This window comes from Gopherus flavomarginatus, chromosome 18 (genome assembly GCF_025201925.1).
Source record: "Gopherus flavomarginatus isolate rGopFla2 chromosome 18, rGopFla2.mat.asm, whole genome shotgun sequence".
Classification (NCBI taxonomy): Eukaryota; Metazoa; Chordata; order Testudines; family Testudinidae; genus Gopherus; species Gopherus flavomarginatus.
Window position 1 is genome coordinate 5945763 of NC_066634.1, and position 272038 is coordinate 6217800.

The 272038-nt window shown below is 61.2% G+C and overlaps 12 protein-coding genes and 1 long non-coding RNA gene across 30 annotated transcripts; 8 read left to right on the forward strand and 5 right to left on the reverse strand.

Annotated features, from left to right (window-relative positions):
- The first annotated feature begins 217 nt into the window (after positions 1-217).
- Positions 218-3487, forward strand: LOC127036568 (uncharacterized). Its single transcript, XR_007770178.1, has 3 exons — positions 218-583; positions 1100-1256; positions 3384-3487. It is a non-coding gene; the product is annotated as an uncharacterized LOC127036568 (long non-coding RNA).
- Positions 3488-19471: 15984 nt separating this feature from the next.
- Positions 19472-28805, forward strand: CCDC106 (coiled-coil domain containing 106). 4 transcript variants are annotated; one of them, XM_050927566.1, is made up of 7 exons: positions 19472-19519; positions 23059-23123; positions 24982-25079; positions 25466-25573; positions 25889-26065; positions 26544-26747; positions 27223-28805. In XM_050927566.1, the coding sequence occupies exons 3-7, from the start codon at positions 25049-25051 to the stop codon at positions 27537-27539; spliced, it is 837 nt and encodes a 278-aa protein (XP_050783523.1). In that variant the 5' UTR covers positions 19472-19519; positions 23059-23123; positions 24982-25048; the 3' UTR covers positions 27540-28805. The 4 variants fall into 4 exon arrangements, with proteins under 4 accessions (XP_050783523.1, XP_050783520.1, XP_050783522.1 ...); XM_050927563.1 differs by having other exon boundaries at positions 19476-19519; positions 26541-26747; XM_050927565.1 differs by lacking the exon at positions 23059-23123 and having other exon boundaries at positions 19490-19519; positions 26541-26747.
- Positions 28806-51969: 23164 nt separating this feature from the next.
- On the forward strand, positions 51970-74240 carry U2AF2 (U2 small nuclear RNA auxiliary factor 2). Of its 2 annotated transcripts, XM_050927516.1 has the most exons (13): positions 51971-52287; positions 60346-60481; positions 61052-61102; positions 62626-62655; positions 62984-63087; positions 63252-63403; positions 64296-64412; positions 68230-68368; positions 69069-69148; positions 69658-69780; positions 71800-71886; positions 72862-73110; positions 73774-74240. In XM_050927516.1, the coding sequence occupies exons 1-13, from the start codon at positions 52239-52241 to the stop codon at positions 73906-73908; spliced, it is 1452 nt and encodes a 483-aa protein (XP_050783473.1). In that variant the 5' UTR covers positions 51971-52238; the 3' UTR covers positions 73909-74240. The 2 variants fall into 2 exon arrangements, with proteins under 2 accessions (XP_050783474.1, XP_050783473.1); XM_050927517.1 differs by lacking the exon at positions 61052-61102 and having other exon boundaries at positions 51970-52287.
- A 6730-nt stretch (positions 74241-80970) lies between these two features.
- Positions 80971-100998, forward strand: LOC127036500 (sacsin-like). The gene is made up of 8 exons (XM_050927431.1): positions 80971-81055; positions 81339-81369; positions 84148-84235; positions 84440-84551; positions 85831-85977; positions 86235-87609; positions 89022-89110; positions 89659-100998. The coding sequence occupies exons 2-8, from the start codon at positions 81347-81349 to the stop codon at positions 100461-100463; spliced, it is 12639 nt and encodes a 4212-aa protein (XP_050783388.1). The 5' UTR covers positions 80971-81055; positions 81339-81346; the 3' UTR covers positions 100464-100998.
- Positions 100999-109429: 8431 nt separating this feature from the next.
- Positions 109430-112204, reverse strand: LOC127036926 (uncharacterized). The gene is made up of 3 exons (XM_050928210.1): positions 112113-112204; positions 109594-111547; positions 109430-109514 (listed from the first exon to the last, which is right to left on the reverse strand). The coding sequence occupies exons 1-2, from the start codon at positions 112202-112204 to the stop codon at positions 110338-110340; spliced, it is 1302 nt and encodes a 433-aa protein (XP_050784167.1). The 3' UTR covers positions 109430-109514; positions 109594-110337.
- Positions 112205-113441: 1237 nt separating this feature from the next.
- EPN1 (epsin 1) lies at positions 113442-133130 on the forward strand. Of its 4 annotated transcripts, none has more exons than XM_050927483.1 (10): positions 113442-113753; positions 114338-114587; positions 122548-122681; positions 123985-124059; positions 127369-127458; positions 128696-128987; positions 129802-129969; positions 130403-130483; positions 131038-131274; positions 131473-133130. In XM_050927483.1, exons 1-10 carry the CDS (start codon positions 113526-113528, stop codon positions 131787-131789), a joined length of 1872 nt encoding a protein of 623 aa, XP_050783440.1. In that variant the 5' UTR covers positions 113442-113525; the 3' UTR covers positions 131790-133130. The 4 variants fall into 4 exon arrangements, with proteins under 4 accessions (XP_050783440.1, XP_050783441.1, XP_050783442.1 ...); XM_050927484.1 differs by having other exon boundaries at positions 122548-122669; XM_050927485.1 differs by lacking the exon at positions 123985-124059.
- Positions 133131-133748: 618 nt separating this feature from the next.
- On the reverse strand, positions 133749-140048 carry CCDC8 (coiled-coil domain containing 8). The gene is made up of 7 exons (XM_050928211.1): positions 139930-140048; positions 138024-138098; positions 136938-137027; positions 135456-135473; positions 135199-135282; positions 134469-134532; positions 133749-134181 (listed from the first exon to the last, which is right to left on the reverse strand). The coding sequence occupies exons 3-7, from the start codon at positions 137011-137013 to the stop codon at positions 133749-133751; spliced, it is 675 nt and encodes a 224-aa protein (XP_050784168.1). The 5' UTR covers positions 137014-137027; positions 138024-138098; positions 139930-140048.
- Positions 140049-140983: 935 nt separating this feature from the next.
- IZUMO3 (IZUMO family member 3) lies at positions 140984-145782 on the forward strand. The gene is given in 8 exon segments (XM_050928213.1): positions 140984-141027; positions 141749-142092; positions 142474-142548; positions 142811-142900; positions 143156-143173; positions 143727-143807; positions 145135-145225; positions 145704-145782. Coding segments are annotated over 8 exon segments (822 nt in total).
- A 682-nt stretch (positions 145783-146464) lies between these two features.
- On the reverse strand, positions 146465-150156 carry IZUMO2 (IZUMO family member 2). The gene is made up of 7 exons (XM_050927585.1): positions 149928-150156; positions 149570-149644; positions 149025-149111; positions 148869-148889; positions 148387-148467; positions 147958-148081; positions 146465-146504 (listed from the first exon to the last, which is right to left on the reverse strand). The coding sequence occupies exons 1-7, from the start codon at positions 150154-150156 to the stop codon at positions 146465-146467; spliced, it is 657 nt and encodes a 218-aa protein (XP_050783542.1).
- Positions 150157-151741: 1585 nt separating this feature from the next.
- On the forward strand, positions 151742-208665 carry LOC127036501 (myosin-10-like). 9 transcript variants are annotated; one of them, XM_050927432.1, is made up of 44 exons: positions 151742-152009; positions 158636-159001; positions 163120-163276; positions 164695-164722; positions 166479-166581; positions 167621-167641; positions 167990-168082; positions 168394-168457; positions 168927-169025; positions 170034-170177; positions 170732-170827; positions 171527-171645; positions 173337-173489; positions 173572-173745; positions 174778-174951; positions 176080-176194; positions 179632-179700; positions 180534-180727; positions 182511-182632; positions 183700-183769; positions 185833-185993; positions 186277-186385; positions 187618-187749; positions 188435-188641; positions 189286-189423; positions 190802-190925; positions 191120-191291; positions 191684-191896; positions 193595-193739; positions 194698-194904; positions 195231-195335; positions 196690-196842; positions 197567-197815; positions 198574-198786; positions 199242-199454; positions 199581-199742; positions 201013-201141; positions 201497-201585; positions 202037-202160; positions 203000-203208; positions 203551-203659; positions 204858-205030; positions 206329-206352; positions 208240-208665. In XM_050927432.1, the coding sequence occupies exons 2-44, from the start codon at positions 158654-158656 to the stop codon at positions 208388-208390; spliced, it is 6054 nt and encodes a 2017-aa protein (XP_050783389.1). In that variant the 5' UTR covers positions 151742-152009; positions 158636-158653; the 3' UTR covers positions 208391-208665. The 9 variants fall into 9 exon arrangements, with proteins under 9 accessions (XP_050783389.1, XP_050783392.1, XP_050783394.1 ...); XM_050927433.1 differs by lacking the exon at positions 151742-152009 and adding an exon at positions 156561-156659; XM_050927435.1 differs by lacking the exon at positions 206329-206352 and having other exon boundaries at positions 208240-208664.
- Positions 208666-211078: 2413 nt separating this feature from the next.
- LOC127036532 (urotensin-2 receptor-like) lies at positions 211079-213693 on the reverse strand. 3 transcript variants are annotated; one of them, XM_050927559.1, is made up of 3 exons: positions 212607-213693; positions 211820-212011; positions 211079-211552 (listed from the first exon to the last, which is right to left on the reverse strand). In XM_050927559.1, the coding sequence occupies exon 1, from the start codon at positions 213585-213587 to the stop codon at positions 212628-212630; it is 960 nt and encodes a 319-aa protein (XP_050783516.1). In that variant the 5' UTR covers positions 213588-213693; the 3' UTR covers positions 211079-211552; positions 211820-212011; positions 212607-212627. The 3 variants fall into 3 exon arrangements, with proteins under 3 accessions (XP_050783516.1, XP_050783515.1, XP_050783514.1); XM_050927558.1 differs by having other exon boundaries at positions 211769-212011; XM_050927557.1 differs by having other exon boundaries at positions 211718-212011.
- A 1854-nt stretch (positions 213694-215547) lies between these two features.
- LOC127036929 (basic proline-rich protein-like) lies at positions 215548-219097 on the reverse strand. Its single transcript, XM_050928214.1, has 5 exons — positions 218998-219097; positions 217924-218382; positions 217792-217832; positions 217325-217658; positions 215548-215609 (listed from the first exon to the last, which is right to left on the reverse strand). The coding sequence occupies exons 1-5, from the start codon at positions 219095-219097 to the stop codon at positions 215548-215550; spliced, it is 996 nt and encodes a 331-aa protein (XP_050784171.1).
- A 1339-nt stretch (positions 219098-220436) lies between these two features.
- C18H19orf85 (chromosome 18 C19orf85 homolog) lies at positions 220437-221784 on the forward strand. The gene has a single exon (XM_050928314.1). It carries the CDS (start codon positions 220777-220779, stop codon positions 221782-221784), a length of 1008 nt encoding a protein of 335 aa, XP_050784271.1. The 5' UTR covers positions 220437-220776.
- Positions 221785-272038: the final 50254 nt, after the last annotated feature.

Genomic DNA, 272038 nt, shown 5'->3' on the forward strand with positions numbered 1-272038 from the left:
GACCAAATACAGTCTAGACCAGCCCTGATAGACATTTATCTACCCTACTCTTAAATATCTCCAGAGATGGAGATTCCACAACCTGCCTAGGTAATTTATTCCAGGGTTTAACTACTCTGACAGTTAGGAACTTTTTCCTAATGTCCAACCTAAATCTCCCTTGCTGGAACCACTCCAACCCCCTTCCACCATCAACCCACCCCCAGCCTGCCCCCCAACACCCCCCTTTGCTGGATAACATGATAACAAAGAGTTTAACTCTCATTGTTTTTTAACTTTACACTTTTGGTCTCCTGACATCTGAGAGACTTTGTGGAGGACTAGAGAGTAGGTGGGGTGAGACACAAAGTAATTGAGGTCAGGGCCCCGTCATGCTGGGTACTGCTCAGATACAAAATCACTGAGATCGGGGCCTCGACAGGCCAGGCGCTGCCCAGACACAGAGTCGCTGAGATTGGGGCCCCATCGCACCGGGCGCTGCCCAGACACAGAGTGAGAGACATTCCTTGCCCCATAGATCTCACAATCCACAAAACAGACAAAGGAAAGATCATTTCCCTGTTTTAGAGATGGAGAAACTGAGGTAAGGAGCTGTAGCAACTCACCCAGGGTCACACACAGAAGCACAAAGACAAGGTGTTTTAACTGTTGTGAAAGTAGAATAAATTATATTGTAAAAATAAGAATGGATTAAAGAAATGTTGTATGTACCTTTAAGCAGAAATAAGTAATGTTGAAATACAGGTGCCAGGAAAAGAAACATTAAGCATAAAGAAGGGTGCTAATGGTGAAACATTAACAGAAGATAGGTAATAGTTAGTAAGGAAATGAGATATGCATGCCTAGCCCAGGTAAACATATCAGATTCTGCTTCCTTTGTTATCTTGCTAAGTGCTCACCCTTTTATCTGTATAAATAAGATAGTTTGTGTCTTGCATGGTGCTCACATTATCTGCGTGTTATTAGCAGAGCGCTGTGCTAATAAAACAGAGTGGTCTGACCAACTGTGAGTCCTGAGTCTAACTCTGACAATTTGGAGGTTCCACCGAGATGGCAACCGTCTTCACTGGGGCTGTGTGATTCCTGACCGTTTTTGTAGGACGACCGTGGCAGCCGGCACCTGGGCATTTGGCCCGAGCGGTCCTCAACCAGAACGGAAAGGTGCATGACCACAGTGAAGTCTACGCCATTGAACCTGTTGGTTCCCACTCTGTTCTGGTAGGGATCCCGGGATCTGACATCAGGAATCTGGTCAGGTAATTATTTCTGTGTTTTGTCCGGACTGAGGACTGTCCTATCTCTGTGTCTATCCGTCCTCCTGTGGAGTGTTTGAGTCTGGTTGCCAACTCTGTCCGGGGATCGGCCAACCAAGGGGTTCCTGTCCCCGCGGTCTGAGTGAGTGGAATCTGCACAATCGCAGCTGCATCGCACTTTGGGTAAAACCCCTGGTGTGAAAGCAAGGGCGATTGAGGCAGCAGCCTGTGGGCTCCTTTTGTGTGTTGCACTGGGCATCCCTCTGATGAACCCGAATTTCCTTCTTGTGCGATTGGTGTGTGAAGTCCTCCTGTATGGGTAACCAGACGTCTACGTCAGGACAGTTCCCTAAACGAACGCCGGCTCATTTTATGTAGTTAGGATGGGTCCAGACTCCTGTAAAAAGGGTTCGGACCCCTGTAAATTTCTGGAAAAATGGTCTAGGCTAACTCAGGGGGATCCCAAAACTCAGTGGCCACTGTTAAAATCTTGGAACAAAGACCGAGCAGATGTCTTAAAGGACAAACTTGGCCAACCTAAAACTAAATTGGCTAAAGGAGAGGTTAATTGTTTCATGCAGTGGTGGGAAAAGGCAAATCATTGGTGGACAAAATCAAAACTCTCCTCTCTCGAATATTCAAATAATAAGTAAAAAGCTTTATTAAAAGCCTCCTCTCCCACCACCAGACCGAGCGCTCCCCTTTACCCCGTTCTCCAGACCCCGGATCGATCCAACCCCCTTCATACTCCCATCTCATTGTAAAAAGGACAAAAAGCTCCTTGTTCTGCTCCCCTTTGTTGTCTGCCTCAGAAACTGATTCGTTAGTGTTCCACTACCAATTCAGCAAGGGGGATGGGGGGGGGGTGTTCCTCAACTAGCCCCCACCTTTCCTGGTCCCTTTCCTTAAACATTTCTTTCAATATTATGAAATGACCACAATAGCACTCACAAACGGTTCATTGGAAAAAAAGCAGGATCAGGCCCAGACAAGCAGGCAAGCAACAGATAAAGAAACTGAAAAACAGGTTAAAAGCCCTAAGGGAATAGTGTCAGGAGTAAGAAAAGCAGTAAGTGCAGCATGAACCCCTGGAACAATACTTAAAATGGTGAAATCTGAGGTGATAAAGGTGTCATTTTGGGAGATAAATAAGTGATTTAAGGAAAGAGAGTGAAAAGTTAACTCTAGAGAGGCCGGAGAGAATTACACTTTGTGAAAATGTTAAAAAGGAGCATGTTAAAGAGAGAATTCTTGGTTTCTTTGCAGCCATTCTGAAGGGAAAATAGGCCCTTTTCCAAAAGAGTGTCTGTAAATAATCCAAATATATATACAGCTATGTAAAAACAAAGCGGTGTAGAGGAATGTTAAGGAAAAGAAAATGTGTATGAATCTGTTCGTCTGTGAAAATATGTAAAGTTCTAAGAATCTAAACCAGCACATCTGGTTGGTAAAACTCCTGTTTTCTAGGTGTGAGACAAATTGGTTTTGTTTTTGTTTTTAATGCCACTAAAAATTCATTTGACTCTTTAATTCAAAGTTGCAAAACTAGCAGACCTTTTTGCAAGACCCAGGTAATTAGTGGTGTTTGACTTTGGGATTTAGCATTTAACCGTTAAGAGGTAACTTGATTCTTTACAAAATTTGAAATGTTTTTAAATAAAGACCAAGTCATGGCTGCAATAGGGCAGTCAAAATCAGGAGAATAGGGAAAGATTCTGGAGTCTTTTTGTTTGGTTGTTTTTTTTGTAACAATAGCAGATAAGAGCTGTAGTGAAAGAATAAAAAATTAACAGTGACCCTCTGAAGCAACAGCAGAGGTGAGGTGCACAAAACAAAAAGAAGCAATGTTAAAAACACGGAGCCTTAAAATGGCTCGGTGTAATCAGACTGTCACTTTGATAAGGGTACATGAAAACTCAGTAAGAACAAAAAGTTACACCTTATGTAAAAATTAATATGACTAATGTTTAAAAAAAAGTTGTCGTATAGAAGGAATGTGCATTTTCCCTAGGACATGTGCAGTGTATATTGTAGAAAGGGGTAAAAGAAATGCAAACGAAACGTGCTACTGAATTAAAATCCTATTAGGGCTCCAAAAAGAGCCGCAATAGACTGTGTTTTCTTCTTCAGATCTCTGTGTGTTTTGTAAGCTGGAGTTGAAAGTGGAAAGAAATCAAAACTCTGGTGGAAGTTGATTATGTCCCTTTTAAGACGGAGTCTCTGAGCTCTGCTGATGGCTTTGGCCTGGTCCACACTACAGCGTTAAATTGATTTAAACAGCATTAAATCGATTTAACGCTGTACCCATCCACACTACAAGGCACTTTAAATCGATTTTAAGGGCTCTTAAAATCGATTTCTGTACTCCTCCCCAACAAGAGGAGTAACCCTAAAATCGATATTACTATATCGATTTAGGGTTAGTGTGGAAGGAAATCGAAGTTATTGGTCTCATTCTTTTACTGAGCTACCCAGAGTGCACCGCTCCGGAAATCGATGGTAGCCTAGGACCATGGACGCACATCACTGAATTAATATGCCCTAGGGTGGACGCGTAAAATCGATTTTATAAAACCAGTTTTATAAAACCCGTTTTAATAATTTCGATTTTATGCTGTAGTGTAGACGTGGCCTTTGAATCCAAAAGCCAAGTCTGTGTTGATGCAAATTACCTACCTGATAAAGGAAGGTGAGAACTGCCAGCACAAAAGAAATTGCCTAAATAAAAGATATGGTATAACAAGATCCCTTCAAGAGATTTGATGCTAAATGTTATTGTTAATATTAAACTTTGAAATAAATGTAATGTTAGTAAGTACCCCTGTAACAACGTATAGTGTGTATGATTTCTGGAAAAATCCTTGAAGGCAATATGGCAATGATGCTTCTCAGCTATTACCTGTGAATAAACTTAAAGCTTAACACAGCAGGAAAAACATTACAAACTTGGTCTGCTGTATGAGAAGAAAAACTTGAGGTACACCACGTCATGAATTTAATAGCTAAACAGTGGAATAATTTCCCCATAACCCTTAAAAAGTAGAACCCATTAAAACCTGGCCTGCCTATGGAACAAAAAACACAGGAAAATATGGGGGTAATTCCTCTGTTTTGCCTGCAATCAGCAAGGGTATTTGTAAAAGAAAGGAATCTTTTAAGCAATGCCACCCCGAAAGGGATAGAAAAATGTTATTTTTGTCTTTCCAAAACTCAGAAAAAGCTAATACCAGCTACAGAGCAACCTATTACAAAAACAAATGAAAGTAAAATAACATCCTGCGATAGCTATGCAATGTACTGAAATGCAGATAATTAAAACATAAGATGTTTTGGGTAATATCAGAAAATATGAAGGTTTTGATGCATCTGTTAAAGCAAAGAAAAAATCATTGTTTGATACCTATCAATATAAATACATGCAGTATGACTCCAGTACGGTGAGACAAAATTTGTTAAGTGAAGACGTTGTTGAAAATTGCCACCAACAGGCTCTGGAAGCAAAGACATGGAAGGTTAGCTCACTCCCCAGATTGCACCTGGGATCTTTCTGGCTGTCCTGGACCTCAAGCCAGTGGGCTGGGGAGAAAGGGAAACTATTGGACACCAGAGGTTGTACCAAGTGAACTCCTCAAAAGTGGGTATGCTTATCCATGCCTGTTGCTCCAAAGCCCTGTAGTGAAGACATCTCACTAGAATCCTGTATGTGAAGACCAAAGTACTGTATAAAGGGCTATGTGTATGTGTTCATTCTCGGGAAGCAGTGTTTTAAAAAGTGTTAGCAACCCACCAGAAGACAAATGTAAATGTAATGTAAGTACTGTGTTTACCAATAATCACATTTACTATTTGCCACAACAACAACAACAAAAAAGTCTCAGCTTACTGTAAGCACGGATTTAGCTGAGTTCTCTATCAGTCTTGGTATTAAATGGCAAACGGTTACCAATCATCTGTTAAAAGGTTAAAAGGTAACATAGTTCCTAAAAAAAGAAAAAAAAAGGCAATGTGGGAAACGGGACCATTCATATTATACACACAAATGGGGACATGTTAAGAATTGCCACTACAGAAAGACATAACAGCTTACCACTGGTATAACATTTTCTGGATGATCTCCCACAACTACTAGCATACTAATGTTACTACCCCTAATTGGTTTTGGTTTTAAATTGCATGTGTTTAATTAAAATGTTTAAAATGTGCTGTTGGATAAAACAAATGTGTGCAAAGCTAAAGCCACAGGCCCAAATCACCTCCCAGGATTTTCTATTAGTTGGACTAAATAAGAAGTGACACTGGCGATTAATAATCTTAGTGTCAAAAGGGGGATATGTAGGAGCAGGATTTTATAATGTCTCATAAGAATTAATGTATGATTTGATTTCATCCTGCTAGCCACCCTTTTTGAATAGCAGAAAGAAATGACCCTCTGGGACTATAAGATTTTGTTTTCCCATATGCATTACAAATTGGGCCCTCTCTTAACTCTGTGTTTTAAGATTTAGTTAGTAAAAGACAGGATTCTTTATTGTGTCTATGTTAAGTAAACTAGAGAAACATTGAAGGCCTGGGTCTCAATGTAAATTGTCTTGGTTATTGATTGCAAAACTTGGCAAGGTTTAATTTGCAATGCCATTTTGCTCGATATAAAATACTGCTGTTTGTATTCTCAATCTGTTTGTGTGAATGAGGAATGTATGCATCAGGAAAAAATAAGGTGTAAAGGTCGTTGTTATAGTCAGACTCAAGGAAGAAGTAGTAAAGAGACTTAAAGGACATCAAAGAATCAACAGGCACTGCTTACAAGTCAAACGGCTGTTAAACTGTCTAGTATCGCAGAGTGGATTCATGCTTTGCAGTGTAAGAATGCACCACCCCCAGTGAACCAATCACCACCTCAGGACCACGCAGAGTCAATTTTGACTCCAGAAGAAGACGTAGAGGAACAGCCTGCAATACCTTACAATCTACGCTCTCGTAAGGGTTGCCAGAAGCAGACGATAACCTAAAGCAAGGCCCAAGAAGAAGCAGTAGTGAGCCTAGCGCCTGCTGTCTAGTGGACATAAAACTGTGACTGTGGTTCCCTCAGTTGAGGTTGTCAGAACCAGAAGGGCCCTGTCTCCAACATGCACCTCTGGTGGTGCCTGTTCCTCGACTGCTGGTGTCTTAAGGTCTGGGGAGTCCACAATGACAATTCTTTTATCCAGTAGCAAGTGTGGATAGCTCAGACCCTTATTATTTCTAAATGCTAGGTCTGCAGCCACATCTCAGCCCACTCTCAAACTGGTGTTCCTGTCCTGGCTACCCATTCAATTCCTCAGACCTCACTGGAGGACCTTGTCCGTTTAACACAATATGGAACAGTTATGACACCTGAGAAGAGGCTATTGGCAGTTCCTTTATCCCACTTGGGGGAGTAATACACCAGGCAAAAAGCTCCTGAGGTTACAAGCAATAGTTAAAATAATGGCAAATAAAACTGGAGAAAGTTTAAGAGCCCTGGCCAAAGAAACAGGGGCGATCCGACAGGTGGCCCTCCAAAACCGTCAGGCATTGCACATAGTGCTGGCGGCCAAAGGAGGGTACTGTGCTCTCATTGAAAAACAACACCAATGAGGTAAAAGATCGCGCTAGCCGCTTAGAACAAATCACATATCTTCCCCATGAAGAGCCGAGTTCTTTATGGAAGTGGCTAAGTAACCTGTTCAATTTCTCTGGCATAGGAAACTGCTTGTTTCAGGGAGCCCTGACTATCCTGTTTGGAATCCTAATAATTTTTGTATGTCTTCAGTTAGTCTCCTGTTGTATCCAAAATTGTGTAAGGCATGCCACCCAGGTGACTGCCCCAGAACAGAGTGCTAATATGATGATTTTGAATATTGCTGATGAACAAAGAAATAAAGAACAATATGTGGAACCCAGTAAAATGTTGGTCATGACGTGAGCTTGACCAAAAGGAGAGATTGTGAAAGTAGAATAAATTATATTGCAAAAATAAGAATGGATTAAAGAAATGTTGTATGTATCTTTAAGCAGAAATAAGAAATGCTGAAATACAGAGGCCAGGAAAAGAAACATTAGGCATAAACAAGGGTGCTAATGGTGAAACATTAACAGAAGATAGGTAATAGTTAGTAAGGAAAAAAGCTATGCATGCCTAGCCCAGGTAAATTTACCAGATTCTGCTTCCTTTGTTATCTTACTAAGTGTTCGACCTTTTATCTGTATAAATAAGATAGTTGTGTCTTGCATGGTGCTCACATTATCTGGGTGTTATTAGCAGAGCGCTGTGCTAATAAAACAGAGTGGTCTGACCAACTGTGAGTCCTGAGTCTAACTTTTTGACACTGTTTTAACTTGGGGAGTCAAACCATAGCTGGTGTTAACTGTCAGACCTCTATGGACTCAGTCTTAGTTGCTCTCATTTATGTAACTCAAATGCCCAAGAAACACTATGGAAAATAAAGTTGGTGTTGAAATCTAGCGCATCCTTTGAGCAGAGCTGTCCAGCCATTTCCCTCGGGCTGGCTGACGAATGTGCATAAATTTCCAGGTTTAAAAATGTTTCTGCAAATCTTTGACCTTGAATCCAATTGTTTATATTTACTTTTTGGGGAAAATTCTCCCCCGAAAATGGAAGAATTGTGTTTGTGGGGAATGTTGATTTAAAAAAAAAAAATACCGACCATGTCACTGATCCGGCCAATCAGAATGAGCAACGGAGGTGGAGGGAGGCAAATTTAAATGGAAACCAAAGGAGAATAAGAAAAAAATGGACACTGAAAAATTACAGGGTGTGGGGGGGAGTGTTTTGCAAAGAAAAAAATCAATATTTTTCACAAACCGTTTTTGAAAGAATTGAAACGGTTTTATGTGGAAAGGTCTCAGGGTCTCCATGATAGGTGATGAGGAAATATCCCAGAGAGAGGGGTGGGGTGGGGTGGATGGGGATAGATAGATAGATAGATAGAGAGGGTGGATGGGATAGATAGATAGATAGATAGATGGGGTGGATGAGGATGGATGGATAGATAGATGGGGTGGATGGGGATAGATAGAGGGGGTGGATGGGGATAGATAGATAGATAGAGAGGGTGGATGGGGATAGATAGATAGATAGATAGAGGGGGTGGATGGGGATAGATAGATAGATAGAGGGGGTGGATGAGGATAGATAGAGGGGGTGGATGGGGATAGATATATAGATAGAGAGGGTGGATGGGGATAGATAGATAGATAGATAGATAGAGGGGGTGGATGGGGATAGATAGATAGATAGATAGATAGAGGGGGTGGATGGGGATAGATAGATAGATAGAGAGGGTGGATGGGGATAGATAGATAGATAGATAGAGGGGGTGGATGGGGATAGATAGATAGATAGAGGGGGTGGATGAGGATAGATAGAGGGGGTGGATGGGGATAGATAGATAGATAGAGAGGGTGGATGGGCATAGATAGATAGATAGATGGGGTGGATGAGGATGGATGGATAGATAGATGGGGTGGATGGGGATAGATAGATAAATAGATAGATAGATAGAGAGGGTGGATGGGCATAGATAGATAGATAGATGGGGTGGATGAGGATGGATGGATAGATAGAGGGGGTGGATGAGGATAGATAGAGGGGGTGGATGGGGATAGATATATAGATAGAGAGGGTGGATGGGGATAGATAGATAGATAGATAGAGGGGGTGGATGGGGATAGATAGATAGATAGAGGGGGTGGATGAGGATAGATAGAGGGGGTGGATGGGGATAGATATATAGATAGAGAGGGTGGATGGGGATAGATAGATAGATAGATAGATAGAGGGGGTGGATGGGGATAGATAGATAGAGGGGGTGGATGAGGATAGATAGAGGGGGTGGATGGGGATAGATAGATAGATAGAGAGGGTGGATGGGGATAGATAGATAGATAGAGGGGGTGGATGGGGATAGATAGATAGATAGATAGAGGGGGTGGATGGGGATAGATAGATAGATAGATAGATAGAGAGGGTGGATGGGCATAGATAGATAGATAGATGGGGTGGATGAGGATGGATGGATAGATAGAGGGGGTGGATGGGGATAGATAGATAGATAGATAAGAAGGGGTGGATGAGGATGGATGGATAGATAGAGGGGGTGGATGGGGATAGATAGATAGATAGATGGGGTGGATGAGGATGGATGGATAGATAGAGGGGGTGGATGGGGATAGATAGACAGATGGGGTGGATGGGGATAGATAGATAGAGGGGGTGGATGGGGATAGATAGATAGATAGAGGGGGTGGATGAGGATAGATAGAGGGGGTGGATGAGGATAGATAGAGGGGGTGGATGGGGATAGATAGATAGATAGAGAGGGTGGATGGGCATAGATAGATAGCTAGATGGGGTGGATGAGGATGGATGGATAGATAGATGGGGTGGATGGGGATAGGTAGATAAATAGATAGATAGATAGAGAGGGTGGATGGGCATAGATAGATAGATAGATGGGGTGGATGAGGATGGATGGATAGATAGAGGGGGTGGATGAGGATAGATAGAGGGGGTGGATGGGGATAGATAGATAGATAGAGAGGGTGGATGGGGATAGATAGATAGATAGAGGGGGTGGATGAGGATAGATAGATAGATAGAGAGGGTGGATGGGGATAGATAGATAGATAGATAGATAGAGGGGGTGGATGGGGATAGATAGATAGATAGATAGAGAGGGTGGATGGGCATAGATAGATAGATAGATGGGGTGGATGAGGATGGATGGATAGATAGAGGGGGTGGATGGGGATAGATAGATAGATAGATAAGAAGGGGTGGATGAGGATGGATGGATAGATAGAGGGGGTGGATGGGGATAGATAGATAGATGGGGTGGATGAGGATGGATGGATAGATAGAGGGGGTGGATGGGGATAGATAGACAGATGGGGTGGATGGGGATAGATAGATAGAGGGGGTGGATGGGGATAGATAGATAGATAGATGGGGTGGATGAGGATGGATGGATAGATAGAGGGGGTGGATGGGGATAGATAGATAGATAAGAAGGGGTGGATGGGATAGCTAGATAGACAGGGTGTGTGGGGACAGATAGACGGATAGAGAGGTGGATGAGGATGCAGACATTTAGATATGTTCAAAAGAAGAAAAAATTGTTGTTGAAAAAATTGGGAGCAAAATCCATTTTTTCCCTCAAAATTTAAACCAGTTTTGGCCAAACTTTCCCGAGGTGTTTTCATTCTGTTGGCAGCGTCTGTGCATTTCAAAGATTCCCTCCCACTTATACTGCATCTGAATCGACCCTTGATGTTTAATGTCCTTTGCCAAAAATTTGGCTTTTTCATTTCGACACCAGTAATGTGTCTTTCAGCAACACGCCATCGTGGGACCGAATGGAGCAAGGGAGGAGGCTGGGGGCAGGACAGATGAACCATCCATAAGCCAAAGAATGAAGGCAAATGGCTTTAATTAAAAAAAAAAAAAAAGTCCTGGAGAAAGACAGAGAAAAACCCCAAGGTTTTATCAGAAAAATGTCAAACACTTTGGACTCTCCCAAAGGAGGCCACTGGCTTCCTTCCGCTCAGGTTTAAACCCCTGGGCTGATTTTGTGCCTTTTGAACTTTTCCATGCCCTTCAGTTAACATTGTGCATTGGCCAGAACTTTATCCCTTTCAACCGCGAAGACAGCTCTTGGGTGCTGAAAATCATCCCTCACCCCCTAGCCACCGAGAGCAGGGCCTTGTCGGGCCCGGAGTTGATGAAATCTAGTCATGATGTAAGAACATCCTGTATTAATTAACAGTGCATTTCAACCACAGACCTCCGAGTGCTTTACATAGTCAGACTAGTATTGTTATGCTCTGGTATGCAAATGGGGAAACCGAGGCAGGCAGCAGCAGAGGGATTGACCCAGCAGGCCACTGACAGAGGAAGGACTGAAAAATCAGGCATGCTGAGCCTACCAATATCCCCGACCATTTAAAGATAGCGACAGTAGGAAGGAAAAAAAATGATACATCACTGAAGAACATTTTGGGGGTTAAAAAAATATGACCAAAAAAATCCCATGTTCCCTCCCCCAAAAAGTGACCAGTAGATTTTGCCACAATTGCCGAGCATTTTTCCACCAGAGTTGGCTGTCCCAAGCCGCGGGATTTGCCGCGGCTCCCCGCAGCATGGGAAAGGAAAGGTTCACTCGGTGATTTGTGGTGTGAGGAAGGCCCCGATCCCGCATGCGTCAGGGCCGAGATACGGCCGGATGGCGCCACACACACAGTGACGCTGGAGAGTTAATAAATCAGTCTCCCTGCAGAGCCCTGGGGCAGCTCATCCGCACACCTCCCAGTGCTTTACAAACGATCGTGAGCCCTGGTCTAGACGAAGGAGGGACAAGATTATGGCGATCAACAGATGGCTCAGGGAGTGGTGTTATAAGGAGGGCTTTGGGATGTACGGTCACTGGGACGCATTTACGGATAGACGACTGTTTGCTCAGGATGGACTTCATCTCAGCAAGGAGGGAAATAGGATTCTAGGATGGAGGCTCGCCGACCTCATCGAGAGGGCTTTAAACTAGAAAGTTGGGGGAGATGGTTGGGAAATGTTCGGGAGATCTCCACGCCAGAACATAACCTGGAGAGGGAAGTAAACAAAGTGAGCGGGGATACCCTTGTGGCCCCAAGATTTGATCCAAGGAGGAATAGTGGAGTAGAAACCAGAGTAACGGGTGATGCTGGTGGCAGACAGTTTGTGCACGACGGGGGAAAGAATGTCACTGACGCCAAACGCCGAAAATTAAAAGGTTTGTACACTAATGCGAGGAGCCTAGGTAACAAGATGGAGGAACTGGAGTTACTCGTGCAGGAAGTCAAGCCGGATATTATAGGGATTACCGAAACCTGGTGGAATAGTACTCATGACTGGAGCACGGGTATTGAAGGCTATGTGCTGTTCAGAAAAGACAGGAAGAAAGGCAAAGGTGGGGGAGTAGCCTTGTACATCAATGATGAAATTAAATGTAGCGAAATAAGATGCGATGGAATGGATAACACGGAGTCCGTCTGGGCAAAAATCACGCTGGGTAAAAAAGCAACTAGAGCTTCCCCTGAGATAGTGCTTGGGGTGTGCTACAGACCGCCGGGATCGGATTGGGATATGGATAGAGACCTCTTTAATGTCTTTAATGAAGTAAACACAAAGGGGAAATGTGTGATTATGGGGGACTTCAACTTCCCGGACATAGACTGGAGGACGAGTACTTGCACGAATAATAGGGGTCGGATTTTTCTGGATGTGATAGCGGATGGATTTCTTCATCAAGTAGTTGAAGCACCTACGAGAGGGGATGCCATTCTAGACTTGGTGTTGGTGAGCAGTGAGGACCTCGTAGAAGAAATGGTGGTAGGGGACAACCTTGGTTCGAGTGATCATGAGCTGATTCAGTTCAAACTAGATGGAAGGATAAACACATGTAGATCTGCGATTAGGGTTTTTGACTTCTCGAGGGCTAATTTTAAAGAGTTAAGGAAATTAGTTAGGGAAGTGGATTGGACGGAGGAATTAGTGGATTTAAATGTGGAGGAGGCCTGGAATTACTTTAAGTCGCAGCTGCGGAGACTGTCGGAAGCCTGCATCCCGAGAAAGGGGAAAAGAACCATGGGCAGGAGTTGCAGGCCAAACTGGATGAGCAAGCAACTCAGAGAGGGGATTAGACAAAAGCAGAAAGCTTACAGGGAGTGGAAGGAAGGCAGGATCAGTAAAGAAAGCTACCTTGCTGAGGTCAGAACATGTAGGGATAAAGTGAGGAAGGCTAAAAGCCGCATTGAACTGGAACTTGCAAAGGGAATCAAAACCAATAGTAAAAGGTTCTACAGCCACATAAATAAGAAGAAAACAAAGAAAGAAGAAGTGGGGCCGCTATACACTGAGGATGGAATGGAGGTTAAGGATAACCTAGGCATGGCCCAACATCTAAACAAGTACTTTGCCTCGGTTTTTAATAAGACTAGTGAGGAACCTTGCGATGATGGAGGGATGATAAACGGGAATGTGGATATGGAAGTGGATATTACTGCAACTGAGGTAGAGGCCGTACTTGAACAGCTTGATGGGTCGAAGTCGGAGGGCCCGGACAATCTCCACCCGAGGATATTAAAGGAACTGGCGCGTGAAATTGCGAGCCCGTTAGCGAGAATTTTTAAGCAATCGATAATCTCGGGTGTTGTGCCGTATGACTGGAGGATTGCTAATGTAGTTCCTATTTTTAAGAAAGGGAAAAAGAGTGATCCGGGTAATTATAGGCCTGTTAGCTTGACGTCTGTAGTATGTAAGGTCTTGGAAAAAATTTTAAGGGAGAAAGTAGTTAAGGACATAGAGGTCAATGGTAATTGGGACGAACTGCAACACGGATTTACTAAAGGTAGATCGTGCCAAACCAATCTGATCTCCTTCTTTGAGAAGGTGACGGATTACTTAGATAAAGGAAATGCGGTAGATATAATTTACCTAGATTTCAGTAAGGCGTTCGACACGGTTCCGCACGGGGAGCTGTTAGTTAAATTGGAAAAGCTGGGAGTGAATATGAAAGTTGTAAGGTGGATAAGGAACTGGTTAAAGGGGAGACTCCAGAGGGTCGTATTGAAAGGTGAACTGTCGGACTGGAAGGAGGTCACCAGTGGAGTCCCTCAAGGATCGGTCTTGGGACCGATCTTATTTAACCTTTTTATTACTGACCTTGGCACAAAGAGCGGGAATGTGCTAATAAAGTTCGCGGATGACACGAAGCTGGGGGGTATTGCTAACACGGAGAAGGACAGGGATGCTATTCAAGAAGATCTGAACCACCTTGTAAACTGGAGTAATAGAAATAGGATGAAATACAATAGTGAAAAGTGCAAGGTCATGCATTTAGGAATTAATAATAAGAATTTTGGATATACGTTGGGGGCGCATCAGTTGGAAGCGACGGAGGAAGAGAAGGACCTTGGGGTACTGGTTGATAGCAGGATGACTATGAGTCGCCAATGTGATACGGCTGTTAAAAAAGCAAATGCGATTTTGGGATGCATCAGGCGGGGTATTTCCTGCAAGGATAAGGAGGTGTTAGTACCGTTGTATACGGCGTTGGTGAGACCCCATCTGGAATACTGTGTGCAGTTCTGGTGTCCCATGTTCAAGAAGGATGAATTCAAACTGGAACAGGTTCAGAGACGGGCTACGAGGATGATCCGAGGAATGGAAAAACTGCCTTATGAAAGGAGACTCAAAGAGCTTGGCTTGTTTAGCCTGGCCAAAAGAAGGCTGAGGGGGGATATGCTCGCCCTATATAAATATATCAAGGGGGTTAACGTTAGGGAGGGAGAGGAATTATTTAAGTTTAGTACTAATGTAGCCACGAGGACGAATGGGTATAAACTGGATATTAGGAAGTTTAGACTTGAAATTAGACGAAGGTTTCTGACCATTAGGGGAGTGAAGTTCTGGAATAGCCTTCCGAGGGAAGTAGTAGGGGCAAAAGACTTTCCTGGCTTTAAGACAAAGCTTGATAAGTATATGGAGGGGATGTTATGATAGGATCGTCAATTTGGGCAATTGATCTTGAATTACCACCAGACAGGTCTGCTCAATGGTCTGCGGGGAGATGTTGCATGCGATGGGTACTGAGTTGCTGCGGAGAACTCCTTCTTGGGTGCTGGCTGGTGACTCTTGCCCACATGCTCAGGGTTTAGCTGATCGCCATATTTGGGGTCGGGAAGGAATTTTCCTCCAGGGCGGATTGGCAGGTGCCCTGGAGGTTTTTCGCCTTCCCCTGCGGCGTGGGGCACGGGTCGCTTGCTGGTGGTGTCTCTGCAGCTTGAGGTCTTCAAACCATTTTTGAGGATTTCAATAACTCGGTCCTGGGATAGGGGTTGTATAAAATTGGATGGGTGGGGTTCTGTGGCCTGCCTTGTGCAGGAGGTCAGACTAGATGATCAGATTGGTCCCTTCTGACCTATGAGTCTATGAGTCTATGAGTAAACTGAGGCATGTGGAAAGGTCATGCCAAAGGTCACCCCACAGGAAACAGGAACAGAAGCCAGAAGTGCTGATACCCAGCCCCACTCCCCCCTGCTCTAAACCATCAGATGCCGCTTTCTTCCCAGAGCTGGGGAAAGAACCCAGGAGTCCTGGCTCCCAGCCCCCCCTGCTCTAACCACTAGCCCCCACTCCCCTCCCAGAGCTGGGGATAGAACCCAGGAGTCCTGGCTCCCCATCCTAACCACTAGACACCACTCCCCTCCCCTCCCAGAGCTGGGGATAAAACCCAAGAGTCCTGAATCTTTCAGGCAGTAAGAGCTTAGCTCCTACCAACACCAGGCTGAGATCTACCTGCCCTGAGAGCTCCCTGAGCTGCTGGGGAATCTCCTCCAGCCAGGAGCACTATAGAGGGCTGGACACAGATGGGGTAGCACAGTTCTGATTGCAACCATTGGGGCAGCACGGCTCTCTCACACACACAGCAGGACCCAGCCCCTCCAGCAGGAGGCAACAGGGAACACACACACGCGCACACACACACTTCAGCCCTGCTGATTTATTCCTGGTGTGATGAGGACCTTTGTCGGTCAGACAGGGGAACTAGGGACCTAACTGGCCTCCCTGGGGCAGCCTTTAAAAGCAGAGGTTTGGAACTAGAGAAGGTGCTTAAAAGAGTGACAGAATTGGGGCGGAGTTTGAGGCCCAAATTGCACATGTACTCACAAATGACTCTGAATCCCCTTATACGCAGCCCCCACACCCAACCCCAGAGGGGCCACATCTTGGTGCCGGACAAGGGGTCCCCCCGTACCCAGCTCCCATGCCCCACCCCAGAGGGGCCACGTCCCAGCACCGGGCGAGGGGTCGCCCAGTACCCAGCCCTGCGCCCCACCCAAGAGGGGCCGCGTCCCAACGCTGGGTGAGGAGTCGCCCAGTACCCAGCCCTGCGCCCCACCCGAGAGGGGCCATGTCCCAGCGCCGAGTGAGGGGTCCCCGTATAACAAGCCCCAGCATGAGCTGATGGAGGGTGGCAGGGCCAGGGCTGGGTATCAGGTGCAGGGGCTGGAGGGGTAATTGGAGGTCACTGTTCTTTGTGGGTCACATGACCAATCTAACCCGCCGGGATAAGTGGCAGGTGGCGGATTCCCCAGCTTTATATTTAGTGGCTAATGACAGGTTGGGACGGCACATCTGCCTGCTCAGTGCCTCGGCAGGGCCTGTACTGGCAGGTCTGGAATCCCTGCCCCTGGCCCTGCCCCTGGGCCCGCTACCGCTGTCTTCTGCCGCCTCTTGGTATAAAGCAGTCCCTCCAAAAACTCTTCACAAAGGCATCTATGTCCCCACACCCTGGGCAGGGAATGGGGCCTTTCTCCTCGAGGGGCCGGGCCCTGAGTGGGACTGGCTGGCTCAAGGGGGCAGGGAATGGGGCTCAGGGCCTTTCCCCTCTGGGGGCGCCGGCTCCCATCCGGCCCCAGGGCAGGGACTGGCTGGCTCAGGGGGTCCCTCACCACAAAGCCATCATGAGTGGCACTATTTGGCCAGTTCAGCCCAGGAAGGAGGCCAGTGGCTCACCTGGCCAGCAAAACGGAGCATCCCTCACTGGGGTCCCCCAGGGCAGTGGGGGTGGGGGGCGGGCTGCATGTGGTGGGGGGTTCTTGCCCTTGCATTGCAGGTGTGTTCCAGAGAGATATTGGGGGATTGTGCTTTGGGGCAGACCTGGCCTGGACTAGCAGGGGGCTGTGGGGCGGGAGTGAGGGGCACCAGCAGGGCTGGGGGGAGCCAGGGCTGGGCTAACAGAGGCTGTGGGTCAGAAGTGAGGGGCACCGGCAGGGCTGGGGGGAGCCCAGGGCTGGGCTAGCAGAGGCTGTGGGTCAGGAGTGAGGGGCACCGGCAGGGCTGGGGGGAGCCCAGGGCTGGGCTAGCAGGGGCTGCGGGTTGGAAGTGAGGGGCACTGGCAGGGCTGGGGGGAGCCCAGGGCTGGGCTAGCAGAGGCTGTGGGTCAGGAGTGAGGGGCACCAGCAGGGCTGGGGGGAGCCCAGGGCTGGGCTAGCAGGGGCTGCGGGTTGGAAGTGAGGGGCACTGGCAGGGCTGGGGGGAGCCCAGGGCTAGGCTAGCAGGGGCTGCGGGTCGGGAATGAGGGGCACTGGCAGGGCTGGAGGGGGCAGTGCTGGGCTAGCAGGGGCTGTGGGTCGGGAGTGAGGGGCACCTTCAGAGCTGGGGGGATCCCAGGGCCAGGCTAGCAGGGGCTGCGGGTCGGGAGTGAGGAGCACCGGCAGGGCTGCTCCCTAAAGAATCTCACACTTTGCAGATACTCCCTAACTCCCAGGCTGGGGGGCACCTCCCCCGCTTTCCCTTTGAGGGGGGCAGGCAGCTGAGACCCCCCCACAAGGGAGAAGCTGCGAGACATTAACTCACTGAGAGTGATAGCAGCCTGTGCCCCCCCAGCCATGGGCCCTCCCTCCCATGACCCTTCTCCCTTCGCCTCTCATCCGACTGGGGAACTGCGCCTCGCTCCCTGACAGTGCGGCGGGGGAGGGGCGGGCCGCTGAAGGGGCCGTCGCTAAAGAGTCGCGCTTTTCCAGAGGAGGAAAGTAACATGGGAAGCGGGGGAGAAGCGAGAAACAGCCCCCGTCCCCGTGTGGGCGGATGGAGAATCTCTGGGTTAGATGAGATGGGGGCTGGATGGCAGATGGAGGGGGTTGGGGGATAGATGATGGAGGGGGTTGGGGTTGGGTGGATGGATGAATGATGGAGGAGGTTGGAGTGGAAGGATGATGGAGGAGGTTGGAGTGGATGGAGGGGGTTGGGGTTGGGTTGATGGATGGATGATGGAGGGGGTTGGACTGGATGGATGATGGAGGGGGTTTAGGGGTGACTGATGAAGGGAGTTGGGATGGATGATGGAGGGGGTTGGGGTGGATGGATGATGGAGGGGGTTGGGGATGGCAGATGGAGGGTGTTGGGGCTGGATGATGGAGGGGGTTGGGGTGGATGGACGATGGAGGGGGTTGGGGTTGGATGGATGGAGGGGGTTGGGAGATGGCAGATGGAGGGGGTTGGGGTGGATATATGGATGGATGACGGAGGGGGTTTGGTGGTAGCTGATGGAGGGGTTTGGGAGATGGATGGTGGAGGGGGTTGGCAGTGGCTGATGGAGAGGGTTGAGGTGGATGGATGGATGGATGATGGAGCAGGTTGGGAGATGGCAGATGGAGGGGGTTGCGGGAATATATGGATGGATGATGGAGGGGGGTTGGTGGTAGCTGATGGAGGGGTTTAGGGGATGGATGATGGAGGGGGTTTGGCAGTGGCTGACGGAGGAGGTTGAGGTGGATGGATGGATAATGGAGGGGGTTGGGAGATGGCAGATGAAGGGGGTTGGGATGGATGATGGACCGGGTTGGTGGATGGATGATGGAGGGGGTTGGGATGAATGGACGATGGAGGGGGTTTGGGGATGGCTGATGGAAGGAGTTGGGGTGGATGGATGGCTGATGGAGGGAGTTGGGATGGATGGATGATGGAGGGGGTTTGGGGGTGACTGGTGGAGGGCATTGGGGTGGATGGATGGATGACGGAGGGGATTGGAAGTGGCTGATGGAGGTGGTTGGGGGTGGATGGACGATGCGGACAGTTGGGGGTTAGCAGATGGCGGGGGTTGGGGCAGGGCCGGCTCTTCCATTTAGGCTAGCTAGGCGGTCGCCTAGGGTGCCAGGATTTGGGGGGGGCGGCATTTTGCCGCTCTCGGTGGCAATTCGGCGGCGGGGGGTCCTTCCGCGCTCCGGTTCTTCAGCGGCAATTCTGCGGTGGTTCCTTCACTCGCTCCGGGACCCGCCACCGAAGTGCCCAGAAGACCGGGAGCGTGGAAAGACCCCGCCTAGGGCGCCAAAAACCCTGGTGCCGCTCCTGGGTTCGGGGTGGCCGATGGCTGTGCCTGGTGAGGATAGAGGGGTGTCTATGGGGATGTCTGGATCTCTCTCTTCAAGCCTTGCCCCCCCCCATCAGCTCCCCAGGGGAAGTTGCTGGGGGGGACCCGTGGCTGGGGGAGAGGCTGGGCCTGAGTGGAGTGTGTGTCGCTTCCTGCCGCTCTATCTGGCACAGCCCCCCCCCCACGCGTGTCTCTGCCCTGCGTGCGTGGGCGATCCCCCCACCTCCGGCGGCGCTTTGCAGACGCTCCCTGGCTCTGCCAGGGGAGGGGGGGGCTGGCTTGACAGCCCGGTTGCTGGGGGTTCGCGTGCAGATCTGGGTGAGTGGGGATGGGGGGTTGTTCTCTGCAGATCCCAGACCCCCCAGGAACCCCCGTGCACCCCCTCCCTTTGCAGCCCCCCCCCCGGACATCCAGCCTTGGGGACAGGGGGGAAAGTCCCTGCTGTGGGTCTATTTTGTATCCATTTTAGGGAGGTGGGGGGATCGGGGGATACTTTATATCCCCCCCCCGGCCCCATCTCCTTTGCACCCCCACCCCGCCCGACAATCCAGGCTGGGAACAGCCGAGTAATTACAGCTTCACAGCAAAACACCCAGCGGCGGGGGGAGGGGCACAGAAGCCATATTTTAGGGCGATTTCCCCCAATTTTGGGGCACTCGAAGGAATCAGGCGGGGCTAGGATCAGGATTCTAGGCGAGGGGGGGCGGGGGTTAGAGTCGATCTGAAAGTTTGGGGGGCTATGGGGGCCCTGCATCTGCTGTACAGGACTGGGGGGCAATGGGGGGGCCTGCATCTGATGTCCAGCACTGGGGAACTGTGCGGGGTCCTGGATCTGATGTCCAGGACTGGGGGACACTGGGGGGGTGCTGGATCTGATGTATGGGACTGGGAACTGTGGGGGGTCCTGGATGTGATGAACAGGACTGGGGGGTTTGCAGGGGCCTGGATATGATTATGGCAATGGGGGGCCCTGGATCTGATGTCCAGGACTGGAGAACTGTGGGGGGTCCTGGATATGATGTACAGGACTGGGGGGTGCTGGAGGGTGCTGGATCTGAGGTACAGGACTAGGGGGTTATGGGGGCCCTGGATCTGATATACAGGACTGGGGGATGCTTTATCTGAGGTACAGGACTAGGGGGTTATGGGGGCCCTGGATCTGATGTACGGGTCTGGGAGGCTGTGGGGGGCCTTGGATCTAATGTACGGGACTGGGGGGAAATGGGGGGCCCTACATCTGATGTCCAGGACTGGGGAACTGTGGGGGGTCCTGGATCTGATGTACAGGACTGGGGGGCACTAGGGAGTGCTGGATCTGATGTACGGGACTAGGGGGCTTGAGAGGTCTTGGATCTGATGTACAGGCCTGGGGGATTTGGTGGAGCCTGGATCTGATGTTCGGGACTGGGAGGCTATGGGGAGCCCTGAATCTGATGTACAGGACTGGGGAGCACTGGCGGGTGCTGGATTTGATGTCTGGGACTGCGAAATTGTGGGGGGGCCTGGATCTGATGTACAGGACTGGGGGGCTATGCGGGAGTCCTGGATCTGATGTACGGGACTGGGAACTGTGGGGGTCCTGGATCTGATGTCCAGGACTGAGGGGTTTATGGGGGCCCTGGATCTGATGTATGGGATTGGGGGGCTGTGGGGGGCCTTGGATCTAATGTACGGGACTGGGGGGCAATGGGGGGCATGCTTCTGATGTCCAGGACTGGGGAACTGTGGGGGGTCCTGGATCTGATGTACAGGACCGGGGGGCTCTGGATCTGATGTACAGGGCTGGGGAGCAATGGGGGGGTCTTGGATCTGATGTCCAGGACTGGGGAACTGTAGGGGGTCCTGGATCTGATGTACAGGACTGAGGGGCTCTGGATCTGATGTCCAGGACTGAGGAACTGTGGGGGGTCCTGGATCTGATGAATAGGACTGGGGGTTATGGGGGGTGCTGGATCTGATGTACAAGACTGGGGGGTTATGGGGGTCCTGAATCTGATGTACGGGACTGAGGGCCTGTGGGGGGCCTTGGATCTAATGTATGGGACTGGGGGGCAATGGGGGGTCCTGGATCTGATGTCCAGGACTGGGGAACTGTGCGGGGTCCTAGATCTGATGTACAGGGCTGGGGGGTTCTGGATCTGATGTACAGGACTGGGGGTTTTGTAGGGGGAGGCCTGGATCTGATGTAGAGGACTGGGGGGCACTGGAGGGTGCTGGATCTGATGTACAGGCCTGGGGGATTTGGAGGGGGCCTGGATCTGATGTACGGGACTGGGGGGCTATGGGGGCCCCTGGATCTGATGTACAGGACTGGGGAGCACTGGGGGGTATTGGATCTGATGTATGGGACTGGGAAACTGTGCGCGGTCCTGGATCTGATGTACGGGACTGGGGAGTTTGCGGGGGCCTGGATCTGATGTACAGGCCTGGGGGGATATAGGAGGGGTCCTGGATCTGATGTACAGGATTGGGGAACTGTATGGGGTCCTGGATCTGATGTACAGGGCTGGGGAACTGTGGGGGGGGAGGGGGCTGGATCTGATGTCCAGGACTGGGGGGCAATGAGGGGTCCTGGATCTGTTGTACAGGACTGGGGAACTGTGGGGGGTCCTGGATCTGATGTACAGGACTGGGGGGCACTGAGGGGTGCTGGATCTGATGTATGGGACTGGGGGGCTATGGGTGGTCCTGGATCTGATGTACAGGACTGGACGGTTTGGGGGGGCCTGGATCTGATGTACAGAACTGGGGGACTATGGGGGGTCCTGGATCTGATATACTGGACTGGGGAATTGTGGGGGGTCCCGGATCTGATGTCCAGGACTGGGGTGCACTGGGGGCTCTGGATCTGATGTACAGAACTGGGGGGCTATGGGGGCTCCTGGATCTGATATACAGGACTGGGGAACTGTGGGGGGTCCTGGATCTGATGTACAGGACTGGGAGGCTATGGGGGGTCCTGGATCTTATTTACAGGGCTGGGGGGTCTATGGAGGGCCCTGGATCTTATGTACAGGACTGGGGGGCTATGGGAGGCCCTGGATCTGATGTAAAGGATTTTGGGGGTGCTGTATCTGATGTATAGGACTGGGGGTTTCGGGGGGGGCCTGGATCTGATGTACGGGACTGAGGGGTTGTAGGGGGGCCTGGATCTTATTTACAGGGCTGGGGGGTCTATGGGGGGCCCTGGATCTAATGCACAGGACTGGGTGCCTCTGGGGGCATGAATTCGGGGCGGGGGGGAACATGGGCCTGAAGAAACACTTGGGGGTGTTTGTAGGGGAAGGGGCTGTAATGTGGGCTGCTTCAAGATGGAAATGCCCATCCCCCATGTCCTAAAATTCTTGCTGATCTCTGGGGGTCCAGGAGTTGGGGGGGATAGGGTAATTGGGGGGTTCTGGACAATGGTTGACAATGTGTGTTGTTGCGTGTGTGACTCTGCTAGCTGAGTTTCCGCATGCTCATCCACGTGTCGTAGCACACTTAGTCCATGGTGGAAGGGGGATTCTCCTCCAGCTTAGGGGGCTAGGGTGCCTGGAGCTATTGCCTCTCCTCCTGGGAAGTTTACTGCTGACTAGGTGTTGAACTGAAGAGTAGAACCCAGGAGTCCTGGCTCCCAGCCCCTGCACCCCTGCTGTAACCACTAGACCCCACTCCCCTCCCAGAGCCGGGGAGAGAACCCAGAAGTCCTGACCCGCAGCCTCCCCCTCCCTTTCACAACCCCCCAGACTGGCTTTGCTCCTGGCCTTGCCCTATGATCCCATGCAGCAGTGTCTGCGTGGCTCAGAGGGTGGCGGGTTCGAGTCCTGCTCCCGGAGAAGCGACCTGACCGCGTGCATCTCTTCTCCTTCCCCCAGGGCTGGCCGGCGGGTGGCGCAGGACGGGTTCGGAGCTGGGCTGCCGCACGGCCCGTCCGTCTCTGGTAGGTCCCTGGCTGACCGGCAGAGAGGGTCCAAGGGCAACTCCCACCGGGACTCTGAGGGGTCACCCTCAGGCAACCTCAGCCGTTCCCATCACGGCGCCTGCTGTGGGGAGCCAGGCTGTGTCTTCTCCCCCCCGGATCTCCCCAAGTCCGGTGGGTGATTGGCACCTGGTTCTGGTTTGGGGCATAGCCAGCCTGTGGCAGCTACCGTCAGCTCTGGGGCACGGTGGGTACAGATGGAGCAGGCCCTGCGGGGCGGGAGATGGCACACCGGAGGGGGGGGCATATATACAGTGATGGGGGATGGGCGGCATGCTGGGACCTTTGGGAGTATGGGGGGTGTCCCGGGAGGTTATGGCTGGGGGCTCTCTGGGGTTATGGGTAGCGGCTGCCCTGGGGAGTTGTGGGTGGGGGCTGTCCCGGGGGGGGTTATGGGTAGTGGTTGCCGGGGGGGGGGTATGGTTAGTGGCTGCCCTAGGGGGTTGTGGGTAGGGGCTCTTTGGGGCGGGTAGTGGTTGCCCTGGGGGGTTATGGGTGGCCCAGGTGGTTACGGGTGTGGGCTGCCCCAGGGGTTTATGGGTAGCGGTTGCTGGAGGGGGTTATGGGTGGCAGCTGCCCTGGAGGGTTATGGGTGGCGGGTGGCCCAGGTGGTTACAGGTGGCGGCTGCCCCGGGGGGTTATGGGTAGCGGTTGCCGAGGGGGGTTATGGGTGGCAGCTGCCCTGGGGGGTTATGGGTGAGGGCTGTCCCGGGGGGAGTTATGGGTAGCGGTTGCTGGGGGTGGGTTATGGGTGGCGGGTGGCCCGGGTGGTTACGGGTGTGGGCTGCCCCAGGGGTTTATGGGTAGCGGTTGCTGGGGGTGGGGGTTATGGGTGGCAGCTGCCCTGGAGGGTTATGGGTGGCGGGTGCCCTGGGGGGTTATGGGTGAGGGCTGTCCCGGGGGGAGTTATGGGTAGCGGTTGCCGAGGGGGGTTATGGGTGGCGGCTGCCTCAGGGGGTTATGGGTGGCCCGGGTGGTTACGGGTGTGGGCTGCCCCAGGGGTTTATGGGTAGCGGTTGCTGGGGGGGGTTATGGGTGGCAGCTGCCCTGGGGGGTTATGGGTGGCGGGTGGCCCGGGTGGTTACAGGTGGCGGCCTCCCCGGGGGGTTATGGGTAGCGGTTGCTGAGGGGGGTTATGGGTGGCAGCTGCCCTGGGGGGTTATGGGTGAGGGCTGTCCCGGGGGGAGTTATGGGTAGCGGTTGCCGGTGGGGGAGGGTTATGGATGGCGATGTCCCTGTGGGGCTATGGATGAGGACTACCCCGGGGGGTTATGGGTGGCGACTGTCCTGAGGGGTTATGTGTGGGGGCTGTCCTGGGGGGGGTTATGGGTAGCGGTTTCCGGGGAGGAGGCTATGGGTGGTGGCGGCCCTGTGGGGCTATGGGTGGGGGCTGTCCCGGGGAGTTATGGGTAGCGGTTGCCGAGGGGGGTTATGGGTGGCGGGTGCCCTGGGGGGTTATGGGTGAGGGCTGTCCCGGGGGGAGTTATGGGTAGCGGTTGCCGGTGGGGGGGTTATGGATGGCGATGTCCCTGTGGAGCTATGGATGAGGACTACCCCGGGGGGTTATGGGTGGCGACTGTCCTGAGGGGTTATGTGTGGGGGCTGTCCTGGGGGGGGTTATGGGTACGGTTGCCGGGGAGGGGGCTATGGGTGGTGGCGGCCCTGTGGGGCTATGGGTGGGGGCTGTCCCGGGGAGTTATGGGTAGCAGGTGGCCCAGGGGGTTACGGGTGGCGACTGCCCCGGGGGGTTATGGGTAGCAGCTCTCCGGGATGGGTAGTGGCTGCCCGGGGTTAAAACCTCCCTTCTCTCTCTCGCCAGCGTCCCCGTGCGGCGCCCAGGGGGCAGCCAGGGGCCCACCAGGCCGGGGCGCCAGGACGGAAGGAAAATGACGGAGAGGAATAATCGGAGGCGGACGAGTACGCAGGATGTGGGCAGCAGGGGGCGCCCTGGAACCAGGCCCCCATAGAGCTGGGGAGTCATAGGGATGAGAAGCGGGTGCCGGGGGGGGGGACTAAGGGGGAGGGACTTCTGGGGGTGAAAGGGAGCTGTGGGGGCTGGGGCATGTCAAGTCTGTGGGGGGTGTCTGTGGGGGAGGGGCAGGGGAGCCCGTTGGGGAGCTGCGGGGGGAGCAGTGACTTGCAGTCAGGTTTTGGGGTGACCTTTCCCTGAGGGGAGGGGAATCCCAGGGTATGGAGGGGGGTTGTTGTGGGGAGGGGTCCCTGCCCCGTTGAGAGGGGGTTCCAGGCTGTGCAGGGAGTGGAGCTGGTTTTGGGATCCACCCGTGACACATCTTTCCCTGCAGTGAAGAAGGACGATGAGGCCTACGAGATCTCCATCCCCTTCGAGGAGACGCCCCACCTAGAGCCCCAGATCTTCTACAGCCTCAGCCCTCCCCAGAGCAACTTTGAAGGTAGCCCCCCCCCGCACCATGGACCCCCCCCTTCTCACCTCTACCTCATAGCCCCCATCCCCAGAGACTCCCCTGTACTCTCACCCCCGGAGGGCAGGACCTGGGGGCGGGGAGATGGGAGGTGTTAGGTTCGGGGTGGGGTTCAGCTGAGGAGAGGTTGCTGGGGGGCAACGAGGGGGGCAGGGCCCCATTGGGAGGAAGATGCTGGGGGGGGCAGGGTCCTGTCCCAGGGGAGGGGGCAGACGTTGGGGGGGGTCAGGGCCCCATAGGGGGTCAGGTGTTGGTGCCCCCTGCCCACACCCTCTCCCCACACAGAGCTGCCGGAGCCGCCCCCGCCCGCCCTGGCGCTGATGAGCAGCATGAAGACCCAGCTGCACATGGCCCTGGAGCGCAACTCCTGGCTGCAGAAGCGCATCGAGGACCTGGAGGAGGAACGGGACTTTCTGCGCTGTCAGCTCGACAAGTTCATCTCCTCCACCAAGGTGGACACCGGTGAGCCGGGCAGGACGCCTGGGTCCCTTCCCTGGCGGTGGGAGGGGAGTGGGGCCCAGTGGGTAGAACACGGGGCTGGGAGCCTGGATGCCTGAGTTCCTTCCCCGACGCTGGAAGGGGAGTGGGGCCCAGTGGTTAGAACACAGGGGGCTGGGAGCCAGGACGCCTGGGTCCCTGCCCCTTGTTGTGACTTTAGGAGTCAGAGGTGGGCATGTTGGGGCACTAGTTGGGGGAACAGGCCCCATGTCCCCATTTGACCCAATCCCGGGTCCCACCTCCCTGCTCTAGAAGGGCAGCTCCCTGGGCAGCATGTGTGGTAGGGCTTTTATCCCTCCCATGGGCAGCCCCTAGGGGGCGCTGTGTCCCCCAGCCAGCAGCCAGAAGAGCTTTGAGGGGGGCAGAGGGTCACTGACACAGCAGGGCAGGGGGCCCCAGTGAGGTGCATACTGGAACCCAGTCTCTGCCCACCCCCCAGAAGATCACTGCCGCAGCAAGCCGCCCCCGCGGCGGGCGGAGGCGGCCGAGAGCCGGCCCGGCGATGCCACAGACAACGAAAGCCTGGCGTCCTCGCTCAGCGCCGCCTCGGAGCAGGGCGGCTCCACAGAGCGCAAGAAGCAGAAGCAGAAGGGGGGGGTGAGCCGGCGGCGCTTCGGCAAGCCCAAGGCCCGCGAACGCCAGCGAGGTGAGTGGGGGCCTGCAGGGGTCACTGCCCCAGTCGCTTGGGCAGCAGGGCTGGTCTCCCGCCCCGGGTGGCCCGGGAGGAGGAGGGCTGTGGGGTGGGGTGTGGGGAGGAGGGAGGTGTGGGGTGGGTGTGTGCCATGGTGTGAGGAGCAAGGAGGAGGCGGGGGGCTGTAGGATGTGGAGTGGGGAAGAGGAGGGGGACTGTGGGAGTGAGGGGTCTGGCATGGGTGGGGTGGAGGGGCATGTGGAGGGAGGACTCACTATGAGGGGCTTTGGGGGCGCAGGGGGCTTTGGAGTGGGGGCAAATCCTCCTGAGGGGGCCAGGGGGGAGTCTGTGTTGAAGGAAAGGAATGAACAGGCTCTTCTCCCCTGGGCCTTTCTGCCCCACACCTTTCCTCTGTCCCCCTCCATCCCTTCCCCCCCCCATCTCCCCATGCCTCCCATCCTTCTCGCCCTTGCTGTGGCCCGCCCGGCAGTCAAGGACGCTGACGGGGTGCTATGCCGCTACAAGAAGATCCTCAACACCTTCCAGAAGCTGAAGAGCATGAGCCGGGCCTTCGAGCACCACCGGGTGGATCGCAACACAGTGGCGCTGACCACACCCATCGCCGAGCTGCTCATTGTGGCGCCCGAGAAGCTGGCCGAGGTGGGCGAGTTCGACCCGTCCAAGGAGCGGCTGCTGGAGTACTCGCGTCGCTGCTTCCTGGCGCTGGACGACGAGACCCTCAAGAAGGTGCAGGCCCTCAAGAAGAGCAAGCTGCTGCTGCCCATCACCTACCGCTTCAAGCGGTGATGGGGCCCCCTGCTGCCCCCCCACCCCGGGACCCATCACTCTGCAAACCGCCCTATCCCACCGCTGACACCAGCGCTGCCCCCTGGGACGCCCTCAAGCCACCCTATCCCGCTGCTGATACCAACACTGCCCTGGGACTCCCTCAAACCGTCCTATTCCACTACTGCCACTGCGGCCGCCTCCATCCCCTGGGATCTGTGATCCCGTGAATTGGCCTATTCCCACGCTGTCCCTCAAGACTCTCCTGAACTGGCCTATCTCACCAATACTGCCCCCACCCCCAGCATCTGTCACTCCACGAACCTGCCTATCACACTGCTAACACCAAACACCTGAGACCCCCTCGAACCATCCTATCCCACTACTGACACCAACGCCGCCCCCCCGGGGCCCCTCGAACCACCCTATCCCATGGCTGACACAAATATGTACCCAGTCCCTGCTGCCCATCACCTCAGGCAGCAATGGGATACCCCCCCCCAACACACTACTGCCCCTCAGGACACTTCCTCCCACTGCTACCACAAATATTGCCCCCCAGATCACTTCTTGCTTCAAGCAATGATGGGACTAGGGCCCTATCCCGCACTGCTGCCCGTCACCTATCACTTCTGGGAGTAATGTCATATCCCACCCCGACCGCACGTGATCCCACTTCCACCACCATCACCCCTGGCACTGCCGCCACCCTCTATTGCTTCAAACACGGGTGGGACCCTGCCCTGCTCCAACAGGCCCCCCGCTACCATCGACCTCCACACTCCTGCCGCTCCAGCTCCAGCTCTTTCCTTCTATCTCATTCCTCTGCCAGTGCCCTGTGGTCACCGAATCTCTCCACCCCAACGCGTGATGAATGGCTTCGTTCTTCCCTTTTTGTGCACACCACCTGCTGGTCTTGGCACAGCCAGGGAGCCAGGACGCCTGGGTTCTCTCCCCGGCTCTGGGACAGGAGCGGAGTCTAATGGTTAGAGCGGGTGGGTTCTCCTGGGTTCTGTTTGCCCTCTCGGGGGCCTTGGGGACATTCCATTTTTCCTCCCCACTGGCAGAGCGGGGTTGAGTGTCATGGGGCGGAGCAAGGTGTGGGTCTCGGTTCTGGGAGGGGGCTATGCCTCCCACTCCTATCCCAGGCCTGCCCATGGGAGCAGCTGAGCTGCTGGGCCATTGGGGAGGTTGGCATCGGGGTGTGGCTCTGAGAGGCCCATTCCCACACCCCTGCCCTGGGGTAGGAGGGCTGGGATAGCAGGGGCTGGGCTGGGCTAGCCGGGGCGGGGGGGGGAGGCTAGCACAAGGGGCCACGAGCTGGGTGCTTTCTTGTGGCTCACGGGGTTCTGGTGACGTGGCTGGGGCGGGGCTGGCTGGACCAGACTCCAGGAGTCGGGTCAGGTAGGAAAACGCCCGGCTCTCCTGCCCGTGAGGTCGGTCTGGCTGGGTTGTGGGAATGGGCCATAGGAGGGGGAGGGGGGCTGGCCCCCCGGGCAGGAGCTGGCACTGGAGGAAGGGGTGGGGTCAGACTGGGAAACAATTTGACCCCTCTTGGACTTGCGTCTATTTCACGCCTAAAAATTAGGCCTGAGCAGAGCTCTGTGACTTGGCTGGGTGGGGGATGGGACATGAGGCCTTTCCCTTCTAGGGGGAGCCTGCTCTGATCTGAACCCCATGGACTGGCTGGCGCAGGGGGGCGGGGAAACAGGGTTTCTCCCCTCTAGGGGGCGCTGGCTCCCACCTGGCCCTGGGCAGGGACTGGCAGGCTCAGGGGGGCGGGGAATGGGGCCCGGGGCCTTTCCTCTCTTGGGGGAACCAGCTCTGATCATGACCCAGATTGTCAATTTCACCCCTAGGTTCTACAGTGCTGTTAAAATTGGGGTGAGGGGGGCAGCTGCGCCGACCTGATTGGCCAAACAGGCTGCAGGGAGCTGTGCTGATTGGCCAAGAGCTGCCCTGCCTACGTCTCCAACTTGGGGTCCCGATTCTGGACCCAACCTGCCGGCCTTGCCCTGAACTCCCCCCTTTGATCCGTTCCATGTTCAGATCCCCCCCCCCGACACATCCCATATTGCTTAGAGACCAAACCTGACCCCCATGTTCCCTCCCCGCCCTGCTCCATTGCCTGCCGACACCACCCTCGCCTCAGCAGGGCGGGAGCACCCCCCATGCCAAGGGCAATCGGGTTCCTACTCTGTCTGCCCCCACCTGGCACCAATGAAAGTGCCAGATTGGGTCCCCCATCCCACCCCCTCACGGGGATTGTCATTGATTCACTTCGCTCCCTGTTTTGGGGGGTTGATTTTCCCTCCCCCTACTGCGGCCCTGAGCTGCCAGGCCTGTATGTGTGCGTGAGTGCAAGGGGCTGTACGCGGCAGCGTGGCCGGGATGTCCCTTTCTATTCAGTGTAACAAACTCTCTTCTCCACTGTGCCTGTTCTTTCATGCCCTCTCTATGTTTAAAAAAAAAAAGAGAAAAGAAAAAAAATCTACAAAAAAATCAATTTATTAATAGAATTTAAATTAAAAAAGAAGAAAATTTGGAATAAATCAAGGCCTGTGTCTCATTTATTTATCAAAATCTTTCATTTCCTTTCGGCCTAAAAGTAGCTGCCTCTGGAGTAGGGTGGGGTGCAGGGGCTGGTTATACAGGAACCCCTCACCCGATGCAGAAATGCGACCACTTCTGGGGTGGGGGCCTTTGTACAGGAACCCTTCGCATGGGGCTGAGATGTGGCCCCTCTGGGGTGGGACCTGGGGGCTGTTTATACACAGAGCCCTCACCTGGTGCTAGACATGGCCCCTATGGGGCAGGAGCTGTTAAGATGGGGCCTGGCACTGAGATGTGGCCCCTCTGGGGTCAGGAGCAGGGCTGTTTTTACAGGGACCCCACGCCTGGCACAGAGAGGGCCCATGGATGTGATCTCGTGCCAAGCTGGCATAATACCAGGCTAGATGGGTGCATTGGTTTGATCCTCTGTCCTTAACGGGGGCTATTGGCCCCTCCTCCCCTTGTGGGGCCAGGGGAGCAGGGAGGAGAGAGGCCCACTGAAAGTAGGGTGACCAGACAGCAAGTGTGAAAAATCGGGATGGGGTGGGGGGTAATAGGAACCTATATAAGAAAAAGACCCGAAAATCTGGACATCTGGTCACCCTAACTGAAAGGGGCTGGAGCGAAGATTAACTGAGGCTGTGAACAGCCAGGGCATGGCTAGGCCCAGACCATCCCTATCAAGGGACACACTGCCCCCCCCTTTCTGTGCCATGGCCCAGAATCCCCTCTGGAGCTCAGGAACCCCCCACCTATCCCAGGGGAGTTCTCCAGGGTGAGAGGCTGGTATTTCGGAGAGGGCAGCTGAATCCATCCGACATGGAAGGAGGAAGGATGGGGTCATACTGAACAGAGCTCCTGGGTTCTCTCCCCAGCTCTGGGCAGGGAGTGGGGTCTAGTGGTCAGAGCATGGGGGGCTGGGAGCCAGGATTCCTGGGTTCTCTCCCCAGTTCTGGGAGGGGTGTGGGGTCTAGTGACCAGAGCAGGGGGGCTGGGAGCCAGGATTCCTGGGTTCTCTCCCCATTCTGGGAGGGGTGCGGGGAGCCAGGATTCCTGGGTTCTCTCCCCAGTTCTGGGAGGGGTGTGGGGTCTAGTGACCAGGGGGGCTGGGAGCCAGGATTCCTGGGTTCTCTCCCCAGTTCTGGGAGGGGTGTGGGGTCTAGTGACCAAAGCAGGGGGTGCGGGGAGCCAGGATTCCTGGATTCTCTCCCCAGTTCTGGGAAGGGAGCAGGGTCTAGTGGGCTTCTCATCATTTTGTGGTCCCAGGGCTTATTAATTATGGGCAGGTGGGACCGGCTGTCCCCCTGCTGTTCTCCCCTGCACTTGGGGCAGGGTCTGCCTCCTCCATGAGATTCAGACAGCACCTGGCGCAGAGGGGTCCAGCGAGAACACTCCACTCCATGGCCCCTCCCCCAAATTTGGGGGGAGCTTTGGAACGCTGCATGCCATCCACCCCCAAATGTCTGGCCATGCCTGGAGCAAGCTGCCTAGTGACTCTGGTGGGAAAGGGGACACCCGAAAATCAAGCCCACAGCCCCTTTGGGGCGCCCCCTGCTGCTGGAATCACAGGCACCAGCTTACTATAGGCCAGCTCTTTAAATGCAAATGGGCGGCTGGCTGGGGGAAAGGCGGAACTGCATTTAGTGGGGGTGGGTGTTAGGGGCCCAGCTGGGGGGGATAAGATTTCACTTTGGGGGGCTAGATAGAGATGTGGGGCAAGGGACTCTGCTGGCAGAAGCTAGATTTAGCAGGGGAGACCAAGGTGCCCAGTTGAAGAGGGCTGGATTTAGCAGGGGGGCAAGGGGCTCATCTGGGGGCTGGCCAGAGCTGGGGGTGCAAAGGACACACCTGGGAGTGGGTTGGATGGGAGAGGACAAGGGGGCCTGTCGGGCCGGGGGGGCAAGGGACACCACTGGAGAGGTTGGCCAGAGGTGAGTGGGCGAGGGACTGACGGGGGTAAATACACAGGTAAATCTGCCCCACACCAATGCCAAAGCCCCTTCTGCGGCATGAGGGAGACCCTGGCGCACGTCTACTTAGAGTGCGCCAGGTTGCAGCCCCTATACCGGTTCCTCACCAATCTCCTGTTGTGTTTCTGGCTGCACTTTTCCCCTCACCTCCTTCTCTATACACTCCCTATCCGTGGCCCCACAAAGTTGCGGAACCTCCTGGTTAACCTTCTCCTCGCCCTGGCTAAAAAGGCCATCCACGCAACCAGGGAGAGGAGGTTGGCCGATGGGGATTCTGGTGACTGTGGGGCTTGTTTCCAATCCATGGTCTATTCATGTATCCGGGCGGAGTTCCTCTGGGTGGCGTCCACTGGCTCCCTTGACGCCTTCGAGGAGCAGTGGGCGCTGTCCGGGGTTCTCTGCTCGGTGTCCCCGTCAGGTTCCCTTCTTATGACCCTTTGACTGCACTCCTGTCCCTGTTCTTTTATTAGTTGTCCCCCATAATCAGTGGGTTCTGTGGTCCTGTGGTTCCTCCCCTTAGGCTGGGGGGGGATCCTTTAGCAGTGGGCGGGCGCCCAGACACCCAATAGTACACCAATGCCAAAGCAGATACACACAGCTGCATTCTCCAAGGACAGACCTGAGCTGGAGGCACCAGAGGGCAGCAGATCAGGTGCTCACATAGGAGTCAGGACACCCAGCTCTGCCACTGACCTGCTAGGTGACCCTGGCTGTGTCACTGCTCCCTCTATGCCTCAGTTTCCCCCTCACGGAGCTTTGTAGGAAGGAAAAGCAGGACAAAATGCCACATTTATTAGTAATACATGTATTAATTAACGCTGTATCATATACATATTACACATATCACACATACACACACACAAGCACACTCCGTTTTGTTGTTGTTAACAATTAGTTGCTCCCCCTAACTGCACTGGCCAAGTGAGTTAGATGGGGGAGGGGTGGAGCCGGGCTTCTGCCGATCCGAATCGATGCTCCCATGTTGACAAGACGAGATCCGGAGTCCTCTGCAAGACACCTCCCATTTATGGCAGCTCCCCTCTCATGCAAATCTGCTCCAGGTTCAAAATCTGTGTCTGTGTCCCTTGGTCCTTTGTGTTGCTTCCTTCTGGGTGTTGTCCCAATGCTGCAAAGAGGCTGTTTCCAAAAGAAGGTGCTGGCTTGTAACCCCCAGACTGTCAATATGTCTGCTCGTCTTTAACAAGCCCACTTGGCACCTTTTATTGTCCTTGGGTCTCGCTCCCAGCCCCTCTCCAAGGGCTGCAACTGTCTGGAGGTGCTGCCTCACCCCTCGTTCATTCAACAGGGCAATTGATTAAGGAAGGGGGGGGGGAAGATCTTATTCTACTCCTAGCAAAAATACATTTTTCTTCTACTTTAACTATCCATAGGGGCTGTAACATTATACCAAGACTTAACACAAAGTTTTCTATATAGGGACCTGATACAAAGTTCCTATAGCAAAGGACTTGATACAAAGTTGTATGAAAATCGCTTAATACAGGGCTATACAAAATAACTTAATACAGGGTTATGCGAAGAGGCCTAATACAAAATCATATCAAAGTTATGTAAAGATGCTTAATACAGAGATTTAGCTACACTACGACCTGTTCAAACAGGCTTTGCTGCTGAAGTTTGAACTGACCCCCAAGGTGTACAGGAAACGATTCTGGGGTGTACGCAAGACCTCAGGTGCCACTTAAAAGGAGGTCGCCAACCTGCTGGGAGAATATCTCCGCAAGTGGGGGAAGGGCACAGGGGCCACTACCGCAGAGGACGTATATAACCTGGTGGGGTTGGAGCAGCTGTTTGACATCTGCCCTCCAGACCTTAAGATGTGGTGACCGGAAGCCCAAAGATTTGTGCAGTGCAGGTGCACTGGCAGATGAGTTTGTGGACAGCAGATGGGGGGCTAAGGAGGGACCCAAAAAGGTCGGGGTGCACGATCACCTGCCTACCGAGGTGCTAATGGGTAATGGCTTGGAGAACTGGCCAGATGGCACTCAGAGTGCCCTGGTCCTTACCCGGAGCCAAAGCCAGAGGCAGCGAGGGATGCGGGATCTCACATGGCAGGGGACTGAAACACCAAGGGTAAGGCTCGACAGGGCTGGGCCGGAGCCTTCGTCCCAAGATGGGGAAACTGAGGCACCACCAGCCAGGGCTGTATCCTCAAATCCAGCAGCTGAACTCCAAACTGAGCTGAGGGTGGATCCCTCCTTGGAGAAACTGAGGGCCCTGGCTGGCCACGGCGGTGCAGGATCCCAGGGGGAGGACTGCCAGGAGCGATTCTTGTGGGAGAAGGGATTCCTCTACTGGGAATGGGCTGGTTCAGGGTAAACTGAAGCTTGGAAAGTTGGTGGTTCCTGAGAGGTACCGTGACAAACTGTTGTACCTGGCCCATGATATCCCCCTTTCGGGGCATCAGGGCATCCGGGGTACTAGGCAGAGTCTGCTGCAGAACTTTTACTGGCCTGGGGTCTTTGAGGCCGTCCGACAGTATTGCAGGTCCTGTGACCCCTGCCAGAGGTTGGGGAAGGCCCAGGATAAGTGTAAAGCCCTGCTGAGACCTTTGCCCATCATAGAGGAGCCTTTCCAGAAGGTGGGCCCCCCCAGCAGGGTGACCGGTCAGGGAAGAAATACATCCTGGTGGTGGTAGATTTCGCTACGCACTACCCCGAGGTGGTGTCTATCAAGGCAGACACCATGGCAGACGCGCTGCTGACCATTTTCAGCAGAGTGGGGTTCCCCAAGGAGGTCCTTACAGACCAGGGGTCTAACTTTATGTCAACCCTGCTCCAGTGCTTGTGGGAGAAGTGTGGGGTCCAACACACCTGGGCCTCAGCATAGCACCCTGAGTCCAACGGCCTGGTGGAGAGGTTCAATGGGACCCTAAAGATGATGCTGAAAACCTTCATGGACCAGAACCCACAAGACTGGGACAAGTATTTGTCCCATCTGCTGTTCGCATACAGGGAAGTGCCCCAGGAATCCACAGGTTTGTCCCCTTTTGAGTTGCTGTACGAGAGGAAGGTGAGGGGACCCCTGGACATGATAAGGGCCGAGTGGGAGGGAAAGGCCTCTCCCAGTGGAGAATCAGTGGTGGAGTATGTACTGGCTTTCCAGGAAAAGCTCGTGGAGCTCATGGGCTTGGCCAGGGGAAACCTAGCGAGGGCCCAAGGGAGGCAGAAGGTCTGGTACGACCGCTCAGCACGGGCCCGCTCCTATGCTACCAGGGACCAGGTGATGCTCCTCATCCCCGTGAGGAAGCACAAGCCGCAAGCTGCCTGGGACGGCCCCTTCAAGGTCACCAGACAGATAAATGAGGTGAACTATGTGGTGGAACTGTCCAACCAGGCACACAGCCACCGGATGTACCATGTCAACGTGATGAAACCATACTGGGACAGGGAGAAGTTGGTGCTGGCTGTGTGTGGCCAGCGGGAGGAGAAGGGAGAGGATCGCCTGGTGGGACTCCTCCCTGAGGCTGGGGCTGACCCCTCACTGGAATCAATTCCCCTCTCAGACCAGCTAACCCCAGCCCAACTGGCAGAGATCAGAGAGGTGTTGCGTTTACACCAGTAGCTGTTCTCCAACTGGCCTGGGCTCACTAACCTGGCTGTCCACTGGGTGGAGATGGGAACCAACCCTCCCATCAGGTGTTCCCCATTCAGGATCACTGGGAAAACAGCCCAGGACCTGGAGAGAGAGGTCAGAGACATGCTGACTTTAGGGGTGATCCAGCCACCCTCACCTCGCCCGTGGTGCTGATCCCCAAGGACGGATCGATCTGGTTCTGTGAGGACTATCGGAAGCTCAATGCCATCACCATGTCCGATGCCTACCCCATGCCTAGGACCGATGAGATCCTAGACAAGTTGGGGGGCGCCCAGTACCTCACTACCATGGAGCTTACCAAAGGCTGCTGGCAGCTGCCTTTGGACCCAGAGGCCAGGGCAAAGTCTGCCTTCACCACCCCAATAGGGCTCCTTGAGTTCCTGGTCCTGCTTTTCAGCCTCAAGGGGGCACCTGCCACCTTCCAGCGCCTAGTGGATCAGTTGCTAAGGAGGATGGAGGACTTTGCTCTATCGCAGTGGTCCTCAACGCGGTGCCCACCGGGGCATCTATCTGTGCCTACGTACTGGCCCGCGGACAAGCATCCGCCGAAATGTCGCCAAAAAGTGGCAATGTCAAGAAGTGTCGCCACCGAAATGCCACTGATTTTCGGCGTAATTTCAGCGGCAAAGCCTCTTGATGTCGCTGCTTCTTGGTGGCATTTCAGCGGATGCTTGTCCGCCGGCCATGGTCCTCAGTGGCTCGGTGCCCGCCAGACGAGAAAGGTTGGGGACCACTGCTCTATCACGTACGATATCTGTGTCTTTAGCCAGACCTGGGAGGAACATGTGTCCCTGGTGAAGAGGGTGCTGGGTTGCCTCCGGGATGCAGGACTGACCATAAAAGCTGAAAAGTGCAAGGTGGGGATGGCAGAGGTGTCATACCTGGGCCACAAGATGGGGGGCAGCCAGCTGAAGCTGGAGCCAGCCAAGGTGGAGGCAATCCAGGACTGGCCCGCTCCCCAGCCTAAGAAGCAGGTCCAGGCTTTCACTGGGATGGGGAGGTACTACTGGAGGTTTATGCCCCACTTTACCTCCTGACAGCTCCCCTCATGGAGCTTTGTAGGATGGAAAAGCCGGACAAGGTGCTCTGGACCGAGCAGTGCCAGAGAGCTCTCTATGCGCTGAAGGGGGCATTTATCCAGGGCCCGGTGCTGGTAAACCTGGATTTTAACAAACCCTTCCTGGTGTCCCTCACCAAAGGCTCTTACGTAAATTAAGCTGTCATGGGATAAAAGGGAAGGTCCTTTCATGGACTGAGAACTGGTTAAAAGACAGGGAACAAAGGGTAGGAATTAATGGTAAGTTCTCAGAATGGAGAGGGGTAACTAGTGGTGTTCCCCAAGGGTCAATCCTAGGACCAATCCTATTCAATTTATTCATAAATGATCTGGGAGAAAGGGGTAAACAGTGAGGTGGCAAAGTTTGCAGATGATACTAAACTACTCAAGATAGTTAAGACCAAAGTAGATTGTGAAGAACTTCAAAAAGATCTCACAAAACTAAGTGATTGGGCAACAAAATGGCAAATGAAATTTAATGTGGATAAATGTAAAGTAATGCACATTGGAAAAAATAACCCCAACTATACATACAATATGATGGGGGCTAATTTAGCTACAACGAGCCAGGAAAAAGATCTTGGCGTCATCGTGGATAGTTCTCTGAAGATGTCAATGCAGTGTGAAGAGGTAGTCAAAAAAGGAAACAGGATGTTAGGAATCATTAGAAAGGGGATAAGGAATAAGACTGTGTACATATTATTGCCCTTATATAAATCCATGGTACGCCCACATCTCGAATACTGTGTACAGATGTGGTCTCCTCACCTCAAAAAAGATATTCTAGCACTAGAAAAGGTTCAGAAAAGGGCAACTAAAATGATTAGGAGTTTGGAGAGGGTCCCATACGCGGAGAGCTTAAAGACGCTAGGACTCTTCAGCTTGGAAAAGAGGAGACTAAGGGGGGATTTGATAGAGGTATATAAAATCATGAGTGATGTGGAGAAAGTGGATAAGGAAAAGTTATTTACTTCTTCCCATAATACAAGAACTAGGGGTCACCAAATGAAATTAATAGGCGGCAGGTTTAAAACAAATAAAAGGAAGTTCTTCTTCACACAGCGCACAGTCAACTTGTGGAACTCCTTACCTGAGGAGGTTGTGAAGGCTGGGACTATAACAGTGTTTAAAAGGGAACTGGATAAATTCATGGTGGCTAAGTCCATAAATGGCTATTAGGCAGGAAGGGTAACGAATGGTGTCCCTAGCCTCTGTTCATCAGAGGATGGAGCTGGATGGCAGGAGAGAGATCACTTGATCATTGCCTGTTAGCTTCACTCCCTCTGGGGCACCTGGCATTGGCCACTGTCGGTAGACAGATACTGGGCTGGATGGACCTTTGGTCTGACCCGGTACAGCCATTCTTATGTTCTTACGTGTTCACCGACGTCTCAGACACAGGGCCGGGGGCAGTGCTGATGCAAACTGATACTAACGGGGAGAGACACCCCATTGTGTACCTGAGCAAGAAGCTGCTGCCAAGGAAGCAGCACTACGCGGCCACAGAAAAGGGAGGCCTGGCCATGGTGTGGGCCCTCAAAAAACTGCAGCCGTATCTATTTGGGCGGCACTTCACTGTGTACACGGACCATTCACCCCGACGTGGCTGCATCAAATGAAAGGGGCTAATGCCAAGCTGCTGAGATTGTTGCCGGCACACAGGGTGCCCGAGGACAGCAACAGTGGGGGTGTTCGTCGCCCGGTGTGCTTCACGCCAAAGAACACACCAAGGTGGAGAAGCAGACTAAGTTTATTTGAGATCTCAAACAGATGCAAGGAGACAGGCACGTCTCAGATCATGCACACTGATACAAACAGTTTCTCTCTTTTTATACATAACTTAGCCAAGCCATTTCTATTCCCCCCATGCCCCCCTCTCCCCACTCCCATCTTTCCCTGTGACTGTTACAGAAGCAATTATCCCAAGTAGTTAAATCACTTCTGGCACCTACTAATCTATCTTGTTAGTGACTCTTCTCTAAACCACTATCTCATCCTAGTTTCTGTGATTTGTTATCCTGCCCCCTTAGCCAGGTGCATACAGGCCTCATTAGTGCCTCTTGGTACCAGCACTGTAGCTGATAGTCAGCCCCTTTACATTCCATTCTTTAAGCCAGCTTGTCAGGTCGCTGAGAGTTCAATCATGGAAGGACTTTGGTTCACTGAGGCCTTAACAGGGGGCTTCATTGAGACACAGTGGCTTTCCACCCTCCCGAGTGGGCCAATGACACCAACAGTTCCCTCCTTTGAGAATACTCAACAAACCTTTGGCCGAGTTTTCTCATACTCTACAGCCAAGAAGTGATTGAGTTCTGTGGAGCTGGGGCTCTCAACAAGAGGGTATGTAGGGATCTCTGGGGTCAGGGGGTTACAGAGTTTGCGGAGTAACAGCTTGAAACACGCGATCAGGAGGAGGGTGATCAGGCACAAGACCACACCTGTGAGGAGGAGACGCACAAGGCCTTCCCCAAGCCCTCCTAGATTAGGCAACCTATTCCAGAGGGAATAAAAAATTGTGGGTTCCCTTTCCTGGGCCTTCCAATGGCTGAGAGCCTGTTCGGCTGACAAAATGTGTTTGTTAATGTCCTGTGAATTTTCTGGGACATAAGTACAACACTCGCTGCCAACCAGGGCACACACTCCGCCCTGGGAGGCTAAAACATAATCCAGGGCCTGTCTGTTTTGCAGGGCTAGCAATCGGAGCTGGTAAAGCTCTGAGTTAAGGCTTTTCTCTATGGCCAGGGTCTCATTAGCAAACTTGGTGAGAAACATAGAAAGTTTACGATACATTTGAGACAGCCGTCCCACCCCATAAGAGGGGAGGAGGATCATACCGAGTCTGTCTCCCTCACCAATGGGCTCAGGGGTGACATACAAAGACCTACGATGCCTGGGGCGGCCAGGGGGCAGTTTAGGAAGCACTCGAAGAGGAGGAGCAAGATATCCCACGTAACAGCTTCCATACCACCGATGTGGGAGCCACTTATAGGCAGAGGTACCGCAAACATAAAAGGAGTGGCCATTTCCCACTAGCCCATTATAACCATTTTTCCACCTTTCAGTTTGGGAGCTACTGAAAGTTCCGAACCAGGCAGTAGAATTGGGTTTTCCATTAACATAGACTGGGATAGAGGCATTACTGCCAGGGGATAGATAATACTGGCAGGTGCTATTCCCAGCGGACCAGGTGTGATTGCTGGACTTGGACTGCTGATAGCACACCAACCCGGGGTTCACTGGCCACAGCCTAATAGGGGGAGGGAGATGCGTTGAGTTGGCTTGCGGTTCCCAGGGGTCGTCCCTTAATGCATACTGGGACTCAATTGTACAGTTTTGAGACAAGGGGGTACCCGAAATGTTTTTCCCCCTACTGAACCATCCCCAACAGAGATCTGACCAATTTTGGGGAACCACCCTCCAGGGCAACCCAGCTGCATGGTGTGGGATTTGGGAGCATATCCAGCAGTTGGAGAGGTTAAACTCTTGGGCAAAACAAGCTTTCAGGGCCTCATACGTATTTGTTTCCAGCTTGTTAGGGATTTCTCTCCATCCCGCATGTGCCTGGGGAGAACCAGGAGTTACCAAAATGAGTGCTCCCATGGCAAGGAGTAATACTGTGGCAAGCTCTGACCTGAACTCCATACTGGGTTGGTAACCGTAAGGCCTAACAATTACAATTCCCCAAATACCCACAAAATAACAATTACCAATAGCAAACAGATTAAAAACAGAAGGGACCAGGCCACGAGGTTAGGCCGGCCCTGTGAAAATAAACAGAACCAATGCTCAGAGTGGTCGCGGGGAATATGCCGTGACTGTCCGAAGAGGGCACAGGGCATTTCCAGCGGACCTTACTGTCGTTTAAACAATAGTTTAAGTCCCAAATTGTCGCTGGCAGTTTTTTTCCGCAGGCTGGACGGTCCACCGTTCAGGAGCGGGCACTGCTTTCAGACGAGAGTGATGGATCCAGTTCTTGTGTCCCTCAACCTTTGCAGCTGTGTGTGAGACCAGCAGGACAGTATGGGGTCCCTTCCACTTCTCTTGGAGAGGCTCGTCCTTCCAGGTACGAACGAGGACGGAGTCACCTGGTTGCAGGGAGTGGACAGGAGCATCCAGCGGGAGGGGCTGCAAATATTCAGTATACCTGTGGAGAGAACAAAGAACAGCAGACAGAGAGCACAGGTACTGAGACAAGAAACCACAGCCTACCTCCCACTCCCCTAACAGAACCGGTGTACCATTCAGAGGCCATGCCCTTCCAAACATAATCTCGAAGGGACTGAGCCCTAACCTGCCCTTTGGGAGAGCATGAACTCGAAGCAAAACAAGGGGTAAGGCATCAGGCCATCGGAGAGAAGCCTCCTGGCAAACCTTTGAGAGATGTCGCTTGAGGGTCTGATTTGTGCGTTCCACTACTCCACTGGCCTGAGGTCGCCAGGGAGTGTGGAGCTTCCAGGGGATTTGTAGGGCATCCGATATCTTCTGGACAACTTGTGACGTGAAGTGCGTTCCGTTGTCAGATTCCATCCATTGAGGAAGCCCAAATTGTGGAATGATCTCCTTGACGAACTTAAGGGCTACCGTTCTTGCAGTGTTGTTACGACATGGGAAAGCTTCGGGCCATCCACTGAATCGGTCCGTTAAGACGAGGAGGTACCTGAACCCCTGGGCCCGGGGGAACTCAGCAAAGTCTATTTGCCAAACCAATCCTGGGCCTGGGGTAGGTTTCAGTGTTTCTGGCAGCACTGGCACTCCCGGTCGGGGGTTATTCTTTTGGCAGACTAGACATTCAGCTTGTACCTGGGATACTAGGGGTCTAAGCCCAGAGGTTAGAAAATATTTATTTACGAGCTGGGTTAAAGCCTCTCTGCCAGCAGGAGTAGTCTGGTGTCGTTTCCGTAGCACTGGCAGTATTAGATTCTTTGGTAGGAGGATTTTTCCTTCCGTGGAGTGGAGCCATCCCTCCTTCTCCTTCAGCCCGAGTGTGTCCGCCAGGTTCCTTTCCTCACGAAAGTACTGAGGAGCTGGAAGCTCTCCTACTGATGGGATGAGGGCATGCATCTGGGCATCTTCAGCTTCCAGTGGTTCCAGGGTAGCGGCTCACGTGGCTTCCCTGTCCGCCCTAGCATTGCCCTTAGCCACGTCGTGATCTTCCTTTTGGTGAGCCCTGCAGTGTACCACTGTACCGCTTCTAAAAGCCGGAGGATCTGGGATCCATGCTTGACCGGAGAGCCTTGGGCGGTTAGCATTCCTCTCTGCTTCCACAGACCTGCATGAGCGTGTAGCACTCCAAAGGCACATCTGGAATCAGTGACAATGTTAACTCTTTTCCCTTTCGACAGTTCAAGTGCACGGGTTAGGGCTACCAGTTCAGCCAGCTGGGCTGATGTTCCAGCAGGCAAACCTTTCGCTTCCACAGTTTCGTGGAGAGTTACAACAGCATAGCCCGCCCTCCTTTGTCCATCTACAACAGTGCTACTGCCATCAGTATATCACTCATAATCTGCATTCGGGAGTGGCTGATCTTTTAAATCTGGACGGCTGGAGTATTGGGTATCTATTACATCTAAGCAGTCATGTTCCTGTTTTTCTGTTTCTGGCAACAGGGTGGCTGGGTTAAGGGAGGGGCAAGTCTGCAGGGCAACTTCAGGATTTTCTATAAGTTTAGCCTGGTACCGAGCCACTCGAGCCTGTGTAAGCCAGAGACCACCCCTAGTGTCCAGCAGGGCTTGGACCATATGGGGAGTATATACTTGCACCTTTCCCCCCAAAGTCAGCTTCTCTGCTTCCCCAAGCACTAGGGCAGTGGCTGCGACCGCCCGCAAACATGCCGGCCACCCTTTGGCAACTTGATCCAGCTGTTTAGAGAAATATGCCACAGGACGCTTCCAAGTGCCTAATAACTGAGTAAGCACTGCCAGAGCCACCCGTTTCCTCTCATGCACGTACAGTTGAAATGGCTTAGAGAGGTCTGGCAGACCCAGGGCTGGGGCTTCCATTAGTTTTCTTTTCAAGGCCTTAAATGCCTTGTCAGCTTCCGCTGACCAGTGAAAGGGGTCGTGATCTGCTCCCTTAACACATTCATACAAGGGTTTAGCCCACAGTCCGAACTCTGGGATCCATATTCTGCAGAAGCCTGCCATGCCCAGAAACGCCCTGAGCCGTTTGCGATTGCTTGGGACAGGAATTTGACAGATCGCTTCCTTTCTCTCGTTCGAAAGCTGATGTTCCCCCTGCCTTAGGTGAAATCCTAAGTACTGTACTTCTGTGAGGGCAATTTGAGCCTTGTTCCGAGCTACTCTATATCCCCGGAGTCCGACAAAGTTTAGGAGGCTCACAGTAGCCTTAAGGCAGGGAGTTAGACCCACAGCAGCAATTAACAGGTCATCTACATACTGCAGGAGGAGAACTTTATCCTCATTATCTAGTCTCGGGCCAATGCCTGGCCAAAAAGGGTAGGAGAGTTTTTAAAGCCCTGGGCCAGCACTGTCCAGCAAAGCTGCCTTTTATCCCTGTTGTTGTCCTCCCACTCGAAGGAGAAAATCTCCTGAGACTGAATGTCAACTGGAATGGTGAAGAAAGCGTCTTTTAAATCCAGGACTGAAAAGTGGATGTACCGCCCCCCTACAGAGGCCAACAGTGTATACGGGTTTGGAACAAGGGGGTGCAGAGTCTTGACTCGCTCATTCACAGCTCTCAGGTCCTGGACCAGCCGATATGTGCCATTGGGTTTTCGCACAGGCAAGATGGGGGTGTTCCAAGCTGACTGGCATTCCCGCAGTACCCCATACTTTAGGAACTGGTCTATAGTTTCCTGTAGTCCCTCTCTGGCTTCTCTTTTGATCGGATACTGCTTAATCTGCACTGGACCTTTTCCCGGCAGGAGCTGAACCTTAATGAGGGTGTGATGGGCTGCTTTTCCTGGGACCCCCGATGCCCACACTAGAGGGAAAACCTGGTCTTCCCACTGGCTCCACTCTGGGGCTTGCATGGCTGAAGGCTCAACTGCAAGGGTCATTATCCAGGCATTCTCTGGGGGCAAGGTGAGGGTTATTTCATCCTGGGTAAAATGCAGGGTGGCACCTAAGCGACAAAGCAGGTCCCGTCCCAGCAGAGGCGTTGGACAATCGGGGAGATAAACCAGTTTGTGAGAGAGAGTTCTGTCTCCCAAAGCACACTCTGCTGGAGCATACACCGGACACTTGGTTCCTTTCCCTGTGGCGCCCACCACAGTGAGGGAGTCTGCCACCGGCAGCTGTAGGGGTTGATTTACAGCGGTTCGTGCTGCTCCAGAGTCTATTAAAAAGTCTATTTCCGAATTTCCCACCCGCATCTTTACTCGGGGTTCCGGGGGCAGGATAGTCCGTCTCCCCTGACACCCCTAGTCTTGATCCTCTGCTGCCATCATAGGGGTAACTTCCCTCTCGGGGCACTCATTTTTCCAATGTCCCTCCTTTCGGCATTTGGCACACTGGTTGCGACCCAGACATCTTTCCTGTGAGCCGGGGCGCCCACGTCCACGGCTTCTCATTCCCCGGCCCCTTCTACCTTCCTGAAATTTTCCCTTGCCACCAGCCTGTACTGCTGCAACCATCATTTTTGCTTGCCTTCTTTCCTTTTCTCTTTCCCTGTTGCTGTAAACCCTGTTTGCAGCTTCCAAAATCTGTGCCATAGTCATGCCCATTAAATCCTCCTTTTTCTGCAGTTTTCTCTTAATATCAGGGGCGGCCCGACTGGTGAAGATACCCTTTATGATTGCCTCAGTTTCCTGGTTATCAGGGTTTGCATTAGTATTTTGCCGAATCGCATCCCGGATGCGCTGCAGAAAAGCAACCGGACTTTCCTTGGGCTCCTGTATGAGCTCGTAAGGCTTAGCCCAATTGTTATGCCGGACAGCTGAGTGTTGGAGTCCATGCAAAAGCAACTCCTTGTACACGGTGAGGCAGGTCATACCCGCGGGGTTGTTTGGGTCCCACCTAGGGTCTGCTCGGGGGACCATGTCAGCGGGAATGGGGACATTCTGAGGATCCCGGTCATGTCTCCACTGTGCCTCTTCCTGTGCTTTAGCCAGGACCTGATTTCGCTCTACCTCTGACAGCAGGGTTCTCAGGAGGACGTTACAGTCATCCCAGTCTGGCTTGTGGCTAGCCAGGCATCCCTCAAACACTGAGATAAACTTACTGGGGTTCGTGGAAAATTCCCCTGCCTGTGCCTTAAAGGCTGCTAAATCCACTGGGTTAAAAGGTACATGCGTGTAAACCTGCATAGTAGTGGCCGGGCGATGTTCTGCTCCCGGACGGGCTATCCGAGTTTCAGTAATTAGCGGATAGAATCCCACTGAGGGGGCGATCCCTGACACCTTAGGCACCTCGTTCTTATATGGTGGGGGTGCTGGAGCCGAAGGGGACACTGACTCTGCCATCACAACTGGGGAGGGGTTCGGGGGACTAGCAGCAGTTACTACCGGACCTGCCGGAGTCAGATTACACTTCTGCACCAGGTCTGACCTATTTCTTAGCAACATAAACAGTTGTGCATACATATGCTCATCCCATTTACCCGTTCGCTGACAAAACAGAATTAATTGGAGGATCGTGTTATAATTTAATGATCCCTCCGGTGGCCACCTTTCCTGGTCCTCTAGTTGGTACTGAGGCCAGTCTACTGTACAGAATCTTTTCAGCTTGCTCTTAACCATCGGATCCGACCCAAACACTTTCCAATTCATCAGAATGCATTCTAAGGGTGTACACCGTGCCCTACCTGTACTCTGTCCCTGCCCCATACTCTAGGGAGACACTGGGCGTCCCCAGGTCAAAACAGGCAAAAGAAGGTTTACACTACTGGACTGTTCCTACCTTATCCACGGGACCGGTTCCCCACCGTCGCCCGCAGCAGCTTCTCCACTACTCAAGCGCGTTGCACCGTTGTGCCCTCCGGGGTCGACCACACCGCGTCTCCGCCGAGGCCCCCGATGAAGTCACCGGTGCGCGCTGGGCGTCGGTCGTTGCCGCAATCCGTCGACCTCCAGGAGGGGTCCGGGCAAGGCCAGTTTTAGCCTCGATGCCCACCCAGGGACGCCAAAACTGTTGCCGGCACACAGGGTGCCCGAGGACAGCAACAGTGGGGGTGTTCGTCGCCCGGTGTGTTTCACGCCAAAGAACACACCAAGGTGGAGAAGCAGACTAAGTTTATTTGAGATCTCAAACAGATGCAAGGAGACAGGCACGTCTCAGATCATGCACACTGATACAAACAGTTTCTCTCTTTTTATACATAACTTAGCCAAGCCGTTTCTATTCCCCTCATGCCCCCATCTCCCCCCTCCCATCTTTCCCTGTGACTGTTACAGAAGCAATTATCCCAAGTAGTTAAATCACTTCTGGCACCTACTAATCTATCTTGTTAGTGACTCTTCTCTAAACCACTATCTCATCCTAGTTTCTGTGATTTGTTATCCTGCCCCCTTAGCCAGGTACATACAGGCCTCATTAGTGCCTCTTGGTACCAGCACTGTAGCTGATAGTCAGCCCCTTTACATTCCATTCTTTAAGCCAGCTTGTCAGGTCGCTGAGAGTTCAATCATGGAAGGACTTTGGTTCACTGAGGCCTTAACAGGGGGCTTCATTGAGACACAGTGGCTTTCCACCCTCCCGAGTGGGCCAATGACACCAACAAGAGGGAGCCTGCTCCTCCAGGGTTATAACATGGACGTGGTCCATGTGAGGGGGAGGGCCAATGTTATAGCCGATGCTTTATCACGGGGCAGGGTCCCTGAACTTCCCCAGGTCACTGGCTAAGTGACCCTGCTCCGTTCAGCCTCGAAGGGGGGAGAGATGTGACGAAGTGGGGTGTTTTCTTGTGTTTTCCTTGTTTTTCCAATGGTTTGCACGCAGAGGGGGTGGGACTCAGTTTCCCTGGGTGTTGTTGGTTTAACGAGGGGAGGGGAGAGGGAGTTTGTTGTTACCGAGGACCGGAGAGGGAACTTGGGACCCAGCCAATGGCCTGGAGGATGGATACCTGTGACTGGTGTCCTGGCGATCTGGTGACCCAGGAGGCCCAGAAGAGAGGACCCCGGTGACCTGACCAGCCGGGTCCAGCCAGAGGGGGGCAGAGGAGGCTCAGGTGACCCTGTTTACAATCCTGTTTACCTGGAGAGAAGACAGTGGACAGAGGCAGGGCTTGGGGCTGGTGATATCAGATGCCCAGCTGGGAAGCAGAGGGGCTCTGGGCTGGAGAGGGGGAGCAGGCAGAGCCCACCTGGCTGCAGGGAGACTGGGATGTGCTGTGCTGAGGGAGGCCAGGCCTGAAGCCCTGAGAGTTTCCTGTGCTGGGTTCAACTCTCAATAAACCCTCCTGTTTTATGCTGGCTGAGAGTCACTCCGGGCTAGAGAACAGGGGGGCATCAACCCCTTTGGGGGGTGAGGCCCAGGGGGTCCAGAGCAAGTCGACTCCCTGAGGGGGCCCACGGCAGAGAGGTGCGGCTCCAGGAAGTGGAGGGGCCTAACCCCGGGAGAGAGTGGACCCCCGAGAAGGTCTGTCACACTGAAAGGGGCACCCCCCCATGGACCGCATAGAGCCAAAGGTGGGCACAATCTGTGAGTCCGTGATACCCTCATTTGTTTCTTTCAACTGTAAGCTTCAGGGTAGGGAGCGCCTCACGCTGTGTCTGGGCAGCACGACAGGGGCCTCGATCCCAGCGACTTTGCATGGGCAGCACCTGTCTGTGAGGGTGTGAGTCTCAGTGGGGCTTATGGGAATCATGGGGGGCTCTGGGACAGTTGTGGGCTCAGTGGGGGGCATAGGAGAGTTGTGAGGCTCAGTAGGGAGCTATGGGACAGTTGTGGGGCTCAGCAGAGACTATGGCATGGCTAGGGGGCTATAGGGCTCAGTCAGGGACTAGGGGGTGGCTAAAGGGAATTTATGGGATTCAGCTGAGGCTATGGGGGGCTGTGGGGTTTCTGGAGTTGGTGGGATGTGTGGGGTAGTTGGAGACTATGAGGTGGCTAAAGGCAAGTTATGGGGCTCAGTTGGGGCTATGGAGCTGTTGTGGGACATGGGGTGTGGGATGTCTGGGGTAGTGGGGAGCAAGGGGGGGTCTATGGGGCTCTGGAGTGGCAGTGGGGCTCAATGGGGGACAGTAGGGGATGATGGGGTGGTTACAGGCAAGTTATGGGGCTCATTTGGATCTGTAGGGGTTATGGGATGTCTGGGATAGTGGGGAGAACAGTGGTGGGGGGCTATGGGGTGACAGTGGGGCTCAATGGGAGGCCACAGGGGGACTATGGGGTGGCTACAGGGAAGTTGTGGGGCTAGGGCTGTTATTCCTCCAGGATTGTCCTGGACTCTCCAGGAATTGAAAATTATGGCACATGATGAAACCTCCAGGAATTAGTAAACCCCTACGGGGGGGGCATGGGGAGCTATGGGGCAGGGGTGGCAATGGGGGCTGGGGGTCACTGGGGAGCTCAGTGGTGGGAATGGGGGGCTATGGGGCAGGGGCGGCAATAGGGCCTGGGGGTCACTGGGGAGCTCAGTGGTGGGAATGGGGGGCTATGGGGCAGGGGTGGCAGTGGGGGCTGGGGGTCACTGGGGAGCTCAGTGGTGGGAATGGGGGGCTATGGGGCGGGGGTGGCAGTGGGGGCTGGGGGTCACTGGGGAGCTCAGTGGTGGGAATGGGGGGCTATGGGGCAGGGGTGGCAGTGGGGCCTGGGGGTCACTGGGGAGCTCAGTGGTGGGAATGGGGGGCTATGGGGCAGGGGTGGCAGTGGGGGCTGGGGGTCAATGGGGAGCTCAGTGGTGGGAATGGGGGGCTATGGGGCAGGGGTGGCAGTGGGGGCTGGGGGTCAATGGGGAGCTCAGTGGTGGGAATGGGGGGCTATGGGGCAGGGGTGGCAGTGGGGGCTGGGGGTCACTGGGAGCTCAGTGGTGGGAATGGGGGGCTATGGGGCAGGGGTGGCAGTGGGGCCTGGGGGTCACTGGGGAGCTCAGTGGTGGGAATGGGGGGCTATGGGGCAGGGGTGGCAGTGGGGGCTGGGGGTCACTGGGGAGCTCAGTGGTGGGAATGGGGGGCTATGGGGCGGGGGTGGCAGTGGGGGCTGGGGGTCACTGGGGAGCTCAGTGGTGGGAATGGGGGGCTATGGGGCGGGGGTGGCAGTGGGGCCTGGGGGTCACTGGGGAGCTCAGTGGTGGGAATGGGGGGCTATGGGGCAGGGGTGGCAGTGGGGGCTGGGGGTCAATGGGGAGCTCAGTGGTGGGAATGGGGGGCTATGGGGCAGGGGTGGCAGTGGGGGCTGGGGGTCAATGGGGAGCTCAGTGGTGGGAATGGGGGGCTATGGGGCAGGGGTGGCAGTGGGGGCTGGGGGTCACTGGGAGCTCAGTGGTGGGAATGGGGGGCTATGGGGCAGGGGTGGCAGTGGGGCCTGGGGGTCACTGGGGAGCTCAGTGGTGGGAATGGGGGGCTATGGGGCAGGGGTGGCAGTGGGGCCTGGGGGTCACTGGGGAGCTCAGTGGTGGGAATGGGGGGCTATGGGGCAGGGGTGGCAGTGGGGCCTGGGGGTCACTGGGGAGCTCAGTGGTGGGAATGGGGGGCTATGGGGCAGGGGTGGCAATGGGGGCTGGGGACACTGGGGAGCTCAGTGGTGGGAATGGGGGGCTATGGGGCAGGGGTGGCAGTGGGGGCTGGGGGTCACTGGGGAGCTCAGTGGTGGGAATGGGGGGCTATGGGGCAGGGGTGGCAGTGGGGGCTGGGGGTCACTGGGGAGCTCAGTGGTGGGAATGGGGGGCTATGGGGCAGGGGTGGCAGTGGGGGCTGGGGGTCACTGGGGAGCTCAGTGGTGGGAATGGGGGGCTATGGGGCAGGGGTGGCAGTGGGGGCTGGGGGTCACTGGGGAGCTCAGTGGTGGGAATGGGGGGCTATGGGGCAGGGGTGGCAGTGGGGGCTGGGGGTCACTGGGGAGCTCAGTGGTGGGAATGGGGGGCTATGGGCAGGGGTGGCAGTGGGGGCTGGGGGTCACTGGGGAGCTCAGTGGTGGGAATGGGGGGCTATGGGGCAGGGGTGGCAGTGGGGGCTGGGGGTCACTGGGGAGCTCAGTGGTGGGAATGGGGGGCTATGGGGCGGGGGTGGCAGTGGGGGCTGGGGGTCACTGGGGAGCTCAGTGGTGGGAATGGGGGGCTATGGGGCGGGGGTGGCAGTGGGGGCTGGGGGTCACTGGGGAGCTCAGTGGTGGGAATGGGGGGCTATGGGGCGGGGGTGGCAATGGGGCCTGGGGGTCACTGGGGAGCTCAGTGGTGGGAATGGGGGGCTATGGGGCGGGGGTGGCAGTGGGGGCTGGGGGTCACTGGGGAGCTCAGTGGTGGGAATGGGGGGCTATGGGGCGGGGGTGGCAGTGGGGGCTGGGGGTCACTGGGGAGCTCAGTGGTGGGAATGGGGGGCTATGGGGCGGGGGTGGCAGTGGGGGCTGGGGGTCACTGGGAGCTCAGTGGTGGGAATGGGGGGCTATGGGGCAGGGGTGGCAGTGGGGGCTGGGGGTCACTGGGGAGCTCAGTGGTGGGAATGGGGGGCTATGGGGCAGGGGTGGCAATGGGGCCTGGGGGTCACTGGGGAGCTCAGTGGTGGGAATGGGGGGCTATGGGGCAGGGGTGGCAATGGGGCCTGGGGGTCACTGGGGAGCTCAGTGGTGGGAATGGGGGGCTATGGGGCAGGGGTGGCAATGGGGGCTGGGGTCACTGGGGAGCTCAGTGGTGGGAATGGGGGGCTATGGGGCAGGGGTGGCAATGGGGGCTGGGGGTCACTGGGGAGCTCAGTGGTGGGAATGGGGGGCTATGGGGCAGGGGTGGCAGTGGGGGCTGGGGGTCACTGGGGAGCTCAGTGGTGGGAATGGGGGGCTATGGGGCAGGGGTGGCAGTGGGGGCTGGGGTCACTGGGGAGCTCAGTGGTGGGAATGGGGGGCTATGGGGCAGGGGTGGCAGTGGGGGCTGGGGGTCACTGGGGAGCTCAGTGGTGGGAATGGGGGGCTATGGGGCGGGGGTGGCAGTGGGGGCTGGGGGTCACTGGGGAGCTCAGTGGTGGGAATGGGGGGCTATGGGGCGGGGGTGGCAGTGGGGGCTGGGGGTCACTGGGAGCTCAGTGGTGGGAATGGGGGGCTATGGGGCGGGGGTGGCAGTGGGGCCTGGGGGTCACTGGGGAGCTCAGTGGTGGGAATGGGGGGCTATGGGGCGGGGGTGGCAGTGGGGGCTGGGGGTCACTGGGGAGCTCAGTGGTGGGAATGGGGGGCTATGGGGCGGGGGTGGCAGTGGGGGCTGGGGGTCACTGGGGAGCTCAGTGGTGGGAATGGGGGGCTATGGGGCGGGGGTGGCAGTGGGGGCTGGGGGTCACTGGGGAGCTCAGTGGTGGGAATGGGGGGCTATGGGGCGGGGGTGGCAGTGGGGGCTGGGGTCACTGGGGAGCTCAGTGGTGGGAATGGGGGGCTATGGGGCGGGGGTGGCAGTGGGGGCTGGGGGTCACTGGGGAGCTCAGTGGTGGGAATGGGGGGCTATGGGGCAGGGGTGGCAGTGGGGGCTGGGGTCACTGGGGAGCTCAGTGGTGGGAATGGGGGGCTATGGGGCGGGGGTGGCAGTGGGGGCTGGGGGTCACTGGGGAGCTCAGTGGTGGGAATGGGGGGCTATGGGGCGGGGGTGGCAGTGGGGGCTGGGGGTCACTGGGAGCTCAGTGGTGGGAATGGGGGGCTATGGGGCGGGGGTGGCAGTGGGGGCTGGGGGTCACTGGGGAGCTCAGTAGTGGGAATGGGGGGCTATGGGGCGGGGGTGGCAGTGGGGGCTGGGGGTCACTGGGAGCTCAGTGGTGGGAATGGGGGGCTATGGGGCAGGGCTGGCACTGGGTGTGGTCATGGAAGACTGGGGGTCACTGGGGGGCGGGGTGGCGCTGGGGGTCTCCCTGGACGGGGCTATAGGGCAGTTGTGGGGCACAAGGGGGGCTTATGGGGCTGGGAATGATTGCCCTTTGCCCTAGACACCATTTCCGGTCCCACCCGGAAGTGCTCCCTTTCTAGCCCCTCCCCCACATTCCGCGCTCTCTCCTTTCTCTCGGCCGGGGACAGAGCCGAAGCCTGCGGCCCCGTCTCCGGAAACAGCCGAAGCAGCGTCGAGAAGGGGTGGGAGGAGAGGACGGAGCCGAAGAGCTGACGGAAACACACGAAGTTGGGACCCGGGCGTGGGCGGGGTCTCCGAGCACCGGAGCCCGGAGATCCCCGAGCGCGGGGAGGACGGGACCAAGCGTCGGCGGAAATCCCCGAACGCCAGGGGGAACTGGCCGAGTGAGGGCGGAGATCGCCGAGTGTCGGACGGAAGTGGCCGAGGGGTGACGGAGATGCCCGAGCGTGGGGCGGAACTGGCCGAGTGAGGGCGGAGATCGCCGAGTGTCGGACGGAAGTGGCCGAGGGGTGACGGAGATCCCCGAGCGTGGGGCGGAAGTGGCCGAGCGGGAGGCTCTGCGGCCTGTGCAGGAGCGAGGCGGGGGCCGCGATGTCCGACTTCGACGAGTTTGAGCGGCAGCTCAACGAGAACAAGCAAGGTGGGGGCGGGACCGGACCGGGCCTGGGGACCCCCAACGGCTATGGGGCCCGGCCCACGGCGTGCGCGGGGTGGGGCCTTCCCGCCAGCCCCACGGCTCCTCCCGCCCTATAGCGGCCCCACGGCTCCCCCCTCCCGCGCCCTCCCCGGGCCGGCCCCACGGCTCCCCCCCCGCCCCATAGCGCCCTCCCCGGGCCGGCCCCACGGCTCCCCCCCCCGCCCCATAGCGCCCTCCCCGGGCTGGCCCCACGGCTCCCCCCGTCCCGCGCCCCATAGCGCCCTGCCTGGGCCGGCCCTACGGCTTCCCCCAGCCCCATAGCGGCCCCACGGCTCCCCCCCTCCCGCGCCCCATAGCGCCCTCCCCGGGCCGGCCCCACGGCTCCCCCCCTCCCGCGCCCCATAGCGCCCTGCCCGGGCCGGCCCTACGGCTTCCCCCAGCCCCATAGCGGCCCTACGGCTTCTCCCCGCCCCATAGCGCCCTCCCCGGTCTGGCCCCACGGCTCCCCCCGCCCCATAGCGGCCCTACGGCTTCCCCCCGCCCCATAGCGCCCTCCCCGGGCCGGCCCCACGGCTCCCCCCGCCCCATAGCGGCCCCACGGCTCCCCCCCTCCCGCGCCCCATAGCGCCCTCCCCGGGCCGGCCCCACGGCTCCCCCCCTCCCGCGCCCCATAGCGCCCTCCCCGGGCCGGCCCCACGGCTCCCCCCCTCCCGCGCCCCATAGCGCCCTGCCCGGGCCGGCCCTACGGCTTCCCCCCGCCCCATAGCGGCCCTACGGCTTCCCCCCGCCCCATAGCGCCCTCCCCGGGTCAGCCCCATGGCTTCCCCCCGCCCCATAGCGGCCCTCCGGCTTCCCCCCGCCCCATAGCGCCCTCCCCGGGCTGGCCCCACGGCTCCCCCCGCCCCATAGCGGCCCTACGGCTTCCCCTCGCCCCATAGCGCCCTCCCCGGGCCGGCCCCACTGCTCCCCCCGCCCTACAGCGGCCCCACAGCTCCCCCCTCCCGCACCCTGCCTGGGCCGGCCCCACAGCTTCCCCCCTCCCGCGCCCCATAGCGCCCTGCCTGGGCCGGCCCCACGGCTTCCCCCCTCCCGCGCCCCATAGCGCCCTCCCCGGGCCGGCCCTACGGCTTCCCCCCGCCCCATAGCGGCCCCACGGCTCCCCCCGCCCCATAGCGCCCTCCCCGGGCCAGCCCCATGGCTCCCCCCGCCCCATAGCGGCCCCACGGCTTCCCCCCGCCCCATAGCGCCCTCCCCGGGCCGGCCCCACGGGTCCCCCCCTCCCGCGCCCCATAGCGCCCTCCCCGGGCCGGCCCCACGGGTCCTCCCTCCCGCGCCCCATAGCGCCCTCCCCGGGCCGGCCCCACGGGTCCCCCCCTCCCGCGCCCCATAGCGCCCTCCCCGGGCCGGCCCCACGGGTCCCCCCCTCCCGCGCCCCATAGCGCCCTCCCCGGGCCGGCCCCACGGGTCCCCCCCTCCCGCGCCCCATAGCGCTCTCCCCGGGCCGGCCCCACGGCTCCCCCCGCCCCATAGCGGCCCTACGGCTTCCCCCCGCCCCATAGCGCCCTCCCCGGGCCGGCCCCACGGCTCCCCCCGCCCCATAGCGGCCCTACGGCTTCCCCCCGCCCCATAGCGTCCTCCTCGGGCCGGCCCCACGACTCCCCCCATGCTCCCTAGCGCCCTCCCCGGGCCGGTCACACGGCTCCCGTGCCCAATAGCGCCCTTCCCGCTAGCCCCATGGCTCCCCCCCGCCCCATAGCGGCCCCACGGCTCCTTCCCCGAGTCACCCTCTCGTGCCCCATAACGCCCTTCCCGGGCCGGCCCCACGGCTTCTCTCCCCCCCGCGCCCCATAGGTCCTGTTCCCCTAGTCCTGACACCCTCTTGGGGACCATACCTTCAGCATCCCTTCCCCCCCAAGCTCACCCTTCTACAGCCGGCCCCATAGCCCCCTTCCAGCCTGTGCTCCCCCAACACCTGAGTGCCTGTCTTATGGCCCTGCACTGCCACATGGCCTCCAGGCAGCCCTCCTGCCTGCCCCCAACTTCTCCATCTCCCTCCACTTCCCCTTTCCTCTGCCAGTGTCCGCCTCCCTGCCCCATAGCATTGCCCACCCCCAAACTCCTCCACATGCCCTCCAGCAGCACCCCTGCCTGCCCCCAGGGCCCTGAGTGCCTGCCCCATAGCCCCCCACCAGCACCCTTTTGCCACAGCCCCCAGCATGACCCTGAACTCCCCAGCCCACCTGCCCTCCCTGTGCCCCTCTCAATCCATGGCCTCTGCACCCCTTCTGCTAGTCCCTCCCCCATTGGCATCCCGCCAGCCAGCCCCTGCTCCACCCTGTAGCGTCCCCTTGGGTAGAGACACTGAGCTCCGTAATTATCCTTAGCAGGCTGGGGGGAAGGGGTGTGCTTCCCTCTCCCCCCTGGGACTGGTGGGGGTCGGAGGAGAGAAGGGCAGGAACACCCCCAACCCCAGCAGACTCAGGCCCCAAAGACTGGGGAAAGAGGGAAGCCTATAAATCACCCCTTTTCCTCCTTATGTTTCCTGCCATCCCCTCCTGGCAAATAAAACCCATAGGGGTGGGGTCGGGCACATGTCACCACTGGGGGCATTTGGGGGGGCAGGGCAAGCCTACTGTCCCTGCTCTGCACTTGGATGCTGGAGTAATGGCAGCCGTGGGCACATGTTAGGGGCCAGATGTGAATCTCTTGCCTGTGACAGCACTGGGGAGGAAGCAGGGGGCTGTGGTTTGGTCTCTTTGGGGAAACTCCTCCATGGGTCAGTGGGTTTCTGTGGCCCGGGACCTGGAAGGGTTTAAAACCCCCCTGCTTGCCTGTATGATTGATCATCTCCCTTGTGTTAGAAAGGAAGCACATGGGACATCCCGCTCTGGGGTGAAGCTGGAATGATTCCAAGTCCATCCCTGTCAGCCGAAAAACAGCAAAAAGATTGTGTTTTGGGAGCTTGCTTACGTCAAAGCGGAGGGTAGCTCTGAAGCCAATAGAGCTAGCATCCTATTAAAAGCATAAAGCCTTTATAAATAACCCCTCAGAGGTGTGGGGTATTATATTCCTCGGCTTGGCAGAATTTGAATCTTAAGTTTTTTTAAAGTGAGGGATAATATGGATTATTTTAAAGCATTTTTTCTTACGTTTGTTTACATTTTCACAGTTGTGCAAAAATTATGGGGTTTTAACCATTCTTTTCCCAACGTTTCCTGACCTAATTTTGAGGAACTGTGAAAATTTATGGGGTTTTAACCATTTTTCTTTTTCTCTATTTAAATTTCACACTTGCACAAAATTATGGGATTTAAATTTTTCTCTCTCTAAACGGTCGGTAGCTCAAAATGATGGATTTTAAACGTTGATCTTTTTATCCGTTTAAATATTCACAGCTGCATGGAATTGGAAGAAGGGAACCTTTTTTTGGTGCTGATTTACATTTTCACAGTTGTGCAAAAGGATGGGTGTTAAATGTTTGTTTTTATTTGTCAGTTTAAATGTTCACAGTTGCATGAAATTGGGGGGAGGGTTAAGCATTTTCTTTTTTAGATTTTTATCAGTTTGAATTTTCACGGCTGGGACAAGTTCTGAGTGGGTCGGACAGTAACGGTCTAACGCCACTGTGTGGTTGGTACACATTGAGGTGGGAACCCTGTTCTCAAGCGGCATTTTTCCTACTTCATTCATCTGTAAATGTCGATCATTGATGAGAATTTTTTTTGTCTGTTTGCATGTGTGTGTGAGAGAGAGAAATAGATGTGTATGGACATTTACCCATGAAAATCTGTATGTACCTGTCCTGGTGGTGCTAGGCGCTGCCTGCGATGGAAAATCAACCCTTGCTAACACAGTCCTGCTCTGACACTAGAGCCCGGTTTTCAGAGTGACAGTCAGCGGCTGTAGGGTCATGGCATGGTTGGGAGAACGCAGTTGAGTCCTGTAAGGATGGCCCAGTGCTTAGGGGATCCATATTCAATTCCCTGCTTGGCCACAGACTCCCTGTGTTGGTGAAAGTCACCTGCATGCCTCAGTTTCCCCATCCGTATAATGGGGCTAATGCAACCAGCTTCTTTTTTTGAAGTGCTTTGAGATCTTCAGCTGAGAAGCGGTAGTTGGGGAGTGATCGGGAAAATTGAGACAATAGCTCAGGAGAGCTGAGAAGACAATAGCGCAGGGGTCGGCAACCTTTCAGAAGTGGTGTGCCAAGTCTTCATTTATTCACTCTGATTTAAGGTTTTGAGTGCCAGTAATATATTTTAACGTTTTTAGAAGGTCGCTTTCTATAAGTCTAAAATATATAACTAAACTATTGTTGTGTGTAAAGTAAATAAGGTTTTTTAAATGTTTAAGAAGCTTCATTTAAAATTAAATTAAAATGCAGATCCCCTTGGGCCGGTGGCCAGGACCCGGGCAGTGTGGGTGCCACTGAAAATCAGCTCGCATGCCGCCTTTGGCACGTGTGCCATAGGTTGCCTACCCCTGCAATATATCAAGGACCGTGAGGCGCTCAGTTACCACAGGTCCTGGGGGCCGGGTAATTACCATAGCTAGACACGGTGGTTTGTATAACGCTGGAGTCCAGATGTCCCCTCAGCGCCTTGCCATGAGACCAGCCGACCTCCCTGAGATCAAGCCACGCTGGTAACCCTCTGTGTCACGCTGCCTGGGCTGAGCTGAGCACCCTGGTCCCTAGGACATCTGGTTGTGACTGAAACGAGGCCCAGCTCCCTAGCGATACCGAGCGGGATCAGTAAACTTGTGCAGTTGAGGACCCAGGGGTGCGGTGGCTGAGTGGTTCAAGAGCTTGGTAACAATCCTGAAGGTTGTCGGGGAGCTTGACCGCCCCCGACTGAACCAGGCTGTGGGGCAGTCAATGGTGGTCTCTCCTTCGTGTCCCACATTGGCTCTGAAACCATCCAGCCTGACCTGCGGCTGCCTGCTGAGTCGTTGGCACCAGGGAACGTTGACTGTGCTCAGGATCAGCGGATAAAATGGTGGGTGTTCTCCCTGCTTTGTGAATGGGGTGTCAGTGGGCCAGGGGCTCTCCCCTGTTCGTTCTAGAGACAGGATGGAAACCCAGCAGTTCTGGCTGCTTCCTGGACTTGGTCAGTATCATCTCTAGCTCTTACCTAGAGCTTTTCATCGGTAGATCTCAGTGCATATTGCACACTTTACTGTATTTACGCTCCCAACACCCCCACGTGGCAGCGCTGTGGGGAAACTGAGGCACATACTGGTAAAGTGACTGAACCAAGGACACACAGGAAGTCTGTGGCGGAGCAGGGAATTGAACCGGGATCTCAGCTGGCACCCTAGCCGCAGGGCCGGCCTTCCCCCTCTTGGGCGGGAAACCCACCTCTGGGAGTGTGGATTATCCCTGAGCTGAAACCCCTCCCCTGCCCTGGCTCCCGAGCAGGTGCCAAACCACTACTTCTCCTCCCTCCCCCTTGGCTCCCAGGGCTAGGAGCGGAGTGGTTCACGCTCTGCCGCCTGGCCTGCGCAGTTCCAGAGCTCGCCAAGCCTGTCTCCCCTGCCCTCACCAATAAATCTAAACGCTCCCCCACCCCCCCCGCACATGGCTGGATCAACAGATCTGTCCTCACAAGCGAGGCTTTGTACAGCCCGGCCTGTGATGCCAGCCTTTGTTTTCCCTCCCAGGACAGCTGTGGGCTCTTGGCCTGGTCCCTGGCTGGCACCTGCTCTGTTCTGGAGTCTGGGTTTTCCACCCCTCCCCCCAGCTCAGACCATTTCCAGTGTAAAATGCAGAGCCTTTGGGATGTGAGGGAAGGTGGGGTTCAGGACCACTGGGGCTGGGACTGGGGCCCTGGAGATGTGGCATGGGCACTTGAGAAACACAGCCCCGGTGGTTAAGTCTAGCCCCCCTCCCAGTTTGGTGAGGGAAGTTGAGGCACGGGGCAATGGGAGTGGGGGTGTGTGGCAAAGGGGAGCTAAGGGGCAGGTGGGGGATAAAGAGGGTTTGGGAAGGTATGGGGCAGGTAGGGGGTTGGGGAAGGGGACCTATGGGGCTGGTGAGGTCTAGGGGAATGGGGGCTATGGGCTAGGGGAAGGGGTTCTATGGGGGCTGAAGTTATGGGGGACATGGAAGGAAAAGAGGGCTGGGAGAACGGGCTATGGAGCAGGCAGGGGGCCTCAGAGAAGCTGTGGGGGTGACTGTGAAGCTATGGGGCAGTTGGGGGCCACCCATGGCGCCCCAGGAGCCCTATGCTGGTATATTGAATAGTGTCTTATTCTTTACCTACAAACCTTTTAAAAGTCTCCCCTCGAAGTGTAGTTTCTCTAGTAGCAGAGTCTATTAAAAACCCGGAACCCTGACCTTTTTTTTCCACCCCGTCCGCTGAGGTGAGGTTGGCAGGTGCTCGGCGCTGCTTAATATCAGGCAGGAGGTTCACTCGAGGAGCTCAATCTGGGGCTGGATACGGTGCGGGAGAATACAGCTTTGGCTCTGGGATAGAGGCACCATTCAATGTCACATTGACAGGGCAAACAGCAGAGCCAGGGGTGTTTGAGGCAATGAAGTCCAGTGGTTAATCACTGTCATATGAATCAGGACTCCTGGGTTCTATCCCTGGCTCTGGGAAGGGAGTGGAGTCTAGTGGTTAGAGCGAGGAGGCATCGAGGCCGTCTGGGAGCCAGGGCTCTTGGGTTCTCTCCCCAGCTCTGGTAGGGGAGTGGCGTCCAGTCGCTAGAGTGGGGGAGGAGAACTGGGTGTCCCCACTGTTGGGTTCTGTTTCCTGTTGGGTCAAGTTTACAGACTTTGGTGCCTAATTCACTTAGGCTCTTCTGCCTTCCCTTTCGGTACCTAAATGTGGCCTTTGTTCTCTCTGGGATGGGGGAGGAAACCCTTCTAGCTAGGGGCAATAAAGCAGCGATCAGTGGGGAGCGCTCGGTGGCTGGTGTTATCTAGCCCAACAGGCAGGGGGCGCGCGAAGACTTAGTCTGGTGCTCCTACAGAGTGATGGATCGGGTGGGGACGGTCGGGGGACGGCAGAAGGGGGAGCAATGGATCGGGTGGGGACGGTCGGGGGACGGCAGAAGGGGGAGCAATGGATCGGGTGGGGACGGTCGGGGGACGGCAGAAGGGGGAGCAATGGATCGGGTGGGGATGGTCGGGGGACGGCAGAAGGGGGAGCAATGGATCGGGTGGGGACGGTCGGGGGACGGCAGAAGGGGGAGCAATGGATCGGGTGGGGACGGTCGGGGGACGGCAGAAGGGGGAGCAATGGATCGGGTGGGGACGGTCGGGGGACGGCAGAAGGGGGATCAATGGATCGGGTGGGGACGGTCGGGGGACGGCAGAAGGGGAGCAATGGATCGGGTGGGGACGGTCGGGGGACGGCAGAAGGGGGAGCAATGGATCGGGTGGGGACGGTCGGGGGACGGCAGAAGGGGGAGCAATGGATCGGGTGGGGACGGTCGGGGGACGGCAGAAGGGGGAGCAATGGATCGGGTGGGGACGGTTGGAGGACGGCAGAAGGGGGAGTAATGGATCGGGTGGGGACAGTTGAGGGAAGGCAGAGGGGGTAGCGTTGGATGGGGGACTGCATGGTAGGTGGCATTGAGGGGAGAGTTGGCATCAAGGTTGTGCCCTCGCATCTAGAGCAGCCTGTCCCTGCTCAGTAGGTGCGGCAGGAGGTGTGGGGGGCCTTGTGGTTCTTTGTGGCTGTCTGCCTGGCTGGCTTCTCTAGGGAGCTTGCGCCACCCCCATCACAAGGCAAAGTGTAGAGTTGCAGCTCCCCCCCCCCCCAAAAACTACGATTCCCAGCATGCCATGCAGTGTGGCATGGCTGGAGCTGGAGCTGGAGTCTCCGCTGGCTGCACCTCTGAGATGGGGGTGGGGGGAGCGTTGCGTGCTGGTAGCTGGAGTCACCCGCACATGGCATTAGGCAAACTAGCGCCTGTTATTTGAACTGAACCCACAGCGGAGCCAGGCAAGGCCTAGGCCCCATGTTTGCAGATCAGTAGCTGGGGGATGGGATGCCAAGAATTGGGGGCAGGGCTCGTGTGTCCTCTGCTAACCCGCCTGCCTCCCCCCCGCAGAGCGTGACAAGGAGAACCGTCACCGGAAGCGCAGCCATAGCCGCTCGCGGAGCCGCGAACGGAAACGCCGCAGCCGCAGCCGCGAGAGGCGCAACAGAGACCAGCGCAGTGTCTCACGGGACCGCAGGCGACGCAGGTAGGGAGGGGCGGGCTGAGCCCCTTCGTCTCCCCCGCTCCCGCATCCTCACTGGTGCCGTGGCTGGCTGGAGAAGCCGGAGGGGGGATGGCTGGCCCCAAGCCGCCAGCCTTGGGAACGGAGTTGGTGGGCTGGGAGCCAGGACTCCTGGGTTCTACCCCCAGCTCTGGAAGGGGAGTGGGATCTAGTGGTTATAATGGGGGAGGGGGACTGGGAGTCACAGCTCCTGGGTTCTATCCTGGGAGGGGAGTGGGGTCTAGTGGGTTGGAGCCAGGACACCTGGGTTCTATCCAATGTTCCCTCTAACTTTTTCCATCCATGTGCAGGTAATGTGTGGCTGTGCACCACCAGCAGAAACAAAAACCTAGGTAGAATATATTTTTGAAAAGTTCCCCTAGGGATAATTACTCCAACCAGGACAGGTTAGGCATTGTAGAACTCAACTGTTCTCAAAGAATTAAATTTAAGGCTGAGAGAGAACTAAAAATGGTGAAATGCATAGACCAGTCAGAACATGGAAATAACACACTTTGAAAGAGTAACGTTACAGAGACTATATGTGCATTGCAGGAAGAACCAAGAATTAACAACAACAGCAACAACACAAGTATGTGTTGGGAGGTGAGTGTGTCAGAGACAGAGACTGTGTGTGTGTGAGAGAGAGGGACAAACACTGTGTGTGAGAGAGGCAGAGTGTGTGTGTGTGTGTGAGAGACTGTGTGTGGGTGTGCTGCTGGGGAAGTCTGAGTATGAGAGACCTGTGCGCTCTCTCTTTAAGGCACTCACTCACCAGAAAGCTGGTTATTTAGGCTGCAGCAGCCCTCCTGCCCCCCCCTCCCCTGCTCTGTGGAGATGGGCTACCCTGATATCGGGGCCCTCCCCCAGCTCTGCACAGCTAGCAGGAGGGTCCTGCGAGCAGCTGGCCAGGGGTTCCAAGGCAGAGGGCAGGAGCACGGGGGTGTGGGGGGCGTCGAGCACGTGCCGCCCGATGTGCACAGCTCTGCTAATCAGTGTGCGGCACTTGATTGGCTCCTGGGCAGCTATGCAGCTTAGAGGGAACGCAGGTTCTATCCCTTAGCTCTGGGAGGGGAGTGGGGTCGAATGGTTAGAGCGGGGGGGGAGGGATCCAGGACTCCTGGGTTCTATCCCTGGCTCTAGGAGGGGAGTGGGGTCTAGTGGTTAGAGGGGGGGGGGCAGGGAGCCAGGAGTCCTGGGTTCTATCCCTGGCTCTGGGAGGGGAGTGGAGTCTAGTGGTTGGAGCTGGGAGCCAGGACTCCTGGGTTCTCTCCCCAGCTCTGCAGCAACTTGTTCTGTGACCTGTAGAAGTGTGAGGGGAGAATAAATCTCTTTACATCTTTCTATCCTCCAGCCATTAGGAGGGCAGGGAGAGACACTGGCCATTCTCTGGGCACGTTCTCAGACATAACTCCCCTCTGCCAGGAGTTTGGGGGGACTCAGCGCCCTAGGAGTCCAGGCAGCATAGACTGAGTGTTCTGCAGTCCCTCGGGTGCTCCCCCAGAGCCCTTTCCCTCTGGGGGGCTGAGAGGCCGGAGCCAGGACACAGTTAGGTTCAGCGAGACCTGAAAGGAGCCAATAGGGTTACCACGCAGCTGATATTAGTGCCCCAGAAGCTGTGTGCCAGGGCCCTCCACTGCCTTCGTTACTGTCAGCTGGCGCTGTCCTCTGTCCCCCCAGGCTCTGATCTCCCAGTGGCCTCCTGGCTGTTTATAAAGCCCAAAAGACATGGCAATGGCCTGAAATTCTTGGGGGTTTGGGGAGAGACGAGACATTCACATAAGCCTGTTTGGGGGTGTGGGAGTTCTCATCTGGAGCTCTCCGGGTTGAGCAGTGGGGAGAGTGCGTTAGACACTTGCTCTGCCCTTAATTGGAAGGGGAATTTTGACCGGGATCAATGAACCATGTGTCAGGCTTTTGGGGGAAGTCAGTGGAAGATTCCTTCCCCTGTCGGTGAATGAGGTCTCTCTGCTGGCGTTCCTGTAATGCCCCAACCTAGCCAGTTCTCCAGTCACCCCCAGAGTCTCTGAATGGCGAATGCAGGAATGAAATCTCTGAACGATCCTTTCAGCGGCCATAAAGAAGCAGGAAAGGGCACGAACCTGACTTTTGTTTCTTCCCCTCTGCAGGTCACCCCTAAATCTCGCTGGTCCCTTGAGGTGAGTGCCGTTATCCTCGTTGAACAGGTGGGGAAACCGAGGCACAGAGGGGACTGGTTTATCCCTAGGGTGGAGGGATTCCGTGTCAGCCACGGTGGAGCATGGCTGCTCCGTGCTGCCCCCTGCTGGTCTAGGCGCTCGGCTCTTGCCTCAAGCCACTGCTGGGTTTGGCCAAATAAGGAGGTAGGGCCTAGTGGGCTGGGAACACTCCCCAAATCTTGAGGGGTGACCCTGGCTGGGGTTGGATAGTGGTGCAGAAACTGTCGTCCTAGCCCGGGGCCAAACCTCACCCCTCCTGCCCGGTGACACATCTCTCCTCTCTCGGCAGCCGCTCCCCCCGCCATGAGAAGAAGAAGAAGATCCGCAAATACTGGGACGTGCCCCCACCCGGGTTTGAGCACATCACCCCCATGCAGTACAAAGCCATGCAAGGTATCTATCCCCGCCTAGGTGCCATCTGTCTGAGCAGGGTGCAGACCTCTGCTGACCGCCCCGGCCCTCTAGTGCTCTCTCTGCCCCATTGCTCCCCACTCCCCATCGGCGCGAGGGGGGGGAATCGGCTTTTGAACGTGTGGATTGGTGTTTCTCTCTCCTAGCCGCGGGTCAGATTCCAGCCACAGCTCTCCTCCCAACCATGACCCCTGACGGATTGGCCGTGACCCCCACCCCGGTCCCGGTGGTCGGCAGCCAGATGACCCGACAGGCCCGCCGCCTCTACGTTGGAAATATCCCCTTCGGCATCACTGAGGTACTGGTGGCTTCGGCAGCCCGGCTGCCGCTCTCTCTTGTCCGTGTGTCGCCTGCACTCTCTCTCTGCCTGGGACCCGTCGAGGAGCGCCGGAGGATATAACTTTTCTCTCCAAAACAGGGCAGTGCTGGCCGCAAAGGAGAGCAGAATCCATGGAGCGAGGTTGACGCCATGCGGCTAAACACATAAGCGGCTTTGGGGCAAACGCTAACCGTAGCATCTCACTGGGGCCGATCGCCTGAGCTAGGTGGCTGAAGGATATACCACTCCCTCAGCTGCATTATGGCCTTCGGGGGTGTGTGTGTGTGGTGGCGGGGGGGTCGTCAGTTCTGAAAGTCCAGGAGGCCTGGGGGTGCCAGGGGTGGGAATCAGAACTGTGTCTATGAACGCCGTTGGGAATCGGTAGCTGCACCTGTCCCGAGTGGGCTCAGGTCTCTGTCCCTGTGACCCGTGCAGACGGGTCGCTATACTTACCCCTGTGAGCAGTGCAGTTTGGGTCTGTTATTTGCCCTCTTCGCTCCTGGCCGTGGTAACAGGAGCGCTGGCGTGGTTTTAACATCCTCCGCTCCAGCGACTTGCGAGCCCTTTCTTTTCATTTGTGACAACCGGGGCTGGCTCCCCTTCCAGACAGCGGTAGGGGAAGTGCTCTCTTTCTTATTATTTGAATTTGACTCTCGCTCAAACAAAAAACCAAGATCAAAAAGTTGTTTCCATTTCTTTTTAAAGTGAAAATTGTGGGGCTGAAATCCCTCGTAGCACAAAAGTTTGCTACCATCATGCAAGGCAAGTAGGCTGTTCCAGTTTTCCCACCTGCTCTTTGCTATCTATTTGAAATTCCGGGCCCGGTGATGTGCTGCCCTACATCACTTCTTTCCCCTCTCTCTCCCTGCAGGAGGCCATGATGGATTTCTTTAATGCTCAGATGCGTCTTGGAGGGCTGACCCAGGCCCCTGGCAACCCTGTCTTGGCTGTGCAGATCAATCAGGACAAGAATTTTGCTTTCCTGGAGGTGAGTCAGCTTTCCATTCTGTCTGTACAGCACCTGGCACGATGAGGCCCTGGGCCATGCCTGGGCTCCTAGGTGCTTCTGTAACATACCTTAGTGTCCGATTCCGGTGGCCACAAGTCCAGAAGGATGTTGCTAAACTTGAGAGCTTTCAGAGAAAAGCCCCGAGAACAATTCAAGGATTGAAAAACAGACCGTATAGCGACAGACTCCAGGAGGTCAATCTGTTTAGCTATGAGGTTGAGGGGTGACTTGATCCAGTCTCTAAGTACCTAGATGGGGAACAGAGATGTGATCGTGAGCTCTTTAGTCTAGCAGACCACGGTCTAACCTGCTCCAACGTCTGCGGTTGAAGACTGGAAATAAGGCACACATTTTTAACCACTAGGGGAATTCACCCCTGGAGCAAACTACCAAGGGCCGGGGTGGAATTTCTGGCACTGAAAATCCACGCTGGCTGTTTTTCGAACCGATCTGCTGTGGTTTGAAGAGGAATTATTCAGGGGTCATTCTCTGGCTGTGTTATGCACTAGATCAGTGGTCCCCAACGCGGTGCCCGCCGGGGCATCTGTGTGTGCTGGCGTACTGGCCGGCGGACAAGCGTCTGCCAAAAAGTGGCGACATCAAGAGGCGTCACCACTGAAATGCCGCTGATTTTCGGCGGTGGTGACTCTTGATGACGCTACTTCGGTGGCATTTTGGCAGCGACGCCTCTTGACGTTGCTGCTTCTCGGCGGCATTTCGGTGAGTGCTTGGCCGTCGGCCACGGTCTTCGGTGGCTCGTCATCTGGGGCCCGCCACCTGGAAAAGGTTGGGGACCATTACACTAGATACTAGATGATGACAGCGGTCCCTCTCTGGCGATTGAATCTGGGAATCCCTTCTGTGTTGGTGAGAGCCGAATTGGATCTCCCGTGGGCTGTTCTGGTGAGACAGCAGATTTAGTCTCTCTGGAGATGGTTCAAAGGTGAAATGGTCCTCAGCTTGCAAGCACCTTCCTCGAGAGGAGACTTCTGCTGGCAGAGGACCCTTCAGTCTAGCAGAAAGAGTCAGAACCAGGAAGATGAAGAGACAAATTCAGGGGCCCCAGGAGGAGAATGGGCCATTGGTGCAGTTGACCTGGACGGGGGGCCGGCGTCGGTAGGTTGAAATTCAGACTGGATTCTCCTTCTGAAAGCCCCTCTCAAGTTCCCGCCTGAAATTGCAGATCAGAAATACCAGGCTGGAAGGGACCTCGAGAGGTCATAGAGTCCAGCCCCCTGCGCTGAGGCAGGACCAAGCATCCCTAGACCGTCCCTAGACCATGCCTGATGGGAGTTCGTCCAACCTCCTTCTTAAAAACCTCCCTTGGGAGCCAGTGCAACCCCCCGGCCAGTTAGTCCTCACTTTGTAGCTCTGCTCTGGGCTCCCCCTCGCCGAAGGGAAGCACTTTGCGCTTGTCTTCATTGGATTTCGTCGGACTGATCTCAGACCCAGTTCACGGTTGTTTGGAATTCTGACCTCCAAAGCGCTGGTGACCCCTCCCTGCTCAGTCTCATCCGCGGATTTTATAAGCGCGTGCTCCACTCCGTTATCCAAGTCACTAACGAAAGTATTGCCTAGTGCCGGACCCAGGACTGAGCCCTGCTTGACAGGCCTCCTGGTTTGACAGTGACCCACTGCTAGCTAATCAGAGTGTCGGTCTTTGAGCCAGGGGTGCACCCACTGTCCAGGAATTTCGTCTGGAGCTCCTTTCCTTAGTTTGCTTGTGAGAATGTCATGTGAGACTGTGTCAAAGCTTTGCTAAATCAAGATACTTCACCGCGTCCCCCTGTCCAGTAGGCCAATAATCCTGCCAAAGAAGAAAGTTAGGTTGGCTGGCAGGATTTGTTCTCGCCAAGTCCATACTGGCTATTCCTTATAGCCCTGATACCCTCCAGGTGCTGACAAATTGTCTGTTTAATCATTTTGGTTTCATAATAGGTTGTAGAATCAGCTCTGGGATCATTGGGTGAGGTTGTCCGGGCTTAGGCCAGACCTTGATGATCCCAGCGGTCCCTTCTGGATTTGGGAATCTGTGAAAGGAGACATAGAGTCCATGCTCCAGGATGATGTGATTGCAGCAGGGTCAGGAGGAGGATTGCACCATGGGCCATAGTGCGTTATGGGTGGGTGTTTGTCCGTGAGGCACAGATGCAGGACTGGATCTAGTCTGCCCTGGGGTATGGGGGGGAATTGGACTTAGTGGTCTGATATGGGGCAGCATGGCAGTGGGATTACTGGCTGAAGTGGCCTGTAGCAGGAAGCTGGGTCCCACCGGTAGCCGGTGGAACTCCTTGCCACGTGATGGGACTGAGGCCAGGGTCCGCTCAACATTTGGAAGGAGGATGAGACATTGGTGGGGATAACAGAAGATCTGCTGTGTGCAAGGGAAGGAGCGTGATCCAGAGCCGGTAGGGAAAAATGTTTCCTCCTCCCTGGAAAGTTTGTTTTTCAGCAAAAAATTTGGATACCAAAATATTTTGGCTGAAAACTGAAATATTTCAATGCTGAAAGGCTGCTGCGGTGCCTCATGGGAGTTGTTGTTCAGGGGATGATTCATGCTCCCATTCTCCTTTACAACCTGGGCCAGCTTTTGGGACTCCATCTCCCATGATGCACCCCTGCTTTCCTCTTGCAGAGGGGAGGTAGTGCATTATGGGAGTCCCTGGCTTTGTTGCTCCATGGGTGGTATAGTTTGGCCAGCAGGGACCCAAGCCTGTAGATGCAAATAGGGCCTTGAGGCAAGGGAACTACAGCTCCCATGGTGCACCATGACCTAGCCTCTTGGCTTGGGAAGGCAGTGCATCCTGGGAGTTCCTGGCTGTAGTGTATCATGGGAGATGAAGTCCAGCTTGTAGAGGTGAGCAGTTTCTGCTTGCCTGGGGTCTACACCAGCGTTAAATAGGAATATTTTGGTTTTGGGGTGTTTGGCTTTTGTGTCTAAAAATTGTTCCCCCCACCCCCCCCCCCCCCCCCCCCCCCCCCCCCCCCCCCCCCCCCCCCCCCCCCCCCCCCGGGAAGCAGGCACTTCTCGTGCAAAACTTTGTTTACAAAAATCACTGTTCTCCGTGGAAAATCAGTTTGGGTGGAAATCTTTTCCCCAGCTCTAGCATAATGGACACCCCATCCTGTCCTGGGGTGTCAGCCGACCACTGTGGCTACGTCTGCATGGGACAGCTAGCCCGGGCGTGAGCAACCGCACCGCTCGGCTGGACCTCGTGGCTGGGCCTGGGTTCCAGGGGTCTTTGTGCGGAGACGCTCTAGGATTTGGAACTTGTCTGGCCTGCGGGGGAATTGTGGGGAGGTCTTGGAGGGTTATCAGCGCTCGGGTGACTTAGCCCCTGTCCTTACTGCAAAGGTTCTAACTGCACACACCCCTTCTTGGGCCAGGGAACCTAGCTTCTAGTGCCCCCGCCCCCCAATCCCTCCCAGCCAGGTCACAGAGCTTTGACTTCAAGCACCAGGTAGGAGGGTTTTCTTTGTCCCTGGTAGGGGGAGTTGGGTCAAAGCCCTGCTCAGAGCCTGGATTAAGACTGGCTGGGACAGCACTCCTTCCAGGGCCAGGTTATTCTGGACGTGGCCAGTAGGGGGCATTGTGCAGCAGACTGACACAACAGGGGTGTCGTACCTTGGTGGCTCGTTTTCGGAGACAGGGTTACGTGGGCAGTAGTCCCGCTCGGGGGGGCAGATCTGGGCCGAATCGTTGGTGGATTGCCTGAGCTCAGGGACTCTGGGCTGCGGCGCGTGGTGCCGATCGGGCATCCGTGTCCCTCATCGGCTTGCCCCGGCTCTTCTGCAGTTCCGCTCTGTGGACGAGACCACCCAGGCCATGGCATTCGATGGCATCATCTTCCAGGGGCAGTCGCTGAAGATCCGCCGCCCCCATGATTATCAGCCGCTGCCCGGCATGTCTGAGAACCCATCTGTCTATGTGCCAGGTGAGTAGCCCCACCTGCCCCGGTGTGGGGCCAACAGGGGTGAGCAGGCCTGCACCTTCTCCCAGAGCGCACTGGGGCAGGGGAGATCCAACCGCGTGCCTAGTTCTTCCCTAGACATGTGCTGCATGACATCGTAACATACGCCCATCTGGGTGTGGGGCAGCAGGACAGGGAGGCTGGAGAAAGTGGAGGGAGGGACCAGACACCCCTGGTAAGTCTGAGTCCAGGAGTCCATCAGGGGCTGGTTATGCAGGACCCTTCACCCGGTGCTGGGATGCGGCACCTCTAGGGAGGGTCGCAGGGCTGGTAATAACAGGACCCCTCGCCCGGCTCTGGGATGTGGCACCTCTAGGGAGGTTCGCAGGGCTGGTAATAACAGGACCCCTCACCCGGCGCTGGATTGTGGCACCTCTAGGGAGGGTCGCAGGGCTGGTAATAACAGGACCCCTTGCCCGGCGCTGGGACGTGGCCCCTCTGGGGTGGGCGCAGGGGCTGGGTATATAGGGACCCCTTGTCTGGTGCTGGGACATGGCCATTCTGGGGTGGGGCACAGGCGGTGACTACAGGGACCACCACACAGGTGGCCCTGTGGGATGAGCAGGGGCTGCGTTGCTATCCCGTGGGGCATGGCTGCCTGTTAGCCGCTCCGGAGCATGCAGGACGGTGTAGGATCCCCATCTGTTCCCTCTCCCTCCGGCAGGCGTGGTGTCCACCGTGGTCCCGGACTCGGCTCACAAGCTCTTCATCGGGGGTTTGCCCAACTACCTGAACGATGATCAGGTGAGCACAGGGCAGCGGGCAGCCTCCCTCGGCCGGGGCCTGGATCCACCCGGGGCTGCTTCCCCCCGTGGGGCACCGGGAAGGGGCTCTTCCCCACGAGTAGCTCCAACCCGCTGGCTTCTCAGCCCGCGGATTCTGGCTTGAGCCTGAGCTGCCCTCTGAGAGTGGGGCTGATGCGAAATCTTTGCTGGGAAGGGCTTTGAATGACGGGAGGCGGCGGTGGCATTCAGCCCTTGTCATGCCTAGCCTCTAGCCAGACCGGCTCCAGGCGCTGCCTGGGCATCCAACGACCGAGACCGGGGGAAGCGTCGTGCCAGATGCCATCCAGCAGCCAAACCCTGGGGGTGCTGCCTGGGCGCGCAGTGCCAGCCACCCCTACCCCAAAGAGCTCCTGGGCTAAACAGACAAAGGGTGGGGAGGGGAAACTGAGGCAGGGGAGGCGTGCCCACAGCCGCCCAGGCGTCCTCGCTGCCTGCCCGCCTCACCCTGCCCTTCCCCGTCTGCCGCAGGTGAAGGAGCTGCTGACTTCTTTCGGGCCCCTGAAGGCCTTCAACCTGGTGAAGGACAGCGCCACCGGGCTGTCCAAAGGTTACGCCTTCTGCGAGTACGTGGACATCAATGTCACAGACCAGGTACTTCCCAACTCCCCCCTCCTCCTCCCGCCTCTCCTCGCAGCTCTGCCGCCCTCCGAGGGGCCTGCGTCCGTCAGCCCAGCCAGCCGCGGGGGTGTGTGCGTTCTTTTTTCTTTTGTTTGGTTTTTTCCTCCCTCCCCTCCTTGAGCAGGTGAATTTTTTTTTCCTCTACCCCTAGGGAGCGCCAGCCTTTCTCTCCTTTACAGCTCCGGGGGCCCCCATAGGCCGCGCCTCGTCGCTGTGATCGCCTCGTTTTCTCTCCCCCCCACCCCCTTTTTCCCCCCCTTCTCCCCAATCTTAGCCCGAACAGCGGCCACAAACCAATCCGAAGACCCCAGCTCTGCTCTGCCCATGCAAGCCGGTAAGATCCCCCCCTCGCCAAATAAAACCCCCCCATCAGATCCCGCTGTGGCCGGGAAAACCTCCCCCCCCTCAGCCGCAGCTGCCTCCAGCGCCGATCCTGACTTGCCTGCGTCGGTTGCAGCCTTATAGAAATCTCTTCGGACTTTCTATATAACGGTGTTTTCTCTTCTCCCGCTGTGCTTTTTGTTATAGCGGGAGGAGGAGGAAGAGAACCGTAGCAGCAGGGGCCCTCTGTGCGCTGCATTTCCAGCGGTAGTTGTTCAAATGCAAGTATATATATCATTTTTTTAATGTATTTTTTTTTTGGATTAAAAAAAAACAACAACAAAAGCGAAAAACGAAGCAACCAACCAAACCACCCTGCCCCCCTGCGCCCCTTCAAATCGCCCCCCACAAAAAGTCAGCCCCGGCGCTGGCGGGAGAGGGGCATCCTGCCACAGAGAGGGTCCTTAGATGCTCGTCACTTCATAACCCCCCCCCGCCCCCTAAAAGTCTTCCCCCACCCCCACCCCCGGAGGGCTTAGAAAGAGCTGGTCTAATGGTGCATGCTGGGTGCGAGACCTCGGCGCTTGGGTGAATTGCGAGAGGGTGTGTGTGTGTGTCTGTGTCGTCCGGCCCCCAGCCCGTCTTTCAGGCCTGCCCCACACTTCCTGTCCCCAACCAGTCTGTGCCTCACAACCCCTTCTGTCCCTGCACTCCTCTTTCCACTTCCTGTCCCAAACCTGGCTTGGGTCTGTCCCCAGCCTGTCTGGGTCTCTGTGGGCCTCCCTCCCCCCAACTTCCTGTCCCTACCCGGCCCTTCCTGTCCTCAGCCAACATGTCTTTCAGACCTGCGCCCCCTTTCCACTTCCTGTCCCCGGCCTGTCCTTTAGGCCTGTGCCCCCCGCCCCCTTTCCTGTCGTTTGAGCCCCACGGCGCCCCCACTTCTGCCCTCAGCCTGTGTTTTGGATCTTTGTGGGCTGCCCCAGCCCCCATTCCTGGCAGAAGCCTGACTTGGGGCCCGTCTTTTGGGCACATGCTGCCCCCGACCCCCACTTCTGTGCCCAGCCTGTCTTGGGGCTGTGCCCCCTCTCCACTTCCTGTTCCAAACCTGACTTCAGCCTATCTGGGTCACCATGCTGTGCCCTCCCCCCCCGCACTTCTTGTCCCCAGCCTGTCTGGGTTCCTGCAGCCCCATCCTCAACCTGGTCTTGAGCGTCCCCGCCCCCAGGCGGTCTGTGCTGCTGCCCCCCACATGGCTTTTGGGGGGCGGGGTGCCCCCTGCTGCGTGGGGAAATGCAGCCAGGTTGCACAGTCGGTCGAGAGGTTCCCCTGCCAGCCCGCCGAGGGGGCGTCCGTGGCTGGCACCCGGCCCCAGCGACGCCCGCTGGCCGTGCGCCCGCAGCCCAGGAGGCCTTCAGAGACGCAGGTAATGCGGCGCCCCCTGGGGGAGGGCAGGAGAGCCTTCGGAGCCGGCCACTCCTGCCCTCCCAGCGCCTCCCACCGCGTAGGCCGGGTGCCCCGAGGGCGGAGGAGAGCTGCGTGAGTGTGTGTGCGCGCGCGTCCGTCTGTCCGGTGCCCTTCGCGTCTGGGCTGATTGCAGCGGGGGGTCGGGGGGAGGAGCCGCCCGCTCCGGTGCTGCGAGCAGCCAGATTCATTTCCCCTCTGATTTCGAAGGCCATCGCCGGGCTGAACGGCATGCAACTGGGTGACAAGAAACTGCTGGTGCAGAGAGCCAGCGTCGGAGCCAAGAATGCCACGCTGGTGAGCTGGGACTCCTGGGGTCTCTCCCTGGCTCTGGGAGGGGAGTGCGGCCTAGTGGTTAGAGCAGGGGGGCTGGAAGCCAGGACTCCTGGGCTCTCACCCCAGCTCTGGGAACGGAGTGGGGTCTAGTGGTTAGAGCCAGGACTCCTGGGTTCTCTCCCTGGCTCTGGGAGGAGAGTGGGGTCTAGTGGTTAGAGCCAGGGCTCCTGGGTTCTCTCCCTGGCTCTGGGAGGGGAGTGGGCTCTAGTGGTTAGAGCAGGCGGGCTGGGAGCCAGGACTCCTGGGCTCTCACCCCAGCTCTGGGAGGGGAGTGGGGTCTAGTGGTTAGAGCCAGGACTCCTGGGTTCTCTCCTCGGCTCTGGGGTAGAGCAAGCGGAGTTGGTGTCCCAGGCTAGCTTGGCCCTTTGGTCTGGTCTAGTCTAGCAATTCCCGTGCTCCTAGAATGGGTGGGGCAGTTTTCCTTGCAAAACTTGCCTTTTCTCCGCCCACCCCCGTCCCCAACAGAAAACGTGTTGCTTTTTCTCCTGCGTTATTTGGGGTGCCAGGGCCGTTTCCAGGGGGTCCCATTGGGTATCTTACTGGCGAGGCCGGGTGGGGGGTGATTTCAGGTGCCTCATGAGGCTTCCAAGTTGATTAGTCCGGGGGAGCCCTGCTTATCCTCCCCACAGGGCCGTGGGCTCAGGCTGTCGGCAGACCCAGGCAGTGTTAATTGGCTCAGGGGAGCTTGTCCTATTCCCAGTGACGGGCTCGGGCTCAGGCTCTCGGCAGACACAGGCAGCGTCCCGCCTTCAACCCCAAGGGCTGGGGTTCCGGAAGAGCCCCCGGGGGGGGTGGCAGCCTCCCTGAAAATCCAGGGGTGGAGGCGAGGTCAGAGGCCAGGATCAGCAGGCCGGAGCGCATGGCGGGCTGGCCGGGAAGGGGCTCTCGGGGCCAGGCCTGGGCCAGTGTGTAATCCCCCCATCCCCGTCTCCGCAGAGCACGATAAACCAGACCCCAGTGACGCTGCAGGTGCCCGGGCTGATGAGCTCACAGGTGCAGATGGGCGGGCACCCCACCGAGGTGCTCTGCCTCATGAACATGGTGCTGCCCGAGGAGCTGCTCGACGACGAGGAGTACGAGGAGATTGTGGAGGACGTGCGGGACGAGTGCAGCAAGTACGGGGTGGTCAAATCCATCGAGATCCCCCGGCCCGTCGATGGCGTCGAGGTGCCCGGCTGTGGCAAGGTGCGTGGGAGTGGGGGCTAGTGGATAGAGGGGGGTGTGGGGCTGGGAGTCAGGACTCCCAGGAGTTCTAACTCCTGGGTTCTCTTCCTGGCCTTGGGAGGGGAATGAGGTCTAGTGGTTAGAGGTGGGTGAGTGGGCACTGGGAATAGGGATGCCTGGGTTCTCCATTCCCCCCCATCCAGCTCTGGAAGGGGAGTAGGGTCTAGTGGTTAGAGGTGGGTGGGTGGGTGCTGGGAGTAGGGTTGCCTGGGTTCTCCATCCCCCCCCCCCCACACACACGCGCACACACCCAGCTCTGGGAGGGGAGTGGGGTCTAGTGGGTTGGCACAGGAGGCTGGGAGTCAGGACTCCTGGGTTCTCTCCCTGGCTCTGGGAGGGGAGTGGGGTCCAGTGGTTAGAGCAGGGGGGGGCCTGGGAGTCAGGATTCCTGGGTTCTCTCCCTGGCTCTGGGAGGGGAGTGGGGTCCAGTGGTTAGAGCAGGGGGGGGGCCTGGGAGTCACGACTCCTGGGTTCTCTCCCTGGCTCTGGGAGAAGTGGGGTCTGGTGGCTACAGCAGAGGATGGGGGGGCTCCCGGGGTGGGAGAGTGGGATCAGAGCCAACCTCGGCCCCCGCACCCTCATCTCCACATCTGGCTGGCGCTGTAACCCCCCCTCTGCCCCTAGATCTTCGTGGAGTTCACCTCAGTCTTCGACTGCCAGAAGGCCATGCAGGGCCTGACCGGCCGCAAGTTCGCCAACAGAGTGGTGGTGACCAAGTACTGCGACCCCGACTCCTACCACCGCCGCGACTTCTGGTAGCCGCCGGGCCGGGCCGGCCCTTTGCCCATGCGGCGGGTTTCTATTTTATGGCCAAAATGGTTTGGTTTTGTTTTTTTCCAGTTGTTTTCTGCCCCCTCCCCAAAAAGAAAGACCCCCCCCCCCGATTTCCCAGCCAACGGCTGCCAGTGATGGTTATTCCGTAGTAGAGACGTCTCCTTGCGCCTTTCTCTCTGTGCCGTTGCCTATTGGCTGAGAAGGATCTCCTCATTCGCCCCCCCCCCGCCTGTTCTGTTCTCCCCCCCTCGGTGTGCGTATGGAGTGTGCCGTCCCCCCCTTTTATTTCCCGTCGTAATTAAACACTTTTTCCAGTCCCCTGGGGTCCGCCCGCCTGTGTCTGTCTCCATGCGGCAGGGCCGAGGCAGTGCTCGGCTGTCTGGGGCAGCTGGAACAGTGGGTGCCCAGGAGTGCGGGGTGTTTGGGTTGCTGAAACAGAGATTGGGGATCCCTTGGGGGCTGGGATGGTGGTGCCCCATCCTCCCAGCTGCCATCCAGGTAGAGAGTGGGAGAAATCCCGGCCTGAAAGAACTTGCAATCAAAAGAGACAAGAATGGCTGTGGTGGAGGGGAAACTGAGGCACAGGGGTGCTGTGACGTACCCAAAGGTGCCGGGTGGGAGGAAAACCCAAGTCCCCGCTGGGTCAGGCTGCCCGTCCCTACTGAGAGCAGGCGCTCTTCTAAGCACCCCTTGGGAGCCAGCTCTGAGTGTGTGTAGCTATAGTAGGTTGTTATCTCCATGGGACTGAAGCCTCCAGCTGGGGGTGTCACCGGGCCACACACTGAAGCACGAGCCACTGCTGTCAGCTCTTGGCCCTGCTCCGTTAGCCAGCGGCTTGCACCTGGAGCAGCCGCTCCGTGCTGTCTAGCCCCCCAGCTGGTGCCCTGTAACAGCAGAGATTCCAGCTCCCCTGGGCCTCGGGCGCTGGTGAAGCTCCCAGCCTCCGTGGCCAAGACCCAAAGGGCGAGTTGTTACCTGTGGTTACAGCTGGGGGGAAACTGAGGCACAGGTGCTACAGAGGACGGCCCCTTAGATCAGTGGTTTTCAAACTTTTTTTTTCTGGTGACCCAGTTGAAGAAAAAAGTTGATGCCTGTGACCCAACAGAGCTGGGGATGAGGGGTTTGGGGTGCAGGAGAGGGTTCCAGGTTAGGGGGGCTCAGGGCAGGGGGTTGGGGTCAGGGCTCTGGGCTGGGGGTGCAGGCTCAGGTGGGGCCAGGGATGAGGCGTTTGAGTTGCAGGAGGGGTCCAGGTTTGGGGGGGACTGGGGCTGAGGGTTCAGGCTCTGGGATAGAGACAGGGCTGAAGAGTTTGGGGTGCAGGAAGGGGGTCAGGGCTCTGGACTGGGGGTGGGGCCAGAACTGAGGAGTTTGGGGTGCAGGAAGGGGGTTTGGGTGGGGCTCAGGGAAGGGGATTGGGGGTGCTATGGCAGGCTTCCTGCCTATCCTGGCACCGTGGTCCGTGCTGTACCCCAGAAGCAGCCAGCAGCGGGTCCGGCTCCTAGGTGGAGGAGCATGAGTGCTGTTCCCCCGCCGGCTCCCATTGGCTGGTTCCTGGCCAATGGGAGTGCGGAGCCGGTGCTCGGGGTGGGGACAGTGCGCGGAGCCCTGTGGCCCCCTTGCCTAGGAGCCGGACCTGCTGCTGGCCGCAGCACGGTGTCAGGACAGGTATGAACTAGCGGGACTTAGCACTACCCCCAGGACTTCCAACGGGCCGATCGGGGCGCGGACCGGAGCCGCTGCCTTAGGTCACCCGCATGGCACCGGCCGTGAGCTTCCCCCTGCCCCCTCTGGGCCATGTTAGGCTAAAGCGAGACGGGATTCGCAGACCAGGGGAGACGAACCAGCGGCCGCTTCCCGGGCTCCTCGGTTCAGTGGCCCGTTCACCGCCCAGCCCTGCCTGCCCCTCACCACCCCCCTGAGCTGGATCTGGGGCCTTTGCTCAGCCCAGGGGCAGGAGCTGCCCCCCGCTGCTCTGGCTGGTGCCAGCCCTGTCCTGGCAGCTGGGGGTCCAGCTCGGTTCCCTCCCCCCACAGCTCCTGCACTGCCCCACAAGCCTCAGGAGCACCTGGGGAAAATGAGCCAGGCCCTGGCCGGGTAGAACCAGGCCCAGTTTCCAGTGCATCCACCCCGCTGCCTGCACCCGGCTCTGGGGCGGCTGTCGCTCGGTGCTGCCCATGCCCCAAGCTCCAGGGCTCTGTTCTCCGAACCCTCCCAGGGAGCTGCGCCGTGCAGGGGTTGCCGGTTGCTTGAGGCTGGGCACCGAAGGGTGGGTGGGTGCTCGGGCCGCCAGGGGAGTGAAATGGGGGAAGGGAAGAGCCAGCAGCCGGGTGACGTGCGCCAGGGGCTGCCTGCCCTACAAATCCCAGCCAGGGAGATGCCCCTGCTGCCAGCGTTTGGGCCCTGGGGAGGGGCTGCAAAACGAGGGGTCGGAGACCAGCCCCAGGCCGCACACGGGGCCTGGAGAACCTGCTGCAGCTGCCCATCTGGGGTGACAAGCCCGGCCCATCAGCACTGTCAGGATGGATCAATACACCCCCCGCCGAGGGCTGCCCCAGCCGCCCAGGAAACACCGTGTCAGCATCTTTCCTCGGGGTCGTGCCCTGGCCAGGTTGCGAAAGGAGCAGATCCGCTCTAGGGCTGATTTCAGGGCCCTTCTCGGGGGTGAGAGCCAGAGGGGCAGCCTCGGTGCTCACTGGGGTCCCCCTGGCCTGGGGCTCGCTGACCCCCACGGCTCAGGAAAACTCCACCCCGGGAGGCCTGAGGCCCAGTCTCCTGTTCTGGCCGCTGCTCCCCTCCCCTTGCCCTGGCGTAAGGTGCTCGGAAACACCCTGGCTGCGGGTGGAAGGACTTGCCGTTTTCTAGCCCCCTCCTCAGAACAATCCCTGGACATGAACGTAATGGGGTCACGGCACCGCCAGGGAAGGGCAGGGACCCCAATGCTTAACTGTGGGCTGCAGGCGATGCTGGGGCAGACACAGAGTTACCGAGATCGGGGCCCCGTCGGGCCTGGCGCTGCCCAGACACAGAGTCACCGAGATCGGGGTTCCGTCGGGCCGGGCGCCGCCCAGACACAGAGTCACCGGGATCGGGGCCCCGTCGGGCCGGGCGCCGCCCTGACACAGAGTCACCGGGATCGGGGCCCCGTCGGGCCGGGCGCCGCCCTGACACAGAGTCACCGAGATCGGGGCCCCGTCGGGCCGGGTGCCGCCCTGACACAGAGTCACCGGGATCGGGGCCCCGTCGGGCCGGGCGCCGCCCTGACACAGAGTCACTGGGATCGGGGCCCCGTCGGGCCGGGCGCCGCCCTGACACAGAGTCACTGGGATCGGGGCCCCGTCGGGCCGGGCGCCGCCCTGACACAGAGTCACCGGGATCGGGGCCCCGTCGGGCCGGGCGCCGCCCAGATACAGCGTCACTGAGATCGGGGCCCCGTCGGCCCGGGCGCCGCCCAGACCCAGAGTCACCGAGATCGGGGCCCTGTCGCACCAGGTGCTGCCCAGACCCAGAGTCGCCGAGAGCGGGGCCCCGTCGCGCCAGGTGCTGCCCAGACCCCAGAGTCACCGAGATCAGGGCCCCGTTGTGCCAGGTGCTGCCCAGACCCAGAGTCGCTGAGAGCGGGGACTTGTTGCACCGTGTGCTACCTGAACACACTCAGAGACACTCAGTCTAAATAGGCAAAGTGGGGGAGGGGAAACTGAGGCACAGAGAGGGGCCGTGTCCTGCTAAAGATCACACAGCAGATCAGTGGCAGCATTGGGGTGAAAGCTGAGTTTTCCTGCCTCCACCCCCCACACACACCTGCTCTAATCTCTAGACCCCCTCCCAGAGCGGCAGAGAGAACCCAGGAGTCCTGGGCCCTGGCCCCTGCTCTGCACGCCTCCCATCCAATGGGGACAGCCTTCCCCCCCCGCCCCCTGGAAGTGTGCAGGAGTGAGTCAGCATCTGGCTTGGAGCCACCGGGGGTGGGGGCGTCGTGTGCCTTTTCCACAGTGCCCCCCCAGGCTGTGTCCTGCTGCCCCACATGCAGCCCCCTAAGGACAGGACTCTACAGGGGTCTGGCCATCTTGGGGGGGGGGGCAGAGAATGGGGCACGGGGCCTTTCCCCTCAAGGGGGCAGCGGCTCCCATCTGGCACCAGGTGGGGGTCAGTGGGATAGAGCCAAGGGCCATTTGGGCATCAGCACTCCGGGGTCCCGCAAGATGCCTGGGGCGCAGCTCCCCTCCCTGACAAGGCTCCCAGGACGTGCTCTGACGGGCTCGCTGGCCTGTGGCCCCATGGCTGGGGGGTCACTGGGTCCTTGGCCTGGTGCAGTGGGGTGGCACCAGGGGGGCTGCTGGGCTGGGGAGATTGAGGGGTCACAGGGAGATGCACATTGGGGTGTCTGTAAGGGGGATGAGCTTCCTGTGCCCCCAGCACCCCTCTCGGGCCCTCAAGCTGGGGGGAGGGGCCCAGCCACCCCAATTCCTGCCCCCAGCACCAACCCCCCGTCCTGCCCCGAGTGAGCTGGGTTAGTTTTCATCAGTCGGCGGAGGGGGGGTCAGATTGTCACCGTGGTCTCCCATCTGCCCCCCATGGGTCCCCACTGATACCCCATCCCCTGCCTCACTGACTGCCCCACACCCCACCAGCCCCCAACCTCCCCACTGATACCCCATCCCCTGACCACTCATCCGCCCACTGACTGCCCCACACCCCACCAGCCCCCAACCTCCCCACTGATACCCCCATCCCCTGCCCCACTCATCCACCCACTGACTGCCCCACACCCCACCAGCCCCCAACCTCCCCACTGATACCCCCATCCCCTGACCACTCATCCGCCCACTGACTGCCCCACACCCCACCAGCCCCCAACCTCCCCACTGATACCCCATCCCCTGACCACTCATCCACCCACTGACCCTGCCCCACACCCCACCAGCCCCCAACCTCCCCACTGATACCCCCATCCCCTGCCCCACTCATCCGCCCACTGACCCTGCCCCACACCCCACCAGCCCCCAACCTCCCCACTGATACCCCCATCCCCTGCCCCACTCATCCACCCACTGACCCTGCCCCACACCCACCAGCCCCCAACCTCCCCACTGATACCCCCATCCCCTGCCCCACTCATCCGCCCACTGACTGCCCCACACCCCACCAGCCCCCAACCTCCCCACTGATACCCCCATCCCCTGCCCCACTCATCCGCCCACTGACTGCCCCACACCCCACCAGCCCCCAACCTCCCCACTGATACCCCATCCCCTGACCCACTCATCCACCCACTGACCCTGCCCCACACCCCACCAGCCCCCAACCTCCCCACTGATACCCCCATCCCCTGCCCCACTCATCCACCCACTGACTCCACCCCCACCCCACCAACCCCCAACCTCCCCACTGATACCCCCTTCCCGCCCCACTCATCCGACCCCTGACTCCACCCCCACCCCACCAACCCCCAACTTCCCCACTGATATCCCCATCCACTGCCCCACTGACCCTGCCCCACATCCCACCAGCCCCTAAACTCCCCACTGATACCCCCATTCCCGCCCCACTCATCTGCCCACTGACTCTGCCCCACACCCCACCAGCCCCTAAACTCCCCACTGATACCCCCTTCCCGCCCCACTCCTCCGACCCGACTCCACCCCCACCCCACCAACCCCCAACTTCCCCACTAATACCCCCATTCCTGCCCCACTCATCTGACCACTGACTCTGCCTCCACCCCACCAACCTCCTCATTGATACCCCCATCCCCTGCCCCACTCATCCGCCCACTGACTGCCCCACACCCCACCAGCCCCCAACCTCCCCACTGATACCCCATCCCCTGACCCACTCATCCACCCACTGACCCTGCCCCACACCCCACCAGCCCCCAACCTCCCCACTGATACCCCCATCCCCTGCCCCACTCATCCACCCACTGACTCCACCCCCACCCCACCAACCCCCAACCTCCCCACTGATACCCCCTTCCCGCCCCACTCATCCGACCCCTGACTCCACCCCCACCCCACCAACCCCCAACTTCCCCACTGATATCCCCATCCACTGCCCCACTGACCCTGCCCCACATCCCACCAGCCCCTAAACTCCCCACTGATACCCCCATTCCCGCCCCACTCATCTGCCCACTGACTCTGCCCCACACCCCACCAGCCCCTAAACTCCCCACTGATACCCCCTTCCCGCCCCACTCCTCCGACCCGACTCCACCCCCACCCCACCAACCCCCAACTTCCCCACTAATACCCCCATTCCTGCCCCACTCATCTGACCACTGACTCTGCCTCCACCCCACCAACCTCCTCATTGATACCCCCATCCCCTGCCCCACTCATCCAACCACTGACTCTGCCCCACACCCCACCAGCCCCCAAACTCCCCACTGATACCCCATCCCCTGCCCCAGTCCTCTACCCACTGAATCCACCCTACCAGCCCCCAACCTCCCCACTGATCCCCCAATCCCCTGCCCCACTCATCTGTCCACTGACTCTGCCCCACACCCCACCAACCCCCAACTTCCCCACTGATATCCCCATCCACTGTCCACTGACTCCACCTCACACCCCACCAGCCCCCAACCTCCCCACTGATACTCCCATCCCCTGCCCACTCATCCGCCCACTGACTCTGCCCCACACCCCACCAGCCCCCAAACTCCCAAGTGATACCCCCATTCCCGCCCCACTCATCTGACCACTGACTCCGCCCCCACCCCACCATCCCCTAACCTCCCCATTGATACCCCCATCCCCTGCCCCACTCAGCCCCCCTACTCACCCCCCACTGACTCTTTCCCCATATCCTGCCCCACCGAGCCCTCTAACACCATCCCAGAGACCCCCCACGATCTATCCGTCTTTCCCACTGACCCCCATCCCCTCGCCCGTACCCCACCTCACCTGCCCCATCACCCCCCACTGCCCCTGCCCCCACTGCCCCTGCGCTGCCCAGCGCGGCGTGTCCGGCGGAGCTGAATCGAAACCGAAATGGAATCCCGAAATGGAAACCGAAGGAATCGAAACGGGGCGGGGCGAGCGGCGGGCGCTATAAAGCCCGAGAAGCGGCGTGGCTCGCATCCTTCGCCGGGGTCCCGGTGTCCTGCCCCGGCAGCTCCAGCCCAAGCGAGGTGGGGCCCTGGGGGGCAGGACGCCTGGGTTCTCTCCCGGCTCTGGGAGGGGAGGCGCGGTCTGGTGCTTACAGCGGTGGGTGGGAGCCAGGATTCCTGGGTTCCTTCCCTTGGCTTTCGCACTGACTTACTGGAGGGCCTTACACAACCCCTGCCCTGCCTCAGTTTCCCTTCCCTCCGGTGCCTATTTCCAGCGGGAGGGCTGCGGGTGAGGTGCTATGGGGCGGAGGGGGAAGGGTTACGTCCATGTGTTTAATGCTCGGTGCTGTTTTCTGTTCCGCAGATTTCCCCATGGCTGCCACAGAGCCGAAGAGGTGGGCGCTGGGGAGCGCTGGGCGTTTGGGTTGAGGATGCTTTTGGGTAGGGGGGCGCTGGGAGTTGTTGGGGGCGGTTGGGGGGGGTGCTGGGCGTTGTTGGGGGTGCTGGGTGTTGTTGGGCGTGGGTGTTTGGGTAGGGGGGTGCTGGGTGTTGTTGGGGGTGGGTGGTAGGGGGGTGCTGGGTGTTGTTAGGGGTGGGTGTTTTGGTAGGAGGTGCTGGGTGTTGTTGGGGGTGGGTGGTAGGGGGGTGCTGGGCGTTGTTGGGGGTGGGTGTTTTGGTAGGGGGTGCTGGGTGTTGTTGGGGGTGGGTGTTTTGGTAGGGGGTGCTGGGCGTTGTTGAGGGGTTGGTGTGTTTGGGTAGCGGGGTGCTGGGCGTTGTTGGGTTGGTGTGTTTGGGTAGGGGGGTGCTGGGCGTTGTTGGGAGTGGGTGTTTGGGTAGGGGGGTGCTGGGCGTTGTTGGGGTGCTGGGCGTTGTTGGGGGTGGGTGTTTTGGTAGGGGGGTGCTGGGCGTTGGGTTGGTGTGTTTGGGTAGGGGGTGCTGGGCGTTGTTGGGGGTGCTGGGCGTTGTTGGGCGTGGGTGTTTGGGTAGGGGGGTGCTGGGCGTTGTTGGGGGTGGGTGTTTGGGTAGGGGGGTGCTGGGCATTGTTGGGTTGGTGTGTTTGGGTAGGGGGGTGCTGGACGTTGTTGGGGGTGGGTGTTTGGGTAGGGGATGCTGGGTGCTGTTGGGGGTGGGTGTTTGGGTAGGGGGTGCTTGGCATTGTTGGGGGGATCAGAGGGGGCTGCACTATCCCTGGTTTGGCGACTCTCATTTAGCCCAGGGAAAGCCGGGACTCCTGGGGTGGGCGGTGGGGACAGCTAGTTTGGCCTGCAGGGCTTGGCCAGGCGTGGGAGGTGGGATCACTACCCAGGCAGATAGCACCTTTCTCCCTGGATGACAGCGCCTCCATCAGGACTGTGTAGGTAGCACCAGACTGGGCTAAGGCCCCCAACCCTCTCTCCCCGAGGCTGCCCTTTCAGCAGAGCCTAGACCCCGTCTGTGGCCTGAGCCAGAATCCCCGGGGCTCATAAGAGTGGCCAGCCTGGGTCAGACCAAAGGTCCATCCAGCCCAGTGTCCTGTCTGCCGACAGCAGCCAATGCCAAGTGCCCCAGAGGGAATGAACAGAACAGGGAATCAGCAAGTGAACCATCCCCTGTCATCCTCCCAGCAAACAGAGGCCAGAGACACCATCCCTGCCCATCCTGGCTAATAGCCACTGATGGACCCGTCCTCCATGAACTTATCTAGTTCTTTTTTGAACCCTGATATAATCTTGGCCTTCACAACATCCTCTGGCAAGGAGTTCCACAGGTTGACTGTGCTTTGGGTGAAGAAATACTTCCTTTATAGGGATAGATATTAAGACAGAAAATATCGTTTTGGCTCTGTATAAATCCATGTTACGTCCACATCTTGAATACTGTGTGCAGACGTAGTTGCCTCATCTCAAAAAAGATATATTGGAATTGGAAATGGTTCAGAAAAGGGCAACAACAATGATGAGGGGGATGGAACGACTGCCATATGAGAAGAGATTAATCAGGCTGGGACTTTACAGCTTGGAAAAGAGACGGCTAAGGGGGGATACAATAGAGGTCTATAAAATCATGACTGGTGTGGAGAAAGTAAACCAGGAAGTGTTGTTTACTCCTCATAACACAAGAACTAGGGGTCACCCAATGAAATTAATAGGCAGAAAGTTTAAAACAAATGACAGGAAATATTTCTTCACCCAACGCACAGTCAACCTGTGGAACTCTTTGCCAGAGGATGTGTAAGCCGAGACTATAACAGGGTTCAAACAACCACTAGACAAGTTCATGGAGGACAGGTCCATCAGAGGCTATTAGCCAGGTTGGGCAGGGATGGTGTCTCTAGCTTGTTTGCCAGAAGCTGGGAATGGACGACAGGGGATGGATCACTTGATGATTCCCTGCTCTGTTCATTCCCTCTGGGGCACCTGGCACTGGCCACTGTTGGCAGACAGGACATTGGGCTAGATGGACCCTTGGTCTGACTCAGTGTGGCCGCTCTGATGTGAAGACACGGGGGTCATTGTCCTGCTCTGAGTGGCACGGAGTCTGATCCCCCTCCCCAGTGCTGGCAGATACCCCAGCCCCCCCAATTTCCTTTGTCCTACCAGGGCCACCTTGCAAGCCATGCAGGGCTCTCGTTCACCCCTGCAGGGAGGTCCCCTCCTCATCACCACCAACCCCGGCCCAGAGCCTGGCCCTCCAGCCCCCAGGAAAGGCCAGTCCCCCTTTCTCTCCGCCTTTCCCAGGGCTCGGCCACCCCCACCCTTGTCTCCCATGGGCTGTTAGGGGTCTGGAGGCAGGGAAGGGGGTGGTTGGTTCCTGAGGCAGTGCTGCCCTCTGGTGGCTGGAGAGGAGATCGCATCCGAGCCTGGCCACCCCATGGATGAGGGGAGGGCGGGGGGCTCATGGACCCGAGGACAGACAGCAATTGGGGGCAGGGTGTGTTTATGATGAGGCAGGAGCCCCTGAGGAGGGCTCAGTGACCCCTCCCATCAGCAGGGGCTGGGAAACCGGGGTAGGTGGGCCTGTGGGGTTGATCCAGGGGGCAGGGAGGGGGTGGGATACCTGAGTAGATGGAGCCATGGGGCTGATCCAGGGGGCAGGGAGGGGGCAGGATACCTGGGTAGATGAGCCTGTGCTGGGGGACGGATGGGAGATATCTCCTGGTGAGTGATGCACGTCTTTCTCCCCCCTCTCCACAGGAGGGGGTTCCGGCAGAGGGCCCCCCCCTTCCTCAAATACCTGCAGAGCATCCTGCGCAAGTACCCAGATGGGGGGCAGATTCTGAAGGTGAGTCCTGGGCTTGGGGGGTTCACAGCAGGACAACCCCCCCCTGCTCCAACCACTACACCCCACTCCCCTCCCAGAGCTGGGGAGAGAACCCAGAAGTCCTAGTTCCCCTTCTCAGAGGAGCATGTGCTCAAGCTGGGGGGCTGGTAATGAGCCAGGGGTGGGCGGGATATGTGCTGACGGGTGCTGCACCCACCCCCCCAGGAGCTGATCCAGAACGCGGATGATGCAGGGGCCACAGAGGTGATCTTCCTGTGCGATGAGCGCTGCTACGGGACCCAGAGCCTGGCCGCGGAGGGGCTGCAGCGAGCGCAGGGTACGAGGGGGCAGCAGCCGGTGTGTGTGTGGGGGGGGCTGACAGTGATAGATCTGGGGAAGGGATTTATGTTGGGTGATTGGGGGGGGCCTGGCAGGACTGAAGGGGTGTGTATGAGGAAATGGGAGCAGATGGGGGGCAAGGGGGATTGGGGAAGGGGAGCTAGGGAATTGGGGGTCCCACCTCTCATACAATGTCTAGGGGGGCTGCGGGTCCTGCCCCTCACACAGTGTCGGGGGGGGGCTAGTTTAGGGGATCAGAGGATCAGAGTCCCACTTCATGTGGTGCCTTGGGGGGGGGGGTGAGGGGCGGGGCCCTGATCCACTGTCTGGGGGGTTGGGGGAATCAGGGCCCCGCCCCTCACACGGGGTCTGGGGGGGATCAGGGCCCCACCCCCACGTGCTGTCCGATGGGGTCGGGGTATTGAGGCCCCGCCCCTCACATGCTGTCTGGGGGTGCTGGGAAGATCGGGGCCCCGCCCCTCACACGGTGTCTGCAGGGGATCAGTGCCCTTCCCCTCATGTGTCTGAGGGGGGGATGGGGCCCTGCCTATCACTTGCTGTCTTGGAGAGGGTCGAGGCCCTGGACCCCATGTGCTGTCGGGGGGGGGGGTCGAGGGTATTGAGGCACCCGCCCTTCATGTGCTGTCTGGGGGGGTTGGAGGTATCAAGGCCCTGCCCCCATGCACTGTCTGGGGGGATTGGGGGGATTGAGGCCCTGCCCCTCACATGCTGTCTGGGGGGGATTGGGGGTATTGAGGCCCCACCCCCACATGCTTTCTGGGAGGGAGGATGGGGACCACACCTCCCACTCGCTGTCTTGGGTGGGGGGTCGAGGCCCTGCCCCTCAGGTACTGTCTGAGGAGTCGGGGGGAATTGAGGTCAAGCCCCTCAGGTGCTGTCTGGGGGGGATGGGGGCCCCTCACGTGCTGTCTGGGGAGTGGGGGGTCGAGGCCCCGTCCCTCATGTGCGCTCAGAGGGGGTGGGGAGCACTGAGGCCCCACCCCTCACGTGCTGTATGGGGGGGATGGGGGCCCCTCGCATTGTCTGGGGGGTTGGGGGTCGAGGCCCCACCCCTCACATGCTGTCTGGGGGGAATGGGGGCCCCTCACATGGTGTCTGGGGAGTGGGGGGTCAAGGCCCTGCCCCTCACATGCTGGCTGGGGAGCAGAGGCCCTGCCCCTCAGTGCTGTCTGGGGGGTGGGGGGTCAAGGCCCCGCCCCTCACGTGCGGTCTGGGGGGTCGAGGCCCCACCCCTGACTTGCTTTCCCTGGCTCCAGGCCCGGCGCTGGTGGCCTACAATGATGGGCTGTTCTCGGAGGCCGACTGGGACGGGATCCAGAGCACGGGCGACAGCCACAAGCTGCACGACCCCGGCACCGTCGGCCGCTTCGGCCTGGGCTTCAACTCCGTCTATCACCTGACAGGTGAGTGCCCTGGGGGGCAGGGGCCTCCCGCGCTGGGAAGCTCGGGGTGAGGGTTGGGTCACAGCCAGGGGGTCTCTGGGGGAGCTCAGGGGATCTGGGTCACAGCCGGGGGGGTCTCTGGGGAAGCTCAGGGGGTTCAGGGTCACAGCCAGGGGTCTCTGGGGGAGCTCGGGGGGTCTGGGTCACAGCCCGGGGGTCTCTGGGTGGGTTTGGGGTCACAGCTGGGGCTCCCTGTCTCTCATCCCCTCTCCCTGCAGACCTGCCGGCGGTGCTGAGCGGCCCCTGGCTGGGCGTGCTGGACCCGCAGCGGGCGGTGCTGGCGGATGGTGGGCAGCAGTGGCACCTGGAGGAGAGAGTGGAGCTGGCAGACCAGTTCGCGCCCTTCTGGGGGGCGCTGGAGGTGATGGCGCGCGGCGCAGGGTCCCCGGCGGCCAGCCGCTTCCCCGGCACCCTTTTCCGCTTCCCGCTGCGCCATGAACCCTCCGGCATCTCGGACAACCTGTACAGCCCCGAGCGCGTGCGCCAGCTCTTCCTGGCCTTCATCCACGACGCCTCTACCTGCCTCCTCTTCCTCCGCCATGTCCGGCGCCTGGCCCTGAAGATGGTGGACGGTCAGGGGGCCACGACGGAGCTGCTGGAGACCACAGCTGCCTCGTGCCCGCTCAATGGGCCAGGCTTGGTCCAGGATGACGTGGCGGCTGCGGCGCTGGCCACCACAGCCTGCATCAAGGCCGTGGCTGCGCACGGCACGGCCGCTGACGGGGACACAGAGCGCGAGTGGCTGGTGGTCTCGGCCATGCCGACTGAAGGTGCCTTCCCGGAGCTGGCGGAGCTGGCGGGCGCGCTGGGGAGCTTGCCTGGCGTGGCTTTGGCGTACCCGCTGCGGGGCGGCTGTGCCGGGCACCTCTGCTGCTTCCTGCCGCTGCCGGCCACGGAGGAGAATGCCACAGGACTGCCCCTCCACGTCAACGCCCCTTTCCACCTGACGGACGACCGGCGGCATGTCCAGTGGGCTGAAGAAGACCGTGGCCGGGACCATGCCGCCCGGTGGAACCAGCTGCTGACCGAGGCGGTGCTGCCGCTCGCCTACCGTCAGGCTGTTGTGGTGGCGGTGGCAGCTTGTCCCGGCAACCCCTATGGCACTTGGCCCGACCCGGAGCTGAGCCGGCACCAGCAGCGCTACCGGAGCCTGGCGGAACGGATCTGCCAGCAGCTGTGGGGCATGGAAACCCTGGTGCCGGCCGGCCAACCCGGCACACGCCGGCTCCGAGCCACGGACGCTGTGTTCCTGCCGCAGAACGGGGCCGGTGAGGCCACGCTCCAGGTGCTGGAGGATGCCTTGGTGCAGGCGGGCGAGCCACTGGCCATGGTGCCAGCCCATGTGCGCCGGGCGCTGGCCGCGGGCGGCCCAGCGGTGAAGGAGGCCACACCGGCCTACATGCGAAAGGTCCTGGGCCGTGTGGGTCCTGCCCGATACCCGGCCAACAAGCGGCTGCTACTGGAGTATGTGGCCGGAGACAAGCGCTATGGGGAGTTGGCAGGTCTGGAGCTGCTGCCACGCGCTGATGGGGGCTTTTCCTGCTTCGGGGGTGCCGGCGGCACAGTCTATGCCGACAGCGAGGCCTTTCCCAGGTAAGAGCCCCTGGCCCCTCACCCGCCTCCCGGGCACCCAGTGAACGCGGCTCCGCCAGCCCGCGGCACCTGGGAAAAGCAGGTTCTGGGCAGTGGCGTAGCCAGATTCTAAGAGCAGGGGGAGCAAACATAAAAAAGGCACCCCCCCCGACTCCTCCTCTGGCCACGCCCCCCCTTAGTTCCTCCTCTGGCCGCTCCGCCCCGCCCCCTGCCCTCATGGGGTCCACTCCGCGCTGGCCTGCCCTCTGCGCTGCTATGGTGCCGAGCACCCCCCTCACCAGGCCCCCAAGCGTGGGGTGAGGTGACACCCCCACGTGCCCTGGGCTGGGCTGGGCCGCGGTGGGGTCCGTGTCCCTTTAAGAGTGGGGTTGAGGTGAGCTGAGCCGACAGGGGGTGGCTCCGCTGCAGCCTGATGCCAGAGCCTGGGCTGAGAGCCACGCTTGTCTCCTGCACCAGCTCCAGGCGGGGCTTTGCTGCGGCTCCCCAAGTGCCCCCGGGCTGGGCCGCCCCACGGTAGGGGCGAGTTGCGTGAGGTAGGGCAGGATCCGGTGGGACTGAGCTGAACAGGCCCGGCAGGAAGGTGCAGGGACTGCTGGAGGGGGAAGCTGGGGGAGGGTTGGCACGGCCTCAACCCCTCGGGGCTGCCTGCCCCGCAGAGGGGCGCAAGCTGCAGCAGGACCCCAGCCTCCCAGGGAGGGGATCTGGGGCCAGCCAGGGGAGGCAGGAGCAGCCCCGGGGGTACTGGGCGCATGCAGGGCAGAGTCCTGGGAGAGCCAGCCCCGCGGTGGGCGAGGGGAGCCCCAGGCAGGGGGAGCCGGGCTGCCCACCCCCACCTCTCGCGGCTGCTCCATGCTGCTCCTGGTACCAGCCCCACTGCTGCAAGTGCTAGCACCACTGCTCTCTGCTTCCTGTGCCCACCCCACCGCAGGGACCAGCCCTGCCCCCCCTTGTCTGTAGGGGTACAGCGCCGGCCGGCAGGCCAAGCTTCGGAGCGGAGCGTGGGTCCTGCCCGCTGGCACCATGGCAGCCCCTAACTAAGGTGCCGCTTTTGGAAAATGTGCTGAGGGGAAGCGGCTGCTTCCCCTGCACCCCACTAGCTACGCTTCTGGTTCTGTGGGGAGCCGGGCTGAGACGCAGGGACCCGCTTCATGCCAGGGCCACGAATCAGCCCATGGAATGGGGAACCCACTGCCCCTGCCAAGCCAGCCCCCTGCTGTGGGGCCAGATGGGTGCTGGTGACCCCTAGAGGGGAAATGTCCCATTCCCCATCCCCCTGAGCCAGCCAATCCCTGCCCTGTTGCCAGATGGGAGCAAGCACCCACTAAAAGGGACAGGCCCCATTCCCTGCTATTCCCTCCCCCCCCACCCCCCCAAGCCCTACTGTCTTAACTCTCTGAATTCCTGGTTTCCAGGATCCTGCTCCCTGGCCTGGCTGACAGTTTTCTGCCGGAAGATCTGACACCTGCCCTGCTGAGTCACCTGCAGCGGATCGCAGAGCAGGGTAAGTGGGAACCGTCTGTCCTCAGGTGCCCGTCTCTGCACGGTGTGCCTGGGGCAACATGAACGTTGCTGGGTCCTGTTACCCGGGCCCTGCACCCCATCCAAGAGGCAGCTGCATCTCAGCGCTTGGCGAGGGGTCGTCGGATACCCAGCCCCCACGCCCTACCCCAAAGGGGCCATGTCCCAGCACTGGGTGAGGGGTCCCCATATAACCAACCCCCTGTGCCCCACCCCAGAGGGGCCATGTCTCAGTGCCTGGTGAGGGGTCCCCGTATAACCAGCACCCCACGCCCCACCCCAGAGGGGCTGTATCCCAGTGCTGGGTGAGGGGTCCCCGTATACCCAGCCCCCCACGCCCCACCCTATAGGGGCCAAGTCCCAGTGCCGGGTGAAGGGTCCCCGTATAACCAGCCCGCCCCGCCCCACCCCATCCCAGAGGTGGCTGCATTTCTGGTGGACTATATTAGGCTGCTCTGGGTTTGCGTGCAAGACTGGGCACCGACGCGGTTCTGGTCTGGCTGTGATCCCGGGTCTCTGTGGTTCTTTCAGAGCTGTTCAGGAACCTCATCTCTCTGGACCCAGCTGTCATTAAGCAGAACCTGAAGGCCGCCCTCCCTGCAGACTGGTTCAAAGACGGCTCTACCCACGTTACTTGGTGCCTCGGCGGCCACCCCCGCCAGCCTCCCCACCAGTGGCTGGCTGCCTTCTGGGACTTCCTACAGCACCATGTCCACTCCCTGGCGCCGTTTGAGGGCCACCCGCTTGTCCCCCTCACCCCCCTGGGCAAGGGCGCCTGTAGCCTCCAGCTGGCGCGGCTCTCGCACACGCCCACGCTGCTGTTCCGGAGCTGGGAGGGGTGCAGCCTCACTGAGGATGAATCTGGCATCCTGGAGGCTCTGGGCTGCACGGTGATCCACAGGTGGGATCAAGAACTCTGGCACCGGCAGCTGATAGACTACGTCCTGGTGCCCACGGCCAGCAATGCACTGAGAGCCTTCGACCACCTGGGCGTGGCTGGCGTGGCTGCCCGTCTGCGCTCCCTGCCCCCGGATCGCGGCAGGATCCTCTGCCAATTTCTCTCCCAGGTGCCTGCTTCTTCCCTCTCTGATCGGGAGGCCGTGGTGCTGGGCAGCTTGCCCATCTTCCAGAAGATGCCCTCCGTCTCGCCGCCTTGCCCGGCCGGGCTGGTGCCAGCCGGCAGCTACCAAGCTTTGGAGAGGAGTACGGTGCCGGCGGTGCCCGAAGACCTGGTGCTGCCGGAGCCGGTGCTGCGGTGCCGGGATGAGGCAGACCGCCGGCTTTTGCTGCAGACCCGAGACAAGCTGCTTGGGGCAGCAGAGCTGGCGTTGCTGGCAGTGAGGGCGGTGAAGAAGGGGGTGTACGCCAAGAGGGCGCCGGACGCCAAGCAGCTCATGCTGTGGGTGCTGCGGCACGGGGACGCCCTCTTCGGACACAGCAAGAAACTGCAGACTCTGTGCGAGGAGTTGGCCTTCATGGAACGCGACGGGACCCTGGTACGTGCCAACGAGCTCTTCGACCCCCAAAACATGATTTTTCGGGCCTTGCTGGGCCCCCAGTGCTTCCCACCCATGGCTTTCCGGGAGACGGCCGTGCTCCGGTCCCTCTGTGCCCTGGGGCTGAAGACCAGCGAGACAGCCATCACCCCCGACCACATACTAGAGGCTGCCCAGGAGGTGGGCCGGCTCCAGCAGGCCAGAGACGCCCCCGGGGCCATGGCCAAATCCCGAGCATTGATCGAGCTGTGCAACCAGACCCCGGCGCTTGGCCACTTCTGCCAGAAGAAGCTGCAGCGGCTGCGGGAGCTGGCCTGGGTGCCCGCCACCGACCCGACCGAGCGCCAGCCGAATGGACCTTTCCTTCCCCCGGAGAGGCTGCGATCGACCCGTTACGCCGACCTGGCGGGGCTGGCGATGCCGCTGACGGACGCCTTCCGAGAGCCGGCCGAGGAGAAGCTGGGGTTGAGCCGCCCACCGCCCCCGGAGAAGGTGCTGGTGAACCTGCAGCTCCTGGCACAGGGGGACCAGCCCAAGGACATCAGGACGCTGGTGCCGAAGCTCCACGTCATCTACCAGCACATGCAGCAGAATCGGAGGCAGTTTTGGGTGGCGTTGTCCCATGCTGTCCTCTGGACCGGCAATGGATTCTCTGTCCCAGCCACGGCGGTGTTGGCCTACCCTGATGGCCTGGACTTGAGCTGCCTTGTGCCAAGGGTCCCCCCGGAGCTGCTGCCTTACCGCCAGCTCTTCCTGGCCTGGGGGGTGCGGGATGCGGTGGGCGAGGAGGAGCTGAGCCAGGCCCTGTGCCGGCTGGGGAAGGAGATTGAGGGCCGCGCCGGAGGTGGCACCGAGGCGGAGCTGCGGCTGACTGTGGCCATCCTAGACTGCCTGAAAAGCAGAGGGCACCAGGGCGACAGAGACCTGCCAGTGCCAGTGCAGGCTCCGGGAGGATCCGGCTTCACTCTGCGGCCAGCCTCGTCGGCCCTGTATTGCGACATCGACCGGGCCAGCCTGGCGGATCTGGAAGGTGACGACGCTGAGTTGGCTGTGGTGCATGAGGCGGTGGCGCCGGCTACGGCCACCTTCCTGGGGGTGGCGCTGCTGAGCACGCGGGTGCTGCAGCCGCAGCTGTTTGAGGCATGGGGGCCCTCGGAGCCCATCACCACACGGATCTGGAACATCCTGCGGGAGTATACGGAAGAGGCCGACATCTTCAAAGAGCTGATCCAGAACGCGGAGGATGCCGGTGCCAGGGAATGCTCTTTCCTGCTGGATCTGCGGCGCCACGATGGTGGCACAGCCGGGCTGCTGGATCCTGGCATGGCCGCCTGTCACGGCCCGGCCCTCTGGTCCTACAACGATGCAGCCTTCACCCAGGAAGACTTAGTCAACATCGTCCGGGTGGGAGCTGCCACCAAGGAAGGGCAGGAGGGAAAGATCGGCAGGTTTGGTCTGGGCTTCAACACCGTCTACCATGTGACCGATGTGCCCTTGGTGCTGAGCGGCAGCACCCTCTTGATCTTTGACCCCAACGTCACCCACCTGCGCAAGCACATCCCCAACCCAGCCTGCCCCGGCATCCGGCTGGACCTGCGCCAGCGCCCGGCCACGCTGACCACCTTCGCCGAGCAGTTCCGGCCTTACCAGGGCTTGTTTGGCTTCCAAACACAGGAGCCATTCGACTTCCCGGGGACGCTCTTCCGCCTGCCTTTCCGTACCGAGGAGGAGGCCCGGGAATCACGGATCAGCCAAGTGGCTTTCGGCATCGACCGGGTCGAGAGGCTCCAGAGCGGCTTCCGGGACTTTTGCCACCTCTTGCTGCTCTTCCTACGTGGGGTGCGGGAGGTGTCGCTGAAGCGCCTTCCCAACCAGGCCTCCTCCCCGGAGGACACCCAGTCTCTGGCCACGCTGTGCCGGAAGCGGATCAAGAGCCTCGAGGATGCTGGAGACTCCAGGACAGGCCAGTCCAGCATCGAACAACTGACGGTATGGTGGGAGTTGGACATCACCATCAGCCACTACCTGGTACACACCTGCCAGGGCACCGGAGAGTCCTTGGTTCTGTTTCAGCAGGGGATGCATGATGGGACACAGCCCTTACCCCCCAGCGCTGGAGTGGCTCTGCCGCTCGCCCCCACTGAGCCGGGGAAGTGGGCTCCACACCTGGATGGCTTTGAAGGGCACGTCTTCTGCTTCCTGCCCCTGCCCATTGCCTCTGGCCTCCCGGTTCACCTCCACGGGGCCTTCGCCGTCCTCTCCAATCGCAAAGGACTCTGGGATGCCACAGCCAAGGGTGAGTGGAACTGGGCGCTGCTGCGCGACGCGGTGCCAGCTGCCTGGCTCCAAGCGCTGAGCCTGCTCCGAGACATGCACCAGGAGGGTGACCTGGAGGACTATGAATACCACACCTTCTGGCCGGATGCTGGCAAAGCCAGGCATCCCTTCACCGAGGCCGTGAAGGCCTTCTACCACGCTCTGGCCAATGGGCGGGACCTGGCGCTGTTCTCCGACGGCCGGCGATGGTGCACCATGAACAACGCCCGTTTCCTGGACTTCACCATCACCCGTAACACGCGGGTGGGGCACACGGCCGCCAGAGTCTTTGCTAACTTGCTGCCAGAGCCCCTCCTGGCCGTGCAGCTGCCGAACTGGGTGAGATCTGGATTCCAGGCCAGTGGCCAGGAGGACACCCTGCTGCCCAACACCTATGACTGGGTGGGGTTCTACCAGAAGATTGTATTTGCCAACATGGGCACGCTGGACGCACCCGACCGTGATGCCTTGATTCTCCATGCCCTGGACATGAATGATGCCAGGGTAGACCAGCTGCTGGCCTCTGTGTCCTGCATCCCTACCACCCCCCAAGGGCAGCTGCAGCCCATCAGGAAGCTGGTGCACCCCCAGGGCAGAGCCGCCCCTCTGTACGACCCCCAGGATGGGCGCTTCCCCACCGGGACAGACTTCCTGGCTCCGGAGAGGCTGCTGCGGCTGGAGGGGCTGGGCATGGCCAAGGACATGGTGCCGATGAAGGAGCTGCTGGAGCGGGCCCATACCGTGCAGGCTCTCTGGCAGCGTGACCAGCAGCAGGGCTGCCGGAGAATCTGCCGCATCCTGGAGCTGCTGGAGCAGCTGTTGGAACAAGGGTTGGACAACCCTGCCCAGGTGGCCTTCCGTGCCGTACCCTTCCTGCCGGCTGCCTTGCCTGATGCCCACTATGAGCTCTGCCGGCCCACCGATCTCTACCACCACAAGCACAGGAGCCTGGTGGGGCTGATCCAACCCGTCCTGGCTGGCAAGGACCTGGGATGGGACTATAGGTTCTCCAAGGCGCTCCAGGACTTCCTGGGTCTGAGCCGCAAGCCGCCAGCCGGCATGGTGCTGCGGCAGCTGGCGGAGACGTGCCAGCGCTCCAACGCCCTGCCCAAACTGGAGCTGCAGGAGACTGCGCGGCAGTGTTACGCCTACCTCGACAAGCTGCTGAACAAGCAGCCCACGTGCAAAAAGGAGGTAGCTGATAAGGCTGCAGCATTCTCCTTTGTCCTGGTGGGGGCGCATTTTGTGCCGGTGAAGGCAGTGGCCCGGGAGCTGTCATTCGAGGCCTCCCCGTATCTCCACCAGCTGCCGCAGGAGTACTGGGGGTTCAAGGCACTGTGGGGGTGCGTGGGGCTTCAGGAGACCTTCGCCTTGGAGAACTACACGTGGGTGCTCCGGGACCTGGCCAGGAAAACAGCTGGGCAGAGTCTGTCCCCACAGGAGCTGCAGTTGGTGCTGAGGCTGGTGACCATTGGGCTGATGGAGGCCTCGTCGGATCTGCAGCAGGTAGCCGCTTACGAAGCTCAGGGCATCTTCTTCCCGGATCAGCAGGGGGTTCTGCGCCCAGTGGCCAAGCTGCACTTCAATGACACACCCTGGCTGCCCGGGGAGGAGGGGATGCCCTTGTGCCACGGCCGGATCCCCCGGGAGCTGGCACTGCGCTGCGGTGTGCCCACCACCAGGCACCGGGCGCTGGTCCAGGGGAAGATCCGGGGGCTGGAGCTGGCACCGTGGGCGTCGGAGTTCGGCGCCCGGGAGGAGCTGACTGTGCGGCTGCAGAACATCCTGCGGGAGTACTCCTCGTCCTCCCGCGATGTGCTGAAGGAGCTGCTGCAGAACGCCGACGATGCTGGCGCCAGCCGGATCCACTTTGTCTGGGACCGGCGCCACCACTCCACCCAGCGCGTCATCTCAGAGAAGTGGGGTGGCCTGCAAGGCCCCGCCCTCTGCGTCTACAACGACAAGGCCCTGACGCAGGAGGACATCGAGGGCATCCAGCGGCTGGGCGTGGGGGGCAAAGGTGGGCGCCAGGACAAGACGGGCAAGTACGGATTGGGTTTTAACGCTGTCTTCCACCTGACGGACTGCCCTGCCTTCATGACGGGCGACAGTGCCCTGGGCGTCTTCGATCCCCATCTCCGCTACGTGCCCACGGCCAGCGAGCAGTACCCGGGCTCCATGTTCAGTGTCAACGGGGACTTCAAGAAGACCTTCCCCGATGTATACGCCACCTTCCTGCCCGACCTCTTTGACCTAAGCCAGGGCGTGCTCTTCCGGCTGCCACTGCGGACAGCGGAGGGCGCGGCTGGCTCGCGGGTGTGCCAGCGGGTTATCCACGAAGAGGACCTGAAGGAGATGCAGGAGGCACTGGCGCAGGAGGCCGAGAGCCTGGTGCTGTTCCTTCGCCATCTGAGGACCGTCGTCTTCTCCGAGATCGCCGAGGGCAAGGTGCAGCCGCGGGAGCTGCTGCGGGTGGAGACGGAGATGGAGGAAGGCAGCCTGGCACTGCGAAGGACATTCCAGGAGCGGCTGAGCCAAATGGCTGCATCAGGCAGCGAGGAGGCCGCGCCGGTGAGGGTGGTCTATACGATGAAAGTCAGTCACGGCCGCTCTCGGCCTCCCACCAGTTGGGCAGTGGTGTGGCAGGCCGGGGTGGACAACGCAGCCAAGAAGGAGTCTCCGGACCCGGAGCGCCTACCGTACGGCGCCGTGGCCGCCTCCCTGGAAGCAGTCCGGCCTGGCAGGGCCTTCTGCACCCTGCCGCTGCCGCTGGAGACCGGCCTGCCTGTCCACATCAACGGCAACTTCTCCGTGGACTCGGCTCGCCGTGATCTGCGCAAAGAGGATGGTGGGAGCCGGAACACGGCCTGGAACGGCTTCCTGATGCAGTGGCTGCTGGCTCCGCTCTACTGCCGGCTGCTGGATTGGCTGCGGAAGAAGCTGGGGGAGGCGCTGTGCTTCATGACCCTGCAGGCCTGCTGTGAGATGCTGGATTCAAAATATCTCAGCTACTTCCCAGCCGTGAGGGAGTGCGTGCCCCCGCCCTGGCACCAGCTGGTCAACCGGGTCTACGAGCTCATTGCAGAGATGCAGCAGCCCCTGATACCCATTTACCAGACAGAGACCATCCGCCCTCATGTGCACAGTATGGAGATGGTGAGAATCACATGGACTGCAACTGGTGAGGGACGCCTGCTCCAGGAGCCCTTCTTCCTGCAGGAGAAGCCCTGTGACTCCATGAGCCATGTCCTCCAGAGACTTGAGATGAAGCTCGTCCCGGCCTTCCAAGGCCTCAGACGGATCCACGCCGAGTTCGCCAGGGCGGGCGTGAAGGTTCTGACCTTGAATCCTGGATCTCTCTGCTGCTTCCTCAAAGCGCTGCCTCTGGACCCACCCTGCCGGGTCTTGGAGACGCCCCTGAAGGACCCGTCCAGCTGCTCCCTCCTGCTGGAGTTCTGCCTGGAGGAGCTGCGGAAAGGGGACATCCGGGACCTGGAGGGGCTTCCACTTTCCGTGACCTGCGACGGCATGCTGCGGCCGTTAAGCAGCCGGGAGCCGGTGTTCCTGAGCAGAGCCCACTGCCTCTTCCCGCGGCAGCGTTGCCAATTCCTCGCTTACCACGTCAAGCAGAAGCCGCTGCTGCTCCAAGCCGGCTTCCTGAAGGCATTCACCCTGCAGGAGGCGGCCAGGTTCATCCAGGAGGTGCTGGGGCAGCCAGACTGGGAGGCCCAGTCAGCAGAGGCCCGGAAGTGGCTGAAAGAGGTGTGGGAGCTCTTCAACCACATGATCTATAAGGCCAGTGAACACAAGGAAGAAGGCAAGAGCAAGGCCTTCAGAGAGTTGGTCTCCCTCTTCGAGTACTGGGCCATCCTCCCCATCTGCAGCGACCAGCCCGGAGATGAGTGCCTGGTTCCTCTGGTTTCCCTGCCCACCATCATCTATAGTTTCTCCAGCGACGTGGAAAAATCCCTGGGCAAGCTTGGCTTTGCCAAGCTGGATATCCTGATGATCCCCCATGATATCAGCTTCCACTGCATTCGCCCGTGCCTGCTGCAGACACACGACCCTGTTTCGGTGCTGAAGCAGCTGGCCGCTAGGACGGGTCTCCATTGGGGCAAGCTGAAGTCCTATGACACCATCAGGCTGTTGAGGTTCCTCACGGAAAAGGTGGAGGAGCTGGAGCACGACCTGCTGACTCAGCTCCGGTCCCTGCCCTTGTTCCAGACGCATCAGGGGACGTGGGTGGCGTTGGCGTTTTACCACAACGTCTACATCCTAGAGACCAGGATCCCCAAGCTCTCAAAGGACTTCCAGGCCTTGTACCAGCTGGACCAGCAGACTGTCTTGCTCCAGGACAACCCTCTCCATCAAGAGCTCTCTAAAAGCCTTGGCATTAGCATCTTGAACGACCTGCAGCAATTCATCCGCCATCTCCTGCCCAGTCTGCCCCGTCTCCCAGAGTCCCAGCTGCTTGAGGTCTTGAGGCTGCTCTTCACCATCCAAAGCCACTACCGGGAGGAGTACCCTGAGGAGAAGACGACCATTGTCTCAGCCTTTGGGCCCATCAGCTTCATCCGGGACGAGCAGGGGGTCCTGCGCCCAGCTTCCTACTTCTATGACAAAGAGGTGTTGCTCTTCCAGACGATGCAGCTGGATGCCAGGTTCGTGCCCGACAGGTTCTTCCAGGAGTTGAGGGTGGAGAAGTTCATGGTGAACTCCTTCCTGCGAGATGTGGGCATGAAGTGGGAGATCTTGGAGGATGACTTAGTGGAATTTGCCACGTGGATCGAGCGTCAGGCGGGGCAGGAAGGCGCGGCGGCCGGCGAACTCCCCGCCCAGCGGGAGGCTCTTCTGTCACATCTGTTGTCCCGGCCCAGGGACTCGCTGTCGGATCACTTCCTGGAGAGAGTCTCGTCCATCCGCTTCCTCACCCCACGGAGGGTGCCGGACAATCTGGGGAACTTCCATCCACCCTGTGTCCTTCACACACAGCCCGTGGCCCTCAAGGGTTCTCTGGTGGTGCCATGGAATGAGGATGTGGCCCTGGTTTGGACATCCGCTGTCATCCTTACCCTGCCCTTGGTCTCTTGCACAGAGAACGCCCGATCCGTGCTGGAGCTTCTGGGAGTGCTGCAGGCCGTGCCAGCCCCGATGGTCCTGGACAACCTGAAGAACGTGTGCCAAGCGCGGTGTGAGACCAAAGAAGGGCGGGAAACCCGGACCCACATCTTCATGCAGACGTACGGCTACCTGGAGCGCAACTTGAGGGGCTTCAACGCTGACTGCCTGGCGGGGCTGCCGGTGGTGCTGGTGAAGGGGGAGCAGGTGGCAGAGGCCAGCCAGGTGGTCTTCTCCTTGTGGCATGAGCAGGAGTTTCGGCCCTATCTCTACACCGTGCCCCCTTTGGTGGCTGTCTACAGCGAGCTGCTGCAGAAGCTGGGGGTGGAGCAGGAGCCCTCCGTCCGGCACTATGCCCAAGTGCTGCGCCGGATCCACCAGGAGACCCAAGACAAGGAAACTCTGCAGCCCAACCTCACCAAGACCGTCCTGCGGGCCACCCAGCATCTCTTCCAGCTGCTCAGCCAAGGGAAAGCGGACTTCTCTGGGGTGGAAGAGCTCCATCTGCCTTGCACCGATGGGAAGCTCTACCGCTCCACCACCCTGGTCTTCAGTGACTGTGCCTCTGCTGACTTTATCCAAGCCTTGGGGAGCACCTTCCATTTCCTGGTGGACCTCTCCAGATGCCACCTGCCCTCTCCAGAATATGACCCCTGGAAGCTGGTGCGGCAGCTGCCCCAGCCCCTGAGGCCCCAGCTCCTGTCCGAGATCACGGAGCTGCAGCTGGAGGAGGCCTCTCTAGAGCTGTGCCTTTACGGCGAGTTCTGCGAGAGCCGGAACCAGCTCCAAGGCATCCTGGTGTCTCCCGAATTCCGGGAGGGCTTGGCAGCGCTGCTGAGGTGGCAGAGATGGGACAAGGAAGAAGAGGTGGAGACGGCCAGCAGGGAGCAGGAAGTGGCTTTCTCCGCCGAGCGGCTGGAGGTGGTGTGCTGTGAGAAGATCCAGACAGTGATGATGCACCATGGGGGGCAGCTGGAGGGGAGCCAGGCTTCCCAGGTTGTCCATGTGGTCCTGCATGCCGATGGGAGACGCCGGGTCTACCTGCAGCATCGGGAGAGGATGGATCTGGGCCAGTCAGTCCAGATCCTGGGCAGCCTGGCCCTGGAGGTGGACAGTATTATGGGAGGGATGCTGCGTTGGGAATCCATGTCAATCCTCATGCAGATGTTGGCTTGCAAAGACCCCGGCGAAGTGCTCGGCGTGCTGGAGAGGAACAGGGTGCCTTTGCAACCCAGCACCCACCCTGACGCCTACACCCTGCCCAGCCCTGGTACAGAAATCCCACAGGAGTGGTACGACAGCCTGGACATGAGCATCCTCAACACCTTTGCCCCGGGTGACTACGTGGGTTACCTGGACCCAGAGGCACCCGAGGAGTGCTACCAGTACGCTGTGGTGCTAGAAGTCCTGCCGGACGGAGCAGTGCCTATGTACCGCATCGACCTGGGAGCCGGGCGCCAGGAGGAGGTGAGTGCCAACGACCTGTATCAGTTCAAGAGGATCCAGGTGGATGGCCGCGACCGGGCGCTGGTGCCCGTGCCGGACCAGCAGCGGCAGCAGGAGACGCGGGAAGCGTGGTACCGCCAGTCGCTGGGGCAGGTGAAGGAGGAGGTGGATACCTGCCTGGCCAAGATCTGGGAGCTGCCTGAGGGGGAGCGGCGGAAGGCGATCCGGCGGCTCTACCTACGCTATCACCCCGACAAGAATGTGGGGCAGGAGGAAATGGCCAACGAGGTCTGCAAGTACCTGCGGGAGAGGATCCAGGATCTGGAGGAGGGCAGGAAGCCCCAGACAGCGGGCAATCCCAGAAGCCCCCAGGCCTCGGGCGGCAGGGGCCATCCCAGTAGCCACTGGGGCTTCTCAGCCTCATGGGATGAATGGGACAGGGAGGCCAGGCGCCACAGGCAGAGCCGCAGGGAGTTCACCGGCCAAAGGGACAGTGGTTTCCACTACGACTTCTGGTCGTACCACCGGCCCAAGGCCGGCCGGCGTCCCCAGGCCGAGGAGGCCAGGCGCTGGCTCCGGCAGGCCCAGAGCGACCTGCGGGCAGCTGGCCATGACGTGGGGCAGTGCTGCACCAACTGGGTCTTCTACAAGGTCCACCGTGCCGTGGAGAAGGCCCTGGCAGCTGCCGTGTACAACCGGGGCGAGCGCTTCGAGCGGGAGCAGACGTTGGCCTCCCTGGCGCAGAAGGTGGCAGCCTACGACCCCGGGCTGGAAGGGCTGCCAGCACAAGTGGCTGAACTGCGCCGTCACGGCGTGGACGACAAGACCACACAGTATCCCAGCTACCACTCCCCGCCCACCATCCCCAACGAGGCCTTTCCGGCCGGAGAGGAGCAGGAAGTGCTGCGGCTGGCGCAGGGCCTGCTGGATGTGGTGCAGGCACACATGGCCCGGCGCTGAGGGCTGGGGACGGTGCCACGGGGAGGGTGCTACCCAGGGCAGTGAGAGCGCCCCCTGGAGGAGGCACCGGGGGCTGCATCAGAGGGACCTGTGCCTACTACTGGTAGCAGCAAGGCAGCCCCCGATCAGGGACTGTGCCATGGAGACCTGGCTTCTCTAGCAGTGACAGCGCCCCCCTGGGGTAGCCACTGAGGACTGCACAATAGGGACCAGTGCCTACTACTGGTAGCAGAAAGGGCAACCCCCTACCACAGACTGTGCCATGGAAACCCGGCTTCTTCAGCAGCGACCGCACCAGTGGCAGGGGTGGGGGCACTGGCTCCAAGCTGCCATCACTGTGGGTGCAGGGAGACGGGGGAGGGAAAGGGGGCTTTGTGGGCAGGGGGTGTAGCATAAGGTTGATGCGGTGATGGCTTGTAGGGGGCTGCCCCAAAGGCGGCTTGACCCTCTCCCCCTGGTCCTGCTGTTTGCCTCATCTCTGCTCCCCCCCGGCTGGCTTTTGTACTAGGAGGAATAAATCCAGTTTCTCCAGTAATCCAGCGTCCTTGAAGTCATGGTGTCAGCCCTTGGCTCCCGGACAGTCCTTCTTAGGGGGGTCCTGCCCCCTGCTGGAGGGGATTAGCCTTGCTCTCTGTGGGTGGGGTGGGGGGTTCCGGCTGCCCACCCCCCTCCCGCCAAGGTCCCTTCCCTGAGGCTGGCAGTGACAGAGCTTGGCATCCTTCCCCCCCCACACACACATGCGCACACACTGTCAGGGCTGGGCCCCTGCCCAACTCAGAACAGGCACTGGGGGGCAGGGGGCTTCCATCTCTAGGGTGGGTCACAGATGACCCAGAACTCATGTGGCCGGGGGGCAGGGTATGGGGCCCGGGGCCTTTCCCCTGTAGGAGGCACCGGCTCCCATCTGGCCCCAGGGATGGGACCAGGGGACTGGGGCCTCTCCCTTCTAGGGGGCACTAGCTCCCATCCTGCCCCAGGGCAGGGACTAGATGGCTTGGGGGAATAGGGCCTTTCCCCTCTAGGGGGCGCCGGCTCCCATCTGGCCCCAGGGCAGGGACTGGCTGGCTCAGGGATGGGGAATGGGGTACAGGGGTCTTTCCCCTCTGTGACTAGCTATGGTTTCCAGCTGTTTTGTGGCCCCTGCCTGAAATGGGTTCACTTGGTCTCAGCCCAATTCCTAGTGCGATGGGCCACAGAGCCTGAGCCCAGCTCTGCCCCCTAGAAGCGGGTCCCCAGGGTGGGAGGTGGCTGTGGGGACAGGGCCTCATGCTGCTGTTGGGTTCTGGGGGCTGCTGACCATGAAGCTTGGGGCCCAGCCCCTCTCAGGGTGTCTTCCCTGGGGCCCTGCCCTGTCCTGTCCTGGGGGCCTTGCTGGAATGGACTGGACTCCAGTTCATTGGGGATCTGCAATGAGCTGATGCCTGCCCCCAGATCCATAGGATGGGCACTCCTCCACCATGCCCTGCAGTCAGTATGGGCTAGAGCGACCCTACAACAACAGTGGGTACAGCGCTGTTCTTCCAGAGAGACCGTACAATAAAAAACAAGGCCTCAGCCTCCATTGCTCCCAATGGTGAAACCCTACAATAACAAATCCATACACAGTCCCACCACTCATGAGAGACCCTACAATAACAAAGCAGCATATACATCCCCATTGTTCATGAGATACCCTACAATAACAAACTAGTACACAGCCCTATTGCTCCTGAGAGACCCTATAACAACAAACCAGTGGATGCAACCCTGGTGTGTGTGGGGGGTTGCCTGTTTTGCCCCTGTCTTTGCCTGGGTTGCGGGCAGGGGGCATCACACATGAACCTGATGCACAGATGGGTCAAGTGGATCATCTCACTGGGTCAAGCGATCATCGCATCGGGTTAAGGGGGCATCAGACTGGGCCAAAGAGTCATCTGATGGGGTCAAGGAGGCCCTCAGGCATGGATGCATTTGGTGATGGTTCCTAGAGATGGACGCTGCTTTAGTGGGATACCTTGCGGGCAGCAGAGGACTTCAGGGAATGCGGGAGCGTGTCGAAGCAGAAGAATAGCCGAGCAATCTTCTCTGAGATCGTTCCCGTCCCACAAGCAAAGGGAGACAGAAGGCTGGAGAGTCTGGAAGTGAACCACCGGTGAGGTGAGCTGGGGCTGGTTGAACATTGGAGAGGGGGCAGTACAGGTTGCATGGCCTCCACCTCAGGAGAAGGGCCACCAATTTCCTTATGGACAAGCTGGCTAGAGTAGCTGGTGTGTGTGTTAACCAGTGGTTCTCAAACTAGGGCCGCCACTTGTTCAGGGAAAGCTCCTGGCGGGCCGAGCTGGTTTCTTTACCTGCTATGTCTGCAGGTTCGGCCAATGGGGGCTGCAGGAAGGGCGGCCAACACATCTCTCAGCCTGCCCCGCTTCCCGCAGCCCCCATTGGCCTGGGACAGCGAACCACGGACAGTGGGAGCTGTGATTGGCCGAACCTGCGGACGCGGCAGGTTAGCAAACCAGCCTGGCCTGCTAGGGGCTTTCCCAGAACAAGCAGCAGCCCTAGATTGAGAACCACTGTGTTAAACAAATTAGCAAAAGGAGCAGGCAGAAAGAGGGAAGAGACTGCACAGAAGCGAGATGCTGAGAAGCAAATTATTCAAGGAACCGAAGGGCACGAAGAGAAGAAATTCTTGAGCTGCCTGTGCACCAATGCTGGCAGCCTGGGGAACAAAGAAGAGGAAATGGAATTGCTCATTTGTGAACATAAATGCAATCTAGTTGGTATCACTGAAACCTGGTGGGACGGTTTGCACGACTGGATTGTTAAAATGAACGGTTATACCCCTATTTAGAAAGGAGTGAGAGGGCTTCTTAAGTTCTTGGCTTTGCTTATTAAATGGATGCCATGCTTCAGCTGCTAGCTTCTGTTGAAATGCAGCAAAGGCAGAAGTAGTCTCTTCTGGTTTGGGAGAAAAAACAGATGATAGCGTCTCCTCATATGGTGATGACAACACTCTTGCCATTCCATCTCTGGAGAATGTTAAACAGAAGCTACTGAAGTGAGACATTTTAAAATCACCAGGTCCAGATAACTTGCATCCAGGAGTTTTAAAAGAACTGGCCGAGGGGCTCTGTAACCTGTTAAAGTTTTTCAATAAGTTTGTGGCACATGGGGCAAGTTCCAGAAGACTGAAATAAAGCTAATGTTGGGCCAATATTTAAAAAGCGTAAATGAGATGACCTGAGGCCATGTCTACATCTAAAATTTTGCAGCGCTGGTTGTTACAGCTGTATTAGTACAGCTGTATAGGGCCAGCGCTGCAGAGTGGCCACACTTACAGCAACCAGCGCTGCAAGTGGTGTTAGATGTGGCCACACTGCAGCGCTGTTGGGCGGCTTCAAGGGGTTTCGGGGAACGCGAGAGCAAACCGGGGAAGGAGACCAGCTTCGCCGCGGTTTGCTCTCGCGTTCCGCGAACCACCCTGCAAACCGCAGGGAAGGAGACCTGCTTGCTCGGGTTCGGGGAACGCGAGAGCAAACCGGGAAAGGAGACCAGCTTCGCCGCGGTTTGCTCTCGCGTTCCGCGAACCACCCTGCAAACCGCAGGGAAGGAGACCTGCTTGCTCGGGTTCGGGGAACGCGAGAGCAAACCGCGGCGAAGCTGGTCTCCTTTCCCGGTTTGCTCTCGCGTTCCCCGAACCGCCGAGCAAGCAGGTCTCCTTCCCTGCGGTTTGCAGGGTGGTTCGCGGAACGCGAGAGCAAACCGCGGCGAAGCTGGTCTCCTTCCCCGGTTTGCTCTCGCGTTCCCGGAACCACCCTGCAAACCGCAGGGACGGAGACCTGCTTGCTCGGGGTTCGGGGAACGCGAGAGCAAGCCGGGGAAGGAGACCAGCTTGATTACCAGAGGCTTCCTCAGGTATGCTGGGATACCTGCTTATTCCACGGAGGTCAAGAAAAGCGCTGGTAAGTGTCTATACTTGATTACCAGCGCTGGATCACCAGCGCTGGATCCTCTACACCCGAGACAAAACGGGAGTACGGCCAGCGCTGCAAACAGGGAGTTGCAGCGCTGGTGGTGCCCTGCAGATGTGTACACCTCCTAAGTTGCAGCGCTGTAACTCCCTCACCAGCGCTGCAACTTTCTGATGTAGACAAGCCCTGAGTAATTATAGCCCTGTCATCCTGATGTCATTCAGTGGCTGATATAGGTCAATTAATAAAGAATTAAAGGAGAGTAATGTAATTAATGCCAGTCAACAAGGGTTTATGGAAAAGAGATCCTGTCAAACTAACTTGATAACTTTATTACAAGTTTGATTCATAAAGGTGGTAGCACTGACGCAATATCCTTAGACTTCTTAGCAGGTGTTTGACTTGGTACTGCATGACATTGTGAGGACAGAACTAGAACAATAGAATGTGAACATAGCCAGTTTTTAATCCATTGATTGTGGGCAAGCAGATAGGTCTTAGAACGTAAACGTAAATGCGGAATTGTCATCAAGCAGCTGTGCTTTCAGTGGGATCCCGCAGGGAGCGGTTCTTGGACATCAGCTATTTAATGTTTTTATCAATGACTCGGAAGAAAATACAAAGTCAGCATTGATCAAGTTTGCAGATGACACAAAGATTGTGGAGTGTTAAATAACGAAGAGGACACGTCACTCATACAAAGCGATCAAGATTGCTTGGGAAGCTGGGCACAAGCAAACAATTTCATTTTAATACAGCTAAATGTAAATGTATCCATCTAGGAACACAGAATGCTGACATGCAGAATGGGGACTCCATCCTGGGAAGTGGTGACTCTGAAAAAGATTTGGGGGTCATGGTGGCCCATCAGCTGAACGTAAGCTCCCAAGGTGACACTGTAGCCCAGGGGTTGGCAACCTATGGCACGCGTGCCGAAGGCGGCACACGAGCTGATTTTCAGTGGCACTCACACTGCCCGGGTCCTGGCCACCAGTCTGGGGGGCTCTGCATTTTAATTTAATTTTAAATGAAGTTTCTTAAACATTTGTAAAACCTTTACTTTACATACAACAATAGTTTTGTTTTACATTATAGACGTATAGAAAGAGACCTTCTAAAACTATTAAAATGTATTACTGGCCCGTGAAACCTTAAATTCGAGTGAATAAATGAAGACTTGGCACAGCACTGCTGAAAGGTTGTTGACCCCTGCTGTAGCCAAAAAAGCTAACGCGATCCTGGGATAGGGTGACCAGATCTCTTGATTTTATAGGTATCAGAAGGGTAGCCGTGTTTAGTCTGGATCTGTAAAAAGTGACAGAGTCCTGTGGCACCTTATAGACTAACAGACGTATTGGAGCATGAGCTTTTGTGGGCGAATACCCGCTTTGTCGGATTTTATAGGGACAATCTCCATTTTGGGGTCTTTTTCTTATATAGGTTCCTATTACCCCCCACCCCCTGTCCTGATTTTTCACATTTGCTGCCTGGTCACCCTATCCTGGGATGCATCAACGAGGAATCTTGAGTAGGAGTAGAGAGGTTATTTCTCCTTTATATTTGGCACAGGTGGAATCCTGTGTCCAGTTCTGGTGCCCACCATTCAAGAAGGATGTTGATAAAGTGGAGAGGGTTCAGAGAAGAGCCATGAGAATGATTAAAGGATTAGAAAACCTGCCTAATAGCGATAGACAGAAGGAGCCCAACCTATTTAGCTTTACAAAGAGAGGGTCCAGGTGTGACTTGATCCCGGTCTATGAGTACCTACCCGGAGGATAAATATTGAACAATGGGCTCTTCAGGCTAGCAGAGAAAGGTCTAACACGATCCGACGTCTGGAAATTAAAGCCCGACCCGTTCTGCGTGGAAACGAGCTGTACATTTTGAACAGTAATTAAGCGTAGGCACAAACGGCCACGGGCCCTGGGGTATTCTCCATCACTGAGACTGCTGAGAATCCAGAGGGGATGTTTTTCCGACAAGCTCTGCTCCAGGAAGGACTTTGAGGGAGGTCTCTGGCCCGTGCTAGACAGGACGGAGGTCAGACGAGAAGATCACTGGGGGCCCATCTAGCCGTACAGGCTGGGAGTCCAGGCCAGGGCGAGGAGCCGGGTACGGGCCAAGGCCGCTGACGCGGGGACGTCGCAGGGGGTTGGGTTGGGTCAAAGGGGCATCAACACGCTGCTGGGCCTGGGGGTCACTGGGGGGGAGTCACTGGGACGGGCCAAGGGGTCCCTGGGGCGGGGGTCCCGGGCGCCGGCCTGGGGGGGGTCACTGGGGCGGGGGGGGGTCACACGGGCCAGCCGGGGGGGGCATCATTGGGGTGGGAAGGGGGGGTCACTAGGACGGACCAAGGGGTCCCTTGGGCGGGGGTCCCAGGGGCCAGCCGGGGGGTGTCACTGGGGGTGGGATCACGGGGGTCGGCCTGGGTGGGGTCATTGGGGCGGGGGGTCACATGGGCCAGCCTGGGGGGGGGGTCATTGGGGTGGGACGGGGGGGGTCACTACGACGGACCAAGGGGTCCCTGGGGCCACCCGGGGGGGGTCACTGGGGCGGGTCACGGAGAAGGGTCGGGGGGGGGTCATGGGGGGGGAGCCCAGCGCTCCCCCCCTGGCTCCGCGTCTCTCTGGGCGCGGCCGGAAGTGACGCCACATCGAGGGCGGAAGCGCGGCGCTGCGGAGGGAGGAGCAGGGCGGAAGCGGGGCCGGGCGGGCGGCGGTTTCCGCTTCCGGTGCGGAGGGTCCAGCAGCCGCGGCCGCCCGAGCCCAGCGCCGAGCGGCGACGCGGAGCCTCCGGGGCCCCTAGAGACGGGCTAGAGCGGCCCCTCCCCCGCCCCGCGCGTCAGCCGGCGGGGACCCCCGGCGGGGCGGGGCCAGAGCCCCAGAGACCCCCCCGCCCCCACCCGGGCCCAGAGACCCCCCCAGCTCCCCGCCCCCCCAGTGACCCCCCAGCTCCTGACCTCAGAGACCCCCCCGCCCCCACCCCGCCCCCCAGCTCCCCCCCCGGGCCCAGAAACCCCCCCGCCCAGTGACCCCCCCACCCCCCAGCTCCCCCCGCAGAGCCCCCCCCGCCCAGGGAAGGGGAAACCCCCAGTCAGAGCGAAGCAGCCCCCAGAGGCCCCCCCCAACACAGGGGCAAGGGGGGCACCTTCCTCCCCCCCCCGCGTAGGGGCCCCAGACATGCCCCCCCTGGGCCCCCGCTCAGCCCGGCTGTAGGGGGCGGATCAGAGGTGGAAGGGGTGGGGGTGGGTAGGTGGGCGAGAGACCCCCCCTCCCTGCCCCTGAGACCCCCACCCAAGGCAGGGCAGTGGGGGGGCTCGACGTCTCCTGGGGGACACTTCTGCCTCCCCCCTGCCCGCCCGGCTGGGGCCTGAGTCCAGACAGGAGGTGCCCACGGAAGCTCAGGCCGGCCCAAGGCCCCGGTAACGGGGAGAGGTGCTGGGGGGGACACCAGCCTCCCCACCCCTACAGAGCTGACCGCTCTCGCTGGGGTGCGGCTTGAAGCGGACCCAGGAGTCCGGGTGACCTGAGAGCGGGAGACGTGAGGTGAGTTCTCGACTGGGTGAAGCCTGCGGGGTGAGTCTTGTCTCTGGCATTGCTGTCAGCTCTCCTGGGAGCAGGGCCTAGCAGTTAGAGCAAGGGGGGCTGGGAGCCAGGACTCCTGGGTTCTCTCCCCAGCTCTGTGAGGGGAGTGGGGTCTGGTGGTTAGAGCAGGGGGGGCTGGGAGTCCAGACTCCTGGGTTCAACTCCTGGCTTTGTTGCTATGAATTTAAAGGCAAGTCACTACTTTTTTCTGCCTCAGTTTCCCCACCTGTGAAACAAGACTTGTACCGCCCTCCCTCACTGCATGTTGGCCGGGTGCTTCGGGATCCTCCTGTGGAAGGCTCTTCACCTGGGCACCTCCCCTTGCCAGCAATCGGGGATGGGGACAGGGTGCCCCTGTGCTCTGATGGCTTTTTGCAGGCAGGGGAGAGCGGGAGGAGGGAGCCAGCTGCCTGTCACCCCTTTGATGGGCCCAGAGTGCAGCGCGCACGGTGCTGTCCAGAGTTCACAGGAGGGCCGGGCTGGGAGAGGAGGTTGGGCCAGTGCCTTTGGCTCAGGGTGGGGGGCAGCCTGCTGAGGGCAGGGAAGAGGCCGGTGCTACCGGCCGTTGGGAGATCCGGGGCCCAGACATTGCGGAGGAGCAGGCTCTCATGCCCCCAGCAGCTTTGCAGTGTGTGGGAGGGCTGCAAAGGGGGAAGGAGGAGGCCGTGGGGGTAATCCAGTAGAGGTCGGTCTTGTGCCCGGATTGGGGTGGGAGGGCATCTTGCTGGACACTGCAGCCCCCTTAGGCGATGGGGTGGAGTCACTTGCTCAAACCAGCTCCAGACCTGAAGCATGATTGGGGGCATCTGGTCTGTGGGGCCCTGGAGAGGGAGTGCTCAGAAGTAGGGAGGGGTTGGCCTTCAGGGTGCCCTGGGGACACAGTATTGTGCGGAAGTGGGGCTGGCCTGGGGGTGCCCTGGGCAGGGACATCCTGGGGAGTGGGGCTGGCCTGGGGGCGCCCTGGGCAGGAAGATCCTGAGGAGTGAGGCTGACCTGGGGGCACCCTGGCAGGGAGATTGGGGGGAGTGGGGCTGGCCCGGGGGTGCCCTGGGCAGGGATATCCTGAGGAGTGGGGCTGGCCCGGGGATGCCCTGGGCAGGGACATCCTGGGGAGTGGGGCTGGCCCGGGGATACCCTGGGCAGCGAGATCCTGGGGAGTGGGGCTGGCCCGGGGGCGCCCTGGGCAGCGAGATCCTGGGGAGTGGGGCTGGCCCGGGGGCGCCCTGGGCAGCGAGATCCTGGGGAGTGGGGCTGGCCCGGGGGCGCCCTGGGCAGCGAGATCCTGGGGAGTGGGGCTGGCCCGGGGGCGCCCTGGGCAGCGAGATCCTGGGGAGTGGGGCTGGCCCGGGGGCGCCCTGGGCAGCGAGATCCTGGGGAGTGGGGCTGGCCCGGGGACGCCCTGGGCAGCGAGATCCTGGGGCGTGGGGCTGGCCCGGGGGCGCCCTGGGCAGCGAGATCCTGGGGCGTGGGGCTGGCCTGGGGACGCCCTGGGCAGCGAGATCCTGGGGAGTGGGGCTGGCCTGGGGACACCCTGGCAGGAAGATCGGGGGGAGTGGGGCTGGCCCGGGGGTGCCCTGGGCAGCGAGATCCTGGGGGCACCCTGGCAGGGAGATCCTGGAGAGTGAGGCTGGCCTGTGGGTGCCCTGGGCAGGGAGATCCCCAGGGACTGGAGAAGTAGGGCTGGCCTTGGGGCGCCCTGGCAGGGAGATCAGGGAGAGTGGGGCTGGCCCGTGGGTGCCCTGGGCAGGGAGATCCCCAGGGAATGGGGAAGTGGGGCTGGCTTTGGGGCGCCCTGGCAGGGAGATCGGGGAGAGTGGGGCTGGCCTGGGAATGCCCTGGTAGGGAGCTCCTTGGGGGGCGGGAGAGTGGGGCTGGCCCAGGGGCACCTTGGGCAGGTGGAGGGTAGAGTGGCCCGGGGAGGCTGGCAGGTGGAGGGCCCAGCGGTGTTGCCCAGCACAGGGAGTGGTTCTAATCCCCCAGCCCAGCGCTGCGGCTTGGGTGGTTCCCTGTTCGTGATCTGTCCAGATCCTCCCCGTCAGGCCAGCCCAGGCAGGGGTGTGTGTGTGTGTGGCCCTGATCCGTGCCCCTGGCACTGCAGGGGGGCAGCTGCCTTGTGGGGTGATATAAGGCCTGGATGATTTATTGCATCTCCACCCCCTGAGTGCATCCTGGAAGTGCCTTTGTGCTGGTGCCTACCCACCTGCTCCCACCCCATCCAGGGCGTGATCTCCTGGCCGCAGCCACCTGGGGGCTGTGGGCAGCTGGTGGGGTACAGAGGGGATTGGGGCGGGGCTGGACATACCCTGGCTAGCGTCTCATCATCTGCTACTGTCTCCGTCGCTCCTACCCCTTGCCAGGCCTGGGGCACGAGGTACTTGCCCCTGTCCCAGAGAGACGGGGCGTCGCTGCCTCTGTAGAGATTGTGGCACAGGCGGGGGGGGCCCTGATTTCAGTGACTCTGTGTCTGGGCAGCGCCCGGCCTGATGGGGCCCCGATCTTGGCGACTCTGTGTCTGGGCAGCGCCCGGCCCGACGGGGCCCCGATCTTGGCGACTCTGTGTCTGAGCTGCGCCCGGCATGACGGAGCCCCGATCTCGGCGACTCTGTGTCTGGGCAGCGCCCGGCCTGATGGGGCCCTGATCTTGGTGACTCTGTGTCTGGGCAGCGCCCGGCATGACGGAGCCCCGATCTCGGCGACTCTGTGTCTGGGCAGCGCCCGGCATGACGGAGCCCCGATCTCGGCGACTCTGTGTCTGAGCTGCGCCCGGCATGACGGAGCCCCGATCTCGGCGACTCTGTGTCTGAGCTGCGCCCGGCATGACGGAGCCCCGATCTCGGCGACTCTGTGTCTGAGCTGCGCCCGGCATGACGGAGCCCCGATCTCGGCGACTCTGTGTCTGAGCTGCGCCCGGCATGACGGAGCCCCGATCTCGGCGACTCTGTGTCTGAGCTGCGCCCGGCATGACGGAGCCCCGATCTCGGCGACTCTGTGTCTGAGCTGCGCCCGGCATGACGGAGCCCCGATCTCGGCGACTCTGTGTCTGAGCTGCGCCCGGCATGACGGAGCCCCGATCTCGGCGACTCTGTGTCTGAGCTGCGCCCGGCATGACGGAGCCCCGATCTCGGCGACTCTGTGTCTGAGCTGCGCCCGGCATGACGGAGCCCCGATCTCGGCGACTCTGTGTCTGAGCTGCGCCCGGCATGACGGAGCCCCGATCTCGGCGACTCTGTGTCTGAGCTGCGCCCGGCATGACGGAGCCCCGATCTCGGCGACTCTGTGTCTGAGCTGCGCCCGGCATGACGGAGCCCCGATCTCGGCGACTCTGTGTCTGAGCTGCGCCCGGCATGACGGAGCCCCGATCTCGGCGACTCTGTGTCTGAGCTGCGCCCGGCATGACAGCCCCGATCTCGGCGACTCTGTGTCTGAGCTGCGCCCGGCCCGACGGGGCCCCGATCTCGGTGACTCTGTGTCTGAGCTGCGCCCGGCATGACGGAGCCCCGATCTTGGCGACTCTGTGTCTGGGCTGCGCCCGGCCCGACGGGGCCCTGATCTTCTTTAGGACCTCAAGTCACTACCAGAATATAAACGACAAACTCTAGGAATGGGATGCGCAGGTGTTTTCTGAACTGAACCCTGTGGGGCTTAGTAGGTGAGGGCCTGGCTTGTCACTTGGGGCCACCTTAAAATGGGGCGCTCCTGTCCTTTGAACTGACCCCCGCCTACCTCGTCCCTTCAGCTGCCACAGGGATGGCTCGCCTGTCTGTTCAACCTTCAGCACTCAGCGTTTGAGTTGCCTTCCCCGTCTTGCTGTGCAGTCTAGAGCAGGGGTCTCTCCCTGGCGCTGGTAGGAGAGTGGCGTCTAGTGGTTAGAGCAGGGGTGTGGGGCCGGGAGACAGGATTCCTGGGATCTATCCCTGGCCCCTCTCAGCGCAGACAGGTGCATCAGTGGCTGCAGCCCCCAGCCCAGAGAGCTGCCCTGCTTCAGGCTGCGGTGGGGCAGTGGGGTGGGGGTGCTGCACGGGAACATGGGGAGGGGTCCCCTGGTTCATTGGCCCCTCAGCTCAGTCCCAGGAGCACCGCTGGGTCATTGTGCCGGTCATTGGGGGGGGGGGGGTCACCTGAATTCCTTCCCCTGGGTGGTCTTGTCCCAGCTGGGAGCAGCCAGAGGGGAAGGAAGTGAGGCCTTCTGCATTTCTGAGACGTGAGTCATGGCGCCAGGATGCCCGGAGATTTCCTTCCTCCCCTCCGCGCTGCGCCACGCTCTGCTTGGTGCCACGGTCCCCGTGTGCTCCGCAGGGCATGGAGATGCAGCCGCCTCTGGGGTGGAGCACGGGGGCTGGTTGTCTGGGGACCCCTTGCCTGGCACAAAGATGTGACTCCTCTGGGGTGGGGCTGGGGCTGGTTATAGGGGGACACCTCGCCGAGCGCTGGGACATGGCCCCTCTGGGGCGGGGGCTGGTTATCGGGGCACCCCCTGGCCCAGGCTGTGACGTGGCCCCTCTGGAGTGGGATGCAGGGGGCTGGTTACCTGCTGACCCTTTTTGCCAGCAGCTGGGAATGGGCGACAGGATGGATCAGTCGATTCCCTGTTCTGTTCACTCCCTCTGGGGCACCCAGCATTGGCTGCTGTCGGCAGACAGGCCACTGGGCTGGATGGACCTTTGTTCTGACCCAGTCTGGCTGCTCTTATGCCCCGGCACTGACTGCGGGGTGCAGCCCTGCAGCACGGCACCCCTAGTGCTGCTGTGTCCCTTCCTTTCTCAGGGCCTTTAAATGGGGGTCCATTGCCCGGCCCCAAAGGGGCTGCGTTCCTGCTGTGCTTGGCACCCCTCCACCAGGGGCGGGAGAGGTTGGCAGCTGGCTCTTCCTGCTGTCTGGGGGGTCATCTCCCGTCGGGCGGCTGGGCATGTTACCTCCCTGCCAACCCTCCCTCCATACACGCTCCCTGCGGGGAGGGACTGATGTCAGAATTCTGGCTCCCAGCCCCTCTGCTCTAACCACTAGACCCACTACCCTCCCAGAGCTGGGGAGAGAACCCAGGAGTCCTGGCTCCCAGCCCCTCTGCTGGAACCGTCAGCCTCCACACTCCTCCCAGAGCCGGGGAGAGAACCCAGGAGTCTTGGCTCCCAACCCCCTCTGCTCTGACCACTAGACCGCACTCCCCTCCCAGAGCTGGAGAGAGAACCCAGGAGTCCTGGCTCCCAGCCCCCCTTGCTGCATCTCATGCCGGCCTCAGGCCCTGCTCTGGGTGTATTGAATCACTGATCTCGCTCTCTCTGTCTTGCAGATGCGGCTCATGCCTGGATCACCCGTGCCGTCCTGGGCACCGATAGCAGCCTGACCACCGACCTGTCACCTGCTGGTGTGAGCTCCACCCCCTTGCACAGACACAGGGGGTTTCCTGCCCCGCCTCCCCCAGGACTGGGATCGGGGTCCCCCCTCATTGCATAGACACAGGGAGCTTTCACGCCCCCCAGGACTGGGATCAGGAGCCGCCCCACTGCCGGGCCGCCCCCTGTCCCACCCCCACCATGTCAACCTCGTCGCTGCGGCGCCAGATGAAAAACATCGTCCACAACTACTCGGAGGCGGAGATCAAGGTGCGAGAGGCCACGTCCAACGACCCCTGGGGCCCGTCCAGCTCGCTCATGTCGGAGATCGCCGATCTCACCTACAACGTCGTGGCCTTCTCCGAGATTATGAGCATGATCTGGAAACGGCTCAACGACCACGGCAAGAACTGGCGCCACGTCTACAAGGTGCCGCCCCCAGGGCCCTGGCTCCGCCACCCTCACTCTAACCACTGGCCCCCACCCCCAGAGCCTGGGAGCAAACCCAGGAGTCCTGGCCTCCACCCCCTGCCCTAACCACTGACCCCACCCCCAGAGCCATGGAGCGAACCCAGGAGTCCTGTCTCCCACCCCCCTGCTCTAACTACTGGCCCCTCACCCCCAGAGCCGGGGAGTGAACCCAGGAGTCCTGGCTCCTAGCCCCTGCCCAACCACTAGGCACCACTCCCCTCCTGCATACCCTTTGCCTGGGAAGGGGTGGAGTATGAGGAGCGGCTCTGTGGCTGGGTAGGCAGGTGGGCTGTGAGTGTGGGGTGTTTGGGTGGGTGTGCAGGAGCTGTGTGGTGTATTGGTTGTAGGGGAGGGCTGGGTGGAGGCGGGCAGAGGGGCCATGGGTGGCAGGGCTGTGGGTGTGGGGTGTGCGGGAGCTGTGTGGTGTATTTGGGGGCTGCGGTTGTAGGGCAGGGCTGGGTGGAGGCAGGCAGAGGGGCTGGGGAGGGGGGGCGGTGCGTGGGCTGCGTGGCTGAGGCTGCTGTGTCCCCCCCGCCCCCCAGGCCATGACGCTGATGGAGTACCTCATCAAGACGGGCTCGGAGCGCGTGGCCCAGCAGTGCAAGGAGAACATCTACGCCATCCAGACGCTGAAGGATTTCCAGTACGTCGACCGCGACGGCAAGGACCAGGGCGTCAACGTGCGGGAGAAGGCCAAGCAGCTGGTGGCCCTGCTCCGGGACGACGAGCGGCTCAGGGAGGAGCGGGCCCACGCCCTCAAGACCAAGGAGAAGCTGGCGCAGACCTCCACGGGTGAGCCGGGGCTGGTGGGTGGCCCCTGCTCCGTCCCCCGTCTCGGTGCCTCTTCCCCCAGGGCCTCGCTCAGATCCCGGCCTGGCTGGAGCTGGGGTCCTCCCTCGCTTCCTGTCCTAAACCGGGCCCCGCTCACCCCTCAGCTCGGAGGTTCAGGCACTCAGGGGGGCAGCTTGGATGGAGGGGGCTGGCTGTGAGGTTGGGGGGGGTAGCTCTGAGGTTCAGGGGGGCTGGGAACTCTTGGGGGGCTGGTGACAGCTGTGGGGTTCAGGAGGCGTCTCAGGGGCTGGTGATGGTTGGGGGCTCTGGGTGGTGGCTGTGGGGCTCAGGGGTCGGTGGTGACTGTGGGGCTCAGGTGCGGTTCGGGGGGAGGTGTAGGCCCCCCTTTGCCCTCCCCTGGCCCAGGCAGCTCCGGGATCCCTGCCCAGTGGCTGAACCCCCCAGCACTGCCCCAGCCGCTGCCCACAGGGTTCACCCCGGGGGCGCCGGAGCCTGCAAGTTGGGGGGCGGGGACTGATCCTACCCTACCCTAAGGGGGGTGAGACATGTAGGGTGCAGATGGACAGGGTCTAGAGCCAATGAGAGGCTGTGCCATCGGCTGCCCATCTGGCATCTGCTTGTGTGACCTTTCACCTTTGCTGGCTCCGCCCCCTGCTTCCCACATGGCACCCCTCCCCCCAGCCAACACAGCAGCTGAGTGAGCCCCTCCCCCCAGTCCTGCCAGTGCCCCTCACTCCCGACCCGCAGCCCCTGCTAGCCCGGCCCTGGGCTCTGCCCCCCAGCTCTGCTGGTGCCCCTCACTCCCCACCCTCAGCCCCTCCCCCCAGTCCTGCCAGTGCCCCTCACTCCCGACCCGCAGCCCCTCCCCCCAGTCCTGCCGGTGCCCCTCACTCCCGACCCGCAGCCCCCTGCCAGCTGAGCCCTGGGCTCTGCCCCCCAGCTCTGCCGGTGCCCCTCACTCCCCACCCTCAGCCCCCTGCCAGCCGAGCCCTGGGCTCTGCCCCCCAGCTCTGCCGGTGCCCCTCACTCCCCACCCTCAGCCCCCTGCTAGCCCAGCCCTGGGCTCTGCCCCCCAGCTCTGCCGGTGCCCCTCACTCCCAACCTGCAGCCCCTGCTAGCCCGGCCCTGGGCTCTGCCCCCCAGCTCTGCTGGTGCCCCTCACTCCCGACCCGCAGGCCCTCCCCCCAGTCCTGCCCGTGCCCCTCACTCCCGACCCGCAGCCCCTGCTAGCCCAGCCCTGGGCTCTGCCCCCCAGCTCTGCCGGTGCCCCTCACTCCCCACCCACAGCCCCCTGCTAGCCTGGCCCTGGGCTCTGCCCCCCAGTTCTGCCGGTGCCCCTCACTCCCGACCCGCAGCCCCTGGTAGCCCGGCCCTGGGCTCTGCCCCCCAGCTCTGCCGGTGCCCCTCACTCCCGACCCGCAGCCCCTGCTAGCCCGGCCCTGGGCTCTGCCCCCCAGCTCTGCCGGTGCCCCTCACTCCCCACCCACAGCCCCCTGCTAGCCTGGCCCTGGGCTCTGCCCCCCAGTTCTGCTGGTGCCCCTCACTCCCGACCCGCAGCCCCTGCTAGCCCGGCCCTGGGCTCTGCCCCCCAGCTCTGCCGGTGCCCCTCACTCCTGACCCGCAGCCCCTGCTAGCCCAGCCCTGGGTTCTGACCCCCAGCTCTGCCGGTGCCCCTCACTCCTGACCCGCAGGCCCTCCCCCCAGTCCTGCCCGTGCCCCTCACTCCCGACCCGCAGCCCCTGCTAGCCCAGCCCTGGGCTCTGCCCCCCAGCTCTGCCGGTGCCCCTCACTCCTGACCCGCAGCCCCTGCTAGCCCGGCCCTGGGCTCGCCCAGCCCACTGTGGGTAGCAGCGAAGGGTGAACACACGTGTCCCTTCCCTCAGGCCCTGGCCTGCAGCTCCTGCCCTGCCCCACGGGCTCTTATCAGGGCTGAGCTGCCAGTGACCTTGCCCCTCTGCCAGCCAGCGCTGATAAGGGCGGAGAGGGGAACGGCCGGCCCTTAAAGAGGCAGTAACACCATTCTGCCCCCCCCCAATGGCTTCCCCCGCCCAGCCCTACAGCCAGGGGCCCCCATCCCGTCCCCCTAGGTCGGCTCCTCTGCGTTCGGCCTCCCTCCGTGGGGTACGTGGCTCTGTGCCCCCTCAGCAGAGCTGCCCCCTCCCTGTGTCTCAGTCCTCCCTCTCCCGATCACTTCACTGGCCTGGGGGGCAGTCGGCTCACTGGGGCAGATCTCGGGGCAGACCCGGGCACCCCCCTACCCCCCCCCCCCGCATGAGGGAGCCTCCCATTCAGCAGGGCGGCTAAGCAGGGCTGACAGCTGGTGCCAGGGTGTCTGCGGGGGAGGGGAGCCTACCTGTCCCTTGGCACTGCCGTGACCCCCCCTCCCCGCAGCACTGCTTGGGGGTGGGGCTGAGGTGGTGGCACCGGGGTGTGGAGCCAGCACTGGTAGGGGGGGCGGGGGGGTGAGGGCCAGGCTGAGGTGTGAGCTGAGGTTGTGGGTGAGAGAGCAGGTGCTACACCCCCCCACACGCCCCCCTGTACACACACCGCACAACACGCCCCCCCTGTACACACACCGCACAACACACACCGCACAACACGCCCCCTGTACACACACCCCCCAACCCACCCTCCTGCACCCCCCCACAACACGCCCCCCTGTACACACACCCCGCACCCCCCAACCCACCCTCCTGCACCCCCCCCACAACACGCCCCCCTGTACACACACCCCGCACCCCCAACCCACCCTCCTGCACCCCCCCACAACACGCCCCCCCTGTACACACACCCCACACCCCAACCCACCCTCCTGCACCCCCCCACAACACGCCCCCCTGTACACACACCCTGCACCCCCCAACCCACCCTCCTGCACCCCCCCACAACACGCCCCCCTGTACACACACCCCCCACCCCCCAACCCACCCTCCTGCACCCCCCCACAACATGCCCCCCGGTACACACACACCACAATACGCCCCCCGGTACACCCCCCGCACAACATGCCCCCATACACACACCCTTCACCACCCCACAACACGCCCCCCTGTACACACACCCCACACTCGCCAACTCACCCTGCTGCACCCCCCACAACACGCCCCCCTGTACACACACCCCGCACCCCCCAACCCACCCTCCTGCACCACCCCACAACACGTCCCCCTGTACACACACCGCACAACACGCCCCCCTGTACACACACCCCGCACCCCCCCAACCCACCCTCCTGCACCACCCCACAACACGCCCCCCTGTACACACACCCCGCACCCCCCAACCCACCCTCCTGCACCACCCCACAACACGCCCCCCTGTACACACACCCCGCACCCCCAACCCACCCTCCTGCACCCCCCCACAACACGCCCCCCTGTACACACACCCCACACCCCCAACCCACCCTCCTGCACCCCCCCACAACACGCCCCCTGTACACACACCCCACACCCCAACCCACCCTCCTGCACCCCCCCACAACACGCCCCCCTGTACACACACCCTGCACCCCCCAACCCACCCTCCTGCACCCCCCCACAACACCCCCCCTGTACACACACCCCCCACCCCCAACCCACCCTCCTGCACCCCCCCACAACACCCCCCCCCGGTACACACACACCACAATACGCCCCCCGGTACACCCCCCGCACAACATGCCCCCATACACACACCCTTCACCCCCCCCACAACACGCCCCCCTGTACACACACTCCACACCCCAACCCACCCTCCTGCACCCCCCCACAACACGCCCCCCTGTACACACACCCCGCACCTCCCAACCCCCCTCCTGCATCACCCCACATGCCCCCCTGTACACACACCCCACACCCCCCAACCCACCCTCCTGCATTACCCCACACGCCGCCCGGTACACACTCACCACAATACGCCCCCCGGTACACACACCCCACAACATGCACCCCATACACACACCCTGCACCCCCCCACAACCCACCCTCCTGCACCACCCCACAACACGCCCCCCTGTACACACACCCCACACTCGCCAACTCACCCTGCTGCATCATCCCACACGCCCCCCTGTACACACACCCCACAACACGCCCCCCTGTACGCACCCCCCAACCTACCCTCCTACATCACCCGACACGCCCCCTGTACACACACCCCACAGCCCCAACCCACCCTCCTGCACCCCCCCACAACACGCCCCCCTGTACACACACCCCACACCCCCAACCCACCCTCCTGCACCCCCCCACAACACGCCCCCCTGTACACACACCCCGCACCTCCCAACCCCCCTCCTGCATCACCCCACATGCCCCCCTGTACACACACCCCACACCCCCCAACCCACCCTCCTGCATTACCCCACACGCCGCCCGGTACACACACACCACAATACGCCCTCCGGTACACACACCCCACAACATGCACCCCATACACACACCCTGCACCCCCCCACAACCCACCCTCCTGCACCACCCCACAACACGCCCCCCTGTACACACACCCCACACTCGCCAACTCACCCTGCTGCATCATCCCACACGCCCCCCTGTACACACACCCCACAACACGCCCCCCTGTACGCACCCCCCAACCTACCCTCCTACATCACCCGACACGCCCCCTGTACACACACCCCACAGCCCCAACCCACCCTCCTGCACCCCCCCACAACACGCCCCCCTGTACACACACCCCACACCCCCAACCCACCCTCCTGCACCCCCCCACAACACGCCCCCTGTACACACACCCCACACCTCAACCCACCCTCCTGCACCCCCCCACAACACGCCCCCCTGTACACACACCCCGCACCCCCAACCCACCCTCCTGCACCCCCCCACAACACGCCCCCCTGTACACACACCCTGCACCCCCAACCCACCCTCCTGCACCCCCCACAACACGCCCCCCTGTACACACACCCCACACCCCAACCCACCCTCCTGCACCCCCCCACAACACGCCCCCTGTACACACACCCTGCACCCCCCAACCCACCCTCCTGCACCCCCCCACAACACGCCCCCCCTGTACACACACCCCCCACCCCCAACCCACCCTCCTGCACCCCCCCACAACACGCCCCCCGGTACACACACACCACAATACGCCCCCCGGTACACCCCCCGCACAACATGCCCCCATACACACACCCTTCACCCCCCCACAACCCACCCTCCTGCACCCCCCCACAACACGTCCCCCTGTACACACACCCCACACCCCCAACCCACCCTCCTGCACCCCCCACAACACGCCCCCCTGTACACACACCCCACACCCCAACCCACCCTCCTGCACCCCCCCACAACACACCCCCCTGTACACACACCCCGCACCTCCCAACCCCCCTCCTGCACCCCCCCACAACACGCCCCCCTGTACACACACCCCGCACCTCCCAACCCCCCTCCTGCACCCCCCCAGAACACGCCCCCCTGTACACACACCCTGCACCTCCCAACCCCCCTCCTGCATCACCCCACATGCCCCCCTGTACACACACCCCACACCCCCCAACCCACCCTCCTGCATCACCCCACACGCCGCCCGGTACACACTCACCACAATACGCCCCCCGGTACACACACCCCACAACATGCACCCCATACACACACCCTGCACCCCCCCACAACCCACCCTCCTGCACCACCCCACAACACGCCCCCCTGTACACACACCCCACACTCGCCAACTCACCCTGCTGCATCATCCCACATGCCCCCCTGTACACACACCCCACAACACGCCCCCCTGTACGCACCCCCAGCACCCCCCAACCCACCCTCCTACATCATCCCACATGCCCCCCTGTACACACACACCACAACACGCCCCCCTGTACGCACCCCCAGCACCCCCCAACCCACCCTCCTGCATCACCCCACACGCCCCCCTGTGTACACACCCCACAACATGCCCCCCTGTACACACACTCCACACCCCCCCACAACCCACCCTCCTGCACCACCCGACAACACGCCCCCTGTACACACACTCCGCACCCCCCAACCCACCCTCCTGCACCACCCCACAACACGCCCCCCTGTACACACACCCTGCACCCCCCCACGACCCACCCTCCTGCATCACCCCACACGCCCCCTGTTCCCACACCCCACAACACGCCCCCTGTACACACACCCCGCAGCCCCCCACAACCCACCCTCCTGCACCCCCCGCACCTCCCCACAACCCACCCTCCTGCACCACTCCACAACACGCCCCCCTGTGTACACACCCCGCACCCCCCCACAACCCACCCTCCTGCACCACCCCACAACACGTCCCCTGTACACACACCCCGCACCCCCCCACAACCCACCCTCCTGCACCACCCCACACGCCCCCTGTACACACCCCCGCACCCCCCAACCCATCCTCCTGCATCACCCCACACATCCCCCTGTACACACACCCCGCAGCCCCCCACAACCCACCCTCCTGCACCCCCCGCACCTCCCCACAACCCACCCTCCTGCACCACCCCACAACACGTCCCCTGTACACACACCCCGCACCCCCACAACCCACCCTCCTGCACCACCCCACACGCCCCCTGTACACACCCCCGCACCTCCCAACCCATCCTCCTGCATCACCCCACACATCCCCCTGTACACACACCCAGCACCCCCCCACAACCCACTCCCTGTACCACCCCACAAGCTCCCTATACACACAATCTGCACACCCCACAATCCATCCCCCCACATGCCCCTATACACACACCCCGCACCCCCCCACAACCCACTCCCCGTACCACCCCACATGCCCCCCATACACACAGCTCCCGCACCCTCCACAACCCACTCCCCGCACCACCCCACACGCCCCCTATACACACAAACACACACCCTGTACCCCACCCCTGGTGCTAATAACAATAACATATATTTGGAGTCAAGCCCCTCACTCCTGACCCACAGCCCCTGCTAGCCGGGCCCTGGGCATCCCCCACCCCTGCTTTCCTGGTGTCCCTCAAGCCCGACCTGCAGTTTTGGGGGAAGTTGGTGAAGTGTATGTGGGTAGGAGGGGATGGGAATAACAGTGTGTGTGGGGGGCTGTTGATTGGAATGGGTGGGGGACAGCAGGTGGGGGTCTGTGTGTGGGGGGACGGGAGGGAGGGGGTTCTGAGGTGATGGGAGTGGGGAGGAGTCTGTGGGGGGGTGAGGAGGATGGGAGTGGGGAATGAGCAGGAAGGGGTTCTGGGGGGTTGGGAGTGGGGGGGAGTCAGTGAGGGGGATTGTTCACCTGACCCAGCATCCCCTCCCTGCTCACCCGCCTGTTGCTTGTCAGTGGGTCGTTGCCCTGCCCCAGGGAGCCTGTGGCCAGGAGCCAGCGCAGACTGTTGACCAGACAGGCCAGGCCACCTGCTTCCTGAGCCCACGGCCCTGCCCTAGCCCCAGCCCCATGGTGTCCGTGCTCCACGCTGAGAGTAAAAATAAAGCCCCAAGGCTAGTTTCCATGGTGCCCCTTAAAACACCCACGGGCCTCCTCTTCCCTCCCTGGGCTGGTTCCCCGAATACCCAGAGGGGCCACGTCTCAGCGCCGGGTGAGGGGTCCCCGTGTACCCAGCCCCCGCCCCACCCTAGAGGGGCTGTGTCCCAGTGCGGGGCGAGGGGTCCCCGGATACCCAGCCCCCACGTCCCCCCCAGAGGGGCCGCATCCCAGTGCCGGGTGAGGGGTCCCTGTGTAACCACCCCCCACATCCCACCCCAGAGGGGCCACGTCCCAGCGCCGGGTGAGGGGTCCCTGGATACCCAGCCCCTGCCTCACCCCAGAGGGGCTGTGTCCCAGCGCGGGGCGAGGGGTCCCTGGATACCCAGCCCCCACGTCCCCCCCAGAGGGGCCATGTCCCAGCGCCGGGTGAGGGGTCCCTGGATACCCAGCCCCCGCCCCACCCCAGAGGGGCTGCGTTGCCCATTGCTCTGGGCCCTTGGCTGACAGTTTAACCCTTTCTGCCCCGCAGCCTCCTCGGCCTCGGCCGCCAGTGCCCCGGCAGAGGCGGAGCAGGCCTGGCCGCAGAGCAGCGGCGAGGAGGAGCTGCAGCTGCAGCTGGCGCTGGCCATGAGCAAGGAAGAAGCGGAGCAGGTAAGGAGCAAGGTAAATCTGGAGCGGCGGCTGCGGGGCGCGGGGGGGAGGGGGGCTGGCACAGCTGGGCCAGGAGATGGATCCTGAGACGCCGGTCGAGCTGGGGCCCCTGTGGCGGCTCCACGGGGCGTTGGTCGGGCCGGGGCCGGCTGTGATTGTCCCCCCCACCGAGGGCATCTGCTCCCAGGGTGGCGTCCAGCCCTCGGCCTCCCTGCTGCCGTCCTGGGGGGGGATGTTAGCCCCTGGTCGTGGCCAGGCTGCCTCTGACACTGGGTGCAAGGCTGGGACCGGCCCAGCTCGTCTCACTGATGGCAGGGATTGGTTCAGTGCTGCCAGAGCGGGGCCAGCACCTCCTATTGGGGAGAGGCCCCGTGCCCCATTTCTTGTCCACCTACGCCAGCCAGTCCCTGTCCTGGGGCCAGATTGTGGCTGGCACTCCCTAGAGGGGAAAGACCCCATGCCCCATTCCCTGCCCCCCTGAGCCAGCCAGCTGGTCCCCTCAGAGGAGCAAGTCTGTGTTTGCTCAGCATATTGATGGGGCTGAATTCTGGCCCTTCCCCTGTGCAGGTGTTGGGGCAGGGGAGGGCAGGTACAGTGGGGGGGCTGGGAGAGGGTTTGTTCATAGCATCTCAGCTGGGGCGTGTCTCTTTGTGGCCTGGGTTATCTGAGATCCTGGGCTGTTTTAGGGTATACAGGTCTCGGGAGGGCAGGGAGACATCTGCACATAGTGGGGGTACAGGCCTCCCCTGGCCCTCCAATAAACCTCACAGTGCTGTGGGGCAAAGGACCAGGGCCTGTTTTCACCCTCCCCAGCAGGGGCTGTAGGTGGGGAGGGTCGGCCCCCTGATCCCCTCTGCACCAGCCAGGGTCCTGTACAGCCCCCCTTATTCATCCCAGCTCAGCCTGCTCCCCAGCCCCTTCCGAGCCGATTCGCTCCCCTGGAACAGGCCGTCACTTGTCTGCTTAGAGGGGCTCTCGGAATGGAGCCAGCCATCCCCTTCCTGCACTTCCACTGCCGTGTCTGCTGCGCCCCCGTCCTCTGCCCCCCACCCACTGCCCTGGGCCCCCGTCTGCTGCCCCCCGGCATCATCTGCCCTTTCTTTCTCACCTCCCTTGCATTTCCCCCCTTGTTTATGCGTCTAGCTCCCCAGGGGGACATTGGGGGTCACGGGCCCACCCAGTCCTGTCTGCTTTCCTATCCATGGACCAAGCCTCGCCTCGCCCCTCTCCTGTGTCCCCCCCCCCCATTTCCCCTCCCCGGTGTGGGTGTGTGCCCTGCTGCGCCTTCACTCTCTGCTCTCTCCGCCCCCGCCAGCCCCCCGTCGCCGTCGCCGAAGAGGACCTGCAGCTCCAGCTTGCTCTTAGCTTGAGCAAAGAGGAGCACGACAAGGTTAGAGCCGACCCCGGAGGATCTAACACCCTCCCCCTGACGGGAGCGGGGGCCGGCCTTCCCCCTCCCCCACTGCACTAACCCCCACCCCCGACTAGATCAGCGCTAACTCCACTCACTGCTCGCCATCGCCTCGAAGGGCTTTTCTCTCCTCCAGGGAACAGATGCTTTTAAAAGGGGGTGAATTTTCCAGTCAGTTTCACTCCTGGGCAATTTCAGTCCCTCTGGGTGCCAGGGTCAGTTTCTCTCCTGATTAGTTGCAGTCCCGCTGGGTGCCAGGGTCGATTTCGCTCCTGGTCAGTTTCAGTCCCGCTGGGTGCTAGGGTGGTTTCGCTCCTGGTCAGTTTCAGTCCCTCTACCTGGCCTCTCAGTTTCGCTCCTGGTCAGTTTCAGTCCCTGTACCTGGCCCCTCAGTTTCGCTCATGGTCAGTTTCAGTCCCGCTGGGTGCCAGGGTCGATTTCGCTCCTGGTCAGTTTCAGTCCCTCTACCTGGCCTCTCAGTTTCGCTCCTGGTCAGTTTCAGTCCCTCTACCTGGCCCCTCAGTTTCGCTCCTGGTCAGTTTCAGTCCCACTGGGTGCCAGGGTCGGTTTCGCTCCTGGTCAGTTTCAGTCCCGCTGGGTGCCAGGGTCGGTTTTGCTCCTGGTCAGTTTCAGTCCCGCTGGGTGCCAGGGTCGGTTTTGCTCCTGGTCAGTTTCAGGCCCGCTGGGTGCCAGGGTCGGTTTTGCTCCTGGTCAGTTTCAGGCCCGCTGGGTGCCAGGGTCGGTTTCGCTCCTGGTCAGTTTCAGTCCCGCTGGGTGCTAGGGTCGGTTTTGCTCCTGGTCAGTTTCAGTCCCGCTGGGTGCCAGGGTCGGTTTCGCTCCTGGTCAGTTTCAGTCCCGCTGGGTGCCAGGGTCGGTTTCGCTCCTGGTCAGTTTCAGTCCCGCTGGGTGCCAGGGTCGGTTTTGCTCCTGGTCAGTTTCAGTCCTGCTGGGTGCTGTTGGGTGGTCTCCTGGTTGCGTGCCCCCCTCGCATGCCCTTGGAAGTGCTTGGCAGGTGAGCTCCTCAGCTTTCCCCTGTCAGGGGCATGAACCCTGGTGGCTGGGCCCAATCCCAGCTTGGATCATCCCCTTTCCCCTCCCTAAACCCACACGCTCTCCACCAGTTCCCCCATCACTTCCTATCCCAAACGGCTGCTAGCCAGCTGCCTTTTAGTGGTGGGTGGAGCAATTTGAGCTTCAAGCTTTGGTTGTGTCCCCAGCTCTGGAAGGGGAGTGGGGTCTAATGTTCAGAGCAGGGGGGTCAGAGCCAGGACTCCTGGGTTCTCCCTCTGGGTGCTGGCTGGCCTGCTGGGCAGTGTTGCCAAATGGACCCACCCAGCCCCTTCTCCCAAACTCGACCCCCCCACCCTCCCTTCCAGATTGAAACGTCCCAGATGCCTGGCCTCTCCGGAGGGCTGCTCCGGCTCCCCTAGGGCCCCTCGTCACTTCTCTGCACCTTGTTTAATTCCGGGGCACGATGCCAGGACCCCCCGGGTCGCACCCAGATCCCGTCACCCCCCCCGAACGGAGGCAGCGGAAGGTTCTGAAAGGTTCTGGCCGGGTCTGTCTGGGGCGTTTGGGTCTCTCCGCGGCTGCTGTGCTCTAACCTCCCTCGCCCCATTAATCCTTGCTCTGATTCACAGCCAGCGCTAATCTCTCTGTCCTTCCTCCACCACCCAGCTTTTGCTCTGGTTAATTGCCACCTCGGGGTCCCTGATTTGGGGCGGGGCGGGGGCCAGTTCTGATATGGAGATTCCCATCTGGACTCCATGTTTAATTTGGTGTGTCTGAAGTTGGGAGGGGTAGGGGCTGCTGCTGGCACGGCAGGTAGGGGGGTTTGTACCTGGTTTCTGGGCGGGCGGAGTCACAGCTGAAAAATTGAGGGGAGCTGGGGGAGCCATGCCTGGGGAGATCGGGACTCCACCACATCGGGGAGGGGGCTGTTTTGGGGGGAGGGGCTGCTGCAGGCTCAGGAGTTGAGACCTCAATGGGGGGCTGTTTTTATACAGTCTCTGTAGGGCATTGACGGGGGGTGGGAGCCATGTCCTCGAATCGAGGACCCGCCCCCCCCCCGGTGGATCCATCCCTTGCCTAGCCCCCAGGGAGCAGCACTGTGGGGCAGGCTACAGCGGATGGCAGGGTAGGGCTGTGGCCAGGGTGCTGTGCTGTTCCCTGCCCCCCCAGGGCCCATAGGGGGCGGCTCAGGCTTTGCCGCTGTAGCTGTACCAGCAAAGCCCTGTGGTTGTGGACACCGATCCCCCTGGCCGTGCCGGCAAACCCACCTGGTGGAGTTTCTACCCACAGAGTCCTTTGGCCAGCAGAGCAAAACACAGTCCCCTGGTCCGAGAACTGCCCTGCTGGGGTCACTCCCTGGAGCCTGGGGGAGTTGCCGGCCCGGCTGAGCCGTCAAATCCGCTCCCAAAGCGGCGTTGCCCCGGCCGGTATCTGCGCTGGGCAGTTTGGCCGGTTGCTTTTGCGCCAGGCGCTAGAGCGCGAGCTGCCTTTGCCAGCTCCCCCCACCCCGGCACACACCAGGTGCCCTACGGGTAAACGTCCCAGCGCTGCCCTCTGGCGCATTCCCGCAACGTGTGGTGCAATCCTGGTGCCCGCAGGGAACTGTGGGAGCTTGAGATCAAGTCCCCCCACGTCCCTTCGCGCTCTCCTGCTGCCGGCTGTTCTCTCGCTGTTCCTCGGATCGGGGGCCTGGACCAGCGACGGGGCCCCGGCTTATACCGGACCAGCCGCGTAACGCTGCCCACCGCGAGTGAAACCCGCTGCGCCGGTAACAGCCTCTGCTGGCTCAGCCATGCAGAGCCAGGACGCCTGGGTTCTGTCCTCAGCTCTGGGAGGGGAGCGGGGTCTGAGGGGGCTGGGAGCCAGGATGCCTGGGTTCTTTCCCTGGCTCTGAGCGGGGAGTGGGGTATGATGGTTAGAGGGGGGTGCCAGGACTCCTGGGTTCTCTCTCTGTTTCTGGGAGGGGAGTGGGGTATGGTGGTTAGAGTGGGGAGGAGGAGGAGCCAGGACTCCTGGGTTCTGTCCCCAGCTCTGGGCGGGACTTGATCTGTTAACGCTGTAGATGCCAGTCTGTAGCGATACCACAGCCCGCTCTGCATTGCCAGGGAATTATGGGATAGGAGTCGGGCTGGGGGCAGGCAGCTGTAGGCAGCTCCGGCCGGGAACGCTGCTGGGCCAGCCATAGGTGAGTACTCCAGCTTCCCTCCCCTGCCCCCCAATTGGGGCTGGGCTGCTCCTCCCCGCTTACGTCCCCCCATTTCCCTTGCCTCCCCGCAGGAGGAGCGGATCCGGCGCGGGGACGACCTGCGCCTACAGATGGCCATCGAGGAGAGCAAGAAGGAGGCAGTGCCGGCCAAGGGCGAGGAGGTAACCCCTCCCTCTGGGGCTAGCTGGGGGGGCGGGGGGCTGGCATGGCGGTGGAGCCTGGGGCAGGGGGCAGGGGCTAGCCAGCTGGGGCGAGGCCTAGCTCGGGTTCAGCGGGGTCTGAGTTGGGCGTGGAGACGGGGGGTGGAGTTTAGCAGGGGTCTCTGACTTGGGGCGGGGTCTGACTTGGGGGCAGGATCTTGCTGGTGGAGTCTGACTTGGGGGCGGAGTCTGGGGCAGGGCCTGACTTGGGGGTGGAGCCTGGGGCAGGGCCTGACTTGGGGGCAGGGTCCAGCTGGGGGGGGTCTAGGGTGACCAGACAGCGAATGTGAAAAATCGAGACGGGGTGGGGCGTAATAGGAGCCTATATAAGAAAAAGACCCAAAAATCGGGACTGTCCTTATGAAAACGGGACATCTGGTGACCCTAGTGGGGTCTGACTTGGGGGTGGAGCCTGGGGCAGGGTCTGACTTGGGGGTGGAGCCTCTTGCAGGGGGCCAGGTCTAGCAGGGGGCCCAGATTCAGGGGCAGAGCCTGGGGTGGGTAAACTACGGCCCGGGGGCACATCCGGCCGCTCAGACGTTTGAATCCGGCCCCCGGGTGGGGGGTTGCTCGCTCTGCTTGGCTCCCGGAAGCAGCAGCAGGTCCCCCCTCCGGCTTCTACGCATAGGGGCAGCCAAGGGGCTTTGCACGGTGCCCCCGCAGCTCCCATTGGCCAGGAACCACGGCCAATGGGAGCTGCAGGGGCGGTGCCTGCGGACGGGACAGGGTGCAGAGCTGCTTGGCCGCGCCTCCACGTAGGAACCGGAGGAGGGGACGTGCCGCTGCTTCCAGGAGCTGGTTCAGGTAAGTGCCGCCCAAAGCCTGCACCCCTGATCCCCCTCCTGTGCCCCAACTCCCTGCCCCCCCTCTCGCCCTCCGAACCCCTCGGTCCCAGCCTGGAGCAACCTCCTGCACCCCAACCCCTCATCCCCAGCCCCACCCCAGAGCCTGCACTCTAGCCCCCAATTTCCTGAGCATTCATGGCCCACCATACAATCTCCAGACCCAGATGTGGCCCTCGGGCCAAAAAGTTTGCCCAGCCCTCGTCTCGGTGTTTGGGGTCTGACTTGGGGGGGGGAGCAGGGTCTGTGGCAGGGGAAGGGTCTAGCAGGGGGCCCAGATTCGGGGGCGGAGCCTGGGCACTGGGGTGTATCTGGGGTGACCAGCTGCTCCGTCTCACCATGTTTCTACCCCACAGTCATCGCTGATGGACCTGGCCGATGTCTTCACCTCGCCGGCCCCCCCTGCTGCCGGGGACCCATGGGGTCCCCCCGCCCCCACCGACCCATGGGGTGCCTCTGTGCCCGCTCCCGCTGGGCCACCTGCTCCTGACCCCTGGGGAGGAGCTCCTGGGGGCGTGGCTTCCACTGGCGACCCATGGGGAGCATCCGCCTCTGTCACGGCCCCGGGAGACCCCTGGGGGGGCCCCCCGGCCGTCGCCAGCTCCGACCCCTGGAACCCGGAGGGGACGGGCCCTTCCCCACTCCCTGGTACGTCTCCGCGTCGTGCGCGTCACTCCGGCCCCCTCCTGCCTTGGTCGCTAAAAACTGCTGAGTCCCAGTGCGCAGGGGCGGGGGGAGTTCGGTGGCCCCAGCCCTGTGCAAGGAGGGGCAAATCTGTGCCCCCCACTGAATGCAATGGGGCAGGAGGGGCGAGGGGAGCTATCAAAGCTCTTGCCACAGCAGCGCAGTATCATGTCCCTGATGGGGAAACTGAGGTACAGAGGGGGGCCACGGCAGGGCCAGAAACAGAACCCAGGTCGGCTGAATCCGGGCTCTCCCCATGGGGCTGGGGAAGCGGCCCCCTGGCTAGGATCAGCCCCAAGGGCCCCACAGCGGGGAGATGGTGACCCCCAGGCCAAGTCTCCTCTAGGTCCTGGAGGTGGCTGGGCTGGACGCAGGAGGTTGAGTGTTGCGGGGGGATTCTGAGCTGTGTCCCTGGGGATTGTCCGTGCCAGTCCTGGAGCAGAGGTGGTCAAACAACCCTGCCTGCTGGGGAGAGTGCCCCCGCCGAGCCCCCCCTGCAGCGCGACGCCCCCTGCCCTGCTCCCCACAGCACAGCACCCCCTGCCAAGCCCCCCGTCCTTGCTCCCCACAGCCTGGTGTCCCCCGACAGCACAGCACCCCCTGCCGAGCCCCCTGCAGCCTAGCGCCACCATGGGGCATTGGGGCCAGCACTGCCTGCCAGGGGAGAGCGCCCCCTGCTGACACCCTGCCCCACGGCCTGCAGTGCATTGTGGGTGTATGGGGGGAGAGGGTACTGGAGCCACTGGCCCTGGCAGCTAACTGCTCGTCTCTCCTCCAGCTGGGGGCGTTGCAGTGAGTGCAGCGGCCCCCGCCGGTGACCCGTGGTCGTCGGGCCCAGCCGCAGCCCCCCAAGGGAAACCCGCGGCCGACCCCTGGGCCCCTGCGCAGACCTTCCCCGACCACTGGGGAGGGTCGCCTTCGAAAGCCAGCACCAACGGCACCGCAGGTGGGTGGGTCATGGGTCGCGAGGAGCCAGGACGCCTGGGTCCTCTCCCCGGCTCTGGGATGGGAGCCGGGCCTAGTGGATAGAGCGGTGGGGGCTGGGAGCCAGGACGCCTGGGTCCTCTCCCCGGCTCTGGGATGGGAGCCGGGCCTAGTGGATAGAGCGGTGGGGGGCTGGGAGCCAGGATGCCTGGGTTCTCTCCCCGGCTCAGGGATGGGAGTGGGGTCCAGTGGATAGGGCGGGGGAGCTGGGAGCCAGGACGCCTGGGTTCTGTCCCCAGCTCTGGGACGGGAGTGGGGTCCAGTGGATGGAGGGGCTGGGGAGCTGGGAGCCAGGACGCCTGGGTTCTGTCCCCGGCTCTGGCAGGGGAAAGGGGCTGGGTTGGGGCAGGGACTCCCCCCGCTCCCTGTAACTCACCTCTTCCCTCCCCCTCCAGCCGGTGGCGCCTTTGAGCCGGACGAGTTCTCGGATTTCGACAGCCTGCGCCCGGCGCTGCCCAAGTCGGGGAGCAGCACAGGTGGGCTTGGGGGGCCCCCGGCTGCCCCCCCCCCACTGCCTTCCCTCCCCCGTTGTACTTCGCTGCCCTGAGCGTGTGCCGGGGCTGCTGGGAAACTGGGGGCGGGGGGCACTGAATACATCCTCCTTGATGGGAACCGGCGCCCCCTAGAGGGGAAAGGCCCAGGGCCCCATTCCCTGCCCCCCTGAGCCAGCCAGTCCCTGCCCTGGGGCCGGATGGGAGCTGGCGCCCCCTAGAGGGGAAAGGCCCCGGGCCCCATTCCCTGCCCCCCTGAGCCAGCCAGACCCCGCCCTGGGGCCAGACGGGAGCTGGTGCTTGGGGAGAGGGGGTGGGTTTAACCCCTTGTTGTCCGGAGGGGGCGTTATGGGGTTATCAGTGGGTCGCTGCCAGACCAGAAGGGTGTCTGCAGCGGGTCCCGCCGGGAGCAGTCAGTATTTTCCCCCGTGACTGGGCTCACAGTGTGGTGAGGATGCCTCTCCCAGCCCCCCCGGTGCTGGGCCTGCCCAGGGGGGCTGGGCGGGTGTCTGAGCCCCTCCTCCGTCTCTGCCCCCCAGGGGAGCTGGACCTGCTGGCCGGGGAGGTGCCGATGACGCGCTCGGCCGGCGCCCGGAGCCCCAGCACCTTCGACATGGCAGCTGTCGGGGGCTCGCTGGCCGAGGCCTCCAAACCCACCCGCAAGACCCCCGAGTCCTTCCTGGGCCCCAACGCCGCCCTGGTGGACCTGGATTCGCTGCTCAGCAAACCCCATGCGCCCCCCACTGCCAAGACCTCCAACCCCTTCCTGGCCACAGGTGAGTGCCCGGCCGGACGCCTGGGTTCTCCTGCTCTGGGAGGGGAGTGGGGTCTAGGAGCCAGGACTCCTGGGTTCTCTCCCGGCTCTGGGAGGGGGGTGAGGCCTAGTGGTTGGGGGGAGGGGGCTGGGAGCCAGGACTCCTGGGTTCTCTCCTGGCCGTGTGGCTGGTCTCTCACCCTCCCCCTCTCCGTTCCAGGGACAGCGCCCGCGTCCCTGACGGCACCCGGAGCAGCCAGCGCCTCGGCCACCAACCCATTCCAGCCGGCCCAGCCCCCCTTGCTGACCCTCAACCAGCTCCGTGTCAGCCCCGTCATGGGGCTGGGCCCCCCTGCCGCCCCCTTCGCCCCCACCATGGGCTCAGTCACCCCCCTGGGGCCAGTCATGCCCATGGTTGGGGTCCCGCCCCCTGGCCTGTCCCCCGTGGCCATGCCCCCCATGTTGCCCCCCCAGCCCGTCGTGCCCACCAGCGCCTCTGTCCAGTCCATGGGCAACACAAACCCCTTCCTGCTATAAGGGGGCCGGCCCGGGGGTGGGGGGTATGAGAGGGGAGCCCCCCGAGGGGCTGCTTGGGGAGGGGGAAGGGAGCCCTGGGGCAGCCCATGCCATGGGGGAGGCAGGCGGGGGGGGGGCTGTTGGGTGTGGGATCAGATTCTCCCCTTCATGGGCAGTACCCCCCCTTACCCGAGAATTCCTAAGTGGGGGCAGGGAGGCATTATTAAGCCCCGCCCCCTGTATAGCTCCACCTCCAAGTCCTGCCCCATCTCTCAGAAGTGGGGGTGCTCCTGCCCCTTTAAGTTATAGCTATGCCCCCCCGCCCCCCACTGATCACACTACTGGCCCCCCCGGCCATGTCATCCCCTCCAGGGCCCACCTGCCTGCCCCAGGGGCTAATGGGACATCCCCCCACCCCCGCATCTGCTCCAGATCCCGGGGGCGGGATCCATCCCCATCTGGCCCAGGTTCTGCTTCCTGACACCCCCCCCCCCCGCAGACGTGGCCCCAGGGGGCCAGAGCGACGGTCTCCAACTGCAGCTCCAGAGACGACCCCCCCGGGACGCATGGGGGCCTTGCTGCCAGGGGAGGGCAGCGATGGCCGCCATGACCCCCTCACGCCAGCATCTCCTCTGGAGCCACCTGGGCGGGGCCACTGGACTCCCCCCCTCCTGTGAGAGACTTGCTGTCCGGGGGGGCTGCCTTAATCCCCCCCAGCTCATGGAGCAGGGCCGGCACTAGGATTGAAACCCAAGACTGGACCCCGCGGGGCCTCTGCTGCTGGCCTGTGGACTGAAGTGTATGGGGGGGGCCAGGTCTGAGCCGCACATGATCCCCGCCCCCCAGGATGTGCAACATCGACAGCGCCCCCTGCTGGCTGTGTGTTCATAATCCCTGATTTCCCCCCTGCAGCATGATCCCTGCCCCCTCCCCCCGAGGGCAGAGGGGGCAGGGGGCTTGTGTGAGTGGCTGTGATGTGAACCCAGCTTCCCTCCTGTCCCCAGAGTCAACCCTCCACTGCAGGGGAGGGTCCCCCAATGCCCCTTGATTTCCCCCCAATCACAACCTGTGTATGAATTCTCCCAGGTGTGCCCCCCACCCCCTTCACCAATCAACTGCAGGGAGGTGGGGGCTGCCCTCCCCCCCCGGCCCCCCAACCCCCAGCAATGTCAGATCCTTTTCTGTAGTTGTGCGGGGTGGGGGTGCTCAGAAGGGGGGGCTGATCCTTAAGCCTGCCCCCCCTGCTGGGGGGAGAGGTCCCCCATCTGATTTCTGCCCCCCCATTTGTGTCATGCCCCCCCCCCCAGTGTATGCAGAATGTGCTAAAATGAATTAATAATAAAGTGAGATTCTTCTAAGGCACCGATGGGGCATCTGTGGAGGGCTGCCCTGAGGCGGGCAGAGGCATGAGAATGTTTGGGGGGGGGGTCACAGGAGATATCTGAATATGTGGGGAAGGGAGGGGCTGGATTAATCTTATCTGATGGCTGGGCTTCAGGGTGGGGGAGGAGGGGCAGAGTAGTGGGGGCTGGGGGAGGGTGAGATATTGGGGTAGAGGGGCCCGTGGGGCTGGGGGAGGGTGAGATATTGGGGTTGAGGGGCCCGTGGGGCTGGGGGAGGCGGGATGCCGGGCTAGAGGGGCCCGTGTGGCTGGAGGAGGCTGGATACCAGGCTAGAGTGGCCCGTGGGGCTAGGGGAGGCGGGATACCGGGGTCTAGGGGCCCGTAGGGGGGCTGGAGGAGGTGAGGTAGAGGGGCCCGTGGGGCTGGGGGACGTGGGATACCGGGCTAGAGGGGCCTGTGGAGCTGGGGGAGGCAGGGTAGAGGGGCCCATGGGGCTGTGGGAGGCAGGATACCGGGGTAGAGGGGTCTGTGGGGCTGGGGGAGGCGGGATACTGGGGGAGAGGGGCCTGTCGGCTCGGGATTTCGGTTACGGGAGCAAGTCAGTCAGAAAAGCTGGGATGGGAAAAGACGCCAACATTTAATGAGTCGTGGCCCCGGTTCCCTGCTCTGTGGGGGCCCCATTCCCCAGGTCCGCGGGGGCCCTGTCCCCCTGCTCTGCGGGGGCCCCATTCCCCAGGTCCGCAGGGGCTCTGTCCCCGTGCTCTGTGGGGGCCCCATTCCCCAGGTCCGCAGGGGCCCCGTCCCCCTGCTCTGTGGGGGCCCCATTCCCCAGGTCCGCGGGGGCTCCGTCCCCGTGCTCTGCGGGGGCCCCATTCCCCAGGTCCGCGGGGGCTCCGTCCCCCTGCTCTGCGGGGGCCCCATTCCCCAGGTCCGCGGGGGCTCCGTCCCCCTGCTCTGCGGGGGCCCCGTCCCCCTGCTCTGCCGGGGGCTCTGTCCTGGCTGCCACCGGTCCCTCCTCGGCCCCTGTGCCGCCCGCCGGCCTCGCTCGCCTCCTGTAACAAAGGAAGGCCCTGTCCCGGGCCGGGGCGTCAGGCTCCTGCCTCCCAGCCAGCCCCACGCCCCGGCTGGAGCCAGTGCCCCTAGAGGAATGGCTGCATCCCACCCCCCCAGCCAGCCCCCCCTACCCCAGACCCGAGCCAGTGTCCCTTAGATGGGAGTGGCCCCATTCCCCACCTCTGTCCCTCCCAGCCAGCCCCCAGCCCCAGGGTTGGATCGGGGCCCATCTCCATTCTCTTCCCCAGGACGCCTGGGTCCCACTTCCCTCTCCGCCGCCCACCTCTGTCTGATCCCCACTCACCCCACTGCAGCTCCCAGCACCAGCCCCAGCAGGCTCAGCCCCACGGCCAGGATCACGGCAGCTCCTGGGGGGGGGAGAGGGGGCAGGAGTTAGGGGGCTGGGGCGGGAATTGGTGGTGGAAAGGCGGCTGTGGCTGGGGGTCGTGGAGGGGGCTCAGGGGGATGAATGGTTTGGGAGGCTGTGGAGGGCACCAGAGGGTGATGGGGAGGCTGGGGAGAGTGCGGGGGGTGCTGAGGTTTGGGAGCTGTGGGGAGATGGAACAAGAAGAGGCCATGGGGGGTACTAGAGGGTGAATGGGGGGTGTGGGGGGTAAACTGAAAAAGGTTCAGGAGAGTTCAGGGGGCTGTGGAGGATGTTGGGGTTTGAGGGCCATGGGGGGTGCAGCATGTGGAGGGATGTCGGAGTTCGGGAGGCTGGGGGTGTTGGGGTTTGGGGGTGTGGAGGAGTGTTGGAGTTTGGGGGCTGGTGGATGTCGGGGTTCAGTGACGGGGGTGTTGGGGTTCAGGAGTGTGGAGGAGTGTTGGAGTTTGGGGGCTGGGGGGTGTCGGGGTTCAGTGACGGGGGGTGTTGGGGTTTGGGGTGTGGAGGAGTGTTGGAGTTTGGGGGCTGGGGGGTGTCGGGGTTCAGTGATGGGGGTGTTGGGGTTTGGGGGTGTGGAGGAGTGTTGGGGTTTGGTGGCTGGGGGGTGTCAGGGTTTGGGGGGCTGGGGGCATTGGGGTTTGGGGGTTACCTGCACAGACTCTCTGGTCCCTGCACCGAGCTTGGAGGCGTTCACAGCTGTCGCACTCAGACAAATCAAAGGGCTCAGGCTGTCCTGTTTGGGGGGGGATCCCATTACAGAGACACCTCCAGGGGAGCCGTCCCAGCCCCCCACATTCCTGGGGGCCCCTCCCCAGGGGGCAGTGCTGGGGGCCGGCCCAGGGCGCGAGATGCAGGAGCTGCAGCCCCCACCCCCTGGGGGGCAGCCGGACGGACAGACGGACTCACCACAGGACGCACTGCACACTGCGAGGAGAGACACACAGATCAGCGCAGGCAGAACGGCCCCGACCCCTAATCCAGCTCCCCACCCCAGCCAGGATGGAACCCAAGAATCGGGGCTCCCTGCCCTGCCCCCCCACCCCGAGCGGGCAGAGAACCCAGGAGTGAGGGGCACCAGCAGGGGTGGGGGGGCAGGGCTGGGCTACCAGGGGCTGCGTGGCTGGAGTGAGGGGCATCAGCAGAGCTGGGGGGATCCCAGGGCTGGGCTAGCAGGGGGCTGCGGGTCGGGAGTGAGGGGCACCAGCAGGGCTGGGGGCGCTCAGGGCTGGGCTAGCAGGGGCTGCGGGTCAGGAGTGAGGGGCACCGGCAGGGCTGGGGGAGATCCCAGGGCTGGGCTAGCAGGGGGCTGCGGGGCGGGAGTGAGGGGCACCGGCAGAACTGGGGGGATCCCAGGGCTGGGCTAGCAGGGGGCTGCGGGGCGGGAGTGAGGGGCACCGGCAGGGCTGGGGGAGCCCAGGGCTGGGCTAGCAGGGGACAGCGGGTCAGGAGTGAGGGGCACCGGCAGGGCTGGGGAGATCCCAGGGCTGGGCTAGCAGGGGCTGCGGGGTCAGGAGTGAGGGGCACCGGCAGGGCTGGGGGGAGCCCAGGGCTGGGCTAGCAGGGGCTGCGGGGCGGGAGTGAGGGGCACCGGCAGGGCTGGGGGAGCCCAGGGCTGGGCTAGCAGGGGACAGCGGGTCAGGAGTGAGGGGCACCGGCAGGGCTGGGGAGATCCCAGGGCTGGGCTAGCAGGGGCTGCGGGGTCAGGAGTGAGGGGCACCGGCAGGGCTGGGGGGAGCCCAGGGCTGGGCTAGCAGGGGCTGCGGGGCGGGAGTGAGGGGCACCAGCAGGGCTGGGGGGAGCCCAGGGCTGGGCTAGCAGGGGCTGCGGGTCAGGAGTGAGGGGCACCAGCAGGGCTGGGGGGAGCCCAGGGCTGGGCTAGCAGGGGCTGCGGGTCGGGAGTGAGGGGCACCGGCAGAGCTGGGGGGAGCCCAGGGCTGGGCTAGCAGGGGCTGCGGGTCGGGAGTGAGGGGCACCGGCAGGGCTGGGGGGCGCCCAGGGCTGGGCTAGCAGGGGCTGCGGGGCGGGAGTGAGGGGCACCAGCAGGGCTGGGGGGAGCCCAGGGCTGGGCTAGCAGGGGCTGCGGGTCAGGAGTGAGGGGCACCAGCAGGGCTGGGGGGAGCCCAGGGCTGGGCTAGCAGGGGCTGCGGGTCAGGAGTGAGGGGCACCGGCAGAGCTGGGGGAGCCCAGGGCTGGGCTAGCAGGGGCTGTGGGGCGGGAGTGAGGGGCACCGGCAGAGCTGGGGGAGCCCAGGGCTGGGCTAGCAGGGGGCTGCGGGGCGGGAGTGAGGGGCACCGGCAGGGCTGGAGGGTGCCCAGGGCTGGGCTAGCAGGGGCTGTGGGGCGGGAGTGAGGGGCACCGGCTCGGGCAGCAGGCGGACGCAGCGGGTACCTTGCTGCCGGACGGCTGCCGACGCTGCTCTCAGGCGCCGGGTGAAGTTCTGCTTTTCAAGTGCTGCCTCTTCCATCAGGCGTCCTGGATCTGCGGGGCAGGAGTGCGGGAGGGGAGGAATTGGGGGTGGAGGGCACCGTGCGTCACACACTTTATTTGGGCTATGCCCGGCCCCCGCGCACAGCTGGGAAGTAAGCGCCGTGCTCGGCCTGGAGCTGAACTGTTCGTACGAGGCCACTGGAGCACGGGCCATGGTTAGAACTCAGGGCGACGTTGCCCCCCCACACCCTGTGTGTGCCAGGGCTGGGCTGACCTAGCCCCTGGGGTAGACGCAGGTAGGAGACGGCATTCGGCAACGTCCTGCTGGGAGGTGGAGTCCCTCTAGCGATGGGAACCCCCCCACGCCCTGTCCTGACAGTGGGGTCTGCCCCAGGAAGGCCACTGCCTGGCTTGGGCTGGGTCATAGGTTAGGGGAGGGGGAGAGAGACGTGGGAGAAGGTGGCGACGAAACCCCTGATAGAAACCCTGGGGCACGAGGGAACAAACCTCCTGGGAGAGCTTTTGGGCACAGGGCTGTGTCGGAGGAGGCGTGGGACTGTGAACTAAGAGCCCGTCTCCTGCAGTGTTCGGGGGCCAAGGGCCCTTCTCCATCCCTGGCTGGTGCTCGAGTTGCAAGCGGGCCAGGATGCAACTGACGAAAGGGGATCGTCCCAAAGGTACCTGACTGCATCTCCAGCCCCCGTTCAGTCTAGACCAGGCCGCTGGGCTCAGTGTGGGGGGGGGGGCGGGGGGGATCACACCATCCCCACTGGCCTTAGAATCTAGGGCTCGATTTCTCCTCTGAATGGCAACAGGCCACAAGACCCTGAATTTCGGCTAATGGCTCAGGTCAAAAGGGAAAAAGTCCTAACTTCTTGTCATCCCTTAGTTACTGGAGGGGCGTGGGGGGGCTGGGAGCCCGGACTCCTGGGTTCTCTCCCTGGCTCTGGGAGGGAAAGGCAAGCCCTGATCCATCACGGGGTTTGCTGCTCCCTCCTGGCGGGGTAGACAGGGCAGGTGGAGGAGGGCTGGGCCCCTGGAGCTCACCCTGCCGGTTGCGGGTGATGATCTGGTCCAGGCGATAGAAGAGCTTCCCGGCTTCTCGCTCCAGGCGCTCCCGTTCTGCGGCCGGACAGACGGACAGAGGTGAGGTTTGCTGCCTGTCAGCCCCTCCAGCACCCACCACGCCCCTCGGCCTGACTTGGGGGCACTGGGCTGCAGGGAGGGGGTCAGGAGCTCAGCAGGGGGCGCTGGGCTGCGGGGAGGGGGCGGGGGGCTCAGCATGGGGCGTTGGGCTGCGGGGAGGGGTGCTGGGGGCTCAGCAGGGGGCACTGGGCTGCGGGTTAGGGGCTCAGCAGGGTGTGGGGGGCTCAGCAGGGGGCGCTGGGCTGCAGGGAGGGGGGTGGGGGCTCAGCAGGGGGCGTTGGGCTGCGGGAGGGGGCGCAGGGCTCAGCAGGGGGGTGCTGGGCTGCGGGGAGGGGGGCGGGGAGCTCAGCAGGGGGCGCTGGGCTGCAGGGAGGGGGGTGGGGGCTCAGCAGGGGGCGTTGGGCTGCGGGAGGGGGCGCAGGGCTCAGCAGGGGGGTGCTGGGCTGCGGGAAGGGGGCAGGGCTCAGCAGGGGGCGCTGGGCTGCGGGGAGGGGGATGGGGGGCTCTGCAGGGGGCGCTGGGCTGCGGGGAGGGGAGCGGGGGGCTCAGCGGGGGGGGCGCTGGGCTGCGGGGAGGGGAGCGGGGGGCTCAGCGGGGGGCGCTGGGCTGCGGGGAGGGGAGCGGGGGGCTCAGCGGGGGGCGCTGGGCTGCGGGGAGGGGGGCGGGGGGCTCAGCGGGGGGCGCTGGGCTGCGGGGAGGGGAGCGGGGGGCTCAGCGGGGGGCGCTGGGCTGCGGGGAGGGGAGCGGGGGGCTCAGCGGGGGGCGCTGGGCTGCGGGGAGGGGGGAGGGGGGCTCAGCGGGGGGCGCTGGGCTGCGGGGAGCTGGTGGGGGGCTCAGCGGGGGACGCGGGGCTGGGGGGAGGGGGGTGGGGGGGCCCAGCGGGGGGCGCTGGGCTGCAGGGAGGGGGATGGGGGGCTCTGCAGGGGGCACTGGGCTGCGGGGAGGGGGATGGGGGGCTCAGCGGGGGGCACTGGGCTATGGGGAGGGGGGCGGGGGGCTCAGCGGGGGGGTGCTGGGCTGCGGGGAGGGGAGCGGGGGGCTCAGCGGGGGGCGCTGGGCTGCGGGGAGGGGGGCGGGGGGCTCAGCGGGGGGGCGCTGGGCTGCGGGGAGGGGGGAGGGGGGCTCAGCGGGGGGGCGCTGGGCTGCGGGGAGGGGAGCGGGGGGCTCAGCGGGGGGCGCTGGGCTGCGGGGAGGGGAGGGGGGTCTCAGCGGGGGGGCGCTGGGCTGCGGGGAGGGGGGAGGGGGGCTCAGCGGGGAATGCTGGGCTGCGGGGAGGGGAGCGGGGGGCTCAGCGGGGGGGCGCTGGGCTGCGGGGAGGGGGGAGGGGGGCTCAGCGGGGGGCGCTGGGCTGCGGGGAGGGGAGGGGGGTCTCAGCGGGGGGGGCGCTGGGCTGCGGGGAGGGGGGAGGGGGGCTCAGCGGGGAATGCTGGGCTGCGGGGAGGGGAGCGGGGGGCTCAGCGGGGGGCGCTGGGCTGCGGGGAGGGGGGAGGGGGGCTCAGCGGGGGGCGCTGGGCTGCGGGGAGGGGGGAGGGGGGCTCAGCGGGGGATGCTGGGCTGCGGGGAGGGGGGAGCTATGGGAGGAGGGAGTGGGGGGCTCATCAGAAGCTGTTATGGGGGAGTCGGGGGCTCAGCAGGGGTGTCAGTGGGGGGCAGGGCAGGGGGTCCCGTGACCCCCAGGGGGGGTCCCATTCCCCACCCCTCACCCATGATCCGGACACCGGGGTCCCCCCCCAGGAGGAGGGCGCTGAGCTCCCGCCCCAGCCCCGCGGCCCCCCCCGGGCTGCGCCGCCCCCAGCAGCAGCCGCACGTCGTAGTGGACGTAGGGGGGCGCGTCCGGCCAGCAGCGCAGGCAGGGGGCGGCGCCCGGGGCCAGCAGGGGCAGCACCAGCACCACCAGCGCCAGCATCGCCCCGGCAACCACCATGAGCTCACTTCCTGTTCTGTTCTAATCCTCCCTTAGAGACTGCTTCTGCCTCTGACATCACTTCCTGTTCTGCCTCCAGGCCTGCCATAAAGGTCTGTGCCACTTCTGACATCACTTCCTGTTCCGCCACTGACATCACTTCTCGCTGTGCCTCAGTTCTTCTTTAGCCCCTTTTGCGTCTGACATCACTTCCTCTTCTGCCGCTGACATCACATCCTGGATCTCCTGTGACAAAGGCGGGGATTTTCTGTAATATTTTTACTAAGCCCATGTGTGCCTCAGTTTCCCTGATGCATTCAATGGCCACACTTTCCCCTTCACTCTCAACAAACCTGCACTGCTACCGTTGTTATTTTCAATATTCAGTTTGCTCGCAAAGTGTTTCAACAAGGAGTTTAACTCACTGGGTTTCGCTCCGGGACCCACGCCCAGAAACGAGCCTATCGCCACCATCCACGGGTTGACGAGCGTGTGAGAATTCGAACCAGTTCTCCAGCCAGCTCCTAGAACTGGTTTGTGTCTCAACCCGGCCCTTCCTCCTGCTGCCCCGGGGCCACGGCTGGGATCCGGGGGACTCTGCCCGGGGGAACAGGGCAACTCCTGGCACGGGGGGTGGGGGGGACCAAAATCCCAGGATGGAGATCAAGGTCTAGGGTCAGCAATCCTGCATCACTTCCCATTCTGCCTCTGACATCACTTCCTGTTCTGTCTCCAATCCTTTCTAAGCCCCTCTTCTGCTGTGAACATCACTTCCCGTTCTGCCTTCGACATCACTTCCTGATTGCCTTCCACCTTTCTTTAGCTCTATCGTCTGCCCCTGACATCACTTCCTGTTCTACATCCGCTCCTCCCACCAGCTGCCTGTTCTGCTTCTGACGTCGTCTCTTGTGCTGCCTCCACCTCTTCTTTTAACCGCCGGTCACGGCGTCCCCGGGCGATGCTGGATCGGCTCCCTACGAAGCCCGGCAGGACTCCGGTGAAGTCTCCTCTCTGCGAGCAGACTGGCTCCAGGGCTAAAAGCTCACACGGCTTCCACCTTCCTGGGTCTGGCCCCAGAGCATTCAGCATCCTCTGCCCCTCCGGGGGCTTCCCCCAGCAAGTGCGCCCAGGTGGGGTCCTTGGAGAGCCCGTGGGCCCTGCACCCCAACTCCACAGTCAGACGTGACTCTCAGCCAGCCAGTAAAACAGAGGTTTATTCAATGACAGGAACACGGTCTAAACCAGAGCTTGTAGGTACAGAAACCGTACCCCAAGTCAGGTCCATTGTGGGGCCAGGGAGGCCAGACCTCTCTTTCCCCAGCCAGCTCTGCACTGAAACTCTCCAGCCCCATCTCTGGTCTTTGTCCTTTTCCCGGGCCAGGAGATCACCTGATCCCTTTGTCTCCAACACCTTCAGCTGGCACCTTGCAGGGGAGGGGCCCAGGCCATCAGTCCCAGGAGACAGGGTGTCGGCCATTCTCTGTGCAGACGGCATCACACTGGCCCTCTATGGCTCTGCAACAACCACACACCCTGATCCCTCCACCTAGATACTTAAGAACTGCATAGGGGAAACTGAGGCACCAACACCGTATTCAGAGAAAACATTAAGAACATTCCCACTTCGTCACACCGCCTCTTCTGCCTCTGACATCACTTCCTGTTCCACACCTATTCCTCTCCTTAGATCCCAGTTCTGTTTGTGACATTTCCTGTGTTGCAGCCAACACCTTTTAACCCCCTCCTCTGCCTACGATGTCATTTTCTCCCTGCCCAGGACCACTCTGCCCCTCTGTGATGTCACTGTGGCGGTGAGGTCACAGTGAGGCCGGGGATCCGTGGCCATGTCCTGCTCCCTCCTGCTCCTCCTGCTGCTGCTGCTGCGCCCTCGGGGGGCGGGCGGCTGCCTGCACTGTGACCGGCCCTTCCTGCGGGGGCTGGGGGTGCTGCTGGGGGAGGCGGTGCCCTCTGAAGTGCCCAACCGGGACGCTCTAATTCAGCGCCAGGTCGAGGCCTTTGAGCGCCTCTACAGCACCCACCTGCCAGAGAAACACCACCGGGTGCTGGGTGCGTGCCCCTCCCCCAGGGGTACCTGGGCTGGGCTAGCAGGGGCTGCGGGCCAGGAATGAGGGGCACCGGCAGGACTGGCGGGAGGCAGGGCTGGGCTAGCAGGGGCTGCGGGTTGGGAGTGAGGGGCACTGGCAGGACTGGCGGGAGGCAGGGCTGGGCTAGCAGGGGCTGCGGGTCAGGAGTGAGGGGCACCGGCAGGGCTGCGGGGGAGCCCAGGGCTGGGCTAGCAGGGGCTGCGGGCCAGGAGTGAGGGGCACCGGCAGGACTGGCGGGAGGCAGGGCTGGGCTAGCAGGGGCTGCGGGTTGGGAGTGAGGGGCACTGGCACAGTTGCTGGGGGGCAGAGAGTGCCCCCTTTGACCCCTTGGTTCCCTGTACAGATGTCCGCAGGATGCTGGCTGTGAAAGCTGCTCTGAGCGGCTGGCTGAGGGCTCTCAAGGAGACGCCCTGGAAAGGTGAGTCTGTGTGGGGAGTGAATCTGGGGGGGCTGAGAGTGGCCCAGGCTGGGGGGGGGCAGGGCTGGGGGTTCCAGGGGGCAGGGAGGCTGGGCAGGAGCCGGCAGTGGCCGGGAGGTGGGGGGGCGGGAGTGGGGCTGTGGGTCTCCGAAGGGGGGCGTGGACCATGTGACAGGTGCCCCCATCTCGGCTGGCGTTGGGGGAGGGATGCCAGGTATGCATGGGGCCTGCGGCCCCCCAGTAATGTCTGTCTGCCCCCCAGGGGTTCACCTGCTGCAGCTGACGCTGGCCCAGCACCGCGACTCCCTGCGAACTCGCCTCCGAGAGGCCCTGGAGAGCTTCGCCGACTTGGGTAAGTGGCCCCAGAGATGTGGGGCTACTCGCCCCACCCGCCATGGGACAGCCAGGGACTCCCCGTCTCCAGCCCCTTGAGACGCAAGCAGCATTGTGGGCGGAGCGGGGAGATCTGGGTCCAGAGTCCTTGAGATCAGGGTAAGGCCCTCTGGGTGGTGGGCGGGCGGTGGGGGGCTCTGAGGGGCGTGGGGGACAGGGAGTGCCCCATGGGAGGGGGGCTCTAACGCTGTGTCTGTCTGTGCTTCCCCCACAGCCTGCTCCGAGGACTGCAGTGAGTGTGGCCCCCCGGCGGCGACCCACAGCCCCCTGCCAGCGCCAGCTAGAGGGGAAAGGCCCCAGGCCCCATTCCCTGCCCCCCTGAGCCAGCCAGTCCCTGCCCTGGGGCCGGATGGGAGCCAGCGCCCCCTAGAGGGGAAAGGCCCCGTGCCCCATTCCCCGCCCCCCCTGAGCCAGCCAGTCCCTGCCCTGGGGCCAGATGGGAGCCAGCGCCCCCTACAGGGGAAAGGCCTCACACTCCAGTCCCTGCCCCCCTGAGCCAGCCAGATGGGAGCTGGTGCCCCCTAGAGGGAAAGGCCCCGGGCCCCATTCCTGAGCCAGCCAGTCCCTGCCCTGGGGCCGGATGGGAGCCAGCGCCCCCTGGAGGGGAAAGGCCCCGTGCCCCATTCCCCGCCCCCCCCTCGCCCCCTAGAGGGGAAAGGCCCCGGGCCCCATTCCTGAGCCAGCCAGTCCCTGCCCTGGGGCTGGGTGGGAGCTGGCGGCCCCTGGAGGGCAGGGCGGGGTCTCCCTGTGGGTCCCTGACCTGGTCCCCTCTTTCCACATCCCAGCGGTTACGGAGGGGCCAGTTCTCGACTGCTGGACCTGCCTTCGCATCAATGCCCAGTGCTTCGACGGGGAGCTCTGCGGAGGTAGCTGCTGCTGGGGGGCAGGACAGTGGGGGGGGCAGCTGGGGGAGGGGAGGACAGGGGGCTGTCGGGCAGTGAGGTGAAGGGGGGCTGATGGGTAGTGGGGTGAACAGGGGATTAGCAGGGGGTGTGGGGTACGAGGGTGTTGGGGGGCAGTGTGGTGAATGGGGGTCAGCAGGCAATGTGGGGTACTGGGGGCAGTGGAGTGAATAGGGACCTGGGGGGCAGCAAGGGGTGTGGGGTACTGGGGTTTGGGGACAGAGGGGTGAATAGGGGCCTAGGGGGTGTGGGGTATTGGGGGTTGGGGCAGAGGGGTGAATGGAGGCCTGGGGGGTGTGGGGTACTGGGGGTTGGGGGCAGAGGGGTGAATGGGGGCCTAGAAGGTGTGGGGTACTGGAGGTTGGGGGCAGTGAAGTGAATGGGGGCCTGGGGGGCGGCAGGGGGTGTGAGGTACTGGGGGTTGGAGGCAGAGGGGTGAATGGGGACCTGAGGGGTGTGAGGTATGGGGGTTGGGGGCAGTGGAGTGAATGGGGGCCTGGGGGGCGGCAGGAGGTGTGGGGTACTGGGGGTTGGGGACAGAGGTGTGAATAGGGGCCTAGGGGGTGTGGGGTACTGGGACTTGGGGGGCAGTGGGGTGAATGGGGGCTGGGGGGCCTAGGGGGTGTGGGGTACTGGGGGTTGGGGGCAGTGGAGTGAATGGGGGCCTGGGGGACGGCAAGGGGTGTGGGGTACTGGGGGTTGGGGACAGAGGAGTGAATAGGGGCCTAGGGGGTGTGGGGTACTGGGGCTTAGGGGGCAGTGGGGTGAATGGGGGCTGGGTGGCGGCAGGGGGTGTGGGGTACTGGGAGTTGGGGAGCAGTGGGGCGGCAGGAGGTGTGGGGTACTGGGGGTTGGGGGCAGTGGGGTGAATAGGGTCTGGGAGGGTGGCAGGAGGTGTGGGGTACTGGGGGTCAGGGGCAGTGGGGCGGCAGGGGGTGTGGGGTACTGGGAGTTGGGGAGCAGTGGGGTGGCAGGGGGTGTGGGTTACTGGGGGTTCGGGGGTAGTGGGGTGAATGGGGGCTGGGTGGCGGCAGGGGGTGTGGGGTACTGGGGGTTGGGGGCAGTGGAGTGAATAGGGTCTGGGAGGGTGGCAGGGGGTGTGGGGTACTGGGGGTTAGGGGCAGTGGGGTGAATAGGGTCTGGGAGGGTGGCAGGAGGTGTGAGCTACTGGAGGTTGGGGGGCAGTGGGGTGAATTGGGACTTGGGGGGCAGAGCGATGAACCAGGGGTCTGTTGGTCAGTGGGGTGGAGGTGTGGGGGGCGCTCGGGGCTCACCCCCTTCTTGTCCCCAGAGGAGGACCCACGGGACGCGGAGAGGAAGGAAATCACCCTCTATCTCTTCCTGGTCTGCCAGTCCGTGCTACTGGCCTCAGCCGCCCTGCTGTGAGTGCCCTGCCTGGACCTGGGGGGCTCAGGATGGGGGGCTGCCCTGGGTACCCCACATTCCCTGCCTCTGACGCCCAACACCCGCATTTCCCCCCTTCACCTTCACGGCAACCCCGCCCCCATGCACCCCAAAACCTGAGATCACCCCCTAATTGAGGCAGATTCTGGGGGCCTCTGCCCCTCTGGGCTAACCGCAGATATTGAAAGTGGGGTGACCCCACCTAGCACTCGGAGGAATCTGAACAGCCCTCCCAGAGCTGGGGATAGAACCCAGGAGTCCTGGCTCCCACCCCCCCCTGCTCTAACAACTAGACCCCACTCCCCTCCCAGAGCTGGGGATAGAACCCAGGAGTCCTGGCTCCCACCCCCCCCTGCTCTAACAACTAGACCCCACTCCCCTCCCAGAGCCAGGGAGAGAACCCAGGAGTCTGGGGGTGGGGGCAGGGGGCAGATCCTGACAGCCGCTCTCCCCTAGGTACTGTGTGTGCTGCCGACACCGCAGGTGGCTGGAGGACAGGGCCTGGGCCGGACCGGGCACGTGGCTGGCATGCTAGCCAGGTGAGGGACTGACAAGGGGGCAGCGGGACCCGGACCCCCAGCCTGGGGGGGCAGCAGGACCCAGCCCCTCCCCTACCTGGGCATGCCAGGCCCCAAGGCTTCCCCAGTGTAAGCCTGGAAATAAAATACTGTTGTAGTTTGTACATAGATTCCTCACTGGGAGTGGAGGCTAGTGGTTAGAGTGGGTGGGGGCTGGGAGCCAGGACTCCTGGGTTCTCTCCCCAGCTCTGGGAGGGGAGTGGGGTCTAGTGATTAGAGTGGGTGGGGGCTGGGAGCCAGGACTCCTGGGTTCTCTCCCCAGCTCTGGGAAGGGAGTGGGGGCTAGTGGTTAGAGCAGGGGGCTCGGAGCCAGGACACCTGGGTTCTATCCCCGGCTCTGGGAGGAGAGTGGGGTCTAGTGGTTAGAGCAGGGGGCTCGGAGCCAGGACACCTGGGTTCTATCCCTGGCTCTGGAAGGGGAGTGGGGTCTAGTGGTTAGAGTGGGGTGGGAGCCAGGACCCTACCCAAAACCTTGTTGTCTGTGTTTAATTTCAAGCTGAGGCAGGAGGGGTCTGCGATCTGGGGGCCGGGGGCTAGCGCCTCCTGTCTGTGATCTCCACCTCGGCAGCTCCAGCGTCCTTGCAGCCCCGTCCCCAGGTGGCTGCCAGGCCCCGGCCCGGGGTGCTTGTGTGGGTGCTACTACCTCAGGGACTGCTGGTTCCTCCAATAGGTGACGGCCCTGGGGGGCGAGAGACAGATCAGACGGGCCTGGACAGCGACTGCTCGCTCGCGGGGGATGCGGCCGTTCTGGGGGTCTCTGGAAATACAGGCGGCTCTGGGGGGGTCTCGGGGGATGCAGCCGGCTCTGGGGGGCCATGGGGGATGAGGCTGGCTCTGGAGGGTCTCAGGGGGTGCAGTCAGCTCAGGGGGGGCATGGAGGATGCAGCCAGGTCTGGGGGGGTCTCAGGGGATGCAGCCAGCTCGGGGGGGGGGCAAGGAGGATGCAGCTGACTCTGGGGGGTCTCAGGGGATGAGGTCAGCTCGGGGGGGGCACGAAGGATGCAGCCGGCTCTGGGGGGTCTCGGGGATGAGGTCAGCTCGGGGGGGGGCACAGAGGATGCAGCTGGCTCTGGGGGGTCTCAGGGGGTGCAGCCAGCTCGGGGGGGGGGCACAGAGGATGCAGCTGGCTCTGGGGGAGCTCAGGAGGGGCGGCCAGCTTGGGGAGGGACCACGGAGGATGCTGCTGGCTCTGAGGGGTTTCAGGGGGTGCAGCTGGCTCTGGGGGAGCTCAGGAGGGGTGGCCAGCTCGGGGGGGGGCATGAAGGATGCAGCCGGCTCTGGGGGGTCTCAGGGGATGAGGTCAGCTCGGGAGGGGGGCACGGAGGATGCAGCCGGCTCTGGGGGGTCTCAGGGGATGAGGTCAGCTCGGGGGGGGGCACGAAGGATGCAGCCGGCTCTGGGGGGTCTCAGGGGATGAGGTCAGCTCGGGGGAGGGCACGGAGGATGCAGCTGGCTCTGGGGGGTCTCAGGGGGTGCAGCCAGCTTGGGGGGGGCACAGAGGATGCAGCTGGCTCTGGGGGAGCTCAGGAGGGGCGGCCAGCTTGGGGGGGACCACGGAGGATGCTGCTGGCTCTGAGGGGTCTCAGGGGGTGCAGCCAGCTGGGGGGGGCGTGGAGGATGCAGCTGGCTCTGGGGGAGCTCAGGAGGTGCGGCCAACTTGGGGGGGACCACGGAGGATGCTGCTGGCTCTGAGGGGTTTCAGGGGGTGCAGCCAGCTCGGGGGGGGGGGCACAGAGGATGCAGCTGGCTCTGGGGGAGCTCAGGAGGGGCGGCCAGCTTGGGGGCGGGGATCACGGAGGATGCAGCTGGCTCTGAGGGGTCTCAGGGGGTGCAGCCAGCTTGCGGGAGGCACGGAGGATGCAGCTGGCTCTGGGGGAGCTCAGGAGGTGCGGCCAACTTGGGGGGGACCACGGAGGATGCTGCTGGCTCTGAGGGGTTTCAGGGGGTGCAGCCAGCTCGGGGGGGGCACAGAGGATGCAGCTGGCTCTGGGGGAGCTCAGGAGGGGCGGCCAGCTTGGGGGGGGATCACGGAGGATGCAGCTGGCTCTGAGGGGTCTCAGGGGGTGCAGCCAGCTTGCGGGAGGCACGGAGGATGCAGCCGGCTCTGGGGCGAGTGGGTTTCTCTCACTCACGTGACGCTCAGCACCAGGAAGAGCAGGGCTCCCATGCACAGCACCACGGAGACGCCGGTCCGGGCGATGGCCGGGCCAGGGGCCGGGGGCCGGTACCGCAGGGAGAGCCGGACCTGGGAGTCCACTGTGTTGTGGAGGGGGGTTAGGAGCTGACAGAGCTGAAGGACCTTCCTGAGTACCCCCCCCACACACCTGCTGTCTGCCCCCCTCAGCACTGACCCAACCACGACACCCCCCACGTGGGGGGCTGGGGTCAGTGATATCCACGGGCATCAGCTCTGTGCCCCTCCCTGCCCCATGGCCATGCTGGAGCCCCCATATCCCCCCGACCCTGCACCCCACAGCCCCGCTGGACATCACGCTCATCTGCCCATGGCCCCCTGACCTCTCCCTGCCCCCCACCCCTCTGCCCCCCAACTCCCCCCCTACCAAGGCAGTGGTGCTGCTTCAGACACACGGCTTTGGCCTTCCTGCAGCTGGTGCAGTCGAAGACGTCATAGTAAAGCCAGCCTGGGAAGAGGGAAAGCATGAAAAATCCAGCCCCCCCCCGCATCCTATGCCCCATTTCCTGCCCTCCGAACCAGCCAATTCCTCCCCCCGGGGCCAGATCAGGGCCGGCGCTCCCTGGGGGACAGGCCCCCTGCCTCATTCCCTGCCCCCCTGAGCCAGTTAGGTCCTCCCCCCGGGGCCAGATCGGGGCCGGCGCCCCCTAGGGGGACAGGCCCCCTGCCCCCCGAGCCAGCCGGTTCCTCCCCCTGGGGCCAGATCAGGGCCGGCGCCCGCTAGGGGGACAGGCCCCCTGCCCCCCGAGCCAGCCGGTTCCTCCCCCTGGGGCCAGATCAGGGCCAGCGCCCCCTAGGGGGACAGGGCCCCTGCCCCATTCCCCAAGCAGCGATAGAAAGTCGACTTACCACAGGTTTTGGGGTTACAAGCTGGGAAGAGAGAGAGAAACCGATCGTAGCCCCAGACTGTGACTGAAGGACCCCCCAGAACTGGGAGATTGGGGGGGTTGGAGGAAGGGGGAGAGGCTCAGGGGCAGCCCCGGCCCTGTCCCCAGGAGCAGGTACCTTTTGCCTGATGCTCCTTCAGAGCCGATTTCAGCTCCATGGTTGTTCTGCGCCTGTAAGCGACCAGTGCGTCCAGCAGGGCCTGGTCTGCGGACAGATGGGGGAGTGACTCCGGTGCGGGGGGTACTGTGGGGTGCTGGGAGAAGGGGGCTATGGGGTGTGGGGCTATGCGGAATGGTGGGGTGCTGGGGGCATGGGACTGTGGCATGCTGGGAGGTGCTGGACTGTGGGGGGTGGGGCTGTGGGGCACTGTGGGGTGCTGCTGGTGCTGTGGGGCACAGGACTGTTGGGCACTGTAGGATGCTGGGGGCGCTGTGGGGTGTGGGACTGTGGCATGCTGGTGGTGCTGTGGGATGCTGGGGGTACTGTGGGGTGCTGGGGGGCGCTGTGGGGTGCGGGACTGTGCAGCGCTGCTGGTGCTGTGAGGTGCTGAGGGGTGCTGCACAGTGCTGGTGGTGCTGTGGGATGCTGGGGGCTCTGTGGGTGTGGGCCTGGGGGGTGCTGTGGGGCACTGGTGATGCTGTGGGGCACTGGGGGGCTGTCACCTGTTAGGGCGCTTCGTTCCAGGCCGGCTGCCGTCAGCCTCACGCGGTGGATCAGGGCGTTGATGCTGCTCAGAGCTGGAAGGGGGGAGAAAACATCGGCCCCAGGTGGACTGTGGTGCCCGCCCCCCATCCCGCCCCCTGCAGCACAGCGCCCCGTAGCGCTGCCCTGGGGCCAGCCCTGAGTGCCAGGGCAGTGGGGGCTTGGGGGGTTGGGTACAGAGGGGACAGTGGAGTGTTGGTGGATTCAGATCTCATCCCTTCTGCCCTATGGCTCCCCCCCACATGCAGTGTCCTCAAGCTGTGCCCACTGGATACCCCCAGTCATGCCCCCCAGAGGTCCCTGGGCCGTGCCCCCTACCAGCTGTGCCTGCAAACTGGCTGGCGGCGTAGTGGCGGAAGAACTCGCCCTCCATGCCACGCAGCAGGACCTGGGCCCGCGCCCGCAGGCGGCTGTCGCGGATCTGCCGGGGCACCAGGCCGGTGCGGAGCGATTCCAGGGTGCTGCGGATCTGCCGGTCACACTGCAGGCAGCCCCCGGCCCCCGCCACTAGCCAGGCCCCCAGCATGAGGGGAGCCAGGAGCGCCATGGCGCAGCCCGGTGGGATGAGTTCTGCCCGTTCTCAGCCCCGCCGCGCGCCAGGCACCAGGGAGAATCCTCGGGGCAAGGGTGACCTCACAATGCAGTGTGGGATTGTGGGTACAGTGTGGGCAGAGGAGTGTGTGGGTACAGAGTCATGCCGGGCGCTGGTCAGACACAAAATCACCGAGATCGGGGCCCCGTCAGGCCGGGCGCTGCCCAGACACGGATTCCCCAAGATCGGGGCCCCATCGGGCCAGGCGCTGCCCAGACACAGAGTCGCTGAGATCGGGGCCCTGTCGGGCCGGGTGCTGCCCAAACACGGATTCCCCGAGATCGGGGCCCCATCGGGCCAGGCGCTGCCCAGACACAGAGTCGCTGAGATCGGGGCCCTGTCGGGCCGGGTGCTGCCCAAACACGGATTCCCCGAGATCGGGGCCCCATCGGGCCAGGCGCTGCCCAGACACAGAGTCGCTGAAATCGGGGCCCCTTTGGGCCGGGTGCTGCCCAGACATGGAGACACAGGGCAAGAGAGATTCCCTGTCCCAATGATCGCCCAGTCTAACCGGACAACGGGTGGGAGGGAAAGTATAACGTAGCCCCAGCTTTGCCGTGCCCCCCGTGAGCTTGGCAGCAGGGTGTGTCCTCTCTTGGTGGCATGGGAAGACCCCACCTCCCGATGCTGTTTGGTGCCCGGGCTGGAGGTCGCGTGTGGGTGACAGCAGGGGGCTGTGGTGGTGGCACAGAGTGCCTGGGCCGGGAGTGGAGGCGGTGCCAGGCTGGCTCCTCCTGCCAGCCAGCTCCACTGAACCCCCAGGCTTGGTGCTGGGCTCCGGAGGGCTCACTCTCCCGCGGCCCGGCGGCTGGTGCTGTGTCATTGCAGGCAGGGTCCATGTCCGGGGTGGGTGGAGGAACACCCCAAGCCTGGCAGCACCCAGTTCCAGCCCCTGGTGGCTTAAGCCACAAGAGGTCAGGGCAACCTGGGTGGGGCAGGGTGTGGGGGGTGAGCGCGCCGGCCCAGAAGCCTGGGCAGTGGGGGGGGGGTGTGCCGGCCCGGGGCTCCATGCACAGGGAATTCGGACAGAGGTTGAGTCTGGCAGCCGCTTGGGACCTCTGCAGGGGAGATTGGGGTCCTGTTCCCAGCTATGGGAGGGGAGTGGGGTCTAGTGGTTAGAGCAGGGGCAATGAGAGTGTTGGGGGGGGGCTGGGAGCCCGTGCCTGCGGTGGAAGGGGGCGCTTTGCTGGTCCAATGACTATCTGCCCCCCCGCGGGGCCCCAGACAATGGGCCCCATTGATCCCGCCAGCCCCCGTCCCTCTCAAGCTTCACACAAAGCGCCCCATTCAGCCGCCACTCGCCCCACCCCCGCCAGCATTTGCGCTCGGTCGATTGGTTAGAACCTCTGCCACTCACCCTCATCTCCCGCCCACGTCTTAGTGGGCGTGGCCTTCCTCCCCCATCAACCTATCCGAGGGCTACTGTGGGGTCCCTCTCCTCTGCCATTGGTGGGCTGCCTCGGAGGGGGCGGGGCCATAGCACCGGGACACCGCCCCCCAGCCCGGGGCAGCTCAGTAGCTCCTTGGCCGCTGGACCGGCAGCACCTGGCCGATGTGGGGGGGACGAGGGGGGGCCTGGCTTTGTCCCCTCCCCCACTCTCCTGGGGGGGCACCCGGCTGGCGGGGGGGCCCCTTGGGCCTGGATGGGTCCAAAAATGCAATAATCTAATTGCATAAATTTACATAAATTTGCATAATCACCCGGCTGCCTCTCCGGGCCAGTGAGCACGGCTCGGCCTTGTCAATAGCCCGTGAGAGCTGCGGCCAACACCTCCCGGGCCCGGACACCTTCCTCCGGCCCTGCTCAGGTAACCCCCGCGCAGGCGGGCGCCGGTACTGGCCCGTGCTAGGAAGGGGGGGCCGCGATCCGGTCCGGGGGACCTGTTACCTGTCCCAGGGGTCGTGTTATCCGCACCATGGGGCTGGCCTGCGGTCCTGTTATCCGCAGCAGGGGCCTGGCCCGAGGGTCCCGTTATCTGCAGCAGGGGCCTGGCCCGGGGGTCCTGTTATCTGCACAGTGGGGCCGGCCTGGGGGTCCTGTTATCCACACCATGGGGCTGGCCCGGGGGTCCTGTTATCCACACCATGGGGCTGGCCTGGGGGTCCTGTTATCTGCACAGTGGGGCCGGCCTGGGGGTCCTGTTATCCGCACAGTGGGGCTGGCCCGGGGGTCCCATTATTCGCACTGTGGGGCTGGCCCGAGGGTCCCGTTATCTGCAGCAGGGGCCTGGCCCGGGGGTCCTGTTATCCGCACAGTGGGGCTGGCCTGCGGTCCTGTTATCCGCAGCAGGGGGCTGGCCTGGGGGTCCCATTATTCGCACTGTGGGGCTGGCCCGAGGGTCCCGTTATCTGCAGCAGGGGCCTGGCCCGGGGGTCCTGTTATCCACACCATGGGGCTGGCCCGGGGGTCCTGTTATCCACACCATGGGGCTGGCCTGGGGGTCCTGTTATCTGCACAGTGGGGCCGGCCTGGGGGTCCTGTTATCTGCAGCAGAGAGGTGGCCCGGGGGTCCCGTCATCTGCAGCAGGAGACTGGCCCGGGGGTCCTGTTACCTGGTCCCAGGGGTCCCGTTATCTTCACCAGAGGGCCAGCCTGCGGGTCCTGTTATCTGGTCCCTGGGGTCCCGTTATCTGCAGCAGGGAGGTGGCCCGGGGGTCCCGTCATCAGCAGCAGGAGACTGGCCCGGAGGTCTCTTTAGCTGGTCCCGGGGGTCCTGTTATCTGCAGCGGGGGGGTCCCCTTATCTGGCCCTGGGGTCCCCTTATGCTCAGCAGGGTGCCAGCCTGGGGGTCCCCTGGTCTGACCCCGGGAGCTGGCCTGGGGCAAGGCCGAGTTCGGTTTGTTTCTTTGCTGGGGGCTGTGCAGTGACATGACACGATTCCCTTTCCTGGGCGAGATCCTCTGCCGAGGCCTGGCGGGTGCGGTGGGGAACGGAACCTGCTGTCCGGCGGGTCCGTGTCTCGCTCACAGGCCGGGGCAGAAAGAGAGGAACCAGGCCAGGCAGGCTCCTTGACCCCCCAAAGCGGGGTCTGTTTAGGGCGAGAGACGCCAGTATTTTTCTGTGGCTTATGCTGGGCAAAGCGGCTCAGAATGTGGCATGAAATTCCCTCGGCACGGGAGGAGATTCCCATGTTGGCACGTAGGCCGGGAAGACTTTTCGGTGCCGCTCCGCATCGGGGGGGGGAACTGAGGTGGGTTTGTGCCAGGGGGAAAAGACGCCCGGACTCTTAGCTTTCCATAGGAGCTAAGGCTGTGAGACGGCGGCTCTGCCCTTCCCACCCCCTCGCGTGCTGAGCGACTCTGGTCTCTGGCATCTGTCCCTGTTTAGCTGGGCTGTGGGCCCCGCGTCCCCGGAGAGGGACTGGTTTTTAGCCGCAGCGGGTCGGCCCAGGCAAACGCAGCGGCTTGTGCCCAGAGGTTTACGTGGGACCTGAGTTCTCGCGGGTATTTTCCGTGGCTTCGGATACCCGTGTTGCTCGGCGCACCAGACTCCTGCTGGCTTTGCCGGCCCAGCCCAGCTGAGCGTGGGGGTGGTGATACTGGGCTGGCGCGGGCCTGGCTGCTGGAAGAAACTCCCCCAGGGTACGGCCCCTTTCACACTGGAAAGGAAGGCCCCACGCTTCTCGATTTTGCAAGCAGAACGGCCCGGCACCCCAGAGGGAATTGCACCATATCAAATCTCTCCCCCGCACCGTTTTTTCCGGCAGCAATCGGTGCCTGGGCCCGGCCTGGCTCGGGCTGGAGCTGCGGCCGTAAGGACTGGGTTAGGCTCTGAGCGGCACTGGGCTGTAGCCAGCAGCTGATTCGAACTGACGGGGGTGGAGCGGTGGCCCCCGTCTGGTTGAAAGGGATGAGGGTGGGAATGGGAGGGTCCTATCTCCGGGAGGGAGGGCGCCCGGGCACTGGGCTGGCTGTATTTATATCCCCGTGCTGAGAATCTGGGCCGGCTCCTTTTGCACCGAAAATAGGCGGCCGGCCCTCTTGTTCTTGGCGGGAGCCGTGAGCCCGAGGGGAGGCTGCCAGACCAATTAGCTGGCGCGTCGGGATCGGGGAGCCAGAGGGGAGCGGGAGATGGACAGGCACCTGCAGGGCCGGCCTGGCGTGATCCCCCCCCCCAACTGTGTCTTGAGTGATAGTGCAGGTTTGGGGGGGAAGGAAGGGAGAGAAGAAGCCGCTGGGCATTTTGGGGCTGGGCCTTTCCTTAGGGGACTTTGATCTTTCAGATTGGCAGGGGCAGGGAATGGGATGTTTCCCTCCAAGCTGGTCCCATGGCTCTAACCACTAACCCACACTCCCCTTCCAGAGATGGGGAGAGAACCCAGGAGTCCTGGCTCTCAGCCCTTCTGCTCTAACTTCTAGTCCCCACAACCCCCCCCCCCCCAGAGCTGGGGAGAGAACCCAGGAGTCCTGCTCTGAGCACTAGACCTCACTCCCTTCCCACCTCCATCAACCCCCCTTGGCAATAACTGCCCCTGTAGAGGGAGGTTGAGGGCAGGACAGGACAGGGAGATGGATTCCCACCCCCACAGTCCCATCTACCCCGGTATCCTTCCCCCTCTCTGCCCACCAGCCCGTCTCCCCTGGCTTTGGCAGACTCCCTGCCTGGTGCTCACTGAGCTGGGGTGAGGGGGACGCCTGGCCAGACAATTCACGAGGGGCTGGGGGTGGGGGGTGACGCAGCCTGGCCTGTGGGTCTCAGAGGCATTCCTGGCATTCCACAGCACAGACCACAATTATGCTGAGAGCACCCTCCCCTCACCCCTGGCGCGATGGGCCTGGCTCAGAGCCCTGACCCTGCCAGAGCTGGGGGGAGAACCCAGGAGTCCTGGCTCCCAGCCCCCCTGCTCTAACAGCTAGTCCCCACTCCCCTCCCAGAGCTGAGGAGAGAACCAGTCATGATAGCCAAAGCCTGCTTGTGTCTCCTAGGGATTATTCCCCCCTGAGGCATCGGGGGCCGTCTTGCCTGCCCGGGGAGAGCACCCCCTGCTGAGCCCCCCACTCCCTGCAGCCTAGCGCCCCCAGTGCTGCCTTGGGGCATGGGGCCCGCACTGCCAAGCCACAGAGAGGCCCCTGCTGAGCCCCCCGCATCCCAGCGCCCCCTAGTGCTGCCCTAGGGCATGGGGCCCACACTGCCCGGCTGCAGAGAGCGCCCCCTGCTGATCCATCCCCAGGGCAGTCCCGTGGGTCCAGCCGTGTCGTCCCTCCTCCACGTGCTGACCTGGCCAGAACCCGCTTCGCCAGCTTCCCCACTTGGCAGCAGTGCAGTGGCAGGGGGTTCCCCAGGTGTCGCAGTCACCTCGGGGCCTCTGGCTCATCCACAACACACCCGGCAATGCCTGCTCCGTGCGCTGATTGATGAGCTAATTAACGGGCTGGCTGGGCAGAACTGGGGGGAGAGTGGGAGCTGGGCTGGGTTCCCGACCTTCCAGGGCCAGGGCATCAGCTGGAACGCAGCCAATCACTGGGGTCAGGGTTTTCTCCCCGGCTCTGGGAGGGGAGTGGCATGTAGTGGCTGGGGGGAGGCTGGGAGCCAGGACTCCTGGGTTCTAAGCTGGCTCTGGGAGGGGAATGGGGTCTAGCGGTTAGATCAGGAGGTTGGGAGCCAGGACTCCTGGGTTCTCTCCCCAGCCCTGGGCGGATGCGGTTGGAGCAGGTGATTCTGGAATTTGCACCCTGCCCTGCTGAGCCGACCGATCCACCTGCCTTGGGTCTGGGCCAAAGGGCGGGCGGGGAGGGGTCATACCTGCCTCTTCGCTCCTTGTTAGGTAATGAGCTGAGCCGAGCCGAGCCCTGCCCGGGGCGGGGTGGGGGGGGATGACACACCAGCCAACATACGAAGTATTGGCAAGTCCAAGCAGTGGGGCAAGTGACCCCCATGCCCCAGCTCTGCCAGTGCCCCTCACTCTCGACCCGCAGCCCCTGCTAGTCCGGCCTTGGGCCCCCCGCCAGCTTTGCTGGTGCTCCTCACTCTCGACCCGCAGCCTCTGCTAGTCCGGCCTTGGGCTCCCCGCCAGCTTTGCTGGTGCCCCTCACTCTCGACCCGCAGCCTCTGCTAGTCCGGCCTTGGGCTCCCCGCCAGCTTTGCTGGTGCCCCTCACTCCCGACCCGCAGCCCCCTGCTAGCCCAGCCCTGGGCTCCACCCACAGCTGATTTTCAGTTTCTGGTGGTGATGGGCTCTGAATCCGTCAGGAGTATTCAGGCCTCCCGCTGGGAGCCAGGACTCCTGGGTTCTCTTCCCCCCCGCCCCTCCCGCTCTGGGAGGAGGGTGGGGTCTGGTGGGTCAGCGCGGGGGCGGGGCTGGGTCTGTCCCCTCCCGAGTGCCAGGAGCTGCCCCATGCCAGCTGCTGGGGTTGGCAGTTCCCTCCTGTCTCCTCCCTGCCTCAGTGACGCAGCCTGGCAGCTCCGCCGGGCGCTGCTGCCTGAGAAGCCAGGATTGACCCTCGCCCAGGCCGGGCCAGGTGAGGGGCGCATCCGGGGGTGGGGGGTGGATTAGAGCCTGGGTTGTGCTCTGAGGTCCCCCCCTCTGGGGCAGGGGGTGGCTGGGGTGAACCCCCGCCCCAGCTGAAGGGCCGGTTTCGGGGGTTGGAGCCAGGGCCCGCCCCCCCGTGTGCACCCGGCGAGCGAAACACCTGCAGGGAGAGGGCAGGCTGGGGCTTGTCCTGTGTGTGTGGGGGGGAAGGCAGAATTCTCCCGGCTTCGGGAATGGGGAAATGCAGCTTGGCCCCACCCCCAGCTGACCCTGCTGCCCCCCAGCGAAGCAACTGAGGGACAGGAAAATTAACAGAGCCGGGAGAGAACCCAGGAGTCCTGGCTCCCAGCCCCCCCACTCTAATCACTAGCCCCCACTCCCCTCCCAGAGCCGAGGATAAAACCCAAGAGTCTTGATTCAGCCCCCACTTACTCCCCAGCTCTGCTGGTGCCCCTCAGTCCGGACCCGCAGCCCCTGCTAGTCCAGCCCTGGGCTCCCCCCAGCTCTGCCGGTGCCGCTCACTGCCAACTCACAGCCCCTGCTAGCCCAGCCCTGGGATCTCCCCCAGCCCTGCCGGTGCCCCTCACTCCTGACCTGCAGCCCCTGCCAGCCCAGCCCTGGGTTCACCCCCACTCCACAGCTACTCAGGCTCAATAACAACCCAGCGTACTCAGCCCCAGCCATCCTGAGAGACCCTACAATAACAGACCCTGTCTCTGTGCTCCCCAGTGCTCCCCAGAATCCCTTCAGTGACAAAGCATGTACCTTCCCCCTCCCCGGCAGAGAGACCCTACAATAACAAACAGTTCTGGACGGATCACAGTGAGAATATCCGCCCCCCCCACCCCGTGCCCAAGAGTTTTCAGTCCCAGACTCATGGGTGCTTATTCCCGCCCAGAGGGGGGCGGGGGGGGGGAGGGAGGCCCTTAGTGCCAGGCGAGGGTTAGCTGTGGAGCTGGAGAGAGTGTGTGTGTGCGTGCGTGTGTGAGTGCGAGTGATGGGATGAGGTGGGGGAGACCCAGGGGGCCTGCCCCTCCCCATCTGGGCCCCCAAACAGCCTGAGGGAAGGTCAGGTGGGCAGCAGGAGGGGGAATCACTGGGTCTGGTTGCCATGGGGCCGGAATCGGGCTGGCGGGTGCCGTGAGTTGGCTGGTCTCTGCTGTAGTGGCCAGAGCTCGGCTCCCCCCATCGCAGCCCGGCCTCACTGCTTCCAGTACAAGGAGGGCTGCGGGTCGGGAGTGAGAGGCACCCTCAGAGCCTCTCTGTCTGGCAGAGCCTCTCAGGTCTGTGCAGGCTGGTTTGTTATTGTAGGGCCACGCTGTGGCGTCTTGGGTTTGTTATTGTAGGTCTTCCTGCTGTGGTGTGCTCTGGTGTGTTATTGTAGGGTCTCTCGGGGCTGGTGTGTTATTGTAGAGTCTCGGGGGGGTGGCATGGTCTGGTGTGTTATTGTAAGGTCTCTCGGGACTGGTTTGTTATTGTAGGGTCTCTCAGGGGGGTAGCGTGGTCCGGTGTGTTATTGTAGGGTCTCTTGGGGCTGGTGTGTTATTGTAGAGTCTCGGGGGGGTGGCATGATCTGGTGTGTTATTGTAGGGTCTCTCGGGGCTGGTTTGTAATTGTAGGGTCTCTCAGTGGGGTGCTGTGGTCCGATGTGTTATTGTAGGGTCTCTCAGGGCTGGTGTGTTATTGTAGGGTCTCTTGGGGCTAGTGTGTTATTGTAGAGTCTCTCAGGGGGGTGGCGTGGTCCGGTGTGTTACTGTAGGGTCTCTCGGGGCTGGTGTGTTATTGTAGGGTCTCTCGGGGGTGGCGTGGTCCGGTGTGTTATTGTAGGGTCTCTCGGGGCTCGTTGGTTATTGTAGGGTCTCTTGGGGCTGGTGTGTTATTGTAGGGTCAATCAGGGGGGCGGTGTGGTCCGGCTTGTTCTCAGAGGGTCTCCCTGCTTCACTGACCCCACCCCTCTCCCCGCAGGCTCCCCCCGTCGCAGCCATGGCGGCGCGGGTGGCTCAGCGGGACGCTGCCGAGCGCTACCTCTTCGTGGACCGGGACTCGGTGGGGAACCTGGCCACGCAGGCGGACTGGACGGCCAAGCGGCTGGTGTGGGTGCCCTCGGAGCGGCACGGCTTCGAGGCGGCCGGCCTGCGGGAGGAGCGGGCCGACGAGCTGCTGGTGGAGCTGGCGGAGAACGGGCGCCAGGTGCTGGTGCCCAAGCACGAGGTGCAGAAGATGAACCCCCCAAAGTTCTCCAAGGTGGAGGACATGGCCGAGCTGACCTGCCTCAACGAGGCCTCTGTGCTGCACAACCTCAAGGACCGCTACTACTCTGGCCTCATCTACGTGAGTGAGGGAGCCCGGCGTCCGGGAGCCCAACCCCCCACGCCCCTCCCAGAGCCGGGGAGAGAAGCCGGGAGTTCTGGCTCCCAGCCACCCTGCTCTGACCATTAGGCCCCACTCCCTCCCAGAGCTGGGGAGAGAGCCCAGGAGTCTTGGCTCCCAGCCTCCCTGCTCTGACCACTGGCCCCCACTCCCTTCCCAGAGCTAGGGAGAGAACCCAGGAGTCCTGGCTCCCAGCCCCCCTGCTCTGACCGCTAGGATCCACTCCCCTTCCAGAGCCGGGGAAAGAACCCAGGAGTCCTGGCTCCCAGCCCCCATGCTCTGACCACTAGGCACCACTCCCCTCCCAGAGCTGGGTAGAGAACCCAGGAGTCCTGGCTCCCAGCCCCATGCTCTAACCCACTAACCCCCCCCCCCCGCAAACCAAGGATTCGCAGCACCCCCGATATGAAAAAGCCACTTGTCCCCCTCCCCCCGATGCAGCCAAGAGTCCCGAATGTGCCCCCCTCTGCCTATTGTCATGTGGGCTGGGAGAGATGGGGCTGGGGGAAGCCGCAGGGCCGGGCGGTGACATCTCGAGGGGCCCCGCCTGGACCCTGCCAGGGGCTGCCCCGGCCTGCTCTGCCCGATGTCCCCACTAGGGGTCGCCCCACTCCATCGATGGCCTGTCCCGGCAGGTGTGGGGCTGGGCGCATTTCTGGGCTGGGGGAGGCAGGGAGTGGCCTGTACTTTGCCCCAGGCAGGGAGGGCTGGGCCGAGGTGAGGGGCGGGACAGGTGGATTCCATGGGGCTGGCTCACGGGCCGGGGGGGTGGAGCACAGCTGAGAGCTTGGCAGGGAACCCGTTAGGGTCAGCCCTGCCCCGTGGGAGCCATGGGCCCAGCACTGGCTCCAGTGCCCCAGAGTGGCACCTGGGGGCCTGTGCTGCGGGGCAACGGGCTCAGCAGGGAGTGCTGTGCTATGGCGCAGGGGGCTCAGCAGGGGGGCGTTGTGCTGTGGGGCAGAGAGCTCAGCAGGGGGTGCTATGGGGCAGGGGACTCAGTAGGGGTGATGTGCTGTGGGGCGGGGTGTTCAGCAGGGGGTGCTGTGCTGTGGGGTGGGGGGCTCAGCAGGGGGCGCTGTGTTATGGGGCAGAGGGCGCTGGGCTGTGGGGCAGGGGGCTCAGCAGGGGGCACTGTGCTATGGGGCAGAGGGCGCTGGGCTGAGGGGCAGGGGGCTCAGCAGGTGGCTCTGTGCTGTGGGGCGGGGGGCTCAGCAGGGGGCGCTGTGCTATGGGGCAGAGGGCGCTGGGCTGTGAGGCAGGGGGCTCAACAGGTGGCTCTATGCTTTGGGGTGGGGGGCTCAGCAGGGGGCGCTGTGCTATGGGGCAGGGGCGCTGGGCTGTGGGCCCAGGGGTTCAGCAGGGGGCGCTGTGCTATGGGGCAGGGGGCGCTGGGCTGTGGGGCGGGGGGCTCAGCAGGGGGCGCTGTGCTATGGGGCAGGGGGCGCTGGGCTGTGGGGCGGGGGGCTCAGCAGGGGGCGCTGGGCTGTGGGGCAGGGGGTTCAGCAGGGGGCGCTGGGCTGTGGGGCAGAGGGCGCTGGGCTGGGGGCGGGGGCTCAGCAGGGGGTGCTGTGCTATGGGGCAGAGGGTGCTGGGCTGTGGGGCGGGGGGCTCAGCAGGGGGCGCTGGGCTGTGGGGCGGGGAGCTCAGCAGGGGGCACTGTCCTATGGGGCAGGGGGCGCTGGGCTGTGGGGCAGGGGGCTCAGCAGGGGACTCTGTGCTATGGGGCATGGGGCGCTGGGCTGTGGGGCGGGGGGCTTAGCAGGGGGCGCTGTGCTATGGGGCAGGGGGCGCTGGGCTGTGGGGCGGGGGGCTCAGCAGGGGGCGCTGTGCTATGGGGCAGGGGGCGCTGGGCTGTGGGGCGGAGGGCTCAGCAGGGGGCGCTGTGCTATGGGGCAGGGGGCGCTGGGCTGTGGGGTGGGGGGCTCAGCAGGGGGCGCTGTGCTATGGGGCAGGGGGCGCTGGGCTGTGGGGCGGGGGGCTCAGCAGGGGGCGCTGTGCTATGGGGCAGGGGGCGCTGGGCTGTGGGGCGGGGGGCTCAGCAGGGGGTGCTGGGCTGTGGGGCGGGGGGCTCAGCAGGGGGCTCTGTGCTATGGGGCAGGGGGCGCTGGGCTGTGGGGCGGGGGGCTCAGCAGGGGGCGCTGTGCTATGGGGCAGGGGGCGCTGGGCTGTGGGGCGGGGGGCTCAGCAGGGGGCGCTGTGATATGGGGCAGGGGGCGCTGGGCTGTGGGGCGGGGGGCTCAGCAGGAGGCTCTGTGCTATGGGGCAGGGGGCGCTGGGCTGTGGGGCGGGGGGCTCAGCAGGGGGTGCTGTCCTGGGGGGGACTCAGCTGAAGGCTCTGGGCTACAGGGAGGGGGTCCCAGCAGGGGTCGCTGTCCACTAGCTGTCAGGGCTGCCCCGATGCCTTGACAGGGCCGTGCCCGTGGCCGGGGCGGGGGGCGGCGCAGGGGTCAGAGTGGGAAGGTGGGCAGTGCTGGGGGCAGACAGGGTTGGGTCTGCGGCAGTGTGAGCCAGGGGGCAGAGGACACAGCAGCCAAGGTGGAGGGCAGGGCAGGTTGTCTTGGATCCCTGCCCCCCCTCGGCCGGGCTGGGTGTGGGGCAGGTTGGCGTGGTGCCAGGGCTAAGACAGGCCCGACTTGTTTGATGAGAACCTGGGCGGGCCACAGCGCCAGGTGTGAGTCCTGCCCTGCGGGGGAGTGGGGGGGGTTGGCACCGAGGGGAAAGCACCCCCAGGGAGGTGCCCCCGCCCTATCCCCCACTGAGCCCCCCAGGCCTCACCCCAGCCCCTCACCCTTCCCTGCTCAGGACATGCCTGTCCCTGCTTAGCATGAGATGGGGTCACGGGGTGGCAGCTTGGCCCCCTCCCCCCCGGGAGCAATGCCCCCCTGACCTGGGTCCAGGCCCTCTCTTCCATCAATGGGGATTTGGGGCTGGTCACCCACTGCTGGGCCCCACAGATGGGTCTGAAGCTGGTCACGGCCCCAACCCCAATACTACAGGGAGAAAAACACCATCCCCTGTGGAACCCAGGAGTCCTGTCTTCCAGCCCCCACCCCAAACCCACTAGATCCCACTCCCCTCCCAGAGCCAGGAGGGAACCCAGGCGTCCTGGCTCCCAGCCCTCCCTGCTCTAACCACTAGACCCCACTCCCCTCCCAGAGCCAGGAGGGAACCCAGGCGTCCTGGCTCCCAGCGCTGAGCGTAGACCATGTCAGTTCTTGAGTTGCCAGAGGTCTCCCATGGTGCCCCTGGGTGGGCTTGGATCTGCCCCCACCCTGCTGCGCTGGCCTGGGCACCTCGCCCAGCCTGGGGCAGGGACATGCCCGGCAAATGCCCCTCGGCTCTGTAATTAGCTGGGATTTAATTGGTGGGTGGCCCCGCCTGTAACTACAGACCCTGAGCCCAGCCGCTATGGGGAGCCGTGAGATGTTAGGGCTGGGAGCCAGGATGCCTGGGTTCTCTGTACGGCTCTGGGAGGGAAGTGGGTTCTAGTGGTTAGAGCAGGGGGGCTGAGAGCCAGGACTCCTGGGTTCTCTCTACGGCTCTGGGAGGGAAGTGGGTTCTAGTGGTTAGAGCAGGGGGGCTGAGAGCCAGGACTCCTGGATTCTCTCTACAGCTCTGGGAGGGGAGTAGGGGCTAGTGGTTAGAGCAGGAGGGGCTGGGAGCCAGGATTCCTGGGTTCTTTCCCCAGCTCTGTGAGGGAAGTGGGGATACAAAGCCCCGTCAGATCCCCCCATCTCCCCTTCCCCCTTTTCCATGCACTCGTTAGGGATCAGGTGGGCACTGGTTGTAGTCAAAAGAAAGTCCAGACGTATCTCCATCCTCCTGGCCTTGCAGAGGGTCCTGCCCCCCAACACCCCCCAGGGGGCTCAGGCCAGCTGTACCGAATGGGGGCACCCGTGGCCCTCGCTCTGGCACGACCCCTTTCCTCTGGGTTGGCCCCCGAACGCCCGGCCCTGCTTGGGAATTAACTACTAGGAATCAGTTTCCCTGTCGTAATGGTGCTGCGGGGAGAACCCAGGAGTCCGGGCTCCCTGCCCTTCCCCCGTTGATTCCCTGCCTCTCTCTGTGCCCCCCCCCAGACGTACTCAGGGCTGTTCTGTGTGGTCATCAACCCCTACAAGAACCTGCCCATCTACACGGAGCAGATTGTCGAGATGTATCGGGGCAAGAAGCGCCATGAGATGCCGCCCCACATCTACGCCATCTCGGAGGCTGCCTACCGCAGCATGCTGCAGGGTGTGTGTGTGTGTGTGTGTGTGTGGCCCCTACTGGGCCCTGCTGTGTGTGTGTGTCCAGCTCTGTCCCCTGTGCGTATGTGTGTGTTTGTGTGTCGCCCCTGCTAGGGGCTGGGCCCTGCTCTGTGTGTGTGTGTGGTTCCTGCTGGGTGTGTGTGTGTGTGTGTGTGGCCCCTGCTGGATGTGTGTGTGTGTCGCCCCTGCTGGGGGCTGGGCCCTGCTCTGTGTGTGTGTTTGTGTGTCGCCCCTGCTGGGGACTGGGCCCTGCTCTGTGTGTGTGTGTGGTTCCTGCTCTTTGTCTGTGTGTGTGTGTGTGTGTCCCCTGCTGTGTGTGTGTGTCTGTTTGTCTGTGTGTTGCCCCTGCTGGGGGCTGGGCCCTGCTCTGTGTGTGTGTGTGTCACGGAGTCCCCCAGTGATGCTCTGGAACTGCTCCCCACAAAGCCAGTCAGGACTTTGAGGAGCCTCCTCTCCCTCGGAGCAGACTGTCTCCAGGGCAAGAAGCTCACACGGCTTCACCACCTGGGTCTGACCTTGGAGCATCCTCTGCCCCTCCGTGCGCTTCCCACAGCGAGTCCGCCCCAGCGGGGTCCTGGGGAAGCCACCGGGTCCTGCACCCCCACTTCGCAGTCAGACGTGACTCTCAGCCAGCCAGTAACACAGAGGTTTATTCGATGACAGGAACAGGATTTAAAACAGAACTTGTAGGTACCGCGAGCCGGACCCCTCGGCCGGGTCCATTCTGGGGGGCAGTGAGCCAGACCCCCACGTCTGCACTTCACTCCTTGTCCCCAGCCAGCTCCAGACTGAAAACCCCTCCAGCCCCTCCTCCTCTGCTCCGTTCCTTTCCCGGGCCAGGAGGTCACCTGATCCCTTTGTCTCCAACACCTTCAGTTGGCACCTTTGCAGAGAAGGGCCCAGGCCATCAGCTGCCAGGAGACAGAGGGTCAGGCATTTGGGTGCACTGGCCCTTTGCTCTGCTAGATACTTAAGAGCTGCATAGGGGAAACTGAGGCACCAACACAGTATTCAGAGAAAACATTAAGACCATTCCTAGTTTGTCACTGTCTGTGCGTGTGTGTGTCCAGCCCTGCCCTGTGTGTGTGTGTGTGTGTGTGTGTGTGTGTGTGTGTGTGTTGCCCCTGCTGGGGGCTGGGCCCTGCTCTGTGTGAGTGTGTCCAGCCCTGCCCTGTGTGTATGTGTCCTGCTGGGGGCTGGGCCCTGCTCAGTGTGTGTGTGTGTGTCTGTGCTGGGGGTTGTGTGGGCTGGGGAAATGGGGGCTCTGGGGCAGCAAGGGTTGGGGCTGCTACATCCAGCCGGGTGACACACGCCCCCATATTCAGGAGGGGGCTGCGGGTGGGGGAGGTGACACTGCTGGGTGGTGTGCGCAGCACCACACTCATCGCCTGTCTCTTCCAACAGACCGAGAGGATCAATCCATCCTGTGCACGTAAGTGTCACAAACTCTGAGTGTGTGTGTGTATGTGTATGTGTGTGCGCACTCCCTGCTGGGGGGATGAGGGTGTGCGTGCGAGAGAGAGAGCGATGCTGCCCCCTGCTGGGGCGGTGTTTATGTGCCCAGCGCTGCTCCCTGGTGGCATGTGTGTGTATATATGTGCCCAGCGCTGCCCCCTGCTGGTGTGTGTGTGCGTGCACCCAGTGCTGCCTTCTGCTGGGGTGTGTGTGTGCGTGCGCGCCCAGCACTGCCCCCTGCTGGGATGTGTGTGTATATGTGTGTGTATGTTTGCGCACACGCACCCAGCGCTGCCCCCTGCTGGTGTGTGTGTGTGTATGTGTTTGCGCTCACGCACCCAGCGCTGCCCCCTGCTGGTGTGTGTGTGTGTGTGTGTGTGTGTGCCCGCGCCCAGCGCTGCCCCCTGCTGGTGTGTGTGTGTGTGTGTGTGTGTGTGCGCGCCCAGTGCTGCCCCCTGCTGGGCTGTGTGTGTGTGTGTGTGTGTTTGCGCTCATGCACCCAGCGCTGCCCCCTGCTGGTGTGTGTGTGTGTGTGTGTGTGTGTGTGTGCCCAGTGCTGCCCCCTGCTGGGCTGTGTGTGTGTGTGGGAGGGCTGGTCTAAACTGGGGGGGTATCGATCTAAGATATGCAACTTCAGCTGCGTGAATAGCGTCGCTGACGTCGAAGTACCTTAGATCGATTTTCCTCGGGTCCTCACGGTGCGGGATCGACGGCCGCGGCTCCCCCTGTCGACTCCGCTCCCACCGCTCGCTCCGGTGGAGTTCCGGAGTCCACGGGAGCGCGTTCGGGGATCGATATATCGTGTCTAGATGAGACGCGATATAGCGATCCCCGAAAAATCGATTGCTACCCACCGAAACGGCGGGTAGTCTGGACGTACCCTGTGTGTGTGTGCGTGCACACTCAGCGCTGCCCCCTGCTTGTGTGTGTGTGTGTGTGTGTGTGTGTGTGCGCGTGTGTGTGCGCACCCAGCGCTGCCTCCTGCTGGGGTGTGTGTGTGTGTGCCCAGCGCTGTCCCCTGCTGGTGTGTGTGTGTGTGTGCACACCCAGCGCTGCCCCCTGCTGGGCTGTGTGTGTGTGTGTGTGCGCGCGCACTCAGCCCTGCCTCCTGCTGGGGGGTGTATGTGTGCCCAGCGCTGCCCCCTGTTGGTGTGTGTGTGTGTGTGTGTGCGCGTGTGTGCACCCAGTGCTGCCTCCTGCTGGGGTGTGTGTGCGGCCAGTGCTGCCCCCTGCTGGGCTGTGTGTTCATGTGTGTTCACCCAGCGCTGCCTCCTGCTGGGGTATGTGTGCGGCCAGTGCTGCCCCCTGCTGGGCTGTGTGTTTATGTGTGTGCACCCAGCGCTGCCCCCTGCTGGGCTGTGTGTTTATGTGTGTGCACCCAGCGCTGCCCCCTGCTGGGCTGTGTGTTTATGTGTGTGCATCCAGCGCTGCCTCCTGCTGCGGTGTGTGTGCGGCAAGCGCTGCCCCCTGCTGGGCTTTGTGTGTGTGTATGCGCGCACATTCGCACCCAGCGCTGCCCCCTGCTGGACTGTGTGTTTATGTGTGTGCACCCAGCGCTGCCTCCTGCTGGGATGTGTGTGCGGCAAGCGCTGCCCCCTGCTGGGCTGTGTGTGTGTGTGTGTGTGTGTGTGTGTGTGTGTGTGTGTGTGTTCACACCCAGTGCTGCCTCCTGCTGGGCTGTGTGTGTGGTGCTGCCCCATGTACCCGTCACCGCAGCCCTGGTGCTGTTGCAGGGGCGAGTCAGGCGCCGGGAAGACGGAGAACACCAAGAAGGTGATCCAGTACCTGGCCCACGTGGCCTCCTCCCACAAGGCCCGCAAGGAGCAGAGCATCCCGGTGAGAGTCCAGCTGCGCTGGCCTGGCACTGGGCACCCATGGGTGCTGGGGTGGGTGCTCCCTATGGGGGCAGGCGGGTACTACTGGGCCTCAGCACCTGTGCCAGCTCACCTGACCAGTTCAGGGTCCCTTCCTCCCCCCCCAGCTGCCTATATAAACCAACCCCCCCAACACCTGTGTCTAGACTCTACCAGCTCCCCGTCACCCTGATGTGCCCCCCCAAGCTGTGTTCGTGCCCTGTGTGTTACCCCAGAGTCCCTGGAGCAATTAGGAGGGTGGGTCTGGGGCTGTAGTGAGGGTTAGACCTATCTAATGCTGAGAGGGTGGGGAGTGGGTATCAGTACGTCTGGGTTCCACCCCAGAGAGGCCGCATCCCAGTGCTGGGTGAGGCGTCCCCATATAGCCAGGCCCTGTGACCCACTCCAGAGGGGCTACCTCCCAGCACCGGGTGAGGGGTCCCCGTATAACCAGCCCTAGCCCCGTGGAGGCGGCCGTGTTCTGACTGTTGGCAGCGTGGCCAAAGGGGGCTGTTGGTGGATGCGGTGGGATACACGCGTCCTCCAGCAGTAACCTCTCCTCTCCCCTGTCTTGCTGCCCCCAGCTGGAGTCGCCAAACCTGGCCAGGCACCCGGCAAGTGGACGCATCGTGTGCCACCCGCCTGCCCGCCCGCAGCCATTCCTGCCCTTTGATTGGCTACCCATAGCCCCGCCCGCTTGGCGCGTGGTTCATCGAGTTGCCTTTTGCTGCTTTGCCTGGCTTTGTTATATTTTTTTGGGCTGACTTTGGCAAAGGCTTTTTGGTTACATCTGCCCCAGTGCCAGGAGCCAGGACTCCTGGGTTCTCTCCCCCGCTCGGGGAGGGGGGTTGGGGCCGGTGGTTAGAGCTGGAGGGGGGAGTCGATTCCTGGTTTGTGTCGCTGTCGGCTCGTTTTGTCCTGTTCGGTCGCCCCCCTCGTCGCCGCTCCGACTAACCCTCCGGTTCTGTTTGTCTTTTGCCCCTCTCCCCTCCACATCTCGTGTGCGTGTGACCCCTGCACAGAGCTCCGGCCCCGTCTCCTATGTGAGTAGCGCCCAGCCCCGCGGTTCCTGTGATAACCCCCAAATCCCCGGGGGTGGGGGGAGGGTCACTCGTATAATAGCGCCCCCTGCTGGGAGAGGTGGGGGCCGGAGCAGCTGGGAGCTCCCTGCACCTCCCAGCGCCCCCTGCTGGGAGAGGTGGGGGCCGGAGCAGCCGGGAGCTCCCTGCACCTCCCAGCGCCCCCTGCTGGGAGAGGTGGGGGCCGGAGCAGCCGGGAGCTCCCTGCGCCCCACAGCGCCTCCTGCTGGGAGAGGTGGGGGGCCAGGGCAGCCGGGAGCTCCCTGCCCCCCTAGTGCCCCCTCCAGTGTGACCCCGGCCCTCTCCCTGCAGGGTGAGCTGGAGCAGCAGCTGCTTCAGGCCAACCCCATCCTGGAGGCCTTCGGCAACGCCAAGACGGTGAAAAACGACAACTCCTCCCGATTCGTGAGTGTGGGGGGGCAGCAGGGCTGGGGGGGAGGAATGAGGGGAAGGGGCAGGCAGGGGTGTGGGGACCCCGGGGGAAGGGGCAGGTTGGGGTGTGGGGGCCCCTAGTGGACGGGCAGGTCAGGGTCTCAGGGCCCTGGGGGGAGGGGGAGGCAGGGGCGTAGGGGTCCCTGAGGAAGGGGCAGGCAGGGGTGTGAGGGCCCCGGGGGAAGGGGCAGGTGGGGGTTTGGAGGTCCTGCGGGGGAGTGTGGGGGCAGAGGAGTCCTTCCACCCACCACATCAATTCCATTGCACCCTCTGTCCCCCACCAGGGTAAATTCATCCGGATCAATTTTGACGTGGCCGGCTACATTGTTGGAGCCAATATAGAGACCTGTATCCTTTGGGCTGGGGGGCAGGATGGGAGGGGAGTGGGCAGGGCACTTGGCCCCTAGCAAGGTTTGGCGGGGGGTTGGGAGTGATTGCCCCTCCCTGAGGTATGGGGTGGGCTCTTGGGCTGCATATGGGGGTGATTCCCCCTCTCTGAGGTATGGGGGGGCTCTGGGGCTGTGTGTGTGGGTGATTCCCCCTCCCTGAGGTATGGAGGGATTCTGGGGCTGTGTGGGGGGTGATTCCCCCTCCCTGAGGTATGAGGGGGCTCTGGGGCTGCGTGTGGGGGTGATTCCCCCTCCCTGAGGTATGGGGGGGCTATGGGGCTGCATATGGGGGTGATTCCCCCTCTCTGAGGTATGGGAGGGCTCTGGGGCTGCGTGTGGGGGTGATTCCCCCTCCCTGAGGTATGGGGGGGCTCTGTGGGAGCGGGATGGGTCCCAGGGCTGTGTCCCTTTCCTTAGCCCCGGCTCAGACCTGCTGGAGAAATCTCGCGCCATCCGGCAGGCCAAGGACGAGCGAACCTTCCACATCTTCTACCAGCTGCTGGTGGGGGCAGGCGAGCACACAAAGGGTACGGAGCCTCCCCGCGAGCCCCACGGCCTGCCCAGGCCTGGGGAGAACCCAGGAGTCCTGGCTCCCAGCCCCGCCCCCACTCTGGACCCCACTACCTCCCTGACACACTCTCTGGGGCCTGAGAGAGTACAGCAGTCCTATGTGGGGCTCCTGGGGCAGGCTGGTCGGACATGGTGCTGACCCCGTCCCTGCCGGTCCTGGTGAGAGGCAGCTGGTTGGACGTGGTGCTGACCCCGTCCCTGCTGGTCCTGGGCTGGGGAAGGCGGCCGGTCGGACGTGGTGCTGACCCCGTCCCTGCTGGTCCTGGCCTGGGGGAGGCAGCCGGTCGGACGTGGTGCTGACCCTGTCCCTGCTGGTCCTGGCCGGGGGAGGCCAGTCGGACGTGGTGCTGACCCCGTCCCTGCTGGTCCTGGCCTGCGGGAGGCGGCCGGTCGGACGTGGTGCTGACCCCATCCCTGCTGGTCCTGGCCTGCGGGAGGCGGCCGGTCGGACGTGGTGCTGACCCTGTCCCTGCTGGTCCTGGCCTGGGGGAGGCGGCCGGTCGGACGTGGTGCTGACCCCGTCCCTGCTGGTCCTGGCCTGGGGGAGGCGGCCGGTCGGACGTGGTGCTGACCCCATCCCTGCTGGTCCTGGCCCGGGGGAGGCCAGTCGGACGTGGTGCTGACCCCATCCCTGCTGGTCCTGGCCTGCGGGAGGCGGCCGGTCGGACGTGGTGCTGACCCCGTCCCTGCTGGTCCTGGCCTGGGGGAGGCGGCCGGTCGGACGTGGTGCTGACCCCGTCCCTGCTGGTCCTGGCCGGGGGGAGGCCGGTCAGACGTGGTGCTGACGCCGTCCCTCTGGTCCTGGCCTGGGGGAGGCAGCCGGTCGGACGTGGTGCTGACCCCGTCCCTGCTGGTCCTGGCCGGGGGGAGGCCGGTCAGACGTGGTGCTGACCCCGTCCCTCTGGTCCTGGCCGGGAGGAGGCCGGTCAGACGTGGTGCTGACCCCGTCCCTGTCTCCCCGCTAGCTGAGCTGCTGCTGGAGCCGTTCAACCAGTACCGGTTCCTGTCCAATGGGTTCCTGCCCATCCCAGGCCAGCAGGACAAGGAGATCTTCCAGGAGACCATGGAGTCCATGCGCATCATGGGCTTCTTCCCCGAGGAGATCCACAGTGAGTCGCCCCTTCGTTCGGGGGCAGATCCCCACCCAGGGCGGGGGCTCACCTGGTACCAGGAGGGGATTATGGGGGTGGAAACCTGAGGGGTGGGGAAGCCTGTGTAGATTGGGACTTAGGAGAGGAGAGTCGAAAGGTGTCTGGGGCAGGGTATGGGAGGGGTGGTGGGCCAGGAACTGGCAGCCTGTGTGGGGTTAATCTAGTGGAGAGGAAATGGGGGACCCTGGGTTGGGGGGCAGGATCTAGGGGGGCCTGCAGAGGGTCAATCTAGTGGAGGGGGGATGGAGGGACCCTGGGTTGGTGGCAGGATCTGGGGGGGCTTGCAGAGGGTTGATCTAGTGGAGGGGGGATGGAGTGACCCTGAGGTTGGGGGGCAGGATCTGCGGGACCTGCAGAGAATAGGTTGTGGGGCAGGATCTGGGGGATCAGGTAGGACTGGGTGTGGGGTGGCGGGGGAGAAGCCCGAGGAGTGGGATGAGGGGCCATGGGGAGGGCTCCACTGGCTGGGGGTGCCAGCTCCCTGCCCCCCTCACTGGCCCCCCGCCCCCCAGGCATGCTGCGGATGGTGTCGGCCGTGCTGCAGTTCGGGAACATCGTCTTCCGCAAGGAGCGAAACACGGACCAAGCCTCCATGCCGGACAACACCGGTACAGGGCAGCCCGGGGTCCTTCCCCTCCTGGGGGCGCCGGCCTCGATCCAGCCCCATGGCAGGGAATGGGACATGGGGCTTTCCCCTGTAGGGGGCACCGTCTGGGGGGGTCCTGTGTGGGAGGGGTGACCCATGGGGGGCTGTGTGGGGGCATGGGAGGGGCTATGTGTGGGGGTGAGAGGAGGGAAGAGGTGGACTGTGGGGGGCGGGGAGGAGGTGGGCTGGAGGGCTGGGAGGGGGAGGAGGGGGGCTGTGGGTGGGGGCTGGGAGGGAGAGGGAGGCTGTGGGTGGGGGGGGTGGGAGGCGGCAGACTCGGTTGGGGCTGGGAGCGTGGGAGGGGGGAGGAGGGGGGCTGTGGATGCGGGCTGGGGGGAGAGGGAGGCCGTGGGGTGGGAGGAGGGAAGAGGGGCTGTGGGTGGGGAGTGGGAGGGGGTGGAGGGGGGCTGTGGATGGGGGCTGGGGGGAGAGGGAGGCCGTGGGGTGGGAGGAGGGAAGAGGGGCTGTGGGTGGGGAGTGGGAGGGGGTGGAGGGGGGCTGTGGATGGGGGCTGGGGGAGAGGGGGCTGTGCGTGGGGTCTGTGGGGGGAGAGGGAGGCTGTGGGGTGGGAGGAGAGAAGAGGGGGGCTGTGGGTGGGGATTGGGGGAGAGGGAGCCTGCCCCCCTCCCGCCCCCCGGGCTGAGCTCTCCCTGCCCCCCAGCCGCCCAGAAGCTCTGCCACCTGCTGGGGCTGAACGTGACCGAGTTCTCCCGCGCCATCCTCATGCCGCGCATCAAGGTCGGGCGCGACTACGTGCAGAAGGCCCAGACCAAGGAGCAGGTGGGGCTGGGGGGGGACAGATGCCAGGGAACGTGGAGCTGGAACCCTAGGGAGGCTGGGGGTGTGGTGGGGGTGGGGCAGGGCATGGCAGGGGTAGGGCGGGGGGATGTGTGGGAGGGGCAGGGGCATGGTGGGCGAGAGGGAGGCGATGTGGGGGCTGGGTGCGGGGGGAGCGGCAGGGCGTGTAGCAGGAGCAGGGCATGGTGGGGGAGGGGCAGGATGGGGTACTGTGGGGGTGGGACAGGGGGCGGGCAGGGGCGAGGCGCAGGGGGAGAAGGAGCAGGGTGAAGTGGGTGTAGGGGGCAGGGCAGGGGGCGTGGCGGGGGAGGAGAAGGAGCAGGGTGCAGTGGGTGGGGGGAGGGGCAGGGGGCGTGGTGGGGGAGGAGAAGGAGCAGGGTGCAGTGGGTGTGGGGGGGGAGGGCAGGGGGCGTGGTGGGGGAGGAGAAGGAGCAGGGTTCAGTGGGTGGGGGGGAGGGGCAGGGTGCGTGGCGGGGGAGGAGAAGGAGCAGGGTGCAGTGGGTGTGGGGGGGAGGTCAGGGGGTGTGGTGGGGGAGGAGAAGGAGCAGGGTGCGGTGGGTGGGGGGGGAGGGGCAGGGGGCGTGGTGGGGGAGGAGAAGGAGCAGGGTGCAGTGGGTGGGGGGGAGGGGCAGAGGGCGTGGCGGGGGAGGAGAAGGAGCAGGGTGCAGTGGGTGTGGGGGGGAGGGGCAGGGTGCGTGGAGGGGGAGGAGAAGGAGCAGGGTGCAGTGGGTGGGGGGGAGGGGCAGGGGGCGTGGAGGGGGAGGAGAAGGAGCAGGGTGCAGTGGGTGTGGGGGGGAGGGGCAGGGGACGTGGCGGGGGAGGATAAGGAGCAGGGTGCGGTGGGTGGGGGGGAGGGGCAGGGGGCGTGGTGGGGGAGGAGAAGGAGCAGGGTGCAGTGGGTGTGGGGGGGAGGGGCAGGGGGCGTGGTGGGGGAGGAGAAGGAGCAGGGTGCGGTGGGTGGGGGGGAGGGGCAGGGTGCGTGGCGGGGGAGGAGAAGGAGCAGGGTGCAGTGGGTGGGGGGGGGGAGGGGCAGGGGGCGTGGCGGGCGAGGAGAAGGAGCAGGGTGCAGTGGGTGTGGGGGGGAGGGCAGGGGACGTGAGGGGGGAGAAGGAGCAGGGTGCAGTGGGTGTGGGGGGAGGGGGAGGGGCGTGAGGGGGGAGAAGGAGCAGGGTGCAGTGGGTGGGGGGGAGGGGCAGGGCGCATGGCGGGGGAGGAGAAGGAGCAGGGTGTGGTGGGTGGGCAGGAGGGGCAGGGTGCGTGGCGGGGGAGGAGAAGGAGCAGGGTGCAGTGGGTGGGGGGAGGGGCAGGGGGCGTGGTGGGGGAGGAGCGGGGGTGGGGTGCCGTCAGGCCAGGCAGGGGGTGTGGCGGAGGAGGAGCGGGGGGGGGTGCCGCCAGGCCAGGCAGGGGGCGTGGTGGGGGAGGAGAAGGAGCAGGGTGCAGTGGGTTGGGGGGAGGGGCAGGGGGTGTGGCGGGGGAAGGGTGCCAGGGGGGTGCCGCCAGGCCAGGCAGGGGGCGTGGTGGGGGAGGAGCGGGGGGGTGCTGCCAGGCCAGGCAGGGGGCGTGGCGGGGGAAGGGTGCCAGGGGGGTGCCGCCAGGCCAGGCAGGGGGCGTGGTGGGGGAGGAGCGGCAGGGTGCCGCCAGGCCAGGCAGGGGGTGACTCTCTGCCCCCCCAGGCGGATTTCGCCGTGGAGGCGCTGGCCAAGGCGACCTACGAGCGTCTGTTCCGCTGGCTCGTCCATCGCATCAACCGGGCCCTGGACCGCACCAAGCGCCAGGGAGCCTCCTTCATCGGCATCCTCGACATCGCCGGCTTCGAGATCTTCCAGGTGAGCCGGCGCTGAGCCCCCCAGGGCCCCCCTGCACCCCCGAACCTGCCCCAGCGCCCCCTGACCTGCCGCCCCCCCGCAGCTGAACTCCTTCGAGCAGCTCTGCATCAACTACACCAACGAGAAGCTGCAGCAGCTCTTCAACCACACCATGTTCGTGCTGGAGCAGGAGGAGTATCAGCGCGAGGGCATCGCCTGGGACTTCATCGACTTCGGCCTCGACCTGCAGCCCTGCATCGACCTCATCGAGCGCCCGGTCAGCGGGGCGGGGCAGGGGGCACCGTGCTGCTGGGGGGCTGGGCGGGGGGCTCTGTGCCATGGGGCAGGGTGGGGCAGGGGGCACCGTGCTGCTGGGGGGCTGGGCGGGGGGCTCTGTGCCAAGGGGCACGGTGGGGCAGGGGGCACCGTGCTGCTGGGGGGCTGGGCGGGGGGCTCTGTGCCAAGGGGCAGGGTAGAGCAGGGGGCACCGTGCTGCTGGGGGGCTGGGCGGGGGGCTCTGTGCCAAGGGGCAGGGTAGAGCAGGGGGCACCGTGCCGCTGGGGGGCTGGGCAGGGGGCTCTGTGCCACGGGGCAGGGTGGGGAGGCCTGGCAGGGGGCACCGTGCTGCAGGGGGTGGGGCAGACAGCAGGCTGGGCTGGGCAGGGCAGGGAGGCCTGGGGAGGGGGAACTCAGGAGGGGTCACTGTGTCTCAGGGTGAGGTTTCTGGGCAGGGGGAGAAGTGCTGTGTGTGGTGGGGGGCTGGCTGGGGGGCTCTGTGCCATGGGGCAGGGGGCTGGGCAGGGTGTGGGGGCAAGGCAGGGGGGAGCTCAGTAGGGGTCACTGGGTCTTGGGGCAGGGTGTCCAGGCAGGGGGTGAAGTGCTGTGTGTGGTGGGGGGCTGGGCAGGTGGCTCTGTGCCATGGGGCAGGGGGCAGGGCAGGGGGGAGCTCAGTAGGGGTCACTGTGTCTCAGGGCGGAGTGTCCGGGCAGGGGGGGAAGTGCTGTGTGTGGTGGGGGGCTGGGCAGGTGGCTCTGTGCCATGGGGCAGGGGGCAGGGCAGGGTGTGGGGGCAAGGCAGGGGGGAGCTCAGTAGGGGTCACTGGGTCTTGGGGTGGGGTGTCCGGGCAGGGGAGGAAGTGCTGTGTGTGGTGGGGGGCTGGGCAGGTGGCTCTGTGCCATGGGGCAGGGTGGGGCAGGGGGCACCGTGCTGCTGGGGGGCTGGGCAGGTGGCTCTGTGCCACGGGGCAGGGGGCAGGGGAGGGGACCCCTTGCGCAGGGGTTCAGTGGGGTGACGCCCCCCCCCCTGCCAGGTGAACCCCCCGGGGGTGCTGGCCCTGCTGGACGAGGAGTGCTGGTTCCCCAAAGCCACCGACAAGAGCTTTGTGGAGAAGCTGATCCAGGAGCAGGGGGGGCACCCCAAGTTCCAGAAACCCCGGCAGCTGCGCGACAAGGCCGACTTCTGCATCCTCCACTACGCCGGCAAGGTGTGTGTGTGTGTGTGTGTTTGTCCCCCTGCTCAGGGACCTAGGCCTCTGTGTGTGTGTGTGTGTGTGTGTGTGTGTTTGTCTCCCTGCTCGGGGACCTGGGCCTCTGTGTGTGTGTGTGTGTGTGTGTGTGTGTGTTTGTCCCTGCTCAGGGGCCCGGGCCTGTGTGTGTGTGTGTGTGTGTGTCCCTGCTCGGGGGTCCGGGCCTGTGTGTGTGTGTTTGTGTGTGTGTGTGTGTGTCTGTCTGTCTCCCTGCTCGGGGACCTAGGCCTCTGTGTGTGTGAGTGTGTGTGTGTGTGTGTGTGCGCGTGTGTGTGTCTGTCTCCCTGCTCGGGGACCTGGGCCTCTGTGTGTGTGTGTGTGAGTGTGTGTGTGTGTGTGTGTCCCTGCTGAGGGGGAGAGGGGTGTGTGTGTGTGTATGTGTGTGTGTGTCCCTGCTGAGGGGGAGAGGGGTGTGTGTGTGTGTGTGTGTGTGTGTGTGTGTGTGTGTCCCCCTGCTCAGGGGCCCGGGCCTGTGTGTGTGTGTGTGTGTCCCTGCTCAGGGGCCCAGGTGTGTGTGTGTGTGTGTGTGTGTCCCTGCTGAGGGGGAGAGGGGTGTGTGTGTGTGTGTGTGTGTGTGTGTGTGTGTGTGTGTGTGTGTGTGTTGCCCTCTAGTGGACAGTCCCTTTAGGACAGTGGCAGACCTAGTTTTCCCATAATAGCCCAATTCACTCAGATGGCCCCGGCTAGCTCAGCGTTATGCTGCCCACTCCCCTCCCAGAGCCGGGGAGAGAACCCAGGCGTCCTGGCTCCCAGCTCCCCTTCCCCCACTCTAAGCACCAGACCCTTCTCCCTGCCCAAGGCCGGGGAGAGAACCCAGGCGTCCTGGCTCCCAGCTCCCCTTCCCCCACTCTAAGCACCAGACCCTTCTCCCTGCCCAAGGCCGGGGAGAGAACCCAGGCGTCCTGGCTCCCATTCGCTGCGTCGTCCTGCTCACTTTACTGCCCCAGTCCTGTGACACCCCCCACCCCCGCTGTGGTTTTAAACCCTCCAGTTTGTCAAGTGGCAGGGAGTCCCACAAGCCCCAGCTTGTGTCGGGCTGTGGGGCTGGGGTGCCCCCCAGCCCTCTGACCCATGCGCCCCCCCCAGGTGGATTACAAGGCGGACGAGTGGCTGATGAAGAACATGGACCCGCTGAATGACAACGTGGCCACCCTGCTGCACCAGAGCACAGAGCGCTTCACCGCCGAGCTCTGGAAGGACGGTAGGGTGGGGGGGCAGTGCCGGGCCGGGGGGGGTTGGAGGGGGAACACCCTCACTCTCCCCACAGAGCCAGTGTCTGCTCCCTTCATCTACTGCCTCAGATGGCGCAGCTCCCTGCACCCCCCAGGTCCCCCACGGGCGCCCCCGGCGCAGCACCTCTGTGCATCCTCCAGGTCCCCACAGACCGCCCCAGCTACTGCCCCCCATTGCCTCCACAGACCCCCCCCCGGCACAGCACCTCTGTGAACCCCCTGTCCTCCCCAGCCATTGGCCCTTGTGCCCCCCCAACAGCCCCAGCCACTGCCCCCACTGCCCCTCACAGATCCACCCCCGGCCCCCTCCCAGCCATTGGCCCTTGTGCCCCCCCGACAGCCCCAGCCACTGCCCCCACTGCCCCTCACAGATCCACCCCCGGCCCCCTCCCAGCCATTGGCCCTTGTGCCCCCCCGACAGCCCCAGCCACTGCCCCTCACAGACCCCCCCCCGGCACAGCATCTCTGTGCACCCCCCGATCCCCGCCAGCCATTGGCCCTTGTGCCCCCCCAACAGACCCAGCCACTGCCCCTCACAGACCCTCACCCCCTCACAGCACCTCTGTGCACCCCCGGCCCCCCAAAGGCCTCCCCCCCAGACACAGCACTTCTGTGCACCTCCTGGTCCCCCCCACAGACAGCCCCAGCCACTGGCCCTTTGTGCCCCCCACAACAGCTACCATCCACTGGCCCTCACCTGTCCCCCCACACTCACTCCCCAGGAATCAGGTGACTCAAAGCAAAGCTCACTATAAATAACTGGGGGGGCAGGGGGGTCACTAGCAACCCCTGCCACTGACCCCCTCTGTGACCTCTTGTTGAGAATTTGAAAGTAGAAGGAAGCTTGGGTGAAAGTGATCATGAAATCATAGAGTTTGCAATTCTAAGGAAGGGTAGAAGGGAGTACAGCAGAATAGAGACAATGGATTTCAGGAAGGCAGATTTTGGTAAGCTCAGAGAGCTGATAGGTAAGGTCCCATGGGAATCAAGACTGAGGGGAAAAACAACTGAGGAGAGTTGGCAGTTTTTCAAAGGGACGCTATTAAGGGCCCAAAAGCAAGCTATTCCGATGGGTAGGAAAGATAGAAAATGTGGCAAAAGACCACCTTGGCTTAACCACGAGATCTTGCATGACCTACAAAATAAAAAGGAGTCATATAAAAAATGGAAACTAGGTCAGATCACAAAGGATGAATATAGGCAAACAACACAGGAATGCAGGAGCAAGATTAGAAAGGCAAAGGCACAAAATGAGCTCAAACTAGCTATGGGAATAAAGGGAAACAAGAAGACTTTTTATCAATACATTAGAAGCAAGAGGAAGACCAAGGACAGGGTAGGCCCACTGCTCAGTGAGGAGGGGGAAACAGTAACGGGAGACTTGGAAATGGCAGAGATGCTTAATGACTTCTTTGTTTCGGTCTTCACTGAGAAGTCTGAAGGAATGTCTAACATAGTGAATGCTTACAGGAGGAGGAAGAGGGTAGGTTTAGAAGATAAAATAAAAAAGAGCAAGTAAAAAATCACTTAGAAAAGTTAGATGCCTGCAAGTCACCAGGGCCTGATGAAATGCATCCTAGTATACTCAAGGAGTTAATAGAGGAGGTATCTGAGCCTCTAGCTATTATCTTTGGGAAATCGTGGGAGACGGGGGAGATTCCAGAAGACTGGAAGGGGGCAAATATAGTGCCCATCTATAAAAAGGGAAATAAAAACAACCCAGGAAACTACAGACCAGTTAGTTTAACTTCTGTGCCAGGGAAGATAATGGAGCAGGTAATTAAAGAAATCATCTGCAAAACACTTGGAAGGTGGTAAGGTGATAGGGAATAGCCAGCATGGATTTGTAAAGAACAAATCGTGTCAAACTAATCTGATAGCATTCTTTGATAGGATAACGAGCCTTGTGGATAAGGGAGAAGCGGTGGATGTGATATACCTAGACTTTAGTAAGGCATTTGATACGGTCTCGCATGATATTCTTATAGATAAACTAGGAAAGTACAATTTAGATGGGGCTACTATAAGGTGAGTGCATAACTGGCTGGATAACCGTACTCAGAGAGTAGTTATTAATGGCTCCCAATCCTGCTGGAAAGGTATAACAAGTGGGGTTCCGCAGGGTTCTGTTTTGGGACCGGCTCTGTTCAATATCTTCATCAACGATTTAGATGTTGGCATAGAAAGTACGCTTATTAAGTTTGCGGACGATACCAAACTGGGAGGGATTGCAACTGCTTTGGAGGACAGGGTCAGAATTCAAAATGATCTGGACAAATTGGAGAAACGGTCTGAGGTAAACAGGATGAAGTTCAATAAAGATAAATGCAAAGTGCTCCACTTAGGAAGGAACAATCAGTTTCACACATATAGAATGGGAAGAGACTGTCTAGGAAGGAGTATGGCAGAAAGAGATCTAGGGGTCATAGTGGACCACAAGCTTAATATGAGTCAACAGTGTGATACTGTTGCAAAAAAAGCAAATGTGATTCTGGGATGCATTAACAGGTGTGTTGAAAACAAGACACGAGAAGTCATTCTTCCACTCTACTCTGCACTGATTAGGCCTCAACTGGAGTATTGTGTCCAGTTCTAGGCACCGCATTTCAAGAAAGATGTGGAGAAATTGGAGAGGGTCCAGAGAAGAGCAACAAGAATGATTAAAGGTCTTGAGAACATGACCTATGAAGGAAGGCTGAAGGAATTGGGTTTGTTTAGTTTGGAAAAGAGAAGATTGAGAGGGGACATGATAGCAGTTTTCAGGTATCTAAAAGGGTGTCATCAGGAGGAGGGAGAAAACTTGTTCACCTTAGCCTCCAATGATAGAACAAGAAGCAATGGGCTTAAACTGCAGCAAGGGAGATTTAGGTTGGACATTAGGAAAAAGTTCCTCACTGTCAGGGTAGTTAAACACTGGAATAGATTGCCTAGGGAAGTTGTGGAATCTCCATCTCTGGAGATATTTAAGAGTAGGTTAGATAAATGTCTATTAGGGATGGTCTAGACAGTATTTGGTCCTGCCATGAGGGCAGGGGACTGGACTCGATGACCTCTCGAGGTCCCTTCCAGTCCTAGAGTCTGAGTCTGTCTGAGTCTCTGTGACCCGCTCCCCCCAGTAACATCCACTAATTCGTAACCTCTCCTCCACCCCCTCAGCATTCTGGCCTCAGGGCCGGGGGGCTGCTGGGATGTCCCCTCCACTTACCCCCCCCCATGATGATTTCTCCCCCTCCATTAACCCTTTTGGTGCTGTAACTAACTGCCTCTCGCTGTTCTGCCGTGTTCTCTGCCCTGCGGGCCTGGCCCCGTCTGTCCTTGATCTCTCTGTCCGTCCGTCTGTCCTTGATCTCTCTGTCTGTCTGTCTGTCTGACCCCCCCCCCCCGCCCCCCGCGTCGGCCTCTCCAGAGATCGGGAACATCCAGAAGGTTTATTTCTTTGACAGCTACGCCGGGGTGTCCCCAGGCCAAGGTGAAAGTACGTCCACGTTCTCCCCCCATCACCCCCCCAGCTCACCCCCCCTCACATTGCCCACCCTGCTCACATCACCCCCCCCAGCCTGAGCTGCCCTCCCCCCGCTAAGATCCCTGCCTCGCTGCAATGGCTAAGCCCCAGGGAGGGGGATCAGGGCCCATCTAGCCAGACCCCCTTTCCCACCAGGCAGCAGCCCCCCAGTTGGCCCTTTGCCAGGTCGGGGGGGGCAGGAGAAGGACCGTTCCTCTGTCACCCCTTGGCTCATCTGTCTGCATCCTCCATCCATTCAGGGCCCTCTGCCCGCTACAGCAGGGGGAGCTCTCGGGCGCTGGCTGGTGGGGGGGGGACTCCTCGCTACCCCAGCCCCACCTCTCCCTTAGGGGGCACTGTGGGGTGTTGGCTGTGGGGGGATTCCCCGCTACCCCAGCCCCACCTCTCCCAACGGGGGGCACTATGGAGTCTGGCTGTTGGGGGGGTCTCCCCACTATCCCAGCTCCACCTCTCCCAGCGGGGGGCGCTGTGGGGCATTGGCTGGGGGGGGTTCCTCACTATCCCAGCCCCACCTCTCCCAGCGGGGGGCACTGTGGGGTCTGGCTGTTGTGGGGTCTCCCCACTATCCCAGCCCCACCTCTCCCAGCAGGGGGCACTGTGGGGTCTGGCTGTTGTGGGGTCTCCCCACTATCCCAGCCCCACCTCTCCCAGAAGGGGGCACTGTGGGGTCTGGCTGTTGTGGGGTCTCCCCACTATCCCAGCCCCACCTCTCCCAACAGGGGGTGCTGTGGGGCACTGATTGGGAGGGGGGGTGTTCCCGGCTGACCCCGCCCCCTCACCCGCAGTGGACCGGATCGTGGGCCTGGACCAGGTGAGCGGCATGGGGGACGTGGCTTTCGGGGCCTCCTACAAGACCAAGAAGGGAATGTTCCGCACCGTGGGCCAGCTCTACAAGGAGTCGCTGGCCAAGCTCATGGCCACCCTGCGCAACACCAACCCCAACTTCGTGCGCTGCATCATCCCCAACCACGAGAAGCGGGTGAGCTGTCAGGCCCTGGTGCCAGCCGGCCGTGTGAGGGGGCACAAGGGGAAGGGCCAGTTGCCCCCCCAGGCACGTGGCACTTGTGGGGAAGCGGGAATGGCAGTGGGAGCTGCATCAGGCAAGCGGGGGCAGGGGATCTGCTGTGCAAGAGCAAGGGGGAGTGTGCAAAGCTCGTGAGCGGCATTGTTCGTGCAGGGGAGTGGGAATGGCTGTGCAACAGTGAGTGGGAATGCGCACAATTGTGCAAGGGACATTGTGCATGTGGGGAAATGTGACCAGCTGTGTGACAGTGTGCAAAACCGTGCAAGAGCAGTCAGTGTGTGGGGACGTGTGAACTGAGTGAGAGTGTGGCCTGTGTGTGTGCAAAGCTGGGTGAACACCATTGTCCCGGCAGGTGAGACTGAATGGCCGTGTGAGCACAAAATTGTGCAAGTGTCATAGTGTGTGTGGGGAAATGTGAACCACTCTGCAAGAGCGAATGTGAGTGTGCACATGTGGCATCGTTCATAGAGGGCAGTGTGACCTGCCATGGAAGAGTAAGTGTGTGTGTGCAAAACAGTGTGTCATTGTGCACGCAGGGGCATGTGAATGGCCGTGCGGGTGTGAGTGTGAAAAACGTGAGTACAAATTTCATGCACGGAGTGTGACTGGCTGTGTGAGAGTGAGTGTGAGCACAAAATCATGCAGTCGCCATTGTGCCTGTGAGGAAACGTGAACTGTGGTGAGAGCGCTACTGTGTGTGTTGTTGCATTGTTCATGTGCGGCAGTACAAACTAGTGTGCAAGACTGGGTGTGAGTGTGCAAAACCATTCAAGCACTGTCAGCATGTGGAGAATTGTGAACCATCATGTGAGAGCAAGTGTGCAAAACTGGCTGAGCTCTAGTGTCCCTGCGAGGGAGGCTGAATGGCTGTGCAAGAGGAAGAGTGCATGCACAATTGTGCAAGTGCCATTGTGTGTGCAGGGAAATGTGAACCTCTGTGACATCGTCCTTGCTGGGCAGTGTGACTTGCCATGCAAGAGCAAGTGTGAGTGTGCAAAGCTTTGTGAACACCGTCAGCGTAAGCAGAAGTGTGAACAGCCAGGTGAGAATAAGTGTGCAAAACAGTGCAAGCACCATTGCTCATACATGGAATTGTGAACAGCTGTGCAAAAGCAATTGAGCGTGCAAAAATGGTGCAAGCGCTTTCAATATGGGGAGAAGTGTGAACTGCTGTGAGATGTAAAGTGTGAGTGCAAAACTGTGCAAGCACCATCAGCCTCCGAGGAAGTGTGTGTTGCGGTGAGAGCGAGTGAGTGTGCACACATATGAAGGTGTTTGTGCCCTTGCTGGGTGTGCACCACCCCCCATTTATCCTCACATGCACACACACATACACACACACGAGTGAAGGAGCATGTGTCCCCGTGAGAGCCGGTGTCAGCTGTTGTGCACAAGGGAGGGCGTGCGAGGGAGAGCTGGCGAAGGGGCTTCTGCAGGGCTGGAACCAGTGTGCGGTGGGTGTGTGTGGAAGTGTGAAGAGACAAGGACCAGCGAGCGTGAGCATTGCTGAGGGCTCATGGTGCCAGCCTGGGGTGGGCATGCAAGCGAGCATGCCTCGGGCAGGCGGGTAGCTGCCGTGGCTGGTGTGCACGGCTGCAGCCTGCGTTGGCGCGGTGCCCCTGGGCGGCGGAGGGGCAGTGTGTAGGTGCGAGGGGCTGGGAGCTGTGGTGTGCCAGCCCTGGTGCACTGCATGAGTGCCCCCCCACCCTTCGCTGGGCTCTGACGTTCCCTCCTGCAGGCCGGGAAGCTGGAGCCCCACCTGGTGCTGGACCAGCTGCGCTGCAACGGGGTGCTGGAGGGCATCCGCATCTGCCGCCAGGGCTTCCCCAACCGCATCATCTTTCAGGAGTTCCGCCAGAGGTACCCCCCGGGCCCGTCCACCCCGGGATCCCGCCCCCCCCACCTCCCCTGGGCCCATGTACCCTGGGATCCTGCCCCGCCCATCTACCCCGGTATCCCGCCTCCCCCGGGCCCATCCACCCTGGGATCCTGCCTCCCCCGGGCCCATCCACCCCGGGATCCCGCCTCCCCCGGGCCCATCTACCCCGGGATCCCGCCTCCCCCGGGCCCATCCACCCCGGGATCCCGCCTCCCCTGGGCCCATCTACCCCGGTATCCCGCCTCCCCCATCCACCCTGGGCCCATCTACCCTGGTATCCCGCCTCCCCCATCCACCCCGGGCCCGTCCACCCCGGGATCCCGCCTCCCCCGGGCCCGTCCACCCCGGGATCCCGCCTCCCCCGGGCCCGTCCACTCCGGGATCCCGCCTCCCCCGGGCCCGTCCACCCCGGGATCCCGCCTCCCCCGGGCCCGTCCACTCCGGGATCCCGCCTCCCCCCGGGCCCGTCCACTCCGGGATCCCGCCTCCCCCGGGCCCGTCCACCCCGGGATCCCGCCTCCCCCGGGCCCATCTACCCCGGGATCCCGCCTCCCCCGGGCCCATCTACCCCGGGATCCCGCCTCCCCCGGGCCCATCCACCCTGGGATCCCGCCTCCCCCGGGCCCATCCACCCTGGGATCCCACCTCCCCCGGGCCCATCTACCCTGGGATCCTGCCTCCCCCATCCACCCCGGGCCCATCTACCCTGGTATCCCGCCTCCCCTAGGCCCATCCACCCCGGGATCCTGCCTCCCCCATCCACCCCGGGCCCATCTACCCTGGTATCCCGCCTCCCGCATCCACCCTGGGCCCATCTACCCTGGTATCCTGCCTCCCCTGGGCCCATCTACCCTGGTATCCCGCCCCCCCCCCATCCACCCTGGGCCCATCTACCCTGGTATCCCGCCTCCCCCATCCATCCTGGGCCCGTCTACCCCAGTATCCTGCCTCCCCTGGGCCCATCTACTCTGGTATCCCGCCAGTGGCTGCTCTGGACGGGTGGGGGGGAGGGTGACCTCTGACCCGTGTTCTCCCCTCCCCCCTGCAGGTACGAGATCCTGACCTCCAACGCCATCCCCAAGGGCTTCATGGACGGGAAACAGGCCTGCGAGCGCATGGTACGGGGGGGGGGGGGGGGGGGGGCTGTCTGGGGGAGGGGCTCTGGGAGCCAGACCCCGCCCACCCCGGGAGAAACCCACACCCAGGCTGGGGTCAGCAGTTGGACTGGGACCTCCAACCTCGAGTCTCCTGCCCCCAGCACCTGCTCCGGGGGGTCCCTCGCCCCACCCCCCTCATTGCTACCGTCCCCCGCTCCCGAGCCGTCCCCCTCCCACCTCCCCAGCCATCTCCCCACCCATCCGTCCTCCCATCCCCCACCCACCTCCCCAGCCATCCCCCTACCCCTCCCTCCTTCCCATCCCTCCTCCCAGCCCCCATCCACCTCCTCCTCCCATCCTCCCCCTCCCCTATCCACCTCCCCATTCCCCCTCCCCAGCCATCCCCTTATCCCCCTCCCCCCACCCATCCCTCCTCCCCAGCCATCCCCCCCACCCATCCGTCCTCCCATCCCCCACCCACCTCCCCAGCCATCCCCCTACCCCTCCCTCCTTCCATCCCTCCTCCCAGCCCCCATCCACCTCCCCTCCCCCCACCCATCCCTCCTCCCATCCTCCCCCTCCCCTATCCACCTCCCCATTCCCCCTCCCCACCCATCCCTCCTCCCCAGCCATCCCCCCACCCATCCGTCCTCCCATCCCCCACCCACCTCCCCAGCCATCCCCCTACCCCTCCCTCCTTCCCATCCCTCCTCCCAGCCCCCATCCACCTCCCCCTCCACCCACCCATCCCTCCTCCCATCCCTCCCCCTCCCCTATCCACCTCCCCATTCCCCCTCCCCAGCCATTCCCTTATCCCCCTCCCCCCCACCATCCCTCCTCCCCAGCCATCCCCCCACCCATCCGTCCTCCCATCCCCCACCCACCTCCCCAGCCATCCCCCTACCCCTCCCCCTCCCCCCACCCATCCCTCCTCCCATCCTCCCCCTCCCCTATCCACCTCCCCATTCCCCCTCCCCAGCCATTCCCTTATCCCCCTCCCCCCACCATCCCTCCTCCCCAGCCATCTCCCCACCCATCCGTCCTCCCATCCCCCACCCACCTCCCCAGCCATCCCCCTACCCCTCCCTCCTTCCCATCCCTCCTCCCAGCCCCCATCCACCTCCCCCTCCCCCCACCCATCCCTCCTCCCATCCTCCCCCTCCCCTATCCACCTCCCCATTCCCCCTCCCCAGCCATTCCCTTATCCCCCTCCCCCCACCATCCCTCCTCCCCAGCCATCCCCCCACCCATCCATCCGCCCACCCCCCTCCCCTCACCTTCCAGCCACCCCCAATCCACCAACCAGGCATCCCCCTACCCATCCCCCTCATCGCCATCCCCACAGCCACCTCCCCATCCCCCAGCCATCCCCTCTCCCCTCCGCTCCCCACACCTCCCAGCCATCCCCTCACCCATCCCTCCTCCCACTCCCCCAGCCATCCTCCCACCCCTCCCCATCCTCCCATCCCCCAGCCATCCCCTCTCCCCTCCGCTCCCCACACCTCCCAGCCATCCCCCCACCCATCCCTCCTCCCACTCCCCCAGCCATCCTCCCACCCCTCCCCATCCTCCCATCCCCCAGCCATCCCCTCTCCCCTCTGCTCCCCACACCTTCCAGCCATCCCCTCTCCCCTCCGCTCCCCACACCTCCCAGCCATCCCCCCACCCATCCCTCCTCCCACTCCCCCAGCCATCCCCCCTCCCCCCACCCGTCCCTCTTCCCACTCCCCCATCCCCCTCATCGCCATCCCCACAGCCACCTCCCCATCCCCTCTCCCTGGCCATCCTCCCACCCCTCCCCATCCTCCCATCCCCCAGCCATCCCCTACCCATCCCCCCATCCAGCCGTCCCCCCTCGGACCCCCTGAACACCCCAGCCCCATCACACCCACCCCCTCAGCCACCTCCCCATCCCTTCCTCCCTATCCCCCTCCACCCCATCTACACTTCCATAGCTCCATCCCCTTCGTCCCCCCCAAACCTCCATCCCACCCTGAGGACTTTGCCCTTCTGGGCGGAGGCTGCATGGGGAGGACCCTGGCTCCCCCTCCCCTGCTCACCCCTGCTCTCTCTCCCTGCCCTAGATCAAGGCCCTGGAGCTTGACGCCAACTTGTACCGAATTGGCCAGAGCAAGATTTTCTTCCGGGCGGGGGTGCTGGCCCACCTGGAGGAGGAGCGGGACCTCAAGATCACCGACATCATCGTCTCCTTCCAGGCCGCCGCGCGCGGGTACCTGGCCCGCAAGTGAGTGCTGGGGGGAGCGCGGGGCCAGGGCAATACCCACCACTGGGACCGAACAGGGGTCAGGGGGCTGGTGGGTGGGGCCCCACTTCCCAGGGCTGTGAAGCGAAAGGTCCTGGCTCCCAGCTCCCCTGCTCTGACCACTAGCCTCCACTCCCCTTCTGGAGCCGGGGATAGAACCCAGGCATCCTGGCTCCCAGCCCCTCACCCCACTAGCCCCACTCCCCTCCCGGAGCGAGGCGAGAACCCAGGCGTCCGGGCTGACAGGCTGCCCCGCCCCCCGCAGGGCGTTCGTGAAGAAGCAGCAGCAGCTGAGTGCCCTGCGAGTGATGCAGCGGAACTGCGCCGCCTACCTCAAACTGCGCCACTGGCAGTGGTGGCGCCTCTTCACCAAGGTGGGGGCTGGGCGGGGCTGAGAGCTTGGGGGGCGGGAGGGATAATGGGTGTGGGAGAGGCCCGGAGTTTGTATTGGCTGGGGGGGCGCAGGCCCCGGGGAGATGGGGTGGGGATGTGGAGGTGGGGCACAGGCCCCAGGGAGGTGGGGGTGGGGATGTCGGGGTTGGGGGGGTGCAGGCCCTGGGGATGTCGGGGTGGGGTGCAGGCCTAGGGAGGCAGGGGTGTCGGGATGGGGCATAGGCCCCGGGGAGAGGGGGATGGGGATGTCAGGTGGGGGGTGCAGGCCCCAGGGAGGCGGGGGTGTCGGGATGTCGGGGTTCGGGGGGGTGCAGGCCCTGGGGATGTCGGGGTGGGGCACAGGCCTAGGGAGGCAGGGGTGTCGGGATGGGGCATAGGCCCCGGGGAGAGGGGGATGGGGATGTCAGGTGGGGGTGCAGGCCTAGGGAGGCGGGGGTGTCGGGATGGGGCATAGGCCCCGGGGAGAGGGGGCTGGGGATGTCGGGGTTCGGGGGGGTGCAGGCCCTGGGGATGTCAGGTGTGGGGTGCAGGCCCCAGGGAGGCAGGGGTGTCGGGATGGGGCATAGGCCCCGGGGAGAGGGGGCTGGGGATGTCGGGGTTCGGGGGGGTGCAGGCCCTGGGGATGTCAGGTGTGGGGTGCAAGCCCCAGGGAGGCAGGGGTGTCGGGATGGGGCATAGGCCCCAGGGAGAGGGGGATGGGGATGTGGATGTCGGGGTGGGGTGCAGGCCTAGGGAGGCAGGGGTGTCGGGATGGGGCATAGGCCCCGGGGAGAGGGGGATGGGGATGTCAGGTGGGGGTGCAGGCCCCAGGGAGGCGGGGCTGGGGATGTCGGGGTTCGGGGGGGTGCAGGCCCTGGGGAGATGGGGTGGGGATGTGGAGGTGGGGCACAGGCCCCAGGGAGGTGGGGGTGGGGATGTTGGGGTTCGGGGGGGTGCACGCCCTGGGGATGTCGGGGTGGGGTGCAGGCCCTGGGGATGTCGGGGTGGGGTGCAGGCCTAGGGAGGCAGGGGTGTCGGGATGGGGCATAGGCCCCGGGGAGAGGGGGATGGGGATGTCAGGTGGGGGTGCAGGCCCCAGGGAGGCGGGGCTGGGGATGCCGGTGTGAGGGGTCCGGAGCCAGGCTGGGGGTGGGGAGCCGGGATCCAAGGCCGGGGGTCAGGCTGTGTGCGTGGGGGGGTCTGGACTCACCCCCCCATTGACCCCTCCCCGCAGGTGAAGCCGCTGCTGCAGGTGACGCGGCAGGACGAGGTGATGCAGGCCAAGGCCGTGGAGCTGCAGAAAGTGCAGGAGCAACATGTGAAAACCCAGAGCGAGCTCAGGGACCTGGAGAGCAAGTACCAGCAGGTGAGGTGTGGGGGAGTGAGGGACCGGGAAGGGGCCCGACTCCTGCCCCCCACTCCCCTCTGAGAGCCGGGAAGAGAACCCAGGCTCCCCTGCTCTAACCACTGCACCCCACTCCCCTCTGGGACCTGAGGTTAGAACCCAGGAGTCCTGGGTCCCAGCACCCCAGCCCCCCACCCCCCAGGAGCTGGGGATAGAACCCAGGAGTCCTGGTTCCAAGCCTCCCCACCTCGCTCTAAGCACTACCCCCCACTTCCCTCTAGGAGTTGAGAATGGAACCCAGGAGTCCTGCCTCCCAGCCCCCCCAGCCCACTAACCCCCACTCCCCTCCCAGAGCTGGGGAGAGAACCCAGGAGTCCTGGCTCCCAGCCCCCGTGCTCTAAGCAGTAGCTCCCCCTCCTCTCTGGGAGCCAGGCCGAGAACCCAGGAGTCCTGGCTCCCAGCCCCCGTGCTCTAAGCACTAGCTTCCCCTCCTCTCTGGGAGCCGGGGAGAGACCAGGAGTCCTGGCTCCCAGCCCCCGTGCTCTAAGCACTAGCTTCCCCTCCCCGCTGGGAGCTGGGGCAAGAACCCAGGAGTCCTGGCTCCTAGCCCCCATGCTTTAAGCACTAGCTCCCCCTCCCCCCTGGGAGCCGGGGCGAGAACCCAGGAGTCCTGGCTCCCAGCGCACTAGCCCGCCGTACCCTGCAGCTGGCGGAGGAGAAGGCGATCCTGGCGGAGCAGCTGCAGGCGGAGACGGAGCTGTTCGCCGAGGCGGAGGAGCTGCGGGCGCGTCTGGCCACCAAGAAGCAGGAGCTGGAGGAGATCCTGCACGAGCTGGAGGGGCGAGTGGAGGAGGAGGAGGAGCGCTGCCAGCAGCTGCACAACGACAAGAAGAAGATGCAGCAGCATGTTCAGGTACCAGGGGACGAGAGGGGGAGACCTCCTTGTGGTGCCACGGCCCGAGGGGCACAGCCCAGCTGGCACGTCCGGGCCACCCCATGGGGCTCTGCTGGCATCCCACATCTCCCAGAGCCAGGAGAGAACCCAGGAGTCCTGGTTCCCAAGCCCCCCCTGCGCTAACCACTAGGCACCACTTCCCTCCCGGAGCCAGGGATTGAAACCCGGAGTCCTGGCTCCAAATCCCCCCCCCCCCCAACTACTAAACCCAATTTCCCCATCCCAGAGCTTGGAATGGAACCCAGGAGTCCTAGTTCCCAGCCCTCACCCCACTAGGCCCCACTCCCATCCCAGAGCCGGGATCAGGAAGGGGGCCGTCTCCCACCCGTCTTGTGAGGTTGTTCTGCGACTGGCGCCTCTCTGCCTGGGCTGTCTTGGGAGGGAGCTGCCCCGGCTGCCCCTACTGCCAGCCAGCCCCACTCCCTACAGCCCTCCACGGGTGCCCATGCCCCTGAGCTCCGCCGATGGCCAGCCCCGTGCCCCCTGATGCCCACCAGTGCCCACCCCCCTGAGCCGTGCACCCCCCGACCTCTGCCACTGCCCATGTCCTGAGCCCCACCGACGGCCAGCCCCAAGCCCTCTGACATCCCGCGGCCCCCCAGGACCTGGAGGAGCAGCTGGAGGAAGAGGAGGCGGCTCGGCAGAAGCTGCAGCTGGAGAAGGTGACCACGGAGTCCAAGATGAAGAGATTGGAGGAGGATTTGCTCCTGCTGGAGGACCAGAACTCCAAGCTGCACAAGGTGTGTGCCCCGCATGCTGGGGAGGGGAGTCCGGTCCCCGCTGCCCAGTCCACCCTTTGTGCCCGCTCCCTGTGGGGCTCTATGCCCCCTTGCCAGCCCCTGTGGTTGGGTTCTTCATGGGGGTGAGAGGAGATGCTCCCGGGTCTGTGTGTCTTAGCCTCAGTTTGGATCCTGTTCTCACTCTGGATCGGAATGTGGGTTTGAGCCCAAACAGAGATCTGAATTGTGATCCAGATGTGACTCTGGATCTTAACTGGAAGCTGAGTTTTTCGTGACACCTAGAATGGAGTCTGAATCTGGTTCAGATTCTGGCTCTTAATCTCCTGCTGAATTGGAATCCAGATCTGACTCTGGATCTGAATTTTAATCCAAATATTCGCCAATTGTTAATCTGGATCTGAATCTGAATTTTAATCTAAACCTACATTTGAATCCTAATCTAGATTTAAATCCAAATCATATTATTCTGGATCTGGATTTTAATCTCACTTTGAATCTGGATATTAATTTGACTCTGGATCTGAATTTGAATCCAAACGTACACTGAATCTTAATCTGAATTTGGATCTTAATCTCATTCCAAATCTGAATTTTAATTCAAACCTGTATATTAATCTGAATCTAAATTTGAGTCCACATTTTAATGGCCCCCTGAATCTGGCTCTTAATCTCACACTGAATCTGACTCTTGATCTGAATTTGAATCCAAACATACACTGGATCTTAATTTCACTTTAAATCTGGACCTTGATCTGAATCACAGTGCACTCTTGAATCTAGATTTTAGTCTTAATCTGACCCTCAGTTGCAGTTTTCATCCTAATCTGAATTATAGTCCACACTTAAATCTGATTTAAGATCCAGAACAGGGTCTGTATCTGAATTCTAATCTAAATTTGATTTTCTGATCTTGATCTGGCACTGGTTTTGATCCGAATCTGGATCCAGATCTCATGTAGGTGCAAGATGCAAATGCAACTGAATCTGAATCCAAGCCTGGATGAGGATTTTACAAATCCCCATCTGATCGCTAATCTGGATACGAATAGGAATTAGAACCCAAACTCTCAACCGATTCGAAGTCCAGTTCTGAACCCAAATCTGGGATGGTTGAGCTGAACCCGTGATCCAGATCAGGACCTCACCAGCTGGGGTGTGACCCAGAGCTGAAGCCGGCTCTGTGCCGTGATCTAAATCTCCATCAGAATCGGCGTTTCCGTACCCATTCGGATCTGAATCCGGATCCAGCCGCGAAGCGTCCCCCCGAACCCGCCCACGCCCTAGCTGGAGTCCATCCCCCGTTCCTTTCCCAGTGGGGAGGGTTGGTGGGAGCGGGTGGGTCCCCGGCATGGCCTGACCTCCGCCCCGCGTCCCCCAGGAGCGGAAGCTGATGGAGGAGCGCCTGGCGGAGTTCACCTCGCACATGACGGAGGAGGAGGAGAAGGTGAAGAGCCTGTCCAAGCTGCGCAACAAATACGAGGCCGTCCTCGCCGACATGGAAGGTGAGGGGTGGGGGATGGGCCCCTGGGGGACCCTGGCATCCGGGTAGGGGAGGCCCTAGCAGGCCTGGCTGGCACAGGGGATGGGAGAGAGGGGGGGTGCTCACCCCTGGGCGGGCCGAGCGGTGTGTTGGGGGGCAGGGATGGGGAGTGGGGGAAGGGATTCCCCAGGGGCTGACCCCCCCGCCCCCCCGCAGAGCGGCTGAAGAAAGAGGAGCAGGGGCGCCAGGAGCTGGAGAAGCAGCGACGTCGGCTGGACGGGGAGACGAGCGACCTGCAGGAGCAGCTGCTGGAGCTGCAGCAGCAGCTGGAGGAGCTCCGGGCCCAGCTGGCCCGCAAGGAGGCCGAGCTGCAGGCCGCCCTGGCCAGGTGCCCCCCTAGAGCCCCCCCATTCCTCATCCAGGCCCCCCCTAGTTTCCCCCATCCCCTGGCCGAGTCTCCCCAGAGATCTGCTCCCAACTCCTGCCTGGGGCCCCCCAGCCCCCTCCCCTAGGATCCCTGCTGCGTCCTCCCATGGTCAGAGACCCCCGCTCTGCCCCCCCCGCCCAGGATCCCCCTGCCCTGCCCTCTCCACTGGGATCCCCCCTGCGCCGCGCCCCCACCCCACTGGGATCCCCCTGCCAGATACCTGTTGCCTAACCCCCTGCCAGCCCTATAGCCACCGACCCCCTGCTGAGCCCCCCTCCCGGCTGGCTGCCCCCCTGGGAGCTAACCCGCTCACTCCCTTCCCCCCCACGGTGCTGACCCACTCTGCCCCGCAGGCTGGAGGAGGAGTCAGCCCAGAAGAACCAGGCGCTGAAGGCCCTGCGGGAGCTGCAGGCCCAGCTGACGGAGCTGCAGGAGGACGTGGAGACAGAGCGGGCGGCTCGGGCCAAGGCCGAGAAGCAGCGACGGGACCTGGGCGAGGAGCTGGAGGCCCTGAAAACTGAGCTGGAGGATACGCTGGACTCCACCGCCACCCAGCAGGAACTACGGTGCGGTGCCACTTGCGTCCCCGGGCCTGGCTCGCCTCCTCCCAGAGCCAGCCGCATCCCCACACACCTTCCCCAGAGCCGCCTATGTTCCTGGGCCTGGCTCGCCTCCCCCTGGAGCCAGCCGCATCCCCGTGCACCTTCCCCAGAGCCGCCCATGTCCCCGGGCCTGGCTCGCCTCCCCCCAGAGCCAGCCGCATCTCCGCACACCTTCCCCAGAGCTGCCTTCGTCCCCGGGCCTGGCTCACCTCCCCCCAGAGCCAGCCGCATCTCCGCACACCTTCCCCAGAGCTGCCTTCGTCCCCGGGCCTGGCTCGCCTCCCCCCGGAGCCAGCCGCATCCCCGTGCGCCTTCCCCAGAGCCGCCTACGTTCCCGGGCCTGGCTCGCCTCCCTCCAGAGCCAGCCACATCTCCGCACACCTTCCCCAGAGCTGCCTACGTCCCCGGGCCTGGCTCGCCTCCCCACAGAGCCAGCCGCATCTCCGCACACCTTCCCCAGAGCCGCCCATGTCCCCGGGCCTGGCTCGCCTTCTCCTGGAGCCAGCCGCATCTCCGCGCACCTTCCCCAGAGCCGCCCATGTCCCCGGGCCTGGCTTGCCTCCTCTCGGAGCCAACCGCATCTCCGCACACCTTCCCCAGAGATGCCTACGTCCCCGGGCCTGGCTCGCCTCCCCCCAGAGCCAGCTGCATCTCCACACACCTTCCCCAGAGCCACCTACATCCCTGGGCCTGGCTCGCCTCCCCTCGGAGCCAACCGCATCTCCGCACACCTTCCCCAGAGATGCCTACGTCCCCGGGCCTGGCTCGCCTCCCCCCGGAGCCAGCCGCATCTCCGCACACCTTCCCCAGAGCCGCCCATGTCCCCAGGCCTGGCTCGCCTCCTCCCGGAGCCAGCCGCATCTCCGCACACCTTCCCCAGAGCTGCCTACATCCCCGGGCCTGGATCGCCTCCCCTCGGAGCCAGCTGCATCCCCGTGCACCTTCCCCAGAGCCACCCACGTCCCTGGGCCTGGCTCGCCTCCCCCCGGAGCCAGCCGCATCTCCATGCACCTTCCCCAGAGCCGCCTACGTCCCCGGGCCTGGCTCGCCTCCCCCCAGAGCCAGCCGCATCTCCATGCATCTTCCCCAAAGCCGCCCACGTCCCTGGGCCTGGATCGCCTCCCACCAGAGCCAGCCGCATCTCCGCACACCTTCCCCAGAGCCGCCCACGTCCCCGGGCCTGGCTCGCCTCCCCACAGAGCCAGCCACATCCCAGCACACCCTCCCCAGAGCCGCCCACGTCCCCGGGCCTGGCTCGCCTCCCCAGAGCTAGCCACATCCCAGCACACCCTCCCTGGCCTGCCTATCCCCGGGGCTGGCGTGCATCATCACCATAGCCCACCTGCCTCCCCCCAGAGCGAGCCGCATCCCTGTGTGCCTGGCCTATCTACCTCTGGGGCTGGCTGCGTCCCCAGGCCTGGCCCACCTCACCCCAGAGCCAGCCGCATTCCCACGCACCTTGTCCGCTTCCCCTGGGAGCTGGCCACGACCCCATGCACCCAACTGCCTCCCCCCAGAGCCAGCTGCATCCTTGTGCACCCACCCGGAGCCGGCAAAGTCCCCGTGCACCCAGCCTGCCCACGTCTCAGCCTAGGGCGAGGGGTCCCTGGAGCAGTAGCTCCTACGCGCCCCCAGCCCGTGGCTCACTGCTGCCCCCCGCAGGTCGAAGCGGGAGCAGGAGGTGGCAGAGCTGAAGAAGGGGATGGAGGATGAGGTGAAGGTGCACGAGGCCCAGGTGCTGGAGATGCGCCAGCGACACGCCCACGCCCTGGAGGAGCTGTCCGAGCAGCTGGAGCAGTCGCGCCGGGTATGGGCCGCGAGGGGAAGGGTCCCCCACGGGGCTGGGTCCTCCCTGCTCTCCTGTGCCTGGATCTCTGTTGTGCCAGGCTCCCTCAGCCTTCCCCCCTTCCATCTCCCCCCAGTGCTGCCTGGGGAGAGCTCAGTGGGGTCAGCATAGGCAGGGGCTGGCAGCCCGGACTCCTGGGTTCTCTCCCCAGCTCTATGAGGGGAGCGGTGTCTAGTGGTGAGAGCAGGGGGGTCAGGAGCTGGCAGCCCGGACTCCTGGGTTCTCTCCCTGGCTCTGGGAGGGGAGCAGGGTCTAGTGGTGAGAGCAGGGGGTCAGGAGCTGGCAGCCCGGACTCCTGGGTTCTCTCCCTGGCTCTATGAGGGGAGCGGTGTCTAGTGGTGAAAGCAGGGGGCAGGGGCTGGCAGTCCGGACTCCTGGGTTCTCTCCCTGGCTCTGGGAGGAGAGCAGGGTCTAGTGGTGAGAGCAGGGGGTCAGGAGCTGGCAGCCCGGACTCCTGGGTTCTCTCCCCAGCTCTATGAGGGGAGCGGTGTCTAGTGGTGAGAGCAGGGGTCAGGAGCTGGCAGTCTGGACTCCTGGGTTCTCTCCCTGGCTCTGGGAGGAGAGCAGGGTCTAGTGGTGAGAGCAGGGGGTCAGGAGCTGGCAGCCCGGACTCCTGGGTTCTCTCCCTGGCTCTATGAGGGGAGCGGTGTCTAGTGGTGAGAGCAGGGGGGTCAGGAGCTGGCAGCCCGGACTCCTGGGTTCTCTCCCTGGCTCTGGGAGGGGAGCAGGGTCTAGTGGTGAGAGCAGGGGGTCAGGAGCTGGCAGCCCGGACTCCTGGGTTCTCTCCCTGGCTCTATGAGGGGAGCGGTGTCTAGTGGTGAAAGCAGGGGGGCAGGGGCTGACAGCCCGGACTCCTGGATTCTCTCGGGCTCTGCTGTGGGGTGTTAGCTCTGTGTGAGGTAGGTCTCGGCCCCCCCAGGTGAAAGGCACCCTGGAGAAGGCGAAGCAGGCGCTGGAGGGGGAGAAGGCAGAGCTGGTGCAGGAGGTGAAGGGGCTGCAGGCCACCCGGCTGGACTCGGACCAGCGCCGCAAGAAGTTGGAGGGGCAGGTGCAGGAGCTGCAGATCCGGGCCAGCGAGGCCGAGCGAGCCAAGGCCGAGCTCGCCGACCGCGTGGGCAAGCTGCAGGTGAGACCCCCTCCTTGCCCCCGGATTGTACCCATGGATCCCCTCCATCCACTCCGGTATCCTGCCGCCTCCCTGCCCCCCTGGGCCCATCTACCCAGATATCCTGCCCCCTCCATCACCCCTCTGAGCCCATCTACCCCGGTATCCTTCCCCCTCCCTGCCCTCCTAAGCCCATCTACCCAGATATCCCGCCCCCTCCATCTCTCCTCCGAGCCCATCTACCCCAGTATCCTGCCCCCCCGTGCCCCCAGCCCTGCAGATCATCCCTTTGGGATGATGGGGGCCATGGAGCAGGGTTGCTGAGCCCCCCCGTCTACCCTGGGCAGAGTGAACTGGACAGCGTCTCAGGGGCCCTGGGCACCACGGAGTCGAAGACGACCAAGCTCGCCAAGGAGCTGGCCACCGCGGAGTCCCACCTGCAGGACACCCAGGTAGGGCCCCCCCGGGGAACGTGGGGCTAAGCCCAGCAGGTGCCGGGTTGGGGGCAGTGGTTCAGGGCGGGGGGACGGGCTCTGGGCAGTACGGGGTTAATGCAGAGGTGGGTGGCGGGGGGAGGGGATGGAGCAGTTTCTGAAGGGGGGGCTGGGAATGGGGCCTGGGCTGGGGGAGCCAGGTGGGGTGGGGCCAAGGAAGTGGGGCCTGGCTAGTGTGGGCAAGGTGGTGTCTGGTAGGCACAGGGCGGCTCTGCCCCTGGGCCTGGGGGTCTGGCAGGGGCCTGCGGTGGGGTCTCTGCTCTGGGCGGGGTCGGGGTCTCTGCTGGGGGTCGGGGTCTGCGGTGGGGTCTCTAACCCAGGGTCAGGGGGAGGGGCCTGTGGCAAGGTCTCTGACCTGGGGTCGGGGTCTCTATGCCGGGGTCAGGGTCTCCCTGGGGTCAGGGGCAGGGCCTGCGGTGGGGTCTCTGACCCGGGGTCGGGGTTTCTGCCTGGGTTGGGGGTCAGGCTCTGCGGCAGGGTCTCTGACCCGGGGTCGGGGTTTCTGCCTGGGGTTGGGGGTCAGGGTCTGCGGCAGGGTCTCTAACCCGGGGTCGGGGTTTCTGCCTGGGGTTGGGGGTCAGGGTCTGCGGCAGGGTCTCTAACCCGGGGTCGGGGTTTCTGCCTGGGTTGGGGGTCAGGCTCTGCGGCAGGGTCTCTAACCCGGGGTCGGGGTTTCTACCTGGGTTGGGGGTCAGGCTCTGCGGCAGGGTCTCTGACCCGGGGTCGGGGTTTCTGCCTGGGTCGGGGGTCAGGGTCAGCGGCAGGGTCTCTAACCCGGGGTCGGGGTTTCTGCCAGGGGTCGAGGATCAGGGTCTGCGGCAGGTTCTCTAACCCGGGGTCGGGGTTTCTGCCTGGAGTTGGGGGTCAGGGTCAGCGGCAGGGTCTCTGACCCGGGGCCGGGGTTTCTGCCTGGGTTGGGGATCAGGGTCGCGGCAGAGTCTCTAACCCGGGGTCTGGGTTTCTGCCAGGGGTCAGGGATCAGGGTCTGCGGCAGGGTCTCTGACCTGGGGTCCGGCTTTCTGCCTGAGTTGGGGGTCAGGGTCAGCGGCAGGGTCTCTAACCCGGGGTCGGGGTTTCTGCCTGGGGTCGGGGTCAGGCTCAGCGGCAGGGTCTCTAACTCGGGGTCCGGGTTTCTGCCAGGGGTCAGGGATCAGGGTCTGCGGCAGGGTCTCTGACCCGGGGTCCGGCTTTCTGCCTGGGTTGGGGGTCAGGGTCTGCGGCAGGGTCTCTAACCCGGGGTCGGGGTTTCTGCTTGGGGTCGGGGGTCAGGCTCTGCGGCAGGGTCTCTAACCCGGGATGCCCCCCCCCGCAGGAGCTGCTGCAGGAGGAGACGCGGCAGAAGCTGGCGCTGGGCTCGCGGGTGCGGCAGCTGGAGGAGGAGAAGGGCGCCGTGCTGGAGCAGCTGGAGGAGGAGGAGGCTGTGAAGGCCAGCCTGAACCGCCAGATCCAGGCCCTGCAGCAGCAGGTGGGTCCGGCCCGGGGCTGCAGGGGGGTGCAGCCAGCACGGAGCTGGCGCAGTGTGCACAGGTGTGGGTGGTGCAGCAGGTGCAGTGTGAGGGTGCCGGGGATGCGGTGGGTGCCAAGCGCTGGCACAGTGGGTGCAGTATGAAGGGCACAGTGGGTGCTATGTGAGGGGTGCCAGGGGTGCAGCGTGGGAATGCAGTGAAGGGGGCGCAGTGGGTGCAGTGTACTGGCACAGTGTGTTTGGCATGGCAGGGGCAGTGTTTCCTGCCCCGGCCCCCTCTTTGTTCCGTCCCTGCTCGCGTCCCAGCGTCTCCCAAGAGGGGCCATTTGCTGGCTGCGGTGGGGAGCATGTCCTGGGACTGGCTGACTCTGGGATGGGGAGCTCGGGGGGTGCGTAGGGCTGACCAGCTCCATGGTGGGGGGATCTGGGGGTGCGTGGGGCCGGCCAGCTCTGGGGTGGGGGGCTGTGGGGGCGCGTGGGGCCGGCCAGCTCTGGGGTGGGGGGCTGTGGGGGCGCGTGGGGCCGGCCAGCTCCGGGGGGGGGGCTGTGGGGGCGCGTGGGGCTGGCCGGCTCTGGGGTGGGGGGCTGTGGAGGCGCGTGGGGCCGGCCAGCTGTGGGGGCGCGTGGGGCCGGCCGGCTCCGGGGTGGGGGGCTGTGGGGGCACGTGGGGCCGGCCGGCTCCGGGGTGGGGGTCCCACTCCCCGGCTGACCCGGCTGCCGGCAGGTGGTGGAGGCACGGCGGAAGCTGGAGGAGGACGCGGGCACGGCGGAGGCGCTGGAGGAGGCCCGGCGGCGGGCGGCCCGGGAGCTGGAGCTGCTGGGGCAGCGCTGGGAGGAGAAGGCGCAGGCGGCCGAGAAGCTGGAGAAGAACCGGGCGCGGCTGCAGCAGGAGCTGGACGATGTCAGCCTGGAGCTGGGCCAGCAGCGCCAGGCTGTGGCCAACCTGGAGCGTCGGCAGAAGAAGTTCGACCAGGTGAGGACGCGGCCCCTGCCCCCTGATCCCCCACCACCCCATCCTCCGCTGCTCCCCATCCTCCACTGCCCCTGCCCCCTGATCCCCCACCACCGCATCCTCCGCTGCCCTCGCCCCTGCCCCCCACTACCCCATCCTCCGCTGCTCCCCATCCTCCACTGCCCCTGCCCCCTGATCCCCCACCACCCCATCCTCCGCTGCTCCCCATCCTCCGCTGCCCTCGCCCCTGCCCCCCACTACCCCATCCTCCGCTGCCCCTGCCCCCGCCCCCCACTACCCCATCCCCCTCTGCTCCCCCTGTCCCCACCCTCCCCTGCTCCCCTCCCCTGCTCCCCCCGCCCCTCGCAGCTGCTTCCCCCCATTGCCCTCCTGCCCCCTTCTCCTCCCTCCCTGCTCCCTTCCCCCACAGCCGCTGACTCCTCCATCCACTGACCTCCCCATCCAACAGCCACTGACTTCCCCCTCCCCACGTCCTATCAACCCCACCCACGAACCCTCCACTGCTCCTAAGTCTCCCAAATCCTACTCACCCCTCCCCTGTTCCCCCCTCCAGCCCCCAGCCTGGCCAGGGCTCCCCTTCCCCACCCTCTAGCCTGGTGGAGGCTCCCCTTCCCTACCCCCCAGCCTGGCCAGGGCTCCCCATCCCCACCCTTCAGCCTGGCCAGGGCTCCCCATCCCCACCCCTCAGCCTGGCCAGGGCTCCCCATCCCCACCCCTCAGCCTGGCCAGGGCCCCCCTGACGCGCTGGTCCCCGGCAGATGCTGGCGGAGGAGAAGCTGGTGTCGGCGCGCCACGCGGAGGAGCGGGACCGGGCCGAGGCCGAGGCCCGGGAGAAGGAGACCAAGGTGCTGTCGCTGACCCGGGCGCTGGAGGAGTCGCTGGAGCTGCGGGAGGAGCTGGACCGGCAGAACAAGCAGCTCCGGGCTGAGCTGGACGATCTGGTCAGCTCCAAGGACGACGTCGGCAAGAACGTAAGGAGCTCCGCCCGGACGCCTGAGTTCCGCCCCCGCCTCGGCATGAGGAGGGGGGCCTGGGCTGGGAGCCAGGAGTCCTGGGTTCTCTCCCCAGCTCTGGGAGGGGCGTGGGGTCAAACACAGCTGTGTGTGCCTGGGAGGGCCGTGGCATGGTGCATGCTGGGAACCCGAGCGTAGTGCATGCTGGGAGCCCTGATGCGGTGCACGTCGAGAGCCCTGGCCCATGTCTTGGGAGGGCTGTGGCGTGGTGCATGCTGGGAACCCGGGTGTAGTGCATGCTGGGAGCCCTGGGCCGTGCCCTTGGGAGGGCCGTGGCACAGTGCATGCTGGGAGCCCTAGGCTGTGCCCCCGGGAGGGCGATGGTGCTGTGCACGCTGGGGACGGCAGCGCGGTGCCTGCTGGTGATGCCGGCTCAGTGCATGCTGGGAACCCTGGTCTGTGCCCTCCCGCAGGTGCACGAGCTGGAGCGGTCGAAGCGGGCGCTGGAGCAGCAGGTGCAGGAGATGCGGGCGCAGCTGGAGGAGCTGGAGGACGAGCTGCAGGCCACGGAGGATGGGAAGCTGCGGCTGGAGGTGACCCTGCAGGCCATGAAGGCGCAGCACGAGCGGGAGCTGCAGAGCCGTGACAACACCGACGACGACAAGAAGAAGCTGCTCGCCAAGCAGGTGGGGGCGGCCGGGGGCTGCCAGGGCTAGGGGGTTGGCGGGGAGGGGGCTGGGCCGGCGGCAGGCTGGTGCCCACTGGCTGCAGGGCGGGCGCTGTCCGTGGGTGACCCCTTTCCCCCCCATCAGGTGCGGGACCTGGAGCAAGAGCTGGATGGCGAGCGGAAGCAGCGAGCCCAGGCGGTGGCAGCACGGAAGAAGCTGGAGCTGGACCTACAGGAGGTGCTGGGGCAGATCGACGCCGCCAACAAGGGGCGCGAAGAGGCCGTCAAGCAGCTCCGCAAACTGCAGGTGGGGGGCGTGGCTTGGGACCAGGGGGCGGGGCCTGGGGGCAGGAGGAGGATGCTGTGGGGCTCAGGGAGGAGCATCAGGCACTCGGCTGGGCTACAGGGGAAGCCAGAAGGGGAGCAGTGCATGCTGGGAGCTGGAGTATCTTGTTCCTCCTCCTCCTATGTTATGGGACCCTGGCATCCGGGTGCTCTGGGATGGGGCTTACCCTGCATTATGGGACCCAGGCGCCAAAGGGGTGGGGCTTAACCTGCTTCCAGGGGCGGGGCTTACCCTGCATTATGGGACCCTGGCATCCAGGCGCCCCAAGGGCGAGGCTTATCCTGCATCCGGGGTGAGGCTTACCCTGCGTTATGGGACCCTGGCATCCAGGTGCTCTGGGATGGGGCTTACCCTGCATTATGGGATCCAGGCGCCAAAGGGGTGGGGCTTAACCTGCTTCCAGGGGCGGGGCTTACCCTGCATTATGGGACCCTGGCATCCAGGTGCTCTGGGATGGGGCTTACCCTGCATTATGGGATCCAGGCGCCCCAGGGGCGAGGCTTATCCTGCGTCCAGGGTGAGGCTTACCCTGCGTTATGGGACCCTGGCATCCAGGCGCCAAAGGGGTGGGGCTTAACCTGCTTCCAGGGGTGAAGCTTACCCTGCGTTATGGGACCCAGGCATCCAGGCGCCAAAGGGGTGGGGCTTAACCTGCTTCCAGGGGCGAAGCTTACCCTGCGTTATGGGACCCTGGCATCCAGGCGCCCCAAGGGCGAGGCTTATCCTGCGTCCGGGGTGAGGCTTACCCTGCGTTATGGGACCCTGGCATCCAGGCGCCAAAGGGGTGGGGCTTAACCTGCTTCCAGGGGCGAAGCTTACCCTGCGTTATGGGACCCTGGCATCCAGGCGCCCCAAGGGCGAGGCTTATCCTGCGTCCGGGGTGAGGCTTACCCTGCGTTATGGGACCCTGGCATCCAGGCGCCCCAAGGGCGAGGCTTATCCTGCGTCCGGGGTGAGGCTTACCCTGCGTTATGGGACCCTGGCATCCAGGTGCCAAAGGGGTGGGGCTCAACCTGCTTCCAGGGGCGGGGCTTACCCTGCATTATGGGACCCTGGCGTCCGGGCACCCAAGAGGCGGGGCTTACCCTGCATTATGGGACCCTGGCGTCCGGGCACCCAAGAGGCGGGGCTTACCTTGCGTTACAGGACCCTGGAGTCCGGGCACCCCAGGGGTGGGGCTTACCCTTCCTTACGGGATCCCTCTCACTTGCTCTCAACCCGTCTCCCGCAGGCCCAGATGAAGGAGCTGTGGCGGGAGGTGGAGGAGTCGCGCACGTCCCGCGAGGAGATTTTCATCCAGTCCAGGGAGAACGAGAAGAAACTGAAAAACTTGGAGGCGGAGCTACTGCAGCTGCAGGAGGTGAGGGGGTGGGGCTTTTTCATTGGGGGTGGAGCTACTTCAGCTGCAGGAGGTGAGGGGGTGGGGCTCTTTCATTGGGGGCGGAGCTACTTCAGCTGCAGGAGGTGAGGGGGTGGGGCTCTTTCATTGGGGGCGGAGCTACTTCAGCTGCAGGAGGTGAGGGGGTGGGGCTCTTTCATTGGGGGTGGAGCTACTTCAGCTGCAGGAGGTGAGGGGGTGGGCCTGTTTCATTTTGGGGGCTGGGCTAATGCAGCGACATGAGGTGGTGGGGGCAGGTACATGCTGTGGGGGTGTCAGTGCCCCACGAGCACAGCCAAGACCCCCCCACCTCTGACCCCTGCCCCACCCATTCCAGGAGCTGGCGGCGGCCGAGCGAGCCAAGCGGCAGGCGCAGCAGGAACGCGACGACCTGGCCGACGAGCTGGCCAATGGCGTCAGCGGCAAGTGAGTGCCCCGCCCACTGCATAGGCCCCACCCACTGCCGTAGGCTCTGCCCCTGCCAATGACGAGTGCCCTGGGCCCTGCCCGCTGCACAAAGCCCGGCCCCCTGTCCACGCTGCGCCCCGCCCCGCCTCTGGCCTGTTGTGAGCTCCACCCCCTGCTGCCATGAGCTCCGCCCCCTCTGCCTGCCCCACCCACTGCCATGCCTGCCCCACCCATGCCCCTCCCCTGCCCCACCCATGCCCCATGTATGCCATGTCCATGACCCACCCCATCTTTTCATTTCCCCCCCTCCACTGCCCCTTGCCCCCCCTGCTCCCTTGTGAACACCCTGCCCCCAGCCGCTGCTGCTGCCACGATCCGTATCCTGGGCACGGAGCAGCAGCTGCTTGCCCCAGAGATGCCCCTGCCCCGGGCTCCCGGCCCCCCTCAGCCCAGGCCCCCCTCCCCACAGGTCGGCGCTGCTGGATGAGAAGCGGCACCTGGAGGCCCGGATCGGGCAGCTGGAGGAGGAGCTGGACGAGGAGCAGAGCAACGCGGAGCTGCTGAACGACCGTTATCGCAAGCTGAGCCTGCAGGTGGGTGGGGGTCGAGAGCCCTGCAGCGCCCCCTGCTGGGCCCCCACAGCCCAGCGCCCCCTGCTGATCCCCTGCCCCGCTCCCCGCAGCCCAGCGCCCCCTGCTGGGTCCCCACAGCCCAGCGCCCCCTGCTGGGTCCCCGCAGCCCAGCGCCCCCTGCTGGGTCCCCGCCCCACCCCTGAAGCCCAGCACTCCCGAAGCCCAGCACCCCCTGCTGAGCCCCCACTGCCCAGCGCCCCGCCGGGTCCCCACAGCCCAGCACCCCTTGCTGAGCCCCGCAGCCCACTCCCCGCAGCCCAGCACCCCCTGCTGATCCCCTGCCCCGCCCCTGCCGCTGCCCTGCTCCCCACAGCCTAGTGCCCCCTGCTGATCCCCTGCCCCACCCCTGAAGCCCAGCACCCCTTGCTGAGCCCCACACCCCGCTCCCCACAGCCCAGTGCCCTCTGCTGATCCCCTGCCCCACCCCTGAAGCCCAGCACCCCTTGCTGAGCCCCACACCCCGCTCCCGGCAGCCCAGTGCCCCCTGCTGATCCCCTGCCCCACCCCTGCATCCCAGCACCCTCTGCTGAGCCCCCCGCCCCGCTCCCCACAGCCCAGTGCCCCCTACTGACCCCCACCCCACTCCCTGCAGCCCAGCAGCCCCTGCTGAGACCCCACCCCGCTCCCTGCAGCCCAGCACCCCCTGCCGAGCCCCTGCTCCGCTCTCTGCCCCCGCCCCGTTCCCTGCGGCCCAGCGCCCCTTGTTGCCACCTTCGGGGCCAGCACTGACTGTGAGGGGAAGCGCCCGGTGGGACAGGGGGTCCCAGGCGTCGCGTGACCAGCCCCCGCCCCCCCCGCAGGTGGAGACGCTGACGACGGAGCTGGGGGCCGAGCGCAGCTTCTCGCAGAAGGCGGAGAACGCCCGGCAGCAGATGGAGCGGCAGAACAAGGAGCTGCGAGCCAAGCTGGGCGAGCTGGACTCCTCCGTCAAGGCCAAGTACAAGCTGACCATCGCCACCCTGGAGGCCAAGGTGGCCCAGCTGGAGGAGCAGTTGGAGCAGGAGTCCAGGTGACCCTGGGCCCAGACCCCCTGGGAGGGGGTTACCCAGCATGCCCCGGGGCTGGACATCAGGGTGGGGGTGGAGGGGCAGAGCCTGTGAACCAGTTCCCAGCATGCTCTGGGGCTGTATCCCCTGGGGTATAACCCACTGCTGGGGGACCAGGGGGCCTGACTACCCAGAATGCTCCAGGGTCAGAGCCATGGCCAGAGCAGGCGGGGGGGCTTGGCATTTGTCTACCCAGAACCCTGTGGGGGTCAGAGAAGGGATGTGGCTGCCCCGGGGGATTCTGGGTATGGTGCCCCCCCCCCGTGAGCTGGGGCTGACCTCCCCCACCGTGCCCCCCGGCTCAGGGAGCGGATCCTGTCGGGGAAGCTGGTGCGCCGGGCGGAGAAGCGGCTGAAGGAGGTGGTGCTGCAGGTGGAGGAAGAGCGCCGGAGCGCCGACCAGTTCAAGGACCAGGTATGGGCCCGCCCCACAGCATCCCCCCTCTGCCCTGCCCTGCCCTGCCCTGCCCCACAGTGCTCCCTGCCAGCCCCATGGCCTGCTCGGTTCCTTGTCGCATTTCACCCCCCACTGACGCTCTGCCCTGCCCAGCCCCATGGTGCCCCCCTGCCAGCCCCATGGCCTGCTCGGTCCCTTGTTGCATGGCACCCCCCTGCCGACACCAGTGCCCCGCAGCATGGCACCCCTCACTGACCCTCTGTCCTGCCCTGCCCCATGGCAGCCCCTGCCAGCCCCATGGCCTGCTTGGCCTCTTGTGTCATGGTGCCCCTCAGTACCCCGCAGCACAGCACCCCACACTGACCCACTGCCCTGGCCAGCCCCACAGCTTGCTCGGTCCCTTGTCGCATGGCGCCCCCCTGCTGACACCAGTACCCTGCAGCATGGCACCCCCCACTGACCCTCTGCCCTGCTCTGCCCCATGGCACCCCCTGCCAGCCCCATGGCCTGCTCGGTCCCTTGTCGCATGGCACCCCCCACTGACCCTCTGCCCTGCCCAGCCCCATGGTGCCCCCCTGCCAGCCCCATGGCCTGCTCGGTCCCTTGTTGCATGGCACCCCCCTGCCGACACCAGTGTCCCGCAGCATGGCACCCCCCACTGACCCTCTGTCCTGCCCTGCCCCATGGCAGCCCCTGCCAGCCCCATGGCCTGCTTGGCCTCTTGTGTCATGGTGCCCCTCAGTACCCCACAGCACAGCACCCCACACTGACCCACTGCCCTGGCCAGCCCCACGGCTTGCTCGGTCCCTTGTCGCATGGCGCCCCCCTGCCGACACCAGTACCCCACAGCATGGCACCCCCTACTGACCCTCTGCCCTGCCCAGCCCCATGGTGCCCCCCTGCCAGCCCCATGGCCTGCTCGGTCCTTTGTCGCATGGCATCCCCCTGCTGACACCAGTACCCCACAGCATGGCACCCCCCACTGACCCTCTGCCCTGCCCAGCCCCATGGCACCCCCCACTGACCCTCTGCCCTGCCCAGTCCCATGGCAGCCCCTGCCAGCCCCATGGCCTGCTCAGCTCCTCGCAACACGGCGCCTCCCAGCCCCCTGTCCCCTGCCCAACCTCCCCCCAGCATGTGTGGGCCAGCGCCCCGCACTCCCTGCAGCAGGCGGCCCCCGGTGCCCTCGCTGAGCCGCCCGCTCCGCGCCCGGCAGGTGGAGAAGGGCCACATCCGGCTGAAGCAGCTGAAGCGGCAGCTGGAGGAGGCGGAGGAGGAGGCGTCGCGGGCGAACTCCAGCCGGCGCCGCATGCAGCGGGAGCTGGACGATGTCACCGAATCGGCCGAGTCCATGAACCGCGAGGTCACCACGCTGCGCAACCGGCTCAGGTGACCGGGGGAGCAGGGGCACCAGGCTGCAGATGGGGCACTGGGCACCTGGGGGTTGCTGTGGACTGAAGTACGAGCCCTCGAGGGGCCGGGGAGGAGGGAATTGGAACCCGGCTGCTCTAGGGAGCCTGGGTCCTATGGGGGTGTGTGTGTAACTCAGGTCTCCCCGCATGGCTGGGGGGGTTGGATCCCAGCTCTCCTCATGGGGCTGGGGGGTGGAACTCGGTTCTCCTCGCGGGGCTGGGGGGGTAGAACCTGGCTCTCCTCGTGGGGCTGGGAGTTGGAACCCGGTTCTCCTCGTGGGGCTGGGGAGTAGAACCTGGCTCTCCTCATGGGGCTGGGAGTTGGAAGCCGGCTCTCCTCGTGGGGCTGGGAGGGTAGAACCTGGCTCTCCTCATGGGGCTGGGAGTTGGAACCCGGCTCTCCTCGTGGGGCTGGGAGGGTAGAACCCGGCTCTCCTCGTGGGGCTCGAACCTGGTTCTCCTTGTGGGGCTGGGGGGTAGAACCTGGCTCTCCTCGTGGGGCTGGGAGGGTAGAACCCGGCTCTCCTCGTGGGGCTCGAACCTGGTTCTCCTTGTGGGGCTGGGGGGTAGAACCTGGCTCTCCTCGTGGGGCTGGGAGTTGGAACTTGGTTCTCCTCATGGGGCTCGGGGGGGGGTAGAACCTGGCTCTTCTCGTGGGGCTAGGGGTTGGAACTCGGTTCTCCTTGTGGGGCTGGGGGGGTGGAACCCGGTTCTCCTCGCGGGGATGCGGGGGTAGAACCTGGCTCTCCTCGCGGGGCTGTGGGGGTGGAACCTGGCTCTCCTCATGGGGTTGGGGGGTGGAACCTGGCTCTCCTTGTGGGGCTGGGGGGGTTCAAACCCTGCTCTCCCAGCCTGGGCACTGGGCACCCATCCAAATCCTGCCCTGCACATCTGACCCCAGAGCTCTTCCCACTGTGCCCAAGTCAGCCCCCCCAAGGATGGGGGTCGGTCCGGCTGTCGGGGGCGGGGTGGGGGCCATGTGCTGCTGGGGGCCAGCTGGTGCTGGAGAAGGGTGTCAGCCGGGCAGCACCACCAGGGCTCAGGTGAAAGGCATCTATGCGCAGTAGTTCAGCACAGGAGGGGAAACTGAGGCACAGGGCTGGGTGTGGGATCTGCAGAACAGCCATGAAGAGAACCCAGGAGTCCGGGCTCCCAGCTGCCCCCGCTCCAGCCTGCTGTGTCCACTAGCCCCCTTCTCTCCGAGGCTGGGGTAGTCTCTGTCCCTCTCACTTTCTCTGTCTCTCCTGTTTCCTTCTCTCTCTTCCGACCCTTCAGCAAGTTGGAGCGTCTCCAGCGCAAGTATGTGCCCCCCCGGCTCCTGCTGCCCCCCGACATGCCAGCCCTGTGTGCTGTGGGGCAGTGCCCGCTCCCGGTGCCCTGCGGGGGAGGGGCTGCTTGTGTGTGTGTTGGGGGGGGAAGGGGCTGAGCCATCAACGGACAGGGATCCCCCCGAGCTCTCTCTGCTCCCTCCTGGGGCCCCCCCATCCAAACTCCCCTCCCCCACCAGTGGTCGTCCCCCTCGAGCTCCCTCTGCCCCCTTCTGGGGTCCCCCATTCCAAACTCCCCTCCCCCTAACAGCGGTTCTCCCCCTCCGAGCTCCCTCTGCCCCCTCCTGGGGTCCCCCATCCAAACTCCTCCCCCCACCAGCAGTTCCCCCCCTCGAGCTCCCTCTGCCCCCTTCTGGGGTCCCGCATCCCAAACTCCCCTCCCCCTACCAGCAGTTCCCCTCCTCTGAGCTCCCTCTGCTCCCTTCTGGGGTCCCCCACCCCAAACTCCCCTCCTCCTAACAGCAGTTCCCCCCCTCGAGCTCCCTCTGCCCCCTTCTGGGGTCCCGCATCCCAAACTCCCCTCCCCCTAACAGCAGTTCCCCCCCTCTGAGCTCCCTCTGCCCCCTTCTGGGGTCCCGCATCCCAAACTCCCCTCCCTCTAACAGCAGTTCCCCCCCTCTGAGCTCCCTCTGCCCCCTTCTGGGGTCCCCCACCCCAAATTCCCCTCCCCCTACCAGCAGTTCCCCCCCTCCGAGCTCCCTCTGCCCCCTTCTGGGGTCCCCCACCCCAAACTCCCCTCCTCCTAACAGCAGTTCCCCCCCTCGAGTTCCCTCTGCTCCCTCCTGGGTTACCCCTGTCCGAGCTCCCCCACTGCCAACCCCTCTGAGCTCAGGAACTCCCCCCTCTGTCAGGGAGTTTGGGGGAGCCCAGGCCCTGCCCCCCTGCGACTCTCAGCCAGCCAGTGAAACAGAAGGTTTATTAGGTGACAGAAGCACCGTCCCAGACAGGGCTTGCAGGGGCAGACGACAGGACCCCTCAGCTGGGTCCCTCTTGGGGGGCCCCAGGGAGGCCAGAGCCCCGGCGGGGCTCCCCTCCCTTTCCCCAGCCCCTCCTCTGGCCTTTGGCCGCCTGATCCCCTCGTTCGCCGGCACCTTGCAGCGGAGGGGCCCAGGCCGTCGGTTGCCAGGAGACCAGGTGTTGGCCCTTCTCCGTGCAGACGCCATCGCACCGGCCCCCCTAGGGCTCTGCACCCCACCCCGACACTCGAGAACTGCTTGGGGAAACTGAGGCACCCACCTAGCACTCAGAGAAAACATTACGAACATTCCCACTTCGTCACACCCCTGAGCTGTGGGATCCCCCTCCCCCCCAGTTCTCTTCCCCCCCCAGCGCAGTCCCAGGTGCCGGCTGGTGGGGGGCAGTTACTGGTGTTGGGGGTCACTCGTGTCCCAGATCCCCAGGCTCTGCTGTGATGCTGCTGCTGCACTCAGCTTGGGGGGCGCGTGGGGCCGAATGTGTCATTTCTAGCCTCTTCTGGCAAGGGGCGCAGGGTGGGGCGGGGGTGCTGTGGGGAGTGTGGGCATGGGGTGTGGGGCCTCCAAGGAGGGCATTGTGGGGGCTCCTGGGGGCACTGTGAGCAAGGTGGGGGTGCTGTGGTGGGGGCGCAGGGGAGCTGGCAGGGGGCACCAGTGCTGGCTGTGGGGGACCCTGTGGGACCAGGGGGGCACTGTTGAACATGGGGTGCTGGTTGTGGGGGGGACCCACGGGCTGATAGGGGTGGAGGTCTTGGTTTTGGGAGCAGGGGTCGCCATGGGGGTCAGGTGGGGTGATGGTAGGAGACCTAGGGACCACGGCGGGAGCAGGTGGGGGGTGCTGTGGGGGGCCCATGGCCTGTTCTGACCCCTTTTTTCCCCCCCAGGCGCACCCCCCTGACGTTCACCACCCGCACGGTGCGTCAGGTCTTCCGGCTGGAGGGCGTCTCAGACGATGAGGCCGACGGGCCCAACGCAGAGACTCCAGCCCCCGACCAGCAGCCGCAGCCCCCCCCGGCCGAGCCCCCTGCCCCATGAGGGGCCCCGGGACCGGGCCCCCCGGTGCAGCGATGAAGCCAGGCCCAGCACTGGGCCGTGGGCCCCATCCCGGCCCCACGCTGGGGGCTGGTTGTGGATCAGGCAGCACTTTAGAGCCGGAGTCCTGGAGGGGGTGGGGGGGCTGCAGCCTAACTGGATCCCCTATGGAATAACCCCCCTGCCCCCCACCAGGGTCTGACCGCGGGGAGGCACAGCAATGGCTCCCCCCTACTGGGATCCCCCCTGACCCAGCACCCCCCAACCAGGAATCTCCTGCCCCCCCCCGACTCAGCACCCCTCAGACTGAGATCCCTCCCAACCCAGCACCCCCCAGCCTGGGATCTCCTGGCCCCCTCGACCCAGCACCCCCCAGACTGAGATCCCTCCCAACCCAGCACCCCCCAGCCTGGGATCTCCTGCCCCCCTCGACCCAGCACAGCCAACCAGGGATCCCCTCCAACCCAGCATCCCCCAGCCTGGCATCTCCTGCCCCCCCGACCCAGCACCCCCCAGACTGAGATCCCCTCCAACCCAGCACCCCCCAGCCTGGCATCTCCTGCACCCCCCGACCCAGCACCTCCCAACCAGGAATCTCCTGCCCCCCCGACCCAGCACCCCCCAACCAGGGATCCCCTGCAACCCAGCACCCCCCAGCCTGGGATCTCCTGCCCCCCCCCCGACCCAGCACAGCCAACCAGGGATCTCCTCCAACCTAGCACCCCCCAGCCTGGCATCTCCTGCCCCCCTGACCCAGCACCCCCCAGACTGAGATCCCCCCCAACCCAGCACCCCCAGTCTGGGATCTCCTGCCCCCCTGACCCAGCACCCCCAGCCTAGGATCCCCCCCCAACCCAGCACCCCCCCAGCCTGAGATTCCCCCCCAACCCAGCACCCCCAGTCTGGGATCTCCTGCCCCCCTGACCCAGCACCCCCAGCCTAGGATCTCCCCCCGACCCAGCACCCCCAGCCTGGGATCCCCCCGACCCAGCTACCCTCCCCCCCCTTGCCTGTTCAGCCCCAGGACTAGAGGGGCCACCTGGGTACATTTCCCCCACCCCTGCCCTCCGTTGTGCTCCCCTGTGGGGTGGCGCTGGCCAGGGGCGCCCCCACAAGCTGCACCCTGGAAGAAGCAGGAACTGAAGGGTTAATGGGTTCCCTGGGGCTGAACCCCCGTAACTCAGATCCAGTCCCAGGCCCCACAGCGAGACCCCTTACCTGCCACCAATGTGTCACCCCTGGTGGCTGGGTCCTGCCCCCGTCTGGGGCACCCCGGCCTGTTGCCTGGCCGTCAGGGGCACCCCGGGGCCTCATTGGCATCAGCCCCCTCCCTGCCCTATGGAGCCGCCCCCCTCGGGCCCATCTACCCTGGTATCCCGCTCCCTTCCTGTCCCTCAGACCAGACCCCAGGCCCGTCTAGCCCCACATCCTTCCCACCCACCAGGATCGGGTCCTCTGAGTTTCCCCACGTCAGCAGCTCAGTGTAAACCCTAGCGGGCCCCCCTGGGGTTACAACCAACACACGGTGGGACCCCCCCTGCCCTGAAGAGCGATGGAAACTCTGCTAAGCCCTCCCCCTTCCCCCCGCTTCAGCAAATGCTGGGTCGCCAATCCCCTCCCCGCCAGGCCCCCTTTTCCTAGCGTCTCTTGGCCTTTGGCTGTGGGGGTCACCCCCTCTCCCTGGTTGGATCCTCCCCCCCCCCGACCCGTGCTGTTCTCTGCACAGTGATTTGGGCCATGGAGGCTCCTAAGGTGGCTGGGGCTGGAGCTGTTGTGGGGTGTTTCCCCCCCTGGGTGGGCAGGGCTGGGGCTGGGGCTGGGTTGGCTGCTGGCTGGGTGAGGTTGTGGGGAGTTCAGGGGGTTCTGTTTGCTTTTTGTTTTACCCCCCCGGTTTGTGTCTTCTATTAAAGTTCATCTCGGATTCGCTGCACGTGGCTGCCTGGTGGGGGTGAATGAGGGGCAAGACGCACGCAGCAGATGCAGAGAGACGGGGGCGGTTTATTGACACCCCCAGCTCAGAGTGTGTGGGGTGGGGTTAAAAGCTGGGGCCTGCCCCTCACAGCGTTTCCAGGGGAGCTGAGTTCGGACAGGACCCCAGCACTCGGCCTGGGCCCCACTGCAGCAGCCAGAGAGAGACACCAAAGTTACAATCTTAGCACAGGGTGTTTCAGCAGGGGAGGAGCCAGGGAGAGAACCCAGGAGTCCTGGCTCCCAGCTCTTTCCTCTCCACCTCGCTCTAACCACTAGATCCCACTCCCCTCCTAGGAGAGAACCCAGGAGTCCTGGCTCCCAGTCCCCATCCGTTCCCAGAGCCAGGGAGAGAACCCAGGAGTCCTGGCTCCCAGCTCTTTCCTCTCCACCCCGCTCTAACCACTAGATCCCACTCCCCTCCTCTGGCTCCCAGTCCCCATCCGTTCCCAGAGCCAGGGAGAGAACCCAGGAGTCCTGGCTCCCAGCTCTTTCCTCTCCACCCCGCTCTAACCACTAGATCCCACTCCCCTCCTAGGAGAGAACCCAGGAGTCCTGGCTCCCAGTCCCCATCCGTTCCCAGAGCCAGGGAGAGAACCCAGGAGTCCTGGCTCCCAGCTCTTTCCTCCCCACCCCGCTCTAACTACTAGATCCCACTCCCCTCCTAGGAGAGAACTGGCTCCCAGTCCCCGTCCGTTCCCAGAGCCAGGGATAGAACCCAGGAGTCCTGGCTCACAGTGCTCCCCCCCCAAACCCTTGTGCCCGTGCCTGGGTTTTGCTGTCTGGCAGGAGGCTGGTGCCAGCCACAGCCCATCGCCCAGCAGAGCAGGACCAGCCTGGCAAGGCCAAGGGAGAAGCCACTGGAACCCCTGGGCACTGCAGGGTTCGTGCCCAGCTCCGTGGGCCCAGGGTGGGGCTGGCACAGCTGGGGGAGGGACCCGGGGGGGTGTCTCTCTTTGAGGACCACAAAGGCAGACGCGGTGCCGGCTTGTGGCACCTCCCTCGCGGGCAGCACATCCCTGGAGCTGGGCACAGGGGGCATGGACCCCCCACTGTGGTAGTGCCTGAGGGGTTCTGGTTACCTCCCCCCAGCATAGAATCCCCCCCACATCCATTTCATACAGGGGTCCCCAAAGGTACCACAGGGGTCCAACACCTTCCAGAGCCAGGGTGAGAACCCAGGAGTCCTGCCCCCCACTCCCTTCCCTCCCAGCGCAGCTGGCTGCGGAGAACCCAGGAGTCCTGCCCCCCACTCCCTTCCCTCCCAGCGCAGCTGGCTGCGGAGAACCCAGGAGTCCTGCCCCCCACTCCCTTCCCTCCCAGCGCAGCTGGCTGTGGAGAACCCAGGAGTCCTGCCCCCACCTTCCCTCCCAGCGCAGCTGGCTGCGGAGAACCCAGGAGTCCTGCCCCCACCTTCCCTCCCAGCGCAGCTGGCTGCGGAGAACCCAGGAGTCCTGCCCCCACCTTCCCTCCCAGCGCAGCTGGCTGCGGAGAACCCAGGAGTCCTGGCGCCTTGTTTCTTGCTGGGCCTATTCCTTTTTCCTCCGGTCCCGGCTGCGTGGGGTCGAGGGGTCGCTGGGGGCTGATGCATCGTCCTCATGGGGCAGTGGGTGAGGTAGGGCCGTGTCCAGGGCTTGCCACAGGGGGGCGCCGCTCCTAGGGATGCAGAGAGAAGGGGGCTCAGAGCCAGCCGCATGTGTGAGGGCACTGGGGGGGGGGCATGTCAGCAGCTTCCCCCGCCTCCGCGATCCAAGGTCCAGCTCTGGCAGTGTGGGATAGACATATGGCTGCTAAGGGGGCTGGCGCCCCCTAGAGGGGAAACCCTGTGCCCCATTCCATTCCCATCCCCCTGGCTTAGGGCTGGACAAGAGCTGGGGATTCCACAGCTGCGAGCTTCCCCCAGCAGTGCCCAAAGGCACCTCTCCCCAGTGCTGCGATCTTCCCACAGCAACTCTCCCCAGTGCTGCAATCTTCCCCCAGCAGTGCCCCACGGCACAGCTCCCCAAAGCTACGATCATCCCCCAGCAGTGCCCCACTGCACCTCTCCCCAGCGCTGTAATCTTCCCCCAGCACCTCTCCCCAGTGCTGTGATCTTCCCCCAGCAGTGCCCCGTGGCACCTCTCCCCAGCGCTGTAATCTTCCCACAGCACCTCTCCCCAATGCTGCAATCTTCCCCCAGCAGTGCCCCACTGCACCTCTCCAATGCTGTGATCTTCCCCCAGCAGTGCCCCTCTCCCACACTGCCCCCTACCTGTGGAGGTCTGTTGGCTGCTCAGCGCCCCGCGTCCTGTGCCCGCGGCGCCGCCCTGCGCCCGGCCCGTCGCACCCGCCAGTAGTCGCGGTAGCTGCGGGTCAGCAGCGTGTAGAGGAAGGGGTTGATGCAGCTGTTGCTGTAGGTCAGGCAGGTGACCAGGTGGTTGATGTAGATCTCGGTGGCCACGGGCAGGCGGGCAGCAGTGCCTGGGCTGTAGAGAGGCACCAGCTGCCAGAGCCAGAAGGGCAGGAAGCAGGCCCAGAAGGCCACGACGATGAGGAAAATTAGGAGGAAGACCCGTTGCTTCGGCCCCCGCCGGGGGCCCAGCACCCCCTGGCTCTGCGAGAGCCAGTAGGCCCACGCCAGCCGCCCGTAGAGGTACCCGAGTGCCAGCCCAGGCCCCACCATGCTGGTGCCAAAGAGCACGGTCAGGTAGGTTTTGTACTGGGCCTCGTGCCAGGTGGGCACGCAGAGCCGCCGCACCCGGCCGTCGTCCGCCGCCCGCTCCTCCTGCCGCACCATCAGCATCATGGGCAGCGCCAGGGCGAAGGCGGAGGCCCAGGCGGCCCCGGCCAGGGCCTGGCGGCGGGCGGGGGAGCGGCGGGCGGCCCGGAAGGGGCGCCGCACGGCCCGGCACCGCTCGGTGCTCAGCAGGGTGAGCAGAAAGATGCTGGCGTGCATGGTGAGCAGGTCCAGGCTGAGCAGGGCCCGGCAGCCGGCCTCGCCGAAGCACCAGTCCCGCGCCAGCCCGTTGTGCACGACGAAGGGCACCCCGGCCAGGTACAGCAGGTCGGCCAGCGCCAGGTGGACGATGTGGACGTGAAGCGGGGAGGGGACGGCCCCAGCCCGCGCCACTGCCAGCGTGTACAGGTTCCCGGCCGCCCCGGCTGCCCCCAGCAGGCTCAGCCCCGCCGCCTCCGGCAGCCCACCCACCAGCGAGCCGTTGGAGGGGGCCGACACGTTGGAGGGGGGGTCCATGGCTGGGGGGCTGGACACAGGGCTGGATCCGACGGCAGGAGAGGAGATGTCACTCGGCCGGCAGAGTCTGTCTGCCTAGTCGTCCGTCCTCCAGATCCCCCGTCTGTCTGTCCCCAGATCCCCCGTCTGTCCCCAGATCGATCTATCTATCAGTCCATGGCTTTGTCCGGTGTGCCTCTCGTCCGACCCTCCAAGCCCCAAGCCGTGCCGGAAGGGCTGGGGGGTGGGTCCGATCTCCCTGTCGCTGGCCTTGTGCCCCCTGCTGCCCAGGGTCCGGCGGGGTCGGCGGCTGGCGGCGCCCTGGCTGGGGCGGGTGTGTGCGCGGCTGGCGGGCGTGTGTGTGTGTGTCTGGCCTGCGCCGTCTGCTCTGTCCGCATTCCACGCACCCTGCTAGGTCGGTATGTGGGGCTGAGCCGGGCCGGCCCCTGGCGGGGGGCGCATGCTCCTGGCTTCTGTCTGAGCTGCAGAGAGCGACCTGGTTCTTCCAGCCACAGGGCAGGCGGGACGGGTGGCTCGACAGAGGGGTCAGGAAAGGAAGGAAGGGGGCTCCCCTGAAACATGAGGGAGGGAGGGAGAAGGGACGAACGAACTAGGAAAAAAGACCCCCAAGGAGAAAAGCGAGAACGCAAGGCAGGGTGAGGTGGCCCTGCTGGGGCGGGCGCACCACTGCTGGGTTCAGCGGGCCCAGCGCCAGCTGCGGGCGCGAGAAATAAACAGTGCCAGAGACACAGACCGAGGAAGGAAAACAAGGAGCCAGCTGAAAAATGGCCATTGCTGGGCCAGGGAAAACGTCCCTCGGCACCAGGAAATCTCCGGTTGGCTCGGAAAATTGCCATCGTGAGGCCTCAGGGTTGGCACTGACCGCTGGGTGAGAGTGCCCCCTGCTGGCCACCCCCAGCCCAGCACCCCCACCATTGGGCCCCCACCCCGCTGCCTGCAGCCCAGCGCCCCCTGCTGAAACCCCACCCCGCTCCCCGCAGCCCAGCACCCCCTATTGGACCCCTGCCCTGCTCCCCGCAGCCCAGCGCCCCCTGCTGAGCCCCCCACCCTGCTCCCCGCAGCCCAGCGCCCCCTGCTGAGACCCCACCCCGCTCCCCGCAGCCCAGCACCCCCTATTGGACCCCTGCCCTGCTCTCTGCAACCCAGCGCCCCCTGCTGAGACCCCACCCCGCTCCCCGCAGCCCAGCACCCCCTATTGGACCCCCACCCCGCTCCCCGCAGCCCAGCACCCCTATTGGACCCCCACCCCGCTCCCTGCAGCCCAGCACACCCTGCTGAGCCCCTGCCCCGCTCCCTGCAGCCCTGTACCCCTTAGTGCCACCCTGAGGCAGCCATCTGGGAGCGGGGACCTGGCCAGGCCTGGGTCCAGGGCATTTGCCTTGGAAAAACTTTCTGCTGAAATGTCGGTGACTCGCCCGCAGAGACAAACCAAACCGCAGGGAGAGGAACAAGCCAGAGATCCCTCCCCGGACTGGTCTCAGGGAAAATGCACCTGGCCCCTGCTGCCCCCCTCCCCCCACTGGGCCCATCACCCCTCCCCACAGTGCTTCCTTTGTGCTGGGGCTCAGGCCGGGCGAGCAGCGGCTGCTGGCTGGGCGCCCAGCTCTGGGGGCCGCCTGTGGGTATGTGAGTAAATCCCTCCCTTCAGCAAACGCGATGGGCTTTCCCCAGGAGTCGTCTGCACGAAGCAACCGCTCCGGTTTAACGCCGCGGCTACACTGCAAAACGAAGTGGAGCCGGCGCACGGCGGAACCGGCTGTGCACATCAGGAGCAGTGGCTGGGTGCTAAAATTGGGGGGGAGGGGCCCTGTGCCGTGCTGCCCCTCCGTGACCCCCCCCCACTCACTCCTCTCCTCCCCCTCCCCCTGTCGCTTGCCCTTGCGGCAGGTAAAAAGTGGGGGGGCCATGGCCCCCTGTTCCGGTGCCCCGGGGCACACCCAGCCTGCCCTCCCGGGGGGAGCTACCCGGCCGGGGAGTTGCCGCTGGCGGGTGCAGGGAATTTTGGGAAGTGCTTGCGGTGCGCTGGGGGGGACGGGGACAGGGACTGCCGCGGGGGGTAACTGGGGACAGGGCACAAACGTCCCCTGAGGCAGTTTGCCCCATGCTGTAATTTTAGCTTCAGCAGGCAACGGGGAACCCCCCCCCCGGCAAACAGGCCTGTTCCTCCTGGGTTTGTCTAGCCCCTGACCTGCCCCCTGCCCCCAGAAGGGAATGAACAACAGAAATATCAGCCCAGCCCGGACTCCTGAGTTCTCTCCCCGGCTCTGGGAGGGGAGTGGGATCGAGTGGTTAGAGCAGCAGGGCTGGGAGCCAAGACTCCTGGGTTCTCTCCCCGGCTCTGGGAGGGGAGTGGGGGCTAGTGGTTAGAGTGAGGGGGAGCTGTGAGGAGGGGGAGAGGGTGTTTGTCTGTCTGCCCGGCCCCTTGCTGGTCTTTGGTGGTTTATTTTTCTGCCAAACCGCTGCTGGCAGGGGGAGTGCTGGGGCTGGGGCTGGCACCGGGAGGGAACCCCGCTGGCCCCCTGGCCCAGGCCTTAGCCAAGGCGGACATGAGCTGTGCCCAGGAATCGTGCGGCCCGTGGCCGTCACGCCTCGGCAGCAGGGCAAACGGTGCGCCAGGGCGGGTGGCTGGGGGAAGAGAAGGGGAGGGAGTGAACTGGGGGAGCGGCCAGATGCAGGGAACAAAAAAGAGCTGAAGTCAAGATAGCCCCAGAGAAAGGGGGAGGGAGAAGAAAGGGGGGGCCATGGGGCAGGGCAGGCAGCTGGCTGGAGCAGGCGACTCTGTGCCCAGGTGAGGCCCAGCCAGCCCCATGGTCGAGAGGAGCTGCAAGCAGCATCCCCAGCCAGGCTCAGACCCTGCTGGGTGCCGTGCGAGGGTCTGCAAGCCAACCGGCTCCACCCGCCGACCCCCACCCCCCTCCCAGAGCCAGGAGACAACCCAGGAGTCCTGGCTCCCAGCCTGGCCCCCCTGCTCTAACCACTAGACCCCGCTCTCCTCCCAGAGCTGGGGAGCGAACCCAGGTCTCCTGGCTCCCAGCCCTCCTGCTCTAACCACTAGACCCCACTCTCCTCCCAGGGCTGGGGAGCAAACCCAGGCCTCCTGGCTCCCAGCCCCCCTGCTCTAACCACTAGACCCCGCTCCCCCTCCCAGGGCTGGGGAGAGAACCCAGGAGTCCTGGCTCCCAGCCCCCCTGCTCTAACCACTAGACCCCACTCCCCTCCCAGAGCCGGGAGAGAACCCAGGAGTCCTGGCTCCCAGCCCCCCCGCTCTAACCACTAGACACCACTCCCCTCTCAGGGCCAGGAAAGAACCCAGGCATCCTGGTCTCCTCACTCAGAGGATTTTCGCTGCCCCTCGACCTCCCTCCCGTGCACACACACCCGGCAAGGCCCTGCTAACATGAGAGGCGACATTGTTCCCAGCCTGAGTTTATTTTGCTGCCTGCTTGCGAAGGGCAGGGGAGCCAGGGAGGGGGGCAGGTGAGCTTTGATCTCCCCCAGCCAGGAAGGGGGGGCAGTGTTTGCCAAGGCGTGGGGGGGGGGTGTTGGCTTAGCCAACTGCAGGGAAGCAGATGTATGTCTGTGTCTGTGTCTGTGTCGGGGGGAGGGGAAAAGGGTGAGGGTGTCTGCCACCCTCTGCTGGAGGCAAGAGGGGCCTATGGGTCTGATCATTGGGGTAGATAGGTCGTGGGTCTGATCCGGGGGGCAGGGCGCCAGGGTAGATGGGCCATGGATCCCACCTGGGGGGCAGGAAAGGGGCTGGATGCCAGGATAGATGGGCCATGGGTCCGATCTGGGGGGCAGGGAAGGGGCTGGGCCCAGCTGCTGATGCAGGGTAGAGAGGCCCAGGCGCTGATGCAGGGGGCGGTGGCGAGACGCCGGGGTAGAGGGGCCCAGGCGCTGATGTGGGGGGTGAGACGCCAGGGTAGAGAGGCCCAGGCGCTGATGCAGGGGGCGGTGGCGAGACGCTGGGGTAGAGGGGCCCAGGCGCTGATATGGGGGGTGAGACGCCAGGGTAGAGGGGCCCAGGCGCTGATGCAGGGGGCGGGACGCCGGGGTAGAGGGGCCCAGGCGCTGATGCAGGGGGCGGGGGCGAGACGCTGGGGCAGAGGGGCCCAGGCGCTGATGTGGGGGGCAGGATGCCGCGGTAGAGGGGCCCAGGCACTGATGAGGGGGGCCGGACGCCGGGGTAGAGGGGCCCAGGCACTGATGTGGGGGGCCGGACGCCGGGGTAGAGGGGCCCAGGCGCTGATGCAGGGGGCGGAGGCGAGACGCTGGGGCAGAGGGGCCCAGGCGCTGATGCGGGGGGCAGGATGCCGCGGTAGAGGGGCCCAGGCACTGATGAGGGGGGCAGGACGCCGGGGTAGAGGGGCCCAGGCACTGATGTGGGGGGCCGGACGCCGGGGTAGAGGGGCCCAGGCGCTGATGAGGGGGGCAGGACGCCGGGGTAGAGGGGCACAGGGCTGATGCAGGGGGCGGGACGCCGGGGTAGAGGGGCCCAGGCGCTGACGCAGAGGGCGGGACGCCGGGGTAGAGGGGCCCAGGCGCTGACGCAGAGGGCGAGACGCCGGGGTAGAGGGGCCCAGGCGCTGACGCAGAGGGCGAGACGCCGGGGTAGAGGGGCCCAGGAGCTGATGCGGCGGGCGAGACGCCGGGGTAGAGGGGCCCAGGGCTGATGCAGAGGGCGAGACGCCAGGGTAGAGGGGCCCAGGCGCTGATGCGGGGGGCGGGACGCCGGGGTAGAGGTGCCCAGGCACTGATGCGGGGGGCGAGACGCCGGGGTAGAGGGGCCCAGGCGCTGATGCGGGGGGCAAGATGCTGGGGTAGAGGGGCCCAGGCGCTCATGCAGGGGGGATGCCGGGGTAGAGGGGCCCAGGTGCTGATGCGGGGGGCGAGACGCCGGGGTAGAGGGGCCCAGGGCTGATGCGGGGGGCGAGACGCCGGGGGTAGAGGGGCCCAGGGCTGATGCGGGGGGTGGGACGCCGCAGTAGAGGGGCCCAGGCGCTGATGCAGGGGACGGGACGCCGGGGTAGAGGGGCCCGGGGCTGATGCGGGGGGTGGGACGCCGGGGTAGAGGGGCCCGGGCGCTGATGTGGGGGGCGGGACGCCGGGGTAGAGGGGCCCGGGCGCTGATGTGGGGGGCGGGACGCCGGGATAGAGGGGCCCAGGGCTGATGCGGGGGGCGAGACGCCGGGGTAGAGGGGCCCAGGCGCTGATGTGGGGGGCGGGACGCCGGGATAGAGGGGCCCAGGGCTGATGCGGGGGGTGGGACGCCGCGGTAGAGGGGCCCAGGCGCTGATGCGGGGGGCGAGACGCCGGGGTAGAGGGGCCCAGGGCTGATGCGGGGACGGGTGGGGATAGGACACACTTTGACCTCGCACTTAAGTCTCCAATTGCCAGCAATTGCTCTAACTGCTCCGCGTGGCCGGGTGCCGGCTGCAGGGGGGAGTTGGGGGGGCCCCTTTGTGCAGCCGGATTCCTGCCCCCGTGCGCCCCATTGAGCTCATCTCCATGGAGCCGCCGGCACGTGGCTCCCCCTGGCCCCCGGACGCCCCTAATTGCTGCTAAGTGCCAGGGCCGCATCCCAGGGGAAAGAATGTCCTAATTGGGCAGCTGACGCGGGGGGGGGGGGATGGGGGGAGCCGAAGGGGGGGCAGGAGATGATGGGGAGGGTGGGGGAGGTGGGGAGGGTTCGGGGGGTTGATGGGGGTCCAGGGAGAGGAAGAGACGGATTAGGGGAGGGGCCCCATCAAGCCACCCCTGTTATTAGAGTCAAAGGGGGTCCCCCTCAGCCCCCTACCCTCAGCCCCCTAACTAGCACAGTGAAGGATTTTGGCTGGAGGGGGGAGGCCCCGTGCCATACCCCCCCTCAAGCCAGCCACCCCCCCACCCTGGGGCAGCTTGCAGACAGTGGCCCCTGGGGGCTAAGGCCCCATGCCCCATTCCCGCAGGAATGGGGGGCAGAGGGGGGGTGAGCAGGAGAGAGAGGCTCAGACGGGTGGGGGGAGTGGGGAGGGGCTCAGACAGTGACTCTCTGAGCATCTTCTTGCTTCTCTCAGTGGCGCTTGGCCCCACCAGAGACCCGAGCCGGTGCTGGGGCTGGCTGGGAGGGTCGGGGCTGGGGGGGCAGGAGGTGAGGGGGGGGGCAGCCCCCAGGGAGAACCGAACGGCCTCCTCCCCCCAACGCAGCACTAGGGGTGCGACCACAGCTGATTCTTCACACACCTGGACCCCGAACCAAGTAAGTGTCCTGGGGGGCCCAGCCGGAGGCGCTGTCCCCTCGCGGCTGGGGCTGACCCCTATTCGGAGACAGAGACCCCCCAGCCCAGCCCTGCACTCCCCCCAACCCCAGCCAGTGCCCCTCACTCCCGACCCGCAGCCCCCTGCTAGCCCAGCCCTGGACTCCCCCCAACCCCAGCCAGTGCCCCTCACTCCCGACCCGCAGCCCCTGCTAGCCCAGCCCTGGGCTCCCCCCAACCCCAGCCAGTGCCCCTCACTCCCGACCCGCAGCCCCTGCTAGCCCAGCCCTGGGCTCCCCCCAACCCCAGCCGGTGCCCCTCACTCCCGACCCGCAGCCCCTGCTAGCCCAGCCCTGGGCTCTGCCCCCCAGCTCTGCCGGTGCCCCTCACTCCCGACCCTCAGCCCCTGCTAGCCCAGCCCTGGGCTCCCCCCCAGCTCTGCCGGTGCCCCTCATTCCCGACTCACAGCCCCTGCTAGCCCAGCCCTGGGCTACCCCCCAGCTCTGCTGGTGCCCCTCACTCATGACCCGCAGCCCCCTCCTAGCCCAGCCCTGGGCTCCCCCCCAAGCCAGCTCTGCTGGTGCCCCTCACTCATGACCCGCAGCCCCCTCCTAGCCCAGCCCTGGGCTCCCTCCCACCCCAGCTCTGCTGGTGCCCCTCACTCATGACCCGCAGCCCCCTCCTAGCCCAGCCCTGGGCTCCCCCCCAAGCCAGCTCTGCTGGTGCCCCTCACTCATGACCCGCAGCCCCCTCCTAGCCCAGCCCTGGGCTCCCCCCCACCCCAGCTCTGCTGGTGCCCCTCACTCCCGACCCGCAGCCCCTCCCCCTGGGGTTCTGTGGAGTCTCAGGCTTGCTGGGCTGAGAACTGTCATTTATTCCTGCAGGGCTCTGTTGGGGGCCGGCCTCGCCCAGCCTGGGGGCTCTGCCTGACAGCCCCCACCCCAAGAGCTGGGATGCAGCGGGGCGGGCGCCTGTCCCTGAGCTTCCTGCCCCCCCAGCAGGTGGCGCTCTCTGGGCGTGGCCGGGATCTCTTCACCTTTGTCACCGTGGCCTCGTCCCACATGATGCGGACGCTGCAGAGACCCCGCAAGAGCCGCCCTGGCAAGCGGCGGGTGAACCACCGGCGGTTCCTGCACAACCAGATCAGCAGGTGGGAGCCCTCGGGAGCTCGCAGCCCCTTGGGCACGGCTGGGGGGAAGCTTGCAGCCTCTAAGGGCACTGTTGGGGGGAAGCTCGCAGCCCCTTGGGCACGACTGGGGGGAAGCTCACCCTCTCAGGGCACTGCTGGGAGAAGCTCACACCTCCCTCAGGGCACTGCTGCAGAAAGCTCAACAGTCCCTTGGGCACGGCTGGGGGGGAAGCTCACAGCCCCTCAGGGCACTGCTGGGAGAAGCTCACACCCCCCTCAGGGCACTGCTGCAGAAAGCTCGCAGCCCCTTTGGCGTGGCTGGGGGAAGCTCACAGCCCCTAAGGGCACTGCTGAGGGAAGCTCACAGCCCCTCTCTTCTCTCCCCAGGCAATTCACTGACATTGAAGCCTCGATGCACCGCCTGGCCTCCTCCATCCTGGCCCAGGAGGCCCCAAGGGACCCTGCGCCCCCCGCAGAACCCCGGCATCCTGGCCCAGAGCCTCCTGCCCCAGCTGCCAGCTCCTTCCTGGGCGTGGCTGAGGCCTCTGTGGCCCCGGAACCGGGGCCTGGCTGGGGCCTGAGCATGGCCTCCCTGACCCCTGACCCCAGCGACCTCTTTGACCCCATCACCAGCCCGGAAGATCTGGGGCTGCCCCCCAGTTGGGCCCCAATTACCCACAACCCCCTGGAGCCTAGCCAGTGTCCCCTGCCCTGGGACTCCCTGCCCACCCCGGGCACGGATGGTGCCCCCCTCTGGGCCCCAGATCCCCTTGGCTACCTGCCCCCCGTCACCCCGGCGTACCATGTCGGAGTGGCGCCAGGGGGGTGGTAACCACGGCAACCCTGTCTGTTTCCCTCCCCTGGCCACAAGCTCCTCTCCCATCCCCCCCCTCCCCCCCCGAAGGAAGCGGGGGACCCCACCTGGTGGGCACCCCCCAAGCAGATGCAGTGAGGAGCATGCCAGCTGCTGAGCTGACAGACGGTGGGGGGCATTGGCAGACTGCCAGGATACCCCGATCTGGGGAGGTCCCCTTGAAGTTGGGGGTCCTCCTACAATTCAGGGGCGCCACGTTGGTGTGGGGGAAACCCTCTGGAATTTCAGTGTGTTACCTTAAATGTGGGGGTGTCCCCTGCACTGCTGAGGGTGTCTCCTTCGGCTCTGGGGAGCCAGCGCTGGGGTGTCCCCTGATCTGGGGTGTTCCCTGCACTGCTGAGGGTGTCTCCTTCGGCTCCGGGGCGTCAGTGCTGGGGTGTCCCCTGATCTGGGGTGTCCCCTGATCTGGGGTGTCTCCTTCGGCTCTGGGGCGCCAGCGCTGGGGTGTCCCCTGATCTGGGGTGTCCCCCGCACTGCTGAGGGTGTCTCCTTCGGCTCCGGGGCGCCAGCGCTGGGGTGTCCCCTGATCTGGGGTGTCCCCCGCACTGCTGAGGGTGTCTCCTTCGGCTCCGGGGAGCCAGCGCTGGGGTGTCCCCTGATCTGGGGTGTCCCCCGCACTGCTGAGGGTGTCTCCTTCGGCTCCGGGGCGTCAGCGCTGGGGTGTCCCCTGATCTGGGGTGTCCCCTGATCTGGGGTGTCTCCTTCAGCTCTGGGGCGCCAGCGCTGGGGTGTCCCCTGGATTCGGGGGGGCCGCCTGCTGGGGTGTCCCCTGATCTGGGGTGTCTCCTTCGGCTCTGGGGCGCCAGCGCTGCGATGTCCCCTGGATTTGGGGGGGCCGCCTGCTGGGGTGTCCCCTGATCTGGGGTGTCCCCCGCACTGCTGAGGGTGTCTCCTTCGGCTCCGGGGCGCCAGCGCTGGGGTGTCCCCTGGATTCGGGGGGGCCGCCTGCTGGGGGGGGCGCAGTCCGGCGTTGGGGGGCCCCTCCCGTACAGCTCGGCAGGCTTTGGGGGGGGCTCTGAAGTGACAGATTTGAGGGGCGCCCCCATGTCACCCCAGGGGGGGAGGGGCCCCCTCTTTTTGACCCGCCCCCAGGCGCTGCGCCACCCAACAATCGGGGGCGGCGGGGGGGGAGGCTGGCAGAGGACCCCCCCTTTGAGTCAGTGCCCCCCCCTCGGTGAGGGGCCCCGCCCAGCTGGACACAGGGCCCAGGTCTGACTGCGCAGGCGCGGGGGCCCCAGCCCCGCGGGGGGGCACCTGAGGCGCGGGGTTGGGCGGGGCTGTCCGGAGTTATTAGCGCCCCGCCCCCCCCGGCGGCGCGAGCGGGGCTGGGGCGGAGTCGCTGCCCTTCCCCCCGCCTGGGCGCAGGCCCCGCCCCGCTGCGGTCCTGGGGGCGGGGCTTCGGGAGCGGTTACGGGAAGGGGCGGGGCCGTACGCAGGGGCGCTCTGCGCATGGGCAGGGGCGGGTGTTGCTGAGCGGGAGGGGCCGCACTCGCTCTTCGGGCGGTAGGTGGAGCCGCTCGCGCCCGGCGCGCGCCGTGGGCGGGCGAAGGGCGGGGCCCCCGAAGCGGCGCGCGGGAAGGGGCGGGGCGGGGCTGGCTGTGAGGCCGCGCGGCGGGGGCGGAGTCAGGCGCGCGACCGAAGCGCGTGGACCGGGCCCGCTGGTTCGCCCCGTGCAGCCGCTCGCGCGGGCCTGTCTGCGGGGGGGGCGGGGTCTCTCCTGTCTGTGCACCCGGCGGGCGGGGCCGCGCCCCGGGAAGTGCCGCCCGGGCAGCGCTGTGCCGGTCCCCTGGGAACCGGGGGCCAGAACGGGGCGGGGGGTGCGATCTGCAGCGGGAGGAGGGTGTGTGGGGACACCCCGTGTGGGGGGGGGCGATCTGCAGCCTGAGGAGGGTGTGTGGGGACACCCCGGGGGGGGTGCGATCTGCAGCCTGAGGAGGGTGTGTGGGGACACCCCGTGTGGCGGGGGGGGCGATCTGCAGCGGGGGGAGGGTGTGTGGGGACACCCCGTGTGGCGGGGGGGGCGATCTGCAGCGGGAGGAGGGTGTGTGGGGACACCCCGTGTGGGGGGGGGCGATCTGCAGCGGGAGGAGGGTGTGTGGGGACACCCCGTGTGGGGGGGGGCGATCTGCAGCGGGAGGAGGGTGTGTGGGGACACCCCGTGGGGGGGGGGCGATCTGCAGGGGGAGGAGGGTGTGTGGGGACACCCCGTGTGGGGGGGGGCGATCTGCAGCGGGAGGAGGGTGTGTGGGGACACCCCGTGTGGCGGGGGGGGCGATCTGCAGCGGGAGGAGGGTGTGTGGGGACACCCCGTGTGGGGGGGGGCGATCCGCAGCGGGAGGAGGGTGTGTGGGGACACCCCGTGTGGGGGGGGCGATCCGCAGCGGGAGGAGGGTGTGTGGGGACACCCCGTGTGGGGGGGGCGATCTGCAGCCTGAGGAGGGTGTGTGGGGACACCCCGGGGGGGGTGCGATCTGCAGCCTGAGGAGGGTGTGTGGGGACACCCCGTGTGGTGGGGGCGATCTGCAGCGGGGGGAGGGTGTGTGGGGACACCCCGTGTGGGGGGGGCGATCTGCAGCGGGGGGAGGGTGTGTGGGGACACCCCGTGTGGCGGGGGGGGCGATCTGCAGCGGGAGGAGGGTGTGTGGGGACACCCCGTGTGGGGGGGGCGATCTGCAGCGGGAGGAGGGTGTGTGGGGACACCCCGTGTGGGGGGGGGCGATCTGCAGCGGGAGGAGGGTGTGTGGGGACACCCCGTGTGGCGGGGGGGGCGATCTGCAGCGGGAGGAGGGTGTGTGGGGACACCCCGGGGGGGGGGGGCGATCTGCAGCGGGAGGAGGGTGTGTGGGGACACCCCGTGTGGCGGGGGGGGCGATCTGCAGCGGGAGGAGGGTGTGTGGGGACACCCCGTGTGGGGGGGGGCGATCCGCAGCGGGAGGAGGGTGTGTGGGGACACCCCGTGTGGGGGGGGCGATCCGCAGCGGGAGGAGGGTGTGTGGGGACACCCCGTGTGGGGGGGGCGATCTGCAGCCTGAGGAGGGTGTGTGGGGACACCCCGGGGGGGGTGCGATCTGCAGCCTGAGGAGGGTGTGTGGGGACACCCCGTGTGGGGGGGGCGATCTGCAGCGGGGGGAGGGTGTGTGGGGACACCCCGTGTGGGGGGGGCGATCTGCAGCGGGGGGAGGGTGTGTGGGGACACCCCGTGTGGCGGGGGGGGCGATCTGCAGCGGGAGGAGGGTGTGTGGGGACACCCCGTGTGGGGGGGGGGCGATCTGCAGCGGGAGGAGGGTGTGTGGGGACACCCCGTGTGGGGGGGGGCGATCTGCAGCGGGAGGAGGGTGTGTGGGGACACCCCGTGTGGCGGGGGGGGCGATCTGCAGCGGGAGGAGGGTGTGTGGGGACACCCTGTGGGGGGGGCGATCTGCAGCGGGAGGAGGGTGTGTGGGGACACCCCGTGGGGGGGGCGATCTGCAGCGGGAGGAGGGTGTGTGGGGACACCCCGTGTGGCGGGGGGGGCGATCTGCAGCGGGAGGAGGGTGTGTGGGGACACCCCATGTGGGGGGGGGGCGATCCGCAGCGGGAGGAGGGTGTGTGGGGACACCCCGTGTGGGGGGGGGGCGATCCGCAGCGGGAGGAGGGTGTGTGGGGACACCCCGTGTGGGGGGGGTGATCTGCAGCCTGAGGAGGGTGTGTGGGGACACCCCGTGTGGGGGGGGCGATCTGCAGCGGGAGGAGGGTGTGTGGGGACACCCCGTGTGGGGGGGGCGATCTGCAGCGGGAGGAGGGTGTGTGGGGACACCCCGTGTGGGGGGGGCGATCTGCAGCGGGAGGAGGGTGTGTGGGGACACCCCGTGTGGGGGGGGCGATCTGCAGCGGGAGGAGGGTGTGTGGGGACACCCCGTGTGGCGGGGGCGATCTGCAGCGGGAGGAGGGTGTTTGGGGACACCCCGTGTGGGGGGGGGCGATCTGCAGCGGGAGGAGGGTGTTTGGGGACACCCCGTGCGGCGGGGGGGCGATCTGCAGCGGGAGGAGGGTGTGTGGGGACACCCCGTGCGGCGGGGGGGCGATCTGCAGCGGGAGGAGGGTGTGTGGGAACACCCCGTGTGTGGGGGGCGATCTACAGCGGGGGGAGGGTGTGTGGGGACACCCCGTGTGGGGGGTGGCGATCTGCAGCGGGAGGAGGGTGTGTGGGGACACCCCGTGTGGGGGGGTGCGATCTGCAGCGGGAGGAGGGTGTGTGGGGACACCCCGTGTGGGGGGTGCGATCTGCAGCGGGGGGAGGGTGTGTGGGGACACCCCGTGTGTGGGGGGCGATCTGCAGCGGGAGGAGGGTGTGTGGGGACACCCCGTGTGGGGGGGACGATCTGCAGCGGGGGGAGGGTGTGTGGGGACACCCCGTGTGGGGGGGGGGCGATCTGCAGCGGGAGGAGGGTGTGTGGGGACACCCCGTGTGGGGGGTGCGATCTGCAGCGGGAGGAGGGTGTGTGGGGACACCCCGTGTGGGGGGGGGCGATCTGCAGCGGGAGGAGGGTGTGTGGGGACACCCCGTGTGGGGGGTGCGATCTGCAGCGGGAGGAGGGTGTGTGGGGACACCCCGTGTGGGGGGGGGGCGATCTGCAGCGGGAGGAGGGTGTGTGGGGACACCCTGTGTGTGTGTGTGTGTGGGGGGGGGCGATCTGCAGCGGTGGGAGGGTGTGTGGGGACACCCTGTGTGGGGGGGTGCGATCTGCAGCGGGGAGAGGGTGTGTGGGGACACCCCGTGTGGGGGGGGCGATCTGCAGCGGGAGGAGGGTGTGTGGGGACACCCCGTGTGGGGGAGGGTGATCTGCAGCGGGAGGAGGGTGTGTGGGGACACCCCGTGTGGCGGGGGGCTGATCTGCAGCGGGAGGAGGGTGTGTGGGGACACTCCGTGTGGGGGGGGGCGATCTGCAGCGGGAGGAGGGTGTGTGGGGACACCCCGTGTGGGGGGGGGGCGATCTGCAGCCTGAGGAGGGTGTGTGGGGACACCCCGGGGGGAGTGCGATCTGCAGCGGGAGGAGGGTGTGTGGGGACACCCCATGTGGCGGGGGGGGCGATCTGCAGCGGGAGGAGGGTGTGTGGGGACAACCCGTGTGGCGGGGGGGCGATCGGTATCTCGTTGTGCCCAGCGCTGCACAGACCTTGGTGCCGGTTAGTGATTCTGGCTCTGGTGGCCCAAACACGAGTCAGGGTGCGTCTACACTGCCGAGCGCCCCCACCCCCTTCCCAGCAGGTTCAGCTGACTGGGGCTTGGGGAGGGTGGGGTGTTATAACCATAGAGGGAAGCCAGCTCAAGCTTCCTTCCCCACGCTGAACTCTAGGGTACAGATGTGGGGACCTGCATGAGAACCTCTCAGCTTAACTACCAGCTTAGATCTGGTTTTGCTGTCACCACCCAAATTATTTGAGTTATTTGGGACACTCTGTCTACCTACCCCCCCACCCCCCCAAATAGCTCCCTCCCAAGTACTGTAACCCTTCCCTGGGTAGTCTTGAGAAACTGCTCCACCAATTCTTGGTGAATCCAGATCCAACCCCTTGGCTCTTAAAACAAGGAAAAATCAATCAGATTCTTAAGAAGGCTTTTAATTAAAGAAAGAAAGGTAAAAATCATCTCTGTAAAATCAGGATGGAAAATAACTTTGCAGGGTAATCAGGTTCAAACAGCCCAGAGGAACCCTCTCTAGCCTTAGGTTCAAAGTTACAGCAAACAAACGTAAACCCTCTAGCAAAAGGAACATTTACAAGTTGAGAAAACAAAGATAAACCTAACACGCCTTGCCTGGCTGTTACTTACAAGTTTGAAATATGAGAGACTTATTCAGAAAGATTTGGAGAGCCTGGATTGATGTCTGGTCCCTCTTAGGCCCAAGAGCGAACAACCCCCCCCAAAACAAAGAGCACAAACAAAAGCCTTCCCCTCCTCCCCAGATTTGAAAGTATTTTGTTCCCTTATTGGTCCTTTGGGTCAGGTTTCAGCCAGGTTACCTGAGCTTCTTAACCCTTTACAGGTAAAAGGATTTTGGTGTCTCTGGCCAGGAGGGATTTTATAGTATTGTACACAGGAGGGCTGTTTCCTTCCCTTTATAGTTGTGACTGAAGAGTAACAGCATCTCTACAAACCAGTACATGGTAAAACTAAGGCCGGCTCAGTAAACCCTTAGCAAAGGTGGCGGCTAAAATGCCTAAAAAACACAAACAGTTATAAACTTTTTAAAAACAAGGCCAGAATCAGAATGGGGCTAACACCTGAGCATGCCTGTCAGCGGTTCAGAGCCCTAAAATGGAAACTGGATGTGGCATTTTCCCCGACATGACTACCGCATTGAAAAAAATTGGAATGCCTGGATATCAGGAGCAAGCGTTAGATCTCTGGAAGATCTCTCTTTCCTAATGCAAATGGAGCAGTTCTTAGAAGGTGTTCCTGAGGAAATAAAGGTACATCCTAGATGGGAAGCCCAAAAGTGTAACCGAGGCGGGGGAGATTGGAGCCAAATGGGTGGAGGTGGCAGAAAAGAAAAAAAACTAGTAGCAGTTGGGGCGAATATCAGAAGGGGCAAACTGAAACAAAACTCTATCACTGGGGGCAGCCCAAGGCCCCACCTACATCCCAAGGAAAAAACCCAGACACCTTATCGTCCCACCAAACCCGTCTCCAGTAACCCACCTTGGCCCAGTGACCAGTCAGCTGGGCGATGTTTTAAATGTAATGAGCTGGGGCATGTGAAGGCCAACTGCCTCAAGAACCCCAACCGACTGCAGTTCATTACGCTGGAGTCACACCCAAGGTCCTCAGGCCCAGATGCTTCCCAGGTACCTTCAGAGCGAAGGAAAACAGTGTGTGGGCGGGAAGAAGGTTATTGTGTGGAGGGACACTGGAGCATAAGTGTCAGCTATCCACCAATCCTTAGTGGACCCCAAATTCATCAAGCCAGAAGCCCCGATGACAATTCAACCCTTTATGTCACACTCTGTAACTTTGCCTACAGCCAAGTTGCCTGTCTAGTACAGGGGCTGGTCAGAACAGGGACTTTTGCAGTCTATGACAGTTATCCTATCACCATGCAACTGGGGCAAGACTTGGCCAACCACGTGAAGCTGGCCAAGAGGGTGGGAATGGTCACCTGCAGCCAGGCTAAGCAAGCTTTCACCCTCATCCCTGTTCTTGAGCTGTCCACCAGGGCCCTGTCTTTGTTACCGGAGACCCAGACAGAGGTGGTGGAACTGAATCCCCTGCCAATGACTGCAACAGCCATAGTGGATCCAGTCCCAGAGACCCAGCCAAAGCCAGTCCCAGAACCGGAACTGGCAAAGCAACTAGCCCCAGAACCATTGCCAGCACTGAGTCCAGCGCTTGCAGACCCGTCAACAACTCCAACGCCAGAGGGCACCAGCGGGCCTGAACTGGCAGAAGCAGCAGATAACCCTACCCAAGAGGCTCAGCCAGAGCCTGAAATACCACATAGTCCACCAGCAGAGAGTGGTTCACAGTCAAAGGAAACAATTCCATCACCTACATCGCTTCCAGAGGGACCAAGCCCAAGTCCACAGTCCAAGGAGGAACTGATGTCTCCAGCATCAAGGGAATAGTTCCAGGCCGAGCAGGAAGCAGATGATAGCCTTTAGAAAGCTTGAGTGGCAGCACAGAGCACCCCACCGCCTCTTAGCTCTTCTAACTGATCCCAGTTTGTTGTAAAGCAAGGACTTTTATACAAAAAGACTCTTTCTGGTGGACACTAGGAAGACTGGCGTCCTCAAAGACAGTTGGCAGTTCCAACTAAGTACTGGGTAAAGCTCTTGAGCTTAGCTCATGATCATCCCAGTGGCCATTCTGGGGTGAACAGAACCAAAAACCGTTTGGGGAAGTCCTTCCACTGGGAGGGAATGGGCAAGGACGTTGCTAATTATGTCCGGTCTTGTGAGGTGTGCCAAAGAGTGGGAAAACCCCAAGACCAGGTCAGAGCCCCTCTCCAGCCACTCATAATTGAGGTCCCATCTCAACGAGTAGCTGTGGATATTCTGGGTCCTTTTCCAAAGAGGACACCCAGAGGAAAGCATAAATTTTGCTACCTGATGGCCGGAAGCAGTAGCTCTAAGCAACACCAGGGCTAAAAGTGTGTGCCAGGCACTAACAGACATTTTTGCCAGGGTATGTTGGCCCTCTGACATCTCTACAGATTCAGGAACTAATTTCCTGGCAGGGACCATGGAAAACCTGTGGGAAGCTCATGGGGTGAACTACTTGGTGGCCATCCCTTACCACCATCAAACCAATGGCCTGGTGGAGAGGTTTAATGGAACTTTGGGAGCCATGATATGTAAATTTGTAAATGAGCACTCCAATGATTGGGACCTAGTGTTGCAGCAGTTGCTTTTTGCCTACAGGGTTGTACCACATCCCAGTTTGGGGTTTTCGCCATTTAAACTTGTGTATGGCCGTGAGGTTAAGGGGCCGCTACAGTTGGTAAAGCAGCAATGGGAGGGTTCTACGGCTTCTCCAGGAATTAACATTCTGGACTTTGTAAGCAACCTACAAAACACCCTCCGACACTCTTTAGTCCTTGCTAAAAAAAAACCCTAAAAAAGTCTCAAAAAGAGCAAAAAGCCTGGTATGATAAACATGCCAAAAAGCGTTCCTTCAAAGTAGGGGACCAGGTTATGGTTTTAAAGGTGCTCCAGGCCCATAAGATAAAAGCGTCATGGGAAGGGCCATTCACAATCCAGAAACTCCTAGGAGCTGTTAACTATCTCATAGCATCCCCCACCTCCACCCTAAAGTCTAAAGCATACCATGTTAATTCTCTAAAGCCCTTTTATTTCAGAGAATTAAAGGTTTGTCAGTTTACAGCCCAGGGAGGAGATGACGCTAAGTGGCCTAAAGGTGTCTACTACCTGAAAAAAAAAAAAAGTAATGGTGGTGTGGAAGAGGTGAACCTCTCCACGACCCTGGGACATATGCAGCGACAGCAAATCAAGGAGCTGTGCGCTAGCTTCGCGCCAATGTTCTAAATCCATCCTGGGGTGACTGAGAACGGGTGTACCACTCCATTGACACAGGTAATGCTCACCAAATCAGAACTCCACCCTGCTGGGTGTCTCCTCATGCCCAAACGGCTATAGAATGGAAATCCAAAACATGCTACAGAGGGGTGTAATCCGCCCCCTAACAGTGCATGGGAATCTCCAGTGGTTCTAGTTCCCAAACCAGATGGGGAAATATGCTTTTGCGTGGACTACCGTAAGCTAATTGCTGTAACTTGTCCCAACAGCTGTCCAATGCCACGCACAGACGAGCTATAGGAGAAATTGGGACGTGCCCAGTTCATCTCTACATTAGACTTAACCAAGGGGTACTGGCAAGTACCACTGGATGAACCCGCCAAGGAAAGGTCAGCCTTCATCACCCAGGCAGGGGTGTATGAATTTAATATGCAGCAAAGAATCCTGTGGCACCTTATAGACTAACAGACGTTTTGGAGCATGAGCTTTCGTGGGTGAATACCCACTTCGTCAGATGCATCTGACGAATTCTTTGCTGCTTTTACAGATCCAGACTAACACGGCTACCCCTCTGATACTTGAATTTAATATGCTCCCTTTCGGGCTGTGAAATGCCCCCGCCACCTTCCAAAGACTTGTAAATGGTCTCCTAGCGGGATTGGGAGAATCTGCAGTTGCCTACCTTAATAATATGGCCATTTTTTCTAACTCATGGGCAGAACACTTGGAGCACCTGGAAAAAGTCTTCGAGCGCATCAGGCAGACAGGACTAACTGTTAAGGCTAAAAAGTGTCAAATAGGCCTAAACAGAGTGACTTACCTTGGACACCAGGTGGATCAAGGAACTATCAGCCCCCTACAGGCCAAAGTGGATGCTATCCAAAAGTGGCCTGTCGCAAAGTCAAAAAAACAAATCCAATCATTCTTAGGCTTGGCTGGATATTATAGGCGATTTGTACCACACTACAGCCAAATCGCCGCCCCACAGACAAACCTAAGCAAAAAAACACAGCCAAATGCAGTTCAGTGGACTGATGAGTGTCAAAAGGCCTTTAACCAGCTTAAAGCGACACTCATGTCTGACCCTGTGCTAAGGGCCCCAAACTTTAACCAGCCATTCCTAGTAACCACAAATGTGTCCAAGCATAGTTTTAATGCAGAAAGGACCGAATCAAAAATTCCATCCTGTCGTGTTTCTCAGCAAAAAACTGTCTGAAAAGGAAAGCCACTGGTCAGTCAGTGAAAAGGAAATGCTACATCGTGTACATGCTAAAAAGGCTACGCCCATACATTTGGGGACGGCGTTTCCAACTACAAACCGACCATGCTGCGCTAAAGTGGCTTCATATCGCCAAAGGAATTAACAAAAAAGTTCTTCGGTGAAGTTTAGCTCTCCAAAATTTTAATTTTAAAATACAACACATTTCAGAAGCTTCTAACAAAATGGCTAATGCACTCTACCATAAAAGTTTCCCAAAATCAACCTGTTAAAAATTGTTCTTGGAATATGGAACATATTGTTAGTTTTTATATAATCAGTAGTATGTCTAAAGGTGCATATGTCTTATTAACTCTGTTTTCTCTCAAAGCTCCAGGAAAAAATCACAACCAGTGTGGAACCGGCTGTCCAACAGTATCTGTGATCTGGCGGGCGTGTCATAACTATGAAGGGAAGGGAACAGCCCTCCTGTGTACCATACTACAAAATCCCTCCTGGCCAGAGACACCAAAATTCTTTTACCTGTAAAGGGTTAAGAAGCTCAGGTAACCTGGCTGACACCTGACCCAAAGGACCAATAAGGGAACAAAATACTTTCAAATCTGGGGAGGAGGGGAAGGCTTTTGTTTGTGCTCTTTGTTTTTGGGTGTTCGCTCTTGGGACTAAGAGGGACCGGACATCAATCGAGGCTCTCCAAATCTTTCTGAATAAGTCTCTCATATTTCAAACTTGCAAGTAACAGCCAGGCAAGGCGTGTTGGTTTATCTTTGTTTCCTCAACTTGTAAATGTTCCTTTTGCTAGAGGGTTTACCTCTGTTTGCTGTAACTTTGAACCTAAGGCTAGAGAGGGTTCCTCTGGGCTATGTGAATCTGATTACCCCGTAAAGTTATTTTCCATCCTAATTTTACGAAAATAATTTTTACCTTTCTTTCTTTAATTAAAAGCCACCTTTTTAAAAATCTAATTAATTTTTCCTTGTTTTAAAATGCAAGGGGGTTAAATCTAAACTCATCAGGAATTGGTGGGGGGGGAAGGAGAGGGAATGGTTAAATTCTCCTTGTTTTAAAATCCAAGGGTTTAAATCACTGTACACCAAAAAAATTGGTGGAGAAGTCTCTCAGGGCTACCTAGGGAAGGATTATAGTACTTGGAAAAAAGATATTCTGGGGGGGAGAGGTAAACAGTTTCCCAGATGACTCAAATAATTTGGGTGGTGGCAGCAAAACCAGATCTAAGCTGGTAGTTAAGCTTAGAGGGTCTCATGCAGGTCCCCACATCTGTACCCTAAAGTTCAAAGTGGGGATGGAACCTTAACAGGGGCTAAAGACAGCAGTGTAAATGTTGGGGTTCAGACGGGAGCCCGGGCTCTGAGACCCTCCCCGTTTGCTGAAGCGCAAATCTACCTGGCAATTTGACAGCCCCACAGTCAGCATGGGCCTGCTGCAGGTGTCTGGTTTGCTGTGTAGACCCACCCTGCGATTCGGCGTGGCAGGGCTTGTTTTATAGACTCATAGACTCATAGACTCATAGGTCAGAAGGGACCAATCTGATCATCTAGTCTGACCTCTTGCACAAGGCAGGCCACAGAACCCCACCCATCCAATTTTATAACAACTCCTATCCCAGGACTGAGTTATTGAAATCCTCAAAAATGGTTTGAAGACCTCAAGCTGCAGCGAAACCACCAGCAAGCGACCCGTGCCTCACGCTGCAGGGGAAGGTGAAAAACCTCCAGGGCCCCTGCCAATCCGCCCTGGAGGAAAATTCCTTCCCGACCCCAAATATGGCGATCAGCTAAACCCTGAGCATGTGGGCAAGAGTCACCAGCTAGCACCCAAGAAGGAATTCTCAGCAGTAACTCTGTACCCATCGCATCCAACATCTCCCCGCAGACCATTGAGCAGACGTGTCTGGTGGTAATTCAAGATCAATTGCCCAAATTAACAATCCTATCATAACATCCCCTCCATATACTTATCAAGCTTTGTCTTAAAGCCAGGAAAGTCTTTTGCCCCTACTACTTCCCTCGGAAGGCTATTCCAGAACTTCACTCCCCTAATGGTCAAAAACCTTCGTCTAATTTCAAGTCTAAACTTCCTAATATCCAGTTTATACCCATTCGTCCTCGTGTCTACATTAGCACTAAACTTAAATAATTCCTCTCCCTCCCTAACGTTAACCCCCTTGATATATTTATATAGAGCGAGCATATCCCCCCTCAGCCTTCTATTGGCCAGGCTAAACAAGCCAAGCTCTTTGAGTCTCCTTTCATAAGGCAGTTTTTCCATTCCTCGGATCATCCTTGTAGCCCGTCCCTGAACCTGTTCCAGTTTGAATTCATCCTTCTTGAACATGGGACACCAGAACTGCACACAGTATTCCAGATGGGGTCTCACCAACGCCTTATATAACGGTACTAACACATCCTTATCCTTGCAGGAAATACCCCGCCTGATGCATCCCAAAATCGCATTTGCTTTTTTAACAGCCGTATCACATTGGCGACTCATAGTCATCCTGCTATCAACCAGTACCCCAAGGTCCTTCTCCTCCTCTGTCGCTTCCAACTGATGCGCCCCCAACGTATATCCAAAATTCTTATTATTAATTCCTAAATCATGACCCTGCACTTCTCACTATTGTATTTCATCCTATTTCTATTACTCCAGTTTACAAGGTGGTTCAGATCTTCCTGAACAGTATCCCTGTCCCTCTCCGTGTTAGCAATACCCCCCAGCTTCGTGTCATCCGCAAACTTTATTAGCACATTCCCGCTCTTTGTGCCAAGGTCAGTAATAAAAAGGTTAAATAAGATCGGTCCCAAAACCGATCCTTGAGGGACTCCACTGGTGACCTCCTTCCAGCCTGACAGTTCACCTTTCAATACGACCCTCTGGAGTCTCCCCTTTAACCAGTTCCTTATCCACCTTACAACTTTCATGTTCACTCCCATCTTTTCCAATTTAACTAACGGCTCCCTGTGCGGAACCGTGTCGAACGCCTTACTGAAATCTAGGTAAATTATATCTACCACATTTCCTTTATCTAAGTAATCTGTCATCTTCTCAAAGAAGGAGATCAGATTGGTTTGGCACGATCTACCTTTAGTAAATCCGTGTTGCAATTTGTCACAATTACCATTGACCTCTATGTCCTTAACTGCTTTCTCCCTTAAAATTTTTTCCAAGACCTTACATACTACAGATGTCAAGCTAACAGGCCTATAATTACCCGGATCACTCTTATTCCCTTTCTTAAAAATAGGAACTACATTAGCAATCCTCCAGTCATAAGGCACAACCCCCGAGTTTATCGATTGCTTAAAAATTCTCGCTAACGGGCTCGCAATTTCACGCGCCAGTTCCTTTAATATCCTCGGATGGAGATTGTCCGGGCCCTCCGACTTCGTCCCATCGAGCTGTTCAAGTACGGCCTCCACCTCAGTTGCGGTAATATCCACTTCCACATCCACATTCCCGTTTATCATCCCTCCATCATCGCAAGGTTCCTCACTAGTCTTATTAAAAACTGAGGCAAAGTACTTGTTTAGATGTTGGGCCATGCCAAGGTTATCCTTAACCTCCGTTCCATCCTCAGTGTATAGCGGCCCCACTTCTTCTTTCTTTGTTTTCTTCTTATTTATGTGGCTGTAGAACCTTTTACTATTGGTTTTGATTCCCTTTGCAAGTTCCAGTTCAACGTGGCTTTTAGCCTTCCTCACTTTATCCCTACATGTTCTGACCTCCGCAAGGTAGCTTTCCTTACTGATCCTGCCTTCCTTCCACTCCCTGTAAGCTTTCTGCTTTTGTCTAATCCCCTCTCTGAGTTGCTTGCTCATCCAGTTTGGCCTACAACTCCTGCCCATGGTTTTTTTTCCCCTTTCTCGAGATGCAGGCTTCCGACAGTCTCCGCAGCTGTGACTTAAAGTAATTCCAGGCCTCCTCCACATTTAAATCCACTAATTCCTCCGTCCAATCCACTTCCCTAACTAATTTCCTTAACTCTTTAAAATTAGCCCTCGAGAAGTCAAAAACCCTAATCCCAGATCTACATTTGTTTATCCTTCCATCTAGTTTGAACTGAATCAGCTTATGATCACTCGAACCAAGGTTGTCCCCTACCACCATTTCTTCTACGAGGTCCTCACTGCTCACCAACACCAAATCTAAAATGGCATCCCCTCTTGTAGGTGCTTCAACTACTTGATGAAGAAATCCATCCGCTATCACATCCAGAAAAATCTGACCCCTATTATTCTTGCAAGTACTCGTCCTCCAGTCTATATCCGGGAAGTTGAAGTCCCCCATAATCACACATTTCCCCTTTGTGTTTACTTCTTAAAGACATTAAAGAGGTCTCTATCCATATCTCAATCCGATCCCGGCGGTCTGTAGCACACCCCAAGCACTATCTCGGGAAGCTCTAGTTGCTTTTTTACCCAGTGTGATTTTTGCCCAGACAGACTCTGTCTTATCCATTCCATCGCTTCTTATTTCGCTACATTTAATTTCATCATTGATGTACAAGGCTACTCCACCACCTTTGCCTTTCTTCCTGTCTTTTCTAAACAGCACATAGCCTTCAATACCTGTGCTCCAGTCATGAGTACTATTCCACCAGGTTTCGGTAATCCCTATAATATCCGGCTTCACTTCCTGCACTAGTAACTCCAGTTCCTCCATCTTGTTACCTAGGCTCCTCGCATTAGTGTACAGACCTTTTAATTTTCGGCGTTTGGCGTCAGTGACATTCTTTCCCCCGTCGTGCACAAACTTTCTACCACCAGCATCACCTGTTACTCTGGTTTCTACTCCACTATTCCTCCTTGGATCAAATCTTGGGGCCGCAAGGGTATCCCCGCTCACTTTGTTTACTTCCCTCTCCAGGTTATATTCTGGTGTGGAGATCTCCCGAACATCTCCCAACCGTCTCCCCCAACTTCCTAGTTTAAAGCCCTCTTGATGAGGTCGGCGAGCCTCCATCCTAGAATTCTATTTCCCTCCTTGCTGAGATGAAGTCCATCCTGAGCGAACAGTTGTCTATCCGTAAATGCTTCCCAGTGACTGTACATCCCAAAGCCCTCCTTATAACACCACTCCCTGAGCCATCTGTTGATCGCCATAATCTTGTCACTCCTTCGTCGCCCCGCTCTAGGAACCGGCAGAATCCCACTGAATCCCATCTTCATTAATGATCTGGATGATGGGATGGATACACTCTCAGCAAGTTGGCAGATGACGCTAAACTGGGAGGAGTGGTAGATACACTGGAGGGTAAGGATAGGATACAGAGGGCCCTAGACAAATTGGAGGACTGGGCCAAAAGAAACCTGATGAGGTTCAACAAGGACAAGTGCAGAGTCCTGCACTTAGAATGGAAGAATCCCAGGCACCGCTACAGGCTGGGGACCGACTGGCTAAGCATCAGTTCTGCAGAAAAGGACCTGGGGGTTACAGTGGACGAGAAGCTGGGTATGAGTCAGCAGTGCGCCCTTGTGGCCAAGAAGGCCTGCGACATATTGGACTGCATTAGTAGGAGCATTGCCAGCAGATCGAGGGGAGTGATTGTTCTCTGTTCGGCATTGGTGAGGCCACATCTGGAGTATTGCGTCCAGTTTTGGAACCCCCACTACAGAAAGGTTGTGGACAAATTGGAGAGAGTCCAGCGGAGGACAACAAAAATGACTAGGGGCCTGGGGCACATGACTTATGAGGAGAGGCTGAGGGAACTTGGGTTATTTAGTCTGCAGAAGAGAAGAGTGAGGGGGGATTTGATAGTTGCTTTCAACCACCTGCAGGGGGGTTCCAGAGAGGATGGATCTAGACTGTTCTCAGTGGTAGCAGATGACAGAACAATGAGTAATGGTCCCAAGTTGCAGTGCGGGAGGTTTAGGTTGGCTATTAGGAAACACTATTTCACTAGGAGGGTGGTGAAGCACTGGAATGGGTTCCCTAGGGAGGTGGTGGAATCTCCTTCCTTAGAGGTTTTTAAGGCCCAGCTTGACAGAGCCCTGGCTGGGATGATTTAGTTGGGAATTGGTCCTGCTTTGAGTAGGGGGTTGGACTAGAACCTCCTGAGGTCCCTTCCAAGCCTGATATTCTATGGTTCTGTGATAATCTGCAGCAAGGGAGGTTTCGGTTCTGCAGGAGGAAAAGGTTTTTCACTCTATAGCTGGTGAAGCTCTGGAACAACTTCCAAGGGAGGTTGGCGAATCCCCGTTATCGAAGGTTTTTAAGAACAGGTTGGACAAACCACCTGCCAGGGTGATCTAAGGTAACTGGTCCGGGCTCAGCGCTGGGGGCTGGGCCAGATGCTCCCTCGAGGTCCCTCTCGACCCGACCCTGCTCTGACTCTGTGCAGCGGCATTTGGGGGGCAGATTTTAAGGGGTTGGAGGGGATGGGACCCCTCTGCTGTGACCTGCTGGAACTCTGCATCTGCTCGCTGCAACCGCCTCTGCATTGTCTCATTCCAGAGCCTGCGCCAACCTCAGCGCCATCCTCAGCTCCGGCCTCCCAGGTGGCCCTGGTCAGCATTGGGACGGCAGCTGCGGGTGAGTAACTGGGCTGGGAATGAGCTGCCGAACTGCTGGGATCATCAGCTAATTCTGGCTGCTGCCCGGCTCCTCGGCAGATTGTTCTGCCCAGCTCCTAACTGGCCAATGGTGCAGAGTGCATGGGGAAGAGCCTCTGGGTACTGACCGCTTGGCTCCCAACACCATGTCCGTGCCCGTCTAGGACTTGATTTCTTGGATGTCACTTTATATTGAGGGTCCACGTAGAAGTAATTTAGAAAGGGTTGAATGGTGGCTGCAGGGTTTGTCTACACAGGGCCACTTAGGAAAATTAATCCGAATCATGTCAAAGTGCAGGCTCTGGTCTGCACTTCAGTGTTAGGTCAACAGAAGGCAGCTTATGTCACCCTCACTCTGTCAGTGTCTACATTGAAAGGCAGCTACCATCCATGGAACTCACCTGCTGAACTAACGGAATAACTCCAGCTCCGCGCGAGGCCTGGCGCTTCCATCGATGCAGTTAGATCGATGCTGGGGTGCTAATGACATCACCTGTGGCTGCCTTTCAGACGCCGTCCCACCATGCCCCACACTGGCAGGTTGAGGACGCGCGCTTCTGACACAAGGAGCGTAGTGTGGACATGCAAAAGCGATTTAATTACTGCCCTGGCTGTACGTCGACGTAACTTAGGTCGAGTTAATTTTGTAGTATAGACTTGCCCTGAATTTAAAGTGGATTTGCTAAACCACATTGATCCCGCTGTGTGGACACTCTTATTTAGAATTGAAGTGGCCTGAATTTGATTCACTTTGGAAGTGAATTAAGCTAAATTGAATTCAGGCTGCTTTAATCTTGAAGGAGAGTGTCCACACAGGGGTTTAATGCTGTTTAACTAATTCACTTTAAAAGTCAGATTAGATTTCCTGAGAGGCCCTATGTAGACAAGCACACTCGTTACCCGTGTCTTTAACATGCTGAGACCGTATATTCACCCCATACGAACGCCTTATAAACTGGCTATCAAGTGAACCTAAATCTAAAGTGTATGGTGCTGAGCAGCCCCAGTCATGGCCCAGCATCCCACAGCACTAGGTGCTGTACATTATCGATTAGGCATGTTACGGTAGTGCCTCGGAGCCCCAGGGAAATCAGCAAACCCACGATTAGCCGGGGACTGTGGAGTGTCTCAAATCAGAAAATCCCTTTTGCGGGCACCAGGGTGAAACGCTGAGCGTGGTGGAGAGGCTGGAAGTTTTCGTCTGGGTTTGACCAAATCTCCTGCTAATGCCGCAATTCCTGTCATTGGTTGCAGAACCCGGATCTTGGTCCAGCCGTATTGCGGAGGTGGTGGTGCTGGTCGTGGGGGCAGCGATGGTGGTGGTGCTGCTGATATGGCTGATAAAGAATATTGCTCGCTGCACGTACTCGTTCTGCAGCCGTCATGACTTCCCTGCCAGAGCCGCCCCGTCCCAGCAGGCTAGCGACTCAGGCCCCATGCAGGAGATGCAGGAGCTGGCAGAGCTGACGCAGCCAGAGGACGCCAGAGGTGGGGATCGGTCGGCCATGCTGAATGGGAAACTTCTCGGCAGCGCTGAAATGCTAAACGCTGGGGGACTGGAGAGTGGGGAGGGATGAACCTCTCTCCCCATCCCTCAACATCCCTCAATGTGCAGCAACAGTCAAAAAAGCAAACAGAACGTTGGGTCTCATTAAGAAAGGGACAGAAAATATCATAGAATATCAGGGTTGGAAGAGACCTCAAGAGATCATCTAGTCCAACCCCCTGCTCAAAGCAGGACCAATCCCCAACTAAAACATCCCAGCCAGGGCTCTGTAAAGCCTGACCTTAGCAACCTCTAAGGAAGGAGATTCCACAACCTCCCTAGGTAACGCATTCCAGTGCTTGCATCTTTATGTTGCCTCTGTATAAATCCATGGTACCCCCACATCTTGAATATTGGGTGCAGATATGGTTGTCCCAACTCAAAAAAGATATATTGTGAGTGGGAAAGGTACAGAAAGGGGCAAAAAAATGATTAGGGGTATGGAACGGCTTCCATGTGAGGAGGGATTAATCAGACTGGGACTTTTCAGTTTGGAAAAGAGACGGCTAAGCGGGGATACGATGGAGGTCTATAAAATCATGACTGGTTTGGAGAAAGTAGATAAGGAAGTGTCACCAAATGAAATTAACAGGCAGCTGGTTAAAACAAATAAAAGGAAGGGTTTCTTCACTCAACACACAGTCGACCTGTGGAACTCCTTGCCAGAGGATGTTGTGAAAGCCGAAACTATAACGGGGTTCAAAAGAGAATTAGGTAAGTTCCTGTAGGACAGGTCCATCAATGGCTATTAGCCAGGATGGTCAGAGACGCAACCCCATGCTCTGAGTGCCCCTAAACCTCTGGCTGCCAGGACCCGGGACTGGACAATAGGGGTTGGATCACTGGATTTTGCCCTGTTCTGTTCATTCCCTCTGAAGCACCTGCTATTGGCCACTGTCAGAAGACAGGCTACCGGGCTAGATGGACCATTGGTGTCCAGTAGGGCCGTTCTTTCTTCTATTCTTATGAACTCACAAGGCCCCTTCCTGCCTGACATCTCTATGACTCTCACAAAATAACCTGACTCTGGGAGATGGGGATTTTAGTAAAGCACCAAATAGCAAGAGACTTGTGATAAAGTTACAAGAGTTCCGAATCCTGTAACATTTCCACTGACTACATATTCTTCCGGTCCATGTCACCTACTGAAAGCAGTAAGAAGCCATGTTTGTATCCAGAAGCGCCAGGCATGTTGCCTTGTCCTTGTTCCTGTTTATAACGTTTGCCTCTCAGCGTCAGAAGGCCGGTCTGTTGTGATGCGCCTTGTGTCTACTTCAGCTTGTAAGCGCTTCGGGGCCCGGACTGCTGCCAGGCTGGTTTTAACAGCGCTCACCCTACGGAGATGGGCGTTGTTATCCACAGCGGTGCATCAACTCACGGCTACCGTTCAGCAGCGCCTGGCTTTGTTTTCCAGCTCTGGACTCACTCCTAATTGCACCCAGCCAGGGGTGAGGTGGGGGGTGGGGGGAGAAACTGGTCTGATTCTCCCCAGCAGGGGGTAGTAAATAAACCAATACGTGGATAAAACCAAAGGGGCGGAACTACTGACAACAGGAGACGGCCAAAGGGTGAGCTGCTACGAGGCTGGGTGCAGGCCTGTCCCACCTCCGGGGACTGGCCAGGAATTTATTCTGAGCACCAAACACATGCAGGAGAATGAAGAATTTGTGAGGCCGAGGGGCGTGAGTGTGAGCCCGCTGCCTCCTGCTGGCTGCAAAGTGACAGGCATGGGATATTTCTGGGGGTCAGGGTGCCTTCAGCTGCTCAATACGTCCGCTGAGACTGCTGGGCATCAGGTTCCCCCCAACTCTGCTCCCTTCTCGGGTGCCCACCCCCCTGGGCACGGCTCGGTCCACCCCACCTCCTCCATGCTGTCCCCTCTGCCCCACCTCCAGCCCCGGCGGGAGCAGGATGCAGGGTCTGAGGGCGTCGCTCCCACCTGTCCTGGCTCAGACTCTGCTGGGGGACAGTGTACACCATGGGCTCCTGGGATCTGCCCCACATGCTGGCGTTCACATGCCATGTGCCCTCAGGCCCCACCAGGACGTCTGTGGACCGGGCCCTAGACTACGGTGACAGCATCTTCCTCTCGCTGAGCCCCCGGGGCCTTGGGAGACAGCCCCAAAGAGCATCCTGCTCCCAGTGCCCCACATGGAGCGACCCCCCAGTCCCTCCTCCAGTCTTCGGCCTGGGTCTGGGACACCTGGTCACCTGGTCCCCCTCCTTTGCCCTTAGTCCTCCAGTTGCTCATACCCGGCCTGCTTCCTGTGGAGGGGGACCATCCCCCATCATTAGTTGTTAAGTACCAAATAGCCGGGCCATTATCTTCTGGGACCCTCCATGGGCCAGTGACCTGGCCCCAGACAGCTGGCATCAGTCACACCTGGGTCTCTGTAAAGAGTAAACAGCCTTTTCCCACCACCTAGTTAACCAGGCATTGCATAGGGGAAACTGAGGCACACACCATAGTAATACAAGTTATTATGAAAAATTCCCACTCCGCCACAGTGGGGCTCCCTGACACAGGGGTAATAGATGCCATTCCCCTACCCTGAATTTAGTTTCTGCCAGGCTGGCCGAGCCCTGGCTGTTCAGAGGCAGCTGAATTTCCTTCCTCCGTCCCCCTGACAGAGCTGGGAGCTGGACAGGGCTACAGGTGCCCCACAGCAAGAGGAGTGTACTATAATAACAGGCCCTTCTGTCCCCTAGACCTCAAAGCCGGGCCAGGATCGGTAGCCCCCGTCTCCAAAGCGGGAAACCGAGGCAGTGAGAGGGGAGGGAGCTTGTGGAGGTGTAACAGAGTACGCAGGCATGGTGCTCTGGGACCACGCCAAATGAAGTCAGACAGGATCCTCATCGCAGTGCGACACCTCCCAGGGCCCTCTCTGCCTAGGGCAACCCCCCTTGGCTTCAGCGCCCCTGTTCACACTGTGAGCTCCCTGCAGCGAGTCCACCTGGCTGGGACCCCAGGAGAAGCCTCCCATGCCCCCCAAAGGGGCCCTGCGCCCCACCTCTGCACTCAGCAGGGACTCTCAGCCAGCGTGGAAGGTTTATTAGCGATCGGGAGCACAGTGTAGAACCGAGCTCATTAGCACTGAACTCAGGAGCAGCCAGCAAAGTCCATCGGGGGGGGGAGCCCCCCCTGGGCTCCTCCCACCTTAGTCCCAAACCAGATGACTGACCCCCTTCCAGCAGCCCGGCCTCTGTCATGCCCAGCTGCCCCTCGTCCGCCCTTTGTCTCTTTCCCGGGCAAACAGGTCCCCCAGCCTCCACCTGGCCATCAGTTGCCAGGATACACAGTGTCGGCTATTGTCTGAGCCCAGGCAGCCCATCGGCATCACACCAACCCTTGGGGGGGGGGGGGGCTCTGCAATAATCACAGACCCATATCCCACCACCTAGATACTTGAATAACACAGGGGAAACTGAGGCACATACAGCATATTCATACAAAACATTAAGAATATTCCCACTTTGTCACAGGAGGATAGAACCCAGGAGTCCTACCCCCCATCAAGCACTAGACCCTACTCCCATCCTAGAGCCAGGGTGAGAATCCTGGCGTCCTGGCTCCCAGGCCCCCCCCGCTCTAACCACTAGACCTCACTCCTTTCCCAGAGCTGGGGGAAAACTCTTCCCATTATAAGCCCCAGTTTTCCAGATGCTGATGACTTCACCAGATGTTCATCACTGGGGATAGAATTACCCCAGCCCAGGTGAATGCTGTGGGATGAATTTTGGGGGGAGAATTTTAGCCAAATCAGTTCTGCTGGTTCTGAGAACCAGGCCACTGGTTTGTCAGGTGTCAGCTCCTGGACACTGCCAGCCCCCCGAGCAATCGCCTCTGGGTGGCCCATGCTTTGCCTTGTGGAGTAGCGGTGGCGGCATCCCGAGCCCCTTCTGCAGGCATCGCCCAGCAGCATGCAGCCCCTGACACGGACACACATGGTAACAAGTGGTGTGGCTGGGTACCCACAGCTGGCCCCAGCTCAGGGTCAGGCCTTCGGGACACCGCAGTGGAAACAACCAGAAGGTTATTACCACTGCTGATGACAGCCGAGCTGCCGAGGCAGCAGGGTGGAAACAGCGCGGGCTACCGGGAAACCCAACGCAGAACACCACTGTTTGAGTCGAAATGTCACTTTCACAGACTCAGATCCTGGACTAAAGGACTTTCTCCCCTAAAGCAACTTCCCAGGGGCACCATCCATGTGGCTGGGATCATAAACAGCTGCACTGGGTCAGAGCAATGGTCCGTGTAGCCCAGTATCCTCTCGTCTGAGTGGCTGGGGTCAGGTGCTTCAGCAGGGATCAACAGAACAGGGCAATGTGACCCTTAGGACTGTTACCTGAAGTGCTGAAACAACCTTGGAGCCCATTTTCCCTGCCAGCTTGGGACTCCAGAACCCTGCCTTGTTTAGCCAGACATGCTATGCCTGCTGCAACACGGAGCCAGGGTCTGAACCACACCCCCAAGCTGCAGGCTTTAACCAAAATCTGCTCAGCAGGTCACCTATTTCCAGCTCCCAATGAGATCCAAACCCCAAATAAATCCGTTTTACTCTGTATAAAGCTTATACAGGGTAAACTCATAAATTGTCCGCCCACTATAACACTGATAGAGAGATATGCACAGCTGTTTGCTCCTGCAGGTATTAATCACTTACTCTGGGTTTATCAATAAACAAAAGTGATTTTATTAAGTATAAAAAGTAGGATTTAAGTGGTTCCTAGTAATAACAGACAGAACAACACAAGTTACCAAGCAAAATAAAACAAAATACGCAAGTCTAAGTCTAATACAGTTAGAAACTGATTACCGAGATGTTCCAATAAGCTTCTTTCACAGACTAGACACCTTCCTAGTCTGGGCCCAGTCCTGTCCCCTGGTACAGCCCTGGTTAGCTGCAGCAGGAATTTTAGGTGGAAACTAGAGGCTTTTTCATGACTGGGACCCACTTTGTTCTGATCCACCCCCTTATATCGCTTTGGCACAAGGCAGGACTCTTTTGTCTCTCTGTGTCCCCATCCCTCCTTCTGAATGGAAAAGCACCAGGTTTAATATGGATTCCAGTATCATGTGACATGGTAACATGTCCTGTGAGACCCCAGTCTTCATTCTTCCTGGGCTGGCCTACACATACAGAGGAATGTTTGCAAGTAAACAGAGCATTTACAACCAATTGTCCTAGTCAATGGGAGCCATCAGGATTCTAAACCACCATTAATGGCCCACACTTTGCATAATTACAATGGGCCTCAGAGTTCTACTTCATATTTCTAGTTTCAGATACAAGAATGATACGTTCATACAAAGAGGATGAACACACTCCATAGATTATAAGCTTTGTAATGATACCTTACAAGAGCCCTTTGCATAAAGCATATTCCAGTTACACCGTATTCACACTCTTCAGCATATTTCCATAAAAAATTATGGAGTGCAACGTCACAGGCAATTATCCACTGATCCAGCCTCCGTCATCCAGTCCCAGTTTCTGGCAGTCAGTGGTTTAGGGACACCCAGAGCATGGAGTTGCGTCCCTGACCAGCTTGGCTAATAGCCATTGATGGGCCGTTCCTCCAGACGCCATTATAAGTTTAGCATCTACAACCTCCTGTGGCAGGGAGTTCCACAGGTTGACCGTGTGGTATGTGAAGAAGGATTTCCTTGTGTTTGTTTTAAATCTGCTGCCTGTCAATTTCATTGGGTGCCCCTAATTCTTGTGTTACGAGAAGGAGTAAATAACAGTTCCTTAATCCTTTTCGCCACACCAGTCAGGATTTCATAGACCTCTATCATATCCCCCCTGACCGATTTGCCGGCCCGGGTTCAACACCGACCGCTGTGTTGTTGAGACCCTCTAGCACAGTGGTTCCTAAACTGAGGTTCGCAAAATATTACAGGGGGTTCTCAGGAAAAAAAATCCCTAATGGCGGACAGAGCTGTCCCTAGGGACCCCGGGCAGCACAGGGCCAGTAGCCCGGAGCCCCTTGCTGTTTTTAGAATGAAATAGGCAGCTAGTGCTGCTTTTAAAATGATTATGAAAAACAAGTTTAAGCTTTGTTGTCACGTGCGTTGTTTGCCTGGACTGCGCTACCCCTGAATGCTTGTGTAGGAGGAACTCTTTGAGTTGGCGTCTTAAATCGCTTCCTGCTGTTTCACGTCGGCTACTCCTTGATGAAACGTAGGAGCCTTGTCTTATAACAGGCTTATTCAAAGTGATACAAGCTATGAAAGTGAGAGCTTAGACATGATGTAATAAAAAACACTGTCATGATAAATAATAATTGATAATAAATAGTGTGTAATACGCATGTCATCAGAACAAATTTTATATTTCTGTGCTCACTGCTTTTATAATTCATAGTCGGGTAAACGAGAAAATCCCTGGCAATATTCATTTTTTGGAGGGGGTTTGCGAGACTTGTCATTTTAGTGAAAGGGGTTCACAGGTTGTTAAAGTTTGGGGGAGCTCTAGCAGGGGGAGGTCTCAAACTGGGGGTCATGACCCCTCAGGGAGTCATAAGGTGGTTACATGGGGGTCCATGGGGCTGCCAGCCCTGAGCCCCCCCATTAAATTACCCCTCCCTTTTAATTTATTAAGGGGCGGTCACACTCAGAGGCTTGCTGTGTGAAAGGGGTCACTGACACCCTGCACTGCAGAGCATGGATGGTGAAATTTGGGGGGAGGAGAGGGTTGGCCTAAGCCGTTCCAAGTGAACAGTCCCAGACTGATTAATCTCTCCTCATTCGGCAGCCGTTCCAGACCCCGGATCATTTCTGTTGCTCTTTTCTGAACTTTTTCCAATACCAATGTATCTTTTTTGAGCTGGGACAACCGAATCTGCACCCAGCATTCAAGATGTGGACAAACCATGGATTTATATAGAGGCAACATGATATTTTCTGTTTTATGATCTATCTCTTTTCTAATGATTCCCAACTCTCTGGTGGCTTTTTTGGCTGCCGCTGCACAGTGAGCGGATGGTTTCAGAGAACTGTCCACACTGATGCCGAGATCTCTTCCCTGAGCGATAACAGCTCATTTCGACCCTGTCCGTTTGCCTGCAGAGTTGGGGTTACGGTTTCCCATGTGCAGTGCTTTGCACTGATCAACACTGCTTTTCATTGGCGAGTTTTGTCTCCCAGTCGCCCGTTTTGCGAGATCCCTTCGTAGTTCTTTCCAGACGGCTTTGGGCTTCATAGGGCTGCGGGTCGGGAGTGAGGAGCGGTCTCCCCGGCTGGGGGAGGTCATGGTCGAGGGGCATAAGACGCCCTGGTGGGGGGACCCTTCCCTTGCGTCTGGCAGCTCTCTTGGTCCAGGGTCTTGGTCTCTCCCAGCTGCAGCAGGACTCAGCCAGGATCAGTGCCAGGGCCAGTAGGACTCCGGCGACCAGGCCCAGACGGACAATGTTGCCCTGGGTAAAATCCAGGTGCCAGGGTGGGGCCGGAGCTGCTAAAGAGGGGAGGGGTCAGACTGCAGCCACTTCCCAGGGGAGTGTGGGGGGGGGGGCGTGTTAGGATCAGACCTCACCAAGCTCCTAATGCAACTGGGGGTGACTCTCGGGTTGATCCTGGGGGGCTGAGATCCGAACCCAGCCCTGGGCCTCGTTTCCCACATCACTTACCTGGCAGAGGGCTGTGGCTGTGCGTGTCTGTGTGGCGAGGCTAGAATCTGGGCTGGCGCCTGTACAAAGAGTGTGTGTGTGTGTGTGTGTAGGGGTGTTAAACCCAGCACCAGAAACCTCCGAGCCTGCTTTACCTGGCCACTACCCCTGCCACTGTCTCAGGCACCATCCCCCAGCCCTGCGAGGTACAGATCCCCTGGCATGCCCCCCTCATATGGGGGGCTGGAAACCCTGGGGTCCTGGCCAAACCCCAGCAGGGGTGAGGGGGTGCAGAGGATTCTGTTCAACCTCCTTAAATACCCTCTGTGCTTTCAACTGGATTTTCTGTCATAGAATATCAGGGTTGGAAGGGACCTCAGGAGGTCATCTAGTCCAACCCCCTGCTCAAAGGGGGACCAATACCCAGACAGATTTTTGCCCCAGATTCCTAAATGGCCCCCTCAAGGATTGAACTCACAACCCTGGGTTTAGCAGGCCAATGCTCAAACCATTGAGCTATCCCTCCCCCTCCTGTCACTCCCTGTCCCAAACTCTTGGGGTGTTTCTTTGTGCTGTTAAACAGCCCCTGTGCTGTGTCATGCCGCGCCCCACCCCAGAGAGGCTGCATCTCAGTGCCAGGCGAGTGGTCCCTGTATAACCAGCCCCGCGCCCCACCCCCAAGGGCCACGTCGCAGTGCTGGGTGAGGGGTCTCCGTATGAACCCACAGCAATCAGGAGTGACTCTGGATTGACCCTGGGGGGCTGAGATCCAAACCCAGCCCTGGCCTGGCCTCTGTTTCCCATGTCACTTACCTGGCAGAGGGCTGTGTACCAGGGTGGTAGGGCTGGGGTCCCTGAGGGGGGTGGCAGGGCTGGAATCTGGGCTGGTGCCTGTATAAAGAGGAGGGGTGTTAAACGCAGCACCAGAAACCTCCCAGCCCAGTGTGTCTGGCCGCTACCCCTGCTGTTGTCTCAGGCGCCATCCCCCAGCCCTGCCAGTGCTGGGCAGTGCAGCTCCCCTGGCATGTCCCCCCAGAAGTGGGGTGGGAACCCCAGTGTCCTGGCCAAACCCCAGCAGGGGTGGGAGGAAGAGGATTATGTTCAACCTCCCTAAATACCCTCTGTGCTTTCAACTGGATTCTCTGTCACATCCACTCCCAAATTCTTGGGTTGTTTCTTTGTGCTGTTAAACAGCCCCCATTCTCCACCCCAGAAGGGCCGCATCTTAGTGCCAGGTAAGGGGTCCTCATGCCCCACCCCAGAGGGGCCACATCCCAGCGCCAGGTGAGGGGTCCCTGTATACACAGCTCCTATGCCCCACCCCACAGGGGCCGCATCTCAGTGCCAGGCGAGGGGTCCCCGTATGACCCCACAGCAGTCAGGAGTGACTCCGGATTGACCCTGGGGGGGCTGAGATCCGAACCCAGCCCTGGGCCTCTGTTTCCTACATCACTTACCCGGCGGAGGGCTCTGGCTGTGCGCCGGGGGTGTTGGGGTGGTGGGGCTGGGGTCTCTGGCGGGGGCAGTGGGGCTGGAATCCGGGCTGGTGCCTGTACAAAGAGCGGTAGCTGGGGGAAGGGTGTTTAAACCCAGCACCAGAAACCTCCCAGCTTGGTCTGTCTAGCTGCTACCCCTGCTGCTGTCTCGGGCGCCATTCCCCAGCCCTGCCAGCGCCTGGGCGGTACCGATCCCTTGGCATGTCCCCCCACATGGGGGGGAAGGAACCCCGGCGTCCTGGCCAAACCCCAGTGTGTGTGTGGGGAGTTCTCGGTTGTTTTTCCCTATTAACTTTTGCTTCTGATTTTAAAAATAGTTGTATAGGAAAAAACCCACCCAAACTAGACTTCGGCTTCTCAGCCCATTGGCTGCCTCGCCGCAGTGAAACGCCCGATAATAATTCTCCCCAGTTCGACGGGGCATAACCGGACCCAGTGACTTGTGACGTACAAAGCCCCACGCCTCGCACGCGCCGGAGAAACAGGATGAAAGCAGTGAAGAGAAGCAGCGTTCGCTGATGAGAGCTGGGAAGGGGGTACAGAAGAGGGGCAGTGAAGGGGGGCGGGTTGCTTCATTCAGTTCCTTCCAGGAGAGCATCTCAGGGATCCCTGTGAATTTTTCATGTGTGTGTGTGTGTGTGTGTGTGTGTGTGTGTGTGTGTTCCACACGACTGCCTTAAATACCCTCTGCACTTTCCACTGGATTCTCCCTCACTTCCTGTCCCAAATGCTTGGGGTGTTGCTTTGTGCTGTTAAACAGCCCCCACGCCCCACCCCAGAGGTGGCTGCATCTCCACTCTGGGTGAAGGTCTCTATAACCAACCCCCGCACCCCACCCCAGAGGTGGCTGCATCTCCACTCCACGTGAGGTGTCCCATATAACCAGCCCCTGCACCCCAGCCCAGAGGGGCTGTGTCCCAGCAACAGGTGACGGGTCCCTGTATAATTAGCCTCTGCACCTCACCCCAGAGGTGGCTGCATCTGAGCTTTGGGTGAGGGGTCCTCATATAACCAGCACCCCCACCGCATCCCAGAGTCAGCCGCACGTTGGGGACTCACCTCCCACAACCAGCCGGACGGGGTCGCTGCTCTCTGACCACCGGGGCTGCCCATATCGGCTGAGATACCTGCAGTGGTAGGTGCCGGTGTCGCCTGGGCCGGCGCGGTCGATGAGGAACTCGGCCGCCTGGTCCCACGCCTCGGCGTGCTGCACCGGGATGGGGCCCGTGCCCCTGTAGAGGAAGAGCCGGGCGCAGGGCACCTGGCAGAGGCAGCGCAAGGAAACCTGCCCTCCAGCAGGGACCATGCCCCCTGCTGGGGTCACCCGGAGTGAGGCCTTGTCTGGGGTGACAGAGGGAGGGGCAATGAGACACAGACTCCCACACCCTGCACCCCAGGGGGCAGAGACCTCTCCCCTCCCCTCCCCCACCCCCCATCGGGAAGAGACCTATCCCTTCCCCCACCCTCCAGAAGCAGCGGCACGTCCCCTCTCTGGCTCCTACATGTAGGGGCAGCCAGGGGGCTCCACATGCTGCCCCCACCCCAATTGCCACCCCTGCAGCTCCCATTGGCCGGGAACCATGGCCAATGGGAGATTTGGGGGTGGTACCTGCGTACGGGGCAGCGTGTAGAGCCGCCTGGCTGTGCCTCTGTGTAGGAGCCGGAGACAGGACGTGCTGCTGCTCCCGGAGCTGCCTGAGGTAAGCGCCACCCAGAGCCTGCGCCCCTGATCACCCTCCCACCCTTTGAACCGCTTGGCCCCAGCTCAGAGCACTCTCCTGTACCCAAAACCCCTCAACTCCGGCACCACCCCAGAGCCCACACCCCCAGCCAGAGCCTGCACTCCAACTCAGCCCAGAGCCCACAGCCCAGAGCCCCCTCCTGCCCTTCAGACCCCTCGGTCCCAGCCCAGAGCACTGTCCTGCACCCCAAAACCCTCATCCCCACCCCCAAAGACCACACTCTCAGCTAGAGCCCTCATCCCCTCCTGCACTCCAACTCCTGCCCCATCCCAGAGCCCCCTTCTGCACCCCAAATTCCTCAGCCCTGGCCCCACTCCAGAGTTTGCACCCACAGCCAGAGCCCTCACCCCTTCCTGTACCGCCCTGCCCCAGCCCAGAGCTCCCTCCCACACCCTGAAACCCTCATTTCTGGCCCCACCCCAGAGCCCTCACTCCCTCTGTGTGCCCCAACCCTGTACCCAAGCCTTGATCACCCTCCTGCCCTTCAGCCCCCTTGGTCCCAGCCCAGAACACTGTCCTGCACCCCAAGCCCCTCATCCCCAGCCTCACCCCAGAGTCTGCACCCCCAGCTGGAGTTCTCACCCCCTCCTGCACCCCAACCCCTTGCCCCAACCTGGAACCCCCTTCTGCACCCCAAACCCCTCATCCCCCATTCCACCCCAGAGCCCACACGCCCAGCTGGAGCCCTCACCCCCTCCCACATCCCGGTCCCCTGAGCCAGCCCGGTGAAAGTGAGCATGTGAGTGAGCTGGGGGGGGAATGGAGTGAGCAGGGGTGGGGCGGGGGTGTGTCTCAGAGCGGGGGCAGGGCCTCGGAGGAGGGGCGGGCAGTGGGCGGGGCAAAGGTGTTCGGTTTTGTGCATGTAGAAAGTTGGCAACTCTACTGGGGGGGATTCAGAGATCCCCCCCCCATGGCTCGGCCCCTCCCTGGAGCGGGAGGGCCTGGCTCACTGGGATTCCCAGAGGGTTGCATGGAAGAGGGGGAGGGGTCAGCCCCCATCCCGACCCTCCTATCCCCCATCCCAGGGTCACTCACGTGCTGCAGCAGCTGGGGGGCGGCCAATCCTCAGGGCACCTGTAATGAATGGGGGGGGTGTCAATATAGGGGGATGGCGGGTCCCTGGTGGGAGGGGCCTGGAGGGGCAAATGGGGGTCCCTGGTGGTAGGGGCTCTAGGGGGCTTGGGGGAATGGTCAGGCACCCCCTGGGGCTCCCTTGGCACCGAGACCTCCCCAGGGATGGGTTGAGGTCACACCAATGGTTCCCGTCCAGCCAGCCAGATGGCCAGAGACATGGCCCCGGGCAGAGCGGGTGGGGGTGAGGGTGGAGGGGGGCAGTAGAAGGACTCGGGAGGTGGAAAGGGAGGTAGAGGGTAGGGGGCATGGGGGCAGTGGAGGGGAGCTCTGTGTGGGGGAAAGGAAGTGGTCTGTGGAGTGGGGCAGTGGGGGGGTCTGTGGGGTGGTGGTGGAAGGGACAGTGCAGGGGGTCTGTGGGGGGTGGCAGAGGGGGCAGTGGAGGGGGTCTGTGGGGTGGTCTGTGGGGAGTGGCAGAGGGGGCCAGTGGAGGAGTGGAGGGGGGCCCTGTGCGGGGGAGTGGAGGGGGCAGTGCAGAAGGTCAGTGGCGGGTGGCAGAGTGGGGCGGTGGAGGGGCAGCGGAAGGGGTCTGTGGGGGCTGCAGAGGGGAGCAGTGAAGGGGGGCCCTGTGTGGAGGAGTGGAGGGGGCAGTGCAGGAGGTCTGTGGGGGATGGAAGAGGGGGGCAGTGGAGGGGGTCTGTGGGGTGGTCTATGGGGGATGGCAGAGGGGGGCAGTGGAGGAGTGTGTTACATAGCAGTTCTGTGTTGGGGAACCAGGGTGCAGTACCCAGCCTGTCTGACTCACGAAGACCTTCGCCCCCCACCCCCCTGCGCCTCTGCTTGCACCAAAGCCGATCAGATGGCAGACTTACAAAAAGCAATGGAAAGGCTGTGGGAGACCCACCAAAACCCCTGGGACAAGAGTGACCAGATTAAGGAAACTCCCCTGGCCTCATCTGCATGGGAGATGGGACAAGGAGGCATCTCCATCAGCACAGCCTGGAGACCAGAGCTTCCAAGGCAAGAACCGCAGGAAACTCTGGGCCCAGGGAAATCAGTGCATGCTGGGGGATCTCTGCTCCAGATGTTAATGAGCCCAGGCCTGCACACCCCCAGCTCTGCAGTGATCAGCCCAATTCTAGTAACGAATCCTTGACTGGGATCCGAAATAGTGAAGCTCCCTGATTGCACTGTGAGCTCCCTGGAAGGAACACCGTCCATAGCCAGGAATGATCAGCTCCCAGGGTCTAGCCTGAACAAAACAACTTTGGTATCCTCCCTTGTTTACACATAAACATCTAGTGTTCTCCCTTGAACCATTGTTGTTTGTCTACAAAAACCCCTTCCTATATTCAAGTCACTGCTCTGATGCCTGGATCCAAAATCTGCATCAGTTCCATTGGGACGTCATCTTCTCCTGACTGACCGTGCTGCGGGCTCTGCCTGTTTCCAGCACTCCGGACCCTCAGCTACCACCACCTGGGATCCCTGATCAATTCAAGCTTCACAGAGCGGTGGGAACCCAGCTCTCGCTCTCTAGGTGTAGCCTTCTGACCCTGACTGGTGTGATCAATTACAGTTTTGTAAACCTGACTTTTATAATCAATTTAAGTTAGATTTAATATTATAACTGTTTTGTTCATTTGGCTCCCCTAGGGTTATTCCCTGGTGTGACGGAGTAGGCGTGACAGAGCAGGGAATGGAAAGTATTGACCTGGGAATGTCGTGTGGGAGTTTTACTGGGACTGTCTGCGTTGGGGATGGGATATCAGGGGGTGACTTCACTTGAGGGATGATACCTCAGCACGTAACCTGAGCCCAGGAGGAGCTTGGGGCCAGGTGACACCTTCTGCCCAGGAAACTGGACAAAGGCTGGAGGAGGAGCCGGGGGGAGGCTGGGGGAGATGGCTGGAGGGAGTTTCAGTTTGGAGTGGGCTGGGGAAATGGAGAGAGGTCCAAAGCCAGGGTCTGGACCTTCTAGCCCCCAAGATGGACCTGACTGAGGAGGTCCTATTTTCTGTACCTACAAGCTCTCTTTGGACTGTGTTCCTGTCATCTAATAAACCTTCCATTTTACTGGCTGGCTGAGAGTCACCGTGACTCGCAGGAAGAGGGGGGTGCAGGGCCCTGACTCCCCAACATGCCATGATAACTGGTGATAGCGACGGGATGTACTGCACCCTGTGGATAGCGCTTCCTGCAGTAAGTGACTGGGGAGCAGTAAAATGAAGGGGGATTGACGAGGCGTGCTGAAGGCTCAGAGAGGAGCAGTTTTGGGGGTCAGAGAAGCTACGCTTAACCCCTGGGAGTGTGTGACCAGCAACACACCCTGGGGACCGCGGTGAGCGATTCCAGAGGCGGAGGAGTCTGTGGCTTGACCCTGGGAGAGAGAAGGATTGTTGCAGGAACAGGGTCCCCTTGGTGAGTGGTTCCAGGGGTGGAGGCGTCTGTGGCTGGACCATGGGAGAGAGGGGGTGACCTGGAGGAGGGCTGGCACAGTAGGGGTTCTTCCTGGAAACCGTGGGGAGCTGAGAGCACACAGGCCTGCGAGTCCACAGCAACTTGGGAGCAGAGGGAAGATGTATAGCCATCGCCTTAAGAGGGACCCGGTAGAGCTGTGCCAGAGAGGGGGCTGTGCATTGGAAAGCTCACCAAAGCACAGCTGATTGCCCAGCTGGAGGAGAAGGACCGCTAAGAGGAGCCAATTCCTGTCCCTGAGGGAAGCAGCCTGGCAGATGCAGCGCGGGCACCGGTGTCTGCCCTGGCTGGGAGGGGTCAGACTGCTGCTGAGGGCATCCCAAGGCCCCTCCTACCTATGGCTAGGGGAGGGGCTGGAAGGAGCCCGGCGAACACTGGGGGCACCGTGATTCCCGTGGCCAGCAGGGGATCCTCACAGCAGAGCTCCCCATCACTGGAATGGAGGCGGCTGGAATGGGAGAGGGAGAGAAAACTGAAAGAGCTGGAGGATCGGGAGAAACAGCGGCAGCATGAACTGAAGTTGGCAAGGCTGAGAGTCCCCTGCTGTGGTGAGTGAGGGGGGACCCAGGACTGCATGGAGCTTTGAGGGGAGGACACAGATGAATTCCTAATGGCCTTTGAGATGGCCTGCGAGCTGCACAGGGTTGACCCTGCAGACAGGCTCCAGTTTCTCACCCCCTTACTGGACCCCAAAGCCATGGGGTGTACAGCTGAATGGAAGGGGTGGAGGCAGGGGACTACGAACTGTACAAAAAGGCCCTGCTAGGCAAGTTTGGGATGACTCCTGAGGCATATCAGAAAAAGTTCCGGAGTCAGCGTAAAACCCCTGAGGACACATATCTGGAATGGATCCTCTGAATGGGGAGATATGTCCACAAGTGGGCAGATGGGGCCCAGACTAAGGAGGACTGATTGTACTGGAGCACCTGTATGAACAGTGCCCATCCAACCTGAGGATATGGTTGGGGGACAAAAAGCCAGAGGACCTGCAGAGCGCAGGGCAGCTGGCCGACGAGCTTGTGAGCAGCCAGTCAGGGGGTGGAACAGAGGAGTCCAAAAAGAATAAGCCCACGATGGTGCAGAGAGAGAGTCACCCTGGGAGCCCCCCAAAGTGGGAATGTGGAGAACCCCCTCTCAAGGGGACCGACCAACCGACCTGCTCAAGGGGCCCAACGCGACATGAGCTGCTATTACTGTAGCCAGAGAGGCCACACACGGTCCTAGTGCCCCAAGCTCAAGGACAGACTGAGCAAACCGAACCCTCACAGGGTTAACTGGGTAGAGACCCAGTCGGACAAGGGGCAGGCTTCCCAGGCAGTGGGGGCTGGCAGCTTACAAACTGCTCAGGAGGGAGGAGTTTCCCAGACCAGCTCCTCTGAGGGGTGGGATGCTACAGACTTAAGGTTCTCCGTTTACAGGGTGGGCACGGGGCTGTCCCTGCAGAGCAAGTGCCTTGTTCCCCTGGAGACGGATGGGAGGAAGGTCAATGGATACTGGGATACAGGCATGGAGGTGATGCTGGTCCTGCCCGAGGTGGTGGCCCCAGATCAGGTGATGCTCAATGCCTATTTGACCCTGACAGGAGTGGGCAGGACCCCATTTAAGGTGCCTGTGGCAAGGGGACACCTGAAATGGGGGGCCAAAGAGGGCCCCAAAGACATGGGGGTGCACCACCATTTGCCCACTGAGGTGTTGATGTAGAGGGATCTAGAGGATCGGACAAGCAACCCCCAGAATGCCTTGGTCATAACTGTAGCCAGAGCCCGCGAGGGGCACTATGCCCTGACCTCGGGGAGGTTACCTCACCGGAGTCAAAGGACCCTACCCTGGTGGGGAGGAAGTGCCCAGGGACAAGGCTCAGAGGGTCGACGGCTTCAGTCCCAGCCGGCGAGAGAGAGCAGGTCTCCATCCCTTCCCCAGCCGCTCAGTTCCAGGCTGAGTTGCAGACAGATCCCTCCTTGTGGAAGCTAAGGGACCTGGCCGACCTCAGTGCGGTACAGTCCATGAGGAGAGGCTGTCAGGAGAGGTTCCTGTGGGAGAAGGGGTTCCTGTACCGAGAATGGGCTCCCCCAGGGGAAGTGGAGTCGTGGGGGATCCGGAGGCAGCCGGTGGTCCCCTAGAAGTATCGCCACAAGCTACTGTACCTGGCCCATGACATCCCTCTCGCAGGGCACCAGGGAATCCGGCGCACCAGGCAGAGGCTGCTACAGAACTTTTACTGGCCTGGGGTCTTTACCCATGTCCGACAGTACTGCCAATCCTGTGACCCCTATCAGAGGGTGGGGAAGCCCCGGGACAAGGGGAAAGCGGCTTTGAGACCCTTGCCTATTATAGAGGAGCTTTTCCAGAAGGTGGCTGTGGACATAGTAGGGGTTCTCAGCAAGACGATCCGGACGGGGAAGAAAAACATTTTGGTGGTGGTAGATTTCACTACCCGCTACCCTAAGGCAATGGCCTTAGCTTCCATTGAAGCAGACACCATGGCGGATGCACTGCTGACCATTTTCAGCTGAGTGGGGTTCCCCAAGGAAGTCTTGACAGACCAAGGATCCAACTTCATGTCAGCCCTGCTCTGGTGCTTGTGGGAGAAATGTGGGGTCTGGCACACCTGGGCCTCAGCATATCACCCCCAGTCCAACGGGCTGGTGGAGACGTTCAATGGGATGCTACAGATGATGCTGAAAACTTTTATGAACCAGCATCGGCAGGACTGGGACAAGTACTTACCTCACCTGCATACAGGGAAGTGCCCCAGGCGTCTACCGGGTTTTCACCTTTTGAACAGTTATATGGAAGGAGAGTAAGGGGGCCCCTGGACCTGATGAGAGACGAATGGGAGGGGAAGGCCACTCCCAATGGAGAATCAGTGGTGGAGTATGTCCTGAACTCCTGACCTTCCGAGAAAGACTTGCTGAGCCCATGGCCAAGGAGAATCTGGCCAGAGCCCAGAGGAAGCAGAAGGTCTGGTATGACCACACGGCACGCGCCCTTGCCTATGCCATCAGGTGATGGTTCTCATCCCCGTGAGAAGAAACAAACTACAGGCTGCCTGGAAAGGTCCCTTCAAGGTTGTCAGGCAACTAAATGAGGTAAACTATGTGGTGGAACTAACGGAGCACACCGCCACTCGGCATACCATGTTAATATGATGAAGTCATATTATGAAACGGGGAATGCAGCGTTGGCCTTGTGTGGACATTGGGAGGAGCAGGGAGATGACCCTTTAGTAAATCTATTCCCTGAGACAGGAGATGGCTCCTCCCTGGAATCCTCCCCTCTCTAATTGGCTGACCCCTCCCAGCAAGCTGAGATCAGAGGGGTGCTGCATTTGTACTGACAGCTGTTTGCCAACCAGCCTGGACTCACTAATCTGACTGTCCACTGGGTGGAGACAGGATTGCACCCGCTTATAAGATGCTCCCCCTTCCGAGTCACAGAGAAAACTGCTCAGGACCTGAAAAGAGAGGTCAGGGACATGCTGGCTTTGGGGGTGATCCAGCCATCTTCCAGCCCTGTGGCCTCACCAGTGGTGCTGGTCCCCAAAAAGGACGTGTCGATCCGGTTCTGTGTGGAGTATCAGAAGCTCAATGCCATCACCATGTCTGATGCCTAACCCATGCCCAGACCTGACGAGCTCCTAGACAAGCTGGGGGGAGCTCACTACCTTACCACCATGGATCTTACAAAGGGCTACAGGCAAGTGCCACTGGATGCAGATGCCAGGCTGGAATCGGCCTTTATCACCTCTCTGGGGCTGTATGAGTTCCTGGCCCTGCCTTTCGGCCTCAAGGGGGCGCTGGCCACCTTCCAGCACCTGGTGGATCAGCTACTGTGGGGGATGGAGAATTTTGCTGTGAGATATATTGACGACATCTGCGTCTTCAGCCAGACCTGGGAGGACCATGTGTCCCAGGTTAGACAAGTGCTGGACAGACTCTGGGAGGCTGGGCTGACTATAAAGGCTGAGAAGTGCAAGGTGGGGATGGCTGAAGTATCTTACCTGGGCCACTGGGTGGGGAGCGGCTGCCTAAAGCCAGAACCAACCAAGGTGGAGGTGATCAGAGACTGGCCTGCTCCCCAAACCAAAACGCAGGTCCAGGCCTTTATTGGGATGGCGGGGTACTATCAAAGATTTGTGCCCCACTATAGCGCCATAGCTGGCCGTATCACTGAGCTGTGCAGGAAGGGGAAGCCAGACAAGGTGATCTGGACCGAGCAGTGCCAGCAGGCTCTCCGGGTGCTGAGGAGGCTCTGGTCAGTAGCCCAGTTCTGGTAACCTCAGATTTTGACAAGCCCTTTATGGTGTTCACCGACACCTCAGACACGGGACTGGGGGCGGTGTTAATGCAGGCGGATGAAAAGGGGAAGAGATGTCCTATCGTGTACCTGAGCAAGAAGTTGCTACCCCGGGAGCAGAACTATGCAGCCATTGAGAAGGAATGCCTGGCCATGGTGTGGGTCCTTAAGAAACTGGAGCCATAGCTCTTTGGGCGACACTTCACTGTGTGCACCGACCACTCTCCCCTGACCTGGCTGCACCAGATGAAAGGAGCCAATGCCAAGCTCCTGAGGTGGAGCCTGCTCCTGCAGGATTATGGCATGGAGGTGGTCCATGTGAAGGGGAGTGCCAATGGGCTAGCTGATGCGTTGTCCCAGAGAGGAGGCCCTGAATTTCCCCAGGTCACTGGTTAGAGTGACCCTGCTGAGTTCAATCTCGAAGGGGGGAGAGATGTGACGGAGTAGGGAGTGGAGAGTATTGACCTGGGAATGTTGCATGGTTTACTTTCTGCATTGGTGCTGGATGGTGGTGGGAACCTGGATCTGGACTCCCCACCACCTGACGGAGGGGTCCAGTTCTCTGTACCTACAAGCTCTGTTTTGGACTGTGTTCCTGTTGTCTAATAAACCTTCTGTTTTACTGGCTGGCTGAGAGTCATGGTGAATCGCAAGAAGTGAGGGGTGCAGGGCCCTGACTCTCCCACACTCTGTGACGCCTGGAAAGAAATAACTTTCATAGTTAAGCTGGTTGCTTCTCTCTCTCTCCCTCCCCCATTTGTGGGTGGTTTTTGGTTTCCTCATTCGCTCTGCAGCAGCGCACCTCGTACCTAAGCTAAAAGGTCCCTGCAGCGCCCAAAAATCCTGTGGGGTTTGCTCATCAAGTGGGTTACTATGTGAAAGTGGGGCTAGAGATGTGGTGACCCTGGGACATAGGAGGGTGGCAGCGTGGAAGTGCTGCTCAACCCAGCCTGCTCAGGTGAGCTCTGCTCCGGTGCAGAGCCCATGGCATATGAGGGGGATGGCTTGGAAGTGCTGCTCGACCCAGCCTGCTGAGTCCAGGGACATATAAGGGGTTAGCGTGGGAGTGCTGATTAACTTGGTCCTCTCAGACGCACTCTGTTAATGTGTGTGTCCATCTGATTCTGGGGCTGGAGGAACCCAGCCTTGGGGAACCGAGATCCTGCAGGGTGGCTCCACTGGGAGGGAACCGAGGTCCTGCAGGGTAGCTCCATTGGGAGGGAACTTGCCGCAGGGAGTAGAGTACAGAAGTACAGAACCCCCCACCCCCCAGAAGAATAACCCTAATAAATGAGCAAACCTGAAAGTAACAGGCAAATCTGGTTACAAGTGGAGGGGGCAGTGGAGGGTGGAGATGGGGCTACCCCTAGCACTGTCCCTCCTCTAAGCAATCACCAAACACCTGGACTCCAGAGTCCCTAAGCCAGCACATCCCAGCCTCTGAGTGGGGTGGGGGGCTGGATGGAGCACTCCGGCCACTGGGTGGGGGGGCTGGGTGTGTGTGGGTCACTCCGGCCACTGGGGGGGGAGCTGGGTGTGTGGGGGACACTCTGGCCACGGGGTGGGGGAGGTGGGCGAGGGGGCATTCCAGCCATGGGATGGGGGGTTAGGAGGGGGGACATTACAGCCATGGGGTGGGGGCTGGGTGGGGGAACACTCTGGCCATGGGATGGGGGATGGGGGGCACTCTGGCCACGAGGTGGGGACTGGGCAGAGAGAACTCTGGCCGTGGGGTGGGGGCTGGGTGGGGGGGACACTCCAGCCATAGGGTGTGGGTAGGAGGTGGGCAGGGGAATCTACTCACAGCAGATGAGGAAGAGGACGAACGCCTGGCCCATGGCTTCGGGGCCCATGGCAGCAACTGGGCACTGACGCTGCAGCCAGCACTGGGCAGGAAATGTCAGTAGAACAGGAAACCAGAGACTCGTTCAGCACGGCCCATGTGTCCCCTTGTGCTGGCGCTGCCATGACACAGAGTCACTAAGATTGGGACCCTGCTGCGCCAGGCGCTGCCCAGAGTCACCGAGATCGGGGTCCAGGAGATGCCCAGACACAGAGCCACTGAGATTGGGGCCCCGCTGCACCAGGCGCTGCCCAGACACAGAGTCACCGAGATCGGGGCCCCGTCAGGCCGGGCGATGCCCAGACACAGAGTCACTGAGATCGGGGCCCCGTTGGGCCGGGCGATGCCCAGACAGAGAGTCACCGAGATCGGGGCCCCGTTGGGCTGGGCGCTGCCCAGACACAGAGTCACCGAGATCGGGGCCCCGTTGGGCCAGGCGCTGCCCAGACACGCTCACTAAGATGGGGGGCCACATTGCATTAAGCGCTGTGTTACCACAGTCCATTCACCTCATTCAGCTTCACCTCACAGTCAATGAGCCTCTGCTCTAAGTACCCCCACAGATTTGTGCTCACAAGGACAGGAAAGCAAATCTCTAGATGGGGAACCCACAAATTAGCCCAACTTCCTCTTCTCTCCTCTGCAAATCTCTATCCCCTCCCTCATTTCCAGCCCTCCTATCCCCTGCTCTACTCATTTCATTACCCAACCAAATGACATTGCTTGTACTCTCGGGGTGACCTCTCAGCCAGGTGGCTTCATGCCCCAGCCCCCTTCCCCATCTTGAGTCCAGTGAGGATAATAATCTATTGTCACATTTACACACTGAAGCCTGAGAACTTGCCAGGTAGCACAGCCAAACTCAACAGATGGGACTATGGGTAAACAGCATGTAAATCAGGCTAGACAGAGCAGGCTTTGCCTCTTCTCCCATTTAGAGGGAGCAGAGAGCCCAGGGGTCAGCAACCTTTCAGAAGTGCTGTGCCGAGTCTTCATTTATTCACTCTGATTTAAGGTTTTGTTTGCCAGTAACACACGTTAACGTTTTTAGCAGGTCTCTTTCTATAAGTCTATAATATATAACTAAACGATTGTTGTCTGTAAAGTAAATACGTTTTTAAAAATGTTTAAGAAGCTTCATTTAAAATTAAATTTAAATGCAGAGCCCCCCGGACTGGTGGCCAGGACCCAGGCAGTGTGAGTGCCACTGAAAATCAGTTCACATGCCGGCTTCGGCACCCGTGCCTTAGGTTGCCTATCCCTGCCCTAGATGATAATTGGTCATTGGTTTATGGACCACAATCTTGGTGATTTTGTGTCTGGGCCGCGCCTGACGTGATGGTGCCCTGATCACAAAGATGCAAAAGCCACTGGGAGTCGGAAGGAAGCAAAAGGAGAAAGCTGGGAGGAAATTCTCCGCTCTCATTTTGGATCTTCCCAAAAGTTTTTCTGATGGAGCTTGCATGGACATTGACGCCTCGCAGGAGAAATGTTTCTCGGGAGCCTGGTGCCTCGGACTGGCCCCTTTCGTCCCCTGCTCCTGCTCTTGCTGGGTATCTTGCTCAGGTCACAGAGCCCCTGAGGGGAGCAGAGAAACTCAAAGCCGCACCCTCACCAGCCCCATGCTTGGCCTGTCCCTCACGGTGCCCCCTTCTTGGGGCTGCATTCTGCTGTGAAAGAGCTAGAGAGAGAATGGGGAAAGAGGGCAGAGGGGCTTGAGTGCCTCAGTGGGGTCTCTAGCAAAGGGATGAGGCAGGGGATGGGTCCTTGTCTCTAGGGCTGGGACCCCTCCCTTGGTTTCTCTAGGAGGGATGGGGCTCGAGGGGACGGTCTCACTCTCCAGCCAGGGTCACAGGGCTCCTAATGGCTCTAGCACTGGACTGGGATGCAGGACACCTGGGTTCTATCCCTGGCTATGCCATTCAGTGACCATGGGCAAGTCACTACCCTGCTCCATGCCTCAGTTTCCCATTTATGAGGGGAAGGGGTAGAGAGGAGGCAGGGCTTGGGATGGATTGTGGGGGGTCAAGAACCCCTCAGGAAATCATAAAGTTGGTGCCTCTGTGCATGGCTGGCATGATTCATGGTTGCCCAACATCTGCCCCCCTATGTCAAGGATCCAGGCCCAGCTCCTCTTCCAGGTCCTCTGGAAGATCTAGCAGGTCCCTGTGTTTCCTGGCCTGCTGCTTTTCTCAGGTGCCTGGTGTGATGAAGTGGGAATTTTCTGTCACAGTTGTCTGAAGGGGAGGGATAGCTCTGTGGTTTGAGTATTAACCTGCTAAACCCAAGGTTGTGAGTTCAATACTTGAAGGGGGCCATTTAGAAATCTGGGGCAAAAAATCTGTCAGGGATGGTACTTGGTCCTCAGTCCTGCTGTGAAGACAGGGCACTGGACTCAATGACCTTTTAAGGTCCCTATGAGATAGGTATACCTCCATATATTAAAATCCAAGAACCTGAAATGAACAGCTGGGAAATTGGGCCAACTCCCCACTCCCTGCTGCGGAGTGGCCACTAGAGGGAGATGAAGTCGCACGTTTCACTAGTGAGCTTTCTATTCACAAGGCCAATTCTCCCCACACAGACAGGCTGGCACCAGCACCCACCTCAGCCCTAGTGACACCCAACTTGGAGGCGGTGGGGATGCCTGGCGCTGGCTCCTACCCCTCTGCCCTGGGGCAGATGCCACATGGACCCTGGATTCTCAGATCCTGGCAAGTTTCAGTTAGATCTGGGTGAAATTATGCAGCCTAAACTTGTTTTGGATTAAATGTTCAGATGTGACAACTTGGAGACAGTTAGTAAATCTGGGTCAATGTGGCCAAATTATTTCAGCTGTGGGGAAAAAAAAATTCAGACAACATCCAAACGTTGGTTTCCACATTTTTGAACAGCAACGGTTTGGTTTTATGACGGAAAACAATTGGAAAGTTCCTTTCGCTTTATTCCCACATCACAGAGAGCTCAGCAGTGAACGGACACAGATGTTTTTATTTTGGTTTGTTTTATGGTGACCTGATAGCCAGGGTGAAAAATTGGGACAACAGGCAACAGGGTCCTTGAGAAGACAGAGCCCCTAATATTGGGACAGTCCCAGGACATCTCATCACTCTATTTCAGTGGTCCTCAAACTGTGGGCTGTGCCTCCCCCCCCAGGGGTGTGTGAAGGATCACCTGGGGGCCCTGGAGACCCCCCCATGGGGGTGAGGAGGGAGCACCACCCAGCCCCCAGCTCTGCTATGGCCCTGCCGCCCACCCCAGCCCCCCTCCAGCTCTGCCCTGGCTGCAACCCCAGCCTCTGGTTCTGGTCACAGCTCTACTCCCAGCCCCTGGCTCTGGCTGCAGCTCCGCTCCCAGTCGGGGTGTGGGGTGGGGGCGCAGACACGTTCCATTCCTGTTAATGGGGAGAAAAGTTTGGGCACCACCGCCGTATTTTATTTTTACTTTTCCATTCATTGACAAGTTCAAAAAAATCCCCTTTCTGGATGGACCCACCATGAATCCGCCCTCTCCTCCCTGCTGATTTTTTGGAATTGCCAGAGAACCAAAAATCTTGGTGTCCCTGAGGCTAGTTCTCTGCAAACTCAATCTGCAGCAGCGATCAAACAGGCCAGCTGTATGCTAGGGACTGACGGGACAGGAATAGGATAAATAAGACAGAAAATATTGCAATGCCGCTATCTGAACCTATGGTGCACCCACACCTTGAATACCATGTCCGGTTCTGGCTGCCCCAACTCAGAAAGGAGATCGCTAGCTGGAAAAGGTTCAGAGAAAGGCAACAAAGATGATGACCAAAGTTATGGAACAGCTTCCATATGAGGAGAGACCAAAACTATTAGAGGTGTTCATCGGTGAAAACAGACGACTAAGAGGGGATAGGACAGAGGTTGATAACATCATGCTGGTGTGGAGAAAGCAAATAAGGAATTACTTACCACTTCACATAACACAAAAGCCAGGGGCCAGCCAATGAAATCCATAACACAAACAAGAGGACGTCCTTTCTCACAAAGTGCAACGTTAACCTGTGGATCTCATTGCAAGTGGATGTTGTGGAGGCCAAAAGCATAACTGGGACCAAAAAAGCACCAGAGAAGATACTGGAGGCTAGGTCCATGGACGGCTATTAGCCAAGAGAGTCAGGGACACAACCCCATGCTCAGGGTGACGCTAAACCTCTGGCTACCAGTAGCAGGGTACATCACTGCATAATCACCCTGTTCTGTAGGTTCCCCTGAAGCTCTGGTATGGGCCACTGTCATAGACAGGATACTGGACAAGATGGACCATGGTCTCACCCAGTAGGGTCATTCTTAATCTGTGATTTTCCCGGCTCTAATTCTGGTTCCCACCGTAGGCTCAGAGAGGCTGAAAATCCTGCAGGTTCCATGGGATGAGCACCCACAGGAGACTGTCTATGAGCCAGACAAGGCTCGTTAATTGCCACCAGGAATGGAGTGGTCCCAGTGGAGCTGGTCCTCCGCCCCAGGCAATCAGAGAGATCTGTGCTGGGGGGAACATGCCACGGGCCTTCCAGTGTCCCTCTGGGTTGTAGCCCATGTCCTTTGTGCTGCAGAGGTTTTATGGGTCTGATTTAGTGTCTCTTCTGGTGCCGACGGCTTCGCTAACAACCACAGCCAGGTGACGGCTTTGGGTGTGGCAGTGAGGATGTCTCGTGTATTGGATTCAGGAGACAGATGAAAAATGTACTCTCTGGAGGGTGAGGTGGGGATCTTCCCACACCCAGGACGTCAGTTATGTACCAATCTTCGATAAGAGGGCGAGCAAAACAATTTGGCAAGACCCTATCTAGCAGCCCTCTCTGCTCTGTGTCTCCATGGCTGGTTGACCTGAAACTCAACTTCTGCACAAGCAGTTGACACAGCCTATTCTGGGTGGTGGAGCCTGACCCCAGAGCTCTGTCTGTGTCTGAGCCTCTCGTCTTTGCCACAGAGCTGCTTTCTATGTGAAGCCCCTGCTGCACCATGGGGCTGGGAGCTCCTCAGCCTTTCCAGGCATTTGCAAACTCGGTAGAGAAGAATGAAGGTGAGACATTTCTCGATTTGTATTCACTTCTCTCTTGCAGAGGGCGCAATGGTTATTACAGAGGGTGAAATGGTTTCCAACAGGCATTTCCCTTCTCCCCTTGGAAAATGCTGTTCTGTCTAAGTTAAAACTTTCCGTGGGAACCCATCGCTTTCAATGGTATTTCATGGGGAGCGGGGAGGAAGGAATTGGCCACTTTTTCAGTTTGTCATTTTGAGACAGCTTTTCCTTTCAACTTGTGTTTGGTTTCCTAGATGACAAAACAGAATGGAAGGGGATTTTTGTTTTAGACACCGAAAGGGGGAAACCTTTGTGGTTTTACAACAAAACTTGGCGAAAATTTTGTTGCACAGGAAATTTAGAGATTCGCCTTTTCGCAATGAAAACCAATTTCAAAGGGTTGGAATCTCCCAAGAAATAGTTGTTCTAGTCTCCGTTCCCTGGTCCGTGCTAGAGGGGATATCAGATTAGATGGTCATGATGGGTCTGGTCTGAGGCTTTGGTGACCTTGAGGTAGAACAGAGATAATATTGTGTTGGAAGAGGATAATGTAAGGGCCAGATCAGATGATAAACATTCACATAAAAAAGAATCTGACACATCAGAAAAGGGCAGACAGATAAACAGGGACAAGTTTTTAAAGCGCTTGTATACAAATGCTAGAAGTTTACATAATAAGATGGGTGAACTAGAGTGCCTTGTGATAAAAAGGATATTGATATAATAGGCATCACAGAAACCTGGTGGACTGAGAGCAATCAATGGGATGCAATCATTCCAGTGTACAAAATATATCGGAAGGAGAAAACAGGTCGTGCAGGGAGGGGAGTGGCACTATATGTGAAAGAAAATGTAGAATCAAATGAAGTACAAATCTTAAGTGAATCCACATGTTCCATAGAATCTCTATGGATAGTAATTTCATGCTCTAATAAGAATATAACATTAGGGATCTATTATCAGCCACCTGACCAGGACAGTGATAGTGATGATGAAATGCTAAGGGAAATTAGAGAGGCTATCAAAATTAAGAACCCAATAATAGTGGGGGATTTCAATTATCTCCATACTGACTGGGAACATTTCACTTCAGGACAAAATGCAGAGATAAAATTTCTCGATACTTTAAATGACTGCTTCATGGAGCAGCTGGTACGGGAACCCACCAGGGGAGAGGCAACTCTAGATTTAATCCTGAGTGGAGTGCAGGAGCTGGTCCAGGAGGTAACTATAGCAGGACTGCTTGGAAATAGTCACCATAATACAATAGCATTCTATATCCCTGTGATGGGAAGAACATCTCAACAGCCCAACACTGTGGTATTTAATTTCAAAAGGGGGAACTAAGCAAAAATGAGGGAGTTAGTTAAACAGAAGTTAAAAGGTACAGTGACTAAAATGAAATCCCTGCAAACTGCATGGGCACTTTTTAAAGACAGCATAATAGAGGCCCAACTTCAATGTATACCCCAAATTAAGAAACACAGTAAAAGAACTAAAAGAGAGCCACTGTGGCTTAACAACCATGTAAAAGAAGCAGTGAGAAATAAAAAGACTTCCTTTAAAAAGTGGAAGTCAAATCCTAGTGAGGCAAATAGAAAGGAGCATAAACACTGCCAAATTAAGTGCAAGAGTGTAACAAGAAAAGCCAAAGAGGAGTTTGAAGAACGGCTAGCCAAAAACTCCAAAGGTAATAACAAAATGTTTTTTAAGTACATCAGAAGCAGGAAGCCTGCTAAATAACCAGTGGGGCCCCTTGACGATCGAGATACAAAAGGAGCATTTAAAGATGATAAAGTCATTGCGGAGAAACTAAATGGATTCTTTGTTTCAGTCTGCACAGCTGAGGATGTTAGGAAGATTCCCAACCCTGAGCCGGCTTTTGTAGGCGACAAATCTGAGGAACTGTCATAGATTGAAGTGTCACTAGAGGAGGTTTTGGAATGAATTGATAAAATCAACATTAACAAGTCACCAGGAACAGATGGCATTCACCCAAGAGTTCTGAAAGAACTCAAATGTGAAGTTGCGGAACTATTAACTAAGGTTTGTAACCTGTCCTTTAAATCAGCTTTGGTACCCAATGACTGGAAATTAGCTAATGTAACATTAATATTTAAAAAAGGGCTCTAGAGGTGATCCCGGCAATTACAGACTGGTAAATCTAATGTCGGTACTGGGCAAATTAGTCGAAACAATAGTTAAGAATAAAATTGTCAGACACATAGAAAAACATAAACTGTTGAGCAATAGTCAACATGGTTTCTGTAAAGGGAAATCGTGTCTTACTAATCTATTAGAGTTCTTTGAAGGGGTCAACAAACATGGACAAGGGGAATCCAGTGGACATAGTGTACTTGGACGTTTGACAAAGTCCCTCACCAAAGGCTGTTACGTAAATTAAACTGTCATGGGATAAAACGGAAGGTCCTTTCATGGATTGAGAACTGGTTAAAAGACGGGGAACAAAGGGTAGGAATTAATGGTAAATTCTCAGAATGGAGAGGGGTAACTAGTGGTGTTCACCAAGGGTCAGTACTAGGACCAATCCTATTCAACTTATTCATAAATGATCTGGAGAAAGGGGTAAACAGTGAGGTGGCAAAGTTTGCAGATAATACTAAACTGCTCAAGATAGTTAAGACCAAAGCAGACTGTGAAGAACTTCAAAAAGATCTCACAAAACTAAGTGATTGGGCAACAAAATGGCAAATGAAATTTAATGTGGATAAATGTAAAAGTAACGCACATTGGAAAAAATAACCCCAACTATACATACAATATGATGGGGGCTAATTTAGCTACAACGAGTCAGGAAAAAGATCTTGGCGTCTTCATGGATAGTTCTTTGAAGATGTCCACGCAGTGTGCAGAGGCAGTCAACAAAGCAAACAGGATGTTAGGAATCATTAAAAAGGGGATAGAGAATAAGACTGAGAATATATTATTGCCCTTATATAAATCCATGATACGCCCACATCTCGAATACTGCGTGCAGATGTGGTCTCCTCATCTCAAAAAAGATATACTGGCACTAGAAAAGGTTCAGAAAAGGGCAACAGAAATGATTAGGGGTTTGGAGAGGGTCCCATGTGAGGAAAGATTAAAGACACTAGGACTCTTCAGCTTGGAAAAGAGGAGACTAAGGGGGGATATGATAGAGGTATATAAAATCATGAGTGGTCAGGGCTGACGCTTCCATTTAGGCGACCTAGGCAGTCGCCTAGGGCGCTAGGATTTGGAGGGGCGGCATTTTGCCACTCTTGGAGGCAATTCGGCGGCGGGGGGTCCTTCCACGCTCCGGGTCTTTGGTGGGAATTCTGCAGCGGGTCCTTCACTCGCTCCGGGACCCGCCGCTGAAGTGCCCTGAAGACCTGGAGCGCGGAAGGACCCCTCCGCCGCAGATTTGCTGCCGACCGGGAGCGCAGAAGGACCCCCGCCTAGGGTGCCAAAAACCCTGGCGCCACTCCTGTGAGTGGTTTGGAGAAAGTGGATAAGGAAAAGTTATTTACTTATTCCCATAATATAAGAACTAGGGGTCACCAAATAAAATTAATGGGCAGCAGGTTTAAAACAAATAAAAGGAAGTTCTTCTTCATGCAGCGCACAGTCAACTTGTGGAACTCCTTGCCTGAGGAGGTTGTGAAGGCTAGGACTATAACAGCATTTAAAAGGGAACTGGATAAATTCATAGTGATTAAGTCTATAAATGGCTATTAGCCAGGATGGGTAAGGAATGGTGTCCCTAGCCTCTGTTTGTCAGAGGATGGAGATGGATGGCAGGAGAGAGATCACTTGATCATTGTCTGTTAGGTTCACTCCCTCTGGGGCACCTGGCATTGGCCACTGTCAGTAGACAGGATACTGGGCTAGATGGACCTTTGGTCTGACCCAGTATGGTCGTTCTTATGTTCTTCTTATGTTCTTATCCCATGGCATTCTGAGAGGATTCATAGACCCCATGGCCAGAAGGGACTGTTGTGATCCTCTAGTCTGATCCCCTGGATGGCACAGGCTGGAGAACAACCCTGAATTAATTCCTGTCTGAACCAGAGGTGAGCTTTTAGAAAAACAGCCCATCCACTACACCTTCTTACAATATACTGGAGTGGGGTCAGAGAAAAGCCATGTGAATGGTGAAAGGATTTGAGAACGTGAGACTCCAGGAGTTCAGCGTAGTTAGCTGAACAAAGAGACGCTTCGGGGTGACTTGATCCGAGTCTGTAAGTATCTCCATGGGGAACAAATATTCAGGAATGGGCTCGTCAACCTAGCAGAGGAAGGGTTAACACTGTCCAATGGCTGGAAGTGGAAGCTAGAGAGAAGGTGCAAATTTTTAACCGCAAGGGGAACTCACCATCGCAACCAGTTCCCAAGGTTTGGTAGTGGATTCTCCATCACTGACAATTTTTTAATCGAGACGGGCTCTTCTTCTAAATGATCAGGCCTGGGAATTATTTTGCGGGCCGTTTTCCAATCCGTGCTAGAAGGGAGATCAGATTCGATGGTCACAACGGGTCTGATCTGGCCTTGGAGTCTATGGACGGAGACCGAAAGAGCTTGGTAAAATGCAGGCTGGGAGGGGACATGGGGGTGAATGGCAGGAAGGGAGAAGAGCTATTGGCCCACAGACAAATGGGGATGAGCTGGCCAGGAATAAACAGAGGCTGGAAATGAGAAGGCTGGAGAACCTCCATCATAGGGAGGTTCTGGGATAGGAGAAGTTGGGGGCAAACAACCAAACTGGTTTGAAGGTGGAGCGTGATAAATTCACCAAACAGGACACTAGGACTGTCGGCTATCGCAGGGGCTTGACTCGCCCCAGGAGCTCCTGTCCTACATGAGCCATGCTGCTGAGCCTCCTGCTGTCTAGTGTTTCTCTCAAAGGCCCAGCCACTGGGGTCAGGCAGTCACGGGAAACGCTTGGCTTATGTTTAAATAAAAGAGTTGGCTTCGGACCCTTCTAGTTGAGGAGTGAAGCTGGAAATCGTGGCCTGAGCACAAACCTTGGAGGCAAAGAAACGACTCGCCGGTGGTTCCTTTGATAAAACCAATCTCCTGGGTTGAAAGCTGACCAGGGGATCGTTCTGAGGTCTGGCTCGTGAGTTTTGCCTGCCTGGCGTGCGTGAGACTAAGGAGACACAATAAAAGGTGTGTTCATAACCTGAGTTACATAGAAATGCAGCCAGGACACTGGGCTAAACAGGGTGCTTGGTCCTGCTATGAGTGCAGAGGACTGGACTTGATGACCTCTCGAGGTCCCTTCCAGTCCAATGATTGTGTATGAGGGAGGGATAGCTCAGTGGTTTGAGCATTGGTCTACTAAACCCAGGGTTGTGAGGTCAGCCCTTGAGGAGGTCATTTAGGGATCTGGGACAAAAATTTGTCTGGGGATTAACCCTGCTTTGAGCAGGGGGTTAGACTAGAACCTCCTAAGGTCCCTTCCAACCCTGAGATTCTATGATTATTGTCACTATCAAAAAAAGCTTATGCTCCTAGTATGTTACCATCAGGGACCATAGGCATGAACTCCTGTCATGCCTGCCCTGTCTTCACTAGCATTTCAGGCTAGCCCACTCTAGGAACACCCCTGCAGTGTAGCTGTATCCTAGGGTGGCTGGAGTTTGATCAGAGCTACTAACCTCCATTAAAAGCCAAGCTCCTGCATCTTCATCATTATTTTAACCTGAGTAAAGTTTGTGGGGCAGAAACTCATCAAGCTCTGGTTTGTTGTCTTGCCTTCACCTCTTCCTCTTGCGAGGCTGCTCCAAAACCTGCCCTGCGTCTGGTTTCCAGCCTCACATGGCTCCCGGTCAGCATATCCCCATTTGCCCTTGGGCCACATCATCCTTCACAGATTCATAGACTTTAAGGTCAAAAGGGACCGTTATAATCATCTAGTCTGACCTCCTGCACAATGCAGGCCACAGAATCTCACCCACCCACTCCTGTAACAAACCCCTAACCTATGTCTGAGTTACTGAAGTCCTCAAATTGTGGTTTGAAGACCTCAAGGTGCAGAGAATCCTCCAGCAAATGACCTGTGCCCCACGCTGCAGAGGAAGGCGAAAAACCTCCAGGACCTCTGCCAATCTGCCCTGGAGGAAAATTCCTTCCCCACCCCAAATATGGCTAAACCCTGAGCATGTGGGCAAGACTCACCAGCCAGCACCCAGGAAAGAATTCTCTGCAGTAACTCAGATCCCATCTCATCTAACATCCCATCACAGACCACTGGGCATATTTACCTGCTGATAATCAAAGATCAATTGCC

Excerpts from the sequence above, each read along its gene's own strand:
- C18H19orf85 (XM_050928314.1), top strand. The coding sequence starts at position 220,777 with ATGCAGCGGGGCGGGCGCCTGTCCCTGAGCTTCCTGCCCCCCCAGCAG.
- EPN1 (XM_050927483.1), top strand. The coding sequence starts at position 113,526 with ATGTCAACCTCGTCGCTGCGGCGCCAGATGAAAAACATCGTCCACAAC. Across the intron at positions 129,970-130,402 it reads CAGCACCAACGGCACCGCAG|CCGGTGGCGCCTTTGAGCCG; the intron begins GTGGGTGGGTCA and ends CTCCCCCTCCAG. Across the intron at positions 131,275-131,472 it reads CAACCCCTTCCTGGCCACAG|GGACAGCGCCCGCGTCCCTG; the intron begins GTGAGTGCCCGG and ends TCTCCGTTCCAG.
- LOC127036926 (XM_050928210.1), bottom strand. The coding sequence starts at position 112,204 with ATGACTCACGTCTCAGAAATGCAGAAGGCCTCACTTCCTTCCCCTCTG. Across the intron at positions 111,548-112,112 it reads ACCCAGGGGAAGGAATTCAG|AAGATCAGGGCCCCGTCGGG; the intron begins GTGACCCCCCCC and ends GAGGTCCTAAAG.
- CCDC106 (XM_050927563.1), top strand. The coding sequence starts at position 25,049 with ATGACGGAGAGGAATAATCGGAGGCGGACGA. Across the intron at positions 26,066-26,540 it reads CTCCACCAAGGTGGACACCG|AAGATCACTGCCGCAGCAAG; the intron begins GTGAGCCGGGCA and ends CCCACCCCCCAG. Across the intron at positions 26,748-27,222 it reads GGCCCGCGAACGCCAGCGAG|TCAAGGACGCTGACGGGGTG; the intron begins GTGAGTGGGGGC and ends CCCGCCCGGCAG.
- LOC127036501 (XM_050927432.1), top strand. The coding sequence starts at position 158,654 with ATGGCGGCGCGGGTGGCTCAGCGGGACGCTGCCGAGCGCTACCTCTTC. Across the intron at positions 170,828-171,526 it reads CTCCATGCCGGACAACACCG|CCGCCCAGAAGCTCTGCCAC; the intron begins GTACAGGGCAGC and ends CCTGCCCCCCAG. Across the intron at positions 189,424-190,801 it reads AGAACTCCAAGCTGCACAAG|GAGCGGAAGCTGATGGAGGA; the intron begins GTGTGTGCCCCG and ends CGCGTCCCCCAG.
- CCDC8 (XM_050928211.1), bottom strand. The coding sequence starts at position 137,013 with ATGGAAGAGGCAGCACTTGAAAAGCAGAACTTCACCCGGCGCCTGAGA. Across the intron at positions 134,533-135,198 it reads GGACCAGAGAGTCTGTGCAG|GAGCTGCCGTGATCCTGGCC; the intron begins GTAACCCCCAAA and ends TCCCCCCCCCAG. Across the intron at positions 134,182-134,468 it reads GTGCTGGGAGCTGCAGTGGG|GGCCTTCCTTTGTTACAGGA; the intron begins GTGAGTGGGGAT and ends GGCCCGGGACAG.
- LOC127036500 (XM_050927431.1), top strand. The coding sequence starts at position 81,347 with ATGGCTGCCACAGAGCCGAAGAG. Across the intron at positions 84,236-84,439 it reads ATGGGGGGCAGATTCTGAAG|GAGCTGATCCAGAACGCGGA; the intron begins GTGAGTCCTGGG and ends CCACCCCCCCAG. Across the intron at positions 87,610-89,021 it reads GACAGCGAGGCCTTTCCCAG|GATCCTGCTCCCTGGCCTGG; the intron begins GTAAGAGCCCCT and ends CCTGGTTTCCAG.
- U2AF2 (XM_050927516.1), top strand. The coding sequence starts at position 52,239 with ATGTCCGACTTCGACGAGTTTGAGCGGCAGCTCAACGAGAACAAGCAA. Across the intron at positions 60,482-61,051 it reads CGGGACCGCAGGCGACGCAG|GAAGAACCAAGAATTAACAA; the intron begins GTAGGGAGGGGC and ends TGTGCATTGCAG. Across the intron at positions 68,369-69,068 it reads CCCATCTGTCTATGTGCCAG|GCGTGGTGTCCACCGTGGTC; the intron begins GTGAGTAGCCCC and ends TCCCTCCGGCAG.
- LOC127036532 (XM_050927559.1), bottom strand. The coding sequence starts at position 213,587 with ATGGACCCCCCCTCCAACGTGTCGGCCCCCTCCAACGGCTCGCTGGTG.
- IZUMO2 (XM_050927585.1), bottom strand. The coding sequence starts at position 150,156 with ATGGCGCTCCTGGCTCCCCTCATGCTGGGGGCCTGGCTAGTGGCGGGG. Across the intron at positions 149,645-149,927 it reads CCAGTTTGCAGGCACAGCTG|CTCTGAGCAGCATCAACGCC; the intron begins GTAGGGGGCACG and ends CCCCCCTTCCAG. Across the intron at positions 146,505-147,957 it reads TTCCTGGTGCTGAGCGTCAC|GGCCGTCACCTATTGGAGGA; the intron begins GTGAGTGAGAGA and ends CTCGCCCCCCAG.
- LOC127036929 (XM_050928214.1), bottom strand. The coding sequence starts at position 219,097 with ATGGAGATGAGCTCAATGGGGCGCACGGGGGCAGGAATCCGGCTGCAC. Across the intron at positions 217,833-217,923 it reads GCGTCCTGCCCCCCTCATCA|CGCCTGGGCCCCTCTACCCC; the intron begins GTGCCTGGGCCC and ends CCCCTGCATCAG. Across the intron at positions 217,659-217,791 it reads GCGTCCGGCCCCCCACATCA|CGCCTGGGCCCCTCTACCCC; the intron begins GTGCCTGGGCCC and ends CCCCTGCATCAG.